Below are 239,877 nucleotides of genomic sequence, written 5' to 3'. Positions count from 1 at the left end.
GTTAAATTAGTGCAAGCGCTACTGGTCAGGACATGCACTGACAACACAAGAAGTGTAGCGTGGATGCACAAAAAGCAGTTTAACTACTGTGGGGGCTGTGAGTCAACCTAACTTAGGTCAACTTAATTTTGCACTGGAGACTTCTCCCCTAGTAAGTTTCCTAGACCTGAGGAAGAGCTCTGGGAACTCAGGGCTTAGCAAAGGGCTTTGAGATTCCAGGATGAAGTATACTATACTGTAAAAGTGTAAAATATTTCTCATGACCCCAATCCCACAAAGATTTGTGCATGTGTCAAGCTGTCTGGAGCAGTTCATAACAGGGCAGACTGTCAAAAACCAGCACAGACACCCCAAACAAGTGATATGTTCTATAACTAAATTTCACCAACCCGGTAACAAACGTCATCTCCTGAAGCAATGTAGCAGTTTTACCACAGAATTATAGAAAGTCCCCTTAGACACTCCATTCTATCTTGCTACCCAGGCTGGATGCACTAATAAATAGCCATTTACACCAAAGATTACAAAATCTTCAGTTTGCTCACAGTACCAAGAGAGCTGTCACTTATCACAGATCATTTTGTACCTTGGATCTCACAAAGACACCTCTGTTGGCCAATCCTATAGTAAACTAATCAAGTGTTTATTATATAGAAAAAAAATGAGATAGTTATTTACTGATTAAAGGGGGCAACGTATGTGCACACATCAGCAAAAAGTGACAGAGAAGTAAAATACAGGACTATGCAGCACTTTAAAGACTAACAAGATGGTTTATTAGATGATGAGCTTTCGTGGGCCAGACCTACTTCCTCAAATCAAGTTGTGGAAGAAAATAGTCACAACCATATATACCAAAGGATACAATTTCAGCTACACCAAACTAACACGGCTAAATTTCTATCACAGAGAAGTAGTAATCTTTCCACTAAATGTCCTTTAGAGTTAACCGATGCTGGCCCCTGAGATCTTTTCTTTTGTTTCTTAGCTATAGCCTTGTGAAAATCCAAACAGAAAAGAGAAAATTATTTTTTCTTGTGAGCATCTTTATATGCCCTTGCCCTACAACTCATTTTTGGCCTACAAAACCATTTAATTTTGATGGTTCTTCTTGATTGGCAGGGGTAACCACTCCTGCTGTCTGAGTTCACAAGTTTAGAGCTGGCATTTTTACAGTTATGAAGCAAAACTTTTATATTACCCTCTATCATGGATTACACGCATTGCAAATAAATAAGACTAATGCATGAAGCAACTTACATGCACTTCATAGAGTCTAAACACGAACATGTCTAACTCCTACCTCAGACAATAATAGTATACACGTGAGCTGGTCTGGTTTCCAGCTATGAATTTGTCAGTCCTCAGCTGACACAAGAAATGACAGATGATCAACCAGCAGCACAGCATGCTGGTAAGTTTTCTTCCTGCGTGAAGTCTCACTGACTTATCATGTATATAATGTTGGACATCTTTGTAAGCCTTTGCAGGATTAGGACCATATTCAATAAGAAACTCCTTGAATCCCCAGTCCACAATTATGCTTTGCTTTCAGCCTAAATGTTTCCTCTCCCTGTTCTCACAGTTTCCAGAAAGCAGCAGCAGCAGCAGGAGGCAAATGCTTTCATCTTTCAGGCCAGCTTACCAGCATCTATGTACTAGTAAAACTTTCCTCTCAGCACTAAGCTAACTTTGTTGCCTAATGATTAAGCCCATATGCTCCCCTTTCTGGAGTCCAGTGAGTTTAATAATTAGGTCAGAAGAGGAGGAGGAGGAGTTTAGAAGTGACTGTTTGCCCCTCTCAGCTGCTCAGTCCCTTCCCCCAGCCTTCCCAGTGATTGATGATGAGGTAGGAAAGCTACCACTACAATAACAAACTGTTCCACTCTCCCAGCAAATCCTGTCTCACCCACATCCCCTCCTGCCCCCACAGTGTCCAGGGAAAGGAAAGAGAATTCTGCATGCAGAAGTGCTCAGTTTCACTACTCACCACTAATGAGAAACAGCCTTAGGGCCAGACTGCACGTCAAGCAGAACCGGGTTTGAGAAGACAGCTGCAGCATGATTCTGTTCAGTAGATGAGACCTTAGCTGTGTGTCTAAACATGAGCAAGATCCTCATGTATAATTCCGAGATCCCATCTGCACACCGACTTTTTACAGCGCTGCTAAAAGGTTAGGGGCATGGCTGGTTAAACACATGATTTGTGTCCCCACAGCATATGCTTAATAATCGGTTACTTAGTGATGAATATTAAACTGTGTGCAGTGAGCTGCCTGATCTGGGACATGGTTCAGTTCCTGTCAGCAGTCATGCACAGTGGGATTTTATGGCATTGACAGACCATTCCAGCCATGTTAATGTTAACTAGAAAGGTTAATCCTTCCATCACTCTGTGTGGCCAGACACCATCCCCCTGTGTACATTCCGTCCGTCATGGGGGCGCCATTTGGTGTGCCTAATCTCTCCGGGCTCTGCTGCCGAGCGTGTACCTGGCTGCTTCACCCAGAAGATGTGGGCTGGTTTCCAGTTCCCAGCACTCTGTCATGCTGATCATTGTCTAGCTAGCTGAACATTGTGAACTTCAGAACAGCTTCTTCTTCCCATAAATCCAGGCAGAAGGGACCAGAGGGGAACAAAATCAAAATACCCAGAGGCTTTGGTACAAGCAACTGCTGCTGAGGCGCCGTGGGATGTTGTAACAGAGAAGTCCAGCAGCAGTTCACTTATTCTAGGTCAGCAATTCTTGTCAGGCCTGCCAGATTCACTACACCTAACATACTGTTGTCATGACACATAAAAGGTAAACAAAACCATCAAGCTGACAAGAGGAGGCGGTAACAACTCTACTGCTAGCAAGAGAGGAACCAACATGAAATCTCCACCAGATTGCATGGCATCTTTTCTCAAAAGTTGTGGGTTTACTGAACTGTAAAAACAGGGGATCTGAACCTCAAATGATAGGAACTGAATCCGCTGACTGAATATAATATTACTCTACTATAAACGTATATCAGGTAACAGGGTTGCCAGATGGTTTAACAAAAAACACCATCTCCCCCCCCGCAAAACAAACAAACAAAAACACTCTGGGACAAAATTCTGTTGAGCAAAAAAGAAAAAAATTGCTGCACCTTTAAATTCCTGCACTCCTCGCTTCCCCCACTCTCACCAGACGCAGCAGGGGAAAATGTCCCCGCCAGCCTTCCGTCTGAGGAAAACAGAAAATACCGGACATTTTACATGTCCGGTATTTTTGGGGTTTTTTTTTACCGGATGGAAGCGCAATCGAAAAAACCGGACACCTGGCAACCCTACCAGGTAAGGTATTTTATGAAAGCTAATGTCACACTGGTGATTAATATAATTTCAAAATGAATATATTAACACTATATGAGGAATTATGAATACTCACTTATGTTATGCTTTAAAGTCTGCAACCAAAGACAGGATTTTCCCTAGACAGGAGGGAAGGCAGTTATCTACCTCTCTCCAGTGCAATTAAGTAAGATGTGACCAAAAATAATGGAAGCACTTGTGAGTGGGGGTGCCTGGGAAACCCTCAGGAGAAATGCCAAGGTCAAGGCAAGCTGCAAAAGGGAGAGCCAATACTCCCCAAACTGGTGGGTAACGCTGATGTTAAACCTCTTCCAGTCACAAACTGTGTTTCTGATCCCCACCTACCCCTGGTTATCAAGAAGCAAAACAAAACAAAATCACAAGGCATGTCAGTGCCATATTTGGCAGATGATAATTTTTTTGCAGATATCTTACATGGTGTATCTGAAGTAGCTCATTGCCATTCTATAAGGTTGATATTCACAATATTCTAAATTGCCCGCCAAATTCCATACAGAGCCACAGCCCTATTTACCTAAGAATCAGCCCGGGAGATGAGAATTCCACAAGAAGAGAAGAACAACAGAAGGTGATCCTGAGCAAAACAATGAGTTTGAGAAGATATATAAGGAGAGAAACGAAACCTTCTTGGCATCCATCACTGGAAAGACACAAGGGGCCAGAGCTCTTGGAAGCTGAGAAATGTGGGGGAGGGAGGATTTGAATTATTTGAGAACTGCACATAGGTGAGAAATCCCCTTAGGCAGAGATCTTTCACCTTGGAAGAAAAGTGAAACCAGCAACTTGCACTTCTGTGGAAGGTCCTAACTGAGAAAAAATTGGCAAAGATTAAAAAAGTGGTAAGAACAAAGACTGTGTCTTGTTAAATTAGGTCTTAGCCATTAGACAATATTTTTATTTTTATTTGCTTGTGACCATTTTGTCTTTCTACCTTGTATTTGAGTGCACTCAAAACCTCTCTCTTTTGTTAATAAGCCTGTTTTATTTTTAGTTTAAGCCAGCCTCACGGTGTGTTTGAACTGAAGTGATCATTAACTCCCATTAAAGTGATAAGTTGTGCTTTTGTCTTTTTAAAAAAACAAACTTTGTAAGTCTCATTCCACCTCATTCCACGATTCGTACAGATAGTTCGGAATGGCTTGCTAGTTCAAACTATCTAGCCCGTGCCGCGTGTAGCCGTGCGGCACGGGGTTCGAACAAGCCGGCATTTAAAAATGGCGCCGGCCGGCTTGATGCAAATGAAGCCCGGGAAATTCAAATCCCGGGCTTCATTTGCACGTTCGGTATGCATACATTACCCCGCTAGTTCGAACTAGCGGGGTAGTGTAGACATACCCTGAGTGTTCGTAGGGTTGCCAGGTGTCCAGTTTTGAACTGGACAGTCCAGTATTTGAGCTTTCTGTCCAGGAAACAAATTGAGAAAAAAATGGACATATAAATGTCCAGTATTTTCTAATTAAATCCGTTTTATTATTATCATGAGTATCAGTATGTAGTTGCGTATTGCCTGGCTGGTAGACACGCTCACACTGCGTGAAAATGTTTACCAGCCAGGCAGTACGCAACTACACAGTGGGAGGGTGGGGGCTGGAGTGGGATGAAATCCCTGGGGATGGACTCGCCTGTGCGTTCCGCCAGGACTGTGCATGGGACGGGCAGTACCCCGGGAGCTGCGTGCGCCCTGGCCAGCCCTGCTTCCCACCAGCTGGTTCCCCTCCGTTCTTCCCCCTGGCCAGTCTCGCTCCCCCTGACTCCCTCCTGGGCAGTCCCATTCCCTGCCAGCCAGCCCCGCTCCCCCTCCCAGCCAGCCCCACTCCCCCCAACCTCTTCCCGGCCAGCCCTGCTCCCCACTGGCCAGTTCCCCTTCGATATCCCCCGCCAGTCCCGCTCCCCCCGTGGTTAGTTCCTCCCCCCACATCTGAGATCAAGCGTGTCCCGTATTTTTGTCAAAACCATCTGGCAACCCTAGTTCCAGGAGAGGGCTGGACCTTTCTGGGTAAAAAGTCTTGGGAAAATTTGGGACCGGGGTGTGTTGAGATTGATCTGCAAGCAGTAACCAAAGTTGGTGGAAAGCACAGTGGGGCTGCTGGGATCAGAGCACTGAACTAGAGCTGCACAGCATCAGAGGCTCAGGGAACTGCATGCTTGTCTGCTTGCTGTTGGGACTGAGCTGTGAGCCACCACAGTAGAGCATTTTAAGGCACCCAAGGTTACAGGGCAGATGGTGAGAAAACCTCTCATTGGTCTTATTTCCACCCCAAAATGTGACTGAGGCCTTTCCAGACCATACTCAAGTACTGGTTAAGCAGAATCAAGAAGGATCCTCAGCTGGTCATCTAATCTAAATCTCCTGTATTCAAGGCAGAACTACATAATAACTAGACTTTTCCTGACAGGTGGTTGTCTGACCTGTTCTTAAAAACTGCCCATGACAGAGATTCCACAGTCTTCCAAGGCAATTTGTTCTAGTGCTAACCTACGCTGGCAGTTAGGAAGTTTTTCCTAATATTCAACTTAAACCATCTTTGATGCAATTTAAGACCTTTGCTTCTTGTCCTATCATCATAAGTTAATGAGAACAATTTTTCACTCTCCTCCTCGTAAGAACTTTTCAAATACCTGACACCATTAACATATCCCCTCCACCTTCTGTTCTAGATTAAACAAATCTAGGTTTTTTTCAATCTTTTTTCAATCTTTCCTCAAAGATCATGTTTCCTAATAATTTAATAATTTTTGTTGTTTGCCTCCGCTCTTTTTCCACTTTGTCCATATCTTTCCTTATGAGGCACTTGAAACTGGACACAATACTCCAGCAGATGCCTTATTTGCATGAAGGAGAGTGGAAGAATTATTTCTCGTTTCTTGTTTGCAATACACATGCTAATACTTCCCAAAATGATGTTAGCTTTTTTTGCAACACTGTTACATTGTTGGCTCATATTTAGCATCTAGTCCACTATGACTCCATAATCCCTTTCTGCATTACTCCTTTCTAAGTAATCATTTTCCATTTTGTATGTGTGAAACTGATTGTAACTTCCTACGTGGAATATTTTGCATTTGTCCTTGTTCAATGTCATCCTATTTACCTTACAGCCATTTCTCCAGTTTGTCCAGATCATTTAATTATCAACTTATCCTCCAAAGTACTTGCAGCCCCTCTCATATGAGTATCATCTGCAAACTATATAATTGTACTCTCTATGCCTTTATCTAAATCATTTATGAAGTTATTTAACAGAATCAGCCCCATAACAGATCCCTGCTAGAAGAGTCCCACTCAATATGCTCTTACAGCTTGACTTTGAACCACTGATAACAACTCTCTGAAAACAGTTTTAGACTACGTCTAGACAGCAAGCCTTTTTTGAAAGAGGCTTTTTTGAAAGATTCTTTCAAAAAAGAGTGTCTAGACTGCAAGCAGTACTTTAGAAAAAGATGCTCTCTTTCAAAAAAGCACAGTTTGCATTACATAGCACCTTTTTTTGAAAGAACACTTTCGAAAAAAGGCGTTATTCCTCGTGAAATGAGGAGTACCACCGTTGAAAGAAAAGCCACATTCTTTCGATTTAATTTCGAAAGAACGCAGCTGTAGTCTAGACGCAGGTGAAGTTTTTTCGAAAAAAGGCTACTTTTTAAAAAAAAAACCTGCAGTCTAGACACAGCCTTATAATAGCTCCATTTAGGTTGTACTTCCCTGGGTTGTTTATAAGAAGGTCATGTGAGACTGTTATCAAAAGCCTCACTAAAGTCAAAATATACAACATCTACACTTCCACCCAACCACAAAGTTTGTTACTGTGTTGACGATTACTTATTATTTATTGGGTGTTTGCAAATTGATTGCTTGATTATTGGCTTTATTATCTTTCTGAGCACTGAAGTTAAGTTGGTCTGTAATTCCCTGGACTCTGTTCTTATTTCCCTTTTTATAGATTGTGACTATATTTACCCTCTTCCAGTCCTCTGGAATCTCTCCTATCTTCCATGAATTTTTTAAGATAATTACTAATGGCTGCAATGAATGATTGAGTGAGTGCAAAACACACAGCTGTGATGACAGAAAAGCTGCTGAATTGCAAACTGAATTACTTGCAATTGGTTACAAAATCATAAACTGAGTTGCAGATGGACAGAACTAAAATTGAACCATCTTGTAACTGGGTAGAGGGACAACTGTGTAATAACTAGATCCTTTCATACTATATTTGTAGTGAGGACCGTAAGTACCCACTGGTTGTTCACACATGTGTGAACAGACACAGATCACAGAAAGAATTAGTCTATACAGTTCATCTTGCTTTATTCTTTGAAGTTTTATTGCTGGGTTAAAAATAATATTTAAAAAATCTTCTTCTGTGTTACTAATAATACCTTAGATTATTGAAAGTGAAAACTGCTATTTTCACCATTTATATTGTTTGTTTTTCTTCATTACACACAGTTTTGACAATGAAAACAGACTGTTCAGTTTCTCTTTGCAGCTTTCAGAGACCAGAACAATGCTGCCACATTTGGATCACAAACTGCAGGGGGAAGGGCAGAAATTATTTTGTCCAACACATACACAAACCCAGTTTTCAATTAAATATTTCTTGAAATAATTTTTAATACTATTGGGCTCAGTAAAACCTCTCTCTCTCTCTCTTTCTCTCTCTCTCTCTCACACACACACCACCTAAAACTATCTGACAGTACCATTTTAATGAAGAAAAATAAGCCTGCCTCCTCAAAACAAATTGAAGACTAGAACTTTCCATATTGTAATCCTATTACACCTTTTATTAATTGTGTGAGCTTTATGAAACAAAATGTTACACTTAATAATGACAACAATTAATGTAGCCTCTCTTCCCTTGTCCTCCCTTTTGGAGTTAACAGGAGAATTGTTGCCCTAGTATGTCTGGGAGCTAAAAGGCTTTCAGCACCTTTCCATGATTCACTTCTTACAAATATATATGGACAAGTCAATCAATGGTAGCTCTCCCTTCCCCAGTCAAACCATAAACATCCCATCCACACAGGCCCATCCAGTAGGAAGGCCACACCTCCTGCAGCAACATAGCAGAGAGTCCCTGTTGCTCCCAAAAGCATCATTTCCTTGGGAATATGGATGATGTCAGAAAGCATTTTAATGGATGGATGAATGAACAGATCGCCCTTTGTGATGACTAAGGCAGTTTATGTTTAAAAACACTGTATGCTGGAGGGTTAACTATGAGTAGGCCCCTATCAAATTCACAGCCATGCAAAACATGTCCCTGAAAGTGCAATCTGGTGTCCTCCCATGAAATCTAGCTTTTTGTGTGCTTTTACCTTATACTGTACAGATTTTACAGGAGAGACCATTGTTTCTCAGATTGGGTGTCCTGGCCTAAAAGTGAGTTGCAGGGGGATCACAAGGTTATTATAGGAGGGTCACCAGCACTGCCTTCACAACTGGGCAACTGGAGAGCTGTGATTTTGTAATGATAGCTATGTGCCTAGGGCTGAAGGTAGCACCCCACCAGAAGCGGCACAGAAATAAGGGCAGTACCATACCCAAGGCACCCTTACTTCTGTATTGCTGCTTTCAGAGCTGGATGGCCGGGGAGAGGAGGCTGCTGACCAATGTTCCTTCTAACTCAGGCCTGGGCAAAATATGGCCCAAGAGCTGGATCCAGCCAAGTAAGCCACCGAATCTGGCAGGCAGACTCCCTGCTTGCCCCATGCACTCATGCGTGCACACGCATGCGCGCGCACACACACACACACACACACACACACACACACACACACACACACACAGCTGCCACAGCTGTTTCTCTTTCTCAGCTGTGAGCTTGGAGGAGGGGAGAATGGTGCTTCATGTGCTGCTCTTGCCCCGGCATAATCCCATTGGCCAATTTCTGGCCAACGGGAGCTTCCTGTTTGAAGACTAGGCATTGTGGGAAGCACCTCTCCCCACAGGTTCTTATTCACTAATGCACATGGTGCAGGCAGGGTGTGATGAGAAGAGAAATCTTCTGGGCTGCTGGCTGGGTGTCACCCAGGTAAGCCTCCTGGACAGAGCCTGCCTCTAGCACCCCAATCCCTCCCACTCCCCTGCCCCATATAAGCCAAACCATCTGCCTGCCTCCTGAATCCATACCCCTTTCCAGATTGTGGTTCCCAATCCACTGCCCAAGGTAAGAACATAAAACCCTGAACCCTGGTCCCTTGCCCCAGGTCACAACCCAACCCCCCGCACCTGAATCCCCTGCCCTAGGTCACAACTGCCTCCTTCACTGTAACTCTCTCCCAGACCCCACACCTCCTGCATCCCAATCCCTTAACCCAAGCTCCCTTCTGCATCCAACCTGCAACTCAGACCCTGCACCTCCTCCATTAATATCCTAGAAGAATGCAGCCCTGGACCCTTTTCCAAAATTTTGGAGTGGCTCCCTCATCACAATTATTGCCCACCCTGCTCTAACCTTTTCCATTCATCTGCAGAAAAATGATGTTGTGTGCACAGAGAAAGGTGCGGTTGTGCACCTCTAGCAGACATGCTAAACACATGCTGCCAGTAGTGGGTGCTCTGTTTGTATCTCTCCTAGGTGGCCACCCAGAACACAGCTTATAGGGAACACTGCTATTAATGGCCCAGCTCTGCAAGCAGTGCATAAGTAAGAGTAGCAATCCCGTAGCAGGCCATCCTCAGGTCTGTGCAGTTGCTAGTAGTAGCTCTGCCTTCAGAGCTGGATTCTTGGCCAGCAGCCACCACTCTCCAGCTGCCCAGCTCTGAAGACAATGCTGCTGCCAGTAGCTGTGCAGAAGTAGGAGTAGCAGTACTGGTAACATCCGCACACACACACATACACACACACTCCTTTCTTCCCTCAGAACCCTACAATTGCAGGACCCTGAAATTTCAGATTTAAATATCTGAAACCATGACACTGATCATTTGAAAAATCCTAGGACTGTGAAATTGACCAAAATGGACAATGAATTCGGCAGAGCCACTGTCACAGGGTGGGGCACAACCCGTCCCTGTCTACACTAGGTGCTGAGTTGCCTCTCACCCTGTTAGTGAGCCGGGTGCATCCCCCCAGCGCAGGAGTGGCCCCGCTGAGCCGCACGGCCGCGTTATACACCTTTGCAACGGCCTGAAGGGACAAGCCTGCACTTCGCAAACACTAGGCTCGCCGGAGCGGCACAGACAAAGGCGAGGAGCGGAGCTGCTGGGGAACCGCTGCAACAGCAGCAGCTCCCCTGGGACTGGGCTGCAGCCGCGCCCCCCCCCCCCGCCGCCTCCTCCTCCAGCGCCTGCGTGGAGCCTCCCTCAGTCCCCCTCCGCGGAAAGTTTGTGCGCTGCGGGGCAGGGCTGGGAGCGAAGGCGCCGCGCGCTGGTTTCCTGCCGGACGCAGCACAGCGGCGGCTGGCCCCGGAGCGGCTCCCTCGCAGCGCAGCGGCTCCCCCCGTCCGTCCGCAGGCGATGGGCAGCCTCCAGGTGTACGCGGGCGCCCTGCTAGGTGAGCGGCGCTGCCGCGCCTGTGTCCTCAGCCAAGGGCAGCCGGGGCGGATCCTGCAGCCTCGCTCAGCTCAGCCGCGGGCCGGGATCGGGGGGTGGGTGCCCAGAGCCCGGCTACCGGGGGCCCCCGCCGGGGCTCCTGGCCGGTTCGGAGCAGCGCTGCCAGCTGGAGCGGTGGGTGTCCCGGGGCGGGGCTGGGACCCGGAGAGCCACTTCTGGGACACCCCCGGGCTGAGAGCCTCGGTCCCGGGGCGCCCCGCCGCCTGCCTCACCCGCCTGCCTCCCGCTCCCCGCAGGGCTGTGTGTCGCCGCCCTGGCTCAGGAGCCCGAGTACAGCTACGGGTGCGCCGAGGGCAGCTGCTACCCCGCCACCGGCGACCTGCTCATCGGCCGCGCCTCGAAGCTCGCCGCCAGCTCCACGTGCGGGCTGCAGCGGCCCGAGCCCTTCTGCATCGTGAGCCACCTCCAGGTGAGCCGGCGGCGGCGGGAGGGGCCGGGCTGCGCGGCTGGCGCTGGGCCGGCCGCGGGGGGGGGGGGGAGCCGCGCGCATCCCCGGGACCCCGCTTTGCGCGCACAGTTGCATCCGCCCGGCGCGTCCTACCCTCGGGTGTGGGGCTGCCGGGCTGGAAGGAAGCGCCTTTCCCAGGCAGCGGGAGCGCGGGGACAGGCTGTGCCTGCCTGGGAATGCCGTGCTGAGAGCGGACAAAGCCTCCCCCTCACCCGCTGGGGCTCTGCGCGTCTCCCGTTCCCCTGGCCCGCCAAACACTGAGCCAGATTCGGAGTCTTCCCTGCCCCCCAGCTCTGCAAAGCAGGGAGCACCCAGCAGGGCCATGAAACCCGTGAGCATCACCCAGCCTTCCCCCATCACTGCCACATCCCTAGACTGGCCAAAGCCGGGAAAATTCAGTAGGGAATCACCCCGACAGGACAGGGAGTGGTGTCTCTCCTTCTAACAACGAGGCATCTTTTGTGCTAGTCAGATAAGCATACTAGTTTCAGCTGAACTTCATTGGAAAATGTTCTTATATGCAATTTGGCCAACAGCAACTGCATCACTGAGAATTCGAAATAGCAACTGCTCCCTCACCCTAAATAACATATTGAGGGTTATACTAAATTGGAGGCTGTTACTTGGGGCCTATGCAATTGCTTTGGCCAGGTCTACACTAGACCTAGAAGGTCAGCTTAAGGTATGCAACTTACCTTAAATCAAGCTTGGTGCTGTCTTCATAGTGGGAAGCTGACCAGAACAAATATTCCCATCATCTTTCTTTACTCCTGGCCACTACAAGGAGTACTGGGTGCCTTCTGAGTTTGATTTAGTGGGTCTTTATTAGACCTGCTAAATCAAACTCCAGAAGATTGATCAGACAGTGCCAATTCTCCCCATAGTGAAGACATAATCTTACTCTTCTTAGGCCTAAGGATGTTCAGGACTAGTCAAGTATCTGATACACAAATGCTTATCGGATAGTCAGTCAACTATTCGATCCCCTCCCCCCCCATGTCTCTTTCAGCAAGGAAGGGGGGGGATACTTCAAAGTGGCAGCGCCGCACAGCTGAGCCCGAGTTCAGCTGTGCGGTGCTGCCCCTTTGAATGTTGCTTTGGTGTTTCAAAGCAGCAGTGCCGCACATAGCCTGGGATCAGCTGGGGACTGCCCACCTGATCCTGGGCTCCCCGTGGCATTTCTGCAGAACCCAGGATCAGCTGGGGAGTCCCCAGCTGTCTCCGGATTCTGGGGAAATGCCGCAAGGAACCCAAAGTCACCTGGGGACTCCCCAGCTGATCCCAGGTTCCACTGAAATGCTGCACGGAGCTCAGGATCAGCTGACCTCAGGCTCCACGTGACATTTCAGATTGGCAGCGCAACATGGAGTCTGGGGTCAGTGGGGACTCTGAGTCCCCTAACAATTCTCGGGCTCCGTGAGGGTGCTTCTGCTTTGAAATGCACAAGAACTCCCGCTGGGGATTCTTGTACATTTCAAAGCTGGCCCCTGTGCAGCCCGGAGTCAGTTGGACTTTCCACTGGCCCCAGGGGCTGCACAAGGAGGTCCACATTCCCAGCAGGGGCTCTTGTATGTTTCAAAGGAGGAATATGAAAGTGCCTATTGACTCGTCAATGAAAATTCCATCGACTACTCAACTAGTAAATTAACCGCTAGTTAACATCCTTACTTAGGCCTAGTGTTACCACTATCAGTGAGTAGTACTGCTGAAAAAGATTGGGGGTCAGCATGGATCATATATTAAGTGTGAGTCAACAAAGGGATGCAGCAGTGAAAAAAGCTAATGTCATTCTGGGGTGTATGACACAGGTCTACTCAGCACTGTTGAATATTATGTTGAATTTTGGGTTTCACGCTCAAAGAAAGATGTGGGTAATATAAAAAGGGTCCAGAGGAGAGTGACAAAAATGATAAAAGGTTTAGAAAACCTGACCTATGAGGAAAGGTTTAAAATGGTCATGTGTAGTCTTGAGAAAAGATGAGGCAGGAGGGAGATGAGAGCTGTTAAGACAGTGACCAGTCAAGTGTTTGCAGCATAGAACATCTAGGTTAGGGTATGTCTACACTACCCTCCTAGTTCGAACTAGGAGGGTAATGTAGGCATACCGCACTTGCTAATGAAGCCCGGGATTTGAATTTCCCGGGCTTCATTAGCATAAGCGGGGAGCCGCCATTTTTAAATCCCCGCTGCTTCGAACCCCGTGCAGCGCAGCTACACGGGGCTCGAACTAGGTAGTTCGGACTAGGGTGCCTATTCCGAACTACCGGTACACCTCGTTTCACGAGGAGTAACGGTAGTTCGGAATAGGAACCTAGTCCGAACTACCTAGTTCGAGCCCCATGTAGCCGCGCTGCACGGGGTTCGAAGCAGCGGGGATTTAAAAATGGCGGCTCCCCGCTTATGCTAATGAAACCCGGGAAATTCAAATCCCGGGCTTCATTAGCAAGTGCGGTATGCATACATTACCCCGCTAGTTCGAACTAGCGGGGTAGTGTAGACATACCCTTAGATAGGAGGAAAACATTTCCAAGAGTAAAGATAGTACAGTATGGGAGTAGGTGGAATCTGCTTAAATACAGGTAAGACAGACATTTTCCTGCTTCATTGTAGGAGAATGGGCTAGATGATCTCTCAAGGTTTCCTCTACCCCTAGATTTCCCTTAGTCTGTGATTTGGAGGCAGTATATTAACATGTTTAATTATTTGCACCCAAGTGTACTTAGACATTTAGACTCAATTTAACTTGATAAGTTAAGAAAGAATGTGGCACAGGGAGTTCAATTATACTATTCCAGGCTTGTACAGAGCTGTCTAGACTACTTCCTGAATCAAAATCAGTCTGTAATTATAGTATAAATTCTGGCATTTAGGGTGGGGGTAGTTAAATCTATGTCTAGAAAAACAAGGCAAGTAAAAGTCCTTTCTTTCCTGGTTCTTCTCTTTACATAGAAAATATGATTTTTTTAATATGTGAAAAATAGTTTAGCACACTCCATATTTCCAAGACACAAGGGAATTTGGCTATATGTAAAAAAAGGGGGGGGGGAGGATAAATGGAGCTATATTACAGTTGAAAATCAATAAACAATCTCAACCTCAGTTTATAATGTCAAAAACACTAACCCAAATTCTGTGATCCTATGTCGAGCAAAACTCCCCAAGAAAGCAATGGGAGTCTCGTTCTATTCAGTACCGTAGAATCTAACCCATTCAGGGCCTAAGGATTTGTTCCATTTGATACAAAATGGCTCAAGGTAGTAAAGTTCACAGCAGACTTTGAAGAGCTTCAAAGGGATCTTACAAAATCGGGTGGGTAAGTAACAAAATGGCACATGAAATTCAATGTTGATTAATTAAAAGTAATGCATATTGGAAATCATAATCCCAACTACAGGCGGTCCCCGGGTTACATGGATCCGACTTACATCGGATCCCTACTTACAAACGAGGTGAGGCAACCCTGCACTAGCTGCTTCCCCCCAGCAGACCAGGGAGACGCGAAGCTAGCGCCCTCCTCCCCAGCAGATGAGGGAGACACAGAGCGGCTTTTCTTAGCAGACACCTCAGCTTGAGAATAAAGGACTGAGGGAAGTGAGGTGTGGGAGAATAAAACTGAGCTCTGGAGAAATGTTTGGCTAGAGTTTCCCCTACAATATGTACCAGTTCCGACTTACATACAAATTCAACTTAAGAACAAACCTACAGTCCCTATCTTGTACGTAACCCTGGGACTGCCTGTATTCCTATAAAATGATGGAGTTTAAATTAGCTGTTAGCACTCAAGAGTGAGATTTTGAAGTCATTGTTGGTAATTCTCTCAGAATATCCACTCAATGTGCAGCAACAGTCAAACCAGTGAACAGAATGTTGGGAATCATCAAGAAAGGAATATATAATAAGACAGAAAATATTATATCGTCTCGATATAAATCCTTGGTATGTCTGCATCTTGAATACTGTATGTAAGTGTGCTCCCTTCATCTCACAACAGCTGCCATATGAGGAGTGATTAATAAGACTGGGACTTTTCAGCCTGGAAAAGAGATAGCTAAGGGGGGATATGGCAGTGGTTTATTCAATCATGAGTGGTCTGGAAAAAGTAAATAAGGAAAAGTTATTTACACCTTCCCAGATCATAAGAACTAGGGATCACCAAATAAAATTAATAGGCACAGGTTTAAAATAAAGAAAAGGAAATATTTCTTCACACAATGCATGGTCAACCTGTGGAAATCCCTGCCAGAACATGTTCAGAAGATCTAGACTTTAACAAGGTTCAGAAAAGAACTAGATACATTCATGGAGGATAGGTCCCTCAATGGATATATTCAGATGGACAGGGATGTTGTCCTTAGCCTTTGTTTGTCAATGTCTGGGAATGAGTGACACGGGATGGATGACTTGATGATTATCTGTTCTGTTCATTCCTGCTGGGGCACCTCGCATTGGCCACTGTCAGAAGACAGGATACTGGGCTATATGGACCTTTGGTCTGACGTAGAATGGCCATTCTTATGTTCTTATGCTTCTTAGTATAGTTGAACCAGAGATTAAAGTGGCCCAGAACGCTGTATCAATAAGAAGTGGCCACTGGTAGGAGCCCATACATAGTTGATGTTGAAGTGCTGCCACACCCTACTTCCAGGGGCACCAGCGGGAGTATAGGGGTAAAAGAGGCAGCTGTCCTGAGTGGCCCATGCGGTAAATCACTGAAGGGCTAACTTGGAGAGACTGTCCCAAGCCCCACCCCTTCTGCAGGCTCAGAGCCTGGCCTCTGTATGTTAAGATTTTTAAATTACTTTTACCCTGAGTTGAACAAAAATGCAGCTCATTTAGCTAATAAAGCATGCTCAGCACTTTGCAGGATTGGGCCCCAATATGGCTATAGAGTAATTTCTGAAAAAACTTTCAAATATTCCCTTATTTTTATTCTTGTCATTACATATTCTGAGTCAGAAATGTATTCTTGATAGTTTTTGTTCCTCCCTACTTCCCATTCAAAGGTGCAGAGTCTGGCAGAAAAGACATGGTTAGAGGTGGAATAGTGAAAGACCCTACCCCCCCCCCCCCACCACCACCACCACTTTCCCTGGCAAAAACAGGATTTGAGGATGCTCAGAAATTTTGAGTAAACCTTTAGGGATTTATCGTTCTCCCATTTAAATAACTGACAACTTTTACCCTGATTTCACTGGTGACAGGATAAGGTCTGTATTTGGGACCCCTAATTGGGCTGATTTGGAAGTGCTCATTTTGATTAAACTCGGAGAGCTGGTAGGTAAGCTCCCATGGGAAGCAAGACTAAGAGGAAAAACAACTGAAGAGAGTGGGCAGTTTTTTAAAAGGGACATTATTAAGGGCCCAAAAGCAAACTATTCCACTATGTAGGAAAGTATAGCAGGAGATCACCTTGGATCAACCAGGAGATCTTACATGATTTAAAAATAAAAAAGGAGTCATATAAAAAGTGGAAACTAGGTAAAATTACAAAGGATAAATGAATATAAGCAAACACAGGTATGCAGGGACGAGATTAGAAAGGCAAAGGCACAAAACAAGCTAAATCTATCTAGAGACATAAAGGACAAGAAGAAGACATTCTACAAATACCTTAGAAGCAAGAGAAAGACCAAGGACAGGGTAGGCCCATTGCTTGGTGAAGAGGGAGAAACTACAGGAAATTTGGAAATGGCAGAGGTACTTAATGACGTCTTTATTTTGGTTTTCACCAATAAGTTTGATATAGTGAATGCTAGTGGAAATGGGGTAGGTTTAAAAGTTAAAATAAAAAAAAGAACAGGTTAAAAATTACTTACAAAAGTTAGAGATCTTCAAGTCACCAGGGCCTGATGAAATGCATCCTAGAATACTCAAGAAACTGATAGAGGAGGTATCTGAGCCTTTATCTAACATCTTTGAAAAATCATGGAAGATGGGAGAGATTCCAGAAGACTGGAAAAGGGCAAATATAGTGCCCATCTATAAAAAGGGAAATAACAACCCAGGAAACTACAGGCTAGTCAGTTTAACTTCTGTGCCAGGGAAGATAATGGAGCAAGTAATTAAGGAATCCATCTGCAAACACCTGGAAGATAATAAGGTGATAGGTAACAGCCAGCATGGATTTGTAAAGAACAAAGCATGTCAAACCAATCTGATAGCTTTCTTTGATAGGATAATGAGTCTTGTGGATAAGGCAGAAGCAGTGGACGTGGAATACCTAGACTTTAGTAAGGCGTTTCATACGGTCTTGCATGACCTTCTTATCAATAAACTAGGGAAATACAACCTAGATGGGGCTACTATAAAGTGGATGCATAACTGGCTGGATAACCATTCTCCGAAAGTAGTTATTAACAGTTCATAATCATGCTGGAAGGGCATAACAAGTGGGGTTCTGCAGGGGTCAGTTTGGGGACCAGTTCTGTTCAATATCTTCATCAATGATTTAGATGATGGCATAGAGTACACTTACTAATTTTGCAGATGATACCAAGCTGGGAGGGGTTGTATATGCTTTGGAGGATAGAGTCATAATTCAAAATGATCTGGACAAACTAGAGAACTGGCCTGAGGTAAACAGGATGAAGTTGAATAAAGACAAATGCAAAGTGCTCCACTTAGGAAGGAACAATCCGTTCCACACATTCAGAATGGGAAGTGATTGTCTAGGAAGGAGGTACTGCTGAAGGGATTTAGGGGTCACAGTGGACCACAAGCTAAATGTGAGTCAATGGTGTGACTGGTTACGTCTAGACTACATCTCTGTTGGCAGAGGGATGTAAATTAAGCACTTTGAAAGTGCAAATGAAGCGGGGATTTAAATATCCCATGCTTCATTTGCATAATCAAATAATGGCCGTCTCTCGAAAAAGCACTATTTTGAAATTGACTCTTTCAAAAACAGGGCACGTCCAGATTGCGGTTTCAATTTCAAAATAGTGCTTTTTCAAAAGAGCGCCATTATGTGTTTATGCAAATGAAGCACTAGATATTTAAATCCCCGCTTCATTTGCACTTTCAAAGTGCTTCATTTACATCCCTCTGCTGACAAAAGGATGTAGTCTAGACTTAGCCTCACGGTTGCAAAAAAAGCAAACATAATTCTGGGTTGCATTAACAGGAGTGTTGTAAGCAAGAGACATGAGACGTCATTCTTCCGCTCTACTCTGTGCTGAATAGGCCTCAATTGGAGTATTGTGTCCAGTTCTGGGCACTGCATTTCAAGAAAAATGTGGAGAAATTGGAGAAGGTCAAGAAAAGAGCAACAAGAATGATTAAAGGTCTAGAGCATGGGTTCCCAAACTGGGGTGTGTGAAGAAATTCCAGGGGGAGCACGAGGCCACCCAGCCCCCACCATCTAGTTGCTGCCCTGGTCAGTTCCCTTTTTTTTTTTTTCCCTCGAGAAGTTTTGCTGCTATTTTCTGTGTGTGTGTGTGAGGGTTTCTCAAAAAGAGCATGTGATGCCGAAAAGTTTGGGAACCACAAGAGAACATGAGCTATGAAGGAAGACTGAAAGAATTGGGCTTGTTTAGTTTGGAAAGGAGAAGACTGAGAGGGGACATGATAGTGGTTTTCAGGTATCTTAAAAGAGTGTCACAAGGAGGAGGGAGAAAAATTGTTCTCCTTGGCTCTGAGGATAGGACAAGAAGCAATGGACTTAAAGTATAGCAAGGGAGGTTTAGGTTGGACATTAGGAAGAACTTCCTAACTGTCAGGGTGGTTGAACAATGGAATGAATTGCCTAGGAAGGTTGCAGAATCTCCGTCACTGGAGATATTTAAGAGCAGGTTAGATAGACATCTATCATGCATGATCTACACAGTGCTTGGTCCTGCCATGAGGACAGGGGACTGGATTTAATGATCTCTCAAGGTCCTTTCCAGTTCCAGTATTCTATGATTACTTACACATTAGCCCGAAGAATGAAGATGATGGTGGAGTCATGCCTAAGGAATCCTGGGAATACACAGACCACAGAGGCTGGTCTTGATTTGCATGCTCATGGCAGAAATGACAAAAGGGCTTGTGGAGTATGAACTCTGTGACTGGGAACTTTGTGGAACAGCATCTCTTACTCTCTTCTAAAGCAACATCTCTAATGCTCGGATCCTTGACAGATGAGGTGCTGTTTTATTAAGAGCTGAGTGAATGTAGCCTCCACTCTGCCAACAGCATCATCTGTATCTGCCTACTTGCCAAGTTTTTGGACAGGCCCCATCATGTTTTTTTCCCATGCTGACCTTTATGCTTGGATGGAGTGCTCAGTAAAAAAAAAATCCACAATATCACCACATTATGCTCTTTTGAATTTTGCCTTAAAACCTACATGAACCACGATGCCCACATAGCGCTTGATAATAATTAGTGACCAGCAGCATATTTGATCTGTTTTACCATTCTTTACCTCAGGCACCCATATTGGTATTCCTATACATCAGTCTCTTGTCTTAATTTGGATGTAAATCCCTTTAGACAGGGAATGTTTCTGTTATGCCTATACAGTGTCTTGCATGCTCTATCGCAGTACACATCATATATATAGTAGCCCAGTGTCTGAGAATCTGTAATGCTGAAATGCTGGCTATTCCCTCTGGGTGGCCTGTGCTGCATGGTTGCTTGCTCCCCCACGGCAGCCTGGCTGAGCGGCGCAGAAGTCAGCTGAGTGCTGCGGCGGGAGAGGAAGGGGGGCAGGGTCTTACCATGAACGTCACCGCCCCGCCCCTCTTCACCTCCTGCCATGGCACTCGGCTGACTTCTATGCCACTCAGCCAGGCCACCACGGGGGAGCAAGTGGCGCAAGCGACCGTTTGGGCTCCACGGTGACCCAGGTGAGAGGCAGGAGGGTGAGGAGAGCTGAGAGAGAGGGGGAGGCAGTAGGAGGAGGACAGAGAGAGAGAGACGGAGCGAGAGACCAGAGGCTCAGGAGAGAAGACCAATGTGGAGGAGAGACCGGAAAATCCTGTTTTATGATGGGCTAATTGGCTAGTGAATAGATAATGGTTGTTATCTGTGATGCAGGATTATCCTGCTTTTTCTGTGGTGCAGGATTAGTCTCTATGGCCGTGGTCACCAACCCATCGATCACGATCAACCAGTCGATCGCAAGGCCTCAACCAGTCAACGTAAGGCGTTTGGGCACCCCCACTGCCCATTTTCCTCCCACCCCTGAGAAGCCCCACTACCTACTTCTAGTGTAGTGCCAACTTCCCGTGGGGTGGACGGAAGTCCTGTATGAAGCCCACGTCACTTCTGGGGGTTCTGGAAGTGCGTGGGCTGCTTCCCTCCTACAGCTCTGTTGCGTGCTGCGGGAGGGGGTGTTGGCCCTGGACGAGGAGTGCAGCGGCTTCCCTGCGCCGCACGTGCCGGAGGGATGAGTCAAGCGCAGGGGTTTCCCTGCGCCGTGGGAGCAGGGCTTGGCCCCGGGGTTTGGCCTGGGGAAGGCACCCGTGGGTGTTTGGTCATGCTGTGGGAGGGAGGGGGTTGTCTTGGCTGGGCCACGCCTCAGGAGGGGGGTTTGACCCCGAGGCAGGCGCCCATGGGGGTTGGCCGTGCTGCGGGGAGGGGGCGGGGTTGGCCGCGCCGCACCACGGGAGAGGCAGTTTGGCCCTGGGGCAGGCTCCCACGGGGGTTTGGCCCTGCCGCGGGAGAGGTGGTTTGGCCCCGGGGCAGGCTCCTGTGGGATTTTGGCCCACGTGGGAGAGGTGGTTTGGCCCCGGGGCAGGCTCCTGTGGGATTTTGGCCCACGTGGGAGAGGTGGTTTGGCCCCGGGGCAGGCTCCTGTGCGGTTTTGGTCCGCGTGGGAGAGGCGGTTTGGCCCCGGGGCAGGCTCCTGTGCGGTTTTGGCCCTGCCGCGGGAGAGGTGGTTTGGTCCCAGGGCAGGCTCCCGTGGGATTTCGGCCCGCGTGGGAGAGGCGGTTTGGCCCCGGGGCAGGCTCCTGTGGGGTTTTGGCTCTGCCGCGGGAGAGGTGGTTTGGCCCCGGGGCAGGCTCCCGCGGGGGTTTGGCTGCGCTGCAGGAGGCACGCACTGGCTTCCCTCAGGGCCGTGGGGTGGAAATCCTGGGAGGAGGCAATAGCAGGGGACTCGCTGCCCCCACTCTCCTCTGTTACCTCCCCCCTCTCCCCAGCTCCCTGTTCCCTCTCCCCACCCTCAGAAACCTGTTCCCACTGGCACCCTGTCCCCTTTCCCGTCCCCAGCCACAGAAACCTGTTCCCACTGGCACTCTGTCCAAACAGGTTCCCTGCCCTTCTCATAAATAAAGACAATGCAGAAACAGTATTTTATTTGAAAATGAAGCCTGGCCAACAAACCCCCAATTGGGGCCAATCTCCCATCTGGCCACAGCATCATGACACTCCTGCACTCCTCTTTGCCCCAGACCCTAAATCTCAGCCTATCTTATACCGGAACCCCCTGACCTGAGCCCCTCACATACCCCTGCCCAAATTCCTGAACCCTCAAATCCAGAAGTCTGTGGCTTACTTAGTACCCTAACCCTACATCTGATCGTAACACTGCCCGTCCTGGAACTCCATCCCCAAGCCAGCGTTCCCTTATCCACTTCCTCCTGCATCCAGATTTCCTCCCAGAGTTTGCACCTCTCACCCCTTCCCGCACCCAAATCCATCATTCCCACCCCGGAGCCTACACACCCTGTCTCAACCCAACGAGGATATGTTTAGACTGCAGGAGTTTTTCAGGATTCCGGAGATACCCCAGAAAAACGCTTCTGCATCCAGGGATGGGTTTGTTCTTCCACTTTTTAGTGGAAGAGCAAACAAGATCTTTCGGTCACCCCTATATTCCTCTTTCCATGAGGAATAAGGGGGCTTCCAAAAGAAGGGGTTTTTCTGACATTTGGTCAAGTCTAGATAGGCCAAATGTTGGAAAAACTTCTTCCTACAGAAGAATTGGGGGGAGAGGGGGAAGCAGCAGTGTAAGGGTTGGGGATAGGAAGTGATGGAGAGGAGGTGAATATAGAGGGCGGGGCTTCAAGGAAGGGGTGGGGCTTCAAGGAAGGGGCGGGGCGGTAGATCTTGGCTTGGTCTGTCATTTAAAAAGTGATCTTGGGTGTAAAAATGTTGGAGACCACTGCTCTATGGCTTGGTCCATGCTACCGGGAGCTATCAATTGAAGTTACGCATCTTTAGCTTCTTGAATAGCGTAGCTGAATTCAGCATATTTAGATCAACTTACCACAGTGTCTTCACCATGGCAAGTCAACAGCTGATGTTCTCCTGTCAATTCTGCTTGCGCCTGTCATTCCAGTGGAGTGCTGGAGTAGATGGGAGAGTGATTGGCCGTCAATTTATCGCATCTATACTAGACATGATAAATCGACTCCCATTGGATCGATTGCTGCCATCTATCCATTCGGTAGTGGAGACCCACGATTTTAAACAGGTGCATGCAGCCCCAAGTTCACAAGTTAGGGTTGCATTTGTGCTTATAAGCACAAATTTTCTCAACCTAAGTGCATTCTTGAAAATGTGGATTTGTAAAATTCCACCCTACTAAATAGGATGTACACTAAATCTTTACAGGAGACTTTGAGATGCACAGGGCTTTGTCCAGGATATCTCTAATAACAACCACTATTTCACAGAGTGTTGGAACTTGTTTTCTGAGTGTTTCAGCATAAATCAGTTTAAATCAGTTTAATAGTTTTCTGTAAACATTAATATTTACTTACTAGAAGACTTAGCTAGCATTGCTTGGATCCTTGAAGGGGGTAGGAGGCTGGGAGTGTTGAGAAAGCAGGAGTCAAGGGGTGGGGTTGCAGGAGTCAGTATATGGAGTTGGGAGGTGCTTTTCCTCAAGGGTGGTGGTGGGGCCCTTGCTGCTCCCCTTTCTGTTTGATGAGAAACAATCACATTCCATGCACATGCTATTGTCCTGTCATAACCAAATTCTGACCTTGCTTTAAGTTATGATAAAAGGATGCTGCATACCGAATTTGGTGGTAGTAGCGCTTATCGTTCAGGAGAAGTTCTTGAACAAACATACTCATGGATGGACACACAGACAGATGTACAAACTCTTTCAGATATAATGTAGATGAATTGTGCTAGGGAGTAATTGTTCCCAGGGATAGTCCCTGGAATTAGTTTTAAGTAAAAACATACTTCCAATAAAACTAAAAGCATATTGAATTTCTGTCATATTTTTCCCTTTGTCCTTCAATTTACATTGAGTAAATATGCTATTTTTAAAGGGAAAAAAAATCTTGTGGATTAATTCTACAAAAGGCACAAAGAGCCAAATATAACACTAAAACCAAATATGTTTATCGTCAAGGAACAACTATTCCACTTTTTGATACAACAGCCAATGCTAAGACTAATAAGTTAAATGTCTTCTTATTTCAGGAGGACAAAAAATGTTTCACATGCGATTCTCGGTACCCCTTTCATGAGACTCTCAACACTGATAGCCATCGTATTGAAAATGTGGTCACAACGTTTGCTCCAAACCGCCTCAAGCTGTGGTGGCAGTCAGAAAATGGTATGTAGTTCGCCTGGGGATTGTTGCTAGTGAGCATAATTGGCCACCCTTGATTGATTTAAATGTTCTAGTGTCTCTTGTTATTTGAAGGGTTGTCTGCCTAGTTGTTAGTGCTGCATAGGGCATTAGTGTTTTAAGCACAGGTCCTTTGATAAATTCTTTGATTTATACCTGAGTGGTGCTTTATTATAAACAAAGTCTTATGGACTTTAAGAGTTCTGGAAAAAGTATAAGATAAATCTTTAAGAATCTCTTATTAAGGTTTTAAAAAATATATAGAATTTGTGTATTATGTCCAAATTGATTGTGTTTAGTGGAATGAGCAGGGCTCGACAATTAGGGCAATCTACTCGCTCGTGGCAAGTAGATTTTAGCCCGGCACGGCACCACTGTGCAATCAGCACATGTGCAAACCACACGGTTGGTGAGCAGGGCTCGCCGCCGCTTGTCAAGCCCTGGGAATGAGCATCTCAATACAGAATAGCTGTAACAGCTGTCCAGTGTTGTTGGCATAGCATGACTATCAGTGGATGGAGGCAGTGCAGTTAGAGGGTCCACTGCTCCAGCTGTTGTCACTCAGGTACCTTGAGGTTGGTCCAGCTCATGCCAGGTGCTGGACAGGACTCCTACAGCATAAAGCCTCTGCCCCACAGGAGAAGTGGAAAATGAAGGCCACTCTCTCACTATCCCCTTGCTGCTCTGCACAGACGTATTCATCTGCCAACAATACACATGAACAAAGCAAGCAAATAATCAAAGCAAATGAAAACCACACACATTAGTTTCATGGGCTCCCCTCACCCCTACTTCTTTCCAGGATAGCACACTCCTTCTTTACTTTTGCAGCCTGCCTGAATTTCCTCAAGAAAGGCCTTCTGATCCTAAAGTTTCTGAGATTGCCTTCCATGCTCATTTTTGTAAAGGGTTTGTATCTTGGCAAATATGTTAGCAAAGATTCTTATTGCAATTTAACAAACACTGTGACGTTTTGAAAAACTTTTATTAGCCCACTAAAAAGAAGAGTTTATATGATGCCTTTTTTAACAAGGGAGTTTAATCCAGCTATCTTTCTCCAGTGTTGCTAGTTTAGCATTCCAGATAACTCATGTTTTTTGCAATAGACTTGGCAATCTACCAACAGAAAAGTTTTAGCTCATAAGGTCATGCAAATGTCACTCAAAAGTAAACAACAAATGATTCTTTCTCCATGTAGGCATAAAGCATCAAGGATCATTATATTACTATGAGTTCCACTTAAAATTATAGCTGTTTAAAAATTAGAAAGTGCCATACTTGGGTTATTCTACTTGCCTTCCTCCCTCCCCCTTTAAATCATCTTATTTGTTTTTTATGCTACAAACTAGAATATAATCAGTTTCCAGCTGTTCAAGAATTCTTTTCACGTGCGTCAAATAATTGTTAGCGTTATCCTCCTTCTGTATATAGTCCTAAAATTTTGATCATTTGTAGATCGACAACTTGAAAAAAAATCTCTTTCTTGATGCTGTTAAGCGGAAAGCTTTCATTAGTGAATGAGGAGACCTGAACAGTCAATCTCTGTAAAATTTGACCTTTCATTTGAAAAAACAATTGTAGGCTTCTATCCCTCATGGTTTCAAAATAATCTTTCAACTCTGAACCCTTGCAGTACAATCTCTGATTGTGTGGACAAAGGGCTCTTATACCTCTGCGGCAGCCCATAGTTTCTCCAGGCAGCCTCTGGGTGAAATTAACAAGAGTCTGCTGGGTTTCACTGCAGATATTCAGGATGTTGTGGGCAGGTGTGAAACTAACCAGAACAATGGCAGTTTTATGATACAGTAGAAAACCCCAGAGTTATGAACACCAGCATTAGGAACTGCCCAATCAATCACACGCCTCATTTGGAACTGGAAGGACGCAATCGAGCAGCAGCAGAGATGGGTGAGAAGGGGAGGGAAAGAAAATACAGGTCAGTCCTATGTTAAATTTCTAAAAAAGGGAAAGTTTTTAAAATAAGGATTTGACAAGCAAGGAAAGTTTGTGCTGTTTCATCTAAATGTTCAGATAATGTAAACTTTTAAAAGAACAACCATAATGTTTTGTTCAGTTATGAACAACCTGTCTTCCAGAGGTGTTTGTAACACTAAAGTTCTACTGTACCACTCTGGAAGCTTCGTGCTCCATCTGAGGCAGAGAGGGGGTATATATGGCTGAGGCAAATTTGGAAAATGGGCTGGGGGGAAAATAGCAAAGGCAACTTCATTACCTTGGGATAGCCACGGGACCGTGAGGTTGAGATCTAGGAAGAGAGAGGGTATGTCTACACTTGCCCCCTAGTTTGAACTAGGGAGGAAAACGAAGCATACCGAAGTTGCAAATCAAGCACGGGATTTAAATATCCCACGCTTGATTAGCATATTTGCGGCCGGTCGCCCGATGTAACTTGCCACATATAGACGCGGTAGTCTGATTTAAATCCCTTCCCTAGAATTAACTGGTACTCCTCATGCAATGTTAATTCGAGGGAAGGGTTTTAAATCGGACTACCAGCTATGTGCGGCAAGTTACATCGGGCAACCGGCCGTGAATATGCTAATCAAGTGCGGGATATTTAAATCCCACGCTTGATTTGCAACTTCGGTATGCTTCGTTTTCCTCCCTAGTTCAAACTATGAGGCAAGTGTAGACATACCCTAGAGAGAGGAGAGAATTCCCATCCAACAAGCCAAGAGGTTGGGTGGGTCTTACAACTAGACAGACCCAGTGCCAGAGGCTAATACTAGAAATGGAGCCCTTAGGCAGTGTCCAGTATCACCGCTATGGTATGAATTCCATCACCCTCCTGTATCAGCAGCTGAGGGAAGAGGCAGGGCTTCTTATCAGGCATTAGAAGGGCAGCCGCTTCCAGTCCCACAGCTATCTTTATGAATCCACCTCTGTCTAGCAGCCTTAGTTTTCTTATGCAAACCAATATAAGGTTAAGCCAGGCTCATGCTTTGGGTGTATGTTGATTAACATACCAGGCCTGAAAGAATCCCCCAGTTCCCTCTATTATACAGCATTGCCTAAGTGGCTATAAGTGAAATCAACATCCACATCTGGGGCTTGGGGAAGTTTGTTGATACTAGTTGAGTTAATCCAGGCTCTTTCCTGGACAGCGAAGCTGCCTCCTCACACACCCATGTTACTAGGCAGAAAGCCATTTGCCAATTTCCAGATTACCTTTGCATGAGCTCTCAGCAGTCCAGCTCCTTGCAGAAAGAATATGATTCATTTCCATTGCACTTCAGGCCTTTCTGCACATGCAGAGGGAAGTGCAGGCCAGGACTTCATCCTTAGTGAACTGTAGAGTTTGCCAGACTGAATCTGCAATGTGTGTAACCACGTGTGTCAGTCACTTAACCGTCACATGTTTCAGTTTCTCATATGTGAAATGGTGTGATGACACTGGAATAACACAAGTACTGGGATAAAGTGAAATACAGTAATTCCTCATATAACACTATAGATATGTTTCAGAAAATGATCGTGTTAACTGAAAATGTGTTATGCAGGGTCAATTTTCCCATTGAAAATAATGGAAAAGGTGGGGGTTGCGTTTCAAGCGGTGGTGTCTGTTTGGACCGGGACATAAGGTTGGGGGAGAAAGGGGACTGGGTTACAGCAGGGAGGGGAGGTGTTTGGCTCTGGGGAAGGGAAGGAGAGGACAGGGGAAGGGGATTGGGTTGGGAGTATGCCCATGTGACGGGTCTGCGGGGACCCGCATTGCGTCCAGCGAGGGGGGGGTGGGCGGGGAATGGTGCAGCAAGCAGCGAACCCTCCGTTGCTTTGCAGGAATGTGGGGGAAGCCCTGCATAGCCACCGGCAATGGGCCGGCTGGGGAAATCGTATTATTCCGGGGACAGTCATGTAATTCAAAAAATGTTTCTTAAAAAAAAACATCGTGCTATCGTGAAAACCTGTTACGTAGGCACATGTTAAATGAGGAATTACTGTATACTAAATGTCATGCAGACAAAGTACATGTACAGCAGCGTATAAGAAATTATATCTCCAATTAGCAATCCATGTAATGTGATGTTTAGGAAATTTGCAAACACTGTGTCTTCACAGCAATTCCCTAATGTTTGTGACCGTGCTAATCATACATTGTTCTACAGGTTGAACCTCCCTAGTCTGGCATCCTCAGGACCTGACTGGTCCTAAATCAGGGAATTTGCTAGACCAGGGAAGGTCCCTGCCGCATCCCCTCAGCGCTGTCAGCTCTGGGAGGGGGTGGGAGTCCCTTACTACTCCCAGCCCCAGCCAGCCCTGCTGCTGCTGCCCCGGCCCCACACTACTGATGGTCTGACCCCAACCCCACAGCTGCAGGCTGTCAGGGGCTACTCCTGGCTCCGGCCCTGGTCCCACTGCTGTGGGCTGGTGGGGACTGATTCTGGTCTTAGTCCTGCTGCCAAGGGCTCCTGGGGACTGTCGAGGGCTCCGGCTCTGCAGTAGCCTGGAGGCTCCATGCTTCCACAGGCTGCCAGAGGCTCTGGCCCCACCCCTGCGCTGCCACAGACTGCTGGGGTTGCCGTTGGCCCTGGTCCCACTGCTGAGGGCTCGAACTCCTGGACTGTGACGGTGCCCCTGAGCTTCTGTGGGCTTCCTGTGGCTCTTTCTCTGGCCTCGCATTATCACTGGCTGTTAAGTGCCCAGTCCTGTGCTGAGGGTGCTGCCCTGGACCTGGTCTCAGTGTTGCAGGCTAGCAGGAGCTGCTGCTGGCTCCAGCCCCACTGCTGTGGGCTGCTCAGAGCTGTTTCCGATTTTTGCCCCATCCTGCTGCTTGATCCTGGCCCTGCTTTTGGATAACCCTCCTGCCGCTAGGCTACTGGGCTCTATCCAGGAACACCCATGGTTGTGCTGGACCACAGATGTTTCCAGACCAGAGACTGCTGGTTTTGGGAGGTGCAACCTGTATTGCAACATAACAGCTAAAGTCAAGAAAATGGTTCTTAGTGCTTAATGGTCCTTAAAGAATGAGGGTCCCTTAGGAAAATTATGTTAAATGCTGAGAAATGTTCCTGCTTATTGTAGAATTTCCTTTTTCTGCCTTCTTTAGGTTTGGAAAATGTAACTCTCCAGCTGGATCTGGAAGCTGAATTCCATTTTACTCATCTCATTATGACCTTCAAGGTAAAGAATCCATAGCATTCTCACAAATCACAACCCAGAGCACTGTATAATGTAACATCTGTCATAGAGGGCAGTTGAGGGCTTAACTGGTTATTTAGACTAAGATATAATGTTCCAGTTTTGAAGATACAGGCTTTCATTAAAAATGCTATTGTTATTGGAATGCAGAGGAGATGGACTTTGTAAAATCTGTTACAATTTTTCAAATTTTTAATCTTTGAATACATGGATAAGTTTCTGCTTTGAATAAATCCAAAATGCATAAAATATAAGGAGAGTAAAGCTCTCTTCTATTGCTCACTTATAATTTTATATTTGGGCTTTTGTACCAAAAATGGTACTGTGGGGTCTTGCCATGTTTTTAGACATCAAGATTGTGGAAGTGTGTGCAAAAACTGTGGTTTTGTGTTTGTTTGTTTTGCTTTCTGAATGTTGTTCATATGTTACAAGATTATTGTTGAAATCAACTTAGCACAAGGCATGTTTTTTTAGCAATCATTTTCACTTGGCAAATGAAAACTTCTTCAAGAGGAATGAACATCTGTGCCTTTGTTTCCTTCCAAACAGATGTCCTGGAATTACAGATTATGTACCATATGTCTCAAAGTATATTATATTTTGGAGGCGTTAGTAGTGACTCCCTTGTTCATTGTAGTCTCTGAATTGTACATGCTAACTTTCTTGGACAACTCAATACTCTGTGTTCTGGGCTCTGCCTCAGACGCACACCTCTGCTTCCACCACAACCCGTCATGTGTTGCTCTCCCACTGGCTGGTCCCCTGCCATGACTCCATATTTCCTTACCAAGCATGGCTTCTAAACACTGGGAAGGATAAATGTATGCCTGTGTTAGGATTTAAAAACTGATTATGGTAGGGATCTGTTGGGCCATGGCAAAAGATGGAAAGAGAAATTTAGTAAGGAAGCAGGACTGGATTGGAACAGGAGGGAAGAGGATTACTCGTTAGTCTATGCACAGAGGATTGTGGACAAGACTGAGAGTGGCTGGAGGAAGAATGCAGCAGTGCCACAGGCTGCAGGCCTATGTGAAGAGCATAGTAAGGAGCCTTAGGTTCTAAGATCTTTGGGAAGGCATTGTCTTTTTGTTTTGGTTTTTTACAGTGCCTAACATAATGGGGCTCTGGGCCAATACAGGTAGAGCACAGATACAATTTTTTTCTGTATTTGCAAAAATGAGCCCGTGGACATCCACGGGTTTGCAGAGTCCTAAATAGAGGTGTTCCTAGGTGCTAATACAACATAATTGATGGCTATTCATGTGAATGGCCATCATCAATGATACTTCTTTAAAAGCCTGGAAAAAGCCCTCAAAAACTTGGTTAATTTTGAATTAAGGCTGCTTCATACTCAAATGCAAAACATTATTCCGACCTTGTGCCTTTTTTGTGGAAAATACTGAAATAGACCTTTTTAATGCTGCACATATACACCTGTTGGTTTGATGTCATAGTCTGGCTGAGGTCAGAGTAAAGGGTTTGTGTTTGGGTGTGATTGTGAAGGATTAAATGTGTGCATTGTAAGTGCTCCTGAGTTTGAAGTGGAAGTTTGTTTCCTGTATGGTCGAGGCTGTGGAGAGAGTTTGGGTGTTAGGGCATGCAGTCTGAGATTGGTGTGGATGTGAATGTTCATTTCAGTATCTTGATTTTTAGTAATTGATTTGATGGGATTTTCACTTGAGCAATTTTAGCTCTGAAATGATCAAATTTTAGTTTGTAGGACACAAGTTTGTAATGTGACTATTAGTTTCAGATAAGTAGTAATACACTTTTATAATTGTGACAGAAATAGTTTAGCATTTGGCTTTTGGAAGTTTTTGCCTACATATGTTAACCAAATTAAACGTGCGGATTAGTGCAAGCCATATCTTAAACTAATATTTGAGTTTTTAAATTCAGTTTATATTGTGAATGGTCCTAATCTCTCAAAGCTTTCTAAATTGAGATGTATGTCTTTAGCCTAATTATAATTAATTTAATTGTTTGAAATGCTTGTAGGTAAGGAGAAAAACTATTTGGAAAAAATAAAGGCTTAGATTGTGTCAGACCATGTCAATGTTAGTTAAAGCAGAGTCATTATGGATTCTGGGAGTGGATCTGATAAAACTGGCTGAGAATGAACTTCTCAACTTGGTGGAGAAAAGACCAGCTTCAGTTACCTATTCAACCATTAAGACAATTGTTAGAGCATTAAGAAAGATAAAGCAGACAGATACCAGAGACAGGTGGAAAAATCTTACTGTTGTTCTCTCTGGGTGTGTCTAGACTATAGGGTTTTGTCGACAAAAGTGGACTTTTGTCGACAAAACTATACCTGCGTCCACACTACCGCTGAGTTCTGTTGACATAACGTTGACAGAACTCAGCAGTTTTGTCGACGCGGGTAAACCTCATTTCACGAGGCATAACGCCTTCTGTCGACAGAGTTCTGTCGACAGAAAGCGTTATTGCATGTAAACTGTCCTTGCGTCTACACTGCCATGTCGACAAAGCAGCTTGCTTTGTCGACAGAACTGAATGTAGTGTAGACGCTCTTTGTCGACAGAAGCTTTGTCGACAGTATTTGTCGACAAAACTTCTGTCGACAAAACCCTGTAGTCTTGACGTACCCTCTGTGTGACTGGACAAGAGACCAAGGACAAGGAAAGATGTACAACTGAATTCCCCACATTGTGCTCAGTTTTTTCCAGCTCTTCCTTGTGTAATAGGAAATGAGGGGCCTACATTAGATCTTCTTGTGATCCTGGACTGACTGGGAAAATAAAGGAGGAGCTACAGTAACTGGGAAATCTGCACTTTCTTCACTGACCATAAAAAATTCTCCATGTTTTTGGTGTCTCATCTTTATTTTAAATAGAATCTGAAGTCTTAGTAGCTTACAATATGCTGAGTTTGCTTGTTGTATTATGAATATGTTTAAGTGAAGACGAACCTATGTTTACTAAATATAATAATCATTCTAAAGATACACTCTGATTTGATGATGCATGAGTCAAATGAAGGGTTGGCCATAATCTGTCTCCAAAGACACTGTGCAGTAGCAGTAGTAAAAAGAAAATTGGGAGAAAAAATAAAAAATGTTATTCTACAGAAAATGTCTTGGAATCCAGGAACAATATACCTTCACTTGCTGTTCTTTGTGGATTTTTTAAAAGGCCTTTCGCCCAGCTGCAATGCTAATAGAAAGATCATCTGATTTTGGAAAAACCTGGCAAGTATATAGATACTTCGCATATGACTGTGAAAACTCCTTCCCTGGTGTTTCTGCTGGACCCATGAAGAAAGTAGATGATATCATTTGTGATTCCCGATATTCTGACATTGAACCTTCAACTGAGGGAGAGGTTGGAAGTTATTTTTGTATATAACGAAGAGTTTTCTCTGCATAGTTCAAGATCTCTTATTTTAAGGTTGAGTCTTTCATTTTTCAATTTTTCTTTAGGTCATATATCGTGCCTTAGATCCAGCTTTTAGAATTGAAGACCCATATAGTCCAAGAATTCAAAGTACGTACATGGTTACTTTTCTTTTGAATTCTAACTCTTTTTTTTCATTTAACACAACACCAGTGCTGACAAATCATGACTTTTTTGTTATGAGTCTCATTACATCTGATGTCTGTCGTAAGGGTTTAGCTCCTGGTGTTGTGGGATTGTGTGAGAATCTCCGCTCCCATTAAAAAGAAATAAAAGGGGTGTGTAATTCTAAACCTCACACTTTCAGAGAAAATTTGCCCCCCCCAAGAAATCCAAATGTGTGTGTGTGTGTGTGTGTGTGTGTGTATTTAAATCTTGTGTTTTAGTTGAAGATCAAGACTTTTTTGGGTCTGATGCGTGACTCTTGAGGTGGCGATATAGAGTGCCTGCCCACCTGAGTTCCCCCAAGCTGTACAGCTTCCCATTAAGCCCTGCTCAGGGCTGCTGCCAGGAGAAAGATCTCTCCCCAAGCCCTGAAGCTGCTGGGAGGAGGGGTAGGAGGTGCCTCTCCCCACTGGCCTCAGTGTGGAGCTCCCATGGTCAGGGGGAAGGGACCCCTCCTCTCTGATCCCACCAGGGAGCCGCCTAGTTAAGCCTGAGCCCCAACCCTCTGCCCCACTTTGAGCCTCCCTCAGCCTTGAGCTGCCTCCTGCACACAAAGCCCTCATTCCCGGCCCCACCCCAAGTCTGTACCCCCTCCTGCATCCCAACCCCCAGCCTAGAGCCTGCACCTCCTCCTGCATATCAGCCCCCAAATCTGAGCCCCTCCCCAAACCTGGAGGCCTCTCCTGCTCCCCAAACACCTCTCCCCCAGCAATAGCCCTGGCATCTCAATCCTCTGCTCCAGTCCTGAGCTCCCTTCCCCATTCAGAACCCTTTGGCCTCACTCCCGCCACATGAATTTTGTTATGTGCACCAACCATACTGGTGCACGTAGAAACATTTATTCTGCTCAGGGGTGGGAAAAATTAGAGGGAACACTGCTGCCCACAGAGATCTGATTGTAGGATTAATTCCTAATACATTGCAAATAATGGATGCATTAATTTTAGTTAAAGACAAAGGAATGCATGGACTGCAGATATAAGAGGTGGGGAAGGCAATTCACACACTGTCCCTAGAACACACCCAGCTTCAACACGGCTTTCAGGCTTCAGCCACATTGAGGCTGGGGATGGTGGGGCAGTGCACCCTCCCCATAGGGAACCGGGGAGGCTGGGGCGGTGGAGCAGTGTGCCTTCTTTATGCTCTGGGGCTGCATGCCTCCCGCCCTCCCCATACTCCAGGTTCGGGGAGGCTGGGGCCATGCACTGCCCACCATCCCCATGCTCTGGGGCTTGGGAAGCTCCTGTGTGGGGCTAGAGGCGTACTTTTGTTGTGGAGGGGGCTTGGCTTCTGGGGGGTAGGACCCTTGTGGTGGTAGGGGCTTGTCTCTCCCAGCCCTACGTTCACCCATGAAGGAATGCAAACATACAAGTCTATTGCTGTATGAAAGCACACAGTTTGAAAAAGAAACTTTAGGCATTTTGCAGGCTTTGGCTTTAATTTAAGTTAGTGTCTAACAATGTAAAGCTGCTTGGATGAGATAGCAAACGAAAAACAAATCCCGTAGAAGGTTGTGTGTTGGCTGCTGCTTTGATTAAGTGCTTTCTGTTTAAGCAAGGTTTAAAAAGAGAGATTTATAAGGACTTCTATTTTTATTAGCTTAGGCTGCGGGTATTTTCAAATAGGGGAGAATAATATCAAGGCAGAAAGAAACAAAGGTTAAATTAATTGTTGTAATGTTGTCTTCCTATGAGACCTCTTCCAATGAAAACAGTTACTTTTTATTTGGTTGGTTGAAAAATGGTTGTTTCTGCCGTCAGAATATAGCTAATATTCAAAGGATATGAGGGCATATTAGAAAAAGTATACAGGCAGTCCCCGGGTTACGTACAAGATAGGGACTGTAGGTTTGTTCTTTAGTTGAATTTGTATGTAAGTCGGAACTGGTACATATTGTAGGGTAAACTCTAGCCAAACATTTCTCCAGAGCTCAGTTTTATTCTCCCACACCTCACTTCCCTCAGTCCTTTATTCTCAAGCTGAGGTATCTGCTGAGAAAAGCCGTTCTGTGTCTCCCTCGTCTGCTGGGGGGACGGGGGACGCTAGCTTCATGTCTCCCTGGTCTGCTGGGGGGAAGCAGCTAGTGCGGGGTTGCCTCACCTCGTTTGTAAGTAGGGATCCGATGTAAGTCGGATCCATGTAACCCGGGGACTGCCTGTATTTGCATTCTAAGTATTTCTGCCATTGCCAAATGAAGTTTTGCAAACATGCACATAATCCTTCAAGCTCATCCCTTACTTGTGAGAACTTCCTTAGTATTAAACCCCACCCATTTTATATTTTAAATCCAAAATGCACTTGAAAACTGAGGCATCTGTTGTGGCATTTGATGCATGTGGCATTAATATTAAGGTTCTGTGAATGTATAGATCAACACAATAGATCAATTTTTAAAATAATGAATCTCATGTATGTAGTGATCATATTAGGGGAAAAAACAATGTAATCTCTGGCATTTGTACTGGAAGGATTGAATGTGGGAAATTCATATTTAAACAAAATTAAGCCTTGTTTATAAACCCAGATATTGTATTATATCTGGACATAGAAAATTGTTCTGTGTTAGGTCGCCTAAAATTTATGCTCTGTAGTTTTCTTGGTTTCCTTCAGTTCATAGAATTTGGTAACTGATTCAAGAAACTGTTTGCTTTTCCCTGCAGACCTGTTAAAAATCACAAATTTAAGGATCAATTTCACCAAATTGCATACATTGGGAGACAACCTCTTGGATTCTAGAATGGAAATAAAAGAAAAGTATTATTATGCCATTTACGACATGGTGGTTCGTGGGAACTGTTTCTGTTATGGCCATGCCAGTGAGTGTGCACCAGTGGATGCTTTTAATGAAGAGGTGGAAGGAATGGTAAATGCTCACACTTTTTCACACTAAAACTATGATAAAATGCCTTAAGCCTGATTCAGCTCTCTCTCCTCATATTGAGTAGATCTATTCAAGTTAGCACTAATATACATCGGTAAGAATGACAGAATTTTCTTAATTTTCAAACAATAAAATTGTCTTTGCCATTTTTTGGTTGATCAAACACTGAGAACTTAGAGTAGTTTAAAGTTACTTTAACATCTTAAAATGTCTACTAATTATATTGAAGACCTGATAAGAATACAGTTGCCTTTATTTTAATTCAGAGAAGGGATTTTTATGCAACGTTGAACTAACCTATGGATTTATTGCTGAAGATTACCATTGAAACAAATAGGGTGAAATGGTGAGACACTTTAATGAACAAGACCAGCACCTGCATTTCTATTAGCTGGTATTAAAAAAAAAACTACAAGGGCTATCCATTTTCAGAGTTCAGTACACAAATTGACCATTGGCTGAGCAGAAGAAAATCCTGCTGCTTTAATGTTATAATATTGTATAATAGGTCAGGTGCATTTTCTTTTCTTCTGTGTCAGGTTTTTCCTGTGATTTTCCTGCATGGGTAAAGGTATGGGGTGAGTTGCCAGCCTGAAATCAAGGTTTGATGGCTTGCTGTTTTGGGAAGTGGTGTCTTGTGGGTGATGAGATTGTCTTGGTTAACACAAAGTATGAGGGGAACCTGTGAGCAGATTCATCATCTGGGAGGAAGTTTTGGTTTTGTTTGTAAGCGTGTGGCCTATTCTTAGGCTATGTCTACACTACAAGGGCTCGTCTACATTGGCCCCTTTTCCGGAAGGGGCATGGTAATTTTTGAAATCGCAATAGGGAAATGCGCGGGGGATTTAAATGTCCCCCGCGGCATTTAAATAAAAATGTCCGCCGCTTTTTTCCGGCTTTTAGAAAAGCCGGAAAAGAGCGTCTACACTGGCCCCGATCCTCCGGAAAAAAAGCCCTTTTCCGGAGGATCTTATTCCTCCTTTGAAGTAGGAATAAGATCCTCCGGAAAAGGGCTTTTTTTCCGGAGGATCGGGGCCAGTGTAGACGCTCTTTTCCGGCTTTTCTAAAAGCCGGAAAAAAGCGGCGGACATTTTTATTTAAATGCCGCGGGGGACATTTAAATCCCCCGCGCATTTCCCTATTGCGATTTCAAAAATTACCATGCCCCTTCCGGAAAAGGGGCCAATGTAGACGTAGCCCAAGAGTTTTGAGCAAAAACAGTTGTTTTTGTGCAAAAAACGGCAGAGCGTCCACACCTCAAGTGTGTTTTTGCACGTGCACACACACACAAAAAATACAGTAAATTGACAGGACAGAGGGCTTTTGCCAGTAGAGTTATTCTTCTCCCCATGAGGAATAACTCCTTTTTGCGCTACAGCTCTTGTGCAAAAAGGCAGGTGTGGATGCTCTGCAGGGGTTTCTTGTTCAAAAAGAGCCTATCAGAAAAAGCACAGGTGCTCTGATGGCCATTCTGTGAATGGCCATCAGAGCTTTCTTGCACAAGATTGTCCATGCCGTGTGGATGCTCTATTGCCCAAAAGCACACTGCTTTTGCGATGCACTTTTGAAATGTGGACACGCTTTTGCACAAGAAGTTTTTGCAGAAGATCTTTTCTACAAAAAGCTTCTTGCGCAAAAACCCTGCAGTGTAGACAAAGCCTGAGATGCAGAATGCATCCCGCTCTGTGCCCAGCCGACAGCGGCTATGGGTCTATTTACAGCCCCACCTCAGAGCTCACTTCATCAGCTCACATTCTAGAGAGATTCTCCTAGCTCTGGAGTTCATCCCAAGTTCAATCCATGGCCAAACAAGATGGCAGCTGTTGCTGTCATAGGAGCAACTTGTTGTCTGATTTTCTCCAGTAATTCTGTAAATCTTGGGGCTGGAGCCAGGTTTGTGATAAATATCAATTATGATGTGGAAGAATATCTCCCTCCTGTCCTCCTCCCCCATTCCCTTTCTCTGAAGCTTCTACAGCAGGGATGGGCAATAAGTGGCTCATGAGCTGGGCTACCACTTCTCACGGCTCCCATTGGCTGGGAATGGCGAATCAGGGCTATACCTGCGGATGCTCAGGTAAACAGCAGCTAACCCTGGAGAATCACATCCAGCCTGCGGGTCAGTTATTGTCCACCTCTGTTCTATAGTATGGCACTCCTAGAAGAAAGGTATTAGACTAGATATGGCTAATCCTATGTGAATGGATTATAGATAATTAATTATTTTTCCCCAATAGGTTACTCTGGGCAGTTTGGGCCAAATTATGTTCTCTGTATTCAAATATTGGTAAGCATTTATTCACACCAATTGCATTGAAGAACATGAGAGTACTTTGTGAGGATGCACGTTTACTCACACAGGCAAGGAACTCAGCATGGCCCTTTCTGTGATTCCGTCCTCTCTCAGTGTTTGATACAAGGATATGCTAGCCACTCACTGATTATGCATTAATTTAATGGGAAACAGTGAAGTACATTCTGATTTGAATGCACTCTGTGTATTTGGCTTTTTTCCCCTCCTTATTTTCTTTAATCAAAAATATCACATTTGTATTTTATTCTTTTAAATGACAGGTCCATGGGCACTGCATGTGCCGACATCATACCAAAGGGTTAAACTGTGAACTGTGTTTGGATTTCTACCATGACTTACCATGGAGACCAGCTGAAGGACGCAATAGTAATGCATGTAAAAGTATGTTTAATAAACTATCACTTCTAAATCCTGTGGTGTTGTCTTTTGCTTTCAGTGTTTGACAGATTTTACATAGGTGGTTCATGAGGCTTTTGTTGCATTAAATGAACTGTAAAGACGTGATTAACAAGACTGACACTTCTTTACTGAAAACCTGTTACATCAGTAAAGCTGCTCTTTTTGCCTTGTGCCTTAGAATGCAATTGCAATGGACACTCTACCCAGTGTCACTTCGACATGGCTGTGTACATGGCAACTGGAAATACCAGTGGTGGAGTGTGTGATGACTGCCAGCATAACACAATGGGCCGCAACTGTGAACAATGCAAACCATTTTACTTCCAGCATCCTGAGAGAGATATAAGGGACCCTAACATCTGTGAACGTAAGTGCAATGCCATCACTCAGGATGTTGAAGCACATTGTACTTTGATCTCTAAGGCATTCAGTTAAAGAATTCCAAAGAGCTACACCTGTGTTCTTGGGCCCTGTTCCTCTTCTCTGCGTCGCTGAATGTTCATGAACAGATGTTCTGTGCTTGTGATGGAGGCCTGGGGTAAGTGTGGCCCCTCCTTTTCTTTTTGTTTAAAAACCAGGAAATGGCAACCCCTTGGTGACTTTATGTGCAAACTGCCTTTTTTTAATGAGCTATAGAAATCCGATCTGAGACCTAAGTATGTATTTTACTGTAGTTAAACTGTATAGTTAATAAAGGTGTATGCAATGCTTCCTTTTTAGCTTGTAATTGTGACCCACTGGGCTCCCAAAACGGTGGAATATGCGATCGCTACACTGACTTCTCTGCTGGTCTTATTGCTGGACAGTGCCGTTGTAAATCCCTTGTTGAAGGGGAACGTTGCGACCTCTGCAAAGAAGGGTTCTATGGATTAAGTGCCGATAACACCTTGGGTTGCCAATGTAAGTAGAAAATTTATGGAATGGGAATACACTAATGTTACTTTATGGAGGATCCAAAGCACTTTCTGGAATTAATTAGGGCTTAAAGAAGAACTTCTAATGCACCCCTTGATTTTTATTGAGGGAAGGACATGAATTGAAGATTTCAGGTGGCTTGGATTACACCCACTTCCATAAGAAGTCCCAGGTGATCTTACTGTAAACACAGTTGAAATGCTAACAAGCCTTTATTTGTTTCAATATAAGTCCTTTACTTAGCCTGTGGAAATCTGTCAGGGAGGTAGGGCAGAAACACAGACAAAAATGTGCAATAAAACTGCTCACTGAGAAATGAAGGATGGTCTTACTGTAAATATTTGTATAAATACCGACCAAACTATAAATAAATGCTTGTGTCCTGATTTATGTACTTGCCTTTTCCAATGTAGCTTGTGCCTGTAATCCTTTGGGAACTCTTCCTGGAGGGAATCCTTGTGATTCAGTCACAGGAAGCTGCTATTGTAAACGTCTAGCCACAGGAAAGCACTGTGAGCAGTGTCTGGTAAGTAGCCGTTCAGTAAGAATAGATTTGTAATAGGAAAAAAACACTAATATGAAAGAGGCAGTCTGGCGTGTCGGAAGTGTAGAGTGAGATGGTGCCAAACTTCTGCTAGTGATTGAGAGCAGATGCACGGAGAAAGAATCAATGGAAACAGGCACCCCTGAATGTAAAGTGACAAGGAATGGGTGTTGTGATGCTGGATTGAAGGGTAAGCAGCAAAGTGAGAAAGGAAGCCAGGAATATTGGAGCACAAGTGTTCAAAGAGTTGGTTTTTCAAATCAGGCTACATTTGGAGGGGCACAGCATGGCACTGGAAGTTAGTAGTGGGAGCAATTCATGTTCAACTTTCTAGCTGCCTGACTGTGCCTGAAATCAAGCATGTTACACTGGAATTATCTAAAACTTGTTCTGCCCATTTACCACAGTCACAAACTACCCAAACAAAAAGAGAGGTCTGCTGTGAAAATCAGCCCCAGAAAGTGCTGAGTATCTTCCCAGCCATATCTCCGATTTTCATCAGACTAACTCTCATTACCCAAACCTCAGAGCAGAGATAGCTAAGAAGTATGTGTTGTGTCACTCTTTCACTTGTATCAGAAAAGTGACCCTCTCCTGATACCGCACTTTTTGGCAGTTTAAAAAACTTGTACTGACCAAGCATCCTGTGACTCTCAGGTACATGGTCTGCTTTCAGAGAGGACTATTCCTTTCCAGCTTTGCTTTGTGTTTATCTACTGTTATGTGCCCATAAACTGTGTGGGAAAGCTAAGCATGTCAATCTGTCTCCTGAGGGCATACTGTAGAATAACAGGAACAAAGTCACGCCATATCCATACTGAGAGCCCCCTCTCTCTTTTCACTGGCTGCTGCTAAGTTTCTGGGTGGAGCACCAGTATTGGCTTTATCTTTCAAAGTTGTACATGCTTTGAGACTTGGCTGACAATGAAAATGCCTCTTTTCACACCAGTTAAGCTTACTGAAGTCATTAAAGGGAGGGGGGAAGCTGTTAGAAGTGTGCTCTCCTCAGTTTTGGTACTGGCTTTCACTTCACTTTGCCCCTTCAAAGCATAGATCTTAACCTTTCAGATACACTGCAGAGCACATCTCTTCTCAGCTCTTTACGCAAAAGCAGGTTAATGAGGTGGAGTGATTCTAGGTCTATTATTTGTGTGGTCAGTTCAGTGGCTTTATAATAGCTTTGCCATGGTTTTGTATTGGCTTTAAAATTGGGATGAGCCTAAAGTTCAAACTGAGTGTTTTTGAAATCAACACCTCATTATAGAATTAATGGCCTATTGTTCTGCAGGCTGAACACTGGGGCCTGAGCAATGACATGGATGGATGTCGGCCATGTGACTGTGACCAAGGGGGAGCACTGAACAATAAGTAAGTCTAATTTCAGTTGCATTCCTATAATCATGCACTCATTGCACTTCACTGCATTTGCAGTTCTAGCATTCAGGCCATGTCTACAATACAGCTGCTGCTGCTACGGCAATTTTAGTTGTGCCACTGTAATACCATTGTGGAGGCACTTCCTATGTTGGCAGAAGAGATTTCTCTGTTGGTGAAGTTAATCCAGTTCTCTATGGGGATGTTAGATTACAGGCTTCTTTTGGAAGAAGCTTTTCCAGAAAAGATCTTCCGAAAAAACTTCTTCTGAAAGAGAGTGTCGAAAAAGCACATCGAAAAAGTGATCTGCTTTTTTGAAAGCTCTCTCACATTTAAGCTGTGATTACTATGGATGGAGTGGTCATAAGGGCACCTGTGCTGTTTCCTCTTTCCTCTTCTTTCAAAAAAACTCCCTCTTCCGCATCCACACACGCCTTTTTCTGAAAGACCTCTTTCAGAAAAGGCGTTCTTTCTAGTAGAATTAGGTTTACCAATGTCAGAAAAACCTCTGCGTTCTTTTGAAAGAACACAATAGCTGTGTGGACGTAAGTGAAGTTTTTTCTGGAAAAGACCATTTGTCTGAAAAAACCCTGCAGGTTAGACGCACCCCAAGAGGTGGTAGCAAGGTCAGTGGAAGAATTAGTCCATCAACTTAACTGTGTCTCCACTGGAGTTAGTTCAGCCTATCTGCATTGCACAGAGCATGAAATTTTTCACAACCCTGAACAATGTAGTTAGGTTAATCTAATATGTAAGTATAGACCAGGCCCTAGGGTTTGTCTGTACCAAGGAAGTTTGGAGTAATAGAGAGGTAGCCGTGTTAGTCTGATCTTGGTAAAACAAAAAGGGAAAAAATTATGTAGTGCTTTAAAGACTAACAAGATAATTTATTAGGTGATGAGCTTTGTAATGTGTAAGGTAATTAGCATCTTTATTTAAGGCCCATTCACAACATGTTAAATTTAAGCATAAATACAAGTTCTGAAGTCTCTCTCTGTAATCTGGTGTTAAAGTCTCTGGGTATGTCTACACTACAAGGCTAATTCGAACTAATTTAGTAATCCGTTAGTTCGAATTAACTTTGTAGTGTAGACATACCCTCTGAAGTAAAATGCATGTTTTCAGGTCTTTAAGGGAATGGCCAGTTAGATTAAAATGTTGACTAACAGGTTTTTCCGTATGGAGATATCTGATTTGTGGGCATTAATTCTTTGGCAAAGTGATTGAGCAGTTTGTCTAATATACATCGCAGCAGGACATTGCTGGCACATGATGGCATATATCACATTGCTAGATGTGCAGGAATATGAGCCCTTGATCTTTCCTGTGCATCTATTAATTCACTGTGCACTTCATAGGAATATAATCAGCTCATCAACTTTGGTGGTGGTTGTGGGAAGAGCTGTCAACCATTTTGGAGCAAGGAGTTCCTCTATTAACTGCAGTGATTGCAAAACTATCTGGAGAGGGTATCATTGGCTGGTGGGAAAATGAACAGATGTTTTCTCCTTCTGGCTCTCCTTAGGGAACTGTGCATTCCACCTGAAACAATGCAGTTGGACTGTCTGTATTTTATAAATGTGCTTTCTAATTTTACTGTAGCCTTTGGGGAATGGGCGGTGATAACCCAAGCTAAGGTTATTCTGTTAAACAGCTTAATTACAGTTTTCTGGATCTTTTACTGTGGTGTGTGGAGAGACTAACTGATACAGCCAGAGTCAGTCTGAAAATCTCCTTTGAACTACCGCCATGGAAGCAAAAGTGGTCTGGCCCAAGCAATGAAATCCATTTCCAAATATGGAAAACATTCCCATAATGTTGAAATGTATCTTAGGAAGAACTTCCTCAATTCCCCCTTGGGACAGTTAAGGCATTCCTGATTTCCTCTCATTAGAAGGGCTTTTCTTCTTGGAGGAAATGAGAGCTTATGGAGGCAGAGTTTAAAGTTGTGGCCAGCATAGCTGTTGTCTTCTGTTACCTGCAAACATTTGAAAAAGTAACCCTCAGAATGAGAGCTAGCCGAAAGTAGGGGAACATTTTTTAATTTCTTCTTTTGTTTGACATCATGGATTCATTTATCATATTTATAACCAAAATTTATAACAGATGATCAATAGTAAACATTTTAACTTTTCAGTTCTCAAGAAGCATGCTGTAATTTTTTTACTGAAAGTCAGTTTTTTCAAATTATTAAATAAAGAAGAATTTCAGTAATGAGTGATTTGAAAATTAAAAATTCATGAAAATAACATTTCAATCATGCTATTGGGAAGTGCTTCCTTCTTCATATAAGCTGTAATGTAACAGAGATAAACAGAGGAATTCAGTAGAACCTCAGAATTACAAAATGACAAGTCAGCCATGCACCTCATTTGGAAACAGAAGTATGCAATTACGCAGCAGTAAGAAGCCCTTTCCCTTAGCAAGTACAGTACTTTGCTAAACAAAACTACCACAAAAATAAGGGAAAGCAGTATTTTTCTTCTGCACTGTAAAGTATCAAAGCTGGATTAAGTCAATCTTCAGTAGTACACTTGTGAAAGAACAACCAGCACATTTTTGCTGTTTTCTTCATTTAAATCATTGCTCTGGGGTGGGACTGAGGATGAGGGGTTCAGTATGCAGGCTGCCCAGGGAGAGAGGACAACCCCCAACCCTCTCTCACCACAGCAGCTTGGGACCAGGTGAGAGGGCCGCAGCAGCTCCGGCCAGGGGGACAGGTGCATGTCCCCTGGGTGGGGCAGGTCCAGATTTGTGCCCCCATGCTCTCTGGCCAGAATGAGAAATGTAGCAAACTGCACTTTTCCCTCCCTCCCTGACAGCAGTGTCCCTGTATGAATCAGGAGGGAGAGGGTAGGAGGAGAATTTCGTCCCCCCACCCTTCCTAAAGGGTGCCTAGGGATTGGAAGGCTTGAGGCTGCAGCAGTCCCAGATGATGGGAGGGTGCCACCAGCCAGCCCCTTTCATCTGCCTAGTGATTGTCTCTTTTCTGTATGGTAGGGATGTAAAAGTGCAACAGTTTATCGATTTCTGTTACGGTTACATGCCAGCTCCCCAGGAGCTGCTGGCTCCACTCCTGGGAGGCTTTGCTGCAGCTCTCCACTATCCTGCTCCCCAAGAGCTGGGCCTGTCACTCTGTGACCCACAGCAAAGACTCCAGTACCAGGGCCGGCAGGTGCGGCTGTCACTCCACAACTGCAGCGAAGCATCTGCCTGCTCTCTCCCAGGGAGGCTTTGCTGTGGGCTCTGCAGTGTAAAAGTTTATACAGCGCCCGCAGCATGTGTAACCATGTAACTACTAGGATTTTTAGCAGTTACACGGTTACATTTTAATATGACTTTTTACATCCCTACTGAGAAGCAAGCTCATTCCAGGAACATCCCATTTTCCTGGCACAACCAAACTCTTACCTTGCTTTAAAATATGATAAGAGGAAGTGGTGCACTGAATTTGATGGTCCTACCTCTTACCGTTTAGGAGGAGTTTTTGAGCAATCAGACAGAGACAGACAAACTCAAATATAAATATATAGGCTGCACCTCTCTAAATCCACACTCTCTGGTCTAGCAACATATTCCAGAACCAGAATGTCCTGTTGTGTTGTGGGGGGAACGGGTGGTAGGAACATGGTTTGCTGAAGGGTGAGATGGGAACTTGGTGTGCTTCTTCAGCTAGGCTGCAGATGGGGGGGAAGGAGAGAAAGCCAAGTGTGGTGTGGTGGGGGACGAGCGGGTAGGGAGGGAAGGTAGCAGCACAGGGGGCCAAAAATGACCTCTCCTGGTCCAGCAAACTCCCTCATTTGGGACCAATTAGGTTCTGAGGATGCTGGACCAGGGAAGTCCAACCTGTAGTAGATTAAACAACCTTCATTCCCAAGGTGTTTGTAACTGTCAGGTTCTGTTGCAGTTTGTTTCCTTGGTGTTCTCTCGTTATATGTGCAACATAAATGTATTCCCCTTACATTTCAGCTGCTCAAGTGAAACTGGCCAGTGTCAGTGCCGGCCCCACATAATTGGACGCCAGTGCAATGAAATGGAGCCTAGCTATTACTTCATGTTGCTAGACCACTACATCTATGAGGCAGAGGAAGCCAACTTTGGTCCTGTGAGTAGCAAATTTTAAAGCGCAGTGTGTCAGAGCTCTGGTTATACCCCCTGGGTCCTGCACTTCCTGGCAGATTTTTAAGATGCCTTAGAGGCTCATGGTGACTCTCCCACTGCCACTTGTTTACTCTGAGGCAAAGGTTCCATGCTTAATGTGCTATTTTCATCATAGGCACTAGCTTGGAGGGGAAAACCCCTCAATGGTCCAAAAGTCCCCTTTCCCTGGTGGTGGTCCACTCAGTATGGGGAGGGTTGGGGGAAACCTGGTCCCTCTAGGGATGTTAAATAGCAGTTAACTGTCATGGGTTCCCAAACTGGGGGGTGTGAAGAAATTCCAGGGGGGGCATGAGGCAACCCAGCCACCACCCTCCCTCTCCCCCCATCAAGTTTTGCAGTCACTTCTTCCCCCCATCCCCCAACAACTTGAGCAAGAAAAAGGAACTGAGCGGGGCAGCACAAGTTTTTTTTTGGGGGGGGGTTCAAAAAATCAGAAAGTGGGGCATGATGCTGAAAAGTTTGGGAACCACTGGGCTAATCAAATAGTTGATGGAATTTCCATCAACTAGTTAATGAGGGCAGTGTCAGCATTCACTCAGTCTCAGCACCCACCCCCACCCCACCGCTTTGCATTTTTAAAAGGAAGCCTGCAGGAGAGGACACTAGCTGAATCCTTGTTCCTGTGTCTCAGCACAAATGCTCACCCCCGCTTGCTTCCGATTAGCATTTTTAAGGGGAAGCTAGCGCAAGTGCTGAAACCTGGGATTCAGCCTGCATCCTCTCCTGCCAGCTTCCCTTTAAAAATGCAAAACAGTGGGGCTGTGGAGGTAAAAGAGAAATGAGCGAGTAGTTGATAGTGCTACCTTATTGGGTAGTTGGCTACTCCTTTATGTCTTTAGGTCCGACCCACTTACTTTGCATTCTGGCCCAGGGCCCTAGGTAGCAGCAAGTAGCAGGGCTCTTGCCCTGATCACTACAGAATAGCAGCCTCTCCCTAGACCACGTCCCCAACCACTCCCACAGTACCGTCTCCATGGCACCTTGGAGAAAACCAATCCTGCTTGCAATCTGCAGGTTGTCTCCACTCTGCACTTCCTCCTCTCTGGTCCCTCCCCCTTCTCCTATACCTGTCTTATCTGAGGGGAAGTCTCTTAGGGTATGTCTACACTACCCCGCTAGTTCGAACTAGCGGGGTAATGTATGCATACCGCACTTGCTAATGAAGCTCGGGATTTGAATTTCCCGGGCTTCATTAGCATAAGCGGGGAGCCGCCATTTTTAAATCCCCGCTGCTTCGAACCCCGTGCAGCGCAGCTACACGGGGCTCAAACTAGGTAGTTCGGACTAGGGTGCCTATTCCGAACTACCGGTACACCTCGTTTCACGAGGAGTAATGGTAGTTCGGAATAGGAACCTAGTCCGAACTACCTAGTTCGAGCCCCGTGTAGCCGCGCTGCACGGGGTTCGAAGCAGCGGGGATTTAAAAATGGCGGCTCCCCGCTTATGCTAATGAAGCCCGGGAAATTCAAATCCCGGGCTTCATTAGCAAGTGCGGTATGCATACATTACCCCGCTAGTTCGAACTAGCGGGGTAGTGTAGACATACCCTTATAGAGGGCCAGCAGGCCTTAACTGCCTGCAGGTGTCTCATTAGCCTGCTGCAGGCCAGCTCTAATGAGTCTCAGGTGCCTGCCTGTCTTGGTTGCTGAGCAGCAGACTGTGCAGGGAACAGGAATCCACTCACCTAGCTACCTGTGTACCTGTCCTCCATCAAACTCCTGCAGTCCGGGGTTCTCTGCTCGGTATCCCCATCCGGTTCCCTCGTTTTAACCCTTTGACCCTCACACCTGTACCTGTTTTTTTCATTATTTGTCCCCCGTAATTAGTTGGCTTGTCCAGTTTCTGTGGACCCTCCCCACAGGTTGGGGGGTGGTCTTTTAGATGTGGGCGGGCTAACGCCTGCCCACCTCCTGGATGCCAAATAGTATCAAACTCCTGCAGCCCACTGCCTGTGGTTTGCCACAGCAGGTTCAATAGAAACGTGGAAAATTCTGCTGGCCCTTAGATAGCATATCTTGTTTCAAAAAGGGCCAGTGTTGTAACAGTTAAAATGTAGACTCTGATCATATGGGAGAACTGTTAATCCACAGATGGTAGACTGGGCATTGACAATAATTCATATGGTAATTTAAAGGAAAATCTCCAGGTTATTTTGCCATAGGTTTTCTTTTAAAATCCATTTCCTGGCCCTTGCTGCATTCAACATACATTGACCTAGCAGCTTTTTTATTCTGCTGCACCTAGATTTTTAAACACTGCATTTCTCAAGAATGCTGGGATTTCTGTCATTAAGTCACTTTGTTTGTTTCAATAAAAATCCCACACAGAGAATATGTGACTTTTTCAAACAGACATTTAAGTATCATAGCAGGTGTCCATTTTTGGTGTTCTGCTCCCAAGTGGAGTTTCTTTCATTAATGACTAAAAATGAAGTTTAGAGTCCAAAGAAGAGCATTATAGATGTTACATTATCTCGTTTAGTTAGTCCTCTGTGCCTGGACTGCATGTCCCTTTTCCTCCCCTGCCCTCTCATTGGTTGTGAATACAACCTTACTCTTAATTCATACTCAACAGCTATACCATTATATCTATATGGTAACTTTGTCTCCAAAAGCAACAGATAATAGTTCGCATTTGTTAATTAATTTCAGGCAGTCACTTTGCAGTATTAGACAAATTAGGCTTTTTTCTATTGAGTTCTACCTTATGGTGAGACCATACAGAAAGCAAGGCAGTGTAATAGAATTTGAAACACCACATGGAGTGTGTGAGCTATGCACTGTTACTGTGTTAGGATTTTCCTTATGAATAGAAGGGTAGCTTAGGAGAGAGAAATTTACAGATGCACAAACACTTGCTTGTGAAAAGAGCCATTGGAAAATACAAAACTATTTTTTCTAAGTATTTGCTAATATTTACAAATATTTCTACTAGGCAGAGTAAAATTAGTGCATTTGCATGGATATTCTAACAGTAGAAAGTGAGTTGTCCACAAAACCCAAGGTTCTGACTCCTTGTCACATAGCACCATGAGTATTCATCTCAAGACATGCCCAAAAGCTCCCTTCTCTCAGACTTCTGCCAGGTAGTGTGTGACCCTTCATGGAGGACTCTCCCTTTGCCCAAAGTCTGGGTAATTTATAGCTAGCTGTACTATCTTTGAAGACTGTGAAAATTCATGATTGGGCTGTCACAGTTCAGATGCACACAAAAATGTCTCCTCTTTAGTAAGGGCATCTGCTGTCAGGTTCCTGGTTCCCTTGGTCATCATCTGCGTGGAGACTTATAGGATCATAGAATCATAGAATATTTGGACTGGAAGGGACCTCGAGAGGTCATCGAGTCCAGTCCCCTGCCCTCATGGCAGGACCAAATACTATCCAGACCATCCCTGATAGACATTTATCTAACCTACTCTTAAATATCTCCAGAGATGGAGATTCCACAACCTCCCCAGGCAATTTATTCCAGTGTTTGACTACCCTGACAGTTAGGAACTTTTTCCTAATGTCCAACCTAAACCTCCCTTGCTGCAATTTAAGCCCATTGGTTCTTGTTCTATCCTCAGAGGCCAAGGTGAACAAGTTTTCTCCCTCCTCCTTATGACACCCATTTAGATATCTGAAAACTGCTATCATGTCCCCCTTCTATCTTCTCTTTTCTAAACTAAACAAACCTAATTTCTTCAGCCTTCCCTCATAGGTCATGTTCTCTAGACCTTTAATCATTCTTGTTGGTCTTCTCTGGATCCTCTTCAATTTCTCCACATCTTTCTTGAAATGTGGCGCCCAGAACTGGACACAATACTCCAATTGAGGCCTAACCAGCGCAGAGTAGAGCGAAAGAATGACTTCTCATGTCTTGCTCACAACACACCTGTTAATGCATCCCAGAATCATGTTTGCTTTCTTTACAACAGCATCACACTGCTGACTCATATTCAACATGTGGTCCACTATAACCCCTAGATCCCTTTCTGCTGTACTCCTTCCCAAACAGTTGCTTCCCATTCTGTATGAATGAAACTGATTGTTCCTTCATAAGTGGAACACTTTGCATTTGTCTTTATTAAACTTCATCCTATTTACCTCAGACCATTTCTCCAATTTGTCCAGGTCATTTTGAATTATGACCCTATCCTCCAAATTAGTCGCAATTCTTCCCAGCTTGGTATCATCTGCAAACTTAATAAGCGTACTTTCTATGCCAATATCTAAATCGTTGATGAAGATATTGAACAGAGCCAGTCCCAGAATAGACCCCTGCGGAACCCCACTTGTTATGCCTTTCCAGCAGGATTGTGAACCATTAAAAACTACTCTCTGAGTACAATTTTCCAGCCAGTTATGCACCCACCTTATAGTAGCCCCATCTAAGTTGTATTTACCTAATTTATTGATCATGCGAGACCGTATCAAACGACTTACTAAAGTCTAGGTATACCACATCCACCACTTCTCCCTTATTCACAAGATTCGTTATCCTATCAAAGAAAGCTTTCAGATTGGCCTGACATGATTTGTTCTTTACAAATCCATGCTGGCTGTTCCCTATCACCTTGCCACTTGCCAAGTGTTTACAAATGATTTCTTCCATTATCTTCCCTGGCACAGAAGTTAAACTAACTAGTTTGTAGTTTCCTGGGTTGTTCTTATTTCCCTTTTTATAGATGGGCACTATATTTGTCCTTTTCCAGTCCTCTGAAATCTCTCCTGTCTCCCATGATTTTCTAAAGATGATAGCTAGAGGTTCAGATACCTCCTCTATCAGCTCCTTGAGTATTCTAGGATGCATTTCATCAGGCTCTGGTGACTTGCAGGCATCTAACTTTTCTAGGTGATTTTTAACTTGTTCTTTTTTTATTTTACCTTCTAAAACTACCCCCTTCCCACTGGCATTCACTATGTTAAGTGTCCTCGGTGAAGACCGAGACGAAGTCATTGAGCATCTCTGCCATTTCCAAGTTTCCTATTACTGTTTCTCCCTCCTCACTGAGCAGTGGGCCTACCCTGTCCTTGGTCTTCCTCGTGCTTCTAATGTATTTATAAGAAGTCTTCTTGTTTCCCTTTATTCCGGTAGCTAGTTTGACCTCATTCTGTGCCTTTGCCTTTCTAATCTTGCCCCTGCATTCCTGTGCTGTTTGCCTATATTAATCCTTTGTAATTTGTCCTACTTTCCATTTTTTATATGACTCCTTTTTTATTTTTAGATCATGCAAGATCTTGTGGTTAAGCCAAGGCCATCTTTTGCCATATTTTCTATCTTTCCAACACTTCGGAATAGCTTGCTTTTGGGCCCTTAACAATGTCCCTTTGAAAAACTGCCAACTCTCCTCAGTTGTTTTTCCCCTCAGTCTTGATTCCCATGGGACCTTACCTATCAGCTCTCTGAGTTTACCAAAATCTGCCTTCCTGAAATCCATTGTCTCTATTTTGCTGTTCTCCCTTCTATCCTTCCTTAGAATTGTGAACTCTATGATTCACCCACTTTCACCCAAGCTGCCTTCCACTTTCAAATTCTCAACCAGTTCCTCCCTATTTGTTAGGATCAAATCTAGAACAGCTTCCCCCCGGTAGCTTTTTCAACCTTCTGAAATAAAAAGTTGTCTCCAATGCAGTCCAAGAACTTATTGGATAGTCTGTGCCCCACAGTGTTATTTTCCCAACATATATCTGGATAGTTGAAGTCCACCATCACCACCAAATCTTGGGCTTTGGATGATTGTGTTAGTTGTTTAAAAAAAGCCTCATCCACTTCTTCCACCTGTGTAGGTGGCCTGTAGTAGACTCCTAGCATGACATCACCTTTGTTTTTAATCCCTTTTAGCCTAACCCAGAGACTCTCAACATTTCCGTCTCCTATGTCCATCTCCACCTTACTCCAAGTATGTTCATTTTTAATGTATATGGCAACACCTTCTCCCTTTTTTCCCAGTCTATCCTTCCTGAGCAAGCTGTACCCTTCTATAGAAACATTCCAATCATGTGTATTATCCCACCAAGTTTCTGTGATGCCAACAATGTCATAATTGTACTTATTTATTAGCACTTCCAGTTCTTCCTGCTTATTTCCCATACTTCTCACATTTGTATATAGGCATCTAAGATCCTGATTTGACCTTGCCTCCCAGTTTTGCCCTGACCCTCCTTTCTCTCTGCCATTGTAGCCCACACTCCCTCCCATTTCCAACCCATCTCCCAGGTCCCCATGTTCTCCACTTACCTGTGGGCTTTGCTCACCTGTCCCCGTCGAACATGTTTTGCTCCCTTCTGACTGGAGTGCTTCCAGAGTGTTTTCAGCTTTCAAAGTGTTATTCCCAGCAGATATGGGCTACCCAGGAACACTTGCTAGCTTTCTCTTCCATGATGGTTAACAGTGTGACTATCCTCGGCTGTAGATACAACATAGCTCTTTTTATGCAAGTCCATTTTATTCTGAAGATAATAGTAAGAGAAAACATTAAGCCAGAGGTGGGGAACATTTTTGGTCAGGGGCTGCGCACAAGTGAGAAACAAACAAAAAAAACCCCCTAAAACCTCCAAATCCTCACTCTCATGGCTACATTCCCCTCACATACCAGAGCCCTAGGCTAGTAGATTTATTCCCCTCACATACCAGAGCCCTAGGCTAGTAGATTTTCTGTGCTCTAGTTCTGTGGGGGGATGGTATGCCAGTGCAGACTCACCGATACTGGAAGGGGGAAATCCCTGAGCATCAAGGGCTGGATTCAGGCAAGCTAGTGTCTGCATCTGGCCCTCAGGGTTTAGGTTTCCCATCCCTGCATTAAGCCGTCCAAGTCAGGGGTGGCCAACCCATTCCAGATGAATAGCCAAGATCTGGATCCAGCATGAAGAGCCAGGGCCAAAAGTTGTAGAGCAAAAAAAAGAAAAGGAGCCCCCAAAAAGGAAAAAAGGAGCCTCCAAAAAGTTGTAGAGCCATTTTGATCTGGATGTCTCCCCTGCCCCGGTGAGCACAGGGGAGCTCGGAGGCGTGGACAGTGTTCAGGGGACATGAGGGCGGTTTCATGAGCCTCGGGGGCGGCTTCGCAAACCACACCGACGGGGGGGTGGGGAAGAGCCGCGGATTGGCCACGCCTGCTCCAAGTGACTGGGTGCTTGCTCTGAGCTGAGGCTGGAGCAACTTCCTGGTCACAAGTTCATAACAGCCTCTGCTTGGAACAAACATTCAGTCTTACAGGGTGTGAGGGGTTTGGGGTGCGATCACCCTCTCCCAGAGCGAGAGGGGGGCTCGGCGAACCCCTTTGCCCTCTTTCCACCAGTATCCTGTCTCGGGCCCCTGCTTGTAAGCCCGGACAATTGGGTGTGATCACCCCCTCCCAGAAGGGGAGGGGGGGGGTCAGCGGACCCTGCAGTTATCACCTGTCCCTGCAGGGTGGGGCCTGAGCCCACAGTCCAGCCTCCTCTTGTTTGGCTGTCGCCTGGTTCTATCGCATGCCTGAGCCAGCGCTGCCCAGGATTGAATGCTCCTCGGGGGTGAGGGAGGGGGACCCGGTCCCACCCTCTCTCCGGGTCCCAGCCCGGGGCCCTAAGCGTCGGGGCTTGCTCACGCCCCGATGCGGTAGACGGGGGTCACTCCTGCCGTAACCCGTCTACCCACGGACGCCAAAAGGGTCCCACCCCGGGCTTCTTCCTCCCTTCCCAGGTACTTTCGCACTGTCATCCTGTTTCCCGGAGCCTACCCTGGTTCAGGAGTCCGGGTCTGGAGTCGCTCCGGCGATCCCTCACGGGTCCATTCCCTCTGCCGGGTCCGATCCCTACTGGGCCGTTCCTTCCAAGGCCGGCGGGGAGGGGTCCAGTCCCCGTTGGAGCCGGGGCTGGTTGACCGCAAGCTGCGGTGGCTGTCCCGGGAACCCCAGGGCCGCGGCCGGGCCATCTGCCGGCCTCGGTGTCATTTGGGGTCCGTCTTGGGCTTGGGGGTTCTCCTCCCTCTTTGCGAGGAGGTGACCCCCTCCCTCTGTGGTGGCGAGCCTTTTTAAAATGGCCCGCCATGCCAGACGCCTCCTGGGGCTCCGCCCCTTCTGGCGGCGTGCCGGTGTTCTCAGCAGCCACTCGGCTGCATGGCTCCACCCAGCCCCCGCCTAGTGCGGCCCCCAGGGAGGGACCAGCAGTTCCCTGCCGGTGCAGCTGTGGAGGCTGAGCGTGGCCCCGCCGGCTTCCCCTGCTCGTGCCAGGGCTGGTGGGAGGGGCTTGGGCCACGCCACCGCTTTCCGCAGCCCGACGGCCCCGGCAGTCTGCCGTGCGAGTCGCTGGCGGCCCGTCACACAGGGGTTCAGTCGACCCTGTTCTTCCAACACTGGCTGGCTCACATTGCTGTGCAGGGGCAGATGACAGTTTTGCAGGGCCCCGGGCAGCATAATTCCGTGGGGCCCCCCCTTTACCACAGCGCATGCGCGGGGCTTTCTGAAGCGCGGGGCTCAGAGCGGCTGCCCCATTCGCCCTGCCCTATATCCGCTCCTGTTGCTGTGAGGGAAACTCCCCCAGACCTCGTCGTCCTGATCAAAGCAGGTCATGGACTGGATTGGGCCTGCAGGCTCTACCTGGCAGGAGGGAGGAAGCAGCTCCATGTGGCTCTGTACACTGTAGAGCAGGGGTGTGGAACCTAAGGCCTGGGGGCCAGATGCAATCCCCAGCTTGCCTGGATCCAGCCCTAGAGGCTCCAGGTTTCCCCCCCTGCCAGCACTGGGGACCCATGCTAATACCCCTTCCCCGCCCACTTTCTTCTCCTGAGTCGGAGGCCACATCATTGAGGATTTTATTTTTTTATTTGCTTCTTACTTATGTGTGGTTCCCACCCCTGCTGTAGAGAACGCTGCCTGCAGGCACCACCCCTCCGCCCCCTTACCTCCATTGCCTGGGAATTACGGCCAATGAGACTGACGGCCGGGGGGGGACCCTGCAGGGAGCGCTTCCTTGTAGCATGCAAAGCTGCACAGAACACCTGTGTCCCCCTTGGAGATGTGCCAGGTAGGTATCCCATCCCTCCCTCCCCCACAATCCCACATGCTCAGACCCTGCACCCCCACCCTCAACTCACTCCTGCACCAGCCCTCGCAGCCCACTCCTGCACCCCCATTCTGCTCTTGTACCCTACACCTCCTGCCCAGATCCTGCACCCTCACACCCAGCCTGCTCCTGTCCCATCACCTTCTCAGGCCCATCAACCTCAACCCTAACCTGCTCTCTGGCAGCCTCGTCCCATGCACTGAACCCTTCTTTTTTGGCCCCACCCCAGAGCTTGCAGGGGGGGGGGAGCATCATAAAATCCACTAATACCAGACTCCTGGAAGAGTTCATCCAGCCCTTTCCATTTGGGGGTTGGAGTCCACATCTGAGAGAGGTTTTGTTATTCCCTCTCCCCCGACTTTTCTGTTGGTCAGTGGCCCCTGACCTAAAAAAGATTCCCCACACCTGTTTTAGTGCCTTCCCTTTTTCTGGATGACTGTTTCCAGTTTTTAAGATGAGCCCTTAACTTCTGATTTGGGTTGCCCAGTTCTAGTCAAACAGGCTTCAAGGTAATCACACTAATTGCCCTTTTTGAATGTTAACAGGAGTGAGAGAGCTCAGCAATTACCAGAAACTTGTAAGAATTACTAATACACCATGGAGAAACTCTAGTAAACTACATCAGTTACATTCTGGATTGCAGCAGTGCATTTTATTGACTTTGTGTTTTGTGCAAGACAATGTTTAAATATGATCAATGGTTTACATCACAATGGTATTTTAAACTTAAAATTACATAATGAATAAACTGACAGAGCTGTTCACTAATAGCTTCTTTCAGTCTCTGTGCAATGAAAGAAAAGGTTTTGTATTTGCAAATGAGGGCAAGGTATAGATATGTCTCTATTTTTATAAAGAGACATATATTCTTGTCTTCTCCATAATATGATTTTAATAACAAACTAAGCAACCATGAAAATGCAAATACACAAATAACTTGTTAGTCCATGGAGTTTCTGTACTTGTGGATTTTTGCTTTCACCACTGAACAGGTATTTTTTAGCTACTCCCCTCCTTCCTCCCAGTATTGTAATAACTTCCCCTTCTTCTTTAGGGAGTGAGTATAGTAGAGCGCCAGTATTCTCCCGATCGTATCCCATCCTGGACTGGAGTAGGATTTGTAAGAGTCCCTGAAGGCGCATATCTGGAATTCTATATCGACGATATTCCATATTCTATGGAGTATGAAGTTGTGATTCGTTATGAACCACAGGTAACTGGCCATTCTTTACATCCATGTTTATCAACGTTGTTACCTCTTGAGAGGCGATGATGGGTTGTAGAAATATGTAACAAGGCTTGAGTTTTGCCTGTGGAATGCTAGGAGCTGACTGGTGTGAAGATAATCCTTGTTGTCATCAAATAACTTAGTGTAAAAGCTTTTTGCATATCTGACCACTACTGTTTGCCTCACAACCACAATTTATTTATTATTTTATTGTAGTTTTGCCATTTGGAAGCATGGTACTTTCTGGATAATTTAAAAAATTATGACTGATACCAGTTGAGAATATAAATTAGGCATAACATAGCAAGCACTACTGATAAAGAGAGTGGAAACCATGCCATGTTTCAGTAGAAGACTAATTGCACAGCTCACACAAATGATCTATATACTGAAATAAATTTACATAAAATATTAATGGAATAATTGTAAACACAGGAATAAATGTCAACCATTCTTAGAAAATCGCGATCTGTTTGTGGCTAGTCCACAAACAAAAAGAAGGAAAAATCCGTCAAATAAACTGTTCAGTCCAGGTTGTTCACATATATCTGGTTACAGGAATGGGGTGCCATAAATTGTGATTGTTACTTATGCGTCTTGTTTGCTCTCATTCTTGCGTGTACTTTTGCTATCAGAAGTTTAATGACTTATCCATTGGTTAATGCTGCCTAATTTTTCCAGTTACCAGATCGTTGGGAAAAAGCTGTTATTACTGTTTCACGCCCAGGCAAGATCCCTACAAGTAGCCGATGTGGTAATACTGTTCCTCAGTTTGATGATAATCAGAATGTATCATTATCACCAGGTTCAAGGTCTGTATAACTGCTGCTGTTTTGTTTGTTTCAGGGTTGATAGACATTTTAGAATTTGGTTGCACAAGTTTTCAAATATTCTTTTCAAAACTTATATTCATTCTTAAAAAAACAAACAAGAAGGGGCAGAATATTCTCTTGAACATTCCATAGACCCCTCTAAAAAGAGTTATTGCATTCAGCATTTTAAATGAAAACCAAACATCCTGTCTCCAATCCAGATATGTAGTCCTTCCACGCCCAGTGTGTTTTGAAAAGGGACTGAATTACACTGTTCGTCTGGAGCTAACACAGTATTCCTCCGTCGATACTGAGCTGGAAAGCCCATACACACTCATTGACTCTGTAAGTGCAAGTTTTTTACCAATGTTTTTGAAGAAAAATTAAAAACTTTAAAAGACCAAGGGTGGTATATTCCATTTGGGTGCTGCTATGTAAATTTCACTGAAGTCAATGGAAGTTCTATTCACTTCCCTGGCCATACTTTTATAACCATTTCAAGTACTGTAAACAGTTTCAGATTTAAAGTATGTGCACAGTTTGGTTTTTTTCTGATATATATTCTTTGTTACACATTACAGGATCACTAATGTGCTAAGTACTGAACAGTTAGTTTTGATCTTTGGAAAGACTTATTTATAGAAGTGAAGCAGGCACATCATGAATATCAAACCTGAGCTTCCATGTTTTCCATTAAATATTCATTATGTGGGTGCTAGATTTTTTTTTCTTATGGAAAATTAAGAGGCTCTTGTTTTTGCTGGGGGGGTTTGTTTTTGATTTACTTTAAAAATCCAGCATAATAAAAAATGAAGTAATATTTAGTTTAGACAAAAACGGACTGGTATTATAAATGGTAACATTTGGTCATTTTATAATTGTTTCATAGCTTGTTCTTATGCCTTACTGCAAGTCGTTGGACATATTCATGGTGGGGGGTTCAGGTGAAGATGTGATCACCAACAGCGCTTGGGAAACATTTCAAAGATATCGATGTCTGGAAAACAGTAGGAGCGTTGTGAAAACCCCTATGACTGATGTCTGCAAGAATATTATTTTTAGCATCTCTGCACTGCTACATGAGTCTGCATTAGGTATGTACAACTTTAATTGACTTGCAGAGTAAATTACAGTTTTCCAGCTGTTAATGTTGCTGCCAAGAAGTGGGTGGAGGTGCGTCTGTGGATGATGATGCTCAAACCCAGATGAGCTTTGGTGTTCTGTTTTCCAAATTCTGTTCTCTTCTCACTATTCAGCTTGCCAGTGTAATCCTCAAGGCTCATTCAGTTCAGTGTGTGACCCTAATGGAGGACAGTGCCAGTGTCGACCTAATGTTGTTGGAAGAAAATGTGACCGATGTGCGCCTGGCACCTTTGGGTTTGGACCTAACGGATGCACCCGTATGTTAATTCATAATCTCGGCATGTCCATTCTACTCAGGCCATGGCAAATCTAATAACAGGGAATATTGATCTCTAACACTCTCTGACATGAAGTTGTTGTTCTCTGCATCTAAGTATAACCTAGGAAATCCAGTTTAAAGTCCCCACTTTGTTGAACTTTTGTATCCTACTACCATTGTAGGACCTGGTCTTTTAGCTTTTATTGGGGCAAACCTTTCATTAGATTCTGTGGGAGCACTGCCAGTGTAATGACTGCAGAGCCAGACCCAGAGGCTGCAGCTGCATAAAAACATTATGTCCATACTGGGTCAGACCAAAAGTCCAGCTAGCCCAGTATCCTGTCTTCTGACAGTGGCCATAGCCGGGTGTCCCAGAGGGAATGAACAAAATAGATAATCATCAAGTGATCTATCCCGTTGCCCAATCCCAGCTTCTGGCAAACAGAGGCTAAGGACACCGTTTCTGCCCATCCTGGCTAATAGCCATTGATGGACCTAACCTCCATGAATTTATCTAACTCTTTTTGAACCCCATGATAGTCTTGACCTTCACAGTAGCCTCTGGCAAAGATGTAATAGATGCAAAAAGGAAGAGAAGTTTTCTAACTATTATGGCTTTTTACCTGCATTTTTATTTTATTTAGCTTGTGACTGTCACATGCAAGGTTCTGTCAGTTCCTTCTGTCATCCTGAGACTGGCCAGTGCCACTGTTTCCATGGAGTATATGGCCGTCAGTGTGATAGGTGCTTACCTGGATACTGGGGGTTTCCAAGCTGTCAGCTTTGCCAATGTAATGGCCACACGGATGACTGTGACCCATACACTGGGGAATGTTTGAATTGCCGCGATTCCACCATGGGACACAACTGTGAAAGGTATTCTCTCATCTTAGAGCTGATTTACTGATACGTTGTCCATTGAACTGCCTCAGGCAAAGCTAACACCCAATCCCAAAGTCTCAGACGGATAGCCGTGTTAGTCTGTTTCCGCAAGACCGAGGAGTCCTTTGGCACCTTGAAGACTAACAAGTTGATTATGGCAAAGCTTTCACAGCCTGCTGGAAAGTTTATGCCCTGATCAACTTGTTAGTCTTTAAGGTGCCACAGGATTCCTTGTTATTAATCCCCAAGTCATTACTCAAAGAAGTCCCATTGAAGTCAGTGAAATTAGCATGATCTAGTGCACAACTCCAATTGGGCACTGAGATGCCCTACCATTATTACGTGATGGAGAATTAATGTCTCCTATTTATAAAAGGAGAAGTGGCCCCCTATGCAAATATCACATGCCCATCTTACTTGGATTTCAGCATTCAAAAATAGGGATGAAGAAGTGTCTTGATCAATCAAATTGGACTATCTGGGTTCAGAACAAGTCCAAAGACTTGTGTTACAAAAGCTGGCGGGGCGGGAGGGCGGGATGAGGAGAAAAAAGTGACAATGTCCGTGGATAGCGTCTTTATTCCTCTCAGACGGTGCGTCTACACAGCAGGACTTATCTCGAAATATGCCACACAAATTGAACTATGTCAATTGCGTAGCTTATTTAGAAATTGGGAATGTCTACGCAGTACTTATTTCAAAACAGAGTCCTCTTCCTCTGACTTCCCTTACTCCTCGTACAATGAGGGTTACAGGAATCAGAGTAAGAAGTCCTCCAGCTCGACAGTATTTCGAAATAACATTGCTGTGTAGACATACCCATAGTGTCCACATGTTGTAAGGAGATAAACAAACCCAGGACTGTTTTAGATATCTACATTATCACTTAAGTCTCTGTGTAGAGTTCCCTCAACTAGTGGCCAAACATTGGGCTCTGGTGCAGAACTTGCCATTGCTGCCTGGACACTGATCTGATTGCAGTCATAGAGACCAAAGCACATTCTGAGGGAAAGAGATGAATCCATCCTCTATAAGCAACTTCTGGGCACTTGCATGGCTCCTATCTTTGCTCCAGACCAGTACCTGTCTTATCACAGGAGTGTGTGTTGCAGAGACATGAAACCGATTTCTCCATGTAAATGTGCCTAAACACCTATCCAAGGCAGTTTTAAAGTGTGACGATAGGGAGTAAGATCTTGCTTATGCGATGGAAAAGTTTGGTTGGGCAAGGCAGAGTATTTTTAATGTTGGTATGAGCCAAAGAAAACCTCTTCACAATAGCATTACTCATACTGTGAATAGCAATTGGAGACCTATAAAAGATTTAAGTCCATCTCCCTCATCCTACCGGTCATGGGAAGCTATGGTAATGACCTCAGAAGAAATATCAGTATAGCATCTGTCTGTGCACTCACAAGCCTTTACTTAATACAGGTGCCTTGGGGGCTATTACGGAGACCCTGTCCTAGGATCTGGAGATCATTGTCGGCCTTGTCCTTGCCCAGATGGCCCAGAAAGTGGGCGTCAGTTTGCCAGCAGCTGTTATCAAGATCCTAATACTCTGCAAGTTGTGTGTGTCTGTAATGTGGGATATATAGGTAAATATCATGTGCTTTAAATGCTTCTACCGAGTTTTAACCTAGCTACAGAGAGAGAATGCATAGAAGGAAGGTAGAAAGCATCAGTGTAAGCACTGGCAGAAGCTACTGCAGTACCAGTATTTATAAGTGTTACAGTTTTTATTTACCAATTCAGGGCCAGTCTCTGGCAAGCAAGGCATGTAATCTTTCAATGGAAAATCAGTGGGAGTGAGAGAGAAGTTATCCACCCCTATTATTCCTATATCTGCCAAATTCTCCCGCCTACCATTTGCTGTTCAGTTTAATTTAAACTGTGAGCACCTTAACGAGCAAATCCTTGATTTGGTGTGTCTATGAAGCACCTCTATTGCAATGAAGTTCTAAGAACCACTCCCAGCCAGCAGACAAATACTGCAGGTAGGAGTGGCACTTTGAAAAAGCTAGGGAAGAACATCTTGCATTGCAAAAATGTCTGAATCTCTCTAAATCTTAATGAATGTTTATAATGCTAGAAGTTATTTGAGTCCCCAGCACATCAAAGCATCCTTATTAAGGATGGTACTGAAATCAGTGCATGGGCTTAAAGCTAAGCATATGTTTAAGTACTGCTCTGAATAGCATGTTGCAAGTACTTCCCTGAATCAGGGTCCTAAATTACAAAATCCATGGCAGGGAGCTGTATCCTACCTGGCTATAAATTGGCTCTGTGCCATTGGAATCAATGAATCTACTCAACTTAACACGTGGCGACCCAGCCAAGTATTGTATTTTCTTTCAGCTACCTACCTTACAGTCTCCCATCAAACTGTCTTGCTGTTTATCGACTTTTGTTAACTGGCTGAAATAATAATTCCGTGGGTTGGTTTGGTTTAAACAGGAAGCAGATGTGATGAATGTGCTTCTGGTTTCTTTGGAGACCCTGAAGAGCAAGGTGGAGTGTGCCAACCCTGCCAGTGTCACAACAACATTGACATGACTGACCCGGGTGCCTGTGACAAGCAGTCTGGAAAGTGCCTGAAGTGTTTGTATCAAACAGAGGGAGAACACTGCCACCTGTGTAAACATGGGTACTATGGCCATGCACTGAAACAGGATTGTAGAAGTAAGTGGGGAAGGGGACATCTCATTTCCCACTTCTACAGCACTGACAAGAATTGATTTACATGCATTAAACTGTAGAATACCATTAAGTGTAATAAACTGTAAAGATTGCTGATGTTCTTGGGATATGAATGGAGAATGGCAGATAACACAAAAGCATTTTTAATTTACCTGGAACCATTTCAGATTAAACTGGTGGTAGAAACCTAATTACATCTGGCTAAACATTGAGTTTGCAGCTTTTCGTGTGTTCATTGTGATTCCTTCAGCCCACAGGAGCCCCTTTAGGGTAACAGGGTGTGACCAGATGCTTAGCATTTACATGTCCAAACCACTGAAAGGATGAGGCTTTTGTGGAATAAGAAGTTTCTGGCTGCTTAGTTAGCATTCATTGTTTCACTGATCAAGAGATCAAGCAGGGCCATTTCCTGCTGCTTCTTAAGCCCTGAAGACTTAGCATTTTGTTTACATGAACATTCCTGGGATGTTAAAGAACAGCAGGAGTGGGTTCCTGAAAGCCCGGAAGGAAAGGATGATAAACTTTAGTGTGTTTATAGTCACATAATGGTGGTGTGTTTAAAGAGCATCTCTTACTTCAGAGTGCTATTCTGTGTTTTTCTTTTTGTTTGTAGTTTTCTTAGGAAGTCAGTAGTATCTCTGAGATAGCTGGGAGTGTTGGTTGCATAGGCTTGGAGAAGTGCCTGCTTACCTTAGTCACAGTAAAGGTTTTACTATTTCTGTTAGCAGAGCAAACACCGCCTTGAGGGAGGTAGAGAGGGTGGTGAGTTCTTTTCTGGGTCATATATCATTCCCCACATTTTTAATGAGAGCAGTGTTGCAGAGTTTCTGTTTCTAGTGGTTCTGGGTAAACCAGAAAGAATCTAGCCTGACTTGCAGATCTTGGTTGAGTTTGCAGGGCTGGCACTTGGAAACTAATTATCTCTTTCTCTTTGTAAAGAGGGTGCATCTTTGTGGAAGACAATAACCTGGAACCCCATGGTGTTCCCCAGTCTGATAAAATTCACTTTTGAGTATAATTGTGCTTTAAAGACTCCCGGTATCTACTTATTATATAATAATATATAATTGGGGGAAAGGCTAGCTCAGTGGTTTGAGCACTGGCTTGTTAAACATAGGATTGTGAGCCCAGCCCTTGAGGGAGCCATTTAGAGGCCTGGGGAAAATCTGTCAGGGATGGTACTTGGTCCTGCTATGGGGACTGGACTTGATGACCTCTCAAGATCCCTTCCAGTTCTATGAGATAGATATATCTCCATATATTATTATTATAATGCATATGTATAGCATATCACAGGAGTGTTTCACAGGAATAAGCCCTAGTTACACTATTGCTCAAATTAATGTGGAAACAGATGTAGCAAGACTCTTAAGATCTGTCTGCATCTTCGCAAGGTTAATAACTTGCAGCATAAATTCTGAAAAAAATGGAGGCATTTTAATGAGAAGGCAGTTTACCACGTTGGACTGCACTGATCCCCATGGCACATGTACCCGGTCAGGCTTTCCAGGGTGGCTCATTAGGTTTCCAGAACATCTGTTATCTAAGTAACTTAAGATGTCAGGACATGCTGCTAGGGATGTCTTTGTAACTTTACCCATTTCGATAGGATCACGTTGTTGCCCAGGAAACCATCCCTTCTATCAGTAACACATCAGTAACCGACGTTTAGGTTTGGACTCAATGCGTTGTTGTGCAGAGTTAGTCAGGTGGCCTGTTCTTCTCTTACAGAGTGCGTCTGTAATTACCTGGGCACAGTGCGAGAGCACTGTAACAACTCAGAAGACTGTCAGTGTGAGAAAACAACTGGTCAGTGCCAGTGCCTTCCCAATGTGACCGGCCAGAACTGCGATCGCTGTGCACCAAACACGTGGAGGCTGGCCAGTGGTACTGGATGTGAACTGTGCGAGTGTGATGTTGCTCATTCCTTTGGGCCATCGTGTAATGAGGTAGGAAATGCTTAGGGCCTCATTAGTCTTATCCAGCAAAATACTCCTCTGCATAGTTATTGGCAGTATTCAGAGTAAAGCTGTACAGTGGCTCTGTAAATCAGATTGCAAACCATGCCTTCCAGAGGTGGAGGCAGCAGTGTTCTCAGTAGGCTGTTTGACTGCTAGGGCTGTGGGAAAATCATGACACAAATGGCAGTTCATGGACAAACTCCAGAGGCACAGGCCTTTTCTCTGTACCCCCAAATATTTATTTCCCCAGTGCGTACACAGCAAGGAAGGCTGGGCTGTCAGAGGTGCTGAGTGCCCCAACTCTATTTTTAAAGTTGATGGGCTCTCTAGGGCCTCAGCGGCCTTGAAAGTTTGGCCCTAATAATGCAGGTCTAAAGATCTTGTTCTGCTAGATAGTCCACACTGGAGTGAACAAGGAAAGTCACATCAGGCCTAGAGAAATAGGAAGCATCATTTTCTTAAATGGGGTTGTATCCTTTAGCCTCAGTCTGTATCCTGTTGTGTTGCTTTCTGTGAGTGAGCTTGGGTGCTGAGTCTTGTCTATATATGGTGAGATCAGAATAACTCTACCTAAGCGTGTTCCCCACAGGCCGCTGGGAATAGCTTCAAGAACTTTGCTGATGATGTTCCTTTCCGGGTAGGAAAACCAATTCACTTTCTTTTCTCCTATTTTTAACAGTTTACTGGGCAGTGTCAGTGCATGCCTGGCTTTGGAGGCCGCACCTGCAGGGAGTGCCAAGAGTTTTTCTGGGGTGACCCCAATGTGGCATGCCAAGGTGAGTCTAATTTCCCTGTCCACTTTGTGTGTTTCTAATTGCCCATATACACTTCCAGTGACTGGAACCCTTAAAACTGCTTTTCATCTTCTTTTAAAGGGTCCCAGCTGACAATATAGGTAAAAGTTGTTTATTATGTTGCCCTGAATGTTTCAGGCTCTGCTATTGATTCTCCAGAGCAATGCTGACCACTTTGATTATGTTTATTCTCACTGAAGGAAAAAAAGTACACTAATTTCAACAATTCCATATATATATATATATGCATGCGTTGGCAATTTTTTGCATATGTTTTGCAAACAGAAAAGAGTGATCAACAGGGGGAAAATATATCAAATAGTTAAGGCATTATAAATAAAAGTAAGGGATTTTTTGTGTTGTGGTTTTTTTTTTCTGTCTTTGGCAGCAGCTTTGTGATGTTTGCATTCATAATGGTATAAAGAAACATGTCCATGTTTGGTAAGTCTCTCTGGCATGCTGTCTTAGTAAAGATGTGCAGACCCAATTTTAGCTGAAGCCTGGTATGCAAGGTAGATTTATAATAAGAACTGGTCTTTAGAATTAAAGCTATTTAATTTGAATCGAACTATTGCTTAACCTTTTTTACTGTAACTATTAGTCCACATTCTCAAGTAATTACTGTGCCAAGAGAACACTTAAAGTAGCAGGATTTATGGGCTTGTAAGTCAATGTAGAAATGTATTTGGCTTATCTTTCAAATGTTTACTTTTGATTTCTATTTAACAAACTGATTTAATGGATTATTCAGTCTCTATACATCCTCTTCTGCTACTTAGGACTTGTCTGCACTAGAAACGATACAGTGGCACAGCTGTATCGATACAGCTGTGCCATTGTAAGGTTGCTCTGTGTTATGCTGTTGGGAAAGTGTCTTCCTTCAACATAGCGTTGTGCACACAAATGCTTATGCCATTAAAACTCATGTTACTTCAGAGAAGGAAAGCTGTTTCATACCCCTGAGTGACAAAGGTTTTACCAACATAATTGCTAGGATAGACACAACATTAGAGTATTAGTATACTTTGAAAAATTTTACTGAGTACTCAATCTTTAGCAAATGATTATTCTCTTTGTTTCAAGCTGCTTAAAGGCATAGAGCACTGAGCTAGTCAGACAGTATGCTACAACCAGCAAAATGCCAGAGCCAAATTAAGTAGGTTGTTTAGAAAACTGAGTTCTGTGTGCCTCTCCATTATAAGCAAGTCTGTTTATTAATAAGGAAAAGAAACTTCAGCTGTCCAGACCAGAACAAACTTGTGTCTGTGATCTGTTTACATAGGAGATTTGGCCAGGAGAGTTTGCAGCAGCCTCCTAGATTAGATTAAGGTATGTTTCCTGCAGGGAAAAATGCACTTGCTATGATGTTTTAATAAATCCTTTTCAACTGATGTGTCTTGGAATCCCATTCCTAAACAGATGTGGTTGTCTCAGCTATTCAGAAGTTGGTTAGGGATAAAGATAAAACACTTGAAATTCCTTGGTGATAGGGCATGTATGTGATTTCTTCTGAGCAAACTAGCATATTAACTGCTTTCCCCAGGGCTGCATGATTTTCTCTGGTTAAATGCTGCTCACTGTGCCTTCAATCTCATAATGCTTCAGGGCAGTGATTGTCTCCTGGTATCCGCTCTCTCCATCAAGGCTTATTGATGGAATTCATCAGTACATGTCATCTGCAAAACCTGGCTGTGTGCCAGCATTTCTGAAATTTCACTTGATTCCTGCTCTCTTTTGAACAGGGAAAAATCTGCTTTGTAATGACTCTCAAGTGAAAATGTGATAATATATTATTCAGAATACCTTTTTACAAGGTAGTTTAAAAACTTTCTAGCCATCTAATAATTCTGCCCCCTTTGTTTTATAACGACACAGCAGACTTGCTTAGCTAGAAAATTTCACCTTCCCATCTAGCAGAAAGCATCCATGCTTTTGTGAGCCACATAGTCTTTGAAAGGCCATAAATATCAGCTCATCAGTATGCAAAGGCTGGTCCAACCTGCTTTGGATGACCCAAACTTTGTGCTGAAGACACTCCTGAGAATTCAGCTGCTCTCTGTGCCAGGGACCAATCTGTAGTAACTTGTTCTATGACCACCTTCCAGTCCCAAGAGGTCCTGATGTAGAAATAGCAGCCTGCCCAGGGAGTTGTTCTCACTATCTTGCCTTCTGTGAATCTCTGGGGCTGAGAAAGGAGTGTCTGCTCTGGCAGCCAGGAACATGTGTGTGTTAATAAATTGGGTGACATTGTGGCACACATCCAAACCAGCACACATGACCTCAATATTGGTGCACAAGCCAAAACTCACTCTGCTCATGATTGGAAAATCTTAGAGGGAACACTGGCTTTATCCCTTGTGAATTTACCTAATTCTTTTTATGAACTCTGTTTTAGTTTTGGCCTTCCCAACATTCCATGGCTATCAGTTTTACAGGTTCGTTGTGTTGTATGAAGTATTTTCTTTTATTTGTTTTAAGCGTGCTACCTGTTAATGTTATTGGGAGACATCTAGTTCTTGTGTTATGGGAACAAGTAAATAACATTTCCTTATTTACTTTTTCCACACCAGTCAAGATTTTGTAACCCTCTATCATATCACCTCTTAGTTATCTCTTTTCCAAGCTAAAAAGTATTTTTAATCTCTCCTCAGACAGAAGCTGCTTTATATCTCTAACTATTTTTGTTGCTATTCTATACTTTTTTAAATTGTTTTAGTGCTGGTGTGACTAGACCTGCATATGGTATTCAAAATGAGGGTGTACCATGGATTTATATACAGGCATTATTATTTTTTCAGTCTTATGATCTATCCTTTTCCTCTTGATTCCTAATGTTCTGTTAGCTTTTTTGCTGAACATTGAGCAGATGTTTGCAGAGAACTGGTCACAATGACTACAAGATCTCTTTTCTTGAGAGGTAACAGCTAATTTAGACCCCATCATTTTGTATGTATAGTTGGGATTATGTTTTCCAGTGTGCATTACTTTGTATTTATCAACATTGAATTTCATTTGCCACTTTGTTGCCCCATTACCGAGTTTTGTGAGATCTTTGTATCTTAGACTTAACTATCTTGAAGTTTGTATCTTCTGCAGATTTTTCCACCTCAGTGTTTACCGCTTTTTTTCAGATCACTTATGAACAGGGCTCGACAAACTATGTAATCTACTCACCTGTGGTGAATAGATTACAACCCGGAAGAGCTGGGTTCGGGTGATCTGCGCACGCGCAGATCGCCGGATAGCGCGGCTGGCGAGCGGGGCTCGCCGCGGTTTGGCAAGCCCTGCTTATGAATATGTTGAACAGCACTGGTCCCACTGTAGAACCCTGGGAGATGCAACGATTTACCCCTTTCCATTCTGAAAACTGGCCATTTACTCCTACCCTTTCTAGGGCATTCCATTTTATCCCACAATTGCTTTATTTGCTTAAGAGTCTTTGGTGAGGAACCATGTCAAAAGCTTTCTGAAAATCGAAGTCCACTATATCCACTGGATCACCTGTGTCCACATGTTGTTGTCCCCCTCCTCACAGAATTTTAGTAGATTGGTGAGGCATGATTTCCCTTTTCAAAGGTCATGTTCACTCATCCCCCAACCAATCATACTCATCCACGGAAGTCTGTGAAATTGGATCTTCATCTAGCTACTGCAAAAGGTTTTTGTCTGAGATGTAAACCATGAGAGTTTCATATATAAACTTTACAACATCAGCCTAAGTACACTGTGCTCTCAAGCCTCTGCAAGAGTGAATGTTCATGAGAAATAATGGGGGGAGATCTCTTGTTCACATTGCTATGGCATCCTTTAATTTAAAATATCTTAAGTTTAAAAAAAACTAAGGCCAAGATTTTCAGTAGACAGCAGAGATTTCAGTCGCCTCCTATTCAGGGTGGGAAATTCTTTAATGGGCCTTGTTTTTCAGAGGCTGGGTTCACACGTGATGTTCCTAATGATCTAGCCATAGAATAATAGGGCTGGAAGAGACCTCAGGAGTCCAACCCTCTGCCAAAAGCAGGACCCACCCCAGCCAAGGCTTTGTCAAGCCAGGACTTCAAAACCTCTAGGGATGGAGATTCCACCACCTCCCCAGGTAACCATTGCAGTGCTTCACCACCCTCCTACTGAAATAGTTTTTCCTAATACTTCTTCCATTGCAGCTTGAGGCCTTTGCTCTTTGTTCTGTTATCTGTCACTACTGAGAACAGCCTTTTTCCATCCTCTTTGGAACCATTTAGACATCTCTTATTGGGTCTCCCAAATCACCGGTCACTTGTGAAAACCTTGGCCATCATACTTCTAAATCAGCTTTCTGTTTCTGAGCATTATCATGGATCATTTATTGATATTGAAGAGGGTCTCTGGAACAAGCCCCATTCATTCAAAATGGAGTAGTTTTGCTTCTGGCATCATTGTTACAAACAACACTAAGGCTATGTCTATACTGCACCTGTTTTGTGCAAGAAATATAGAAATGAGGCTAACGTTCTTCCGGGAAAAAAATGCGAAAGAACGGCTCTTGTGCAAGAGGGGATTTTTGTGCAAAAAGGAGCCATGTAGACAGCTCCTTTTTGCCCAAAAGCCTCTTGCATAAAAAGCGGATGCTCATTAATTATGAAAATGAGGTTTGGCAATATTCCACGCTTAGCCTTATTTGCATATTTCGTGCACAAAATCAGTGCAGTATAGACATAGCCAAAGAGAGAGAGACAAAGAAGAGGCGATGCACAGGCAGGGCATGCAGGGTCATGTCTCCTCCTCCCTCTCTGACTTTTTGGTTGCACTCCTTGCCCAATCTAATACAGCTGGGTGGCCCTCTGAGGTCAGTCAGGTGAAGGGGTGCTCCCTTCCTGAATCCCACTGGATGGGGAGGCTAGCATGAACTGCTTGGCAATGCTATTTATCCCCATCCCTGAACATTTCTCTGCACCTTCCTTCCCTCCCCCCAAACGGTGTGTGCCCCACGCAGTTCGCAAATCTCTGTTCTAGACCCAGAGATGACCCATGGTGTGGTCATGTGCCTCTTTGAACCTTTCCATTATCTCCTGCTCTCCCTATACCCTACAACAAACAGCTTTGTGTCGCCTTTGACACACAGGCTGCAGCTCTTTGGAAAGGAAAGCCTAGGCATCAGACCTGGCTACACATTCCATGGCAAGAAGAAATTCTATATCTGAGAGTAACTCTATTCTGAGACTCCAAAAATTCCAGATGTCCTCCCTCACCCAGGGGATTGCATCAGATGGGATGCATGAGAAGGGAATATTGCTGGTGTTGAGTGGCTAAGTGGGCGGTTTGGGCATATTGTCAGAGAATTCTGTGAAGTTTTTTTTAATTGCTCAAAAGAATTCTATTGGTGGAGCTAAATCCAGAGAGGACCTTTTGTATTACTCTGCTCGAAACTGTAAATTGGTTTGTTTTTTGATTTGTCCTCTAGATTTTTTTTGTAAAAAGGAATTTAAAACTAGAAAACCAAAGATATTAGCTTATTCAATTGTACTTAGCATATTATGCCTAAAAGCTGAGTTAGAAAATTATAGGGATAAGATTTGCACCCCTGCTGAGGCATTGTGTGTCCATCATTCAGGCTCTTGCTCAGGGCACGGGGTGGTTTTCTCTCTGCTTGAATTAAAATATAATTCTATCCTCCAGTCCTGTCTAGAATCAGGTAACTGGTACTACAGCCCCACTAGAAACACTTGTGCTTTTGTTTAATCTGTGAACTGTATGTAATTGTGTGTGTGTACACATGCACAAAAGTCTTTACTGAGGCAGTGTTAAGATTACAGATTTTATCAAATGCAAACTTGCTGGAGCATTTCCAAACCCTAGCAACCAAACTGCAGGGTTCCTGCTGCTCTGACTTCAGCCAAAAATGAAGAGTTTAGAGAAAAATCTGAACTGCTGAGAAGTATTTGGGTTCTAGTGAGACTCCATATATACATCTTGAACCATGCATTTCTGCAGTAACATTTATCAAATGTTTATCATGTTATATATGGGTTGTTGCTTGCTATCACAGTTGTAGAAAAAACTATAATAGATGGCAATTAGTCAATGACCCCTGAGAAAGCAAAGTACAGTAAAACTCCATTAGTCCGGCATCCAATGCTCCGGGACTCCTGATGGTCCGGCACCATCAGGAACCCGGAAGTGCTGGGGCAGCCGGACAGGCTTCCCCCATTCAGCTGCTGCTGAAACTGACCAGCAGCTGAATCGGGGAAGCCGGGAGCAGAGCAGCTGGGATGCTGCCGGGTTGGTCTCGTAGCGCTGCCCCTCAGGGCTGCGGGACCAACCCGGCAGCACCCCAGCTGCTTTGCCCCAGGCATCGGGATTCAGCCGCTGCTGAAACTGACCAGCAGCGTCAGTTTCACCAGCAGGCTGAATCCGGACGCCTGGGGCAGAGCAGCTGGGGTGCTGCGGGGTTGGTCTCGTAGTGCTGCCCCTTGGCGCTGCGGGACCAACCCGGCAGGACCCCAGCTGCTCTGCCCCAGGGGTCCCCAAGTCAGCCGCTTGGAACCAGAACCAGACTGGGGTCCTTCTCTATAAGGCACTAAACCAGTCACACGCAGCACTCAAGCTGCCAATCTGGCCTGCAAGAAGTTTCACGGACAAATAAATCCCCTTAGACGCTCCAGCTTTACTTGTGCCACAACCAGCACCACACACTTTATAACTTCACACCTGTGTAAAACCAATCTTAACAACTCTGAATGAGTTTTCCCAGTCCCAAAAGTCCAGCCACAGTCCCAGGTCAATTTATACTTCAGCTCCTACCCAAAAGAGCACGCTGTGCCAGTCCTTTAGAACCTAAAATCTAAAGGTTTATTAATAAAGAAAAGGTTAAGAGTAAGATTGTTAAGGAGAATACATTACATACATCAATCACCAAGTTCTCAATGAAGGCTCTTAGCAGAGATGTTAAAAACTAGTAGCTTAAAAGTCTCTGGAGTACATCTTATGTTAGGATGGGTCAGAGCTCCTTCCCAGCTCTCTGTCCTTAGCCAACGTGCTTCTGGAATGGAGAGCAAGAGTGAAGACAAAAATGGAGGAATCCCCAAGATCCTTTTATAATTTTGCCCATGCAGAGGGAAGTCCATTGTTCTCCTGGGTTCTGGTGCCTCCCAAAATAGAGCTGATGAAATGATCACCAAACCAGTCAATGTTCTTTTTAGGCTCCACCCTGGAGTGTCCGGGTATGTCCTTCTCAGGAAAGAGGCCAAATTCCCTCCTCAGGGGTCAAATGGCAACCCTTAAGAGCCATTGTCCATGCAGCATTGAATAACCACCCCTCACAATAGGTGGTTGTCGCCTACGGTTGTCTCCTAGACAGAACACATTTAAAATACAAGCACAGAGCCCATATTCATAACTTTACATATAAAATTCATACATGTATATGAGCAGCATAGACAGAATCAGCATAGCATAAGCTTTCAGTAGACATCTCACATGGCCCACTTTACATAGAATTTGTGGCAAACACACACAGTGAGTGCAACACTGCTCTGCATTTTCCTATTACAACCCAATAACATGACAGTGGCTACTTGAATTAGTGTAAGAGAGAGTACCATTGCTATCAAGTGCTGAAAATAGAATAGGGATTTTGACTGAAGGTTCTTTCCTCTATTTTAGATATTTCTAGTGTGCCTGTCACTATAATATATCTATTGAAGTAACTGGGTCTTTACCTGTGGTTAACTACTTATTTAACTTCCACACTAACAGTCTTAGTTCTAATTCATCTTTCTATACACACGGTTCCTAAAATACTCAAATATGCAATGGTTGAGTTCCAGGAAACTGCTTTTAAGTAATGTATGCCAACACCTTCTAGCTTACTATATATATTAGAGCAGTGGTCACCAACTTTTTAAGCACAAGATCACCGTTTGAATCCGTGATCAATTTAAATCAGTCCAGGATCTACCTCAAACCCAAATACCCCTGCCCTGCCCCTTCTCTGAGGCCCTGCACTTGACTCACCCCTTCTTACTCTGTGAAGATGGGGTACTGGGGAGGGGGACACAGTGACATCAGCACCCTTTGCCTGTCTTCCCCCACTTTGCACAAGCAGGAGGCTCCCAGGGAGCAGCAGGGCACTGTGGTGAGGGGCAGTTGAAGTGCCAGCACTTGATAGTCTCCCAGCCAAACTAGGCAGGATCACCTGTCAGAGGCTCCAAGATCTACTGGTAAATCCTGATCTGCTGGTTGGTGACCACTTTTTAGAGAGTTTGTCTATTTGATCAAGAATTCCTCCTAAATGGTAAGAGCTAGGACCATTTGGTATGCAGCTTCCTCTTATCCTAACTTAAAGCAATGTAAGAACTCTGTTATCATAGATGCTGGGACTAGGGATGAGGGCAGCTACCACGATCCCCAGCTTGAAGTGGTTTCCATTACATATAGGGTTTGCAATTTGGATCAATGCTCTCAGCATCCCCACTATACAAATTGTTCCAGCTCCCCTGCTGTGTAAGATCGAAAAGCTTTTACTGGACCACGAGTTGGTCTAATAAGACCTTACTCACTTTGTCTCTCTAATTTTAAAAGGGGAGCTTTTCTGACCCCACAATTTTTCTCAGGAAAAAAAATAGATTTACTGACTCAGCTCAGGCTAGAGTGCATATTTTTGGCTAATAATAAGAGTTTTGAACACTGTATTGCTTTCCTTTTACTAAGGAAGATGTTTGATCATCCTCTTGTAACTAATCCTAATCTGCAAAGAAATAGTTTTCCATGTTTTAATTTGCAACTCTTCCTCCCACCCACCCACCTTGTCTTTCTTCCACCAAACCATGTGAAAAGTGAACAATCACTTACTTGTTTTAAAGGAAGTTAGTAATAATAGCTGGTTATGGTATATAAATCTGTTTGGGGCAGAAATGTGAAGTCCAGAGACAGCTCTGTAATGTCAGCATCTGTGTGGTTTTAAAGTGAAGAATGAGCCATTCTTCCTTGATTTCTAGTCATGTGAGTTCATGACCTTTACTTTTGCTTAAAAGGGTCTTCAGTGCTCATCTCATCAGATTTGCCATATTAGCCTTGGATTCCTACTCTCCCAAGTGACCTCTGCGAGTGATTGCCAGTAGTTAGATATGCACTGAAATACTCTTGTGTCCCTCTGATTGTTGTTCTTCCTGCAGAAAATCAGATGACTAGGTTTTAAGCTAACAATACTGTATCCTCATCTTGTAAACTAGACACTGTTGAGCTACAGTGACAGTAAAGTGCCATTTAAAAATCTGTGACAGTGGCTGCTACCTCTTCAGCTTATCAATAGGGTTCTAAGTCCCAGAGATTCAGCTGTTTACTTGGCTGGGGACCATGTTCTGGAGGTATATCTTACAGGGTCAGAATTTCAGCTATGCTGATACCCACAGATAGAGGTGGGTAGTAAGTTCTACTTCTGAAGGCTACCTGACTCAAAAAGGATTAAAATTTTGTTTGGCGTGTCCCCATCCCACTTCTGATAAATAATTATACCACATTAATCCCTTTGACTGAGGGAGCATGTCCATCATTAATGACGATAAATTCTAGCGTTGAGGTGATTTTTAACGCTCTAGTTGCTGTTTGATCATATGACAGCATGAATCTAGTCAGGCTATTACGTCCTGTGTGAGGGTAGGAGGTTGCAGTCTTTTTCTTTTGGACCCAGACCATGCAACTATCACAGTGGTCTCCAAACTTTTTAAACATGAGATCACTTTTCGAATTTAAATGCAATCCAGGATCCACCTCAAACCTAAACACCTTTGCCCTGCCTCCTTTCCACCCCTTCTTTGAGCTCTTCTGACCCCCCCCCCATTCATTCCATCCTTCCTCCCCCATCCTCACTCACTTTTATCAGGCTGGGGGCAGAGGGCTAGGGTGCGAGGGAGGGGGATGCAGACACTGATCTTGAGCTAAAGGATTTGGAATGTGGGAGGAGATCTGAGCTGAGCCTGGGGCAGGGAGTTGTGGTGCAGAAGGGGGTTCAGGCTCTAGGAGGGAGTTTGGGTGCAGGAGGAATCAGGGGTAGGGCACAGGTTTGGGGTGCAGGAAGGATTCAGGACTGGGGCCAAGGTTCAGAATGCTGGCTCCAGCTGGACACCACTTACCACAGGTGGCTTCTGGGTGGTGGTGCAGGGGGCTAAGGCAGGGGGCTCCTACCTTGGCCCTGCACCGCTCCCAAAAGCAGCCAGCAAACTCTCTCTATCCCTGCCCCCTCACTCCCCCGGCTCTGTGGAAATGGGGTACATGAGGGGGAGGGACACCCTGACCTCAGCACTTTCCTTCTTCTTCTTCCTGTGCCCTGCACAACAAGCAGGGGGTCCCAAGGCAGAGGGCAGGAACAGCACAGCAGTGCTGAGAGGAGCAGATGAAGTGCCAGCACTTGATAGCCTCCCGGCCAAACCTCTCAGGAGAACCTGTCAAAAGTTCCAAGACCTACCAGTGGATCCTGATCTACTGGTTGGTGACCACTGCACTATCATCTGTGCTTTCATTACACTGTTGCTTAGTCTCTGGATGGGGCGACACCTTAAAAAGCTGGTGCAGAGAGCAGGAGGCTGCTTAACGAGTGGGACATCTGACAGGGTGCACATGATGCCAGTACTCCAACTTCTATTCTGGGTGGAGCTTAAAGGTGTTGGCTGTAAATGTATTGGGACTGGCCTATCCTAAACATGCAACCCTGCCACAGCTGTGGTCAGTAGAGGGATCTGAGCTCAATTTCCCCTCTCTAAGGGCTCCATTACTGGAGAACTTGTTCCCACATCCTGCTTGGTGTGAAATAATTCAAATTCAGTGAGATGTTGAGCATACTGTGTGATGGAATTTTTGCAGAAGATGGAAAGTTTGTTTCCCCACAGTATCATGAAAGAATGGAAAGGAGTTTCTGTAGGTATCTGGCTCTCTGAGCTCCTGTTAAAATGATTAATGCTGCAGGGACTTTATTGTGTTAATGATGTGGCAGGGAGCCTTGGATTAGGACTTTTTAAATAATTATTTTGCATTTAAAATGATAATAATCAAGCAGTGTTGTGTAGGTGAAGTGGTGGCTAAATTAAATAGCAAGGTAAACAGGTGATTTATTCTGTATGAGAATTCAAGAAATATTCCAGTTTCTGCTACAAAGGAAGCACAAAGTGGGCTCTAGCTGGAGAAACAATCCCATAAGCATGTAAAAATACCCCCTCTCCCAATTTTTTTTAAAGTGAAATAAAGCTCTGCTGTTTGTTTCTATTGTTTCTCATTATAGTAGTCCTTGGGTAGATTTTACTTGACTTTCTCCTAAACTAAGATTGTATCACTTAGATAAAGCACACATATAAATGTTGCAGTCCTAGTAGCAGTTCGTGACTTGAGTTACAAAATATCACAAATAACAGATAGCGAAAGTGTAAAAGTGCTGTTGGATGTATTCCCTGAAGATTCTATAGATGTCAGCTGTTCAATGGTTGATAATGGCGTCTTAGATACTCTGTTTTAGCTGTCCCTAGCACATGTTTGTGCTGATAGATAAAGCATAGAGATTGGTTTATCCTGAGAAAGTTTGGGGTCTGAGAGATGCTTAATTTCAGCTCTTTTTTTTCTCATATCCTGTACTGTTTCTTTAAATCTCCAAAGTAGAGCACCATGTTTGGATGCACTTGATCATGTAAATGACGATGCAGTAGTGTTACTTGCTTTCTGTGATCTGGTTGGGAAGACAGATTAGAATTCGTAACTGATTGCTTTTTAAATCTGCAAACAAAATCGTGATCTGATTTGCTGAATTCGCATGTAATATAATCTAGGACTTTTTGAGGTGGAAAATACATGTCATGTACTCTACTTTTTGTTAGTCATACAATAGAATTAGGATAATTGACCTGTATAGTATCTTATTTCCAGGCGTAATGGTTGATGAAAGGGTTAACTGACCTCCTTCAAATGGAATCCTGATGATTTGCTGGTGGGGAATATATTCCATGGCAAATTGCTGTGGGAATATTTAAGAAGTGCTTTGAAGTAAAGTAAAACAATCTCTTCTGTTGGAGTACAATCCAGAGAACAAAAGGACCATTTTGCTAAAATGTACAGACAAATTGACTCGCTTGCAACAGAAGTCATTTCTGTATGCTGGTAGCTATTATACTGCACTATAAGAAAGCAGTTTTTGTTTATGAAGCGATTTAATCTTTTAAGATTTTTTTTAATGGTTAAGGACTGAGGATATATTTTGAAGTAATGGCATGTAAGCAGGCAGTATAGATGAGTGGCTCTTAGTCTTTCCAGATTATTATACCCCTTTCAGGAGTCTTGTCTTGCATACTGCCAAACTTTTCCTCACTTAAAAACTTACTTACAAAATCGGACGTAAACATACAAACATATCACAGCATGCTATTATGCAAAATTGCTGACTTTCTCACATTTGCCAGATCCTAAAATAAATCAATTGGAATATAAATATTGCACTTCATTTCCATGTGTAGCATAAAGAGAAGTATAAGCAGGTCATTGTATGGAGTTTTAATTTGCACTGACTTCACTAGTGCTTTTTATGCAGCTTGTAAAACTAGGCAAATATCTAGATGAGTTGATGTGCCCCTGGAAGACCTCTACATAACCTGGTGGCACGGGGTGGGAACATGTGCCCCTGTTAAGAACCACTGGTACTGAGGACCTGCTTTATTTTATTTCGGTTTCATTTTCAAGCAGGAGTGCCTGTTGAGCAAGAATATGGACGCTTCAGAAGGGACTTTAACAATAGCCTACAATTCTACCAGTGGAACATACTAATACCGTGTTCTTGATGAATTTATGGGCCATTTGTATGTGTTACATTTATGAAGTATTTTTGAAAGATGTGATTTATAACTGAAGGCTTTCATCTGCTGGGTGTTAAAATCCTCTTGATAGCTGTTAAAGGAATGTGCATTTGATCTCTGTGGGGTTCCCTTCACTATGAAGATATGAATGGCAGTTCCAGCATAGTTGCAAGGCCTCTCCCTTTTGTTCTTTGCTGTCGTCCCTTTATTAAAAGCTTTGAAGGTTGGTAATTTCATCACTGATTCTCCTACCTGGCTATTTCGAGAGCAGCCAGCTAGAAACTCAACCTTCCACCACATGTTAGTTCTGCTTCTCTTAGACGGTTTGTGTACAAAGCGCAAAAAGGTTTTGAAAAACCAGCAGCATAGCACATTAGTTTAATAATCCTCACACGTGCACGAGGGCTAACTAGAAATATTTTGTACAGTCAGCATGTAGACCTGGGGTGCCCAACCTTTACCATGTGGACTGAAATTCAGCAGGAGCCAAAGAACCACCCCTGATTTGCATATAAATGAAGATAAAATGTTTGTATAAAAAAATTATATTTGCTTATATTTATCCCTTCCTGATTAGCTCAATAGAAATTGCTTCTCATTTGAATTCATGAGCAGTAAAAAGCTTCATATGCTCAGTAGGATTTAGGACATTCTCTGCCTGCCCCCCCACCCCCCCATTACAAACAAAGTGTTGATTTTTAAATTCCCAGTATTCCTTATTTAGCTGATGTTCCTTGCTATCTTCCTTCCCTTGCCCTAATTTCATCCAAACCATGGACACATACCAGAGCCTGACCCAAAGTATGGATGCAGATGGTTGACTGGTGAGCTTACTGGTTCCAGTCAACTGGTGGGGACTGCTACAGCCCTGCGGGGCCTGCTGCAGGTGGGGAGTGGGGGGTACACCAGCCTGGCCAGAACAGCCCCTGCTTGCAGCGTGGGGGCTGCTGCAGCCCAATCGCCCTCATTTAATTGGTTAACGGGTAAAACATAATGTTTAACTGGTTAACTAATTAAATGGGATTTACACCCCTTTAACCCAAAATGTAACAGTGGATCCCTGACTGCTGTGGTCCCACATGACACTCAAACTGGGGCCAGCGTGTGTCTGCACAGTGTGCCCTTTGGGAGAGGGAGGAGGGTCTCTGTGCCCTGCCTCGTTACCCCATGCACCACCCTTGTAGCCTCCCATTGGTCACAAGGCAGTGCTTGAAGGCGTGTGCAGCACCCAGAGACCCACTGCTTCCCCTTCCCCCCAAGGGGCACACTGTGCAGAGATGCACACTGGGCCCTGCAGCAGGCAGGGAGCCTGTCTGAGGTCCTGCCAGGCTGCTGGCCAGGAGCCGCCTCTACTAAGCGCCTCCCAGCCAGAGCCTGCACGTGACTCCCTCTCTTGTACTCCAAATCCCTGCCTCAAGTCTCAGTCTCCTCCTGCATCCAAACTGCACCCTCTCCTGCACAGTGGCTCCAGGTCCAGAACCCACATCCCTTCCTACAACCCAATCCGCTATGCAGAGCTCCCTCTTGTACCCAAACTCTGTCCCAGACTCTGTACCCTTTCCATTAATATGGTTGAAAAGTGCTATATTCTTGGCATAGCTCGTTGCGTCCGCCCCCACCCCGTTTACAATTATTGCCCATCATTGCTTAACAAGGGAGCTGGTTCTTTTTCCTCACTCCCATTAGAAGGACAAAAATACCCACAACCTTTGGTCACAGATTGCAACCGAAAGCCCATTCTAAATGCACTGTAGGATGGGTTCATCCCTCGTACACGTTGTGATTCTTTCGGAGTCAGGTGAAATGGATTTCTTTCCTCTTTGTGTCACTTTGTCCTTCATTCACAGCAAAGTTGAGTGAAGCAAGTAACCGGGACCGGATGTTGCTGACTGCAGTTTGCATGCCTACCGATTTCATGTTTGTGTCATTATGATTAAAGCTTTTCTGTGTGTGTCAGAACTTTCCATTATTTTCATCCTCTCTAAGCTTTACTGCTGTTACTTCCTCCCTCCCAGCTTGTGACTGCGATCCCCGTGGAATCCAGACACCACAATGCAATCGCTCTACTGGGTTGTGTGTCTGTAAGGAGGGTGTCGAGGGACCCCACTGTGACAAGTGTACCCGTGGCTACTCTGGCATCTTTCCTGACTGCGCACCATGTCACCAATGTTTTGCTCTGTGGGACATCATCATTAGTGAACTCACTAATAGGACACAGAGGTTCCTGGAGAGAGCAAAAATCCTAAAAATCAGTGGGGTCACCGGCCCTTATCAGCAAACTGTCAACACAGTGGAAGAGAAACTGAATGAAATTAAAAGTATCCTTGCTCAAAATCCAGCTGCTGAGCCCCTTAAAAACATTGGAAATCTCTTTGAGGAAGCAGGGTGAGTACAGTACATGTGTGAATATTTCCAGTAGGGATGTTAAGAAGCGTGTAATTTGTTAATCGAGTAGTCAACAAAAAATTTAATTGGTCAGTAAGGGTTAGCACTGCAAGCACTCAGTCCCGGCTTGTGCCAGGTCCCTGGAGCTACTCCCATGGCAGCTTTGCATTGACTCCTAGTATTTTAGGAGTCAGCAAGCAGGCAGCTTGGTATAGCCACGTCTCTCACTGGCCCCCAGGAGCTACCCCCTCCTGGCCCCTAAAATGCAGAGCCACAGCGGTGATAGGTCCCAGGACCCAGTGCAAGCCAGGACTGAGCTGGGCTGCCTGCCTACTGGCTCCTAAAATACTTTTAATGCAGAGCTGCAGTGGGGGTAGATCTCAGGACCCTGGCACTGGCTGGAACGGAGCCAGGCTGCTGGCCAGCCCTTTAGAACATGTACTGGAATGGGGAAGGGGGAAAATGCATGTAGCCAATAGCATTAACCGATAAGCTTTTGCTTATTGATGAAATGATTCATCCCTAATTTCTAGCTCAGCTGGGGCTTGACACTCAAAGGTGCCCAGCACACTGGAGTATCTGCTCCCCAGTGAGAGCTGAAGACACTTGTTGTCTGGCAGGAACAGGCCTGTGGTGCTCTTAGCCAGATTCTACTGAGAGCAAACAAAATGCAGCTGGGACCCAATATTGGCATTATCTTTTGAAGGGGCAGCCATGTTTGTATTTTGTCAGCCTGCCAACAATTAACATGGAGCCAGTCGATTCCTTGTGATCCCCCAAGGCAAAGGACAAGCATAACTATTATGTGAGAGAATGCAGGACCAAAGATTGAATTCTTGGCATTTTGCTTTATAGCCATCAAGATAACAATGCAGACTTCTCTTTCTAATCTCAAAACCAAAACATTGTCAACAGAAAATACCAGTGTTGTAACCCTAGTGGTCTCTATATTTCTATAGAAGTCCTGTGTTCATTGTATTTAAAAAATAAGGCTATAGAGAAGGGTGGGTGAGCCCTGTGAATTCTAAGATAGTTAAACACCAACTAACTTTGCAATTATTGATTGAAATAATTTAAAGCAGTTGAAAAATATGAGTCTTTTCCAAGCATCTTTAACTGTTCCCATCCAAACCAAAAGGGGAGGCTAAAATTAGGTTCAGAAAAAGGCAACAAAAATTATTAGGGGTTTGGAATGGGTCCCATATGAAGAGAGATTAAAAAAGACTCAGACTTTTCAGCTTAGAAAAGAGGGGATATGATAGAGGTTTATAAAATCATGACTGTTGTGGAAAAAGTGAGTAAGGAAAAGTTATTTATTTATTCCCACAATATAAGAACTAGGGGTCACCAAATGAAATTAATAAGCAGCAGGTTTAAAACAAACAAAAGGAAGTTTTTCTTCACTCAGTGCACAACCTATGGAACTCCTTGCCCCAGAGGATGCTGTGAAGGCTAGAACTTTAACAGGATTCAAAAAAGAGCTAGATAGATTCATGGAGGTTAGGTCCATCAATGGCTATTAGCCAGGATGGGTAGGAATGGTACCCCTAGCCTTTGTCTCTCTGGAAGTGGGTTACAGGGGAGGGACCACGTGAGGATTGCCTGTTGTGATTCCTCCCCCTAGGGCATCAGGTATTGGCCACTGTCAGCAGACAGGATGCTGGGATGGTTGGACCTTTGGTCTGACCCAGTGTGGCTGTTCTAATGTTCATAGCTAATGATTTGTGGCTGCCCCTTTCCATCTAGCCTGGGGGAGAGAAGTGATGACCCTTAGCATTGGGGACACTTTGAAGAGGATGACCACTGTGAACGTGCCAGCTACTGATAATGTAAATTGAGCTCAGGTTCAGACATACACGTGCCTTGTGCTTCCAGGATATAGCAACTCTTGGAGTGGTGGCCATGGGAATAACTGAAATGAGTTAATATGTAATGCATGGACTTGGTGCCTGTGCTCATATTGTCCTTTCATGCCCTGTCCCAGTGGTGATGGTCCTTATGAATGTTCCCTGCAAGCTGTGCACTTGTGCAGCCATTCAGGAGAAATTCAGATGCCACCTGGATGTTCAGCAGAGCACCCAGATTTTTTGTTTCTACTGGGAGGTGCACATTCACACGTCTCAATGCACATTAAAATTATTCTGCACATAGGTGGAAAACATCCACACATGGATGTAAACATTAGAGGACCATTGGTCCTTATCCAAAGTTTAGTGAGGTCAGTCGAGTCTTTCCGTTAGTTGAGGCTTTACAGTAGCCTGCTACTTAGAGCTAGCTGGTTTTGGTGCCAGAGGTCCCAGGTTCAAGTCCCATTGATGACTGTGTGCCCATGTCAGTGAACCATGGCTGCAATAACATTTCTGAGTCTGCTTTATTAGGCCTCACAACAGAAGTCTGGGATTTTTAATGGAGCAAAAAAGCCTGGCAAACAGGGAAGGGCTTGCTGAACAGAGGAAAGAGCTGATACTGCTTGCTCGCCTTTATCTTTCTTCCTGGAGGTGGGATGTTTTCTCCTACCTCCACCCTGAACATGCCATTGGCAAAAAGGGATCTTCATAAAGTAGTTAAAAGAATCCATTGTATTCAGAGCATTTTTGTTTCTTTCCTGACATTCAGTTGTAGTAATCAAAAAACTGCATTTGTCTCTGTGTGGGATGTGAAGCAAATTATGTATGGATCATAATAGTTGACACTCTGACCTATGCAGTTGCCATGGTTCAAGAGCATTACACCAGTGTTCTGGAATCTGGCGCTAGTTAATCTTACACAAAGCAGATGTTTTCTGAGCAATTGGATGCTTTGAGTTTATAAATGTATTGTAGATTAAAAGTAGTTTTTTGTGATAAAGAAAACAAAACCAGTATTCTAGGAAGGCAAGTTGTTACAAATCACTTACCGCATTGGTTGTAGAGGGATGGCAGGAATTTAACTACTGTACAGATTTCTTTATAAAAAAATTATCCAAGGCTAATAGATTTTTTTCCCCCCTCGAGTAAATGTAGGTTCTATGTTTTTGCTTGCAGGAAGCTAACAGCAGACATTACAGAAAAGATGGCTGAAATAGAAGACAAGCTTTCCGTGATAACATTAAAAAGTAATAATACGGACGCACACCTGAAGGCCCTGGAGACAGATGCAGAAAGCCTTGACCATGTTGTGAAAGAACTTGCAGAACAACTCGAGTTTATAAAAATCTCCGATATCCGGGGTGAGGTATCTCATGGGAAAAGGAAAAAAGCCGGGGCAGCAAATGATTAACTAATGTATGGTTTTAAATATCAGGTTAATCCTCTAAAGAGTAATAAAATGTGTTCCTGTGAGTGCAGTTTCCTTCTAAGTCTTGGCAGAGTTGCTGATCTAGCAGGGATTTTTCTGAAGCTTCCGTTTTTGCGTGTATGGCTAAACAAGCTCAGAATCTAAAGGGACAAAGTCATCTTAAAACCTTTTAATGTGTAGAAGTCATAGACCGGTCAAAAGAGTCCGTGTAGGAACAGTAAGCCCAATGGTAGATTAGTATTTTGTTACATACCACAATTAAATATACATACAAATATCTGAAGTTACTTTGGCACACATTTAATTACATTAGATTACTAAGTGTCTATATGAAAGAGCACATGATGTTCGTGAATAAGAGTATGTCACAGAGGGCCAAATCCAACCATCCATACTCAGAGTGACATATACGCCTGTTTAGAGAGTTTGCAGTAGGATTGGGCTCTATGTATATCCCTGTCAAGCCAATACTTGAATATGGAGTGTAGGTCTTGTGCTGGTCCACTGCTCCAGGGTGAATTGCACCTATTCACCAAGCAGTTCCCTGGAATCAATGAGTCACAAACGTAAATAAGATCTATCTTTATAAATCTAGGGCCAGATCTTCTTTTGCTTCCAGTGGCAGCAGGATCAGAGCCTGAGTCTGGAAGAATTTTCATACTTTTTAATATTAGAGAATCAAATTCTGTTGAGAACTGAAATGAAAGCATCAGCAGGACCATCATCGGGAGGGTTGTTTGATGGATAGCAGAATTTGCTCCACTGACAGTTCAAGCATACTAAGAGTAATAACATTTCTATGAACTTTGTATTTGGTTTAACAGAGGAAAGGCCTCATACAATTTTATCATCCACTAAACTCCCTGTAACAAATGGATTGTTCTGTAAATTCAGCAGTGAGGACTAATTGCTGAACAGTTGGATCTCACTTCTGCAGGCGCCTTGGATAGTATCACCAAATATTTCCAGATGTCCCTGGAGGCAGAAGAGAGGGTCAATGCCACTACTGTTCACCCTGATAGCCTTGTGGAACAGTCAGCTCAGACACGACAGGAAGTGGAAGACTTAATCGGTGAGCAAGAGGCTCAGTTCAAGGCGAAACAAGAGGAGCAGTCACGCCTTCTGGATGAACTGGCCGGCAAACTGCAAAGTCTGGATCTTTCTGAAGTGGCTGAGAAGGTAGGATTTTTTTGGGTATAGAACTGCAGGAAAATATCAGTGATGCTGTTGATGTGACAGGCAGGAAGGCAGAGGCAGGCTGTTTACAGCTGAACAAAGCCTGGAACTCTGTTGAAGTGGATTTTGGTTTTAGGAGAATGCTTGTCTGGTGTACTGAGGGAGATTGAAACTCAGTTCCAGTTCCCAGGACTTGCGAGCCGCAGGGTGAGGCACTATCTTCCGAACACCACTGTGACGGAGCCCCCTCCCCCCCATTCTTTATGAAATGGACTCATGGACATGAATATACATAACTCAAAGGGGGTTTGAGCGAATTATTTCATATAACCCACTGATCTTCATGTCATGGTCTGCTGGTTCTGTTTATCTTACTCTGTTTTATGTATCATTTGTATGTGTAAAATTAGACACATGGAGTGGGGAATACTTTGTGAGTTTCAAATATGTGAATGGGAGACATGGAGTGTGTAGGGTTGCCAGGTGTCCAGTTTTCTACCAGTCTGGTATTTGCACCCTCTGTCCAGTAGAAAAATTCAGAAAATACCAGACGTGTGTAATCTCCGGTATTTTCTGAATTTCCGGCTGGGCGCCGGACGGAAGCCTGGTGGGGGTGGGGGAGCTACGGGAGGTGGGGCCGTGATTGGCGGTGGGAGCCCTGTAGTCGCGTGCAAAAGGCGGGCAGGGCTAGGACTCCCAGCCATTCCCCCTGCCCGGCTTCTGCACGCAACCAGAGGCTCCCAGCGCCAATCGCGGCCCCGCCTCCCAGCTGGGAGCCTCTGGTTGTGTGCAGAAGCTGGGCGGGGGGAGGGACTCCCAGTCCCACCCCCACCCCCTTCTACTAGCAACTAGAGGGAGTGCCTGCCAGGGGTGCGGCCTGTTGGACTCCTGCTGTGGCCAGTAGCTGCACCCCCGCTCCCCCACCAGCTCTGCTTCCCACCACCCTTCCTGTGGCCCCTCCTCCTCCCATCCAGCCCCCCAGCCCCCGATCCCTCCCCTGCTCTGCTTCCCGTCCCCCCTTCCTCCCAGCCAGCCCTGCAGCACCCGTCCCCGCCCCCACCCCCTACCACCACCCCCTTCCTCCCAGCCTGCCCTGCCCCCCGCCCACAATCAAGTGTGTCTGGTATTTTGAGGGCGGGGATCTATCTGGTAACCCTAGGAGGGTGTTATCTGCAACTTCTAGATCAGTGGTCACCAACCAGTAGATCAGGATCTACTGGTAGATCTTGGAACCTCTGACTGGTGGTCTTGACAGATTTGGCCAAGAGGCTTTCAAATGCCGGCATGTCAGTTGCCCCTCCCCCCACTGTTGTGCACCTCCTGCCCTTTGCCTTGGGACTGTCCCTCCCTCCTAAGCTTGCTGTGCAGGTCAGGGCAGTGGAGGGGGGGGGCACAACAGGTCTTGGGATGGAAGGAGTTTTCTGGCTGCTTCTGAGAGTGGTGCAGGGTCAGGGCGGGGGTGAGCCCCTTAACCCCACTGCACCACCACCCAGGAGCCACCTGTGCTAAGCAGTGACCAGCTGGAGCCTGAATCCTGAGCCCCTGCCTCAGTCATAAACCCCTCCTACACCCCCAGTCTGTGCCCCTGGCTCAGCTCAGAGCCCCTCTCACACTCCGAAGCCCTTAACCCAGACCAGAGCCTGGCACCTCAACCCTCTGCCCCTGCCTGATGAGAGTGAGGAAGAATGGGGGAGGGAGGGAGGACGGAGTGAGCAGGAGTGGGGCCTTGGAGAAAGGGCACAAAGGAAGTGGGGCCAGAGTATTTGGGTTTGAGGTAGATCCTGGATTGCACTTCAATTAAAAAAAAGTGATCTTGTGCTTAAAAAGGTTGGAGATCACTATTCTAAATGAGCCACTGTTAAACAATCTTTTGTCCTTCAGTCTGAGCAGTGGTTGGTAGGGAGGGGCCTCAACTCCTTAACAAAAGGAATAGGAAAGGAGAGGCCTGGGTCTTTTGGCTGGGCTGCACCTGAAGGACGGAACCAGGGGAAGACAGCCCTGGTTTAGACTGGCAGCTGGAAAAGAGGTTTTAGGGTGAGTTTAAGTTTGCACTGAGGTTTCAGTGGAGAATTAGCCAAGCGGTTTTTTTTTTCTTTTGATTTGTAACCTACTTCCCTCTGCCTGTTTTCACTTACTACCAGGGCTTGCTGAACCGCGGCGAGCCCCGCTCGCCAGCTGCGCTGTCTGGCGATCTGCACATGCGCAGATCACCCGAACCCGACTCTTCTGGGTTACAATCTACTTGCCCCGGGCAAGTAGATTGTATTATTTGTCGAGCCCTGCTTATTACTACTTAAATCCTACTGCTTCAACTTAATAAAACCATTTTTATTTTCTATCTAACCCAGTGTAAGCGATTGTTACCTGGGGGGGCAACCAGTGTGGACATTCCCCCTTTCATTGTTAAAGGTGGCTTACCTAATTCTTTGGGGTTTGAGCCCGTCTGGGGAGTGATATCCCAGGAGGCGGGGCCCTAAACTGCACTCTCGTTGGACCTGAAGTGGTTCGGTGTCTGTACTGCTTCTCAGTGGGGGCAGGGATCTCCGCTCAGGGCTTTGGCTGGGGAAGACCAGCGGAGCTGGCCCAGCAGGACCGGGCAGTGAGGAGCCCCAGAGAGCAGGAAGGCGAGTGGCTGTGGCCGAGTCAGCATCCTGGGTGGTACCCCCGAGGGGTCGTCTGTGACCGCACCCTGTCACAACCACCCTCTCCACCCTTCCTTATTTCTGGCCCCTTCTCCCTGACAGTACTCAATTGTCCCACTGTTTCCTCCTATGCTCCAAATCCCCCCCATCATTTGCACCCACAAAAAATGATCAGACTCCATTGGTAACACCAGGCTTTTGGGGTCATGAGCTGTATAAGAATGTCCATTTGCATGACTGAAAGTATGCACATTAATATTATTGATAATTGACGTGATGATTAATAATAGCATACATGAAACTCTGACCTCTGAGACTTTATTTAATGGGATTTCTGCTTCTGCATCTTTTTGCACATTTCTTTGAAGTGTACATCGTAACTGGTCAAATCCAGCTTCATGCACACATTCAGGTTGTCTTCTGTCAATCTTATGGCTGGGAACTGGGGATGCAGGAGTCAGGGTGGAGGTGTATGAAGGGCTTAGGGTGGGGATTTGGGTGCATGATGGACTCAGACACAAGATTCAGGTGTGTGGGGGGTGCAGGAGTGTAATGGCAGGAGGCTGAGGATGTGGGGGTATGAGGGACGCAGCAGGATGTTCAGGTGTATGGTGGACTCAGGATTAGTGTGGGGGGGAGGGATGCAGGAGTGTTATGATGCTGCAGTCAGATGGTGACTGTGCCCTAATTGGGGGCTTGTTGACCAGGCTTCACTTTTAAATAAAATACAATATTATGTCCGACACAAAAGGTTTCAGCATTATCTTTATTTATGGCAGGGGTGGGGACCACAAGAGTGAGAAACAAGGGGGGGGGGGAAGAACAACCCACCACTCCCAAAACTCCAACCCTCATTAATGTGGCCCCCACCTCACTTCCCTGGTGCTCTAGCCCCCCATGGGGGGCAGGGCGGGGCAGGGAGGACTGAGACTTTCTGGATTCCCAGATTAGTGGATCTGTGGGGCCCCTAGGATGGGGCCAAAAACAGGGGGTTGTGTGTGCGGGACAGGGCTGCCAGTGAATGGGATGGGTGGAAGTTCGGGATCTGGGAAGGAGGTGGAGTGTAGGAGGGGGTGAGGTCTTGGTGGGAGTTAGGGTACAGAAGCAGGCTAGGGTGTCTGGCTAGAGGGCAGGAGTGGGCTGGGGGCAAGCTGTCTGGCCAGGGGACAGGGAGCAGGAGTGGCCGGGGACAGGACCGGTGGCTCTTATGCAGAGCATAATGCAGAGCCGCAAAGGTCCCTCACCAGTTGCCCCTGCATAGGACATGGGACCAGACGTGGGTTTCATGAGTGAAAATGAGGCTGTCTAGACTGTATCCCTCTGAATCAAGCACATCGAAATTGCTAATGAAGCAGGGATTTAAATATCCCATGCTTCATTAACATAAACATGGCAGTCTGGATGTGGATCTGTCTAAAATAAAGCCTTTTTCGACATATCCTGTATTCCTCAAAAAATGAGGTTTACAGGATCTGTTGAAAAAGGGTTTATTTTCAACAGATCCGCGTCTCAACTGCCATTTTTTTTGAAAAAGCTCCGTTTCGAAAAAAAAGTGGCGCCCATGTTTATGTTAATGAAGCGCGGGATATTTAAATCCCTGCTTCATTAGCAATTTCAACATGCTTGATTTGCATCCCCATTGACAGAGGGGGGATGCAATCTAGACGTAGCCTGAGAGGAGGAGATGGATGCAGTAGGAGTCAGTGGTGGTAGTGAGGATAGCGGAAGACGTGCCACTGGCCATTTTAGGCATGTTGTGTGTTTGTCCTGGATTTTTCTGATGTGCTTGAGACAAAGCAGACTTTCTGAGCTCTTGAGTCAATAGGACACTCCGAGAAGTAGCCTGGTGATTATTTTGAACAGTGGTAAGGCTGACGGTGCCTTTTTTTCTGGGAGATTCACATTGTCCTTCAGACTTCTGAGGAAAGTGACAATCAGCTGCAGCTGGAAAATGATTCAGTCTGTAAACAGGATGGAGAGGGCATATATATTACCGTAAGTCCACGTTTGTCAAACTGAGGGTCATGAGCAACTTAGAGGGGGGTTGTAGTATCACAAAGTTTGAGAACCCCTGCCTTAAGTGGTTAGAAGTATCAGTAAGTTACAGCAGGGGGTAGGGACACTGACCCAGAGAAAAATTGGAAAGAAGCAAAACAGAAACTCTAAAACCCCTCACAAATATCACCCACAACCGAGAAAAAAAAAACACCGTACTACCCTGAGGCTCTAGCCCCACAATGGTCCAGTGGAGAAAGACGCCTGGACTCAGAGCTTATCCCCGGGGTCGGATTAACTCTTATGAGGGATAAGAGCTAGTATATTGGGGGGAGGGGCTCTAGGCTCTGGGGGGAGAGCAAAAATGAGGGTTTCAGTGTGCAGGAGGGAGGTGCCAGTGAGTAGCCTGGGGTGTCTGGGCAGAAGATAGGGTGCAGGGGTGAGCTGGGGTGCAGGGTCTGGGAGGGAAAGGATAGTACAGGAGTAAGCTGGGCATGGTAATGCAGGATCTGGGTGGGAGGGAAGGTACAGGAGCAGGCTGGTGGTGGTGGCACAGGGTCCAAGTGGGAGGGAGGATGCAAGAGCAGGCTGGGGGTAAGGATGCAGATTGTGTGTGGGTGGGAAGGTGCAGGAGCAGGCTGGTGGTGGTGGCACAGGGTCCAAGTGGGAGGGAGGATGCAAGAGCAGGCTGGGGGTAAGGATGCAGATTGTGTGTGGGTGGGAAGGTGCAGGAGCAGGCTGGTGGTGGTGGCACAGGGTCCAAGTGGGAGGGAGGATGCAAGAGCAGGCTGGGGGTAAGGATGCAGATTGTGGGTGGGTGGGAAGGTGCAGGAGTGGGAATGAAGGTTGTGGCATGGGCACTGGAAGGAAGATAGCTGGGGATTTGGGCGCCTATCAGGCACAGCTCTCAGGCACCAAGTGACTCTGAATGCTGCAGGAAAGTGCTTACTGCAGGCACTGCCCCCCTCATTGCTCCCATTGGCTGCAATTCCTGGCAATGGGAGCAACAGTGGGAAGTGTCTTCTGATCTGCCTTGATTGAGCCTGCGAGGCTCAGGGAGCCAGTGCTAAGCACTCCAACCACAGTGTCCCCATGCGGCTAGAGTGCCAAGCCTGGCTTGCTGCACTGTTGTGGGAGGAAGCCCCAAGCCTCATGGGCCTGATCAAGGCAAGCTGCAGACCATAGGTTCCCTACCTCTCAGTAACATGATAATTTCTAAAGATTGGATAGTCTGTCTACTCCTTTCCTACCCTCCTCCCTTTTAGCAACTTGTCTACCATGACCACTGCTCCTTTTTCTTGGAAGGGGGACGCTTTTAGTTGGGAACCTCTCCTCCGCATTACTGTCCTGAAGATCCATTGGCATTGAAACTCTTATTTTAAAGAAGGTTTATCAAGATCGCAGCTAGTATCATCAGTTGCTAGGAACCTTATTGCAGGCCCCTTCAGGAGTGTTTTGTATAGCAATGATTTTCAACCCGCCTACATGTGTCGCTGGGGATACACAGACGTCTTCCAGGGATACATCCACTCATCTAAATATTTGCCTAGTTTTATAACAGGCCTCATAAAAAGCACTAACAAAGTCATTACAAGCTAACCTGTCATACAATGACTTGTTTATACAGCTCTATATACCAGGGATACTCAACTTTGGAAGCCCTGGGGGCCGCAACTTTAGCGTGGTTGCATATACATGCAAATATATATGCAAATAGCTTCTTTCACACTGAGGGGTATGAATACAAAGATTAAGGCAAGACTGCATAACACACAGGCCCCATTTAAGTCAGTTCTGCTGCTATTAATAAAATGCAATATTTACCTGATTTCCACCCATATGAGAGCACTTTTAATGAGCAATGACAGTCCAGGAATTTAACTACTAAAACGCATATCAACAGAAGACCATTATATTGATACAGTAAAACTCCGATGGTCCAGCATCTGATGGTCCGGCACCATCAGGAACCCGGAAGTGCTCCGGGCAGCCGGACCATTGGAGCTGCTCTGCTCCCAGCTTCCCCGATTCAGCTGCTGCTAAAACTGACCAGCGGCTGAATCGGGGACGCCTAGGGCAGAGCAGCTGGAGTGCTGCCGGGTAGGTCCCGTAGCGCTGCCCTTCGGGGCTGCGGGACCAACCCAGCAGCACCCCAGCTGTCCTCGATTCAGCCGCTGCTGAAACTGACCAGCGGCTGACTCCAGGAAGCCCGAGGCAGAGCAACTCTGCCCCAGCTTCCTGGAATCAGCCGCTGATCAGTTTCAGGAGCAGCTGACTTGGGGACACCTGAAGTAGAGCAGCTGGGGTGCTGCCGCGTTGGTCTCGCAGCGCCAAGGGTCGGCGCTACCGGACCAACCCGGCAGCACTCCAGCTGCTCTGCTGCAGGCGTCCCGATTCAGCCGCTGCTGAAACTGACCAGCAGCGGCTGAATCAGGGACACCTGGGGCAGAGCAGGACTATCAGAAGGGGGGGACGGGGCTATGAGCGGTCTGGGGTGGCATCGCCCCCCCACCCCACCCCAGACTCCTCATAACCCCCCCCTTCCGATAGTCCGGCAAATCTGATAATCCGGCACCCCCTGGGTCCTAAAGGTGCCGGATTATTGGAAGTTTACTGTACTTTTTTTGTTTTGGGTCCCACCCATGGGCTTCATGTTGAGCCCCACGTAAACCCAAACCGCACTGCGGGGCGTAAACAAATGGGCTGCGGGCCGCATGCTGAGTAGCCCTGTGACATACTACACACTGAAATGTAAGTGCAATATTTATATTCTAATTGATTGATAAATGTGGTAAAAGAGCAAAAGTAAGCAAGTTTCCAGTACTAGTGTACTGAAACAGGTTTTGTGTTTTTGTGTCCAGATTTTGTAAGCAGGTAGTAAATTAAGGTGAAATTTGGGGTACATAAGAAATCAGGCTTCTAAAAGGGATACAGAAGTCTGGAAAAGCCAAAAGCCACTGTTCTAGAGAACAGCAAATTGAATGCCAAATCTCAGAGAGGGGAAAAAGCTGAGACTGTTTGTTAGAGAAAGAGAACATTTAAAATTAACCCAGTTCAATTTTTTTGTGCCTGCAATGAGGGGTGGGAGTTTATTTTTATGACTACCCTCCTTTCTTCCACCTATTGCCAGAAAAGGAAAACTTTGCCTAGCCTTGCATCTTACTAAAAGTTTTTAAAATAATTTCATTTATTGCCCAAACTCCTGGGGTTAGTTCATGTATAGAGCTGGTTAACATTTTTCTAATAAAATATGTTTGTATTAAAAAAATATAAACACGTTGATTTTTTTTTTTTTTTTGGTCAAAATTTCATTTTGAGGAAAAAGCATTTTGATAAAACCACACTGAAACACTTCAAAATGGCAGCATAACTTTGAGGAAAGTTCAAATTATTGTTGCACTTCTTCCAACCTGAAACACATTTTGAAATGTCACAATTTCACCAAGAGCAAGTCTGAGTTTCAATGAGCTCAATCCATGGGGTTGCCTTCAGGTGGGAAGGGTCCTCCTCTTCCCTCTCCTTTCTTAACACAAGCTGGAGAGCAATTTTCCCTTGAAAGAACCATGGTTTTGCTAGTTACATGTCATTCAGTGAAACTGAATGGTGCCATTGTAATCAAAGCTGTTCATGCCTGGAGGGCTGTGTATTTATAGAGAGGAGCTTTCCTTCCCCCATCACTCATTGTGAAATTTGTTCGAGGGCAGATACAGGGAGAAATAGAGAGTGTCTTCGTTTTTGATGCTGTAGTACAGCAGCTACAGCCACCATTTATTTCTCAGGTGTTCTCCTGAGATTTCACTGCTAGGGGGGCAAGTGCCATTAAATGTTTTCAGCATCATCAGAAACCTCCTGTCTTCCCTCCGCTAACCAAGGGTAATTAAGCACAACTATTTCACTATTTCTTATCTGTTTATTGCAGACTTGTGGAACTCCCCCTGGGGCTTCCTGCTCTGACTCAAAGTGTGGTGGTCTGAGCTGCCGAACAGATGAAGGAGAAAAGAAATGCGGAGGACCAGGCTGTGAAGGTCTGGTTACTGTGGCTCACAGCGCGTGGCAGAAAGCCATGGATTTTGACAGAGACATACTCGGTGCATTGGCAGATGTTGAAGAGCTCTCTAAAATGGTAACTCTTGCCAAGTAAATCACTAAACATTAATTTAAAATGAAATAAATTCCCCCAACAGGGATATGAAACAAAACTACGAGAGAGGAGAACATTTTGACCCCAAACATTCATTTTAAAATGTTTCTTTCGGTTGCACAACTTCACTCACAGTACCCTGTTTTAAAAGAGCTTCATAAAGTGAACTTATTTAAATTGAAATTCCAAGTGTAATCCATAAACATTAGTCTGAATTGTGTAAAGTAACATTGGCGTTGTGGATTCCAGAATATTTAAAAGCAGTCTGTGGGTTTTATGAGAATTTTTCCCACACTACTTTGGACTCCAAATATGAATTGCCTTTTCAGAATTACATTTTGGTTTGCAAAATGGGCATGAAGGTTCAAGAAAAGGGGAAAGCGGGCTAATTCTATTTACTTCCCATAGGTCTCTGAGGCAAAACAGAGAGCAGATGAAGCAAAACAAAATGCACAAGAAGTTTTGCTCAAAACCAATGCCACAAAAGAGCAAGTGGACAGAAGCAACGAAGAGCTGAGAAACCTTATTAAGCAGATCAGGGAATTTCTGATGCGTAAGAATGATCTTTGCCTTAGTTGACATTACTCATCTTTATCTTGAGAAATTCTGCTAGCCTATGTTTAGAGGCTTTTATAAAATTAGGATGTAAAATTTTGTCATGTGTACAGATGCAGAATAGAAAATTCTTCCTGTTTTGCATATGCTATAGATCCATTTTGTCCAGCATGCTAATCACATGGTGGTATTTGGCCAGTTAATTGTGACTAGATGGCTTGAACGATGTGGCTATCTGGCCAGTTGAGTGTGACTACAGGTTGAACCTCCCAAACCCAGAACTCTCTGGTCTGGCAGCATCTGTGGTCCGGCATGGCCACAGATGTTGCTGGATAAAGAGCCCCGGAGGCAGGAGCAATGTAGGTGTTGGTGAGCCCCCGATGGGCCAAGCAGCATCTGTGGAACCCCCGGCAGCAGTGAGGCTAGGCAGCATCTGGAGAGTCCCAGCCCTGGTCAGGGAACCCCTGACATTAGTGGGGCCAGGTGACCAGGAAGTCCCAGTTGTAGTGAACCTATCAGCAGCCAAATGGTCCCCGCTAGGAATCCCAGCAAACCCCCGGTGGCAGCAGGGCTAGAGTGACAGGGCAGTCTCTGCTAAGTGAACCTCCCTGGCTGAAGCAGGGCTGGTAGAGGTGGGCAGCTGGAATCCGCAGTGGCAGTGGGGTGACCCTAACAGCAGGGCAGGGTGGCCAGTTGAGTGTGGTTAGTTTGCTATAGCAATAGCCACTATAGTGGCTACTGGTTGGACACCACAGCTATAGGTAGTTTCTCTTGTGCATTTTTCTGGGTAGCTACATAACCAAGTCATAAAATCCTTTCTGAATGTTATCATTTCTGTGAATCTTGTCTTTTTTATGCATTTAAGAGTCTTATAAGAAGTGTGATTCATTTTCAGCTTTATAGATAAAAGACAATGTTGGAGGTTGATTGTTTGCACAATGCTGTAAAAAATGCACCCAAGTAAGGAAGAGAGAATCCTTCTAAGCTTTTCATTTCCATCATGGTTAAAACTAACAGACTTTGCCTTCTACTCTACAATAGAGCTGATTAGTGGTAGCTCCCATCATTAGCTAACCTATGGAGAAATAGGAGATCTTCTGGAAGACGGAGGTTGGTTTCTATTGGGGAGGTCTGTGATGTTTGTAGGCTAACACTTGCGCATGTTTTTTTATGTGCTAACAATGTGTTCAGCGCTATGCAGGCACAGGAAGGAATGTTTAGATACATACAACAGCACATGTAATAGGACCTTCTGAGCAATAGAAGCAACTTTTGCTTAGATCCCAGTCCCTGAGAGCCATAAATTGCTGCTGTTCTATGTATCTAAGCATTGTGCACGACCTTCTTGCACTTTCATAGCATTCAACACAGCACTACATATGTTGGACCAAATTAATTCCCATTGAACTCCCGTGAATGTCAATGGAACACTTGATCCGTTATCTGATTGATCCTTACCGCTTCCAGGAGGCTGTCAAATTCTCTTTTATAGCTGGGGAAATAGGAGGCAGACAAGGTCTGAGATAGCACAGAGCCATGCAGTAAATCCATGTTAGGAACTACATACTTCTGAGACCCATATTGTGCTTAAGACAGTGGGGAGGCCAATGGGTGAAAAATAACCCTCAATGGGAGCTGAAATGGGACTTGTGGAGGATGCCACCACAGACCCCTGTATACCTCCTACTTTCTATGTACAGTAAACTTCCAATAATCCAGCACCTTTAGGACCCAGGGGGTGCCGGATTATCAAATATGCCGGACTATCGGAAGGGGGGGCTATGAGGGGCCTGGGGTGGGAGGGATGCCACTCCAGACCCCTCATAGCCCTTCCTTCCGATAGTCCAGCTCTGCCCCAGGCATCCCCGATTCAGCCGCTTCTGGTCAGTTTCAGCAGTGGCTGAATCAGGGACGCCTGCGGCAGAGCAGCCGGGGTGCTGCCGGGTTGGTCCCGTAACGCCGCCCCCTCGATGCTGCGGGACCAACCCGGCAGCACCCCAGCTGCTCTGCCCCAGGCGTCCCCAAGTCAGCCGCTGCTGAAACTGATCAGCAGCTGACTCCAGGAAGCCCGGGACAGACGAGGTCTGCCCCGGGCTTCCCGGAATCAGCCGCTGGTCAGTTTCAGCAGCGGCTGAATCTGCCCCCGGCTTCCCTGATTCAGCTACTGGTCAGTTTCAGCAGCGGCTGAATCGGGGAAGCCGGGCGCAGAGCAGCTCCAACTGTCCAGCTGCCCGGAGCACTTCCGGGTTCCCGATGGTGCTGGACCATCAGGAGTGCCGGAGCAATGGATTTTATTGTATGTCCTGCAAATCGCGGTGGTGGCATTTTATTTCCCATTGCTGCTTATCAGTTTTTTGCTTTTAAGGAACGTACTGACAAGAGTTTCAGTGGTGTAATTTGACATCGGCATGGATGGCCTGCTAATTTGTCTACTTTCCCCCACTGCATTTGTGCCATCTTAGAAGATAGCGCTGATTTGGATAGCATCGAGGCAGTTGCTAAAGAAGTGTTGAACATGGAGATGCCAAGTACCCCCAAGCAGCTACAGACCCTGACACAAGATATCCGTGAGCGTGTGGAAAGCCTTTCTGATGTAGAGGTTATCTTACAGCAAAGTGCCGGAGACATTGCTAGAGCAGAGATGTTGCTAGATGAAGCGAATAAAGCAAGGTAACATGTACTACTACACTGTTGTCAGCTCTCTTTTGAAATTAGTGAATTTGAACCAGACTATTGGTTTCAAATATTTTACAAAAACATAGTTAAATTCACATAAGTTAAATTCACCCTGCTGCAAATTCTTATTCATACCAAAATGAAACATTTCAAATATCACGTATTTTGTTACTTCTGCTCCGCAGCAAAAGTGCAACAGATGTTAAAGTCACTGCGGCCATGGTGAAGGAAGCCCTGGAAGAAGCTGAAAAGGCCCAAACTGCAGCCGAAAAGGCCATCAAACAAGCTGATGAGGACATTAAAGGAACACAGGATCTACTTACCTCAGTAAGTCCTAACTGCATTTAAAAATTATTTACAGTGTACCTAGTTTGATGCTAGGTAACTGCTTTAGCTAAAGGAGAAAGAGTTCTTGAAACATCAAACTTAAAAGAACAACACAAGGAGAACTTTCCTCCAACATCTAGTGCCACTAGAGTCAATTAGATCTTTGTCACTAATTTCAGTGGGTGGAGAAATGGTACTGAAAACGAACTGGAATGTGCTTTTCCAACCCAGCAGATGTAGGATTTCCCGAGGCTCTGAGCACAAGGCAGGTGGTATCGTGGTAGCTGAGCCATACTGCCCATTCTCCCACCATGCAAAAGATTTTGCAAGTACAATGCAAGAATGCTTTATTGAAGCATCAATGGGCATTTGTTTGCCAAATTATATCATTGCAGAGCCCCATATGCATGGAGTGTGACCAGTTTGGAAGATATTTAATTGGACTAATTGATTATTAGTAATAGTGTCCATGTGTGCTTGCTTGATGCTTTACAAATTAGAAGGGCCCTTCCCAGTCATGGAATAAGGCTCTTAACACACTGTGCAGTATAGTCATGTTTTACATAGTGTACTCAATGTTATTTGCAATGAAATGGGAATGTTAAACTCACAGCCCACCAAGTACCTTCAACACTCTCAGTGGGTTCTTGTAAGACAGTATTTCACAATTTTATTTGGCCATGGAACCCTTTTCAGCTTGAAGGAATTTCAAGGAACCCCTAGGATTGCCAGGGTAAAATTTGTCAAGAAAAAAACAAACAAAAAACAACCAACCTGAGTCCCACTGCAATTTGTCTCTGTCTCTTTAAGAGGGGATAGGGACGTGCCGGGTTCTTGCAGAATCCTTACTTTCACTTTACTGAACCCTGGGGTTCCACAAAGCACCAATTGGGAAACACCGTTATAAGAATTTAATACCTTCTATTAGAACTAGAATTTTTTTTAACTAGTTTGAAGATTTTCCCATTTCATCAAGTCCAGTTCATAAAGAACAAGTTCACAGATTGTTCCATTGACAAGATTGTAAAGCATTAAAATCTGATAGTATTGATATTTGGCTTATTAGGTTTCTAACCTACCTAGCACTTGTTTATCCATGGCTGAACGGGTAATTAACACAGCAATGCTTTCTTTCCATTTAAACCGGTGTTTCCCAAACTTTTCGGCATCACGCCTCCTTTTTGATTTTTGAGAAACCCTTAGATCTCCACCCATAGCAGCAAAACTGGTTGGGGGGGGGGGGGGGGAAGGGAAGGAAAACAAAGATAGCAAAACTTGGGGAGGGAGGAAGAGCTTTAGGAACCCATGATTTAAATGGACAATAATGGATCCAAATGTTGATTTGACTAATGCCTTAACATTTTCAAATCTCGAATTTTTTTGCCATGTTCAATGATTCCTGACATGTAAACCCACGTCACATTAGTTTAGTTTACAATTAATTGAGACGAAGACTGCAGATGTCTTGGTGACCTGTTATACTGGGATGCATCTCTTCCTCCTCCCCCTCTTTGCAGTGTCCTGTGTGTGCCAGGAATGCTCTCAGAAGTTAATGAAACTCTATCCTTACCAATTACACACTACTGCTTCAATCTTGCATTCTTAGACTTTCAAAAGTCAATGATTTCAACCAGCTTGAGTTGTATACAGAACGAAAGGTTATTTCTCACCATTTCATAAGGTACATGTTTAATGACATATAACTTAGTCACTTTCAAATTTGATTCCTCTCTTATTTTACTTGAATTATAATTTGTACTCTTAAAATCCTGGAATCCTAGAATCATAGAACTAGAAGAGACCGCAGGAGGTCATCAAGTCCAGCCCTCTGCCCACATATTCCTAATATATTGGTTGGTATTTGAGTTGCACAATTTTAGTTTGGTGATAAGATTTTGGAGATAGTCATTTTAAATACTTGGTCAAGACTTTTTCCCAGAAAGCTAATTTCAAAAATCAACACACATTTGTTGGGGGGATATTTAAACTGTTCTTTCATTCTTCGTTAGATTGAATCTGAAAATGCAGCATCTGAAGAAACTTTAAACAATGCTACCCTGCGTCTTACTGAGCTAGAGAAAAGTGTGGAAGACCTTAAACAAAAGGCTGCTACAAATTCAGAGAACGTGGAAGACATTGAAGAAACCATTGCAACTGTGAAACAAAGTGTGGAAGACGTTAAAGAGGTGAGACATACCTGCCTACTGACTTCCACAAAACTCAATTCATGGGGAGCTATATTTGAGGCTAAAGAGCATTTAAGTGCTCCTGCCAGCTTTACCCAATATCCTGTCATGCTTAGGCACCGGGTAGGAGGGAGCTAGCTGCTCAGGAACATTAGTGCATTTGTTCAATGGACTGGATTAGATTTGTTGTCCCCATTTATTTTTTAGAAAGGCAATGTGGGGTTTATTTACCAGTGCATTAATTTCTGCTGGCTTTGGCACTAACTTAGGGTATGTCTACACTTGCGCCCTAGTTCAAACTAGGAATGCAAATGTAGGCATTCGAAATAGTCAATGAAGCAGGGATTTAAATATCCCGCGCTTCATTAGCATGATCTCGCCGGCGCGTTACCCCGATCAACAGCTGTTTCGAAAGTGAAAGTGCGCACCGGGATGCTTTAGTTTGAACCAGACCCCTTGGTTTGAACTAATGTTACTCCTCAAAAAATGAGTAATGTTATTTCGAACCAAGGGGTCTGGTTTGAACTAACACGTCCTGGTGCACACTTTCACTTACTCTGATCAACAGCTGTTTCGAAACACGCCGGCGAGATCATGCTAATGAAGTGCGGGATATTTAAATCCCTGCTTCATTGACTATTTCGAATGCCTACATTTGCATCCCTAGTTTGAACTAGCGTGCAAGTGTAGACATACCCTTACATGGCAGAAAAAGCCTGCAAATCTCCAATTCCTACATGAGCAGAAAGCTGTCAGTCATGGAGAGATGCACAGTCTCCATATTCTTATGGATTACATGTAGGGTCACAAATTGGTAAATCTCAGTTCTATTCGCAACTGTCATTTACTTTTACCTTGGGCAACACTTCCCTGTGCCTCAGTTTCACCATCTACAACATAGATTTCTTGCCCTCTGTGGAAGTGCTTTGGGGTCTATGTATGAGAGAACACAGGAAGTACAATACATTATTCAGTTGTGCCATGCCATATTTTGTACAAGATTTATTGTACACTTGTAACATGGCACTTTGAAAGAAATTCCTCCATCACTTCAGTTACTGTAGAAACAATTCCATCTCTGTGTAATGCTAGCCAGCCTGCTCCTCTAGTTAATGTTTGGAAAGAAGTTATCTAGAGTACAGGAGCAGCCCGCAGCGGGCTGTGGCAGCTGGCACCCCAGGTGGAACACACGATCAGCGCCCCCACCTGCACAGCCATCGATGGAGTGACATCATCATCAGGCGCCCCATTGAAGGCAGCGCCCTAGGCGACAGCCGAGTCGGTCTATAGTCACGGGCCGCCCCTGCTAAAGTAGCAAATATTTTGCAAGCATAGCAGTGTCTCTAGGCCATGTCTGCATGGAGTCCCTCCCAAAGTCTAATACCTCTAAGAGGGATTCTGATTTATTTTAGCCTTCAAACAACTGACAACGAAAGTTCTGTCAATGGCTCACTGCTCCAATCTATTGTCTACAATAAAGTCCTCTGTCTCAAAGGAGCCTTTCCTCTCCCATGAGAGTAAGATATCTGAATTAACCTTTAAGCAAGACTATTAGGTTCAAACAAGGGGCCTCTGAAATCTTGCTGAACACATACAAGGGTTTATTATTGAGCACTGACAGAGGAAAGACAGAAAAGAGTGATTACAGATCTTATCAGGCACCTTACACGAAGGGTACATCTAGACTGCATTGCACTTTTGGGATACCGGAAGTATCTCGAAATAGCAACACTGCATCTTTAAATGCTCTCGCTATTTCCCATATCCCTGTAACCCTTGTGCCATGAGGATTAAGGGATTTGTTGGAATAGCGCCTTATTTTGAAATCTGGCACTGTCTACACAGTACCAAATTTCAAAATAAGCTCTTTTGACTTAGACTCATAATAAGCTACGTAATTTGCACTATGCAAATTGTGTGGCTTATTCCAACAGAACAGTGCTGTCTAGACACGCTTATAGTGACAATTTCCCCATATTCTCCCATGCTGCAGGTGGCACATTTCATGCTGCTAATATTGCTGGTGAGTTTTCAGAATTCTAATCAACAGACCAGATAATCTGGTGCATCCACCTGTCCCAATAAGTCTCCCGGGCCAGGGATTGGAGGGAGTTGTAGGAGCTGACTTTGCAAGTTTTACACTTAATGGGACCTTCTCTCCACCAGGGATATTTAGATACCATCTGTTCCAGTGGTGAAACATGCATTTGCTTTGCAGAGTTTTCTGAGCAATAACCCCACCTTGTGTTGTGAATCTGAAATTGCAGGTACTTGACAGTGATCTGAATGCCAAATATAAAACAGTTGAAAACCTAATTGCCAAGAAAACGGAAGAGTCTGCTGATGCCAGGAAGAAAGCTGGAATGCTGCAGAATGAAGCTAAATCACTGCTAGCTCAAGCAAACAGCAAACTCCAGCTGCTCAAGGGTAAGACTGCACGTATGAGAAAAGGTGGTCTTTGCCGATTCTGAAGTCATGTTTCATGTTGCAGAATGAACTGGGCTAATGTTCATCAGCTGGAGGTAGAAAATAAACTTTTGACTAAACTACTGGAAGTTCATACACTTATGCATGCAGAATATGGAATACTGTTCAGTCAAATGATGATTCACCCAACAGTGGGGTGCATCCATTTCTGGGTAGAAAAGCAGTCACTGTTCAACAGCATATAACATAGAAAGAAAATGAAAATTTGTATCTGCTTGGAGAATTTAGGAAAGAAAATGAAAATTTGTATCTGCTTGGAGAATTAGATAGGATAAAAAATGTTCTAACTAATTCGACCAGGCTAACATTAGGGATGTGAAAGGTTAACCAGTTAACTGGTAAGTATCACCCTAAAGAGGTAATGCTTACCAGTTCACCGTAGAGGCTGGAGCAGGGGCCTGCCTCAGTCCCATGGAGCTCACCACAAGCAGGGGCTGCGCCAGCCAGCTGGAGCAATCCCTGTACGTGGCAGGCCTGGCCTGGTCCCCACTCCTGCTTACACGTTGGCTTACCAGGAGCTGGCTGCAAAGCCCGCAACAAAGCTCTTGCCAGCCCCACTGCCAGAAAAGAGGCTTCACTGCAGCAGGGAATCCTCCCCAGGACCAGAGCCGGCAAGGGCTAGTGGCCCCACTCCCAGGGAGGCTTCACTGCAGGCTCTGCAGCATAAAGCTTATTTAAACCCACAGCACATGTAACCGCTTTTTTAGTGGTTACACAGTTACCTATTTAACCGACTTTTTACATCCCTAGCTAACAAATGTCAAGTGCTGTAGCACGCTGAAAAGATTAAAAGCTGTGATTTCCTGCAGCACCTTAGTCTTGAATCTCTCTCACTATTAATCTAATCAGATTGGGTTATCATAACCCAAAGTGATACAGACAGAGTTACTTCTGGAAAACTGAAGTTAATACTAAATGAACAGTTAAAAAAAATTACTATATTTAGAGCTATATACTGAAACAGGAGGGGGAGGCATATAGCTATATTTAGAGCTATATACTAGCCAGGAGGCTTTCCCTCTGCTTTTACCAGACCTGAGGAAGCTGTACTCAACCCCCACCCTCTCTTGCATATATCAACTATTGATTTGCAATAATTCACTGAATAGTCTGACCATAACTAAACCAACACTCACTCATCTCCTTTCAAATCTGTATTTTTTGTATAAAAATTGGCTTAGAGATTCTAACCTAAAGTAAAAGACCCAGATTATGTTTTCATTGATACACAAGTACTTCCTCCCCATAGCATTGAGACAAGTTGTCAGGCCCAAATTTGTATTTTATCTAATCTCAGGCTTTCTACCTCTAAAATTTGAATTAATACTTTAAATACAGGTATGACAGCTTTCCTAGTTTCAGATTTTACTGTGAAAAACAACCGATAGTCTTCTGTTGATATTTTTCCCCCTTTCCCTGCAGATTTGGAAAGCACATATGAAAACAATCAGAAAGTCTTGGAAGACAAAGCCAAACAGTTGGTGGAGTTAGAAGAAACAGTGCGTTCCCTCTTACAGGCAATCAGCCAGAAAGTTGCAGTATACAGCACCTGCTTGTAACTAGGAGGGAAAAGTGTCTTGGACCCAGTGTATCCTGGATGGGCTTTACAAATATTAAGTTTGATAAACTAGCTCTCAGTGGCATCACACTTAGGCTATGTCTACACTACGTGGAAGCTTGACTCTTCAGAGGTCAATCTTATGGCCTTCGATTGAGCAGATCTAGTATAGACCCGTAAATCAAACACTGAGGTCAGCTCCAGCCAGCATCTGGTACTCCCCTTTTTGTGAGAAGTAAGGGAAGTCGACATGGTATGGAAATTGCGATTTAAGATACGCAACTGCAGCTACGTTAATTACATAGCTGGAGTTGAAGTATCTTAATTCAGCCTTCCACTGTAGTGTAGACAGGCCTAAGACCTGGTATCCTTGACGGGTTTCTCAGTTTTTAAAGTTACAAAACCAAAGAATTTTTTTCTTATGTTGAAAATAAAAACATAGTACTTTTGTACCACTGTATGTATCTAGTATGATTCATTATCTTCATTGCTACTGTTACTAGTAACTGGAAAAGTAAATCAAATATTTACTTCAATTTTTACAAATATTATTTAATCCAGTTAGAGTATGTTCTAATAAAATCTTAGTCCTAAAGGTGGGCTTTTCATAAATTAATTTTGACTAAGAGGGCTCCATTTTCAGTGAAATCAAAAGTGTGACAAATGAATTTAGAGTGAAGAACTGGTGTTTCTGCCTCAATTTCCGAGGAGCTGGGGGGAGGGGGAAGGAGAGTTGTTTTACTAGCCAGCATTTCTACTTGAATAACTCTCCACTGGATGTCCGCTTGAACTCAAGTTAGCTGGTAGTTTTGACACACAAGTTTCTCTTTACAGTTCATAGAATAGAAAACTAGGACTGGAAAGGACCTCTAGAGGTCATCGAGTCCAGTCCTCTACCTTCATGGCAAGACTAAATAATGTTTCTCATTTGGGTGAAGTATTGAAAGTCAGTATTGAGACCAGTTTGGATTTCAAGTAGTAGTGTCTAACCTCTTATTTGATAAAGCACCACAGGACAAGACCAGCTTCTGGAACTAAAACTTTATAACCCTGTGGCTGAGTCTAGACTGGCAAGTTTTTCTGCAAAATCATCTGCTTTTGTGGAAAAACTTGCCAGCTGTCTACACTGGCCGCTTGAATTTCCACAAAAGCACTGATGAACTCATGTAAGATTGTCAGTGCTTTTGCGGAAATACTATGCTGCTCTCGTTCGGGCAAAAGTCTTTTTCCGAAAAACTTTTGCGCAAAAGGGCTGCAGGTTTGCTCGCGGTGTCCCTGGTCTGCTGGAGACGGTCTCCAGCAGACCAGGGGCACTGCGAGCAAACCCGCAGCAGCGGCGGGTTCCCTCGCTTCTGGGGCTTTGCCAGAGCAAAGCCTCAGAAGCGCGGGACCCCGCCATGGCTGCGGGTTTGCTCGCAGTGCCCCTGGTCTGCTGGGGACCGTCTCCAGCAGACCAGGGGCACCGCGAGCAAGCCCGCTGGGGCTGCTGCTTTGCTCCCGATGCCCCTGGTCTGCTGGAGACGGTCCCCAGCAGACCAGGGGCACCGGGAGCAGCTTTTCTCGCCCCGGAGGTCAAGGTGGCTGACTGCTGCCTGTGAGCTCCGGGGCAAGAAAGCCCCGTTCGTAAGTGTGGATCCGACATAAGTCGGATCCGCGTAAGTCGGGGACTGCCTGTATTCCAAATAGTGTAGATAATGCATGAAACTGGGAGTCTGTTCTCCCTGTGGCAGCACAAGGGGAATCCAAGGGTACCTCAACTCTGGGTCCGTGTGTGGGAGCCAGGAGCAGTGACAGACACTTCACTCTGTCAATTCCTACCCTAGGAGGGGGGCTGAAGGTACTCTCCAGTCAGCTGCCAAGCTAGTGTACTGACAGCAGGTACTTTGCTTCCAGACCATGTGACTTCAGATCAGTTTTGCCACAAGGGAGAAGAGGTGAAGATAAGGGCAGGAATATTTATTCCTGTGACGACTTACTGTAAACAATCTTTATTGTATAACATGGAGTACATAGTTTTATTAAATCATAGGACATACACACAGCCACTGGAGGAGTAAGGCACTGAGAAACCACATGCAGCCAAGGTAGGATGTGGATACACAAAAGTGGTGAAGAAGGTCATTTGGTCAGTTGATACTTAATTTTTGACAAGGCTTCCCTGACTAAGGCAAGCCCCCCTCCCACAGCTAGGCATTTCTTGCTTCACAAATTCTCGTTGGGAGGGTTACATGAGGGAACCAGGAGCAATAAGTTCCATGTGACTTCAGGGCAGTTTCCCTACTAAAGAGGGGAGCAAACAACCAGTTCAGGGGTTGCAGAACTCAGGTGTTGGACAGCTGATTTTCTTTAGTTTCTGGTTTAAATGACCAGAGACTGAAAAGGCTCTCTCCCAGGGTGTACTGGATGCAGGGATGAAATGCACAAACCATGCAACTTGAGCGAAGGGGAAAATTGTGCTTGTGTTGTCTCTACCATTCACATATCATCGTTGGCTTCAGAGTGATATTCTTTGACACTTCAACACTGTCCATAACACATTCACCATCTGAATCCATTTTGTGTCCTTTGGTGATGATGAGGGGATCTGTGCAGGGTTAGGGTTATTTTTCTCTTGCAATGAGACTAGCTCATGTGTCTTCTGAGTTAATCTCTCTTCAGTGAAAACTTTAATCTCCATTTGTGGATATAAGAAAAGTCCTATTCTATGTATAGACTTGATTTCAAACTTTTCCATGAGCTATTGCAAGGCTTAGGATTTGAGTTGACTTTGTATCCATCAATGGCAGAAGGCGGGAGATGCCTTTTTCAGTTTTTTGTATCAGTAAGTGGAGAGTGAGTTGTGATGACTGTTCCAGATAATCTGATTCTTTCTTGAAGGGCTGCAGGAACTCCATTAATATGCTCAAGGTCTTGTGGTCAATGCTTATCAGTGAGCTAAGTAATCCCCCCCCTTTTCTGTCAATGTCATATTCTGTTCCTCTGCTCTTCAATTTGAGTAGTTTGCTGTTCCATTGTGTTGCCATATCTTTCAGAGACTTTTGTGGTCTGCTCTGAAGTCCAGGTCTCCTACGTATGTAACCACATTTTGGCATACATTGATCAGTTCAGTTACTGCTTCTTCCTCCTGGTTTGGTAGAACTTGAGGGCTGCAACCATGTTCACTCCCCAGTCAGTAACTAACACTATCTGGTTGGTAATGCTGTGTATCAAATCTGAGTACCTAAATAAGAGCTGATTTGTTCAAGACTACAACAGGAAACTGTTAAGCTGAAATTCACATGTAAATTTGACAACCTAAACCAAGGTTTAAATAGACACATCGAATGGTTCTCACATTACAATAGGTACTTTTCCAATTAGGTATTCTCACCTCATCACTGTCGAAGAAAAGCCACATCCACTCTGAAGTAGTTAGCTGATTCCACTGTGTCTTCTCTGTATCCTTTTTCCCCTTCTTCAGCAGCTGATGAAGTGTGTTGTAGCTCATGAAAACTTATGGTCTAATATGTCAATCTTTAAAGAGCTACTGAGCTCCTTGGTTTTTTTTTTGTTGAAACAGACTAACACAGCTACCTCTTCTGAGCTAATCTGGCATTGGCACCTATGTTAATCAAGCAATGAGAATATACAAGGAATCCCTCACTATAGATTACCTCAAAGTCTTATGCCTTTAATAATTCATGAATCACAGCTGTCTTGTGTGATGACATTTCATGGGTGAATATCTAGTATACATTTATGTTTTAAGTTTGAAATCCTAGTTTTATGACTACTTAAATACACTTTTGTTTGCATTTGATACATGCAGCATATCCAGCAATAGTATCACCCTTTTCACCAATAAGAAATTTGCATGTATCCCAAATTGATTTACCTTTCTCACTTTCCTTCAAACTATATGTGTCAGTACTTAAATTTCTTTTCAAGTTCCTTTTCATTCTCCATTGACCTAGCTTTTTAAATACATACAGAAGTTACAAAGTTTTCTGGTGGCAACTGACAAGGAAGTACAGCAGGGATTTCAATTTGTCCTGATGAACTGACCATACATTAAAAAAGCTGACCTTTTGCCTCATGGTATTAGTGTATCTGAACAAATAGGGTGCCTGGTGCAGGCCAGGGCTCCCCATTTCATGGTAAAAGCATTAGGGTGCAGAGTGCAGCATGCAAAGTGAAGTGTGTAAAATGCATGATCGTGTGGCAGTGAAGTAGTGGATATAGTACAAGGTTGCTTCATCACAGTCATAACCAGGGCTCACCAAGCCACGGCGAGCCCCACTCGCTAGCCCCGCAGTTCAGCACGCTGCGCATGCACTGACCACACTGCGGTGCCAAGCTGGGCTATAATCTACTTGCCTAAGCTTACCTAAATTGTCGAGCCCTAGTCATAACTCATACTTTTCCATATGTATCTTTCTGCTGTGCACTCACTTAACAGTAAGCAACATTAAAGGTACCTACTATCCTATCACCATAAGGGCCAAGAGTCTACTTCTGCTCTCAAACTGCTTTTGCTAATGCAGAGGGTAAGTGCTATGCATTTTGCCCTTGCAGGTGCCACAACTAAGGAAACCGCAAAGCTGTCTGAAGCTGGAGGCTTTGAGTTAAAAACACTGCAAAGGACTTGTGATTCCAGGCTCCATTACTACCACGTTGCTTGGCAGCCCGCCCAGAGTTGCTGTCACTAAAGGATTCACAGTTCCAGCCCCTGCCTGAGCCATTTAAATAGGATCTTGCTACCTGAGCCACTGCCTGGAAATTTGGTGGCACAGGCAGCAGGATATAACTAGAAAGCAGCCAGCTGCAGCCTGTGGGTCCGATCTGGCCCCAGGGCCACATCTTGCCCAACCCTGGGTTTATGGGGTGTGCACCACAACACCCCTCACCTGCCAAGAAGCATGGTCAGGGCATAGGTGGCTTATCCCACTCTGTCCCACCAGACATTTCTACTGGGAAGAGGCACAAATGCATGTACCCCAATCCCATTCCTCAGTAAGGGCAGGATAGTACAATCTCATGCACCCACACCACACTCCTCCACAGGAATGCCCTGACCTTGTACCTGGATAAGTGCCTGGCAGACAGGCAAGGGCACCTATTTTTCAAGAGACTCTGGTCACTAATCTGCCCCTGCAGGGGTGCATGGCTGGCCCCATCACTTCAGGCCCTATGGGCTAGCAACTGGGGCACAGGCAGAGATGAGGGGAGGGCAGGGGTTTTGCAGCAAAGAAGTGTTAGAGGGCAGAGCCTGATGAGGCTAAAGGGCAGCACAGGGCCTATGGTTACGGGTGCTACATAACAGATGTACTAAAAATCAGTAGAGGCAGCATAGGGTGATAGAGCCCTTTTTATAGTATCTGCAGCCACATCAATATCCGCCAAAATGATTTGTGGATATCCACAATAAGAAGCAGATATGCATGAATTTACAGGACTAACAAATTTAAAGGATGATGCATTTGTTTTGTAATTTGACTTTGTATAGAGACCTAGTTATATCATATCTTGGTTTTCTAGACAAGAAAGGGCAGAGTCTGAAATGCCTAAAGATTAAGGCTGTGTTTAAATTTGCGCAAAATCTTGCCACCCGTCTACACTGGCCGTGAGTACTTGCGCAAGAACACTGATGTTCTAATGTATAAAATCAGTGCTTCTTGCGCAAATACTCTGACACTCCCGCTCAGGGATAAGCCCTCTTGTGCAACTGTTCTTGCGCAAGAGGCCAGTGTAGACAGGCAACGTGAATTTCTTGCGCAAGAAAACCCGATGGCTAAAATGGCCATCGGAGCTTTCTTGCGCAAGAGTGTCTCTACACTGGCATGGATGCTTTTGCACAAAAGCACATCTCTTGCACAAAAGCACATGCCAGTGTAGACACTCTCTTGCGCAAATGTTTTTGCATTAAAAGTATTTGAGCAAAATCTTGCCAGTGCAGACGCAGCCTAAATGTACACAAACAGTGGTAGCTGCATTGTATAGGGGGAGAGGGAGAGAGAGAGAGAGAGAGATGAGTGTTAGAAATATATACAGTACAGGAAAATCCTGCTTTAGCCAATTGAAAATTGCAGAACGTGTGCTACAGCAATGAGGTCTTCAACCACGTTAGCCAGTTATATAGGCAAAATTCTGCATCTTTGACTGCAACAGGAGTTTAAGGAATCTTTTACTGAACCGTCTTCTCCTAGATAGAGAACATTTTACAAAGAGCTCTTCCACTTTCGTATCCTGGAACCCACACAACTCCCTATAACACTGCAAACATAAGTTCAGGGAGTCTGTTAATGTGCTGCCACTTTTTCCCTAGTCTTCATTTTGGTTTTCAAAAGTTTGTTTAAAACAGTTACATATTTCAAAAATCATCAAGTACATGGCTGTACAGAAGCCATCTCCTATGTTTAATGATTAAGACTTTCCAAAATGTGTCATTATATGTAATACATGCAAGACATAACTGTGCTTCACTCATATTTTAGCTATTAGTGAAAATCTGTTTAATTCAAGATCTCCACTGTATAGCACTGAAACAAATTAAGTTTGGCAAGAAAAATTAGTTCAGCTAAAGTAGTTTTACCTCAACTTCTATTCCCATTTAAATTGGATACTTACATATAGCAGTATAATCTACCAAGTTCTCGCTTTGTGTTTAATTTCTTGCCAACAGCAGGCATTTGTTAGAATAGTTTTGGATATTGGACTTTATGCTCCAAACGTATCTGTAGTTAGTTGTCCCTCTGTGGTTCTTAGTACCCTCATTTCACTTCTTTACCCTTTACAACTATTCCTCTGTATGAGTAGTTGGTGTAGAATGGTAAGGTGAGAAAAGAAAAAAATACATCAACAGGATGTGAGGGCTTGAATTTTATTTATTTAGAGAGATTAGGGAGAACCAGATCTCCCAACTATTAGTAAGTAGTTGAGAGTCCGTTTCCTAGGTTTTCTGTTTTGAGAAAAACAAGATGAAATGTGTGTAAAAATTCACCTTAGTGTTCAAACAGGTAGAGAGCCCTTCAAAAAAGGGGGGAAAGCAGCGTGAGTTTTCCCCAAGATTTTGTGAAAATTTCCCATTGTTTTGGTGAGCTTCATAGTAGAGAGCAGGCATTGTGCAGAAGGGACATATAGAAAGCTTTCAAAAAACATTTATCCAAAAGGCAGAGGTGGATCAAAAGTAAATGCATCATGGATCCATCATAATATAAGGCTTCCCCGTGGAGGACCCCCCCCCCCCCAATTCCACATGTCCCAGATCTTCCTCCCCCAGTTTCACAAACACACTTCATCTTCGCTTCACTCAGAGTTCTTGCTATCACTTCCACGTAAACCCACGTAGATTCTGGCTCTCTCACCAACTCATGGGTCCTTTCAGCCAGCTCTGAAGAGACAGGCTCAAAAGGGCCCTGGCCTCAATCCACTTCTGCACATACTGAAGACAGTCAAGAAGAGACAGAAAAGCGTATTAATTCCAGAGTTTTACCACTGTTTACAGTTTTCTAAAAATACTGATTAACCAACTGCTGATCATATTTCCATTATTCAACATACATAACAGATCACTACAGAGATCAACTGCTATAAAAACAGCAAGAGAATACACCTACCAAAAGTCCCATGCAAACACAAAGTTGAGTGGCTCTAGTGCAAATTTAAAAAAAAAAAAACACCAACCTAAGTATGTTTCCCTCCCATTAAGATTTAGAAGCAATGAGTGTATCTGACACCAAGACCTATAAAAATTAGGCTTTGGGGATCAGGACAAAATAAATAAGAGTCAAATAAAGGAAGAAAGGAAGCCCACAAGGAAAACAAGCTACACTTGTACAGTATTTCTCTCATGCAAAATCACTGTGCAAATTCCAGCAGTCCACAGTCTTATCCATTTATGCATTTCATTCCTTCATACCCAGCAAGTTTCTGCCCCCCAGACATAAGAGCTTGGCCAGTTTAGACATGCATTATATAGGTCTCCAGAAATTCTCCCGTTATTTCTCCAATAGTGCAGTTTTAGACCAGTTCCAATGACATGGTGGGAAAAACACCAGAAGCCAGTCTGCACTTGCACCAATGAAGCTGAGCCTGTGCTAAAGCAATGGTTGGAGAATTTCAGAAAATCCTTAATGCAGATGAGCTAAGGGAACCACGATAAGGAGTGCATGGAGTTAGCTGCACAGAGGAACTCAAGAACTTAATACAGGAAACTAACCCTTCTGTATCAAACTCTCTAAAGTCACCTACAAAAAGCTTGAATTCCCCAGCCAAAGCATTTACTCATGAAAGACTGGAGCCCTTTCAAGTATGAAACATTCCCGCTGCAGGAAAACAGATTCTAAAGTAATAGACGAGAGACCAGACAAAGAAATGAAGAGGAGACAGAAGAGGAGGAGGGAAGAAAGCACCCTAGAATCTGCTGGGGAACTGACACACACACTACATCAGTATGTTTGGAAAGAGCAGAGAAGTGCCTAACCATCGTTGTTCAAGGTGCTGTTGCACATAGAACTAATGCTGCTTAGTTTTTAAAGCATTTCAAGAGAATTTTAACAGTCTCTGGACAATGGAAATTCATTAGAAATGAGAAGATGGATAGGATTATGTGACAATAATATTCAATTAATTTTCCTCCATTGAATTTTCATTTCTCCATTAATGCTTGATTTTTTTTGCAAGTGAAAGCAAAATTTTACAGATGTGTTTTCAATATGAAAACAATATGCATGGAAATGAAAGGTACTGACACTGCCAGACTATCTTTCTACAAAGAAAAATCTTCAGTTCACCTACAGTAAATGGCCTCATCCAAGTAATCCCTACTCTACTAGGATCCAAGTAACCAAAAGCTATGGTTTCTGCATTTCAGAAAAAAAAAAAATGAAACCTTTTACTAAAGAATGCCACAACAACTTTGTTCAGAGAGGACAATGGCATTTTTAAGTGCCAGCATTCCACTGGAATATTAGTATTCCAAATGATAACATACCAGCTATGCAGGGCAATATTAGCCATGTGTGTTGGCCAGTGTTCTTGATTACGCTGTGCAGCAGTGAAATGTTCATTTTTATAAAAAAATTGTTCTCTCTTTTAAGCTTGTTTTCTGAAACACCCATGATGCACACAGTTTCTAAGTGTATTAATATACAGCAACAGGATAATTCCATTTGTTCCAAAACCTGTATGTTTAAACATTTGATATTTAAACAAAGCAAATTAACTTAATTCGGGTTCTGAAATACTCAAAGACCCAGTCTTCTGCAAAAGCCAACAGTCCATTTTCAGAAGAAATGTACTATATGTATACAAATGATTGTGCTTGCATTTTAGAAGTTGATAGCTTTGCCAAAAGAGGCTGCGAGGTTTGCTTCCCTGAAGGCTTCTGACACCGTCTATAGGAAGCAAAAACAAAGGTAGAAGTCATTAGAAGAGAATAAGGGGACAAGTATTTAATGCCTATGTAACTATGTATGTTTTATGCCAAACACTGAGGAAAAAAGTTACAGAATGATAGATTACTTAATGCCAACTTACTGGATGGGCATGGCAAACTCTGGCTACATCTTCACATGATGCTCCATATTCCATAGCAAGAGCAGCTTCATTAATCATCTCTCCAGCACCCTGCATGTAACATATATTTACTGCAAATTGTACAACTGCAAAGACATGCAAACAATGAGCATGCTAGCTTACTAGTTAGCTACAATACAGTCAGCTTGTCATAAGTGTTCTCTTCTGCTAAAAAACTAATCACATTCAGCAGTGCTAAGTATTAGCATCTGGTTAATTTAGTTAATGCCTCTACCCACTGGTCACACATAAGAGCTGTGTCTAGACTGGCCAGTTTTTCCGGAAAATCAGCCGCTTTTCCGGAAAAAACTTGCCAGCTGTCTACACTGGCCGCTTGAATTTCCGCAAAAGCACTGACGATCTCATGTAAGATTGTCAGTGTTTTTGCGGAAATATTATGCTGCTTCCGTTCAGGCAAAAGTCTTTTTCCGAAAAACTTTTGCGCAAAAGGGCCAGTGTAGACAGCAGAGATTTGTTTTCCACAAAAAAGCCCCGATCGCGAAAATGGTGATCGGGGCTTTTTTGCGTCTAGATTGGCCATGGACGCTTTTCCGCAAAAAGTGCTTTTGCGGAAAAGCGTCTTGCCAATCTAGACATGCTTTTCCAAAAATGCTTTTAACGGAAAACTTTTCTGTTAAAAGCATTTCCGGAAAATCATGCCAGTCTAGACGTAGCCACACAGTATAGTTGTGAAAGAAAAAGGATAAAAAATACAAAACAATTGCACTGTTGTATACATTGATCACATTGGACTGCTGTAATAATTTACACCAAAGCAAAAAATGACAGAATGCAAGCATACTAAACCAAAATCTCATTTTCTATATTAGTGGCAGTGGTGAACAACACCCCAATTATACACAAATTGCCAGTAAGGCAAAATAAAATGTCATTCTGCCCATGCTATTCTTGATTATTGTTTGAGACGCTAGCTCAGGTTTCCATTGCATGAAATCAACACTTCACATTGTTCTGTGCAGCCCTCTTCTGGAGACCCATGTAGAGTACCTGATTAACTCAAAAAGGAGTGGCACCCACAGCCTGCCTTGGCCAGAAAATTGTAAGATTCAATTCAGAGTTAATAAAGTGTGTAAAATAAATGCTAAATATAGTGACACAAAGAGACTCAAAGCTTGCCCTGTATTTTTTTTGAAGGAACACTCCAGCAGGCACAGTCAGGGGGAAGGCATGCATATCCAGATCCAGGTTGGTCACCCCCCTGTGCTCCTCAGCCAGAGTGAGGAATGTAGCAAACTGTGCACTGTCCTCTCGTTCCCTGATGAAGGATAACAGCCAGCAATGTTCCGATACAAATCGGAAGGGGGAGAGGGAGAAGAGTTTAATCCCCTGCACCCTCTCTAAAAAGCTGCCTGGGGGGGTAGAAGGCTCAAAACTGGGGCAGTCTTGGACAAGGTTGGAAGCTGTGGGGAGGAAAGGTCACCTCCAGGCAGTCCCTTTCACCTGCCTGATGATTCTCTCTCTTTCTTGTATTATTTTATGAGAAACAATCCCATTCCAGCCACATCCCAATCCTTACGCTCTTACTGCTTAGGAGGAGTTCTTGAACGAACAAACAAACGAACCAACGCACACAAATGCTCTCAAATATATAGTAGATCACCACTGGAGCTGAGAAACAGAAAAAGAAGTACCCATCTTTTACAATACTCACTGCGCCTAGAATGTGAGCACCCAGCATCCTGTCTGTTGATTTCTGACTAAGTATCTTCACCAAGCCATCTGTGTCAGCATTAGTTTTAGCTCGGCTGTTAGCAGCAAATGGAAACTTTCCAATTTTGTATTCTGTCCCCTACAAAAATAGATATAGGTCACTGACAATTTACACAGTGTATTGCAAGAATGGGTGAAGGTGTAATTGTGCAAGAAGGTGCTTACAGTCTTATATACTCAGCAAAAAATATATTTGTACACATTCTAAAATTCACTTGATTTTTCACTGTAGCTTAGATGGCCTATTTGACTAATGTAAACCCTTGGCTCGCTCCCACCCAACTATCATTATATTTTACTTTTTATATTGCTCTCCATCCATAAAACTTTCAAATATTTAACACCTGTTACCAGTATTAGATAAAATATGACTATGGAAGAGTAGTTCATCAGCATGAACTGTATAAAAATGTAACTGCTCTATCTTACTTTTGATGTGAACTATTTAAATTACCTCTGACAAGAGACCAGTTCAGAGTGATTTCAAATAAAATATTTTCTTACTACAAAGGAATATATTACAGACCTCAATTTATCAAAAAATAAACCAATCAGCCCACCCCAAAACCTCCCAACAATCAGGTATTCCCAGCTAGACAATAAACTATCTACATTTACAGGCCTGAACAAAGCACCTACTTTACACACTGTTGGCAACAGGGAAAGATGAAGATCATCAATTAACACTATTCAATAACAATGCTAATGTATGAACTTTCACATTGATTCAACCCCATTTGATGCCAAGATACCTGCCTTTTTATTTTTTTTTCTGATTTTTGATGGAGTACGTGATTTTTTTGGGGGGGGGGGGGGAAGGTAACACACATCTATGGTGATTCAGCCACAACTCATAAAAGTCTACATTAACACATCCAAGACCCTAAAGTAAAGTAACCCAGAGAGAAAACAGTACCTCCTCTTTTAATTGTTCCTCTGATTTGCCAATCCAGGCAACTTCAGGATGCGTGTAAATTACTGAGGGCACACAGTTATAGTCAATGTGAACTGCACCTCCAGCTATTCCCTCAACACAGAGAATGCCTTCATCCTCAGCTTTGTGAGCCAGCATTGGCCCAGCAACTACATCACCTATAGCATAAATGCTACGAGACAAATGAAACACAAAACACTGCTGTTTAAAAAGAACATATAGAGAATTTCAGCTACATTATTATATGACAGACATATTAGTTTAAATAAGTTTGTAAACAGAAAGTCTAACAAAAATATATTAAAGTAATTACCCATTGTGTATTGTTTCTATACTCAATTTGCTAGATTAGCCCTCCAATCTAAGATTAGTAGCTATTTTCTACAGGTTAGCGCTACTTGTATTTTTGCAAATAGCTTTATAAACTTTACTGTACAGGAGGCCCCCGCTTTGCGACGGCCCAATTTACGACCCCTCACACTTACAACCTTTTCTGTAAGTGCAGAAGGGGTCAAAATCCCCTGACTTATGTCCTCGGCCCTGAATTTACGACGTCCCCGACTTGCAACACTATCTCCGAAACAGATCACGTCACAAGTCGGGGGCAGCCTGTAATGTATGAAGTGCTTACTTCCCATGTCTGAGCTGATTTAACCCAAGAGGAAACTAGAGACCTCATCCTGTACACTATTCTCTGCCTCTTTCATGCTATCAAAACACCCTGCCGTTGAATTTTCCTTTCCTTAAAAAAGTTAAACTATGTTCAGTTACTATTACAAATGAAATATATTTTATAGGTTAATAAATTTCTCTTTCCACCTTTTTTAAAGATATTGCATTCTAAATCAAAATCCTGTTATCTTTGTAGAATATATGAAGTAAATGTGACTAACTGAAAGCTACTGAAAACTGTTTTAAACATCTTGCTTACTTTGGAATTTTGGTTTGGAATCTGGTGTTGATTGGTATTCTACCCTTGTTATCAAGCTCAATTCCAACATCTTCCAAACCAAGGTTCTGAGTAAAAGGACGTCGACCAATGCAAACAAGTAACACATCACAGGTGATCACTTCTGACTTCCCACCAGCAGCTGCTTCAATACTGAAGAAAGGACAGAAAAAAAAGTAGCTGTAAAGAGATGCTACGTACAATAAAAATATGAAGATGTTAAATATAATTGAGACCTGGCAACTTCTTTGACTAATAAATCAAAATAATTTAATTAAATAATGGAGATTGACTATCTGCTAGAACTGGAAGGGACCTTGAAAGGTCATCGAGTCCAGTCCCCTGCCTTCTCAGCAGGACCAAGTACCATCCCTGATGAATTTTTGCCCCAATCTCTAAATGGCCTCCGCAAGGATTGAACTCACAACCCTGGGTTTAGCAGACCAATGCTCAAATCACTGAGCTATCCCTCCCTTCAACCTTGTTAAAGAGATTGTCATTAAGAGGAATAGGCACTGAAAGGTCTCATTAAAATGTAAGAAACTATTTCAAGCTATAGCATGCTTAAGAATATAAAAACAGTACTAGCAGTTGAAGTTCAGTTCCTACTATAAAGCAAAATTATAAGATTCATAAAATGTATCCCCAATTACTCAATATTTTATCTTGCATCCTCTGGTTTTATATTACAAATACTAAAACAGTAGCCACAGCATTTGTACAGATCAAACCTCCTTTGTCCAGAACCCGAGACCTGAGTGATCCCAAACCACAGAATTTGCTGGTCAAGGGGAGGTCAAGGCTCCCTACCTGGGTATAGGGTTCTGCTCCCGGCTGGGACTGCACTCCGGACTGCCTGCCATGCTGCATCTAGCCCTCCCCGATCACTACACCAGCTCCAGACAGGGGTGCCCTGCTGCCTCCAACCTTGGCTATGCCTCCCACAGTGCTAACCCGGGCTGTGCATCCAGGTGCTGGACCCGTTGACTCCAGCCCTGGCCAGGATTACGCTCCTGGCTGCCAGTCCTGCCGCCGCCAGCCCTAATCAGGGGTGCACAGCATCACCCCCAACCAGGCCTGTGCTCCCCACCTTGCCAGCCCTTGCCAGGACTGCGCTCCTGGCTGCTGACCCCGTTGCCTCCAGCCCCAGTTGGGGCTGCACTCCTAGCCATCAGCCCTGGCCAGGGCTGTGCTTCCCACCATGCTGCCCCACTGGGGCTGTGTTCCCCACCGCCAGCCCAGCCAAGGCTGCACTTCTGATCCTGGCCAGCCAGGGCTCCCTGGTCCAGTAATATCCATGGTCTAGCACAGACCAGAGAGTCCTGGATTTTAGAGGTTTGACCTGTACCTCGAAAGTTAAACAGCATTGTGGAAATGCTTGAAATCATTCTATTGCAAGATGATTCTGTATAGATAGCCCAGGGTTGCAGAAGGCAGGGAACCCATCCTTCCTGTATAGGTTCCCCATCCAAAAAAAGCACCCTTATTGACTAATCGAACAATCAATACAAACTGCATCGACTATTCAATTAGCCAAATAATTGAAATTTTACATCCTTAAATGTAAATTTCAAAACTGTAAGGTATTAAAGTTGGAACTGAAATGGCATCCGTCATTCACTCCTCTTGGCATTACGTAAGATATTGGGAGTTTGAAAAAAAGCTATGCAAGTTTTATCCCTATGTACGGAACTGCAACAACTGAATAAGTTTGAGTATAGTTTAACCTTAGCTTTTAATTTAGTTCATGTTTGTACTCAAATCACATTGTCATTGTTTATAGTTTTATTTATACAGTAAATTATACCCCAAATTCTTATTCTTATTGATAAACTAGGCAAATATAACTTAGATAGGGCCACGATAAGGTGGGTGCATAATTGGCTGGATAACCGTAGTAAGAGAATTGTTGTTAACAGTGCTAAATCCTGCTGGAAAGGGATAACAAGTGGAGGTTCCGCAAGCGTCTGTTTTGGGACCCGTACTGTTCAATATCTTCATCAATGATGTAGATATTGGGATAGACAGTACGCTTATTAAGTTTGCAAACTGGGTGGGGTTGCAACTTCTTTGGAGGATAGGGACATAATTCAAAATGACCTTAGCGAGTTAGAGAAATGGTCAGAGGTAAACAGGATGAAGTTTAATAAAGAGAAATGCAAAGTGCTCCACTTAGGAAGGAACAATCAGTTCCATACATACAAGATGGGAAGCGACTGTCTAGGAAGGAGCATGGCGGAAAGGGATCTAGGGGTCATAGTGGACCACAAGTTGAATATGAGTCAACAGTGTGATGCTGCTGCAAAAAAAGCAAATATGATTCTAGGTTGTATCAACAGGTGTGTTGTAAGCAAAACTCGTGAAGTCATTCTGCCACTCTACTCTGCACTAGTTAGGCCTCAGCTGGAGTACTGTGTCCAGTTCTGGGCGCCACATTTCAAGAAAGATGTGGAGAAACTGGAAAGGGTACAGAGAAGAGCGACAAGAATGATTAAAGGTCTAGAGAACATGACCTATGAAGCCAGGCTTCATGAACTGGGCTTGTTTAGTTTGGAAAAAAGAAGATTAAGGGGGGACATGATAGCAGTTTTCAAATATCTAAAAGGGTGTCACAAGGAGGAAGGAGAAAATTTGTTCCTCTTGGTTTCTGAGGACAGGACAAGGAGTAATGGGCTTGAAGTGCAGCAAGGGAGGTTTAGATTGGACATTAGGAAAAAATTCCTGTCTGGGTGGTCAAATATTGGAATAAATTGCCAAGGGAGGTGGTGGAATCTCCCTCTCTGGAGATATTTAAGAACAGGTTACATAGACATCTGTCAGGGATGGTGTAGACAGAGCTTGGTCCTGCCTTGAGGGCGGGGGGCTGTACTCGATGACCTCTCGAGGTCCCTTCCAGTCCTATGATTCTATGATAAATCTAAAGCTGTATTTTTAGTTCGATTTCTGGTAGGGAAGTATATATCTATGATTCCCATATATCATGTGTTAAGCACTTACGAAACGTCAATTTTTCCATCTGGCCTCTTGGTGGCACCAGTAACCTTGGTATTTAATTTAAATTTGAGTCCTTGTTTCTGAAGGATGCGCTGAAAGTTTTTGGAGATCTCCATATCAATACCCATTCCACCAACATGGCTTAAGAATTCAACAGCTGTTACATCTGCACCAAGACGCTGCCAAACTGAACCCTGCAGTCAATACAATAAATCATTATTTTGTTACAAAAAACAAAACTTTGAAAAAGAAACTGCAGTCCTCCATATTTGAATAATTACTGTTTAGAATCTTCATAATAGGGGCAATGCATACTGTAACAGGGCCCTCATCAGGCCACTACAATGGTGATAAACATATGTGCACACGTATATACGTATTCCTAGAGTTATTAGATCAGCCGTGGCCAACCTGAGGCTCATGAGCTGTATGCGGCTCTCCCCCCCCCAAGTGTGCAGCTTGCAAAGTCTCCCTCCCCCCCCCCCCGGCTTGGAAGCCACCCATGCACCCCCAAAAATGGCCCTCTCCTCCTGGCTCCCTGTGCAGGAGAGCCATTCGGCGCGGCCATGAAAGATGTAGAATTAAAGATGGTGTTGGCTGGTGGGAGCCTAATGGGGCCAAAAAGCCTCTAAATGCGTTTAAATGTGATTTTTTTTTTTTTTTTGCTCGACAACTTTGCCCTGGCTCTTTGGCGCTGGATCCACTGCTATCTTGGCTCTTTGCCCAGAATGGGTTGGCCACCCCTGTATTAGATTGTTTATTTGTACTAGGGCCTGTGAGCTTGTTGTGCTAGGTGTACAAATTTAGAATTAAAAAGTCAGGCCTTATCCCAGAGATCTGTCCACATCAATACAATGCAAACAGCTAATGAAACAAAAAGGCAAAAGTCGAGGCACAGGAACAGTGAAGGGAAGATACACAATAATATAAGCTGGCTTCCATGTAGATTAGCTGAGTACATTACTTAGCTTACTAGTTGCCTTGGCAATAGAACTAAATGCTGTAAGTAGATACCTATTAAAATAATTAGATCTTGGGTATAAAAACGTTCAGAATCCAGAAATCAGAATGTAACCAAAAAACCTAAATGCAACAAAATCTATAGTGTTCCAGTACCACTGGAGCAAAGTCAAAACAATGTCAGATTCTGCTTAAGTGAAACTAAAGCACTCGCTGTCAAAAGCACTGCCCTAAAAAGCAGATAAACATTATCACCCCTCTGTGAAAATACTACATCTCTTATGCAAGTCTTTCCCTCAAGCACATGCACTTCACGGATAAAGTAAAATATTGAAGTTTTTCCCCCATAAAAATCAAGATACAGGGCTGATGAGTACATTTAGTGCTGGGCTTTAGTGGGTATGCTCTGACCAAATTTTCAATAAATTTTGTAAGATCAATATATTTTTTAAATATTAGATCTATATAGGAATGGGCAGGATACAGGGTGAGAAAAGAGAAGGAGACAGACCTAAAAGTGCTGATTAGCCTCTTTCAGTCCCAAAATGTTACTCCATTGATTATTAGCTACAATAAACATAACATCCTATCAACAAGATTTCCTGATGTTAAATGTGGCAAGTGTGCTTAATTGACAGCTCTTTAGCATGAAGTTCTCCCACTGTAGAGAGCAGATTCAGAAGGAGAAACTGTAGTGCAAACTTCCTCAGAGCACTGAACTGGAAGAGCTTGAGAGGCAAGATTATATTTCACCCTTTATACTCATTCGGTTCCTCAACTCTCTGCTGAGACTTCCAACCAGTCTCAGTAGTTTTAAAAACATGGACTCTCGTCCACTGAGAACTCAACTACAATCCAGCTTTTTAGACAGAATTAATAACTGATTGGTAGTCTCTCTCACTGCCAATGAAAGGTGATCTAACTAGTGACTTGGTGCTCTCTCTCATTAAAAATCCCCCCAGCCATATTATGTCCTAATACTAACACAATATACAGATTTAAATTCGTAGCTCCAGATCCAGTGACAAATAGTTATATCCTGTTTCTTTATCTACTGAAAGCATAAGTTGTATAAATAAGCCTCTTACCAATTCCACACCAATGACTCCTGCACCAATGACAACCATCTTTTCAGGGACTTGTTTCAGGGATAATGCACCAGTTGATGATACAATTGTGTCTTCATCAATCTAATAATTAACAAAGGAAAAAGCTATTTTAGACAGTTTGAAATTATGTAGTATACTGAACACTAGTGTAAGCTTCCTTCTTAGGGAGGAAAAATATCGCACAGCAATAACTAATAAGTTGCAGAAAACTGTTACTCAATAAATGACAATCAGTAACAACACAATAATGAAAAACAATACCATTAAAGTTACTAATTAAAATCATACCATAATTCCAGGGAAGGGAGCAACTTCTGAACCTGTGGCTATGAGGATATTCTTTGTATTGATAACCTGAGTGCTGCCATCCTCTTTGGTTGCTGTGACTTGGTTTTTCCCAGTTATTTTTCCAAACCCAGGCACATGTGTGACCTTTACAAATGAGAATAGAATAAATACAAAGTTTCACAATTTAAATGATTGCATACATATTTTACAACCAAAATAACTTTAATCTCAATAGATCTGTAGTGACAAATGGATTCTCTACTGATCTATCACTTCATTACTGATGACACTAAACTGGGGGAAAGGTAGATATGCTGGAGGGTAGGGATAGGGTCCAGAGAGGCCTAAACAAATTGGAGGACTGGGCCAAGAGAAATATGAAAAGCTTCAACAAGAACAAGTGCAGAGTCCTACACTTAGGATGCAAGAATCCCATGCACTACTATAGGCTGCTGTTTAGCCAGTTGGTTCCCAGTTCTGCAGAAAAGGACCTGGGAATTACTGCAGATGAGACCACATATGGAGCATTGCATACAGTTTGGGCTCCCAACTACAGAAAAGACAAATTGGAGACATCCAGCAGAAGGCTCGGAAAATGATTAGGGAGCAGGGATACATGCCTTTGAAGACAGGTTGAGGAAACTGTTCTTATTTTGTAAGCAGAAGAAAAGAATAAGTGGGGATTTGACAGCAGCATTTAAACTTCCTGAAAGGGGGAGGAGGGTTTCTCAAAGAGGATAGAGCCAAGCTATTCTCAGTGGTGGCAGATGACAAAACAGGAAGCAATGGTCTCAATTTGCAGCATGGGAGATCTAGGTTGGATATTAGGAAAAACTATTTCACTAGGAGGGTGGTGAAGCCTGGAATAGGTTGCCTAGTGAGATGGCAGCATCTCATCCTTAGAGGTTTTTAAGGCCAGGCTTAACAAAGCCCTGGCTAGAATAATTTAGTTGGGGTTGGTCCTGCTTTGAGCAACAGTTTGGACTGGATGACCTCCTGAGGTCTCTTCCAACCCTAGTCTTCTATGATTGCAAACTGAACAATAATGTGACACCCTTTTAAGAAAAGGAAAAAAACAGTTCTAAATATAAAAATACTGAATTGCAGATAAGCAAGTCTTCCTAAAAGTAAAGTGGTCAAATTCTATCATTGCTGATCACTTATTAACCATTTTAATTAATCTCAGAGGTAAAAAGTAGATTCAATAGAAAAGGAAAAAAAACTTATGCAGAAAAACAGTATGAGACACACAGCCCAAACTAACCTTGTTCTGTTTAAACAAATGGGCAATTCCACCCGTTAAAGACTTTACTGCACCACTTTTCTGTTCCATCATCTTCTCTAAATTCAGCTGGAGTCCTGTAACTATAATGTTTTATACATCTTTATTTTTCCCTTGTATTTCAGTATCTTTATATATCTCAACTTAAAGGTTATCTGAAAAAAAAAAAAAGTTCTGTGCCACAGTAAGAGGCGCTGAATGACCTCATTAATGGGTTAAAAAGAGCATTCAGCTATCAGAGTAGAAAAATTAACTTCATATTTTTCAAATATAGATGAGACCAATTCCATTTTGTTGCAGTAGAAAATGAATCATTTTAATTTGCAACTTTCCAAGAAGTTGATTTCAAGGAATAGAAACAAATTTCTAACATTCCAGTTGATTTTGTAAGCCTGGTAGGCTTTCCTACTATCTATTCAATCAGGTGAAGTGGTCAAAGATTTGCACATTTAAAAGGCACTGTGCAAAACCACACGTTTTACGGATGCTAAAATTAATCAACTAATCGAACAGGAGCTGGAATTTCCATCGACTATACAATTAGTCAATAAGGGCACTTCCGCTTTAAAATGTAGCAAGAGACCGCCCAGAAAGGCAGAAGGACCGTGCGGCGTACAAAGATTGAAATGCCACATGGAGTCTGGGGCCAGCAGGGAGTTCCCCTTTGACTCCGGGCTCCATGTGCCACTCCATGCAGTGTTTCAATCTTTGAAATGTACAAGAGCCCCAGCGGGTACTCTTGTACATTTCAAAGGTAGAGCATCGCCTTGCGCCTCTGCCTCCTCCCATGGAGCTGGAGCGGGGGGAAGAGGGGGAGCAGGCTTTTAAGCCAGCTCCCCTCCACACCCGGGCTACTTCTTTCTGATAGAGGCAGCAAACGTGGGGAAGGGAAGCGACTAGTGTGTTGACTATCCGATAAGCTTTTGCTTATCGGATAGTCAACTAGTCGATTACATCCCTAATATGTTTACAATGCTAACGTGTACTTCATACTCACTTTCAATTCCTCTACTAGCAAAATCCTTTCCATGGGCCAAATGATACAGATGTGAGTTGTTCAGCAAAGCCTACCACATAGAAAAACATAATTTAATATGGAGTCAGACCATAACATATTAAAAAAACAATCAAACTGTTGAGATCACTATTCGTTCCCAACATCAGCAAAAAATATTTTAACGTTAGTTTTCAATAAACACTTTCACCATTATCACCAAGAAAAGTTTTATTCAAAATTTAAAATATATACGAGGCCACAATTTCATTTTATGTAGGACATTTTATACAAGTCATTTCCCAAAATTCTTTGGCATTAAACAGATTTACAAAGTTAATTTTGCTCACCCTCTGCTTGCTGTTTCAGACATAATTACATGAGTAAGAAAAGCCAAATTCAAGCCTGATTTAATTCTGCTGACTTTAACAGTCAAACCAGGCATTAATTTGGCCTAGTAAATTTTCATTTGAAAATTATAATGATACAGAGCTTTGAGACAGACACAATTTGGATGTCCCAGAGACAAAGAGCTGCAGAGGAAAACTGTCTTGTTCTCTGCCCTAGTACATAATCTCACATCTGAGGGAACATGAGAATGTATAAAAACTTGGAGAAGGTGGAGGAGGAAACAGATCTAGTTCAGAAACTAACTTACAGTCCTTCTGATTCAGTAGAACCTCAGAGTTAAACAACTAGAGAATGGAGGTTGTTCATAACTCTGAAATGTTCATATCTCTGAGCAAAACATTAGGTTGTTCTTTCAAAAGTTTACAACTGTACATTGACTCTGAAAACTTTGAAAGCTTTGAAACTTTAATATTCAGGAGAAAAATGTGTGTTTTTTGGTAGTTTACATTTAAACCCGGTCCTGTACTATATTTGCTTTTTTGTCTCTGCTGCTGCCTGACGGCATATTCTGGTTCCAAAAGAGGTGTGCACTTAACTTGGTCAGTTCATAACTCTGAAGTTCTACTGTTACAAGGATAATTCTGAACTGTACTCAGAAGTGGAGAGCCAGAGAAGATGCATGAGGATGATGTGTCTGTACTTCAGTGTACCTGAAACAGGGCAGAGGAGCAAAATTGTGAAGAATGCCAAAGTCTAAAAAACTGGGGCTAGAAGAGGCTGCAAATGAACCTAAAAAATACATAATTTATATTTGTGATCATAATATAGTGTATTATAGTCTGAGTAAAAGTACAGTTTGTCAGGCTGAGATAATCAGGTTTGTTTTTGTAAACCAGGAGCATCTATGTGCAAAACTTGTTTTTTTTAATAAATGTATGACTACTTAGAATGTACACTCAGCTGCATCATCACTGCGTAAATTGTCAAAATTAGAAAGGAAAAAATTCTGTTAGATATGTCATAAACAACAAAAACAAACACTTTCTATTATTGGATTTTGGGAGAGGATTTAATAACTTACTATTACACCTTAATGCTAATGGCATGTACCCAAAAACCTTCTATGAAGATAAATTCAAGACACAAAGGAGTGAAAGCTTCCTAATAAGATCCTAAAGTTCATTTCCCAATACTATTCACTGCTAAACCTGATTTACAATAGATGCCTGGAAACTTTTTGAATACAGGTTGAATCTCTCTAGTCCGCCAACATCCATGGTCCAGCATGATTTTAGTTAGCTGGATGTCCACTTATCATGGGTATGGCCAAGTTTCCCATGGTCCCATAAAGTTTGTTTACAGCCACCAGTCCTGACTCTCAGTGTTCTGTGCTGCTAATTAACTCCAATTTATCTCTAAATGTATTCTAAGAGTCCAGTAAGCAGTGGAAGTGTTGGTAATGCTACAAGACAATATTGATCTCCCATGGTTCAGCAAATTTTCTGGTTCCGCACCAGTCAGGTCCCGAGGATGCTGGATTAGAGAGGTTCAACCTGAACATTTATAAATTAAGCTATTACTTTTATTAGCTTTTGTTATTATGAATGCTCAGATGACTTACAAATTTTTAAAAAAACCAGATGCACCAATATTTATTAGAATTCTTTTTCTACTGAACTTTAAATGCCCTTTGAGCCTTTCAATGTACCTGCTTGCTCAGAAGCAGAGTATCACAAAGCAGTGCAAATTTTTGTTTAGATATTAATGGATCTCTGTGAATGAGTTACCATAGAGATTTAGTAAAAGCTAGTACCTGAAACAGTTTATTAGGATGTCTGTTATGTTATCCACTTGTATGCTGTGAGCGTAGTTTGTAATGAAAAATACTGCACATGTTCTATGTGTTGCTGTCAGTCTAACAGCATGGGTTCAGAACTATTTCCTATCCAGCACTCCCTTTTACACACGGAAGTAACAAATGGCCTCAGGAGAAGGTCTAGAAGCTGGGTCTAAATCCCACTTCACAATCGTACCCCACTTCTGTAAAGAGGACAAGCAAGGTGGCAACCACAGAGATAACTATGTGATAGATCGGTTGGTCTCAAACTTTTTGGGCTTCAGAGCACATTACATGCATAAAAATTTATCAGTCCACTGATGGTATGTGTTGTACTTATGTGGAGCCCCAGCGGTCCACTGACTGAATGTGTTGTACCTATCGATATTTCCAGTTTGTCAACCTCACAGAGCCCCTGGAGATGTCTCGAGGAGCCATGGGGCTCCGCAGAGCACAGTTTGAGAAACACTGTGATAGATAAAATATATCTTACATTATGTTTTGCTCTCATCCTGAAGGATTCTCAAGTGCTTTACAAATTTGAAGTCAAATTCTATAGAGGGATTACTTCATTCACCATTGAAACAACAGCTCTTTCAACAGAACAGAGCAACATTTCTGTACCATAGCTTAAATCAGGATTCGTGTGTTCAGGTGAAACTTTAAGGGTAATTTAAGTATGCAAAATACAATTACCCTGATTGGAAATTTGGGGAAAAAACACCACAGCTGATACCAGGAATGAAGAGGGGATATTTAATGACTCCATGTGCTAAGGACTGTGGGTTTAAATTTAATCAAAACAACAAAATAAAACAAACCCCAGAGGCATTCCTTCTAACCAAGCAGGCTTTGAAAGAATGATTCAGATGGCTGAGGCCTGTTTTTTTCCTTTTCTGAGCAGACAAAAGTCAGAATGAGAGAACAAATAGTTACCAATGTGAAAAAGTATGTTACCAGATGACAGGAAATAGCTTCACAAAATATTTTTTTTTACAACAGAGAAGGAAAGAGACTAGCTACTTTGATGTAAATCTATATAAAATATTTGCAAATGCATTGCAACAGACATGGGGCACCATCAACTGCAGTATTTCAGTAGTAGATCATCTGATATAGGATTGGCTCAGCCATTTACTAATGCAAGAGCTGCATTATTACTGTCTTTAACTTAATGCTGCAAGCCTTTCCGAAGTTGCTACTGGTTTAAAGAATAGATCATGTGGGTTCATCTTAGTGTTTCTAGTGTAAGAGACTTAATTTGGTTTAACTGGTTAATGCCATCATCCTGTTAGCTCATTAGTACTGTAAAATAAATCCGTTTCTTTCGCCTTGTGTTTTCTTTCTCCTTTTCCATTCTAGTCAATGGAACTATGACAATTTATACCATCTGAGAATCTATCCAAGGTCTTTTAACACTGTATCACTGTATTCAAATCCAAAGTGAAAACATTATACAAACTAGGGAAACACACACTTGCCTTGGAAGGAATACAGCCAACATTCAAACAGGTTCCACCCAATGTGTCATTTTTCTCCACACAAACAGTCTGCAATAGAAGGAAAAAAAAACTATTATAGCTAAACTGCATTCTTATTTCCTAAAAGCAGATTTGAAAATCTCAGTGAACACCAATGACACAGGAAAATGACTCATTTTATAATTCTACTCCTTAAAGGTTACTGTGCAGCATTCTTGTTTGTAGGTTTAGCTGGAGACTGATTTGTTCTCCCCTAGCTCTTTACTCACTCTTTTTAAACAAATAATTTGAGCAGTAGGATAACGCAATGTCAGCATTTATATGTATAAAGAAGTACAAACATCGCCCTGCACCTTTCAGTAAGTTCTTTCAACTGATCAGGAGCTGTAGTTCTCTGAAAGATGACTGCCTTGAATTAGATTGACATAGGATCAAAAATGCCTCAGAATAAAGAAAACCAAAGGGAATTAAGCAAGGACAAGTAAAAAGAGAATCTCAAACAGTGATTGGAATAGATTGGTAAATGAATCTTGTCAGTGTTTTCTTCTATAAAAATACAAACACCCTGTGGGATTCTCACTTCAAGAGTAAGGCATTCTAGGGCTATCCCAAAAGAAATGAAAATAAAGCTGGTCTGAACATCAACAACAAGGCCATCTTCAACTGTTTAAACAGGGAGGAAAGAAGGATGGATAGAAGAGCTCTCTCTTTAAAATCCCACATTAGACAACATACAAGTCTCCAGAAAGACATCTGTCAAGGACAACATCCTGTGCAAAACTGGCTAACAAAAAAGGGATAGCTGGAAAGAAAACAAAACTTTTCTTGAAAACAAGATTGGCCCCTCCTCCATTGTAAACAGAAGTTGTGGAGTGCATAGAATTCAACAAGGGAGTCCCTAATTTTCAGAACTGTAAGTTTAAATCAGTCTACAGGAGAATATTTGGGTAAAGTGCTTCAACCATTTCCTTAAATAGCTCATTTTGTGCCAAAGCAAATGAGATAGTTAGCATAAAAACTAAAATTTGAAGTTTAAGCTTATATAATAGCATAACCACTCATTGGTCTTTTCTGTTTTGAGTGTGAAGATCAAAACTGCTTCTAAACCAAGCTGATGTTGAAGAGCTACTGGAAGGCCTAGAACAGGGACTTACTGAAGCTAAACTTTTATTCAGATACCTTCAAGACTATAGCAGCTGTACTCAGAAGTGAATTTATTCATGGGCTAATCCCAAACAGGATGTGAAGGCATGTATGGTAACTGCTGGTCTATATCAGAAGCAGCAGAGCAGAGGAAGCAACCAGCTCCCTGATCACGGAGCTGCAGGTGGGAGCAGATGTGCTCCAAGAGCCAGGTGCAACCCCACGCTATGGGTACATGTAACCATTTAACCTGAGATTTTTCAGCAGTTACACGATTACCTGGTTTTAAATATCCCTAATGATAACCCTTTTTAATGGAGCTTCCAGACCAAGATACTTCTAAGCCAGCTATCAGTGGCATGCAAGCAGATTTTCTGGTGTATGCGCGATGGGAGCTCAGCCCCGCGAACCTCAAGATTGCTGTGCAGCTACAGGCTGGAGCACCAGCTCCAGCTTCCTGCTGGGGGGAGTGGGAAGGCAGGAGAGATGCACGTGTGGCCTGATGTAGGGCCTGGGGTGGCCCAGCAAGACCCTGAGCTGGGCTCCACATCCCTGGGGTCCCCGGAGCTAAGGGGTTAACACCCTCCCCACTGCGCTACAGGCTCTGCCTCCTGCTCCAGGAGGGGACAGGGCTGGGGCTGCTCAGCAGATCAGTGCTGGGCGGCTGGTCACATGTGGGTCCCCTTCCCCAATACCTCGCTGGAACCAGCCCCAGGATCTGCCTGCCCCAGCCCTAGAGCCATAGCCTGCAGATGAGGGGCGAGCCCCAGCGCTGCTGCCTTGCCAGTGAGTGTGCTGGGAGCACAAGGATGTGGAGGCAGGAAGGAGGGGGGAGAAGGATGCAGGGAAAGGATCGGAGGGGGCATGGGTTGCACTGCGGAGATGCAGAGGAATGAGGCTGGGAGATCACAGGGCTTATGGGAGTGAGGCTGGGGGAATCATAGGGCTGATGGGAGCGAGGCTGGAGCAGGAGGGTTTGATGTGCACACCAGGGTTTTGATGTGCCGCTATGTAGCTGCAATCTCACCATCTGACCTTTTCTGCGTTACTCCCCCAAACTTCCTCTTGTACCCCACACTCTCCGCTGCCACAAAACTCCCTTCCAGACCCTGCCCTCCTCACCCTCTCCTGCACCCCATCCCTGTCCCACACACTGAACCCCTCATTTTTGTCCCCACCCTAGAGCTTAAGATGGTCCATAAAAACCACTAACTCAGGAATCCCAGAAAAGTAAATCTGGCCTATAGGAAGCTCTGAACCTCAGTCCCCCTTGTCCCTTCCCCTCACCCTGTAGGGTTGGAACGCCAGAGGAGTGAGGTGTCTCAATTGGGGACCACATCAAGGCGGGCTGAGGGGTTTGGAAGAGATTGTGTTGGGTTTTTTTTGCTTCTCACTTGTTTGGTCCCCAACTGATTTTTCTGTGGGTCAGTGGCAGTGTTCCCTGTAAGCTGGGCACTTGTGTGGCCTCCCAGGAGAGATTCAGGTGCTGCCCAGCTGATTAGTAGAGAGCCCACAGATGATCACAGGCAGCAGCATGTGTTACTATTGGTGGTACAAATCTGCCCGTGCCTTGGTGTACATAATAAAATTTATTCTGCACATAGATGGAAAAACTTAGAAGGAACATTGGTCAGTGGCCCCCAACCCAAAACACATTCCCCACCCCTGCCATAAAGAAAGAAAACACTGAAACCTTTTGTATTAGAGATAAATTAAATTTTATTTTATTTTAAATTGTTTGATAAATTAACATGAAAAAGTTAAAATGCTTAGTCTGTTTAACAATTTAAATTAAACCATTCTCCCTAGCTGCAGTACTACCAAAACGGCTCAGGCATAATTTTGTAATTAACAGTGAGTTTCTATTAGCAATTGGTGGTCCACGGAAAAGTCTGCATTGAGTCAGGTGGTCCACAGTGTGCACGGTGGAGAGAGCCCCTTCCCCAACTCCCAGGAGAGTGGCACAGCCCAGAGCAGGACGGTTAAATCTTGGCACGCCACTTTGGAAAGGTTGCCGACCCCCTGTTCTAAGCTATAGTCCTTGTAGATTCCTTGATCAACTTCAATTAGAAGTAGCTGTTTTGAAGTTTCTGCAAGGACTGGAGAAAGACAGGATTATCTTATACAGAATCTTATCCAAAATCTTCTCCACACTGATGTACAGGCAGTCCCCAGGTTACGTACAAGATAGGGACTGTAGGTTTGTTCTTAAGTTGAATTTGTATGTAAGTTGGAACTGGTACATATTGGAGGGGAAACTCTAGCCAAACATTTCTCCAGAGCTCAGTTTTATTCTCCCACACCTCACTTCCCTCAGTCCTTTATTCTCAAGCTGAGGTGTCTGCTGAGAAAAGCCGCTCTGTGTCTCCCTCATCTGCTGGGGAGGAGGGCGCTAGCTTCGCATCTCTCTGGTCTGCTGGGGGGAAGCAGCTAGTGCGGGGTTGCCTCACCTCGTTTGTAAGTAGGGATCCGATGTAAGTCGGATCCATGTAACCCGGGGACTGCCTGTATTTGGTATCAGATGAATTCTCTGGCTCATCTGAATCCAAACTGCAGCTGTCATCATCCCAACAGAGCCTTTAGGCAAGTGGAAGGAATTCACAAGACAATGGTAAGACTGTGTCCTACCTAAATATTTTGATAAGAACTAGTCACGGCTATGGCCAGTGTCAAGGTCAGAATGCATACACTGAGCACAAACATCAGCCTTTAAACATCAACCTCAGCACAAAAATACTCAAAATACACCAAGAATTCTTACCCTTGCTTACCACAGGGGCAAAGGCAGCACTGAGGGATCAAGAATGATCAGACCAGATCACAGAACATACATGGATTACCAAAGCCATTGTTTCCTTCCCTCCCCCTTCAATCACATGAATGCAGGAGGGCCAATCCAAGGGTTTTGACTACTGCCTTACGGAGCTATTGGCACCTCTTGGCTTTATCCCATGTGGAGACTCTCATCCAATGAGCCATATTCTCAGGACTATCAACTGTAAGTGCCAAGGCCTCACCTGCTGCAGTAAGAAGGCCTCACCATGCTTCTCGGAACCCTCTGCTTCAACTACAGCACATGCTGCTTCAGCGCTAAAGCCACCACAGTGGCCTTAATGGGGATCAGGGTCTATGCCAATGTAGGTAGCACTAGCCCTGCATTTTGGGGTGCAATGATTGGGCTGAATCAGGTTTTTGTTTGAAGGGTTTAACTTCAAAGGACTCTGTTCCTCCTTACGCCACATGTAGAGGAGTCTTCCATTGGATGACCTCAAGGAAGGCTTGAAGGCACTCTGCATGTTTCTTCAATACATAGCATGACATATCCATACATATTGAGTATCCCTGCACACCAGAGATGAGTCTGAGGCAGACAATGCAGACTAATCAGGTTTGAAGCCTCCCTCTTTAGATGTCACACCTATGACACGATATATCATGTTTCAATGTCTCAAAGGAAACACTGGACCAAAAGAGAAGTAGGCAGAGAGCCAGAAAAAGAAATTTACTATTAAAAGAATGGAACAAGAACTAGGTAAGCCAAGTAAGCCTTAAGGCTTTTAATAAAAGATGTAGCACTAAGCACTTTAATTCAGGTATTTGTGGGTTAAAGTGCTAGGAAACATCAATAAACAAAACACCTCAGTTATACCAGGATATTGGCCAACAACACACAAAAGAAAGAACAAGGCAACAGAATTATTTACACTGAAGCAGAGACAATGCCAAAGTGCTAAAGGACAGGGATTCTCATTTAGCACAAGCGACGAGGAGTCCTGTGGTACCTTATAGACTAACTGAAGTGTAGGAGCATGAGCTTTCGTGGATAATTTCATTTAGCACAATTATACCAGACCTGCCTAGAAAGCAAAAGGCTATTAAAGGATACCCACCAAAGCACTGAGATTCAAAAAAGCTAGTGCAATAGCCAATGACGCATACTGTGCTGTAAGGACTGTGGTCACAAAAGGAACCTGTAAGAACATTCAGAGGGCAGCATTTATATTTGGGTGGGATAGGACAGGACAGCTAGTAGAAGCCTGAAAAATAACACTCCACTGCTAATGCCCTCCAAGAGTTAAGAAAAACAAAAGTGCTTATGAACTAAGTGAGTTCTACCAATCTTGTATTAAATTATGTTCATGAATGAGAATCATGCAGAAATAGTCGTGATACACTGACAACAACCTCAGTGAATTAAGTTAAACCTTACTGTTAAAGTAAATAGCAAGCTTTCGAGTGGGTGTGTAGATTTTATTGTCTTAATGTTTTTTGTAATGCTTTGTACCTTACCTAGGTTTGCTTAAAAAGAGCTATGTGGGAACATCTACCTACAGCAATTATTCTACCTGGTCATATCCTGGTCATAAGGGAGTGAGATCCAGATCTCCAACCAGAGGCAACAACAGCTGGGAAGCTGAAAACTTGAGAGCGTCCTTGATGGACAACTGAGGGGAAATGTAGGAGAGTTGTTCTAAACTATGACAACTACATCTTTAGGAAAATACATTTTCATCTATTTTCACAAATTACTCTAGAAAACTCATTTCCTCCCCATTATTCAGCATGACACAGGTCACTTGAACCCCTCATGAAAGGTGCTTTGTTCATAAAAGCCATTCAAAGGAGGCAGAGGGAACAGCCAAAAGAACAAGCTCCTATAAATTATGCATAAGAATCTATATCTATAGTCTCATCTCCAACATTTAGTCCATGTATTTAATAAGTCATCTTTATTCATGACAAATAGTGTTTAACCACTTACTCTGGCATTAAGCAACTTCAGCTTCATTGCAGGGGCACATTTCCACTGCCCTTAAACACATTAATGATTCTCTCTGCCAATTTTTTTTTTCCCGAAATAAACAAATGTGGTGATGAGTTCCAGGAAATCCTGCATTTACATCTGAAGAGCACTATGCAAGATCTGGGTATTATTTTTATTGGAGGTATCTCAGCCAGTTTCACAGAATCTAATGGCAGTTAGGCACTAAATTTGTTATTCGTTCCAGTCCTTTTTGGCAGATACCTAAAAATTGCTGATAGCTTTTGATTAGAACCCAAACTGTTTTGCGGAGAAAATTATTTTTCCTCTTGACATTCTCATATATAAATATGCTTCCCTTTCTAATCCAATTCATTTTATTTAAAATATAGCTGGGGCACCTCTCAGCAACTATTGTTTACATTAGCTTAATTTTTATAGGTTAGACTGAAACCAATCTGATGGCCTTAATATCCAGTAACAAAAAAAAAGACATTTTAATAATCACAGTTCAAAAGATATTAACCAACATGAAAAATGGTACATCTACAGTCTTAAGTATCTGCTTAAGACAGGGGTGGGCAAAAATTTTTGCCTGGGGGCCACTTCAAATTTTTTTGAAGAAGCCCCGGGCCACCCTAGATGGTCTAGGGATGAGGGAGCTCCTTTGTCCCCTCTTCCCACTAGACACCCATGCCCTGGAAGAGGCTTGGCACACTCCCTCACCCCCAGGCCAATCAGGGACCAGGCAAGGGAGCATGGGAAGCCTCCTCCTAACTGGCGAGGAGCATGTTGCACTTTGAAGTGCTGCAGGCTACTTGCAGGGCCGGGGCAGGGCGAAGAAAGCTTCACATAGCTCCCCCACCCTCAGGACCTGATTGGCCTGGGGGTGGGAGAGCATGCGAAGCCTCCTCCGCTCTCTTCCCCCACCCTGTGTGCTCCTGGCTGGGTGGGAGGAGCCTTCGCATGCTCCCCTGCCCCCAGGCCAATTAAGGCCTGGGGGTGGGGAAGCACGTAAAGCTTTCTCCACTTTGTCCCCGCCCTGCGAGCAGTGTGCGGCGCTTGGAAGCACCGCGTGCTGTGAGCAGGGTGGGGGCAGAGCGGAGAAGGCTTTGGGGGTTCCCCGCCCCCCAGACCCTAATTGGCTTGAGGGCAGGGGAGCAGAAGGGCCTCCGCGGGCCAGATCCACCAGCTTGGCAGACTGAAGCTTGCCCGCAGAGGCCCTTTGCCCACCCCTGGCTTAAGACAAAGTTAATCTACAACGTGGTATAGTGCAGTGGATCCCACCCACTGGTCCACAGACTGGTGCCGGGCTGCAGCGTCTCTGTGGCCCAGGGCTAGGATACACCACCCAGCACCACCCCTCCTGATGGATGTTGGGAGAGTTGTGTCCTGCCCCACCTCTCAGCCAACCAGTGACAAGTGGGGTTTCCTTCCAGATGTGGAAGAGTAATTCGCTGCACAATGGGAGGGCCACGTGGAGCCCAGCATGGCAGCCTTAGAGCAGCCACGACCTGGGTAGCAGTGCTCAGTTAGCAGCTGGGAGACATCACAGGGCTAGATGAAGGGGGAGGGTTAGGCACTGGGGAGCTCCAGGGGCAGACATAGTGCTTGAGGGTTCTGGGGATGGGAGGCTGGCACTGGGGATGGGGCTAATATTGGGGACTAGGGGCTGGCACTGGAGGGGTTCAGGGTGGGGTTGGGTGCAATGGATCTCTGGAAACAGGAAGCTGGCACTAGGGGGTCTGGTCGGGAGCTATAAAGGTGGGGGGCTGGCAGTGAGGCATTTGGGTTGGCAACTGGCACTGGGAGGCTTAGAGGGCAAGAGGCTCAGTCAGGGGACTCTGGGGGATAGTGGAAGGGTGGGGGGCTCTCGGGGTTAGGGTTGGCACTGGGGGGGGATCTGGGACAAGGTGTACCCCAACCTCAGCCACAAACAGCTGGCTTCAGCTGCAGTAGCTGTCAGCCACATGGCAACTATGGGATCTGAAGCTGGCTGTTCATGGCAGCTCTTGGCAGACCAGTAATATTTTATTCCCATATCTGTATATTTATTATTTACATAATGAATATGTAAATATGCAAATAAAATGTTACTGGTCCACCAACAGTTTGTGAATGGGTTTGCTGGTCTATGATATAAAAAGGGTTGGAAACCTCTCGTCTAGTGGATATGCACTGGATTGGACATGGGAAATATGGGTTCTATTCACACTTTTTGCTATTGGCCTATCGGGTCATCTTGGATAAGTCATTCCCTCTATCTGTGCCTCACCTTTCTCCTCTATAAAATGGATAAAATGATACTGACTCCTATAAAACACTGAGTTCTAATGATGGAAAGACACTATACAAGAACTAGTTATTATTAATTTTGAAATGAAATCAAGTCCTCACAATGTGGTGTCAAAAGCTACAAATAGCCCCTGGAAATGAAGTAGGTCCAGCACTCCTATGCCAGAGCAGATTCTCACATCTGACCAATTAAAAGGACAAGTAAGCATGTGTGGACTAAATAAGATCAGGAAGAGACAGAGAGAGGAAGTCACTGTGAGTCTGAGCAGACTGGTTCTATCTGGTAAAGCTGGTGACAGAAGCCTGGAAGGAAGAGGAAAGCTCTGTAGCCACTCGTTGAGAGGAGGGAGGAATTGGCTAGGACACTATGTTTGGGAGCTAGGGGAAGGATTAAGGCAGATAATGGCAATAGGGTTATGTTGGCTGGCATTGCCAAGACAGCATCAGGAGGGCTGGAGAGGTCTCAAGGCAGCAGAAGCAGCATAGGGAGCTGCCTGCTTGCAGCCACTAGCTGCCAGCATGTGAGCAGCAGTGGGGCTGGCTTACTGACATCTTCAGGATTAGAGAGCAGCTTCACATGAGCCACAAGAGGGCCAGGAAGAATGAGGGACATTCCCCTAGAAAGGATGCTCTCAGGAAGGAGGCTGCAGTGTTTCTGTTGGGAAGACTGGGACTGCAATCCAGTTGGAATGGCTGAGCCTGGACTGCTCTGGAGAGTTGGGGTATGATGGGGACTGCCAAGATTGCATGTACTCACTGGACTACACTGATGACATCTGGATGATTGTATTGGGGCTTGTTTTGTTAATGATTTATGTGCATGGGACTTTTTGTTAAAAAACGGGGAGAGGAGTTATATTTATATTTGGAAAGACTGGGAGAGTGCTCTCAGTTGGGGCTGCCCAGTGATAAAGAACCTCAGTTTTCCAGTGTTGCAAGAATCCCTACTGAGTTTATCTGGATTAGTGCTTTATCCAGCACAAGTTCCTTCTTACCTTAAAGCCAAGTTGAGCGGCTTTAATAGCAGCAACATATCCTCCAGGCCCAGAACCAATAACTGCGACGTCAGCATCAGCTAAGAAAAACAATACAAAACATTAAAATGTTTTCAATTTACTTGTCATGCTGTAATTTAGCTTTATATTAGTTTTACTATAGGGCTACGTCTACACTGTAGGCTTCTTGCGCAAGAAATGTTTTGCGCAAGAGTTCTTGTGCAAAAGATCTTCCACAAGAGCACGTCCACACTGCCATGTGCTTTTGTGCAAGAGCGTCCATGGCAGTGTGGACACTCTCTTGTGCAAGAAAGCTCTGATGGCCATTTTAGACATTGGGATTTCTTGCTCAAGAAATTCATGTTGCCTGTCTACACTGCCTTCTTGTGGATGAGCTCTTGCACAAGAGGGCTTATTCCTCGTGGAGAAAGGAATAACTCTTCCGGAAGAAGCCCTGTTTTCCAACGCTGTACTGTAAATTTACAGTAATTCCTCATTTAACACGTGCCCACTTAACATGTTTTCATGATAGCACGATTTTTTTTTTGGGAACGTTTTTTTAATAACACAACCATCCCTGGAATAACACGATTTCCCCAGCCAGCCCATCGGTGGCGGCTGCACGGGGCTTCCCCCACCTCCCTCCAAAACGGTGGCGGGTTCGCCACTCTCTGCGCCGTTCCCTGCTGACTCCCCCTCACCAGACGCCTTGCCCCCTCTCCTCTACCCCCACTTGCAGGCCGGCGGCTGGGTTTCCCCAACCAGCCCGTTGCTGGCGGCTGTGCAGGGCTTCCCCCGCCTACCTGCAAAGTGGCAGAGGGTTCACCGCTCACTGCGCTGTTCCCCGCCAAACCCCGCTCACCGGACGCAGTGAGGGTCCCAGCAGACCCATTACAGGGGCATACTCCCAACCCAATCCCCCCCCTTCTCCTCCTCTTGCCTTACCCAAAACCAAAAACCTCCCCTCCCTGCTGTAACCCAGTCCCCTTTCTCCCTCAACCTTATGTCCCGGTCCCAACAGACACCACCGCTTGAAATACAACCCCCACCTTTTCCATTATTTTCAATGGAAAAATTGACCCTGCATAACATGTTTTCACTTATCACGATCATTTTCTGAAACATATCTATAGTGTTAAACAAGGAATTACTATACTTGCGCAAAAATGCGCATGCAGTGTAGACACTCTGCAAGTTTTTGCGCTATAACGGCTGTTCTTGCGCAAAAAGCCTGCAGTGTAGACATAACCTAGGAGTACCAAGCCTGCAACATTCTGGGATATTTCCACACACTAGCTAACAGACTGAAAGAGACTATATAGCTAGTTTTTAAAAATGATGGTGCTGTTCAGTGAACTTAGAAACATAAATATTAACTATTGAAAGGAACTTCCTGAATGAAAAAAAAATGGAATGGTTCCTGAGCATTATTTGTTCTGTAAATAAAAAAATGGCTGTTTCAGATGAGAGCAAAAGCACTATAAACTGAAGTAAAGGGATGAATTTTGGTCTGACCAGTACTCCTCGGTTCACCTCTGGAATTGCACATGCTATAAATCTTTGCAGAATTTGGCAAAAGTTATCTGAAGTTATCTTTGTTATGTATATGTAGTTATGTTTAACTGACTTTGAAAAAATGGTTACAAAAAAGATCCTGAATGTGTCATATGGCATTATTACAGATATTTAAAAAATAAGAAGGCTAAGGAGGAAGATCCAGGGAACTACAGACTGATCAGCCTCACCTCAGTCCCCAGAAAAATCATGAAGCAGGCCCCCCAAGGAATCCATTTGACACACTCAGAGGAAAGGTGATCAGGAACAGTCAACATAGATTCTCCAAGGACAAGTCATGCCTGACCAACCTGATTGCCTTCTAGGATGAGACAACTAGCTCTGTGGATATGAGGAAAGTGGTGGATGTGATGTACCTTGACTTTCGCAAAACTTCTGATACAATCTCTCATAGTATTCTTGCTGGCAAGTTAAAGAAGTATGGCCTGGATGAATGCACTTTTAGGTGGACAGAAAGATGACTGGATCATCAGGGTTAACTATTAGTGATCAATGGCTCAATGTCTAGTTGGCAGCTGGTATCAAGCAGGAAACCCCAGAGGTTGGGACTGGTGATGGTTTTGTTTAACTACCTCATTAATGATCTGTGTGATGGTTAGTTTATACATCTCATGCTCAACAATCAGGAGAAATGGGGATTAAAATCAGAGTCTACATATTTAGCTCTGAACCAAAGAAAAAGCACAAAAGCAATCCACTCCACGTTATTCGTGCAATACAAGAAAAATGGCATACTTTATTATTTTAACCTCTAACAATAATGTAGTACAAATGATTAGTACAGTTAATCCAATGCACTGCTCACCATAATTTGATACCTACATGGTAAACGTTACTTCATATCATCAACCCTGATACTACAATTGTCTCAATGTAGATGGGCTCCTATGGCTGCAGAATCATTTGTAAGGTTGAAGGCTTAATTTGAAATACAACTTTGCCTCCTGAAAGCTATTTTGCAGTAATCAATTTACCTATATCAGCATAGTTCCTCCACGAAACTGCAGAAATGCCCTGTAGGCCATGATGGATTCGACTAAAATGGCTTCTCTGGAGAGGGAAAGAACAAAAAGTTAAAGTTTCTCTATAAACAAAATAACTGTATAAGAATTAGCAAGTTCTCATAATCTGTTTAATTAGAAAACCCAATACATTACAAAGATTAAAAATAGGTAGCAGTTGTGAACTCCGTGGATAACGCACTGCTATGGTATACAGAAAACTTAGCTCTGCCACTAATCTGTTGTGCTTCCTGTTGTGCTTTCATCTTGTGTATCTCTATTTCCATTCCAATCTTTATTTTGTCAACTTAGATTGTAAGATCTTCAGGGCAGGCAATAGTTTTTACCACATGCATGCATTACATCTAACACAACAGAACCAAAAGTTGCTTCACAGATCAAACCAGCCACGAATTGCAAGGATTAAGAAAACCCCTTATTATCATCTGTTAACTGTATGTTATCTTGTAACATTCTCTGAGCATCAGGTACTGATGGCTGTTGGAGAAGATGTTCAGACTAGATAGGCAACCGATATTGTAATTGCTATAAAACAAAACCTATATAAACACACTAGAATACTTACCCCGCATTGTCTGGATCATGCTGCCTAAGAATGGAGCGGGGAGAGGAGTCCGGCACAGGCTGCCTGCCTGCTTCTCCTGGGGCTGGCCCAGGGGACCGGGGGAAGGAAGGCTGCACCATGGCCAGCAGCTACTCCTGGGGACAGGCCAGAATGGCAGGGGCTGTACTGCCAGCCAGCAGCAGCTCCCCAGAACTGGGGTGCTTGCTGCCCCCCTGTAGTTATTTGTGAATAAAACCGTCTCTGTTCTTACATCTCTACCTTTTCATATGATGAAAACAATCGTATTCCACGCACATCCCATTATCCTGGCACAACCAAACCCTGACCTTGCTTTAATTTATACGAGAAAGCCGCATGCCAAATTTGGTGGCCCTAGCTCTTATCATTTAGGAAGAGTTCTTGAAAAATGGACTCACAGATGAACAGGAGAGCCTTCAAGGAACACAAACAGTAGGCACTGAAATCTCTTGCACAACTCAGAGCATTGGGAAGTGAGGCATAAGAAACAGGCACCAAGAGCCCCTCTGCCCACCTCCATGCACTGGGAGTGGAAGCAGCACACTGTGACATGCTTCAGGATTACCCAAGGCTGTGTAAGGCAACACACCACTACTATCTGTCCTTAGTGTAAATCAGCCTTATCTATGGCTCCTGTGACACAGCTTCCTGAAACTAACTGCCTCTGGGCCCACAAGCACAAGCCTCCAGGTCTACGTAGACCTCACCCTTTCTGTAAAGGCTAGTGCTAGGGACACACCAACATCTCCCCCTCCTGTGTCCCAAGTGCTCCCTGCAGTATCCATCCCATCACTGGACACTCAGGCAAGGTCTACAAGAGGGAACCATGTCGAAATAAGGTACGCAATGCCAGCTACCTGAACGACAGCTGGAGTCAACATACTTTAGTTCAAGTTATTGTGGCAGGGGTGGGGGCACCAGAGGGTGAGGAAGAAACTCTCCCATTGATTCCCATTGGTCCACTCGAGTTGATGGGAGCATGATCAGCAGTCGATTTAGTAGGTGTTTACTAGACCCACTAAATCAAGCCCCAGGAGATCGATCACTGCAGTACCGATCTTCCAGTAAGTGTAGATAAGGCCTCAGTTATTACTGATTAAGCTGTGCCCAAAGAGACAGTGTATACACATCTTGACTGGTACAACACAGGATAAGGTACTATATAACATTACAGCACTAAAGTATATTTATAATGAAAACAATCAAACATAATCCTTTCCTCTTTAATAAAGTAGGTCTGCTCCCAAGAACTGAGTCCTTGATAAAGTTGCTGGTTATCTGGCAAAACCAGGATCCAAGTTTTCATGAATAGCTCCATTCGCCTCCTCAAGGGGTTTCCTCTGTGAATAATCACCGAAATGGCTTCACTTCTCTTTTGTCTCCCAAATCTCATTGTTTCAACTCCAAACTCAGAATTGCCTATCGTCACCTACCCAATATTTGTTCTCCCGTGTGCTGGCCCCAAATCGTCTTCATATCCTCAAATTAACTTGAAAAATGTAGCTGACACTGTGTTTGTTTTACTACGCTTAATCTATATATTGTATGACTTAAAGGCAAATACATCAATTTGACCGGCAAAACCAGTTTTTCCCTCTCCTCTGGGGACTTGTACCTTGACATCAACCATAAGATATATTTTCAGTAGACAGACAATTTTTAAAATGTATTCCATACAATTCATAATGGTATTAAGGACCAACATGATCCTGGCTTTGATTTAATATCTCATGCAACATTCTTTGTAGATAAGGGGGGACATGATAGCGGTTTTCAAATATCTAAAAGGGTGTCACAAGGAGGAAGGAGAAAATTTGTTCCTCTTGGTTTCTGAGGACAGGACAAGGAGTAATGGGCTTAAAGTGCAGCAGGGGAGGTTTAGATTGGACATTAGGAAAAAATTCCTAACTGTCAGGGTGGTCAAATATTGGAATAAATTGCCAAGGGAGGTGGTGGAATCTCCCTCTCTGGAGATATTTAAGAACAGGTTAGACAGACATCTGTCAGGGATGGTGTAGGTGGAGCTTGGTCCTGCCTTGAGGGCGGGGGGCTGGACTCGATGACCTCTTGAGGTCCCTTCCAGTCCTATTATTCTATGATTCTATGATAAATACAGTGATGGTGAAATGTTAGGTGTAATGAGTCTGTCAGTGGGGACAAGCATCATCATTACAGAACCGAGAGCCCTTTGCCAGTTGCACCCAAGGAGCTGTTAGGGTCACACACAAGCACCAAGCAGGCCAGATCAGAGTTACAGGCAGAGCTCCCTGTAAACTGTGCACGCGGGCTGCCGCCCAGGAGAAAGTCAAATGCCGCCCAACTGATTAGCAGCGCCCCACAGCCAGTCGCATGTGTTTGTACTAGGGCTGCACATCTGCACGTGCCTCGGCGCACGAAACAAATGTATTCTGCACAGGGAGGGAAAGGTTAGCGGGAACACTGGTTACAGGGGACGAGGGGCCACACACCAAGACCCCTCCGCTGGTTCAGGGTCGTGGTGACCGGGGAGGGGGTCCAGACACCAAGAGCCCCCTGCCTGGCTCAGGGTCCGTGGGGGCAGGGGACCAGGCACGGAGACCCCCGCTGCCCGGCGCGGAGTGGCGGGAAGGACTCACGGGGACGCGGGCACCACGCAAGCCCCGAGGTCCCTGGCCAGGCCGCATCCCTCCCCCCCCCCAGGAGGGGTCAGTCTGCGCGCCCCGCCCAAGGCGGGGACGGTCGGTGCCCGCTGGCCCGGCCCAAGCCCCAGAGCGGCCCCCCGGCCGTGTCCGTGTCCCAGCGCCGCTCCCCGCCCGCGCGGATACCTGGGCGAGCGCGCAGCAGACCCGGCTCCAGCTCTGCATTTTCCGGCCGCCTCAGGTTTAACCCCCGTCCGAGCGCCTCAGGCCTGGCAGCCGCGCCTCCAAGGTCTCCGCGGACTCGCGCAGGCGCACTAGGCCCGCGAGCGGACAACGACGCTGTCACCGAGCGGCGTCGCCTGAGCCCCGCGCAAGGGCACAACACTGCCCCCTGGCGGAGGAGGTCTGCAGGCGCAGCGGGTTGGCAGGGCTAGCCATAGTGGGCGTGGCTATGCAGATATGTCTGAACGCTCCGAGGCCTAGCAATAGGCCCTGCCTGGAGGGGGCTGCTGCAGCTCAGCTGAGTGTCTCCTTCCATGCAGCAGGCTGTACAAGAGTAATAGAGATGTAGCCCTGTTAGTCTAGTCTAGCTGAAACAAAAAACAGGACAATGTAGCACTTTAAAGACTAACAAGATGGTTTATTAGGTGATGAGCTTGCGGGGGGCCAGACCCACTTCCTCAGATCAAATTGTGGAAGAAAATAGGCATAATAGGTATATATGGTCATGCCTATTTTCTTCCACAGTTTGATCTGAGGAAGTGGGTCTGGTCCATGAAAGCTCATCACCTAATAAACTGTAAACTAACTGTACAGGAGAGTTGCAATACAGCTTCCTACAGCCACTATCTTGCCATAGATTTCAGAGCCCTCCAGGAGCAAAGGTTAAAATCTCTCTGTGGTATTTTGAAGTGAGTGAACATTGGTGGGGGAAATACATTTTCTTTAAAACCAGATCTACAGGGCCAAGGAGACTAGGGCTTTGCATAGTTCTTGTAGGTAGGATGGCAGGTGCCACAAATATAATGTTAAAGGAGCTGCATCATTCCTTCCAAGATGGCACCTTCTGTGCAGAGCACATTCACGCCTTCTGCACACTATGTCAGTCACTATCACGTTACTGTCATCCCATCCTCTGCGCTCTACAGGGGGCTGGAATCTATGCACTGGACAAGGGCAAAGATTGGGTGAATTGGAGACAGGAGCAGGGTGAGCTGATGGAGGCACATTATTCTCTTTCTTGCCTCAGAGACATTTCATTGGGCTGTTGTGATGTCTTAGGGATCGCCTACATATTCAAGTTACACAGCAACAAAACATTGTCACAATTTCAGGTTTTACATTTCTATACTAGATAAATCCCTTTTCTAATACCAGTTACCTTTTGCCTTTGAACAGTTCCCCAGCGTACGCCCTAGTCATGGGGGGAGGGTAGATCTAGCATTCACAGATAGCCTCCCACCATTGAAACTGTCTCTTGAGTTCTGGATAAAACTTCAGTTTCAAGCCTTCTTTTTAAAGGGCCTTTTTCTTCTTCCCCCTCATCACCTTCCTTTCATGGCATAGTGATTCATGATTATTCAAAGTGGAGAGCCTGAGATGTTTCAATTTCCTGCTAAGTTGCGCAGTTGCGCAGCTTCCCATTAAGCATCATGCAGGGGCTCAGGGCCATAACGGGAAAAGGTGCCTCTCCCCCAGCCTTAAACAGCTGTGCCATGGGCAGCTCTTTCTTGGGACTGGCAGGGAGAGGCACTGCTCCACTCTCTGGAGCTGCTCTGTGCTGGGGGCTCTTCTCACCAAGCTGGGGCAGCTCTGTGCTGGGGCCAACAGGGATGTGTCCAACACAGCCGGTCTGGCTCCTAAGCAGAGGGGGTGGAAGGGAACATCATGTGCTCACTCTAGGACCTGGACCTGCTGTACTGGCCAATTCCCCGCAGGCCACTTCCAGGATGCAGCACGGTACCCCAGGACATGCATACACGTAGCAGTCTGCCGTAGCGCAGCTGACCAAGAGCTGCCCAAGTAAGCCCGAGTCAGCCTGATTCATTCTCTGTCCCCACTTCTTCTCCTCCATCCCAGAGCAGCTGAACAGCTGAGAACAGCTACGGTAATTTATGGCATTCAAGCTCTGGGAGGTAGGGGGAGGAGTGGGGATGAAGAGCAAATCAGGTGATTCATTGTGCTCTGAAAGTGCTGGGAGGGAGGAGGAGAAATAGGAAGTGCAGGCTCCAGTGCCCCAGTGAGTGAAAGATACGTGTGGGAGGGGGGCAGACAGAGGGTCCACAGACAGGTGGAACCCCAGTGGGCCTCATGGAGCCTGCAGGCCACAGGTTGCCCACCGCTGGCCAAGAGGAATCCTTGGTTGGGAAGCGCCATGGCTGGTGTTTGCCCTGCGAAGAAGGAGGTACCCTAGAGCAGTGGTTTTCAAACTACGGGTCACAACCCAGTAGTAGGTCATAAAATGTCAGACACTGGGTCTCATTGCTAGGATTGCCAGGTATCTGGTTTTGAACCGGACAGTCCAGTATTTGAGCTTTCTGTTCGGGAAACAAATTGAGAAAATAGAAATGAGAAAATAGAAATGTCCGGTATTTTCTAAATATGATGTAATGTAGATTGTGATGTAATGTCAAGTGTGTCCAGTATTTTTGTTGAAACTATCTGGCAACCCTACTTGTTGCTGCAGTGGGATCAAGAGACGAATGGGGGTCCTAACTCAGACTATCTGCCTGTCCTGGCACTGCAGACTGTGCTGTGCCCTAGAAGCAGCTGGCAGCAGGCCTGGCTCCTAGGTGGGAGGGGGGCACACAGGGCTCCACACACGGCTCCTGCCTTGAGCACTAGCTCTGCACTCCCATTGGCTGGGAACAGGGCCGGCCTTAGGCCAATTCGACCGATTCAGTCAAATCGGGCCCCGCACCTAAGGGGGCCCTGCGCCCCTGAACCTGGAAGTGCCAGCCGGCGTTACAATTCAGAGCCGGGGGGGGGGGGGGGGGGGGGGGGGCCTGCTGCACCAATATGTGGAGCTGGGTCTCTCCCCCGGCTCTGCCTGGAGCGGGCCCCGGACCCCCCGCGCGTTCTCCCACCTTGCCCCCAGAGCGTCCCCCTCAGCCCCGGACCGTCCCTGCCATGCGCGGCTCTCCCTCGCCACCTGCTGTTGCCATGTGCGGCATTGTAGGTGTGCGGGGCCCAGGCGTGACGTCACGTCATGCCCAGGATTTTAAAAGTCCTCGGAAACACATTGCGTGGCTGCCTCCAGGTTTGGACTCTGGGGCCTGAGCACAGACTCCAGCCCCACAACATGGAAGGCAGAAGGTAGGGAAGGGGCTTGTTCAGCGGGGGAAGGGAAGGGGAAGGTGCTTGTGGGGAGGGGAAGGGGAAGGAGCTTGTGGGGGGGGGGGGGAAGAAAGGGGAAGGCACCAAGAGACAAATGGCAGGGGGCCAAATTCAGACAATGAGGAAAAGAGCAGGAGAGGAGGTGTCAGTGGGAGGGGGGACAGGGTGATGCTGGGAGAGGAGAGGGGAAGGGCATTGGGGGCTAGAGGAGAAGGGGGAGGTGCTGGAAGAAGGCTTGAAAGAAGGGGTGGGCATGAGAAAGGTGGGGATGGAGCAAGTCATGTGTGAGGGTACAGAGGGGCAGGAGGGTAATGGGGCAGAGAGCGGTGAGGGGGTAGGCATCAGGGAAAAAGAGGGCAAAGGGGACAGGGGCAGTAAGGGAAAGGGGAGGCACCAGGAGGGTGCAGGGCTAAGGGAAGGTGCAGGTGCCAGAGGATTCTGGGGAGAAGCAGAAGGGTAGACACCTGCAGGGGAGGGACCAGCACCAGAGGAGAGAGGCAGGACAGGTGTGTAGATGGAGGTGTTGGAAGAGGGGATGAGGAGGCGTAGCTCACTTGATCATAGTGGGGTTACTGGAGGATTGGGCACAGGGGGGAATGAAGGGCTGGTGGAGGGGGGCAGGTTGCAGGAGGGCTGAGGGCAGTGAGAAGGGCAGGAGTCAGGACAGCAGAGGAGGGTGAGGAGTTTGGGGGCAGCAGGCACCAGGGGAGATGATGGAGCAAGGAGAGGAGACATGGCAGCAGAGAGAAAAGGTAAAGGTTTAAAAATATTTATTAATAACTTAGTATGCTGCCCATGGCCAGTTTGTTTGTGCCTCGCGGTGCAGTTTGGGTTTATGTGGGGATCAACACGTGGCTGGCGAGTGGGAGCCAAAACAAAAAAGTAATCAGTGTAATGATCTTCTGCTGATATGCGTTTTAGTAGTTAAATTCTTGGACTGTCATTGCTCATTAAAAGTGCTGTCACGTGGTAGAAATCGGGTAAATATTGAATTTTATTAATATCAGCAGAACTGACTTAAATGGGGTCTGTGTGTTGTATAGTCTTGCCTTAATCTTTGTATTCATGCCTGTTAGTGTGAGAAAAGCTATTTGTATATATTTGCTTGCATATGCAACCACACTTAAGTTGAGGCCCTCAGCATGTTCTGTAAGTATCAGTGTGGTCCCTGGGGCTTCCAAAGTTGAGTTGCCCTAGCTCATCCCTGACAGGTGTCTGTCTAACCTGGTCTTAAATATCTCCAGTGATGGAGATTCCACAATCTCACTAGGCAATTTATTCCAGTGTTTAACCACCCTGAGAGGCAGGAAGTTTTTCCTAATGTCCAACCTAAACCTCCCTTGCTGCAATTTAAGCCCATTGCTTCTCATCGTAACCTCATAGGCCAAGCAGAACAATTTTTCTTCCTCTTCCTTATGATACTCTTTTAGATACTTGAAAGTTGCTCTCATGTCCCTTTTCGGTCTTCTCTTTTCCAAGATAAACAAGGCCAATTTCTTCAGCCTTGCCTCATATTTCATGTTCTCTAGACCTTTCATCATTTGTGTTGATCTTCTCTGGACTTCAGTTTCTCCATGTTTCCTGAAATGTGGCGCCTACTCCTCCCAGAACTGGACATGATACTCCAGCTGGGACCTAATGTAGATGGCTCATTCCCTGCATAGGGGATGTGAGACTGGGTGAGTTAATTTCCAATCCTCCTGTTTATTCTTTTCCTAAGCCAGGAAGGCACGGTAGTTCTGTTGGGGGCTCTGCAGGAAAGCAGCCCACACTGCACCCTGCCCGAAACCTTGTGCAGGTGTTAAACAGCTGTCTAGCCCACACCAGAGGTGACTGCATTTCAGCATGCCTGAAGCAACACAGTACCAGCAATGGACAGGAGAATGGCTCCCAGGAATGGCTTGCTCATGACTGCTTCAGTCCCATTGGATGGGCCTCAGCATCTTTGCTTCCCCTCCCCTGCTTTGCAATGGGGCTGTAGACTCTGGGGGGAGAGGGGTGGAGGCAGGCAGAGGTGTCTCCCTGTAGCAGATGTAGACACATCTCTGTACTAATCATTCTCTCGTTGAAGTTTTTAGCTTTGTATTGAGTCCTTTTACATGGAAACTTTGTATTACGTCTTGGTAGAATAGTCCCTAGGACAAGTGAGGCAGAGATTGTCCCTGTGGGGTGAATGAGGTGGGAATGGATAAGGCGGAAGGTGAACACCTCTGGGCAGTTGCAAAGGTTGGAGAGGGGATGGAAGCCAGATCCAAGATAATGAGCCCTGGGAAGTGGGCCCATTGAAAGGAGACTGGACCTGTGGATGCCTTAGGGGTCAGCAGCAAGGGCCTGCTTTGGGAAGCCCCCTCTTTGGAGGTGAATGTGGCAGCATTGAGACACCACCCAGAAGCAGACACTAACTGCAGATTCATGGGACAGCTCTCATAGATCTTGCACATGCATAAGATGATAGATCTGCAGGAGGCGGGGCCATGGTGTAGTGAGAGGGCTGGTGGGGTCAGTTGCCCCTGGGAGAAAAATAATATAAAATTTAGTTTAAAATAGACGTCACACATTTTTAAAAGGAATACCGTATCTCCTGCCTTTTGTCTATTTTTGTCTCTTTAGGCCCCAGTTAAAATTTTCAAAAGTACTTGAGTGACTAAAGTCACTTTTGAAAATTGGACTTGGAAATCTAAGCTCAGATTTTCAAAGGTAATTGTCGAATTGGGCCCCGCACTTCCTAAAGCCGGCCCTGGCTGGGAACCGTCTGCTGGCTGCTTCTGGGGGTAGCATGGTCTCTGGTGCCAGGAGAGGCAAAGAGCTTGCTTAGCACCCTCACAGCACCACTGACTGGGAGCCACTCGAAGTAAGTGCCTACCCTATCCCTGATTCCCCCCAAAACCAGAGCCCCCTCCTACACCTCAAAGCTCTCATCTTCAGCCTCATCCCAGAGCCTACACTCTAGTCAAATTATGTTGGGTTGCAGGCATCAACAATTTTCTTTAACTGGGTCATGAGAAAAAAAAGTTTGAAAAACACTGCCCTAGAGGCTGCAGTAGCTCCTGGGGTGCACAGATGTTCAGAGAACCCCATATATTCCCCTAGGGAACCTGGAGATATGCCAGATTGTGGGAAAGCCCCTTCTCCATCATCTGTGGGGAGGCTATTCACCATGTTAACAGACTGTTGAGGGGAATTTCCATGAAAGAACCCTCAAAGAGATTTTCTCCCCCAAAGCCTTCCCTGTAGGTTTTTCCACATGAAAAGAGTATTCCCACCCACTGTAATTGGTACTGTCTCTGCAAAGAGTGCAGTGATTGAAATATGCAGCAAATGTATTAGACACAAAATACTGATAATCAAACACAAAAACAAACACAAGAGCTAAATCTTTATAAATCAGTCATATCATAACTGTTGGATATGATATTATGGCCAATAGAGTTGAGAGTCCCAAAGAAAGTTAATGCCTCATTCTTATTCATTATTTAAATGTTACTCTAACATATTTTACACTTACAATGACCATGCATTTCCTCAGAACAGACCTTCCTGGCTCTCTTGGCCAAATTTCAAAATACACTTGGGTGATATGGTTTGTTCTCATTGGCATCATATAGTCTGAACCTACTGGTAGGGTTTACCAGCATTGGGTCTGGTAAAAATGTTCTCTAACAGGTTTACAGCCATGAGTCATTGTCACCAGATCATAAAGATCTCATTCCCAGCACAATTATTTCAGGACTAGTGCAATAATTATCCATTGTAATATGAGTGGTTTAAATTCTATTGCTTTTAAACCTGACTTTAAGAGCTGTTCTTTATTCAACGTTTTCCGGCTCCTATCCCTCCTATCACCACCAATAAAATTAGAGCTGCCTGGCATAATTTCACTTTCATACCTCTGGCAGCTACCTTTTTTAAAATGTGATTTTTTTTTTAGTGTTTATTCTAATGGTCTGGGAGACTAATGATCTGGGAGAATTAAACCGTTTAGATAATGGCAGGACAAAGAAAGCAGGGCAGCAGCAGTGCAGACTTCTCCACCTGCCCTACCAATGTGATTCAGATTTAGAGCTTGGGGAAGAATGATAATGCAGCTATAAACTTTAGCCAATAGAGGGCAATCTAATTACATGCAACAGTCTGTAGTACATCTGACGATGTTCCTGAGGAACACAAGCACACACCGAAACTATGCTGCAGGAATGCATTGATTACACAGTCTATCACACTACAGAAACTGTTCCAGTGGGTCTGACAAGCACACCAATAAGAAGAATCGGTACAAAGGTTGAAATCCATCCTTTTGCCACTCCACTGTGCTCAAGTTATGAGGTATGTATGTGATATGGTATCATCAAATAAAATTCTCTTCCATTGCTGACTTGAGTCACATTCTTCGCATTGCATAAGCCACCAAAATATTCTAATCTAAGGTATTGATTTGGATAAAGAGAGCTATAGAATTTGCTATGCTGCATCGATTCTTGCTTCCCCTAGTCCAATGGTCATAGTTTTTTACCATATTGTGATGCCATGTTACAAAAGGACAAAGTTTCCAGGCCCTGGCTCCTGCTGTATAGCCATGAAAAAAGTGAGAGTGGTTTCAAACCCTTGGACTCATTCTTGGCTTCTAAATGCAGTATGGCATTCTGCTTCAGGCAGCACCTTTATCTGAAACTTTAGAGGGAGGCACCGGTTTGATTTATCATCTTGAATCTGTAAGTGGAAGGGAGGAAGACTCTCTACTTCCAGTGATTCAGTCCTTCCCACCTAGGAATATATTAAACGTTACCAACCAGTTTGTAATCATAACAGGGATTAGCGTGGCATGCCAGAATATCATTCACTGTAGCCAACACACTAGCTACTAGCCACATGTGACTTTTTGGCCAGCTGAGTGTGGCTAGTTTGCTAGTTCAAAACTGGTTGGATACCATGGGCTTATAGCGTATCATTAATTTAATAATAATTATTTGCAGTAGAGATGTGGAAGTGTAACCATGTACACGGTTAACTGATGAGCCTGGGTTCATTGGTTAATGTGAACAGTTACATGCAGGCTCCCGGTACATGAGGGGAACCAGTTTAAAAGGTGGCTCCCTGCTCACAACAGCTCCCAGGGAGCCCCCTGCTCTGCCACCATGTTATCACCTCTGATACAGAGGCAGCAGTGTGGAGGTGGAGGGCAAGCGGGAGCCAATACATGCCGGGAGCTGGCTTAAAAGCCAGCTATCTGTGCACACCAGCTTACATGTAACCTCTGAAATTAATGATTACTTAGTTAAATGCATTTTAAGATCCCTAGTTTGCAGAGTTCTTGTAGCCAAGTTGGTCTTTGGCTATGAGACGAGGTGGGTGAGGTCATATCATTTATTGGACCAACTTCGGCTGGTGAAAGAGACATGCTTTTGGGCTTCACAGAGCTCTTTATTCTCCCTCAGAGCCTTAACAAGTCCTGAGAACTGGTGTCCTGTTACCTAGGCAAGGTGTTACAGAGTGGGATAGGTCTGTATCAAATTATGAACTCCATTTTATATTGTATGTTTGCAACCCTTCTCACAAGTGGAGCCAGCAGCAACCAGGGCCAGGTTCAATATCTAGGGATTCTTCTCCATCCATACAACACAAAACTGGCTTGAGCCCCCACCCAGTTACCTGGGAAATTCACACGCCACCCCTGGGTACCTCCAGGAGGCAATGCTTCCCCACTCACAAGCAGAGTCTGAGTGTAGAAAAGTGACTTTTAATAAAAGGGAGGGGAGTAACTTGGCATTAATTTGGGAAAACACCACAGACAGAGTTCATAAACATAAACTGTGAGTAACACTCCAACCCCAAGTAGGTTAGGTAGTGTCCTTTTCCTCTCAGGTTTTTAAGTCCAGCAATGTAAATGTCCCCTTCACATGCCCAATCTTTCTCTGAACCCCACAGTCACTGACATTGGTCAGGGCAGACCAGAGTTCTGAGGAGAATCCACAGAGTTCACCTCCCATCTTGAGTGGGGGGATGTAAAGAAGCATCTTACTCACTGCGCTGACCACTCACCTTCCACCTGCTCACTGTTCTCTATGTGGGGTTGGAGTGTTACTCGCAGTTTATGTTTATGAACTCTGTCTGCATGGCAGTGGGAAGCCCCAGCCACTAGCTGCACGGAGCAGGGAGAGCACCCTTCCTGCTTCTTATGGGACATGGACTCAGCTGAGAGGATGCATCCAATCTTGGCACAACTGCTGGGCCTGCTCACAGAAACACCTTAAGGCCCTTCTCCTCCATGGTGCACCAAGATAATAAGCAGAAGGAACAGAGTCTCACACGCATGCCCAGTCCCGGGTCCAAATCTGGCATGATGCAAGCAGGCTCAGCCAAGCAGGATCCAAGTGTGAATAGGCTTAGTGTGGGGAGATCCAGGTATGGGGTGAGAGGATTATTTGTGCATCGACCTGGGTGTGGAGGGATCAGGTGCACAGGGGATCTGGATGCACAGGGCCTCATTGGGAAATTCCAGGTTCAGGGGGAATGAACCGCTGCAGAGGAGTCCAGGTGAAGGTGGTTGGGCTCAGCAAAGGTGGTCAGAGGAATGGGGCTTAGTGGGGAGGCTGAGTGCTGGGGGTTCTGGATTCAGTGGGTGAGGCTTGATGGAATGTGGGATTGAGTGCAAGAACTCAGTGGGGGAGTTCTAAGTGCAGGGGGCTGACGCTTTAGTGGAGGGGTCTGGATATGGGGAGGTCCGAATGCATGGGGGTTGGGTGGACTGAGAAGCTGCTTCCTGTACAGTGACCCCTCCCCCTGTGGCTGAGGAGCGATGGGTGCAGAAAGCAGTGGAAGAGGTGCAGAGCGTCCTACAGGTGGGGAGGTTTTGGGTCTTGTCTGACTCAACCCTGGCTGCTCCTTGCAGAAAAAGAGCAAGTCCTGTTCTTCTCAGCTGAGTCTAGTGCAGAGTAGAAGCCATTGGCCAGGGCATCCCCAGCTCCATCCTATCCCTAAAGTGATTTACCTTTCTGCCAGCCTAGTTGTGTATGCGTGTACATCAAAGTTTGTCTCCTGCTGATGTAAGCGACACTTCATAGTAACACAATACAACAGCTCCCTGAGTGATCCAGAGTCACCAAGGTTGGTGCAGTGCCAGTGTAGACACTATTAGGTGTGTCGACCCTAACAGTCCTCCAGCAGTTGACCCATGAGATTCCCTTTGGGTGCATTTATTCTGACTCCACATTCAAATTATAGGCACTTTAGCGCAGTGGCTTTCTGCCTTTCCAAACTACTGCACCCCTTTGAGATCTTGAAGATCAAATGGGAAGACAGCCACACTAACATTAGTGTTCTGGAAGAGGCAAAGACCACCAGTGTCAAGGCAATGATCATCCATAAGCAACTTCGCTGGACTGGTCATGTTGTTTTACTGGTAGACCACCGCCTCCCAAAACAGGTCCTGTTTTCTCAGCTGAAAGAAGGATACCGTAATGTGGGAGGACAATGGAAACATTATAAGGACTTGCTAAAGGGTAACTTAAAGAAGTCTAACATTGACATTAATGCTTGTGGGACACACACCCAGGATCGCTCAGAATGGAGAGAAGTCCTACGCAATGGCTCCCTGCATTTTGAATTTTCCTATCGACAAGCTGAGGCGGAGAAGAAGTACTGGAAGAAGGGGAGACTGGCTTCTAGCCATGGTCAACAGCCTCCTGCTGCACCTGGAAACATCTGTCCTTCCTGTAATAGAACTTGTGGTTCCAGGATCGGCCTTATCAGCCACCTGATGGTCCAAACTCCCATGAATCAAGTGATCACCCATCAACATCACTCCTTTCAAGGGCCTGATTTGTCCCTGCATACGCCCATCTTTTACCTCATTTAAAAATTACTTGCTTACAAAATCAAACATAAAAATACAAAAGTCTCATAGCATGCTATTATTGAAAAAGTGCTCACTTTCTGATTTGTATCATATAATTAAAAATTAAATCAATTGGAATATAAGTACTGTACTAACATATCAGGGTACAGTATATAGAACAGTTTAAACAAGTAATTGTACACAATTTTAATTTGTACTAGCTTTACTACTAGTGCTTTTTATGTAGGCTGTTGTAAAAATAGGAAAATATCTAGATGAGCTGATGTACCCTTGAAAGTCCTGGTCCCTAATGTAATACCTTAGCTGACTCCAAGTTCCTGCTACAGAATGGCCTCTTATATTATGTTCTGGGTGGAGGGACAAGTTAGGCAGGAGGTATTGAAACCATGGCACAATTTGCTGGTTGTGGCCTCTTCAGGACCTGTAATTGGTCTCGAAGAGCTTCTGGTGGCCAGTCCTATGAGTTTACCTCTAGAATTACATAAGGTCATAGAATCATAGAATCATAGAACTGGAAGAGACCTCAGAAGGTCATCAAGTCCAGCCCCCTGCTCCAGGCAGGACTAATTCCAACTAAATCAACCCAGCCAGGGCTTTGTCAAACCAGGACTTAAACACCTCTAGGGATGGAGACTCCACTACTTCCCTAGGTAACCCATTCCAGTGCTTCACCACCCTCCTAGTGAAATAGTTTTTCCTAATATCCAACCTGGACCTCTCCCACCACAACTTGAGACCATTGCTCCTTGTTCTACCATCTGTCACTACTGAGAACAGCCTCTCTCCATCCTCTTTGGAACCTCCCTTCAGGAAGTTGAAGGCTGCTATCAAATCCCCCCTCACTCTTCGTTTCTGCAGACTAAACAGACCCAAGTCCCTCAGCCTCTCCTCATAAGTCATATGCTCCAGCCCCCTAATCATTTTGGTTGCCCTCCGCTGGACCCTCTCCAATGCGTCCACATCCTTTTTGTAGTGGGGGGCCCAGAACTGGACACAATACTCCAGATGCGGCCTCACCAAAGCCGAATAAAGGGGAATGATGACATCTCTGGATCTGCTGGCAATGCTCCTCTTAATGCAACCTAATATGCCATTAGCCTTCTTGGCTACAAGGGCACACTGTTCACTCATATCTAGCTTCTCATCCACTGTAACCCCCAGGTCCTTTTCTGCAGAACTACTACTTAACCGGTTGGTCCCCAGCTTGTAACTATGCTTGGGATTCTTCCATCCCAAGTGCAGGACTCTACACTTGTCCTTGTTGAACCTCATCAGATTTCTTGTGGCCCAATCCTCCAATTTGTCTAAGTCACTCTGGACCCTATCTCTGCCCTTAAGCGTATCTACCTCTCCCCCCAGCTTAGTGTCATCCGCAAACTTGCTGAGGGTGCAATCCATCCCCTCATCCAGATCATTAATAAAGATATTGAACAAAACCGGTCCTAGAACCGAACCTTGGGGCACTCCGCTAGAAACCGACCGCCATCCTGACATCGAGCCATTGATCACTACCCACTGGGCCCGGCCTTCTAGCCATCTTTCTATCCATCTTATCGTCCATTTATCCAATCCACAATCCCTTATCTTGCTGGCAAGAATATTGTGGGAGACTGTATCAAAAGCCTTGGTAAAGTCAAGGTATATAACATCCACTGACTTCCCCATGTCCACAGAGCCAGTTACCTCATCATAGAAACTGATCAGATTGGTCAGGCACGACTTGCCCTTTGTGAATCCATGCTGACTATTCCTAATCACTTTCCTCTCATCCAAGTGCCTCAATATGGATTCCTTAAGGATCCCTTCCATGATTTTTCCAGGAACCGAGATAAGACTGACTGGCCTATAGTTCCCTGGATCGTCCTTCTTCCCTTTTTTGAAGATGGGCACTACATTTGCCTTTTTCCAGTCATCCGGGATTTCTCCCAATCTCCACGACTTTTCAAAGATAATAGCCAAAGGCTCCACAATGACATTTGCCAACTCCCTCAGTACCCTCGGATGCACTAAGTCCGGACCCATGGATTTATGTACGTTTAGCTTTTCTAAATAGTTCCTAACCTGTTCTTTACCCACCACGGGCCATCCATCTTCATCCCATCTTGCGTCACTTGGCACAGAAGTCCAGGAGCCGACCTTGTCCGTGAATACAGAGGCAAAGAAAGCACTGAGTACTTCAGCTTTCCCCACATCATCTGTCACTAGGTTACCTCCTTCATCCAATAGGGGTCGCACACCCTCTCTGATCACCTTCTTGTTAACATGCCTGTAGAAACCTTTCTTGTTATCCTTCACATCCTTAACCAGTCACAATTCCATTTGCGCTTTCGCCTTCCTGATAACCCCCCGGCATTCTCGAGCTATACCTTTAAACTCCTCCCTGGTCATTTGTCCAAGTTTCCACTTTTTGTAAGCTTCCTTTTTGTGCTTAAGTTCACCAAGGATTTCCCCTGTAAGCCAGTCCGGTCCCCTACCATGTTTCCCTCTCTTACTACGCGTCGGGATGGTTTCTTTCTGAGCCTTCAACAAGGCTTCTTTAAAATACTGCCAGCTGTCCTGGACTCCTTTCCCCTTCATGTTAACATCCCAGGGGATTCTGCCCATCAGATCTCGGAGGGAGTCAAAATCTGCTTTTTTGAAGTCCAAGGTGTGTATTTTACTACTCTCTTTTCTTCCTTTGGTCAGGATCCTGAAATCTACCATCTCATGATCACTGCTTCCCAGGTTGTTACCCACCTCCACTTCCCCTATTAGTTCCTCCCTGTTTGTGAGCAGAAGGTCAAGCTGCGCACAGCCCCTGGTCGGATCCTTCAGCACCTGTGTCAAGAAGTTATCCCCAACATTCTCCAAAAACTTCCTGGATTGCCTGTGTACTGCCGTATCTGAGTCCTGTATCTGCTTCTTCTTCACCTGGAAAACTCCCTCTCAAAACTCCCTGTTAGCAATCACCTGTTCTGCAAACTCTGCATTGGAAGGAAGAACCACGCAAGCATGAAGGGACAAAATCAGAAAAGCTAAGGCACAAAATAAGATACACCTAGCAAGGAACACAGAAAGCAATAATAAGAGATTCTTTAAATACATTCAGAGCAAGAGAAAGGCAAATGAAAGTGTAGGTCCTCTACTTAAAAGGGAAGAAGAGTGAATATAGTAGAACCTCAAAGTTACAAACACCCCAGGAATGAAGGTTATTTTTAACTCTCAAGTGTTTTCAACTGAAGAAAATGTTATGGTTGTTCTTTCCAAAGTTAACAACTGAACATTGACTTAATACAGCTTTGAAACTCTACTGTGCAGAAGAAAAATGCTGTTTTCCTTTTTCTTAAAGTAAAACAGAACTGAAAAGCAGTGCTGAACTAAAAGACTCCACAAATAACATGGTGCTTAGTGTTTTCTTAATAATGGTGTCTATGGCTACGTCTAGACTACACCCCTCTGTCGGCAGAGGGTTGTAAATTAGACGTTTCGAAAGTGCAAATGAAGCGGGGATTTAAATATCCCAGTCTTCATTTGCATAATCATGTCAAACAGGCGCCATTTCAAAAGTGAAACTGCGGTTTAGACGTGGTTCTTTCAACAATAGGGCGCTTTTTCGAAAGATCCTGTACTCCTCAAAAATGGTCATTGCTCACAACACCCCTCGATGTACCAGGAACAGCATGGCAAACATCAGTGGTTCTCAACGAGAGACTTGTGGCCCCCAAAGGGGCTGCAAGCAAGTTTCAGGGAGTCTGCCAAGCAGGATCAGGATTAGACTTGCTGGGATCCAGGGCACAAACCCAAAGACCCACTGCATAAGGCTGAAGTCCAGAACCCTGAGCACTGACAACTGGAGCTGAAGCCAAATCCTGAGCAATGTAACTTTGCAGGGACTCTTGGGGCTCCAGGCAATTGCCCTGCTTGCTCCCCCTAATGATTATTGTGACATAGGTGGACCATGGAGTTTTTAATCGCATGTTGGAGTATCCTCAAAAAAGGCTGAGAACCCCTAGTGTACATTTTATTACTCCTACCACTCCATGTCAGACACAGGGGCTGTGTCTACATTGGCATCCCTTTCCGGAAAAGGGATGCTAATGAGACACTTCGGAATTGCAAATCTGCAGGGAATTTAAATATCCCTCGCGGCATTTGCATTTACATGGCTGCCGCTTTTTTCCGGCTCGGGGTTTTTGCCGGAGAAAAGCGCCAGTGTAGACGCGATTTTCCGGAAAATAAGCCCTTTTCCAGAAGATCCCTTATTCCTACTTGAAAGTTGAAAGTAGGAATAAGGGATCTTCCGGAAAAGGGCTTATTTTCCGGAAAATCGCGTCTACACTGGCGCTTTTCTCCGGCAAAAACCCCGAGCCGGAAAAAAGCGGCAGCCATGTAAATGCAAATGCCGTGGGGGATATTTAAATCCCCCACGGATTTGCAATTCCGAAGTGTCTCATTAGCATCCTTGTTGGCAGCCTGTGGTGCGGTTTGGGTTTACACTCAACATGCAGCCTGTGGGTGGGATCCTTTGAACATGGCATGCACTTCTCCACGATGGCAAGGTGTCTCCCAGGTGGGGTAAGCATTGAAAGATGCAAGTGGATGGGCTGGCTGGAACAGACGGGTACAAGATGTTGGCGTTTCTAGCCCCCAACGAGGAGGTACCAGGGCATTGTGTGAAGTGTTGGCTGCTTAGCTTTGTAGACAGAGCCTGAGAGATGCTGACTGGTTCACATTGGCCACATTTGGGTCTGGCACTGCAGCTTAAGGCTTAGTCTTTATATTCATGACTGTCAGTGTGAAAGAAGTTTTTTGCATATATTTGCAAGTATATGCAACTACACTTAAGTTGCAGCCTTCAGCATGTGCTGTGAGTATCATTGTGGCCCCCAGAGCTTCCAAAGTTGAGTCGCCCTGTCCTATAGCATCCTAGGAGGTTTCAGACACATGGACATTACTATTTATTTCCATTTTGTGCTTGCCATGCCATTAAAAGCATGAAAGTTTTCTAACCTTGTGTGTTTGTTTGCAGCTTAATGCAGTTGCCTGTTTCTTTGCACACAATAAAGTTCTACCTCTGGAAACTGAGAATATCTTTTATTAGTGAGAGAGAGGCACAGATCCACCCATATTTAATCTCAGTAAGTACACATGAAAGACACTATTTCATAGGAGCAACAGACAGTGCTACTGTGGCTGGTTGTTAACATGTTTTTATTAAGGCCTCTATCAGCCACATAGCTCCACCTTCGGCTCTTCTAATAGCCTGTGTGTCAGACTATTCAAAGTCAGCTGATAATCAGTCCACCTGGCTCTCTGATGGGAACTTTCTCTCTTTCACCTCACAGATCTCTGCAGGACACAAGTAGCTATAACCCTCGGCACATTTTTTTCTTGATAAAATCCAATCTGGTGAGTAAACACCACCAGTACCCCTTCAGTCTTCCAAAAGCACATTCAACAGTCATTTTGCCTCTGCTGAGCTGCTAGTTGAATCTTTTCTGGGTGTTGCCAGTGTTTGGCTTCATGACCCAGGGAAGTTACAGGTAGGATTGGTCCCCCAGGATCACTACTGGCATTTCAGTATTACCATCAACAACCTGCAAGTTGAGAAAGAATGTCACTGCTTTTTTAATGATCCTGTGTTCTTAAAGGTGTGAGCATTGTGCATCTTCCGTGACACGCCCACACTGAGAGCAGTGAAGCATTCTTAGTGATGCACTAACTAGCATTTGCATCATGGAAAAGGAGCCCTCCCCATTGATGTGCTCAGTGGCAAGATTCCAGACTCGGAATCTAAGTGCCATCTAGTGCCCCAACTCAGCATCCAATGTGCACGAGCTCAAGCAATGTACAAACTTTGGCAGCTGCACACGGAAGTAACTAGCATTGACCAAGCTTTATAACATAGGCATGGCCAAAGTAGAAGATTTCCATGTACTTACCAAGCAATTATAATGTAATAAATCAATCAGGATCAAATTTCAGTAGACTTACTCCAGAATTAAACCTCTTTAACTAGAGGCAGATCAGGCTTTGTAAGGGAACAGTAATGCTTACAGTGCAAGAGCCTATACCTCTAACTAGGCAAGCCACAAAGCACCTCCGAAAGGATTTTAATTGCCCTTAATTCTCATTGACTTCAATAGAAGTTGACACTCAACACTTTATAGGATCAAGCCTACCTAAGTACCTATGGCCTTATGGCATTCATAAGCAGGAGCGGTCCAAGGTCGGCTGCGGCAGCTGGCACCCCAGGCAGAATGCGTGATTGGCGCCCCCGCCTGCACGGCCATCAATGGTATGACATCATCATCGGGCACCCTGGGCACCCTGTGCCGTCATCGGGCACCCCAGGCACCCCATTGAAGGCAGCGCCCTAGGCGACCGCCGAGTTTGCCTATGCTCATGGGCCGCCCCTGCTCATAGGGTATACATCTAAGGTATTTATGTAGCATAACAGTGACTCCGGAAGGCATTAACAAATGTACTAAGGCTATTTTATAAGATATCCAGGAAGATTTATAACAAACACTTTACTAAGCTTAGGATATCAACAAAATATCTTTCTACATGTAATAAGCCCTTAAAGGGACAAAGAAAGAGAAGGAAGGAACAATGGTTAAAACAAATGAAAATAATGAGATTAGCATTATATAGTGAAAAAATATGGTAAGTTTTACTACTTCCAGAAAATCTGAGGTAGGACAAGAGGGAGGGATGGGAAGTACTGGAGGGGAAATGTACGGAGGGTGAGCAGGGATGCATGTGAGAGTAAGAATGGTTGGCCCTGAGGAAGAGGGATGATCTTCCAGAAGATATAAGGCAGAAAATGAGGGTATGTCTACACTACAGCGTTAAGTCGAACTAACTTATTTCGAATTAGTTAATTTGAAATAAGCTAATTCGAAATAACGCATCTAGACCCAAAAACTGATTCGAATTAGCATTTTGCTCTTTCAAAATAGCGCGTCCACACTGATTAGACACTGAGTCACATTTAAGGGCAGCTGAAACCGGTTCCAGCAGGGTATCAGGTCAGTAGTTGCTTTGTGTGGCTGCTGTCTGAAGCTATCTGAGGCTTGTGCTTAAAGGGACCCCCCTGGACAGCTGGTTCTCAACTTTTTTGCTTGCTTGCCTACCTCACCAAGGGTATGTCTACACTACCACCCTAGTTCGAACTAGCGGGGTAATGTAGTCAACCGGAGTTGCCAATGAAGCCCAGGATTTGAATTTCCTGGGCTTCATTTGCATGTTGCCGGGCGCTGCCATTTTTAAATGTCCACTAGTTCGGACTCCGTGCCCCGCGGCTACACGCGGCACGAACTAGGTAGTTCGGACTAGGCTTCCTATTCCGAACTTCCTATTCCGAACTACCTCGTAGGAAGCCTAGTCCGAACTACCTAGTTCGTGCCGTGTGTAGCCGCGGGGCATGGAGTCTGAACTAGTGGACATTTAAAAATGGTGGCGCCCGGCAACATGCAAATGAAGCCCAGGAAATTCAAATCCCGGGCTTCATTTGCAACTCCGGTTGCCTACATTACCAGCCTAGTTCGAACTAGGGTGGTAGTGTAGACATACCCATGGGGACAGAAATGTGTTTTTCTCTCTGCCTGCCTGTGTCAGTGCTTCCCACTGGGGCCGCCGCCGCAGTTGGCACCACAGAGCCAGAGCTCGCCCTGGGCGTTCTGCTCCAGTTTTTGGACTTGCTGCTGCAAGCCTGCCAGCAATGGCTGGAGGCTGCCTGGCACCATCTGGTGCACATCAGCCCCCTGCCCCTCCCCCTGGCCTGGAAGGGGAGGAAGAGAAGGGAAAGCTCAGGGCTCAGGTTCCTGCTGGCTCTCCCATCTCGCAGCACTGTGGGTGCGGAGGCATCGGGGGGAGAGTGGGTATGGAGGGTGGGGCAGGAGGGACGGGGGTGCAGAGGAAGCAGGAGGGGGCGCAGGGATGGGAGAAGGAGCGAGAGCTGGAGTGGCCGCAGGGGCTGGAGCAGGAAGAGGAAGGAACTTGTCCACCAGGGTCTGGAGGTGACCTCTGAGGGCACAGCCCTGCTCCTCCAGCACTTCTAAGCTCTGCTATTGCAGCCGCAGGTCCTCCCGGACCCAGTGGTCCTGGGTGTGGAGCTGCTGCTCCAGTAGCCGCAGGTGACGTCGCTGGTACTCCTCCTGGTTGCGGGTCCGCCTGCTGGCTCAGGTGCGGGTGACTGTTGCAGGCGGGGTGGTGCACCCTGCAGTCCCAGGTGCTGTGGCTGTGGTGAAACAAGAGCAGTGGTCAGTTCTCCCTGGGGACACAGTGGGTGAAACCCAGCCCCGCTCTGCAAGGCAAGGTTGGCATGTGGGGAATGGTCCCAGGCCCCTGCATGACACCCAGCTGCTGCTCCATGCTGGGCAAGGCCCAGGCTCCCGGTCCCTGGGCTCCCCCTCCACCCTTCCCCCCCCCCATACACATATGGGGAGCATGATGGCACTCACATGTGGAACCCTCCCCGGCCTCAGATGACACAGCAGATGGGCTCTGTGGGATGCCTCACGGATCCTGGGTCCTGGGCAGGCTCCCTGCAGGGTCCAGGCTCTTGGCGTCCTCCTCCTCCTCCATGTCAGGGACGGGGCCCTCTGCCCCGGGGTCGATCACCATTCAGGGGGCATGGACTGCGTGAGCCCCCAGGATGTGGTCCAGGGCCTCATAATGAGGGCAGGCCTCCAGGTCGGCCCTTGGCTGGGAGGCCCTGGAGTAGGCCTGCCGCAAGTCCTTTATTTTGCAGCGGATCTGCTCCTGGGTCTGCATGTGGCCTCTGCTGGCCAGGCTGGCAACCATGCAGCTGTAGACGGCCGGGTTCCTGTGCCTAGTGCAGAGATCATGGACGATGGAGGTGTCCCCCCAAACCTCGATGAAGTCCACAATCTCCGCACTAAACCAGGCGGGCACCTGCCTTTTGTGACCCTGGGCAGTCTCCTGGGAGCCTCCAGCCTGGTCCTGGGAAGAGTTGGAGGGCTGTGTGGCAGTGGGTAGCTGGCTTATCTCATGCCAGGTGCAGGGTCTATTGGCTGGATGCTGGCAGGCTTGCAACTGGTACAAGCACTGTAGCCAGACCGTGCCCCTTTAAGGGCTCCGGGGCCAGGAGGGGGGCAGAAGAGTTTCCCTGGTTGTGCCCAGAGTGGCCACCAGGGAAACCTGGGAAGGGGTAGCCTCCAGCTAGTTCGAATTAAGTGGCTACACAGCCCTTAATTCAAACTACTTAATTCGAACTAGGCATTAGTCCTCGTAGAATGAGGTTTACCTAGTTCGAATTAAGCACACCACTATTTCGAATTAAATTCGAACTAGCGGTTTGCATGTATAGCTGCTATTAAAGTTAATTCGAACTAACGGCTGGTAGTTCAAATTAACTTTGTAGTGTAGACATACCGGCTACGTCTACACTGGCCCCTTTTTCGGAAGGGGCATGCTAATTTTGAAAGTGGGAATAGGGAAATCCACGGGGGATTTAAATATCCCCCGCGGATTTAAATAAACATGTCCGCCGCTTTTTTTCCGGCTTGGGGAAAAGCTGGAAAAAAAGCATCTAGACTGGTCCGATCCTCCGGAATAAAGCCCTATTCCGGAGGATCTCTTATTCCTACTTTGAAGGATGTCACAGAAAGGGAGGAGAAAAATTGTTCTCCTTGGCCTCTAATGATAGGACAAGAAGCAATGGGCTTAAATTGCAGCAAGGGAGAGTTAGGTTGGACATTAGGAAAAACTTCCTGCCTGTCAGGGTGGTTAAACACTGGAATAAATTGCCTAGGGAGATTGTGGAATTTCCATCTCTGGAGATATTTAAGAGCAGGTTAGACAGACATCTATACAGTGCTTGGTCCTGCCATGGGGGCAGGGGACTGGACTTCATGATTTCTCCAGGTCCCTTCTATGCTTCAGTTGTTTTTTTCTTTCTCCAGAACTTGAACTCTTCCTGATTTGGATGCCAAACATTCCATTGCTACTAAAGCAATGAATGGAAAGGGCCCCAAAAACAGAGACTATTGTAACTCTTCCAAGCTAGGCTAAAGTATTTCTTCCTTGGGTTTATGGGAGAACTGATGTTAATTATTCTTTCTCCTCAAGCAGTATCAATAAACGTAAAACTCTAAAATGTGAACTTCACCTTTCATTGTATAACACGCCTACATAAACCCATGAAAAGCTAATTATAGTTAACATATTAACATGGAAATAGGGTAGGGGCTATGCGGAAAGAATTCCTCTGATTTTCAGTCACTCTTGAGCTTAGTGAGTGAGCTGCACTAGTGAGTCACAAGTGTGGGAGTTATTAGGAGCAGTTGTCTAGCCTCTGGGAATTAGGTAAAACTATCTCAGTGATAGCCCTGGGCTAGAAAGATAAAAAGATAGTACAGTGATCAACTCATTCTCCCCTCACATCAGTTTTAGACTGATTTCAGTGGGTTACCTTTTGATTTACACCAGTACAAATGAGAGAAGAATCAGAATCTAGCTGGAAGCCACGTAGTCCACTACTATTTAATACAGTCTTGAGTGACCACAGAGATGCACAATCTCCCTTAGGCATACCCATATAGCGTCTCTTGAAATTCATAGGAGACATGCATACATAGCTACCAGCAGAGCTAGGCCCATCAGTTCATACACAGGGCAAAGCTGAAGTAGTAGGAGTATCCTATACCTCAAAAGTGGGCCCAAGCCCTAGTGTAAAGAAAGGAATTCAGGTTTGGATGCAGAAGTCTGTCAAATGACAGGATTGTTCAGATCCAGCTGTTTGATTTGTTGCCCTCCACCACAATACAATGTTATGGTGCCTTTCATATTAGCTGTGCCCCAGAACACTTTACAACTGGATAGTGTACAGGTCACAGCATTAAGCCATCTTCAGGCCACTTCTGATTTATGGTAATGAAGAACTGTAATGGCAGGCTGCCAACCTCCCCTCCCCACCCACAGGACATTCCAACAGCTAGAGTTCAGCCAAGTAGAACAGTGCCCCGCCCTGTCCTTGTGGCATGGGAAATACATGTGTCTTGCACACGTAGTTGGTGTGGCAGCAACATAGGGGTCACTGTGACAGTTTTCCCTTTCAATAGCCAAGTCCCTAGATCTAACACCTTTAGAACAGCTTTGCCTTGCTGGAGTGGGATAAAGCTACCCTGAAGCAGGGAAGAGTCTGGGTCAGAAAGCCGAAGAGGTTAAAAAATAAAAGCAGCTGTTGCAGGCTTCAGGACTTGCTGAGCTGAAAGGAAAGGGCAGAAAGAAGGGCAGCATTAGACTAGAGGAAGGAAAGAGCAGACTTCTATTTTTTTTACAATAAGTTTAAATGTAAAAATCCACTCTGGGTTCCCGTTTGACTAGTGTTCCCTTCTCTCCTTGTCAGTGACATGGCCACAGGTGGACCAAGGAGAAGGCTGGTTGAGAAGAGGAAGGTCATGGATCCCTAGGATCAGCTTCTACCAGAATTTTAAAAAGCCACAAAGATAAATGTGATGCTGAGTGATGGGGCAGCCCTGATGTGCATATTCTCCAGCCAACTTCTGAACACTTTACCTTGGTTGGGGAGTGGGGGAGACCTAAGGCCTGGGAGCTGGATGTGGCTACTGGCTTGCCAGGATTTGGCCTGTGAGGCTTAGGGCTTCCCACCCACCCCCAGCATTGGGAGCCCACACTGGCTATATCTACACTACCAGGTTATTTCAAAATAAGTTATTTTGAAATAGTAACTCCCAAAATAACTATTTCAAAATAAGTTTATTCCTCTGTAAGTAAAATTAGAAACTGTGGCGAAATGGAACATTCAGTTTATACAATAATCTGATGATACTTTTAGCTGATTTTTGGCAATAGTTATTTGTGATTTTGCACCCTGCCCATATTCAGACTTGATTCAGCAAGGAACTTACTATGGTTTTAAGTCTATGCCTATTCAGCAAAGCACGTAAGTATATACCTCCATCCCAGTGACTACACTGAATATGAATCATAAAAATTGCTGCAGGTTTCATTTCCTTTGTGAGATAGAGGATTAATGTGAATTAGTTGCAGCCTTCAGGATCAGTTTCCAGTGCAGCCAAATCAGCTGAGCAAAGCAGACTACCCTCTTGCAAAGCTCACAACACTATAAATAAAGGACAATTTTAGCAAATGCACAACATTCTTTTTTTTACCATTTTGCCTTATATTGATATTTTGAGGCTCATCATGTGTGTTATCTGCTCATTTGACTCCCTTGTCTCATAATAGCAGCCATCAGAGATGATTTCATTCCGGGCGCACTCTGCCATATATTTGTAAGTGACCGTGCTGTAACTTTGCACCCATTTTCCATCATCAGAGCATGTTTATCCCTACACACTTTTCAAATAGTTTTTCTTGCTCCTACTAAGGGAAGAGGAGGGAGCTCTGCACCCCCAGAAGATGCCCAGCCCTTGTCAGGATTGGGGCCAAGCATTGGGTGCTCTGCTACAATTAGAAATCTCATTCACTTTGCTGACCTGAAAGAATGGTTATGAAGGCTTATTTCAAAGCTCACTGTTACTTTGATCCTAATTTTTGGCAGCCAGGAGAGCAAAGCTACATTGCACTGCCTCCCCCCACACTGCCAGTGAGTGTGGGAGGCCTGACCCCTACTGTGGGTGTCATCCCCCTTGATAGTTCCCTGGGCTGCCCGGAGGCTCTGGCACCTTTTCTCCTTCCATCCACAGCATTTGGAGGGGGGTCACATGCCCTCTTGCCCCCCTCACATCTTGCCCCTGAGTGCATGTCTAGAACCCTTGCTAGTGGCCCAATTTTACGAGGGAGAATGGACCTAAAAAAGCCACCCCTGGAAAAAAGTGGAGGGGCAGGCTGTGGTCCACCATGTCACTGATGTGGGGTGGGCCAGGTGGTCTTGGGCCAGGCTAGCAATGCGGGGGGGAAGCTCTGCCAGGCCAGGCTAGTGTTGGGGGGGGGGGGTTCTGCTGGGCCAGACTAGCGATGCAGGGGGGGAGAGGGAGCTCAGACAGGCCAGGCTAGGGAGGGGGAAGCTCTTCTGGGCCAGGCTAGTGATGGTAAGAGGGGAGCTCTGCAGGACCAGGGTGGCAATGGCGGTGGGGAGCCCTGCCAGGCTAGCGAGAGAAGAGGCGGTGCGGGCCAGCTCGAGTGTGGCTGGGTCTGGGATGGACTGGTCACTGGGGGGGGGGAAGGGTTGGCTTTAATTAGCAGTCTCCAGAGCTAAGTTGAGGACAGGACCAAACGCATGAGCATGACCCACTGGCTGGTGCCCGTTCCCCTCCGCATGCAGTCCGTGCCTAGGCACTGGAAATGGGGATGCTGCTGCATCCCCTGCTTTGAAGTGGTTTCCATCATTTGTAGGGTTTACAGTTTGGGCCAATGGCTCTCAGCACCCCCGCTACAGGGATTGTACCCAGCCCCATCCCTGTGTGTCCCATGCGCTGTGGCCATAGGCCCCGGCATCTGATCATGCTCCTAGCCATGCTCAGCTCAGACCCATATCATCTTTGCACACACAGGGTGATGTTCACCTGCAAGCTCTTCACCCTGGTGTTGGTGGTGCATCAGGTGCTGCTGGGTATAAAGAAATGTGGATTCGGGGCTGGGTGATGGAATGGATTTGGGGGTAAAGTGCAACTGGGTGAGACCATAGAGCAGGCAGCCCACAGATGAAACAGGCAGGGTGCTGCCTGGGTACACATGCACCATAGGGGTTTGGGAGGCAGGACTGAGAGAGGGCTGGGACCAAGGCTGCGTCAGCCCTGGTCAATCTGTCCCCACCCCCGTAGACACTGGGGAGGGCTGGGCCCGAGGCTAAAGCAGCTATGGGGCCAGACTGAGGCCGCAGCAGCTATGATGGCTTCTACGGGGCGAGGAGAGACACTTCTGGTGTGGCTGGGAGGGGAAAGGTGTAGAGTGTGGGGGCTGGCCTGGCTTTAGCCCTGCTTGGCAGCCAGCACCCAACAGGTCAGGGCTGCCACGTCTCAGCCTGACCCTCCCCAGTGGCTGGGGTAGTCGGGACTGCCAACCCCCAGAGAGAGGGCAATTGGCGATCATAGTGAGCAGGGGACACAGCCCCCTAGTTCCTTTTAAAAGCAGATCTTGTAGTAGGAAGGAGTTTTTGAGAGTGGTGTTTCTTAACATAGGGAGTACAACACCCAGAAGTCCATGAGTGGCTGCCAGTGCCAATCCTCAGTGATATACTAGAAGAAAGAAAGAGTCTAAACATAAGATTTTTTTTAAACATACTGGGCCTACTTTGCCAGTTCTTACTCAAGCAAAATTTGCCCTAGCTTCAAGGAAAGCATGACTAACCCCAGATCCAGAGCATTGCCAGAAAGAAAATAAATCATTAAACATTCATATCAGATTTTCCGAAAGCTATTTTATGTCAAGGCTATTTTGTTTATGGAACAATGGAAAATATTGATTACTAAAAGCCAAACTCAGCCTCTAGCAGGAGTTGTACTTGATTCTCTTGGTCACAGCAAGGAAAAAGATCCTTGCAGGAAAGGGTCAAAACTTTTATTTAGCAATAAGGCTTAACTAGGGACAGATTTCCGGTGTGACACTGACAATATCATGTTATCAATCTGTGACTCAGTTTCAGTAACTTAGGTGTTATTATGTTTATGTATTACAAAGAAATGATGTAAGTCTCATTAAATAATTATTGGAAAGTCCTTTGAGATCCGTGGATGGAAGGTGCTATAGAAGTGCAAAGTGTTATTGTATCGTTCATATATTATCACAGAGCTACCTCTGGTAATATTTAACTATGGAACAAAGCTATAGAAATAATACTGACACTCTAGCATGCTCCAGATATAACTAGAGGAACATTGATCCTCTAATCAAACTATTATCACTTAATAAGCTATAGTGGGTCTATAAACTATAATTAGAAACAGATAACATAAGTAGAGATATTTACAGAAAAGTATATCACACTGATAAATTGGACATTAGACTGAATGGTTTACACTAAAATTAGGTTGGTGGTGAAAAAGATCCACCCTCCTGAGTAGGGTAGGTAAGCCAACCAGTCTCCATCTAGATAGCACTAGGTAAATAGAAGAATTCCTCTTATGACCCAGCTATCACCTCATATGTCTGAAGGTGAGTGCAGGGTGATTAAACCAGCACATCTCAGATGCGTGGGTAAGTACATGCCTCAGGTCTGGCACTGTGCAGATGATGATGTGCAGTATGGACAGGAGTAAGAGCAAGGTCTCACATTTCAATAGCCCTCCAGTCCCATACCCAAAGTGCAATGAACCCTGTTCTGCCTGGCCTTTATCCAGTCTTGCCAGGTAATGCCTAGAATGGATCTCAGGCACCGGCAGCAAAGAAGTGCTAATGAGGACACAAATCTTCAGATTGACAGCTATTATAAAGAGCAACTGTCTTAGCTGGTTAGGTTATGTGCACAGGATGAAAGGTGGAGGACTTCCTAAAGACATCTTATATGGTAAGTTAAAGGAGAGTCAAAGACAGAGAGAATATCCAAAACTTAGATTTCAAGACACCTACATCTAAGATGCTTTGGTACTGAGCCACAGATCTCCCTGCAGCAATGAGACCCAAACAAGTGATTGTTCAAGTTGGAAAGAGCCCAGCTCAGTCTGGAGAGATCCCTCACAGAACATGCTGAACAGTGTAAAAAACGAGTGACTAGCCATGGACAACAGGAAAATACCTTTCATTACACTCAATGCAATAAAGTCTGTTTGTGCAGAATATAGTCATCAAAAAAGCTGCACCACTCAACTGTGTCTGTGACATCATAAAGGTCTGTAAAGACAAATAGGCACATTCTTCTTACCAAGGCTATAAAGGTGCTTGTTCCCCCAAGCACTTCAGAACAGGTTTCTGCTGCACTCTTTTGATCAGTACAGGTGAAGATGGCTCCTGCTCCCAGGTCAGCCACCTGCTACGACCATCCTCCCCCCCCACCTCTGGTGCTGATCAGTGTATGGTTTAAATACACTGTCCTCCACAACTGTACCAGGAGGGCTGGAGCAGGTGAGTATTGAGCAGTTTCCAGCCCAGCACCTGGAATGCATCAAGCACCCAAGACTCCTGTACAGAAGGGCATAACACTCAAGCCAGCCATTTTGGGAGGGCTCATCATACATGCCCCTTTGGTGGCAAGTTGGTCTGGGTGCTGTCAGGATTCCCAGCAGAGAGCCTGAAGAGGCTCACAACCATCTCCTCACAACCCACTGGCCTTAATAGCTGATAGGATGCTTAATGAGGGCCAAGGCAAGGGGCTCAGCTAGACTATGCTAACGTGTCAAAAGTGGATTATAAAAAGCTCTTCCGATCTCAATTTCAAAAGCAGAAAGTAGCGGAGCTTTCGAAAGTGGAAGGAGTCTAGACGCAGGGTTTTTTTTTGGCAAACCTCCCCCGCTTTTTCGAAAAGCCGCTTTTCCTCAAAAAATGAGGCTTACGCACCTTTTCGAAAAAGGGGGGGTTGCCCAAAAAAACGCATTTAGACCACTGTGGGTATGTCTACACTACAAAGTTAGTTTGAACTAACTTTCATAGGCACTAAACTAGCGCTCCGTTAGTTCGAATTTAATTCGAACTAGCGGAGCGCTTAGTTCGAACTAGGTAATCCTCATTTCACGAGGATTAAGCCTAGTTCGAACTTACTAGTTCAAATTAAGGGCTGTGTAGCCCCTTAATTCGAACTAGTGGGAGGCTAGCCCTCCCCAGCTTTCCCTGGTGGCCACTCTGGCCAACACCAGGGAAACTCGTCTGCCCCCGTCCCGGCCCCGGAGCCCTTAAAGGGGCACGGGCTGGCTACGGTGCCCATGCCAGGTGCAAGCCTGCCAGTACCCAGCCGGCAGACCCTGCACCTGGCACGGATCGAGCCACCCATCCGATGCCCCCAGCCCTCCCCCTCTTCCCGGGACCAGGCTGGCAGCTCCCGGGAGCTTGCCCGGGACCGCAAGAGGCGGGCACCCACCTGGGCTAGTGCAGACATCGTGGACCTCATCCACGATCTTCGCACTAGGCACAGGAACATGGCTGGCTAGGGCAGGAGAGCTGCAGCCTGGCCACGCAGGAGCAGGAGCGCATGAAAATCAAGGTGGTCCACTGAGACCTCCGACCCTGATCTTACAATGGCCGTCCTGGGTCAGACCAAAGGTCCATCTAGCCCAGTAGCCTGTCTGCCGACAGCGGCCAACCCTAGGAACCCTGGAGGGGATGGACCGAAGACAGTGACCAAGCCATTTGTCTCGTGCCATCCCTCTCCAGCCTTCCACAAACCTTGGGCAGGGACACCACTCCTACCCCCTGGCTAATACCACTCCATGGACGCAACCTCCATGACTGGATCTCACTTCCCTTTAAACTCTGTTCTAGTTCTAGCCTTCACAGGCTCCTGCAGCAAGGAGTTCCACAGGTTGACTCTGTGCTTTGTGAAGAACAACTTTCTGTTACTAGTTTGAAGCCTGTTACCCATTCCTTTCCTTTGGTGTCCTCTAGTCCTTCTTTATGGGATCTAATGAAGAACTTTTCTGTATGCACCCTCTCCACCTCACTCATGCTTTTAGAGACCTCTATCCTATCCCCCCTCCGTCTCCTCTTTTCTAAGCTGAGAAGTCCCAGTCTCTTTAGCCTCTCTTCATATGGGACCTGTTCCAAACCCCTCATCATTGTAGTTGCCCTCCCCTCTCCCACCCTCTCTCTTCCCCTTTCCCACCTCCTTTTCCCAGTCTCCCCCAGTTTTGTTCAATAAAGACAGATTCCATTTTTGAACACAATTGTCCTTTATTTTGTACATCAAGAAAAGGGGCTAGGGAAGGGTAAGTGGAAGGAGGTGAGGGAGGAATGGGGTACACGCCCCCGATGGGGAGGACTGGGCTAGCTCTGCGGGCTTTTGGGGTGGAACCTCTCCTGCAGCCCCCCGATTGCCCCCTCTCCCCAGATGGCAGCCTGCGGCAAGTGCAGCCGGGCTGATGGCCGAGTGCTGTGATGTGCCCAGTGTGGGTACTCCGGGCACTCCAAGCCAGGACTGCTTTGCAAGCGGGGCACCCCTGAGAACTGTCTGTCCGGGGTGGGGGTCGGGACCCTTTAAGCATAGCCCTCGGCTAGCCTGAGACAGCATCTCCACGCTCTAAGTCCTCCTCTGATGCCCTGCCGGCACTGCTTCCGGCCATCCTTAAGCCCGGTTCAGGGTCCACTTAATGTGGACATGCTAGTTCGAATTAGCAAAACGCTAATTCAAACTAGTTTTTTAGTCTAGATCCGTTAGGTCGAATTAACTAATTCGAACTAAGTTAGTTCAAATTAACGTTGTAGTGTAGACGTACCCTGTCACTTTCAAAATCTCCGCTTTAGCGTAGTCTAGATGAGCCCAAGGAGGCAGCAGGAGCCATGAAGGATGCCCAAGAAGATCCAGAGGGTGCAGACCATGTAACTCTGCACCTCAGCTTAGAAGAATCAGTTGAGGATGTTCCCTGGAGTAGGACCCCAAGCAAGAATAGGAACCAGAATCCAAAGCTGGTATGTTGCAATTGGCTCCTACCATCCTCATCAATATCCCTTCTTGCTTTGTTGTAATATTCCCAGTTTTAAACCCTTGTTCCGCTCCAAAATGGTCCCTGGGCAAGACACACCTATTAATCAATGATTTTATTGATTCCCATAGAGCATTGTTATGCATTTGGCAGAAGCTATAAAACAGGTCATTAAGGAACAATCATAGTGCCCTATGTCTATGCACTTCTTGGCCAGCACATAGGCAGCAACAGTCTAAGGGCCACACAGACTGGAGAAACAGGAAGAAGAGTCGTCTCAAAAAATGTATATCCCCATCTCAGAAAAGATATATTGGAATAGGAAAAGGTTCAGAAAGGGCAACAAAAATGACTGGGAGTATGAAATGGCTTCTATATGAGGACAAATTAATAAGACTTGGACTTATCCATTTGGAAAAGATACAGCTAAAGGGGAATATGATTGAGGTTTATAAAATCATGACTTCTGTGGAGAAAGTAAATAAGAGACTATTATTTCCCCTTCATAACACAAAACTAAGGGTCAATAAAGGAAATTAATAGGCAGTGGGTTTAAAACAAACAAAGCAAGTATTTCTTCACACAATGTGCAGTCAACCTGTGGAACTCCTTGCCAGAGGATGTTGTGAAGGCCAAGACTATACCAAGGTTCCAAAAAGAACTAGATAAATTAATGGAGGATAGGTCCATCGCTGGCTACTAGCCTGGATGTCTAGGGAGGGTGTCCTAGGTCTCTGTTTGCCAGAAGCTGTGAATGAGCAACAGAGGATAGATCATTTGATGATTACCTGTTCTGTTCATTCCTTCTGGGGCACTTGGCATTCAGAAGACAGAATACTGGGCTAGATGGACCTTTGGTCTGACCCAGTATGTCTGTTCTTTTGTTCTTATGATGGTTTAGAAAAGTCACAGTTGTGGATGGAATAGTTGTAGAAAAAAGTTAGCTATCTAAAGTTAGTAACAGCTGTCTTTTGTTCTCCAGACAATTACACAGTTGTGGTGCATAGAAGCTGTTATCACAGACTAGCATGCCATCATGCTAGCTTCTGTACAAACAGAACAAAGTCAGTTCCTACCCCAAAGAGCATATAGTCTAAGTACAAGTCAAGAGACAACAGATGAATACATTTAGGGTACGTCTAGACTACCGCGTTTTGTCGACGGAAGTTTTGTCGACAGATACTGTCGACAAAACTTCCGTCGACAATTTGCGTCCAGACACATGGAGTTCTGTCGACAAAGCAAGCCGCTTTGTCGACAGAACTCCGTAGTCTGGACGTAGTGTTACAGGCAATAACACCTTCTGTCGACAGAATTCTGTCGACAGAAAGTGTTATGCCTCGTAAAATGAGGTATACCAGCGTCGACAAAACCGCGGAGTTCTGTCGACGTTATGTCGACAGAACTCCGCGGTAGTGTAGACGCTGGTATTGTTTTGTCGACAAAAGTCCACTTTTGTCGACAAAACTAGGTAGTCTAGACACACCCTTAGGCTGTGTCTACACTGGCACCTTTTTCCTTAAAAGGGATACTAATGAGACACTTCGGAATTGGATCAGACCCTGAGGGAGAGATTCTCAGAAGGAGCCCACTGACCTTCCCCAGGGCCTCCCCCTGTGGGGGTTGGCCTGGCCCACCCCTTCCTTTCCCTCCACTACCCTCACTCTCTTCCCATTCAGAACACCGAGAAGACTCACTTTTCTTTGTACACAGAAAATTGCTTTATTACAAACACTAGCAGTAAAGAAAATGCGTGAACTGTTGAACAAAACTTTCTCTTTTAACTGTTCGCCTGTGTATCCACAGAGTAAATGTATCTGTCAAAAATAAAGATTTTGTAACATAACTCAAATGTCCCTTAACTGGGGTGGTAGGGAACTGAAAACCTGGAGGGGAAAAGGGGGCTCAAGAGGGCCGCTGCTTCCCTGAGCACATGATCCTGCCACCGTCCTCTGTCCTGGCATCGCCATGGACTTGTGGATCGGGTGGAGCGAGACCTAGACCTGGCCTGGCAGCAGGAGAGGGCAGCTGTTGGGCCTGGGAAGGCTCAGGAGCAGGAGAGGCTGGAGGGGGAAGGGGAAGCTGTAGGAGCAGGGAGGGAAGAGGGGGCTGGAGGGGCTAGGGGAGCTGTAGGAGCAGGGGCCTGGCATGCAGGAGGAGAGGTGCCCATGACAGGGGCAGGCAAGGTGAAGAGCTCCCTCATTGTGGCACAGATCTCCGTGCACTGCTGGACCAGCTCGTCCAGCAGCCTGGTGCGCCACTCGACCTCTGTCTGGGTCCTGTTGAGGTCCTGCAGGGCCTCAACGTGCTCCCTTAGTAGGTCAATGTAGACTCTCCAGTGACTGCGGGTGCCCCGGGTCCGGGATGGTGGTGGGGTGGATGTGGTGCTCCCCTGTTGGGTAGAGGGTCCAGCTGTGGATGAAAAAAGGAGACAATCACTGTCTGTGTGCATCCCTGCTGTCCCTGAGGGCATGCCGTGGCTGGGAAGGGTTGTCCTTTGGACAGGAGACTCAGGGGTGTTCCACGTGACCCCGCGTGTGAGTTGGGCAGCAGCCGGAAAGCCTCAAAAGGGCCCCACAGTAGCAATGGAGCTAGCTGGCCCCCCACACCGCCAACCCACTCCTCAAAGCACTCACCTGATGTTCCCTCCCCGATGTCCACAGACACCTGGGAGGCCTCTGGGGTCTGGGTCTCCACTGCCTGCTCTTCCTCCTCTTCCTCCTCTTCCTGGTGCAGCTCTCCTGCCTCTCCTGCCTGGTCTTCCTCCCTCAGGAGGGGTCGGTCCACAATGTAACTATGTCGACAAAGGCATTATTCCTCGTAAAAGGAAGTTTACAGACATCGACAAAACTGCCGCGTTCTGTCGCCTTACTTTCAACACAATGCAGCAGTAGTGTAGACGCAGGTATAGTTTTGTTGACAAAAGGTCACTTTGATTGACAAAACCCTGTAGCTCTAGACACACCCTTGGTCACTAAGGGTATGTCTACACTACAGTGTTAATTCGAGTTAACTTACTTTGAAATATTTAATTCAAATTAAGCTAATTCGAATTAATGCATCTACACACAAAACCTATTTTGAAATAGGGTTTTGCTATTTCGAAATAGCGCGTCCACACTGAGTGGACCCTGAACCGAAGTTAAGGCTGGCCAGAACCTGTGCCGGCAGGGCATCAGGTTAGGACTTAGTGTGTGGGGCTGCTGCCTGAGGCTAACTGAGCTCCATGCCTAAAGGGACCCTATCCCCACCCGGGACAGACAGTTCTCAGGGTTCCCTGCTTACTTGTCTACCTCAATGATGGACAGCAAAGCAGTCCTGACTTGGAGTGCCCTGAGTGCCCGCACTCGGGATACCACAGCAGTCGGCCACATGGAGCCAGAGCTGCCCCTGGGCACACCTGTGTGTCTCGTGGGGTCATTGCCATCAGCCCGGCTGCACTTGCTGCAGGCTGCCATCTGGGGGGGCCTACTGGGGAGCTGTCAGAATCCAGGAGGCCCTGCGGGAGAGCGTCCACACCGAGGAGCCCTCAGAGGCACCCCGGTCCTCCCAACTGGGGGTTCATGCCCCATTCCTCCCTCACGTCCTTCCACTTACCCCTCCCTAGCCCCCCTTCCTGATGTCAAACAAAAGACATGTATGTTCAAAAATAGAAACTGGGTTTATTGAACAAAACCAGGGAGGGGGGATGAGCCTCTGGGGAGACTGGGAAAAGGAAGTGGGAGAGGGGAAGAGAGAGGGTGGGAGAAGGGAGGGGGAAGAGGGAAGCAAGGGGAAGAAGAGGGAGGGGAAGCTCAGGGCCTAGGGTTCGGGGTCTCGCCGAACCAACTGGATTTTCATGCAAACCTGCTCCTGGGTTCACATATGGCCTTTGGTGGCCAGACTGGTAGCTATCCTGCCATAGACAGCTGTGTTCCTCCATCTAGTGTGGAGATCATGGACATTGGGGGTATCCCCCCAAACCTGAATAAGGTCCATTATCTCCACCCTAGACCAGGAAGGCGCCTGCCTTCTCCAGGCCCTGTCAGGCTCCTGGGAGCTGGCAGACTGCTCCTGGGGAGCGGTGAAGGGCTGGCTGCCAGTGGCTTGCTGCATCATGTTTTGGAGCTACTGGGTCAGGGGCCCCGGTGGTCACTGCTAGCTCTGGGCTGGCAGGCTTGGAGCGGGCACAGGCACTGTGGCCAGGGTCTACCCCTTTAATGGCTCTGAGGCTGGGGGAGAGGAGAGTAATTTTTTCTGGTTATGCCCAGAGTGGCCACCAGAGCTCCCTGGGAAGGACTGGAGGCCCCCTATTTTGAATTAAGTGTCTATACAGCACTTAATTTGAAATAGCTATTTCGAATTTGGTGTTACTTGTAGAATGAGGTTCATCAAATTCGAATTAATCGCCCCGCTATTTTGAATTAATTTCAAAATAGTGGTTTTCATGTATAGACGCTATTAAAGTTAATTCAGAATAATGGCTGTTATTTCGAATTAACTTTGTAGTGTAGACATAGCCTAAGACTGCATCTACACTACAGTACTATTTCGGGATAATAGAGATATCTTGAAATATCTATCCCGCATCTTAACAGCAAGCCCGTTATTTTGAAATATAACAGACTCGCTATTCCGACGTCCCTGTAAACCTCATTCCCTGAGGAGTAAGGGACGTTTCGTAATAGTGGCTTATTTCAAAATTTGGTGCTGTATAGACATTGTCAAATTATGAAATAAGCTATTTCAAAATTTACTCAAAATAAGCTACGTAATATACATAGCTCAAACTGCGTAGATTATTTTGAGCTATGAGTGCAGAGTACATGCTCCCTAAGGTATCATAGGATTACTCATATATGAAAGTTTTCCTCTGAACTATAGCTCCTCTATCTTTCCAGCAAAAGGTCTGTATTTTTTGTGTCAAATATCTCAACTCCCAATCCAACTGCACCTCCTTGGTAATGTAAGTTTATAGGCAGACCAGGCAAGCATTGTATCACTTACATAGCACAGGTAAAACAAACAGTTATAATGTTATCCTACCATAAGAGTCAAAAGTTCAGGTTTAAATATTAACACGGCAATTTTTAGCAGCACTGCACAGTCACTACAAAGCAAAATGTTCTCTAACTTTAAATAGACTGTAACATTTTGGGGCCATCTTAAAATGTCAATTGTCTTACGTAATCATTATAAAGTTTTATTTTTTATTTGTGAGCAAAACATAGTTTTTGAAAGAAACAGGATATTTAGTTCCCACTAAGAAATGCACATTTGTTTGGGTGTTTTTGTACTATTAAATTATTGTTTTAAGTGGGCTATTCCATTTAAACACATGCACACACACACACACACACACACTTCTGAATTTGGATCTCCTCTCCTGAACACAGAGGGAACACTCAGGTGCTTGTTTGTCCAATCCCAGTCTCTAAGGAGCCCTCTCCATGGCCAGGAGTCTGCTCATAGATGGGGGAGGAGAGAGCTTGCAAAGGCTGAGGGAGAAGCGGATGAGTGGGAGGCAGGCCTAAGGGGCATATATATATCACCCCTCTTCCAGCTCTGTGGGTCTACAATAGCTTTGCTTCTAATCCCCAAGGAAGACTGAGCATAGGTACCAGAGATTGGTCAGGGGGGATGAAGGGCCATTTCCTCATCACCATTTTTAAATGAGGAGGCCATGCCCCCACTTTTTAGAACCTGAACTCGGCAGGGGTGTAATAAAGGTAGTGGGAACCAAAGGGCAGATTTCCCTCCTGCTGACACTGGTGCTTGGTTCTCAATGCCACTCAAATTTGGCCAGTTTTGGTTCCCTGAATCCTTTTGTAATCCTTCTGACACTCATGAGACAAGAGAGGGCAGAAGAGTTGTCTGGCATTTTAAAATCATAGAGTCATAGAATTATAGAACACTGGCAGGACCCAGTACTACCTAGACCAGTGTTTCTTAAACTTGTTAAGACCGAGGAACATCAAACAATTTTTTTATGAGAAACACCAAGGGTTTTTTGTTGAAAAAAATGCACAGTCACTACAAAGCAAAATGTTCTCTAACTCTAAATAAACTGCAAAAGAGAGCAGAGCAAAGGGTTATTGAGCAAAAAAAAAAAGTTGCCTTCCCCTTTGAACTCTCTTTAAGAAACACTGACCTGGACCATCCCTGATAGATGTCTATCTAATCTTCCCTTAAATATCTCCAGAGATGGAGATTCCACAATCTCCCTAAGCAACTTATTCCAGGGTTTAACCACCCTGACAGGAAGTTTTTCCTAATGTCCAACCTAAACCTCCCTTGCTGAAGTTTAAGCCCATTGCTTCTTGTTCTATCCTCAGAGGCTAATGAGAACAATTTTTCCCCCTCCTCCTTGTGACACTCTTTTAGATACCTGAAAACCACTATCATGTCCCCTCTCAGTCTTCTTTCCAAACTGAACAAGCCCAATTCTTTCAATCTTCCTTCATAGGTCATGTTCTCTAGACACCATTCTTGTTGTTTTTCTCTGGACCTACTCCAATTTCTCCATCTTTCTTAAAATGTGGTGCCCAGAACTGGACACAATACTCCAAATGAAGCCTAATCAGCACAGAGTAGAGCAGAAAAATGACTTCTTGTGCCTTGCTCACAACACTCATGTTAATGCATCCCAGAATCATGTTTGGCTTTTTTGCAACAGCGTCACACTGTTGACTCATATTTAGCCTGTGGTCCACTATGACCCCTAGATCCATTTCTGCTGTACTCCTTTCTAGACAGTCGCTTCCCATTCTGTATGTGGGAGACTGATTGTTCCTTCCTTCCAATTTATCTAATGGAACTCTGCATGCAGGGAGCTAAGGTAGTTGGGGAAATGCTAGATGACCAAGCCAAGGTTTACAGGTACAGGGAAGCCACTTAGATTGCCCTGGCCTTCCATGGCTCCCTCCCCTATGAACACCAACCATTAGAACCCTTCTAGCTAAGTGTATGAGGGTCTCCATTCATTGTAGAGAAGGAACTCCTGTCTCCATCCCTCTGCACTCACCCCTTCTGAGAGAGAGAAAGAGAGAAAGAGAGAGAGAACTGCTGCAGTCAATGGGATCCATCAGAATCAGGCAGCCAGATGATTCACTGTGTCTTAGGGGTGTAGCCACCGGTGGATCTGCTCTGGTTGTGGTCCATTAACTTAGTATCCAGACCTATCCCCCTACCCCAGTGCTGACTCTGCTCCCACCCGCACATGGGAGGATTGCCCCTCTCCATCCAGTGCTCTAGCCAGGCCTGGAGAATAGAATTAGGAGCTACAGTATCAGGCCCCCAATGCCCACTTCTACTGCATACCCAGACCCAAGGTACATAGAGCCTACACAGGGTTCTTAGGAGTATTTTTAATCCTTGCACAAGCACTGAGTTCAAGCTGCAATGTAGCCTTGTAGGCTTATATTTATTGTCTATTCTCACACCATCCTCATAAGCTTTGTACAAGTTCCTTTCCCATAATCCCCCCAAACCTCTATTTGCTTGAATCACCCCTTCTTTTTGCATCACTCAGCTGCTTCTTCATGGCAGTGAGACAGTTTTGCCTCTGCTTTCCTTTTAACTGGCGTTCTTCTTTGCATCCTCCAAACCATCTCCCTCTGTTCATGGTGTCAAGTATCTCTCAGTACAGGAGGTCATCTCTTCAGCAACCACCCAAAGAACAAGCCAAAATCATTTGCCTGGGGAGAATTTCATCTTTAACCAAAAGTGACAGGAAATTAGAAATCTTGGGGTTATTTTAAATAAATTATCTAAAGCAGGAGAGCACCTGTTGAAACTAATCCTTTAGGTAGACTCAGAGCAGGCGCATCCAGAAACTGGCAGGACACAGGCCATCTTGAAAGAGGCATTGATTTCACCAGAGGGCTGGCACCTCTCCATAATATTAGGTCCAATACATTTACAAACACATTTATCATTTATGCATTATGCTGATCCTAAGATGTGCTGCAGTCAATGGGAGCTGCCGGGAGGCAGCAGCATATCAGGATCAGGCCCTCAGGTGATCCACTGTGTCCATTCATGGCAGAGAAAGCTTGTTAAATACCTTGCTAAAAGTCCTTTCAACATAAATGCTCTTCTTGTTCTTGGTGGGCCATGGATCAGTCCCTAGTAAATAAAGAGCTGAATTGCTAGAAAAGGGGAGTGATTTAATAGGATAAAGGACCACAGATGTGTTGCTTTTCCAGGCATCTCACAGCCCACAGGACACTTTAGTCAGGATTTCTACTGACAATACAATGTGACTATGGTTTTACAAGGCTGAAGTTTTATAAGGTTGCTTGGAGCTGTGATTTTGCTTTCGGTCCATCCCTAGAAATAAACAACAACGCCCCTTCAGGGACTCTTGGAACACATTACTGTACTTGGTACCAATGTTTAGTCAATAGTTCAAAGCCGTTAATAAAAAGAACCCTTACTCAGAAGACATGGACTTTCTTCCAAAGCCAGTGTACCTTAGAAAGCAATAATTGCTTTTATTTAAAAAAAAAAAAGGGCACATGGAACCATGGCTACAACAAGGCATGACTATAATTAACTAACACTTTTATGAAGGATTTCATTGACAAGTCAGACAAAGGACAGACAATGTTTTCATATCTCTGTTTCACATGTAACATTCCATTCAGACTCTTTCACTTTATAATATTGTTTCAGAATTTTATGCTCTACCTTTAAACATCAAAAGAACTTAATTTTATAGTTACATACAACAGATGCTAGTTTTCCTACCAAACTTGATTTGGGGCATATGTTCCTCTAACTTCCTCCAAGCAAACACTTTCTTCTGCTACATTTTTTTGTGGGGGCTACAGACTGAAAATTAACATTTGTTTTATTTTCTAACCTTTCTTTGGAACATCTTGTTGTAAAAATGCCGCCCATCCATAGAATTCACATTAGTTTAATTAGTTTTTCCTCAGTGAGATCAGGCCTTTGAGGTGTATTTTGAAAGACAGTTCTATTTAAAGATATTCTGTACAACTATACCAGCCCATAGGGTCTCTTGCAAAGCATTTAAATTTCACAGGCTCCCTGCTGGGACTGATGAGGGTTCTTAGCCATTTTAAAGAAGCAAATAGACTCGCCAGGTGTAAGTTGCCAGTGTAGTTTAGATGTCCCATGATATCAAGCTTCCATGATACATCCCTTCTGGTCCCACAGAATCTATAAATTCCACATGATGACATAGTGGCTCTCTGGACATTGGGCACAAGGATATGAGATACTTTTTCCGGCTCACCTCCAGCAGCATGATCAGAATCTGAACTGTGCCGTCATTGGCTCTTGACTACAACTGCATGTTCTTATTCTCTTCATCTGGAGGTTGGGATGGCAGCATTGGAGTTTAACTGCCTTGCTGAGGAGATCACGGCGTGTACACCAACTGCTCCCTAGTCCCACTGACTCCTGTACCCTGAGGCTCTCTCACAATACCTGTAGATAGCATGTGAAGAGGCAATATTGGTTACCTGAGCAGGAAGCTTAGCTGTATTCCCTTTCTTTGGTCCTTCCAGTCCTCAAGCCTCTTTGGAGAGGCCTTCTCACAAGCTTTTTCCTAGCCTTGGTAGGATTGCCAACTTTCTAATTGCACAAAACCAAACACCTCTGTCCTGCTCGTTCCCTGAAGCCCTGCCCATAACTTGACCGTTCTCAGAGTCACCCCCACTTGTTCATCCCCTCTTCCTCCATTGCTCACTCCTGCCCACCCTCATTCACTTTCACTAAGCTGGGGCAGAGAGGAGGCGAGGGCTCCTGCTGGGGGTGCAGGCGCGGGGTGGGGCCAGAAATGAGGCATTCAGGGTGTGGCAGAGGGCTCCAGGCTGGTGCAGAGGGCTGAGGTGGGGGGAGATGACAACTCTGTTTGGTGTGCTGGCTCTGGGGTGGGGCCAGGGATGAGTGATTTGGGTTGCAGGAGGGAGCTCCAGGCTGAGGGGTTTAGAGTGTGGGCTCTGGCTGAGGGTACGGACTCTGGAATGGAGCCATAGATAAGGTGTTTGGGGTGTAGGACAGGGTTCCAGGCTGGGCCAGGGGGTTGGGCATGGGGAGATGGGGGCTCTGGCTATGGGTAGGAATGGGGAAGAGGTTTGGGGTGCAGGAGGAGGCTCTGGAATGGGGCAGAGGGCGGGAGTGGTGGGGGCAGATTCCAGGAGCGAGTTTGGGTATGGAAGGGGACTCTGGCTGTAGCAAGGGATTGGGGTGTAGGAGGAGGTGAGAGGTTAGGAGTCCCAGCAGCACTTACCACAGCACCCAGGAAGTGGCTTCCACATCCTGCAGCCTCTAGGACTTTGGTACATGGTACCCAGGGAGGTTCCACACGCTGCCCTCACACCTGCAAGTGCTGCCTCACTGCAGCTGTCACTGGTCCTGGTTCCCGGCCAATGGAAGCTGCAGAGCCAGCACTCAGGGTGGAGCCAATGCACAGAGCCTCATAAGAACGGCCTTATTGAGTCAGACCAAGGTATTTTTTTAAAGAGCAGGTTAGACAAACACCCAGATGGTTCTGGGTCCTGCCATGAGTGCAGGAGACTCGGTGACCTTCTGAAGTCCTTCCTAGTTCTATGATTCTAAGTGATCCATGTCCTGTTACTTATTCCCACCTCCTGACAAACTCTCTCTCACTTCCTGGCTGCCCCAGTTCCAAGGAGCCACAAAGACTTGGTTGGTGGCCACTTCAGGGACCAGCATGGAGCCAGAGAGCAGATAAGGAGTCTGCCTTTGTCCCACTGTGCCACCAACCAGTCTTTCAACATGAACAACGAGAAGTCCTGTGGCACCTGTCTACGGCCCAGTTGGCAGTGCCAGCTGGAGCCACCACATTTCCTTTTCTGCTTGACATTCTGGTCAAAAACTGGACACCTGGCAACCCTAGTCTCTGAGCTCACACTCATTTCACCTTTCCAAGAGGTGTATCCATAGCCACTTTCCTGGGGCTCTGTTTGACTCACAGTAGGTTTGCTCAGCCTACCCTTATCCCGGTTCTAACACAGGTTCCTCTTACCCTCTGACTAAGCTAAGTGCTCTTCTTTATAAACCTCAGCAGGTGGGAACAACTCCAGTACATGGCCCCTATTCCTGGTTGGGTCTGATGATCCTTCCCAGAACTATTTGTTCTTAAAGGAGCCATGCCTTCTATCAGAGTTGGTGGGCCCTGGCACCTGCACTAAAGGGCCATTAAAAGGAACAGACCACCCTCTCACATTATCACTCCTAGCTACTTTTTCATGCCAATCAATGTGTGGGGCCTCTCTTTTATAACTTATCCACAGGATGCCCTTCCTACAGTACAGTGCCCCTAAGCATCATGGGTGACTCAGCACAAAGAGCATTAGCTATTGAGAAATAATCCCATTTTCCACAGCAGCTAATTTTCCTTAGTGTCTTTCATCCCAGAACTGATTAGGCCTTATCTTGTTTTCCTAGTGATATCACACACAATTGCAATCTTAGGTGATTTTTCTAGGACCGTGGGAACTGAAATGTCAGATCTGATTAATAGTACAGCTAGTACAAACTCCCAGACTGGACAATTTTGCAATAGCATGAAAGAAGTTTTTCTCTAACCTCAAGTGCTTATCAGTTGGCTTATACCCTGCAGCATGAGAGTTTATCTCTTTATACACTTTAATTTTTGCTAGTATAATTGCAGACATTTTTATTATTCATGTTGTACCAAAAGATGCTACTGGCTGCCAGCCGGTGACTCATGGATCCAATGAAAATCACAGACCTCATTAAAGCCAAGTGCCATGCCAAGTGCTCTCTTTCAGGCTCAACAGAAGGAGCAATAAACCTCCCTCCCACAGTAGTAAAAACAGCACATGGGTTCCCAAAACGGGGGGCGTGAAGAAATTCCAGGGGGGGCACAAGGTGACCCAGTTCCCTGTCCCCCGGTCAATCCCCTCCCAAGAAAGAGCCCGGTCCGTCTGTCCACTCGGGCAGTGAAACAGGATTCCAATTTAAAGCCCTAACTCAAATTAGCTGGTATTTCTCCTGCAATGAGGTTTACCAGCTAATTCGATTTAGGGGTTTTAAATCGGAATCCTATTTCACTGCCGTGTGTAAACGCGGGCAGTTACTTCGGGCTAGTCAATTTCCAAAATGGCGACCGGCCAGGAACATGCAAATCAAGCGCAGGATATTTAAATCCCGGGCTTGATTTACAATTTCAGTCACCCTCATTAGCCTCCCTAGATCAATCTAGGGGGCTAGTGTAGACATACCAATAGACATTATTGGAATCAGAGAGCAAAAGATGAAATACTCCATATTCCATTATTGTGTGGTGTGTGCAAACCGCAGGAGAAGATCAACTATTAATAGAGATGAATCCAGGTCAAATTTCCATATCGATAGCTGGTTTCAAACACTCCAAAGTTTGGGGATGGAGAGTATTTAGATCCAGAGTTTGCTTGGACCATTTTGAAGGGAAGGGACATTTGCAAGTGATTTTCCCTGTTATTAGCATTTAGTAAATAGTTTGCTCATGATAGACAAGAAAGCAAAGACTCCACCTCCTTCTTAGATAATAGGCTGTGCAGCACTATGGGATAAAGGTTATAATAATTACTTTGGCATGTCTACACTTTGGTTGACAAAGGTTACATCAGCATATAGCTTCTCAAGTTTGTATTACATAGTCCAAAGGTGGGGAACATGTTTTGGGGTTGGGGGCAGCTTACTCACAAAAAATCAGTCAGAAGCCACATACCAGAACCTGGAGGGGCCCAGGATTGTAGATTTGTGACACCCCCTCCTCTCCATAGGCTCTGGGGTGGGGCCAAAAATGAGAGGTTCAGTGTGTGGGAAGATGCTACCAGGAAGTGGGCTGGGGTTGAGAAGTGTGAGCTGGTTGGGGATGCAGGAGGACAGTAGAGGTGCAGGATCTGGGCAGATGGTAGGGAGCAAGAGTGAAGTTTGAGTGAGGGGTCTTGGCGGGAGGGATGTGCAGGATTGGGCTGGGGATTGGGAGTCTTGGAGGATGGTAGGGTGTAGGAGTGGACTAGTGGGATACCGAGTGCTGGGGTGTGAGGGAGTCTGGAGCTTTAGAGGACAGAATTAGGCAAGCCAGGGGCTGGATCCGCCGCCTGGGCCTTAGGTTCCCCATCCCTGGCTTAGTCCCATACATACTAGGTTACTTGCATTGGTGTTGTGTATACTCACCAGGAGTGTTTATGCTGATGCAAAGTGTGGTGCACTGCAGGAAGGTATCCCAATGGGCCATGTGCCACCGTGCAGTGCAATGACTCTTGGGAAATTTCCCACAAAATGTTGGAAGATAGAAATGATTCAACTAGGACTCAAAGGGAGCTAGGGGTCAAGTCTCAGCCTATACTTTCTCCATCTCATGATGTCATGCCTATCCCATGATTTTCATACAATTAAAAAAAAATCCCACAAAGCTGCACTGGACTTTTTCGGTGTCTGCCCTCTCAGAGAGAAGCAGGGAGCCCACAGAGCTCTTCACTAGTCTCATGAATGATGCACTTGCCAGATGAACAGCTCTCCAGTACATGTAGACCTGTGGGAAGAACAACAGTGGGGGACATGACGATTTCTTGAATTGTTAAGATAGGTAGCAAAAAACAATTCAAGCTTGTTGGTGGCTTTCCTGAAGCAAATGCAAATGATGGAGCACTGCTTTGGAACCCAAGAGATGAGCACTGACTGGTTGGATTGCATAGTAATATACATTTGGGACAATGAGTCATGGCTGCAGAACTTTTGGATGTGCAAGGCCACAATTCTGGCTCTATGCACCAAGTTCTCCCCAGCCCTCCAGTGCAGGAACATCCAAATGAGCTGCATTGACAGAGAAGAGGCATTGCAATTGCACTTTGGACAGTTGCAACCCTAGGTTGCTACCAGTCAGAGGGGAATCAATTTGGAGTTGGAAAATCATGCCAATGTGTAGGGTCATTAAACATTGGCTGCGAGGCAGAACTGTGATGCTCAGCAATGAGCAGGTTACAGTGGATGGAGTTGCAGCGATGGGATTCCCAAACTGTGGTGGGTCAATATGCAGCATACTTGCCCCTATTTTGGCACCAGCCCCCACCAGGGTTGCTTCACTGTTAGCAGCATGGGCTGCTCAGAGAAGGTGCATGAGAACACAGGACTGTTCAGAAAGCTGCAAGCAGGGACATTCACTCTTGACCAGTGGGTAACACTTGGCAATGGTAAGATGTCCAGAGTGATCTGGGGGATCCAGCCTATCCCTTGTTCCCTTGGCTTCCTCACTGTTCATGGCAGGGGGCTGTGCCTCAGGCTACTTGGAAGTATCCACATCGTTTGTGAGGAAGGGGGGCCAGGAGAGGGGTCCTTATGCAGCTCTTTGTAAAAACAGCAGGTCTGCAGGTCACTCTGGTGTTAGAACTCTTCCTCTCTAAATGCTAATTACTGGTCCTTATCTGCTTCTTTTAATTATCCAGTCTTTAGGTGTTTTGCCTGTTACATACCACCTTGGTTTCCCCTTTGATATTTACATACCCACTGACTCCTTTTGTCCCCCTCCTCCCAATTCCCTCCCCCCCCCCCCCCTTCTTCCCTATTTAATTTTGGTTCTGGACATCCAACACTCCGGTCATCTGAAGAAGTGGGCCCACGAAAGCTCATGGTACCATCTACATGTTTTGTTAGTCTTTAAAGTGCTACCAGACTATTTGGGTTTTTTAAGTTCATCCCAGATCTGTTGTTAGTCTCCCTAGCCTTATGGTATCCCTAGTGAAATTCCTTCATTTTCACAGACCTCCCTAGCTCTGTGGTGTCCTTTTGCCTGCACCCCCTGTGTAGTCTGTTTATGGATGTCCAGTATCTATGGCTAGCCGAGAGCTTTGCTTGCCCAGCCTCCTCTCCCCAAAGGTCCAGGAGGGCCAATAACTCCAGTCTATTCTACACGGGAGGTTGTTTAGTGAGGTGTTGGTTGGACAACTGTACACAAGAGTGAGCTTCCAGGGGTGCTCGCCAAGCTAGGCAATCAGGAAAAGTCACTTCAAAAATACGGGTCAGGGGAGGGGGTGATGTCAGGGCTGGCCTTACCATGAAGTGAAATGAGGCAGCTGCCTCAGGTGCCAGACTATGGGGAGGCACCACTAGGACCCAGAGTGTAGAAAATTGTGTCTGCTGCTGGTGCAAGGGGGTATGGGGGCATCATTTGAGCTCCCCGCCTCAAGTGCCAAAATGTTGTGGGCCGGTCCTGGGGTATGTAAAAGGGAAGGGGTGGCTTCAGGTCTCTGTGACTCCTGAGCAGAATAGCTAAAAATGGGATCAGGGTCACTGCTGTAGGGAATGAGCCATTGTGGGACAGTTGCCAGAGAGTTATTAGTGTCAACATAGGTCATGCAGTGTCTACTCTGGCATTGTGTCAACCTCAGTAGGTCAACTAAGACGCTGCACTATTCGGGGAGATGGCTTTTATTGCATTGTATTAACAGGGCATTGACCTCAACTAGAGACAAATTTGAGTGTAAACAAAGACACACCTAGGTAGACACCAGGCAACTTACATGGTCCTAACTTTGTACTGTAGCCCAGGGCTTAGTTTAGCCACCAAAGTGAATAGCTTCCACACTAGATACTAATCTGCTAAGTAAGGAAGTGCCATTTTTACATAGTCGTTTTTCTGACTATAACTGCCCCTTAAAGCTATATGCCTTATCTAATATAAATTTGTACTCATCAACAGCACAGTTTGAGAGTGAGTGGCTTATACCTGTGACTATTCAGAAGGGCAGTAGATTCAGTATGGGCTCGTCTACACTGGCCCCTTTTCCGGAAGGGGTATGTAAATTTCATGAGTCGTAGTAGGGAAATGCGCGGGGGATTTAAATATCCCCCGCGGCATTTAAATAAAAATGTCCGCCGCTTTTTTCCGGCTTTTAAAAAAGCCGGAAAAGAGCGTCTACACTGGCCCCGATCCTCCGGAAAAAGCGCCCTTTTCCGGAGGCTCTTATTCCTACTTCGTAATGTGTAGGAATAAGAGCCTCCGGAAAAGGGCGCTTTTTCCGGAGGATCGGGGCCAGTGTAGACGCTCTTTTCCGGCTTTTTTAAAAGCCGGAAAAAAGCGGCGGACATTTTTATTTAAATGCCGCGGGGGATATTTAAATCCCCCGTGCATTTCCCTACTACGACTCATGAAATTTACATGCCCCTTCCGGAAAAGGGGCCAGTGTAGACGTAGCCTATGTGTAACCAAAACAGGAGACCAAAGGGGTCTGAGCTGTTACAGAGGATGCTTTCCCAGATGTCTGCCTGCTGGGTTTTGCCCACATGCTCATGCTCTAACTGATCCCCAAATTTGGGGTCAGGAAGGAATCTTCCCCAAGCTAGATTGGCAGAGGCCTTGGGCATTTCCCCATTCCTCTGCCATGTGGGCTATGGGTCATTTGGTTAGAACTAAAGTAAATGGTGAAATTTCTGTAACTTGAAATCTTTAAAGCAAGATTTGAGAACTTCAGTAATTCTGCCAGAAGTTATTGGCCTATTGCAGGTGAGGTTCTGTTCAGGAAGTGAGACTAGATAATTGTGATAGGTCCCTTCAGCCTCATTGTCTCTGAGTTTGTATACAGCATTCAAGCGATCAGCTCTGTAACAAAGGACAGAGCAAACCAATCTCCAATGTCTCTGAGGGTATGTCTACACTACATTGCTAATTCGAATTAACTAATTAGTTAATTCAAACTAAGCTAATTCGAATTAGCGCAGCTAGACTTAAAAACTAGTTTGAATTAGCGTTTTGCTAATTCGAACTAGCATGTCCACACAGAGTGGATCCTGAACAGAGGTTAAGGATGGCCGGAAGCAGTGGAGCGTGGAGCTGCTGCCTCAGGCTAACCGAGGGCTGTGCTTAAAGGGACCTGACCCCCACCCCGGACAGACAGTTCTCAGGGTTCCCCGCTTGCAAAGCAGTCCTGGCTTGGAGTTCCCTGAGTGCCCACACACGGAACATCACAGCACTCGGCCATCACCCCGGCTGCACTTGCCGCAGGCTGCCTCCTTCCACTTACCCTTCCCTAGCCCCCCTTCCCGATGTACAAAATAAAGAAAACATGTGTTCAAAATTAGAATCTCTCTTTATTGAACAAAACTGGGGGAGACTGGGAAAAAGAGGTGGGAGAGAGGAAGAGAGAGGTTGGGAGAGGGGAGAGCAACTAAAATGATCAGGGGTTTGGAACAGGTCCCATATGAAGAGAGGCTAAAGAGACTGGGACTTTTCAGCTTAGAGAAGAGGAGACGGAGAGGGGATATGATAGAGGTCTATAAAAGCAAGAGTGGTGTGGAGAGGGTGCATAAAGAAAAGTTCTCCATTAGTTCCCATAATAGAAGGACTAGAGGACACCAAAGGAAAGGAATGGGTAGCAGTCTTCAAACTAGTAACAGAAAGTTGTTCTTCACAAAGCAAAGAGTCAACCTGTGGAACTCCTTGCTGCAGGAGGCTGTGAAGGCTACAACTAGAACAGAGTTTAAAGAGAAGTTAGATCAAGTCATGGAGGTTGGGTCCATGGAGTGGTATTAGCCATGGGGTAGAAATGGTGTCCCTGGCCTCTGTTTGTGGAAGGCTGGAGATGAATGGCACGAGACAAATGGCTTGGTCACTGTCTTTGGTCCATCCCCTCCAGGGTACCTAGGGTTGGCTGCTGTCAGCAGACAGGCTACTGGACTAGATGGACCTTTGGTCTGACCCAGGACGGCCATTCTAAGCTCAGGGCTCAGGGTCGGGGGTCTCAGTGGACCACCTTGATTTTCATGCAAACCTGCTCCTGGGTGGCCAGGCTGGCAGCTCTCCTGCCCTAGACGGCCACTTTCCTGTGCCTAGTGCAGAGTTCGTGGACGAGGTCCACGATGTCTGCACTAGACCAGGCGGGTGCCCGCCTCTTGCGGTCCTGGCCAGGCTCCCGAGAGCCGCCAGCCTGGTCCCGGGAAGAGGCGGAGGGCTGGGGGGCATCGGGTGGCTGGCTCATGGCGTGCCAGGTGCAGGGTCTGCTGGCTGGGTGCTGGCAGGCTTGCAACTGGCACGCCATGAGCCAGCCTGTGCCCCTTTAAGCGCTCTGGGGCCGGGAGGGGGGCATACGAGTTTCCCTGGTGGTGCCCAGAGTGGCCACCAGGGAAAGCTGGGAAGGGCTAGCCTCCCACTAGTTCGAATTAAGGGGCTACACAGCCCTTAATTCGAACTAGTAAGTTCGAACTAGGCTTAGTCCTCGTGCAATGCGGTTTACCTAGTTCGAACTAAGCGCTCCGCTAGTTCGAATTAAGTTCGAACTAGCGGAGCGCTAGTGTAGTGCCTATGAAAGTTAATTCGAACTAACATCTGTTAGTTCGAATTAACTTTGTAGTGTAGACATACCCTGATTCCTCAGAGACCATCAAAACCAGACCTGGAGCTTCTTTGTAGCTTGGCTTCCACTCCCTGCTGAGACTCGTAATGTGTTGTGCTCTCACATGTCACTAGCACCTGTTGCAGTGCAGACTGTGCACATTGCTCTATCAAGACTCTGAGTAAAAATATCATTAAAATGATGCCATGTGACTTTACAATTCTAGTAAAAATTTTGAACTTTATTTTTATAGACCTTTTATTTCTGAGAAACTCACACTTGAAGGCTGGCAAGAAGCAAGCTTTGAGTGAAAATGAAGAAACTTCACATGTTAAGAAATAAATTGGTCAGTTTTTTAAAAGTACAGTAATTGAAACGTTTTATTAAAATTTCTGCTGTTTGTACTCAGAAGAACCAGGCGTAATTTGTAATAGTGGCAGTGAAGGATTCCAAACCTGTAAGATGCAAGACAAAATGCTGCACTTTACTTTTATGGTATAATGTAAACATATAAATTTTAATCATCCATCCCCAAATAGCTGCCTTTTTAAACTTTATAGCCTTCAGTGCATAATAAAAATGACTTGACATGCCAATGTACAATAAAGAAATCTGAATTAAAAAATGACCTGAACTGGGATGGCTCTGAGTACTAGTTTGTTACTGGAAATTTCCACCTCCTCCTTATTGTGCACCACCAACAAAGCTGCACGAGGCATAGATTCTGCTTGGCAGGCTTTCTTTACACACCAGCAAGAGCCCTACTTTCACTCATGACCTGCTTGTGCATGTACACTGTCTTTTTGGAGGCACTGGGTCAAGTTGAGAGGTTATTGTAAGAAAGCCATTGAAGCTGGGACCTGGGCCAGGCCTGTACCCCCTCCCAGGTGAGTACCCTGAAAACAGTCATTCTCTCTCCGCTGCCCAAAGACTTTTTAAGTATTTACATGGTGGAACAGCATCACCAGGAGAAATGGAAGGAGTCCGGACCTTAGAAGGGAACTGAACCTAAGTCGCCCACATTCCAGGTGAGTGCTCTAACTTCTGGGCTCAAAGGTATAAGGTGAGCACCACCTTCTTCTCCGGCAGATACTTAGCTAATTTTCACAAGAAACACCTTATATGCCTAAGCCACCCAACTCCAGGGGAGGGGTTCCCAGCTATGGATGTCAAGTGAAGAGGGGCATCTCTCTGTAGCATGGACTTAGGCACCTCTCAAAAGAAAAGGGCGGGTTTAAGGCATGCACTGCTTATTAGCATCTTCCACTGTCCAGCTTAGAAGGCTCTCCACCTAGACTGCTGGTTTTTTGTGAGTGTCTACACTGCAATGTAAGCTCTGGGTTAGTGAAACTTGAGTTAGGAAAATCTGGGGCTTGAGTGTATACACTGATAGTTAACCCTAGCTTAAGAACTTTCTAACTTGGACTTGGACAGGGCCTCCACAATGCAACACACAGACCCAAGTCAAACCAGCCACGTCCCAGGCTTCCTTGTGCGTGTCTGGAATATGGCCACCTTTGACTATGGCACACTGTGGGAAAACTTCACTCAAGTTTATTTTCATTACTGATTCATATCAGACAGTATAATAATGGTAAACACATGAAAAAGGGCAAAACACATAGAAGACAGACCAACCCCTGCCATTGCATTGCCCATGGCCACCTGTTTTTCTTTCCCTTCTTTCCCTATTTGCCATGCATTTGGTGATGGAGGGAGTCAATATGGGGGACGGCATGGTATAAGTTTGCTCTGTACAAAAATTCATAGGGCCTAACTGCATGGACCACTCAGCCAAGGAGTCTTCCAAGATGCTGCACAGGGGACTCAGGCCATGGTGTGGGTGATGGAGAAGGAGCTGTTACTCTTGTGGTCATTGGTGATATTGGCCACTCAGACAGTTCTCTCTGCTGAGCTCTGTCTTCCTCATTTAGGGTACGTCTACACAGCAACATTATTTAAAAATAACTAATGTTTGACATTCAAAGTAATGTCAAAAAACTGTCAAGCTGGAGGACTTCTTACTCCAACTCCTGTAACCCCCATTGTAACAGGAGTAAGGGAAGTCAGAGCAAGAGTGCTCTATTTAGAAATAAGTGCTGTGTAGACACTCCCAATTTTGAAATGAGCTACACAATTGACATAGCTCAATTTGCATAGCTTATTTCAAGTTAAGCCCTGCTATGAAGACAAACCCTTAGTTACCTTTCCTGTTGTAGGAACTGCATGCTAAGTGCTTGCTCCCATGTTGAAACCCTGTCCTCAAACCATGCAGCCAGGCTAAGCTTTCCCGCTGACCCTCATGCCCTACCTTTCCTCTAGCCATAAGCCCCTCTCTCTTTGGTGCTGGGCCTGGTTGTTGCCCTGTCCAGAAGTTCAGACAAAAGTTCATCGGAAAAATACTTCCTCTTGGAATGGTCCATGAAGACACAGTGACCCAGATTCTCCTGCAGCGTGGACAAGCTGCCTACAGAGGTTGAGGGGCCTGGAAAAGGACAAGAAATAGAGGGTCATTGTCTCAATAGCTCAGTGCAGGAAATCCCTGTGGAATTTTAAGGACATAAAATGTTACGTTTACAAATGGAACTTCAGTATATTGTGAGAGATGCTTTAGACCATAGAAACTCCCTGGACACAGCCTGGTTAATTGCAGCAAAAGAATTGTGGGCCCAGTGCTGAGACACATGTAAGTCTGCTCTTTCAGTTTTAGAAAATTGCAACATTACTTGGAGCGCAGGGGGTAAAGGAGGGCAAGTTGCCCTCAGTGGCTGTACTACAAAAGCTTTTTCTATCATTTCAGGCTTTCTGTGTTTTAGAGGACATAACTATTCTTAATGGCTGTGTCTAGACTGGCAAGCAGAGATTTGTTTTCCACAAAAAAGCCCCGATCGCGAAAATGGCTATCGGGGCTTTTTTGCGGAAAAGCGCGTCTAGATTGGCCATGGACGCTTTTCCACAAAAAGTGCTTTTGCGGAAAAGCGTCCTGCCAATCAAAACGCGCTTTTCTGAAAATGCTTTTAACGGAAAACTTTTCCGTTAAAAGCATTTCCGGAAAATCATGCCAGTGTAGACGTAGCCAATGTGCCCAGCTAGCAAAGAGAAATGTTATTCCAAATTGCTGATGGGAAACTTGCAGTGAATGCCACCAAAGTGTTCAAAAATACAGTGACTGAACAACACATCTCTGAGTGGAGTGGTCTGGTCAGCTTCCAAGGTGGCCCTGGAAAATATGCCTTTCCTCTGAGATGTGACTACCTATCTGATATTCTGGCTTTCAGAAAAGTAAGTAGCTATATCAGCATGCATTATTGGGTCACAGTTCATGAGGAAATCAGAAAGCTGCTGCATTAGTATCCATTTGTCTTACCCTCTTCTGGCCACATGCAAACATGCAGAACTCCACAACCTTCCTCCTCCCTCCACCAGCACACTTCTGGACAAAATTTCAAACTCCAGTTTAATATCGTACAAATGATTTTGTCACCTATGGACTGCCTGGACTACCTCAAACTGAAATGGACTAGATTTGTAATGGAACATATTTCCATCTCCCTCACCCTACACAGCTCACTGTCTCCAGGTGGCTTGACAGAGCATTAAATAGTTATAGCACAGCGTACTTACAGGCATGACAATGAACAATTTTTTTTTAAGAAACAGGAATGGCCCGAGCAAAAGTCTGTGCCTTTACACTAAAACCTCATTTTAAAGGCTTTACTGTTTGCTTTTCTCAAATGCTGTTTTGACCTTCATGTGGTGAGGGAGAGAGGGAGAGGAAACACCAAACCATTAGCGGATGCCATTAGAGGCTGCACACCGCCAGCCAGGGCTTCTTAGAACTTTTTCATTGGCCATAGAACAGAAATCCCTCCCATTACTGTATGAATGAATATTAATGTTGAGACAGAAACTCATGGCCCCTTCTGTGTCTGCTGCTAGCTCTGCAAGGGGCTGTTTCTCAAGGGGTGCATCTAGCAGCTCCTTTGAGTGGAGGACCCGGCTTTTGCAGCTACTGCAGATCCTGTTCCAAAGCCTGGTTTTGGACTGGTTTTAGCAGCACAGTGTCCGTATGGTCCTAACTCATTACTGGCTGCTGGCTCCCATCAGTCCCAATAATGGACTTGGGTGCAGCAGGGCAATCTCCCACCTGACCAGGTCATTGTGCACCACAGTTGACTCTGTGCTAGGTGCAGTGCCCAGCACTCAAACTCCTCATGAAATGGCCTGAAATGTTGCCCAAGGTGCAGTTCTGATTCCTGGTTTTCCAGTACTCACTCTTGAGCCATATCGTCCACTTGGCCCTCCAGCCAAGTCACAGAAGTCTTTCCCTTCTGGGGTACTATCAGTGGGCGTTTGGGTATCTGACACATTGGAAACTCCCAAGAGATGCCTATCTGAATATTTCAGCACCCAAGTCCATTTAAAACTGTGCCCCTGGGTTCTTTGGAAAACAATATCTCCCACCCCAAAGCTGGCATTTCTGACATCCCCTTGCTGGCATGCTGTTTCAGAAATGAAGAGTACGACCTGCTGAACTGCCACCACTGCATCCTACAACACTTAGGGCTTGTCTACACTATGGATGTTGCAGCAGCAGAGCTATAGCATTGCAGCTGTGCCACTGTAGCACTGTAGCATAGACATTTGCTGCAGCAATGGCAGCGAAGGGTTCCCTAATTATAGTTACCCTATCCCCTCAAGAGGCAGTAGCTAGAGTGACTAGAATTCTTCAGGTGACCATCTGGGAGCTTAGGTCAACTTAACTGTTTCTCAGGGATGCTAGTTTTTCCCACCCCAGTACAACTGAAAATCAAGCCTCAGATGTTCATTTGAGATGTTCTCCCCTCCAAGTACTGATTTGACTTGTGGCAGGACAAGAGCACAAGATTGCAACAACTTCTCTGGGTTTTTATGCATGTGTATTTTTCTATATTAGCCCCTGTAAACCAATAAAAACAATTCCCCAAACAGCATTATGCAATCTTACAGAGAACTTAAGGAAACCACTCTTATCATCCTGCCTGAGTATAGGCTCAACGGTCAAGGCTACAGTGAAATCTTCATATTCTTGTAAAAGTTAATGGAAGTTAGTTATTAAAGTTCCCCATATGACTACATCTTCCACCAGTATATAGGAAAAATTTTTAAATGAAGAACAACAGTAGCTGCTTGCACTGTCTCGGAGAAACTTGGAAGTTACTTTCTGCCTTGAATTTCTTGGATAACTTCTTCTAAAGGGCTTCATAGAAAACACAGCAGGTAGGATACAGAACTACCAATCACTGTGCATGATACATGAATTAGTTCTAAGAGCATGGTTGTATAACTTAACAGAATGCTTTAAGTTATATAATTTCTTGAGAAAGATTAACAACCTTCTTTACAGAATTTGCTTGCCAGGGGTGAGAGGATTTGGTAAAGATAGATAGATAGATAGATAGTGAGGGAAAAGTCCTACAGAAACAGCTGTGTATTTAAGAGTTTCAAAGAACAGCATGTGTTCAATAATATATGCTTTATCAAAGACTTTTTACATGCTTTAGGGCATTTGTAATGGAATAAAGTCTTGTATATGTGACAGATGTTATACATATTACTTGATGCACTACTAGAAGGTATTTCAACACCACAGCCATGTGGTCAATGCAAGAACTCATGTAGTGCAAACTATTATCTCTAGGCTACCAGTTCAAATCCAACCTTGGTTAATTGTGAGTGAAAGTTGTTACCACCTTACAAAAGCCAATAACAGAACTAGACAGCAGTCTCAACGGGGAAATTAAATGGCAGAAACACTTTGACAAGGCAGTTTAGGAAACTGACTTTAGGCTACTTCTTGACGCTGCATCTTTTGTGTGGTGATGTAGAGGACAGACATCAGTCTTGAAGTCTGTCCAGAACTGTACTGTCTTTAAAATATTTAAAGTGATTAATGATAAAGAGATTTAGAAAATGAAACTTAAAATAATTAATTCCTAAGCAACATGTAATTGATTCTGGGATTTTATCTTCTTGAATGTACACAGGGATAAAATCAGAAGAAGCAGTAGAAGAACAGTACTGGGTCACAGTATTGGATAGATACCTGATACAACATATAGGAGAAGGAAGCACAGATGTAGTAATATAGAACTCAGTGTCATTCAGTGACATTCACCTTCAAGAACAAGAAATCCTCTTCAAGATGTAAGAATTTTAAGGCACCAGGACTATAAGTGAAAACCTAGAGGACACTGATTAAAATCCAATAAGAATGATGTTTAATGTATTTGGGTTTCTATGAGAAAAGTCTCTTTTCTTGAATAAGACAGACTTTAATAAAATAATTATGCTATTGTAAAGAGTTCCCTGGAACAGTGAAGTGGAACTGAGCACAGGAGAGCCCTAAAGAAACATACTCAATGTACTCTGAGCTCAGTAAATTAATTTATCACTCTGGAAGAAAGATAAAAGAAGGGCAATAAAACCAAAGTGATGACTGAAGGAATTCATAAATGCTGCAGCATCAAGGGAAAATGTCTGAGAGATGTATAAGTACAGCCAATGTTTTAATATTTATTTTCTGTGAGTGTTTCAAAGAATTAATAGAGTGCACCAGGTGTGATATATAAAGTACAGAATTCTTGAAGAAGAAATTCTACCAGCGTTAGATCTTGCAACATGAAGCTTAAAAGATTCATACGCAGATTCTTACATATTAGGAATTACAACAACCCTAAAATCTACAGTGAGGAAAATTCTGATCTGGAAACATATCAAAGACATGCAGATTAAGGATTGAAGAAGAAAGAATAAAATCTGTTTAAATCTACATCCATCTAAACACCCTTAGACTCAGGTCTGGGGCCCTGATCCAACTGCTCAGATACTACAATGATGGGCAGGAGTGTAAAACCTAAAGATAGATAGGCATTGCAGTTAATAGAAAGATTCCTGTTGACTTCAGAGAAATTTGGGTCAGGATCTGGAATAAACTAGTTATGGCTGGACCTAGGCTTTAACTATTTTTGTCTATTGGAATACTCAATAGCTTACTCTCAATTTTTGGACAACCTGTTAGGTCTGGTTTTTATATAGTAAATTGCTTTTTCAATTATTACAACAGCTAAAAAAAATTTTCTCAAACCATTGCCAAAGGCAAAAAAACAGCATATCAACAAAAGAGTTGTTTTAGGAAAATCAGTCGACAATAATTTATTTGGACTTTCAAAAAGCCAGGCCCATTGACAGGGAGGGCAAATTGCCCCAGGGCTTGGCAATTCAAAGGGACCTAGGACTCCAGCCACCACCACTTGCCACGGTAGCAGTGGCAACAGGTGAAGCCCTGGGCCCTTTAAATCACTGCCAGAGCACCAGCAGTGCAGAGGGCTGGTTGCCCTCAGCCCTGCTCCTTCAGCCCGTGGCCCCACTCCTTCCAAGAGTGTGGAGCCACCCCCTCCACTTGCCCAAGGGCCCACGCTGCAAAAAGCCAATGACCCAATCCCCCTCAAGAGGATATTTAAAAACTAAATAGCCATGGGACAATATGTCGAATTCCATCGTGGATGAGAAAGGGGCAAAACAAACTTTTCCTTGGGGGGAGAGGCGACCAGATTTTGATGAAGATTGTTTCTTGACTCAGCAACCTATCCTCCCAGTCACACTCATGCAGACCACTTTTTCCCATTTGCAAATATATAACATATCTCTGACAACTTTAATAATTGCATACATAGAAGCAGAATGTTAGATGTTTATTTTATGTATCATAATGCAGTTCAGCAGTTGGAAACAAGGAGGAACTAACACTAAATGGATGGCTACCTGTCTCCTGACCATCATGATCCACAGAATACAGTTTGGAAACCTCTGGGCTAAGAGACAGGAAACAAAGTTGTAGGAACAAACAGTTTTTAATGCAGCAAAAGGTTACAGAACTGGTGCTCCAAGGTTCTGTTCTAGGACTGATGATGTTTGATAGATTTACTAATGATTGGAACAAGGGCTGAACAGTGAGGTGGAAACATTTTTCAGATAACACGAAATCATTTAGGTTAATCAGAACTAGAAAGACTTTGAACAATGTCAGAGGATACTAAAGCTCAGTGAATGGGCGAAACAATGGCAGATTAAATTAATTTTTGAAAAGATTGAGGTCATGCCTACTAGGAAGAACAACTTAATCTACAAATTCACAAAGCTGCGTTCTAAATTCCCTGTAGTCACTGAGGAGAAAGACCAGAAATTATAGCGGACAGCTCAGTAAAAACTGTTCAGTGCAGGCAAATAAAATGTTAACATGCGTGAGGAATGAGATAGAAAATAACTCCGAGGGGATGACTGTGATGAGGAATTGTGTAGGGGCATGGAGAAGAAGCATGGTAAGAAGTTGTAAAGAAAACATCTACTTAAAAGTAAATAATATAGAAGGTTATACTTATGATTGTGGACTGCCATTCATTAGAACCTATAAATCCAAGCCAAAAAGTTTGACTCCAGTTCCAATCATTCACAAAGTCCAAGGGATTGGACCCAACTCTACTCCTTAAAGTTAAAAGGAACTCCCAAACTTTCAGGCAGCTGAAAGTGTTACTTAAACTCAATGTAACAACAAGAAATTGTCTTAACAGCAATCAGTTTCCTTTGAGGCAGATTTTTATTGGTAAACAATTGACTGAGAGATAAGCAAACCCTGACCCAATCTCTTCATTCTGGCTGTCTCTTTTGGAAAAAATGTTTCCTTGTGCTGTGAAGTGTTCCCTAGCAATGTGAGGTGGAGGGAAGGCGGTCACGCTGACAAAACAACATTTCTCTTTCTTAATCCTGTTTCTTTTGATCTTCAAAGGTGGTAATGCTCAGTTTGGAGTCCATTCATCTGTGCACTGCATGATGCTTTCCCTGAGTTGTTTAAAAAGCACGTTCTGTTATTTATTTTCAGGTTTTTAAGTGACTAGTGTCAAAGATATATACATAAGACTCTTCCACCCTGACTCAACATTTCAGGAAAAATGGTCGAACCTGTAGGCAACCAGTATGTTGTGGCCAGACCGGTATACTCAGAGAACTCATTTGGTGACCAACATAAAAAAGTGCATCGATACCATAAAACCTTTTTGGATCATCTCAAGGAATATTTTAGGTAAGAAACATTTTTGTACATATTGATGTTAGAAATAGATCTCCTGAGCTGCTCCCTAACTCTAGATATTCTGAATTATATCCTTACAATCTTCCTTCCAACTAGTCTGGTAAAGACTATCACTGAGCTTTTGTAATTGTTTTCTTCAACATCCATCTCTCCCATTCAGGAGAACATAAACATTAACTCTCTATACTCAGGGATAAATTTATCCCTTAACTACATTCAGTTCAGTTAATCACTGAAGTAACTCTGCCCATTCAACTCAGATGATCCCTAGTATAACTCTTGTTGATGAAGTCCCACCAGGGATGAATGTGTCCTCCCAGTCAAATGTATGTTTCCACAAAAATTGAATATGTCCTTCAGTGTCATCTCCAAGAACAAGTATAATGGATGAAAGTGAAAGGAGGGGCCTACAATGGCTGACTTCACAATAAATGAGCAAATGAGGAAGATTCCATGACTACATGTCTGAGTGATAACAGAAAAATAAATGAAACCCCATTGTTCAAACTTAACATCAAATGCTTCAAAATAAATTGAAAACACACTTTTGCCTAAAAATGTTCCTGAAGCAGTGGGGCTATAGCCCAGGAAGGTTGTTCCTCGCCAGACCGAAATCTAAATTCTTATCTTTAGTTTGAGATATCGAGATTAGATTTCACCATTGACTAACTCAAGTTGAGATAAGTTATTAGCTGACTGATCTGTGGCTTGTCACATATTTTCAGATGTTCCCCACAAAAGGCCAAGAATATTGTCACCAGTTTGTTACCTATAACTTCTTGGTTGCGGACATATCCCTTTAAGGAATGGCTCCTGAGTGACTTAGTCTCTGGGATCAGCACAGGGCTCGTGGCTGTCCTGCAAGGTAATCTTTGAGAAATGTTTTTGCTTTGTTTTTGTTAGGATCCAAGTACCATGTTAGTCCACGTTAAGAGATCCTGTAGACTTTCTTCTATAAAATGTGCTTAACATTGCCTGTGTTTGCTATCATTACAGGTCTAGCATTTGCTTTACTAGTGTATGTTCCCCCGGGGTATGGACTCTATGCAGCCTTTTACCCAGTTATAGTCTATTTTTTCTTTGGCACTTCCAGACACATCTCTGTTGGTAAGTTAAGTCATATTGCACACTATTTGCTCTGCTCTCTTTCATGGCTTACATTTTATTAATTCCATGCTGAAAATAAATACATAAATAAATAACAATCCAAAAATATAATTCATTGCATATGGTTCCATTTAAGAAAACCTTGTAACTTTTTTCAAATGTGAAATAAAATTGTGGTCGATGGAAACTTATATTTTGCCTCTCGTGTTTTCATGCATTACTTTGTGTCCATTAGGTCCATTCCCTGTTCTGAGTATAATGGTGGGAGAAGTAGTTATGAAGTTAACCAGTGAGAATAATTTAAACAGCACTTCAGGAAATGAAACAGCACTAGATAACAAGAGGGTAAATGTGGCAGCAACTGTAACACTCGTTGCTGGAATTTTTCAGGTTAGTCCCTCCTAATGATATCTATCTATCTATCTATCTATCTATCTATCTATCTATCTATCCTTTGCGCTGCCAGCCCCAAGGGACATTAAATCAAACCATCACCACCATCATCCTCCAAACTAGGTGACTCTGTCCCATTGACCAGGACCCTTGTGGGTAAGCTGTTTGAAAGCTCCTACAGATATTGATACACTGGTTATTGAGAAGAGTGATAGAAATGTAGCCGTGTTAGTCTGGTGTAGCTGAAACAAAAAACAGAACTATGTAGCACTTTAAAGACTAACAAGATGATTTATTAGGTGATGGGCTTTCGTGGACCAGACCCACTTCCTCAGATCAAATAGTGGAAGAAAATTGTCACAACCATATATACCAAAGGATACAATTAAAAAAATGAACACATATGAAAAGGACAAATCAAATTTCAGAACAGAAGAGGGATGGGACATTTATAATGTGTAAGAAATATGGATACACAAAAAAATCTTAACAGGAAGGAGATTTAGATTCATAGAATCATAAACGATTTGGGTAAGAAGAGATCTCAGAAAATCATCGAGTCCAACCCTTTGCTCAAAGCAGGACCAACCCCAACTAAATCATTCCCGCCAGGGCTTTGTCAAGCTGGGCCTTAACAGCCTCTATGGATGGAGATTCCACCGCCTCCCCAGGTAACCCGTTCCAGTGCTTCACCACCCTCCTAGTGAAATAATTTTTTCTAATAGCCAATCTAAATCTCTGCTACTGCAACTAGAGATCATTACTTCTTGTTCTGCCACCTGGCGCCACTTGAGAACAGCCTTGCTCCATCCTCTTTGGTACCCCCTTCTGGTAGTTGAATGCTGTTATCATTTCCATTCTCATTCTTCTCTTCTGTACACTAAATAAGCCCAATTCCCTCATCATCTCCTAATAAATCACGAGCCCCAACCCCCTAATCATTTTTGTTGCCCTCTGTTGGACTTTCTCCAAAGCGTCCACATCCTTCCTGTAGTGGGGGCCCCAAATTGAACATAATACTCCAGCAATTCCCCTCTGACATGTATATTGGCCAAACCAGACAGTCTTTGTAACAAAGGATAAATGGACACAAATCACAATTAACCTACCTGGACATTCATCCATGGATTTTAAAGTAGCCATTCTTCTATAAAGGATTTTTACCACCCAATTATAGAGAGATACTGCTGAACTAGAATTCATTCAGAAGTTTGACACTGTCAACCTGGGCTTGAATAAAGATATTAACTGGTTAAAGCACTACAAAGCCCATTTCTCCTGCCTTTGACATTTGCATTTCACACCAAAAGGTATGAATGAAACTCATGTAGCCTACTTAATTAGCTTAATTAACATGGGTCCTACAATTGACAGGTAATTGCTTTTGCTGTTATATATACCTCGAATTCTGTTATTTCCACTCCAGCTCATCTGATGAAATAGGTTTTACCCACCAAAGCTCACGGTCTTAGATGTTTGTTAGTTTCTAAGCTGCCACAGGACTGCTCATTGTTTTTAAAACAAAAGATTTTTTTTTAAAATCTCATGATGTACAAACCAATCCTAGGATTTTGAATATTTGTGTCAGCAATATTGTACTTCTCTTCCAATTACATGTAACAAAAGATTGGTTGTTTTGTGTTACAGTTGCTTTTGGGAGTACTACAGATTGGATTCATAATTATTTATTTATCTCAGTCATTAATCAGTGGTTTCACTACTGCTGCAGCTATCCATGTTGTGGTGTCTCAGTTGAAATTCATATTCCAGCTACCAGTTCAGGGATGTAAAGAACCATTATCAATTTTCTGTGTAAGTATTCTTCAGTTGCTAACATCATAACAAGTAGAGTATACCACACTCTATAGCACTAAGTAGTTAAACTAACAGAATTTTCAGACTAAAAAAGAAAAGAAGCAATTTTCAAAAAGATGTGTTATCACAGAATGTTATTTAGATAAATTGTTGGGTACACAAAATAAGCTAATTATATGGCCTTATATGTTAACATGTCCTTAAGAGCACATTCAGCATTGTCTTGGCATTTACTTGTATCTAAGCTCAGGTCTACACTAGGGCATTATTGCTAAATAACCCCCCTTAGATCAAATTTATAAGTGGAGCATCCACACTACCAAGACCATTATTTCGAAATAAAGGGCCACTTATTTTGAAATCTGTACTCCTGCTTTTCTTGGGGAATAACGCTAATTTTGAAATAGTTATTTCAAAATAGCATTAGTGTGGGTGCTCTGGACCTGCTATTTTGAAATAACTACTCCCCAGAGTAATTTGAACTAATTATTCCCCAGTGCTTCCTGGGGCTCTAAGTCAAAATAGCGTGTCCTCATTGACGGAGCATGCCTCAGACTAATTTCGAGGCTTCCCCCTAGCAGGGACTCATTATTTCAATCTTGTAAAATCTGGAGTTACTAAGTTGAATTTACTTATTTTGAAATAGTTTCCTTATGTAAACATGTCCTAACAGTCCTTACTGAACTGGAATCTAAATGAATAAAATATTGTAGATGTCTTTCATTTGTGTATAGCTCTCAGAGACTTGATAGAAAGAAAGAAAGAAAGAAAGAAAGAAAGAAAGAAAGAAAGAAAGAAAGAAAGAAAGAAAGAAAGAAAGAAAGAAAGAAAGAAAGAAAGAAAGAAAGAAAGAAAGAAAGAGAAACTGACATGCTGAAGATTATTTTATGTGTTCAGTTATTTCTTTCCCCAAAATGTCTGATTTATTTGTGAAACAGCTTTTCATCTTATGTTATCATTGTCACTTCGTGGCCAATTGATGGATTTCTGGTGTCCTAGAAATGATAAGCTGTTTATTGTTCTCAGTGCAGATCCTGGCTGGCAAGTATGTGACTTGTAGTTCCTCACAAACACTGGTAGCAATCTCAACAGATAGGCTAAGTAGTATTCACTCATCTCACTCCTAGAGATGAGACCAGGAAGTCAGTTTAAGGGCCATTATGCAGAAGCTAGCATTGCTGTTGTCTATCTGTGGATAAATATAGGTCTTTACTCGCCAGGAGTCTCAGTCCAAATCATTCCACACTAACAAAATCCTGACCAAAATAATAATTAAATAAAAATGTTTTCTTTTTTGGAAAGACTGATGCCCACTGCATCAAGCAAAGACAGCCTATTTCAAAAGCATTCTCTTTCTTTTTAATTCTGTAGAGTCTGGAAAAGATTGGTAGGCAGATCACGGACACAAACATTGCGGATCTTGTCACAGCACTCATTATCTTGGTCATTGTGTTTGTGGTGAAAGAAATTAATGAGCGATACAAAGATAAACTACCAGTGCCCATCCCGATTGAACTCTTTGTGGTAAGGGTTATTTCTCTTCCTTATTTCAAGTGTATAGTGACAATAGTGCCACTCAAATCAGGTTTTCAACCTGTTTCTGTCTATGGTAGTCTTCCTCTCAACTATCGCCTTCTTTCTGTCCATTGTGGGCTCCTTGTGTCCTGACAGAGATATCATTATCTGCTTTATATTTCGTTCACTGTTTTGTAATTAATATATCTCTAGAGAGAAAAGTATTGTTCATGAAATGTTTCATGTCTGATTCATCTGTAAAATCAGACACTTCCCTTATAACCAAGCCCTGCAGCATTCTGCTGGAACCCCCCTGCAGAGCAGCATTTCTCAACTGGGGGGTGTGACTGGTGCAGGGTCTGAGGCATTGAAAACATTGTTACAATCCAGAGAAAAATCAATGAATAACATTTCCAGACTAACTTTGGATTGGCCAAAACTTTCAGTGTGTGTGTGAGATCCAACTATTTATAACCTCTTGAGCTATTAGTTGCAGTAGCTCTCCCCCTTTCATGTCCATGTCCATGACACTAGTCCCACTGCCTCATTCCCCCCACTCCTCTACACTTCCAGATCCATTATTCTCTGCCGGCTGCTTAAAACACATACAGAAATAAAACATACCGCCCGTATCATGGATAGAGTGTTTGCTTTTGCTTTCATATTAAATGTAATGAGGTTGCAAAACATTGGATAAGGCGTCACCAACCAGAAAGGGTCAAGAAACACTGCTATTTTACTATAGAGTATTGTGGTACTTATTTTACTTTAGAATAGCAGAAAATATCCATTTTGTAGAGATGTATTCCACTACTAATGCAAATATTTGCTGGAGTCTCAGGGTGATTTAGAACACAGGTACACCTGTAACTTCTAAGACTTATCTCTGACTAGCAGAAAAATATTTGGTTTTGGAGGCCTAATCTGTCACTTAGTAAGGGGATTAGAAAGCACCGCAAAGAGGTAATGTTTGCTAGTAAGATGCAAAAGAGAGGTACAGATTGAACCTCTCTAGTCTGGCTTTCTCTGGTTCGGCAACATCCGTGGTCTAGCATGATTTTAGTTAGCTGAATGTCCACTTATATGGGTCTGGCCAAGTTTCGTGCAGTCTGATTATGGCCAGTTGTTTACGGCCACCAGACCTGGCTTTCAGTGTTCTGTGCTGTTATTTAGCTCTAATTTACCCCTAAATATCTTCTGAGAGTCCAGTAAACAGTGGAAGTGTTGATAATGCTGCTAGATAATATTGACTTCACATGGTTTGGCAAATTCTCTGGTTCGGTACTGGTCAGGTCCCAAAGGTGCCAGACTAGAAAGGTTCAACCTGTATGAAATAGTGACTTTTTAATTATCTTACCTAGAAATTCCTAATGTAGATAATTTTGCTACCTTGCAGACAGTCATAGCAACAGGTATATCCTATGGCTTTAATTTCAAAGAGAGGTTTCATGTTGCTGTCATTGGAGAACTAAAAAAAGGGTAAGTGTATAATTCTGAAACTTTCCTATAGTGCACATTATGTTTTCTAAACAAGTTCTTAGGCACAGAATTAATCTATCTCTCATTAAATACCCTGCATTAATAAAATGTACTTCTTCCAAACACTTAAGTAAACTTTCTGCATTAAACAATATCACAGCTTTCTACAGACTAATGTTCAATAGATAAGAGCAATTCATTATAGCACATCTCCAAAGTAATGAAAAGCATTTTTGCTTCCAAGAAATTGAGAATTAATTCATTCTGTACCTTGTATGAAAAAGAAACCATGATTATCTCAAGCCTGACCCATCCTCTGTGCCTGTGGTTCTGCTCCTTCCAGCAACAATAAAAGCAGAACCCAGTAGCAGTGCTCCCTGTCAGGTAGGCACTTGTAAAGCCACTCAAGAGAAATTCAAATGCTGCCCAGCTGATTAGCAGTGCAACCACAGCTAGGTTTTTTGTTTCTATTGGTGGTGCACATGCTCATGCTTCGGTACACATAAAATTATTCTGCATGCGGATGGAAAAGATTAGAGGGAGCATTGTTCATTAGCCAAATAGTCTGTTTAAAGCAAAGCATTGTTTACTGAGAACAAAAATATGTCAGAAAACACTGTTTTTAAAAGCAATAAACTAGTCTATCCAGAGGCCTGCTTCTCCCTCCAGGGCTCAGCACTACCTGGATCTGGAGCAAGGCCCTGCTTCTTTACACTCCCTTCTCAGCGCCTCTTTCTATAATAGTCTGTCCTCTTCAACAGTTCCTGACAACTGATCTCCCTCATTCTCTCCAGAAAGAGCTTGTTTTTGATCTATGGGTTTTCAACATGGCAAAACAGCCTAGAAATAGACCATTGTCCTGTAATTGCCTCATGTGTTTGTTGGGAGGTTGCCTATCCGTAATTATTATGTTGCTTTCCTTCTTGTTTCTCCCACCATCCTTTATTAAACTAGAACAATACACTCATGTAAAGAAGTCTTTGAACTCAATACATAATAACGTCATGCCACTGACCAGGTCACATACAGCATTCATTAAATAATTATGACCCAGTGTGTTTGGATTATTATAACATCTCTACATCCGCTATGATGAGCAGGGCATAAATACGTATATGTAGAATATAAGCACACTGATGTGAGAAAGAAAAATGACATGACAATTTAGTGCTGCAACCTTTGCTGATGATAGAAGTGTTACTGCCTGCCCTTTTGCACAAGATCCTTATACCTCAAAAAGGAGGTATACAAATCTTGTGCAAGGGAGTTTTTGCGCAAAACAGATCCATCTACATTGCCTGTTTTTGCGCAAAAACCTCTTGCGCAAAAAGCCTCGGGCAGAGACTATGCTAATGACATCACAACAAATGCTAATGAGCACTTCATTAGCATACTCTCTGCTGGCAAAACCCTGTAGTATAGACGTAGCTAAGAGTTTAGATTCAAGATTATGTTTTGGTCCCACCTCTGCAGAGCAGTGTACAGGTCAAGTATCACGAAAGATGGATGGTCACCCAGCTCGCCGAATGTTTTGCTTGCCAGACTCTTTTCTTAAGTGCCCCATTAAGAGATAGTTCTCTCTTTTGGATTCTCTTACAGATTTGAGGCTCCTGTCGAACTTGATATGGAGGTTTTCCAGAGCTGTCTGGGTGATGCTTTTTCCATAGCAATTGTTGGATTTGCAGTAGCTTATTCAGTTGCTAAAGTATATTCCATCAAATATGATTATCCCATAAATGGCAACCAGGTAAACAAGATACATTTAAATTAATATAACTAATAAATTGAAAATGAACATAACTTTAGGAATGCCCTGCCTTATGAACTATTTTTCCAGAACTATTTATTTTTTAAAACTTCATGTTCATTATTCTGCTAGGAATTAATTGCCTTTGGACTGAGTAATATATTTGGTGGAGCGTTCAGAGGATTTGCTGCAAGTACATCACTGTCAAGATCAGGTGTACAAGTCAGCACAGGAGGCAAAACACAGGTATTGAAAATACAGGACGTTGATAGAGCTGAATGCTACAGGCTGCACAGAATGCTCTAGAATGCAGACTTACAGTGAAATCCTTTTCGTCCACAGATTGCTGGTCTACTCTCTGCTCTTATTGTCCTGATTGTCATTCTGGCCATTGGATTTCTCCTGGAACCCTTACAGAAGGTATTCTCCATTTTTGCATGGTATTTACTCCTGCTCATCAAGGGCCTGATGTTGCTCCAGCTAGAGTCCATAAGAGTACGTCTACACAGCAGGGCTAAAGTCGAATTAAGCTTTGCAACTTCAGCTACTTCAACTGTGTAGCTGAAGTCGAAATAGCTTAATTTGGCTTTTGGTAATATCTACACAGAAGAATAGTAATAGAAATGTAGCCGTGTTAGTCTGGTGTAGCTGAAGCAAAATGCAGGACTATGTAGCACTTTAAAGACTAACAAGATGGTTTATTAGATGATGAGCTTTCGTGGGCCAGACCCACTTCCTCAGATCAAATAGTGGAAGAAAATAGTCACAACCATATATACCAAAGGATACAATTTAAAAAAATGAACACATATGAAAAGGACAAATCACATTTCAGAACAGAAAGGGGATGCGGGCGGGGGGGAGGGGAAGAAGGTAAGTGTCTGTGAGCTAATGATATTAGAGGTGGGGAAAGGTAGATGTCTGTGAGCTAATGGTATTAGAGGTGATAATTGGGGAAGCTATCTTTGTAATGGGTAAGGTAGTTGGGGTCTTTGTTCAATCCCCCCCGGAGAGTGTCGAAATTTAGCATGAATGACAGTCAGAGGATTCCCTTTCAAGTGCAGATGTAAAAGGTCTTAGTAGCAGAATGCAGGTAGTTAAGTCGTTGAGACAGTGTCCTTTCTGGTTGAAATGGCAAGAAATTGTTTTTTCACAAAGAAAAAACAATTTCTTGCCATTTCAACCAGAAAGGACACTGTCTCAACGACTTAACTACCTGCATTCTGCTATAAAGACCTTTTACATCTTCACTTGAAAGGGAATCCTCTGACTGTCATTCATGCTAAAATTCGACACTCTCCGGGGGGGATTGAACAAAGACCCCAACTACCTTACCCATTACAAAGATAGCTTCCCCAATTATCACCTCTAATACCATTAGCTCACAGACATCTACCTTTCCCCACCTCTAATATCATTAACTCACAGACACTTACCTTCTCTCCCCCCCCGCCCCCCGCATCCCCTTTCTGTTCTGAAATGTGATTTGTCCTTTTCATATGTGTTCATTTTTTTTAATTGTATCCTTTGGTATATATGGTTGTGACTATTTTCTTCCACTATTTGATCTGAGGAAGTGGGTCTGGTCCACGAAAGTTCATCATCTAATAAGCCATCTTGTTAGTCTTTAAAGTGCTACATAGTCCTGCATTATCTACACAGCAAGAAATTGAAAGAAGAACACTCTTCCTTCGACTTCCGTTACTCGTCGTGAAATGAGGGTAACCAGGAGTCAGAGTAAGAAGTCCTCCAGCTCAATATTATTTCAGAATAAAAATGTGTAGTGTAGACGCACACTATGTTATTTCAGAATAATGTCAGTTATTCCGAAATAATGCTGCTGTATAATATACCCTAAGAGTTTTGCTATTAACTTCAGAGAGGGCAGAACAGGACTGTGTCAGGCTCTGATTGTTTTCCTCAACTCAACATGCGTGAGTTTGTCCCTTCCTGCATAGATGGATGGGGAGAATCAGTTTCCCTATGTGCGTGGAAGAAGTGGTCAATAGTCAATAGAGTTTAATAGAAAACATTAACACTTCTAGAGGTGTTCCTTCAAATACTGTTGCATGGCAAATTATGTCCACGATAAAAGAAATGCATAGGAGGGTCAAAAATCCATAGCATGGATCTCATTCTCTAGACAATGCTATAGAGTTTTAGAGTAATTTTGCAGAAGCTCCCACATAATCCAGTTCATGTTAAATTCTATAAGACGCCTTTCATAAGGGATGGGACATTTGGGACACGCAGCTGTCCTTTCCTTCCTCTGCAGCTCCTTATTAGGGAACCTGCAGAGAAGTTAGTACAGTCTGACATGTTACTTCGGCATGGCCACCCAAACCTGACAGAAATGAACAAATAAACTTCTAAATAGATAGAACCAGATTCTCACTAATCAGGTGCCTTGCTTCTCTAGCTAAGGGGCCATGCTCAAATGCAGCCCTTGGTCTTTTCTAAGCCTTCTGTGCCTTGCTAGTGCCCTAAAGGAAATTTGGGAGGGGTGGGAGAGAAGGAGGAAGAGGTGACAGTGAAAGGGAGAGCTGATGGGGGGGCAACTACTCCCTGTCCCTTCCCCAGTAGCCTTCATGTGTATATGTGACACCTTTTCAAGGATGCTGTGCAACTCATGAAAGACATTTACAGCACAAATTTTCACATGGGGCTACACCACATTCCTCTGGCAGCTGTGGCTCCTGTCCCACAGAGGTGGGCCAGGCTCCCTGCTCCATGTGTTGTGACATAGCACATGGGGTGATATGGAGTCATGGCCCTGTGTACCATCAGCCCAGCTTGGCCCAGCTCTGGCTGTCCATCATGGCAGGCCAGAATGGCACTACAATCATATGAGCCAGGTCACAATACTCCCAGCAGCATCCAGGTCCATCCCCAAGTGACAGACAACACCACTGCTGGGTGAGTGCAGGGTCAGCTCACTCTCTGTCTCCCACCCAAGGCCCTCTGCACTGGCCAGGTATGGAGAGTTGTGCTGTGGGTGATCAGTGCCACCAATGACCCACCAAAACTGCCTTCCTCACAGACTGGCCCCATCAGTGTTGTGGCCACACTTTCTGCACTGACCAGTGCAGCAGACCAGCCCCAAATAGAAGTACATGCAACACTGTCTTAAAGGGAAGTGCAGAAGACATCTGCATCCCACCTAATACATTCCTGTCTCTTAATGGCACATAGTGGCCCATGACATCAGTGTAGCAGGAAGGACCCATTGTCCTCAGATCCATGCTCTGTGTCTATTACTAGAGTCTTGTGATTATAACATTTGGCATTTGCTCTGTTTTGTGTTTAACAGTCAGTCCTTGCGGCTCTGGCACTTGGCAATTTAAAGGGGATGCTTATGCAGTTCAAAGAAATAGGTATTTTGTGGAAAAAGGACAAATATGACTGTGTAAGTAACAGCCAATTTACACTTCAGAATAAAATCTGATTGCACAGGCATTTATTTTGCAAAAACATTTATTTTTAAAAGTTTGCCTTGATTTATGGTATTGAACATATCTCTGACCTGCATTTTTCTTTTATACAAAACTTCTTTCTCCAGATGTTTTTTTCCCACTCATTCTCATCTCTTTTAGCTCAGTTCTCTCTTTAATTTTCATGTAGCACTTTAAAGACTATACTAGACTATGCGTTGTTTTTTAAGTTTTTCTTGTTACAGACTAACTCAGCTCCCCCTCTGAAGCTTTTTAATTTTCATATTCACCCATTTCTTCAGTCTTCTTCATTTTAAAAAAATCCTACTATTTAAGGTCAATTGTAGAAAGAAGTGACAGAAAAATTGGTAAATATTGGGCCTGTTGGCAACACATTTATGGACCTATTTTCACTTCAATTCAAGCATTTACTCCCATGACTGCCAATGAGAGCTATGTAAAGCAAGTGGAGAAGATAGCTTATGGGGTAGCTTAGTAATTACTGCTAATAATAAAGGTATAGATGATGACTGAAAGGCATCATTGCTTGCTGACAAGGTATACCTCTGACCTAGGTTCAGAGCCAACAATGCTACTTTCTTTTTGTGTTACTTAACAGCAATGGGCCTCAGCTTTTTCCGGCTTGAAAGTGAGGGTATGGCTCTTTACCCCTCACGATGAAACATTTTGAGGCCAGTGATAAAAAATTCCAAGTGTTATCATAACTATTATTTAAAAATTTCCTGTTTTCAATTAAATTCATTTATAGTAGCTAAACCTTTCTGTCTGGACATGTGATATATTCACAAATATTACATTTCCCAGTATCAGGATTTACATTCAACTGTGTCCTTTTGCCAGATTTTTTAAGAGCATTCCACCAGTTTTGTATGAAGTCACGCTTTTTAGTATATCAGCATGTTACAACTATTGTACAGCATTCAGCTTCAAAAAGACTTTCCAAAATTAACTAAACTATCCTTCCAGCACTCTCATGAGATTGGTAAATCTCGCTCTCTAAACTCTGTAAGCCAAGAATAATTTTTACCCAGGAGCATAGGCATTGGTCAGATAAGAGCCCAGTTTAGCACTCAGGAGCTCCTGTTTCCCTATATGGCTGTGACTACATTGGCATGATTTTGCGCAAAAGCGACCACTTTTGCGCAAAAACATGCTGCCTGTCTACACTGGTGGGGAGTTCTTGTGCAAGAACACTGACGTTCTAATGTGTGAAATCAGTGCTTCTTGCACAAGAACTATGAAGCTCCTGCTCAGGAATAAGCCCTCTTGCGCAACTGTTCTTGCGCAAGAGGCCAGTATAGACAGGCAACATGAATTTCTTGCGCAAGAAAGCCCGATGGCTAAAATGGCCATCGGAGCTTTCTTGCGCAAGACAGCATCTACACTGGCATGGATGCTTTTGTGCAAAAGCACATCTCTTGCGAAAAAGCACATGCCAGTGTAGATGCTCTCTTGCGCAAATAATTTAACGCAAAAACTCTTGCATTAAAAATATTTGCACAAAATCTTGCCAATGTAGACGTAGCCTATGGGTTTAGGCTCTTGCTTCCTATAATATCTGAAATTGTATATATATTTTTACAGATGATATGGGTTGTGACTTTCCTATCTACTGTAATACTGGGGCTTGCTCTTGGACTAGCAGCCTCAGTAGGATTTGAACTCCTCACCTTAGTGTTCCGCACACAGTTGTAAGTAAATGTTGAATGTAATATAAACCCTATCAAGACTGCATGTTGAAAATAAACACATTGAAAACATAGAAGGACAAATTTTCGAGGTCTCAATCTGGCCTGTAACTCTGTTCTCAGAATCAATTCTAGGAGATAATTCTGAATACAGTACTAAGTATTATAAGTCAAGATAAAGCAATGGGAATGTTGTATTCTGTTCTCTGATCACGAGGAAAGGCATGTGAATCACAATTCAGTGTGACTGTCTAGATAGCTATAGCAGAGCTCGGTATGTTCATTATCAAGTATTATTCTGATTATTACTCAAGTGAATGACTGCCAACAGGCGCAAGGGTGGGTAAGAGGAACAGTTGCCTCAGGGCCCAGCAATTTAAAGGTCCCAGGGCTTCCAGCTAACACTACTACTATCTCAGCAGCAGCCAGAGACCCAGGGCCTTTAAATCACTGCTAGAGCCCCCTGAAACATGCACCTGCAGCCCTAGCGGCACCCAAGGGCTGGCTGGAGGAGGCTAGTTCTAGCCCTGCCCCTTCCACCCAAAGCCCTGCCACTTCCTGGAGGCCCAGAGCCAGGTCCTTCCAGGGCCCAGCAAAGTCTCTCATCAGCTCTGTTCATATCTATCACTCTTGCCAGTAAGAGTACAGGGATCATGGTCTGGCCCATGATAAGCTACAGCACTCTGTCAGCATGGATATTCTTCTCCACTTTGAAAGACTCTTAGACTGATTCCATGACCAGTACAATTCTCATTAAAGCTGAGATCCTTTTATCAGCCATTAATGCAGTACAGCTTTAAAAGAGAAAGATAAGACTATTAAGACAACGGCAATTGTTCATTCCATTATGTCCCAGCATAGTGTATAAATAACTTGGTTTGTATTTATTTGCAGTCCAAAGTGCACTGTTTTGGCTAATGTTGGAAGAAGCAACATCTACAAAAACAGAAAGGATTATGCAGATGTAAGAGCCTGTATATTATTTACATCATCTGTTGCATGCATTTCTGTGCAATAGATACCTGAAAGTAACACTCTTACTTTGTTGTATAGATATATGAGCCAGAGGGAGTGAAGATTTTCAGATGCCCAGCCCCACTCTTCTTCGCTAACATTGACTTCTTTAAGGACAAACTTATCGCTGCTGTAAGTTTTTTCTTAGCAATCACATTACATGAGTTACTTTGAGTCCAAATGAATGAATTACATAATAAATTAAAGTTAAATACAACTTAATAATAATAAATATTAACTTGCATATACAGCATGTTTGTGATTTAGTTACCCTAGAACTGAGCCCCGAAAGAATAGAAACACACAACCACAATTACCATTGTTATCATTAGTGACTTCTAAAGACAAAAATGTTTAGGTTCATTTCCATCCCAAACTCTGGTTGGCATCCTAGGGGGTCTTCGGTGTTCACTTCAAATATTGCTTGCTTGCTGAACTTCTATTGTAATTATGTATTTTCTTAAAAGTTCGTCTGAAAATGATCACAAACACACGGGACACACAAGAGGGAGACTGTTATTTTTACTGTTTACATTGCAAAAGGACCAAAAATGTCTAGGCTCTCCCCAGATATAGAGAAAGTCATAGTGTTCCCCCAAATAGACAGGCAGAAAAAGGGGACAAGTGAAAGCACGTGAGCAAAGTGATAAGGGGATGATGGCCTACATCTTACTAAATAGATGTTTGGTGGCTGCCATACTGTTTAAAAACATTGCACCTCTCCCCTTTCATCATTCAGCATTACTGTCTAGCGCTCAAAAGGAACCCAGTTTCTTTATACCTCTGACTCCCACCACTCAGTCTCTTCCTTCTACACATATAGAAATACTAGAAGATTTACCCAGCATTGCTTGGGCCCTTAACTCAATTACATTTTGGGTTTTGGAAAATAAAATGAAAAGTGACATGCTTCATTTAAATCATTGCTCTGGGGTGGGGTGGGGGATGAATGGTTCAGAATGCAGGCTACCCTGGAAGGAAGAGGACTAACCCGGGCCTCTGTGACCTCAGCAGCTTGGGGTCAGATGAGAAGCACCTCTTCGTGGCTGCTGTATCTCCAACGGGCACAGTCAGGCGAGGGTTCACGTCCCCTGATTGGGCAGGTCCAGGTTCGTGTGCCCTCTGTGCTCCCCAGCATGGGAAGCTGGTATGCTAGGTGGGAGAAGGCTCTGCCTTCCGAAATCACCAGCCTCGCCCCGCCAATACTGGGCCCTCACGATGCCTGCTGCAGGAATACTGGGGGCAGAGTGTTGCTGCCCCCTGAGCACTTGCCCTCCTCATGCTCTGGCTGGGGAGGCTGGAGCTGCATGCTACCTGCCCTCCCCACGTTTCCGGGCGGGGGAAGGCTGGGGCCACACACCCTCCGTACTCCCTGTGCTCCAGGGCTGGGAAGGCTGAAGCACACTTGCACCCGCCAGTCTTCCCTCTAAGATTTCCCAACTATGAGTGGAGTGAGTTTTCGCTTTGGCACCAATATTGAGGTCATGTGCACTGGTTTGGATGTGTGCCACTGTGGCACCCAATTTATTAACACACACACCTTCCCAGCTGCCAGAGCAGACCCCGCCCCACTATGCAGCAGGTCCCATTCCTGGCCCAAACCGCCAGAACAGGCCCCACCTCTCCCCCTGGCCATGTGACATGTCCCATTCCCGGCCATGTGGCAGGTCCCGTTCCTGGCTCCCCTGCCATATGGCAACCCCGGCCACTAGAGCAGGCCTCCTCCCCCACCACATGGCCACTGCAGGCCCCAGCCTCTGCCCCAGCGACCCTCTCACCACGCCATCTCATCCGGTGCCACCTGCTGGAGCAGCTGCCTACTGTGCAAGTGTTGCTGCATGGCTCTCCAGAGGAGATGGGTGGGGGAAGAATTTTTTGTGCACAACACATTGGCACCTGCCCTCCTCCCCTCTCTGTGGTGGTAGGGGTGCACATGGGGGGCAGGGCATTGGCAGAAGGGATGGGCTGGGGTGGGGCTGGAGGCTTGCCTCCCTCAGCTCTCCCTTTACCAAACACCCATGCTCCCCAGCCAGAGTGAGGAGTGCAGCAACAAACTGTGCACTTTCCCCTCGCTCTCTAACAAAGAGGAACAGCCAGAAATGTTCCTGTATGAATGAGACTGGGAGGGGGTCAGCCAGCACCTGGTGATAGGAGGTTCCAGGATGGGACAGTCCCAGACTTCACCTGCTTGCTGATTCTGTCTCTTTTCTGTATGGTATTATGAGAAGCAATCCGATGCCAGGCACAACCCATTGTCCTGGCACCACCAAACCCTTACCTTGCTTTTAAGTTATGATAAGAGGATGCTGTATATTGAATTTGGTGGTCCTAGCTCTTGCCATTTCGGAGGAGTTCCTGAACAGACAGACAGATGGACAGAGACAAACTCTCAAATATATAATAGATTACACGAAGCGAGGGTAATTTATTTATTATTATTAATAAGTTGTTCAGTCCTAAATTAAATAATCAAAAACTGAGTAGACAATTTAGCCTTGCAGAAAGAATAATTTCTCGAATAACTCCAGGGACAGTCTCCATTATCGAAGACATAATCCTATTCCTATGAGAGTACTGGCAATACTGAAGTCCAAGGCCTATTCACCCTGAAGAAGGGATTTCGGGAGGTCAAGTACAGACCCCTCTGCTGAGACAAACACCAAGTAAACATGAGCCGAAGCCTTTTGAACCTTGCTGTTGAGTTCAGGGGGCTTTGCATCAGGCCCTTTATTTATACCAGGAGATCCATTGAATACACTTGCATTACTCACAGCAGTGAGGTAAGAGAGATAATGGTCATAAAATAAAATAGAGAGTAGGCCAAACTCTAATCTCAGTTGTACCATGCTAATCCATTGTAAACATGTGAACCACTTTGTCCAGAATAACTTCAGCTTCACCTCAGTGTGAAATGAGAATCTGGTTCAGAGACTCCCCAAAGAATTCATACCACTTGCATAAATGCAATAAAATAGCTTTCTCCGGCAAGTTCTGTGGTTAACTTTAATCCACAATAGCGAATTAATCTAAGTATGTTTTGGGTTTTTTTGTAACGTGATCACTTTCCAAGAATTTACTAGTACTAATCGCTTTGTAGAACAATAAATACCAAGTTCTCTCTCAGATCCAAGGATACTGCAAGGTTAATCAAGATGTTATTTTGCAGGTTGGTTTTAATCCATTGCGGGTACTGCGCAAGCGCAATAAAGCTCTGAGGAAAATCAGAAAGATGCTGAAGAGAGGAGAGCTGCAAATGACAGGTGTAAGTGTTGTATTATGTGGCTTTTTATCTAGCCTCTGGGATAAATTAGGACAGAGGTTCTCAGGCTGTGGATCAGGATTCCAAAGTGGCTCACAACACCATTTGAACAGGGTTTCCAAGGCTGGTGTTAGATTTGCTGGGGGCTGGAGCTGAAGCTGGGCTGAAGCTGAAGCTAGAGCCTGAGCCCCACCAGGGCTAAGGTAACATGCCCCCTGCTCAGGGTAGAAGCCCTTCGGCTTTATCTTTGGGCCCCCCATCCCTGCCAAGGGCAGTGGAGCTTGGGCTTTGGGGCCCCTCTTAGGCTCATTTAGTAATTTTTTTTGTCAGAAGGGGGCCATGGTTCAGCGAAGTCTGAGAACGACTGAACTGGGGGAAAGCTGTTCAAAGGCACAGGGGAGACTTAGGCACCCTGTTTTCATGGATTTTCAGTGGGAGCTGAAGCCCAGATCCTCAGAGGGCAGAGTTAGACACCTACCTAGCTCTGAGGATCTGTGTGTGGGTACCTAACTGCCCAGTTTCTTTGAAAGTCTCCCCCATGTCAATACAATGCCAGGCTGGATAAGTAATTCCACATATTACCACTTGTTAATGTGACAGTCTGCTGGCTGAGCCAGCTCTCTGCCATTACAGCCTGGCTGAAATGGCCAATTACAGCCAGCTGAGCAATCCCAGGCCTAAAGGACTAATGGAAGCAGATGTGGGCCTCATTAGCCAGAGAGCTATATAAGGTAGCCAGAGTGGCAGGAGTGGCTCAGAAGATAGAGAGTAGCTGGATGTGTGTGCTGCTCTGTGTAATGCCTTTAAAAAAAGGGGCGGGCAGGGGCACTGAGCCAGAAGGAGATGGTAGCTAAGTTAGCTGCTGGGGAAAACCAAGCTCTGTAAATAGAAGGTGGTGGGAAGTTGGCACAACCAATAAAAGACACGGGTGGTTGCACAAGAGAGGGTCTCCTGGTGATTTGTGGCTGAAAAGGGGGTCCTAAGGCAAGTGGCCTGGGCTAGGACCTTGCTGCATTAAACTAAATATAAGCTTCAAAAATAAGATTAATATATACGCCCTGGTCCACAGTCTTAGGCAAATTTTTCTTGTCTTTGGAGGGAGCTTTGTTTGCCTTCTGGCTGTAGAACTAGGTCCCAAAGAGGAAAAAGTTTTGAGCTATGGCTAATGTTGGCTCACAGCTGTACTTGGTTTGCTCTGAGGAAAAATCTTTCACAATTTCTATGGGCCTGATCCAAAGCCCACTGAAGTCAGAGGAGTCTTAACATCCAATAGGCTATGGAGTATGCACTAAATCCATGATTAATTGGGACAAAACTGGAGGAGGGGGAGATTTCCTTCTAATCAAAAGCACAAGTGGCAAGTCATGCTGCATTCAGTCAGTGCTTCCGCTCTCCAGTGCCTCAGTGTAACACACACGTCTACATCAATGTTTACTCATATTTCTGGACAGCCCTGGAAACTGCAAGATTTACTTTGATGACCATTTCTTCTCTTTGATACAGAAATCCTTTATTTGCACTGTTACTGGTCTGAAGGATTCTGATGAAGAACTGGACAACAATAAAATAGAGGAGCTGGATCAGCCCACTAACATGGCAGACTTGCCATTTCAAATTGACTGGAGTGCAGACCTTCCTGCCAACATCACTGTGCCTAGAATTGACATCCACAGCCTCATTCTGGATTTCTCAGCAGTATCATTTTTTGATGTTTCTGCCCTGAGAGTCCTCAGAGAGGTAAATTTCCTTTCATGAAACAATTAGCCAAGGCTTACAAGTAGAAAAAATATAAATACTATGTTTCTTAAAGGTATGCCTGTATGTATATAGGAGATCAGTAATAGACTCTATACTCAGTAGCTGTGTCTACATTGGCACGATCTTGCATCAAAGCAGCCGCTTTTGCGCAAAAACATGCTGCCTGTCTACACTGGCGGGGAGTTCTTGCGCAAGAACACTGACCTTCTAATGTGTGAAATCAGTGCTTCTTGAGCAAGAACTATGATGCTCCCGCTCAGGAATAAGCCCTTTTGTGCATCTGTTCTTGTGCAAGAGGCCAGTGTAGACAGGCAACATGATTTTCTTGCGCAAGAAAGCCCAATGATTAAAATGGCCATCGGAGCTTTCTTGCGCAAGAGAGTGTCTACACTGGGACGAATGCTCTTGTGCAAAAGCACATCATTTGCGCAAAGGCACATGCCAGTGTAGACACTCTCTTGCACAAATACTTTATGCAAGAACTCTTGCATTAAAGATTATTTGTGCAAGATCATGCCAATGTAGACATAGCCAGTGGCTGGAGCTAGTAGAAAATTTTCCATCAAAACCACTTTTCCTCAGAAAGTTGGGCTTTCAATTGTGTGATTTTTTTTTTTTTTTTTTTTTACAAAAAGTGTCTGGGTTCCATGGAACATGTTGAGTTTTCATTAAAAACGTTTCAGTGTTCAGTTGTTTGACAAAAAGTTAAAATTTTTGTTGGAAAACTTTGATGAAATCTATTTTTTTTTTTAATTTATCTAAATTTTCCAGTCACTGATATCAATTGCTATACATGCCTGTGTTAGACTAATAACGGGTCTGGAAGTTTTACAGAATTAAGGTCTGAATCATGATCTGGGGTTTTAAATATAGGCCTGGGAACCAGAACCCCTCAGTTCTGTTCCTGTTTCTGTCAACTTCCACAATCACCTTGGACAAGTCACTTTGACCAAAATTTTCAAATATAAACACCTACCTAAGTTCATTAGGTGCCTATGTATAGTAGCCTTATTTTCATATGAACTGAGATCCACAGCTTCCACTAACTTCAGAAAGACTTACAGCACTGTTGTGAGCTTTATGTTTGAAAATTCTGTCCTTAAATTTTTGTAATCTCAGTTTTTTCCACTATAAAATAGGAGCAATGAGGCTTTTCCACTCTGGGACATTAAAGATTTTAATTTTCAGCATTTATCAATATTATCTAAAACTGATCTTTTTCTTTTTTAATTTATCTTACAAAAAAAAGGTTAGCTTCAAAGTCCAGTATCAATCTAAAAAACCTGTGCCCATTAAAATTAATGGAAATTTTATCACTAACTCTATTGGCCACCTAAATCCATTAATTTGTGCTCAAAATACATATGCTATCTTACAGCTGTACAGTATACCTGCTATAGAAAATTACTGCCATTGCTGTTGAGTTCATGGCAAAACAGTTAAGGCTGTGTCTACACTGGGCCACTTATTCTGGAAAAGCAGCCACTTTTCCGGAATAAGCTGCGAGCTGTCTACACTGGCCCCTTGAATTTCCGGAAAAGCACTGACGATCTACTGTAAGAAATCAGCTGCTTTTCCGGAAAAACTATGCTTCTCCTGCTCGGGCAAAAGTCCTTTTTTCGGAAAACTGTTCCGGAAAAGGGCCAGTGTAGACAGCCCAGTAGTCTTTTTTGCAAAAAAGCCCCGATCGCGAAAATGACGATCGGGGCTTTTTTCCGGAAAAGCGCGTCTACATTGGCCATGGACGCTTTTCCGGAAAAAGGGCTTTTCCGGAAAAGCATCCTGCCAATGTAGACGCTCTTTTTATGGAAATACTTATAACGGAAAACTGTTCCGTTTTAAGCATTTCCGGGAAAAGGTGCCAGTGTAGACACAGCCTTTGTCTCTAAGCAATGCCTGGTTTCTGTTTAACAGATTTTAAAAGACTTTATCCGGATTGATGTGGATGTGTATATTGTGGGAGCACACGGTAAGTTCTTCCATTTCCTGAATCTTGTTTTTAAGCAACCAGTTGTTCAATCAATGTCTATCAGTTATGCCTCTTCTAGCAACATACTGCTTTGCTTGACTGCTATATACAATTGGACAGGACAAACCGATTTTTTATATTTATCTTTAAAAGCATCTGAGCAAACCCAGATTAAAACAATCTTACAGGAATCAGCGGTACTGATTTTAATTGATTAAAACTAACCAAACTAAGCAGATTTGAAATGAGAAAGATTTTACTGGCTAAATGAGGACAAAAGGAAATGTAAATGTGACCAAATGTGGATAAAAGGGAATGAGACCCAGCTGTGTAAAAATATCTGCACCCACCCTAAATACCCCTGGATCTATTTTTCCCATCTCCAGGTCTTGAACCACCTCTCCACCCCCACAATTTCCTCATCCCACCAGAGTGAGGTTCAGTCCACTTATGAATATTCAGACTTGCAAAAATTTTGTCCCTTACAAGTTAGCATAAGGCACGCAGGATGGGCCTAAATGAGAAGACAAGACAACAAGGGCCAATTGTCCTCTCCCATGCATCTTGTATCATGACTTCTGTGCAAAGTGCACAAAAGGAGGATGTGAAAGGCTACCAGATCAGAATGGTACTGTCTGGTGCCCACTTGGCACAGTGAATGCTTGGGTTACCAACTGTAATCACACAAAGACCCTTGCCCTGTCCCATCCCCTTCCCTGCCCTTTCTCTGAGGCACAGCCCCATTCACTCCATCCCCTTCCCTCCCTTTCACTGGATTGGGGTGCAGACCCTGGCCTAAGGCCAAGGGGTTTGGAGTGTGGGATAGAGATCTGGGGTGGGGCATGAAGTTGGAGTTGAAGTAAGCACCGTCTGGCTTGAGCACCCCTCACCCCCTTGTGCAACCCTAGCACAGCAGAGTTAAAGCAGGCTCCCTGTCTGCCCTGGCTCTGTGTCACTCCCAGAAGCAGCCAGCACATCCCTGTAGCTCTTGAAGCTCTTATTTGCTGTGGTTCCTGACCAATGAGAGCTGTAGAATCAGCAGTCAGGGTGGGGGCAGCATAAAAAGACCCCTTACCTACCCTTCTCCCATCTAGGTGCAGTAGGGATGTACTAGCTTCTTACAGGAGTGGCACTGAGTCAGGGCAGTCAAACAGGCTGCCTTAGGCCTACTGCACTGCTGGACTTTTAGCAGTTAAAAACTTCCCTGGTTGGCTTCAGTAGCCTCCAAGAGATTAAGCCTAATTCCAAGAGATTCCTGGCAAAACTGGGAGGGTTGGCGATTCTAGCAAATGCCCAAGGGGCAAGATGTTGGAGAACCAGGCCTTGTGGCAGCCAAATTAACCCATTTTGATAGAAAATTCTGTTTTCATTCAAAAGCTATGCCAAGGAGTCAGTTTTGTCTTAACGACTGCAGGCTTCTGAGTCACTGGTGTGTGGTTTGATTCTGTTTTTCGGCAGATGGCTTCCTGGACAAGATGGAAAGATGTGAATTTTTTGATGAGGAGATCAAGCCCTCCATATTTTTCCTCACAGTTCATGATGCAGTTTTACATATTTTGGTAGAAAAGAGTATACATGATTCAAAGTCCAAACCCATGAAGGTAACAATGGTGCTGTTTATTCATCTCTGGAGTAACACCTTAAATTGCTCAAATTCAAGCATCATTTCTTCCCCCTGAGTCTTTCCTACAATTGCTGCTGCTGCAGGGCAATCCTGAAGAAGCCAAGTTACAAGGAAGGAGGGGAGATACATTGATTCCCCAAGGACCTGGGAATTCCCTTTACTGTGGCTCCATCACAGTGAAAGGCCATATCTCTGCCTTCATTACAGGCCTCCTAGCCCTGTCCCCTCCAGGTGACTCCTGGGGAACTCCACTGCATGCAATTTTCTGGGCCTCCCACATCCTCCCTGGGATGTCCTTATCTACACTCAAGAGCTGCATTGATTTCATTAAATCTATTTACCAACTGATGTAATTAAATTGGTTCATGCCCCATCTGTGGCCTCTTGCTTCCAATTAAAAGTAGTGGATATAAATGTAGCTTTATTCAGCAAGGAATCAGCTCAAATTGAATCCATATGGGATACTCTTAAACTGACTGAAGGGTTTTCACACCAGTGGTACCAATTTAACCCCTAAACTGATCCAGTTAAATTGGTGCAACTTTTGTGGATAGACAAAGCCTCATTTCTGCCCAGATTTCTACATGGAATGCTGCAAGGCAGGTAAGGGATGAAGCCATTGAGAGCAATGCTCCCTCCTCCCAAGCCTGCTTCCACAGCGTGGGGGAGCACAGAAAGTGCCAGCACTGTAGGCTGGAAAGTGGGGCAGGAAAAGTGTCCTAGCGAATGCATTTTTACCAATCCAATCCCAGCTCCAGGACTCTGTCTCCTCCACTGGCACAGGGGGAGAGGGAAGAACACATTCACAAGAGTCACATTTTCTGAGTCTTTAAAGCAATATTACCTTTGAAATTACCTAAAAACAGAGGGACGTAGGGGATATTTCCTAATCCTGAGCCCTTTGTTCACAGCCGGAGATGGGAAGTGGTGATCATTTTATTATCAATACAAACGGTGAATTACGCAACCGGGAACACACGGTAAGGCTGCCCTTTTCCCTAACCTCCCTCCCCCAGCACATCAGCAGCAAGAGAAGATCACTTTTTAAACACGTTTTGGGCTGAAGTCAAGCACTTCTGAAAGGTGCTGCTTCACCAGGTCCAGGGACTAAGCAAAGAAAGCCCAGGCATTGGCCTCACAGGCTATGTCTAGACTGCAAGCCTCTTTCGAAAGAGGCTCTTTTGAAAGATACTTTCGAAAGAGCCTCTTTCGAAAGAGAGCATCTAGACTGCACGTTGAACTTTCGAAAAAGCGGCTTGCTTTTTCGAAAGAAAGCATCCAGTGAGTCTGGATGCTCTCTTTCGAAGAAGCCCAATTTACATTGAAGAACGCCTTCTTTTGAAAGAGGAACTTTCGAAAGAAGGCGTTCTTCCTCGTGAAATGAGGTTTACCGCCATCGAAAGAAAAGCCGCATTCTTTTGATTTAATTTCGAAAGAACGCGGCTTGAGTCTGGACGCAGGGGAAGTTTTTTCGGAAAAAGGCTACTTTTCCCAAAAAAACCCCTGAGTCTGGACACAGCCACAGAGTTACTCATTATGTTTTGTGCCCACCTCTAAGACTGTGGCTGCGTCTAGATTGGCATGATTTTCTGGAAATGCTTTTAACGGAAAAGTTTTCTGTTAAAAGCATTTTCGGAAAAGCGCATCTAGATTGGCATGGACGCTTTTCCGCAAAAGCACTTTTTGTGGAAAAGCGTTCATGCCAATGCAGACGCGCTTCTCTGCAAAAAAGCCCCGATCGCCATTTTTGCGTTCGGGGCTTTTTTGCGGAAAACAAATCTAAGCTGTCTATACTGGCCCTTTTTTGCAAAAGCTTTGTGCAAAAGAGACTTTTGCCTGAATGGGAGCAGAATAGTACAGGCAGTCCCCGACTTACGCAGATCTGACTTATGTCAGATCCGCACTTACGAACGGGGCTTTTCTCACCCCGGAGCTCACGGGCGGCGGGTCGCCACCCATGTCCTCCGGGGCGAGAAAAGCTTCTCCCGGTCTCCCTGGTCTGCTGGGGGGGGTCCAGCAAAGCCGCTGGACCCCCCCAGCAGACCAGGGACACCAGAGCAGGGGGACAGCTCAAGCGCGCCCGGGCTGTCCCGCTGCGGGCGTGCTCCGCGGCTTTGCTCTCTGTCTCCCTGGTCTGCTACTGCCCCCCCAGCAGACCAGGCTTTTCTTGCCTACCCTTGGGGTAGAGCAGCTGGGGGCTGCCGGGTTGGTCCCGCAGCGCCGCTCGGGACCAACCCGGCAGCACCCCAGCTGCTCTGCCCCAGGCGTCCTGATTCAGCCGCTGCTGGTCAGTTTCAGCAGCGGCTGAATCAGGACGCCTGGGGCAGAGCAGCTGGGGTGCTGCTGGGTTGCTCCAGTAGCGCCGAGGAGCAGCGCTACTGGAGCAACCCAGCAGCACCCCAGCTGCTCTGCCCCAGGTGTCCCCAAGTCAGCCGCTGCTGAAACTGACCAGTGGCTGACTACAGGAAGCCCAAGGCAGAGTTGCTCTGCCCCAGGCTTCCTGGAATCAGCCACTGATCAGTTTCAGCAGCAGCTGACTTGGGGACGCCTGGGTTTCTTAAGTTGAATCCGTATGTAAGTCAGAACTGGCATCCAGATTCAGCCGCGGTTGAAACTGATCAGTTTCAGCAGCGGCTGACGCCAGTTCCGACTTACATACAGATTCAACTTAAGAACAAACCTATAGTCCCTATCTTGTACGTAACCCGGGGACTGCCTGTATTTCTGTAAGAAGCACTGATTTCTTACAGTAGAAAGTCAGTGCTTTTGTGGAAATTCAAGCGGCCAGTGTAGACAGCTGGCAAGTTTTTTCGGAAAAGCGGCTGATTTTGCAGAAAAACTTGCCAGTTTAGACAGAGCCTGTGAGTTTAGCCCAGACTCCAAGCCAATGCACAATTGACTCACTAATCTCAAAAGGTGCCTGTGCTGGCTCTTCAGCACTACCTCAGACTGAGCTGACCAAATTGCTTCCCATGAGCTACCAACAGATGATAATTTCTAAATACAGACCCCCTTGCCCAGACATTAAAAAAAAAAAAAATCTGGGTCAATGGCTCCATCCCCATGGGCTATTCAGTTTGTTTTAACTGTTTCACTGATTTGTAGCTGGCACTTTATTTTTGGCAAACCACAGCCCTAGTGGGAGGTTTATAGCCCAACCAAAACAAATGATCCATAGTAACCTTGGTCTGGCAATGAGTGGATGCAATTCCACATTGAGAAGACAGGAGGAGGTCAGCTGAAGTAATAAGCTCTGCCTATCAGTGCTGGCTCTGTCCCCATGCCCTCCTCACCACACACTCCTCTCAAGAGTCCTACAACCCTGAAGATGGAGCCTACATTGGGAGGGGATAGAGATCAAACTTTCTGCTCCAACTTGGCTGACAGCTACATGTCCAGGCCCAGATCCAGACAGGTGCAACTTGAAACAGCCTGCCCTTTAATTTTTGTCTGGTCTGAGCTCCAAACAACCAGAGAAGATGTGGTTAGTGAGCTCCTCTTCTTCTGCATGGTATCATTCTCGCTTACCCCAATGTCATGTGTCTGCTGGATTTGACAGCCTGGTGTAGGATTGTAATTGTGGTTGGAGGGTCGGTATCAGGGAAGGTGGTCTATAAGGGAATGAGAGGGAAATCTTCCCAGAATAGTGGCCACAGAATTGCCATTAAGGCTAGTATGATTGAGACTAGAAATGTTAAACCCCCATCTTCGCATGCCTGTTGTTAGATTGGAAAATCCTGCTGTATATATATAACAACGTCTTCACCTAGAAGTGATATTTCTTTGTTTCTTTCCCACAGATGCCAGCAGTAACAAAATTCTAATTCTCCCCAAATTACATGATCCAACAACCAGATTGTCAGCGACAGTAGATGAACACAGTTGTACAGCACATGAAGACAGTTGTAGATATGCAGATACATTGTATAAGGGACTTTATTACCTGGGAGTATGTTTCAAGTTTTGGAACGGGCTTCTTATACACTACATATTTATGTATATATATATATGGGTTAAAATTATATTGTTTTTCTGATTTTCTACTTTGACTTATCTTTCATCAAAGGAAAAAAGTAGTTTAAAGCAATGTATATATGTGTGTGTGTGTGTGTGTGTATTCAAACAGTATAGACAACAGTACAATAACAAAAGTATATACTGTGTTCATATAACTGTTTGAAATCTTGTAATGTATATAGTATATTCTTAATAGTTGACTATCACATTGTTTCTTCAATTTGTACATGAAATATATTTAAAGTTCTTTTTGGATCCTATGAGATACCCTTATAGACTGAATTACCTTTAAATGGACAATCCAATTATTTTAAATCCACAAATGTATGTAGTTATTCACATGGTTATTACAAAAAAAATCATATAATGGAGCAAATGTACATAGCAATTTACAAACACAAAGAAGATACATGAATTTGGCTCAAACTGATATAAAAGGCACAAGACAAAAAAACAGGACAAAGGAAAACATTTAAATAATTATGTAACCATTTAGTATAATAGCTCTGTGTGTACACATCTGTATAGAAACAAACAAGATGGAACATTATCAGGCTGGTTTATTGTTATCCAAAAGTTTACAGAGGATTGAAAACCAAAAATTGCTTCTGTACTTTGCTAAGGCTACATATTAGAAATGAGAAAATTTCACTTTACTTGGCTCCATCAGATGCCAAAAATAGATCCAACCAACTAGGTACTAAATAGTAGTCTTGAAAGAATTAGATTTATATATTTTGTTACAATTTCAACAGATAATAGATGTTTATTTTATTTTTAGATTTTTTCAAATAAAATTTTTCCAGTTGCACAAAGTTAGGAGGTGAACCCCCCTTTTTTTTTTAACCTATCAAAATTTTCAGAGTTGAGGGAAATTATGAGGAGACAGACAATTATTTAACAACAGTAGACTTTGGCATTCAAAAAGTTCAACCTTTATAAAATTGCTGAAACACAAATTGTCAACATCTCATATCAAAATATACAAAGTAAATCTTTTTACACCAACTTTAAGAAGTTCTTAGCCAAAGTATGAAAAAATGCTGTTTATCTGTACTTTTCAGTTATCAATGGAAATATTTTTCTGTTTGCATGTGTACAGTAAAGTTAACTACAGGTAGTCCCCGAGTTACGCGGATCCGACTTATGGTACAGCAGCTGGGGCGCTGCCGGTTGGTCCCGTAGCGCCGCTCTGGGCGCTACAGGACCAACCCGGCAGCACCCCAGCTGCTCTGCCCCAGGCGTCCTGATTCAGCCACTGCTGGTCAGTTTCAGCAGTGGCTGAATCAGGACTCCTAGGGCAGAGCAGCTTGGGTGCTGCTGGGTTGGTCCAGCGGCGGCGCTACTGGACCAACCCAGCAGCACCCCAGCTGCTCTGCCCCAGGCGTCCCCAAGTCAGCCACTTCTGAAACTGACCAGTGGCTGACTACAGGAAGCCCCTGCCTGGGGCTTCCTGGAATCAGCCGCTGATCAGTTTCAGCAGCAGCTGACTTGGGGATGCCTGGGGTTCTTAAGTTGAATCTGTATGTAAGTCGGAACTGGCGTCCAGATTCAGCAACTGTTGAAACTGATCAGTTTCAGCAGCGGCTGAATCTGGACGCCAGTTCCGACTTACATACAGATTCAACTTAAGAACAAACCTACAGTCCCTATCTTGTACGTAACCCGGGGACTGCCTGTATTACCAACGTTTACCAATAAAATAAAGTTAACTTTTACCAACCCTACTAATATAACATCATTACAATTCCATTCCATTGCATTAGCTGACAGTGATGCAAAGATTGAGACACACATATCCACTGATAAATACAAAAGCAAGACCCCAATATAGGCCAATAGGGAGCACTAGTCTGGCAGCTTTTCACTTCCCTGCTCACCTGACACTGTTCTCTAATTTTGCCTTATGTGCTGTAGCTATAAGAACATACGAATAGCCATACTGGGTCAGACCAATCATCCACCTTGTCCAGTAGTCTGTCTTCCAACCATAACCAATGCCAGGTGCTTCAGAGGGAATGAACAGAACAGGCAATCATTGAGTGGTACATCTCTTCACATCCACACCTAGCCACTAATCAGAGGCTAGGGACTCCCAGAGTATAGGTCTGCATCCCTGATCATCTTGACTAACATTGATGGACCTATCTCCTGTGAACTTAATATTTTTACACCCATTATAGTTTTGGTCTTCATAACATCCCTTGGCAATGAGTTCCACAGGTTGACTGCACACTGTGTGAAGTACTTCCTTTTGTTTGTTTTAAACCTGCGACCTAATTTGTTTCAATCCCTGGTCCTTGTGTTATGTGAAAGGGTAAACATTGCCTTATTCACTCTCTTCACGCTATTCACATTGGCTGTGTCTAGACCAGTGGTCCCCAACACAGTGCCCGCGGGCGCCATGGCGCCTGTGGGGGCATTTGTGTGCACCTGCCAAGTGCTCGGGGCTGGCTTGGCCCTGCGCATATGGCGCATGCATGATGCCGGAGCCAGTGCCGGCCTGGGAGCACCATGGATTGGCCGCCCATGCTCTGGGCGTGCGGCGCTTGGAGGGGGCGCCAGCGCCGGGTGCGCAGCGCTTGGGGAGGGGGAGGAGCGCTGGCCCTGGGCACGCGGCACTTGGGGAGGAGGGCGCCGACCCTGGGCGTGGCGCTTGCGGGGGGGCGCCGGCCCTGGGCGTGCGCCGGCCCCGGGCATGCAGCCTTGGAGGGGGCCCTGCCCCCGGTCGCGCAAGTGTCCCCACCCTCTGGCGCTCGGCGGGCGAACGGCCACGCCCCCTGGTGCCCGGCAACCTCCAATGGTTGGGGACCACTGGTCTAGACTGCATCCCTTTTCTGTAAAAGGGATGCAAATCAGACACATCGCAATTGCAAATGAAGCGGGGATTTAAATCTCCCCGCTTCATTTGCATAAAGATGGCTGCTGCTTTTTTCCGGCTCGGAGCTTTGCCGGAAAAAAGCGCCAGTCTAGATGGGGATCTTTCGGAAAATAAAGCCTTTTCCGAAAGATCCCTTATTCCTGATTTTAAGAGGAATAAGGGATCTTTCGGAAAAGGCTTTATTTTCCGAAAGATCCCGTCTAGACTGGCGCTTTTTTCCGGCAAAGCTCCGAGCCAGAAAAAAGCGATAGCCATGTTTATGCAAATGAAGGGGGGGATTTAAATCCCCGCTTCATTAGCAGTTGCGATGTGTCTGATTTGCATCCCTTTTACAGAAAAGGGATGCAGTCTAGACACAGCCACTGAGTAGATCACTATCATATTACCTGCCCTCCCACACTTTAGTCATTTCTTCTCCAAGATGAATAGTTCCAGTATTTTTTAATCTATCTCTTCATATGGAAGGTGCTCCATACTCTTAATGGCTTTTGGTGCTCTTCTCTGAACATTTTCCAGTTCTAATTAGATGTATGGATGTATGACAAAGGGTGTATCACTCTCCTGCCATAAAACATACTGGCCTCACAACCACGGTTCCCTGTAAGCTGTGCAGCAGCACTGCCCCAGAGCTGCTTAATGAGCCTCGCCCAGCCAGGGGCTCACAGCTCCATGCACCGAGCTGGCTGGAGGAGGGGCACTTCTTCCTCAGCTACAGCAGCAGCTCCCTGCTGAGGACGGAGCAGCGAGTCTCTCCTCTCAGCCCGTAGGCACACGGCCCCTCTCTACTTGATGGGAGGAGCTTGCTGCTTTGTCCTCAGCATGGAGCTGCTGCTGTAGCTGAGGGAGAAGTGCTCCTCCTGCAGCCAGGCAGCTCCACATGCAGAGCTCTGTGGTCCTGGCTGGGCAGGGCTCATTAAGCAGCTGTGGGGCCCTGCTGTTGCACAGCTTGGAACCTTGCCCACAACCTATCTCCAAGCACTGCCAGAAAGTCAAACTCCATTCCCCATGCCATGAGGATGTGTACAGTCATATATTGTAAGGGCAGAAGGAACAATTGCGAAGAGGCTCTAGTCCAGTGGTCACCGAGCTAAATAGGGCTAGTGTACATAGTTCAAACATTTTTCAGCATGCTATTGAAAGAGGGCTATGTCTGCATATTAATACCTATTTCAGGACTCATCCTGGGAGGATTTTTAGCCATACCTGCTATCTCCAGAGAGCCTGCCTACATGAAATCCAAGTGAGGTATTGGTCATCAACCCAGGATGTTCTCTTTGTGATCTCTACAACACACCAGCACTTGGCAGTTACATTATGTATGTAACTGGACACCTAACTGAAATGTAGTGAAAAACATGTGTATACACAGAGACAGAGTTAAATTAATTTATTTCTTACAAATACTATAGCAGCCAGCTCATTGCAGCTGCCCAGAATACACTGCTAAAACTCTCTTGTTGCTTTAGATTCTCTTACATGCTGCTTTTAAAACAAATTCCCTCCAGCTTTCTACTTTTGGAATCAACTCAGGGAACTCAGAGCAGGAGTGGGATGCACAAAGGGATGTAGGTGTTGTAACACTAAGCATCAAGTCACCTAATGTTTCGGGGCCTCAACAATCAAACAGCACTACAATCCACAAAGCCAGAGTTAGGCAAGTGGGTTTCTACACAATGAATGGAGAGAGAGAGGTGCCAGAGATAGCAAACCACAAAGGGCATGGCTACACTAAAAGGGAAGGTCAACTTAAGATACACAACTCCAGGTATGTTAATTACGTACTCCTTTACTTCTTGCGAGGAGCAAGAATACCAGCACTGACAAGGGCACCCTCTCAGTTCAAATTCGTGGGTCTTCTCTAGACCCACTAAATTGAACCCCAAAAGATCGACCTCAGCAGTGTCAACCTTCTGCATAGTGTAGACTTGGCCAAAGTGAGCTTCTTATATCAGGACTTTAGTCTAATGGGATATGTCCACAAGAGTCATGAGTGTAAAAGCCCCACCCATCTCACAAAGATAGGCCTCTAAATCTGGGCTGCAGGGAAATACCTATCTCTGATCATGCTTCACAAACCTGGAAAGAGGCATTCAGCCACCTGACATCATATGAAGTGCTTAGGAGGGATGTAGGTGCCTGGGCACCTTCAGTAAGTTGGGTGTGCCCAGAAGTGCTGAGTGGATTTTGCGCAAGAGGTCTTTTTCTCTAACGGGAACAGCATAGTATTTGTGCAAGAACACTGACAATCTTACATTAGATCATCAGTGTTCTTGCGCAAATTCAAGCGGCCAATGTAGACAGCTGGCAAGTTTTTCCGCAAAAGCAGCTGCTTTTGCGGAAAAACTTGCCAGTCTAGAAGCAGCCAATCAGTTTTAGTGCTCATCTCACTATAACACTACAAAGTAGTGTTTTTCAACCGTTTTCCTTTCCATCTAAGTGGAACATGTTCACTGGAAATTAATAGAGCACAAAGCTCCATCCTGAAACCTTTCACCATTGTCCAACTTGGCACAAGTCCATTTTAATCATACAGCCTTGTGCTTCAGTGTCACAGTTCCCTACTTCTCTATTCTGACTCCAGATTTAGCATTGACAATAACAACATCGTGTACCTATCTGTTTTATGTGATTTCCCAACTTCCAGACTTCTGCTAGTTCTCCATTCATCCTCTGATTATTCATTTCATTCTATTGTTTTCTTTGGTGGATCTCCCACTTCTTGGCTGTGACCGCAGACAACATGGTTTATTGCCATTTACGTGGTTCACTTGAGGAAGCAGAGTTGTGGCATATTTCTTCAAAGAGAGGCTTCCTGGCATCTAAATATTAGATAAACTACATATCTCAAAATATATCTGGCCAGATTATCAAATCATGAGAGCGCTAAAAGTATATAAGGGGTATATTTGTGTTTGTACCGGGAAAGTTGGTGCTTACAGCAAGCTACAGTGTGAATGCACAACACACTAGCTAATCCACACAAACATCCTCTGTGGACACTTACTGAGGGCCCTGGGGAGTTTTAGAGTGTATTAAGCTAACACCCATAAAGGATATGTCAACACTACAATTAAAAACCTACAGCTAGCCCATGCCAGCTGACTCGGGATAATGCGGCTTGGACTAAGAGGCTGTTTGCAGTACCTTATTCTGGCTTGGGCTAGAGCCTGAGCCCTAGGACCCTGCAAGGTGGGGGGATACTAGAGCTATGGCTGAAGCTCAAACCCATATGTTTACACCACAATTAAACGACCCCTTAGCCGGGGTGAAAGTAACTTAAGTTTCTTACAGATGCACAGAGATGGTGGAGTGCTGTGCTGTGTTGTGCTGGAAGAAGGATGGCACAAGAGACATAACAGGCAGGCAGGAGAAAAGGGGGTATGAGGACGTCATTTGAGCTCCCCACCTCAGGTGCCAAAATGTTGTGGGCTGGCCCTGTATGTGCAGCTGCAGCCTTCTCCACCCTGCCCTATCCTCCCAAAATGGCACCTGGGGGAGGGGGACTGCTGGGGAAGTCCTAGATGTTTTTTTTTTTTTTTCATTTAAATCATTACTCTAGAGAAGGGCTAGGGATGAGGGGTTCAGTGTGCAGGATTCCCTAGAGAAAGGGGACTATCTCAGCCCTCTCTCACAACAGCAGCTTGAGGCCAGGCGAGAAGTGCCCATCTATGGCTGCTGCATTTCCAGCAGGCACAGCTGGGGAAGGGGTGCTTGTCCCCGGTTAGGTCATGTCCAGGTTCATCTGCCCCCTGTGCTCTCCAGTGAGAAAGAGGAATGCCGCTAACTGTGCACTTTCCCCGTGCTCTGTGATGAAAGGGACCACCCAGTAATGTTCCCATATGAACTGGGGAGGAGAGACTTCATCCCCCCCTTTCTAAAATGCACCTAGGGGGTGAGAGGCTTGGGTAGACCCGGACTGGGGAGGGGCACACCCCCAGTCAGCCCCTATCACCTGCCTGGTGAGTCTGTTGCTTTTCTGTACGGTTTTATGCATCCCCTTACAAATTAGAGGGGAGCTTCAGCCCCCCGTCCTCTCTAAAGGGCACTGGGAGGGGGGTTGGATTTTTGGGGCTGGGGAAGTCCAGGGGGCACACGCCCAGCCAATCCCTTTCACCTGCATGGTGAGTCTGTCTCTTTTCTATATGGTTTTCTGAGAAGCAACCCCATTCCAGGCACATCCCATTTTCCTGGCACAACCAAACCCTTACCTTGCTTCAAGTTATAATAATAAGAGGAAGCTGTTTACCGAATTTTGTGGTCCTAGCTCTTACCATTTAGGAGGAGTTCTTGAACAGACGGACAGACAAACTCTCTAAATTCTAAAACATATAGTAGATAGGACCTGGTCCATAATGCTGGAAGTTCCAGAAGACTGGAACAAAGCCATTGTAGTGTCATCCTGTTTAAATATTGGTACAAGTCAATCATATGCTTGTCAGCATAATATTGATCTCAAAATGGAATACCTGATAACAGACTCTATTAATAAAAAATAAAAGGAGTGTAACATAATTAATACTAATCAATATAGGCTAATGGAACATTGACCCTGTCAAACTAACTTGATATCTTGTTTTAATAAGATTATAAATGTATTGGATAATAACAATAGTGTTGATGTAATATATTTAGACTTCTTTAAGGCTACTGGTGTGGGGACAACAATTGATTGAAAACAGAAGGACACAAAATTAATATGCTACACATTCAATGAATTAAAAACTTATGTACTGACAGGTCTTAAAACATAATTGTAACTGGGGAATTATCATCAAGCAGGTGTGTTTTAGTGGAATCCTCAATGAATGGTTCTTTGCCTTACCCTATTTAGCACATTTATCAGTAACCAGCAAAACATTAAATCATCACCGATAAAGTTTGCCAGTGATTCAAAGGTTGCAAGAGCAGTAAATAATGAAGAGGACAGGTCACTGATCTAGAGCGATATGGATTGTTTGGCAAGCTTGCAGTGCTGTAGACAGAAGAGCTAACACATTCCGTAAACATAAAACAGGAATCTTGAACAAGATTAGGGAGATTATCTTACCTTTGGGTCTTGTACTGCAGTGACCACTACTGAAGTATTATGTCCAGTCTGGTGTCCTCATCTGAAGAAGGATGTTGATAAATCTGAACTGGCTCAGATTAGAGCTACAAGAACGATTAAAGGATTAGAAAGAATGCCTTATAGTGATAGACTCCAGGAGTAAAAAAAACTTAAAGAGAAAGTTAAGTTCTGTCTTGATCACAGTCAGTCTTCACCATTGCATGAGGAACAAAAATGTTATATTTGAGGGCTCTCCATTCTATCAGACAGAAGTCTAACAAGATTCAATGGCTGGAAATTGAAACTAGACAAATTCAGACTGGAATAAGGCACATATTTTTAACAGTGAGGGTAATTACCATTGAAACAATTTATCAAGAGTTGAGATGAATTCTGTATCGCTGACCATTCTTAAACCAAGAATAGATATTATTCTAAGAGACCTGCTCTAGTTCAAACAAGAAAATAATTCAGGGAAATTCTATAACCTGTGTTATGCAGGTGGTCAGACAAGATGGTCACAGTGATTCCTTCTGAGTTTAGAATCTATGAAAATATATTCCATTCTCTAGCCTCTTAAATCTAGATGAGGGAAGACTTTTCCTTTCCCCTACATACAGAACATACTTAGGGTATGTCTACACTGCAGAGTTTTGTCGGGAAAATAGCTGTTTTTCCGACAAAACCTGAGTTGTGTCCACATTACAATCACATTCTTCTGAAAGTAAATTGAAAGAACAGAGGGGTTTTTCTGGCATTGGTAATCCTCATTCTATAAGAAAGAAGCCTTTTTCCAAAAGAGCTCTTTCAGAAAAAGGCATGTGTGGACAGGGAGAAGGTTTTTTTTTTGGTTTGGTTGGTTTGTTTGTTTGGGGTTTTTTTGAAAGAAGAGTCCTCTAGGAAATAACACAGGTGCCCTGCTGGACACTCCATCCAAATTAATCAGGACTCTATAGTTCCTCTCTCCTGGCCCCTCTTAAAGCTGCAGGCACCATGGACAAGCCTTGTGGCAGGAAGCCGGCCTGACAGCACCACTTCACCGCATGGTTCTCCCTGCCACAGGCCTTGCCACTCATGGCCCAGCCTCAAGCCCCCCGCAACCTTTGGACTTTGTAAGGAGCAGCCCCAGGGATCCCAGGACCCACCAAGGGGAACCAAGAGGTGGGCAACCTCCTGGGTCAGAGTGGAGAACCTGTCCCTCCTTGAGCTGTGGGGCAAGGAGGAGACATTGCAGGATCTCCACTCCAACTGCTGCAATGTGGAGATATTCGAGCACATGGCCGAGTCCCTGGTGGAGCCTGGACACTCATCTGGACTATGGAACAGGTCCAGAGTAAGATGAAAGAGCTCCGCCAGGGATATGTCCAGGCCAACGAGTGCAGCTCATGCTCAGGGACAGGACCCCACACCTGCTCCTACTTCGATGAGCTGCACTAGATTCTGGAGGGTGGGGAAACATCTTCCACATCCGTTGTGGACCCCCGTTGTCACCCAGCCGGAGGTCATGATGGAGGAGGAGCAGGAGGACCAAGGCCAGCTAGAGGAGGAAGAGGAGATGGAGACCATGACCCTGTCCCTGGAGCTGGTGCCTGAGAGTCAGGATGTCTCCCAGATCTCATCCGATGCCAAGGAGGAATCTTCAGTTAAGTGGTCTTAGTTTGTCTCACACACAGGGCGGGGGAGGCGGGTGCACAGGGAGCAGGGGGCAAGTGTCGCTCGTGCTGGACATCGTGCTGCAGCCCACGCCCGTGGAACCACATGCAGAATTACTGTGCAGCATGTGTTGAGTATCAGAGGGGTAGCTGTGTTAGTCTGAGTCTGCAAAAGCGGCGAGGAGTCCTGTGGCACCTTATAGACTAACCGAAGTGTTGGAGCATAAGCTTTCATGGGCAAAGATCCACTTCATCAGATGCATCATGTGGATGCAGCATGTGGGCGCAGCAGGCAGCCCCTGAGCAAGGGTGGGATCCTTCTGCCAGGCTCAGAGGAGGCCGCACATGCCCTGCCGTGGGGGAGGAGCCTCCCAGCACTTGCCATGGCTGGAAGCAGGCTAGCCACAAGGGTGCAGGCATGACCCCAGACACTCCGAGGAGTGCCGCACACAGCACACAGGCATACCTGTATGTGTGAGGCACCATCCGCTCCTGCGGGCAGCGCTGTGAGCTGCAGGTGTGTGTGCAGACACCAGGGAGGCCCAGGCTGCTCCCAGCTCCTTTGCCACCCATAAGGGGATCCTACTGTGGCCTGACACTTCCCTTGCCTGCTTGTCCATGAGCAGGGGTGGGGGTGGGTTGGGATGGGGGCAGCATGATCCCCATAGCACATCAGGGCTCCTGGGAGGCATGGCCCACTGTGCAGCCCACACATGGCCTTGCTCCCGGGACATCCCCCTCTTGTGCCCCAAAGCCCGTTGGTCGCTGCTCACAGAGGAGGGCACGGCCTCAGGGACAGCGTCTGCAGGGATGACTGACCATCTCTCCCTCTTTGTGTTCTCCACAGCCGGGCCAGCCAGGACTGAGAGGCGAGCCACTCCACCAGAGCCAGTCACCAGGCCAAGGGGACCCGAAGGCAAGCCAAGGTCCAGGAAGACCTCATGCGCCAGCATGTCAGTGTCCTGGGCGACATGCAGCAGACTCTGGCACAGAAGATACACGAGGATGCTGAGTCTATGTAGTAGTTTAGGCTTTCCATTAGCTCTACAGTGTATTTGAGAGAACTGGTATCTGTCTGTCCATCCATTTGTTCAAGAACTCCTCTTAAGCAGTAAGAGCTGGGCCACCAAATTTGGCATACAAATTTAAAGCAGGTAGAGGTTGGGTTGTGCCAGGACCATGGGATTTGCCTGGAAAGCAAATGTTTCTCTCATGCCATGGGGCACATGAAAAAAATTATTCCACATACATTGGGCCTGACCCTTGCTGCTGCTGGCCCCAGGCCCGCAAATAATCTCACAGCTCACATCACTTTTGGGGACAGGACCATGGGCAAGGGGTACAATGGGGTAAGAGGTGGAGCAGGGGGAGGGAAAGGTGGGGTGGAGGTAGAACAGGGATGGGGAGGAGCAGAAGCAGGGCAGGGCGCCCTGGGCCTCATGTCTTCCTCTGGCTGACCCCAATTGTAGCAGGTGTGGATCTCCATGTTTTAATGTAATTTGCTGCTTTTACTTTAAGAACCACCTTTCCTTGCTGTCTTAAATTAACATCTCATTTACAATAATGGTTAGAAACCATGAAAACCATTCTTATTAACATGTTTGGAAGTGGAAAATCATGGCTGTGAATGTGTGTTAACCTGCAAGTTTGATTTGGTAACAGAACAATAGCCTTTGGAAACATATGTTATCCATGCAAAAAGATTTCTCACGCTAAAAAAGGAAAATTTACAATAAACACCACCAATGCCAAGATAAAGTGGACTGTTAATTCTCCCTCCCCCCCCCCCCCCGCCCGAGTACAGACTACATCATGCTTGATCTACAATGACAAAGTTGCCATTTTAAAAGGTTACAATACTAAATAGCATTACACAAAGAAACATGCACAGCAATATGATAAATATCAGGGACAACAGAGAGGGAAGGTGGTCTCGCAGTTTAAAAGAGATTTAGCAGCAGCAGGTTTTTTCAGAAAGAAAAAAGTCAGTCAGCAGTTTTGGCAAGTTAAGTTTGAGTGAAAAACAACTGCTAAGTCTGAGAAGCCATTTACTGATGGTGAATTTATTAAAATAAGCATTACCGAAGCTGGTGAGCTCAGATGTCCCAATAGGAGAGATGTTTTCAGCAATATCAGCTTATCTTCAAACAAAATAGCAGAGCATATTTTTGAGCTCTCCAACAATGTCGATGAGCAGCTCATCGAAAAAAGCATTGCTTCCTGTGCCTATTCAATCACAACTGAGAAGAGCACTGATTTGACTGACAGTGCACAGCTTGTGATATTTGTGAGAGGCATTGATGAAAACTTTGCAATAACTGAAGAATTGCTCAGTTTGTCAACAATATATGGTAGAACAGTAGCCTGTGACATTTTTCACTGTCTCAGAAGCACTAGCACAACAGTTTGCCACAGCACTTCTTGTTAGCAGCCCTAACCCCTGATAGGGCCCCAGCAATGATTGGTCACAAATAGTTTGTTAGCACTCACACAAGAAAGGTGGAAGGGCAAAACACTGAGCAACTAGCAGCATTACACAGCATCATTCACAAGCAGCACTTCAACAGGTCTTTGAAAAATCTTTGAAATTTGAGAATGTCATGGCAGTTGTGAAATACGTGAATTACATTTGCTCAAGGGGCTTGAAGCATGATACTTTTGTGCTTTCTTGAAGGAAACTGAATCTAAATGTAGTGACTTGCTGTACTTCACTGAGGTGCACTGGCTAAGCAGGAGCTCTGCTTTAAAGAGATTCTTTGAATTGAAAACAGGTGAAAAGATTCATGGAAGAGATTAAAATGCCTGTACCAGAATTTGAAGATGGCAAACGGATGACAGATCTTGCTTTCCTTGTTGACATAATACAAGAGCTGAACATCCTAAACATAAAGCTGCAAGGTCTAGACTGCGGTGACCAGCTAGCCTATGATGATCATAGAATACTAGAACTAGAAGGGACCTTAAGAGATCACCAGGTCCAGTCCTCTGTTCTCCTGGCAGGACCAAGTAAGGTCTATATCATCCCTGATAGATGTCTCTCTAACCTGCTCTTAAATATCTCCAGTGATGGAGATTCCACAAGTGCTTTTGCGGAAAAGTGTCCGTGACAATCTAGACGCTCTGTTCCAAAAATGCTTTTAACAGAAAACTTTTCCGATAAAAGCATTTCCAGAAAATCATGCTAGTCTAGACGTAGCCAGTATGTTTATAATATACCTGCAAAATCAGTTATCAGTGTATCATTGCAAGGCAGAAATGATCAATAACAACTGAGTAAGAACTCTTAACTCATAAAATAACTAAATCTGGCAGAATGGAAATGCAATTCATGAAATATCCTAATTCGACATTCAGACCAAAAGAAAATAAACTCAAGACTTACAAAGTACACTGTATACACTGTGAAGTTACATGTAGTAATATATTTAAAAACTAAGATATTCACATTTTTCATATGCATTAGATACTTGTTGAAATTATATTCCACTACTCTTCTTCTATTGGCAGATTTTACCTATTCTGCCACAATATGTGTCCAAACAGAAAAAGACAATTAAATAACTTACTGGAGAACTGGCACCAAAACAGACATAACCCATGAATTTAGAATATATTCTGGAACATTTTGGTAAAATAGAAAGGCTATATTTGAACTAGATACAAACAAATGTTGCTGAATTAGTCCTTTGAAAGGACCTGAAGTATGCAACACAGAAGAGAAACAGTTTCCTGTTTTGCTACATTTGAAAATAACCAAGTAATGAAAAACAAGCTCTTCAGAGTTTGTCAGAATGAAATTGTCATCCCACTAGCCTTAAAGGCAAAAGAAAGTCAGATGCAGAAATATTGTGCATTGGATTGAACTATGCCAGAGACAAAAAAAGATTTCCTGAGTCAGTTACAACAGTTATATGTTTCTTATTTAAAAATAAAATAAATAAATAACATTGTGTTTTAACATACATGCAAGCAGTGAGCTTTAAAGCATCCACCCTACATAAGAGAGAACTCATTCTTACTTTTGGCATGAGTGCAAATTATGTGCCATTGTCACCAATCCTTCAGGGAAAGAGAACACACAATTATAAATCTCAGTAAAGATTTTACAGCTGTCTAAAAGTAGTGGTCCAAATTCCTCCAATAATTTTCAAAATATCATCCTGAGCCTCTTACCAATTAAAAGAATTTCTTTGAACCATGTAACAGTCTGGAAGTTTCATTCTCATCAGTTTAAGTGATTGGCACACTAGCAATTCTATTTGTCCACATGTGGCTATAAGATCTCAGAATGGCTAATCAATGTATAATGTAGTCAGAGTTCTGTTGAAAACATGAGAGCTATTTCTGAATGGTAGCAATATATTGTGAATGAATGCAGCACATACGGCCTTAAGGGCTATTTGTTATTCAGAGTCAAACTAAACCATGAACCACTTCAACAACTTTATTTTATCTTTACAAAGCAACTGTACTTACTTCATTCAAGCCAAGAATCTCAAGAGTTCCCAGGGTAAGCAGCACTTGTCACTATGACTTAAGACTGTGAAATATATCATATGCAGGTGGTTTTATTGACAATGAGCATTTCTGAATTTAGTATTGGAAGTAAGTTTTTCTGAAAAGTACCATTCTGAGTAACTCAGCACTCCAAC

The 239,877-nt window shown here is 44.8% G+C and overlaps 3 protein-coding genes across 5 annotated transcripts; 2 read left to right on the top strand and 1 right to left on the bottom strand.

Moving 5' to 3' along the window:
* The first annotated feature begins 10,661 nt into the window (after window positions 1-10,661).
* LAMB1 (laminin subunit beta 1) lies at window positions 10,662-102,684 on the top strand. Its single transcript, XM_075927255.2, has 33 exons — window positions 10,662-10,859; window positions 11,155-11,327; window positions 23,736-23,871; window positions 28,955-29,028; window positions 32,202-32,390; window positions 32,489-32,552; window positions 35,288-35,490; window positions 38,083-38,203; window positions 38,400-38,588; window positions 38,942-39,121; window positions 39,550-39,662; window positions 40,969-41,048; window positions 45,024-45,159; window positions 55,293-55,451; window positions 56,148-56,278; window positions 56,500-56,623; window positions 57,168-57,372; window positions 57,535-57,678; window positions 58,325-58,556; window positions 59,997-60,160; window positions 61,020-61,244; window positions 62,994-63,211; window positions 63,903-63,999; window positions 78,836-79,205; window positions 82,229-82,413; window positions 83,419-83,660; window positions 92,214-92,417; window positions 92,844-92,988; window positions 95,453-95,660; window positions 95,852-95,993; window positions 98,003-98,179; window positions 100,447-100,606; window positions 102,089-102,684. Exons 1-33 carry the CDS (start codon window positions 10,823-10,825, stop codon window positions 102,223-102,225), a joined length of 5,364 nt encoding a protein of 1,787 aa, XP_075783370.2. The 5' UTR covers window positions 10,662-10,822; the 3' UTR covers window positions 102,226-102,684.
* Window positions 102,685-109,069: 6,385 nt separating this feature from the next.
* On the bottom strand, window positions 109,070-142,027 carry DLD (dihydrolipoamide dehydrogenase). 3 transcript variants are annotated; one of them, XR_012903470.2, is made up of 15 exons: window positions 141,869-142,027; window positions 138,434-138,509; window positions 135,885-135,964; window positions 126,690-126,758; window positions 123,024-123,093; window positions 122,009-122,109; window positions 120,745-120,888; window positions 120,436-120,537; window positions 118,391-118,581; window positions 115,376-115,546; window positions 114,427-114,616; window positions 113,452-113,589; window positions 111,741-111,830; window positions 111,196-111,598; window positions 109,070-109,644 (listed from the first exon to the last, which is right to left on the bottom strand). XR_012903470.2 is itself a non-coding variant. In XM_075927294.2 (15 exons), exons 1-14 carry the CDS (start codon window positions 141,905-141,907, stop codon window positions 111,533-111,535), a joined length of 1,527 nt encoding a protein of 508 aa, XP_075783409.2. In that variant the 5' UTR covers window positions 141,908-142,027; the 3' UTR covers window positions 109,070-109,644; window positions 111,530-111,532. The 3 variants fall into 3 exon arrangements, 2 of the variants coding, with proteins under 2 accessions (XP_075783409.2, XP_075783398.2); XM_075927294.2 differs by having other exon boundaries at window positions 111,530-111,598; XM_075927283.2 differs by having other exon boundaries at window positions 109,070-111,598.
* A 56,574-nt stretch (window positions 142,028-198,601) lies between these two features.
* On the top strand, window positions 198,602-225,567 carry SLC26A3 (solute carrier family 26 member 3). The gene is made up of 20 exons (XM_006120402.4): window positions 198,602-198,799; window positions 199,534-199,673; window positions 199,805-199,915; window positions 200,151-200,305; window positions 201,956-202,120; window positions 203,495-203,647; window positions 205,035-205,117; window positions 206,717-206,864; window positions 206,997-207,110; window positions 207,207-207,284; window positions 210,175-210,270; window positions 211,901-212,007; window positions 212,899-212,968; window positions 213,058-213,150; window positions 216,185-216,280; window positions 217,781-218,014; window positions 219,950-220,004; window positions 221,463-221,605; window positions 222,540-222,608; window positions 225,429-225,567. Exons 1-20 carry the CDS (start codon window positions 198,669-198,671, stop codon window positions 225,450-225,452), a joined length of 2,265 nt encoding a protein of 754 aa, XP_006120464.3. The 5' UTR covers window positions 198,602-198,668; the 3' UTR covers window positions 225,453-225,567.
* The last annotated feature ends 14,310 nt before the right edge of the window (window positions 225,568-239,877 follow it).

This window comes from Pelodiscus sinensis, chromosome 1, assembly GCF_052426305.1.
Source record: "Pelodiscus sinensis isolate ZL-2025 chromosome 1, ASM5242630v1, whole genome shotgun sequence".
NCBI classification, from domain to species: Eukaryota; Metazoa; Chordata; order Testudines; family Trionychidae; genus Pelodiscus; species Pelodiscus sinensis.
This window is presented reverse-complemented; position numbering and strand designations above follow the sequence as displayed.

Coding starts and splice junctions, on each gene's coding strand:
- LAMB1 (XM_075927255.2), top strand. CDS start 10,823: ATGGGCAGCCTCCAGGTGTACGCGGGCGCCCTGCTAG. Junction 39,122..39,549: donor TAACACCTTGGGTTGCCAAT/GTAAGTAGAAAA, acceptor TTTCCAATGTAG/CTTGTGCCTGTAATCCTTTG. Junction 98,180..100,446: donor GTGTGGAAGACGTTAAAGAG/GTGAGACATACC, acceptor CTGAAATTGCAG/GTACTTGACAGTGATCTGAA.
- DLD (XM_075927283.2), bottom strand. CDS start 141,907: ATGCAGAGCTGGAGCCGGGTCTGCTGCGCGCTCGCCCAG. Junction 135,965..138,433: donor GAGGAACTATGCTGATATAG/GTAAATTGATTA, acceptor TGTTTTTCTTAG/CTGATGCTGACGTCGCAGTT. Junction 114,617..115,375: donor TTCCAAACCAAAATTCCAAA/GTAAGCAAGATG, acceptor TTTGTCTCGTAG/CATTTATGCTATAGGTGATG.
- SLC26A3 (XM_006120402.4), top strand. CDS start 198,669: ATGGTCGAACCTGTAGGCAACCAGTATGTTGTGGCCAGACCGGTATAC. Junction 199,916..200,150: donor TTCCAGACACATCTCTGTTG/GTAAGTTAAGTC, acceptor TGTGTCCATTAG/GTCCATTCCCTGTTCTGAGT. Junction 221,606..222,539: donor CAAAGTCCAAACCCATGAAG/GTAACAATGGTG, acceptor CTTTGTTCACAG/CCGGAGATGGGAAGTGGTGA.